This window comes from Paralichthys olivaceus, chromosome 24 (assembly GCF_024713975.1).
Source record: "Paralichthys olivaceus isolate ysfri-2021 chromosome 24, ASM2471397v2, whole genome shotgun sequence".
NCBI lineage: Eukaryota > Metazoa > Chordata > Actinopteri > Pleuronectiformes > Paralichthyidae > Paralichthys > Paralichthys olivaceus.
In genome coordinates, this window is record NC_091116.1 from 825,608 (window position 1) to 1,058,362 (window position 232,755).

General features: G+C 41.7%; 18 protein-coding genes and 5 long non-coding RNA genes across 63 annotated transcripts; 16 read left to right on the plus strand and 7 right to left on the minus strand.

Moving 5' to 3' along the window:
* Positions 1-2,111: 2,111 nt before the first annotated feature.
* LOC138406947 (uncharacterized) lies at positions 2,112-10,085 on the minus strand. The gene is made up of 3 exons (XR_011240293.1): positions 9,951-10,085; positions 7,803-7,962; positions 2,112-2,617 (listed from the first exon to the last, which is right to left on the minus strand). It is a non-coding gene; the product is annotated as an uncharacterized lncRNA (long non-coding RNA).
* Positions 3,176-11,157, plus strand: LOC109645524 (ribose-phosphate pyrophosphokinase 2). The gene is made up of 7 exons (XM_069520633.1): positions 3,176-3,518; positions 6,507-6,690; positions 7,835-7,933; positions 8,508-8,632; positions 8,799-8,972; positions 9,274-9,433; positions 9,993-11,157. The coding sequence occupies exons 1-7, from the start codon at positions 3,397-3,399 to the stop codon at positions 10,083-10,085; spliced, it is 957 nt and encodes a 318-aa protein (XP_069376734.1). The 5' UTR covers positions 3,176-3,396; the 3' UTR covers positions 10,086-11,157.
* A 1,289-nt stretch (positions 11,158-12,446) lies between these two features.
* Positions 12,447-14,798, plus strand: LOC109645526 (thymosin beta-12). The gene is made up of 3 exons (XM_020111143.2): positions 12,447-12,588; positions 13,627-13,739; positions 13,878-14,798. The coding sequence occupies exons 2-3, from the start codon at positions 13,640-13,642 to the stop codon at positions 13,910-13,912; spliced, it is 135 nt and encodes a 44-aa protein (XP_019966702.1). The 5' UTR covers positions 12,447-12,588; positions 13,627-13,639; the 3' UTR covers positions 13,913-14,798.
* Positions 14,799-38,631: 23,833 nt separating this feature from the next.
* Positions 38,632-40,104, plus strand: LOC109644663 (transcription elongation factor A N-terminal and central domain-containing protein). The gene is made up of 2 exons (XM_020110095.2): positions 38,632-38,885; positions 39,020-40,104. Exon 2 carries the CDS (start codon positions 39,025-39,027, stop codon positions 39,976-39,978), a length of 954 nt encoding a protein of 317 aa, XP_019965654.2. The 5' UTR covers positions 38,632-38,885; positions 39,020-39,024; the 3' UTR covers positions 39,979-40,104.
* A 5,302-nt stretch (positions 40,105-45,406) lies between these two features.
* LOC109644664 (ras-related protein Rab-9A-like) lies at positions 45,407-47,337 on the plus strand. Its single transcript, XM_069520650.1, has one exon. The coding sequence runs from the start codon at positions 45,407-45,409 to the stop codon at positions 46,010-46,012; it is 606 nt and encodes a 201-aa protein (XP_069376751.1). The 3' UTR covers positions 46,013-47,337.
* Positions 47,338-47,799: 462 nt separating this feature from the next.
* LOC109644661 (neuronal membrane glycoprotein M6-b-like) lies at positions 47,800-66,226 on the minus strand. Its single transcript, XM_069520638.1, has 7 exons — positions 66,066-66,226; positions 53,117-53,303; positions 52,864-53,023; positions 52,265-52,433; positions 51,263-51,336; positions 51,108-51,173; positions 47,800-50,566 (listed from the first exon to the last, which is right to left on the minus strand). The coding sequence occupies exons 1-7, from the start codon at positions 66,133-66,135 to the stop codon at positions 50,414-50,416; spliced, it is 879 nt and encodes a 292-aa protein (XP_069376739.1). The 5' UTR covers positions 66,136-66,226; the 3' UTR covers positions 47,800-50,413.
* Positions 62,246-65,140, plus strand: LOC138406946 (uncharacterized). The gene is made up of 3 exons (XR_011240292.1): positions 62,246-62,321; positions 62,719-62,845; positions 64,999-65,140. It is a non-coding gene; the product is annotated as an uncharacterized lncRNA (long non-coding RNA).
* A 5,374-nt stretch (positions 66,227-71,600) lies between the features above and the next one.
* On the plus strand, positions 71,601-84,999 carry LOC109645333 (uncharacterized). 3 transcript variants are annotated; one of them, XM_069520645.1, is made up of 10 exons: positions 73,822-73,962; positions 74,710-74,794; positions 81,023-81,086; positions 81,166-81,204; positions 81,289-81,367; positions 82,546-82,731; positions 82,867-83,196; positions 83,505-83,625; positions 83,846-83,882; positions 83,922-84,999. In XM_069520645.1, the coding sequence occupies exons 6-10, from the start codon at positions 82,665-82,667 to the stop codon at positions 84,057-84,059; spliced, it is 693 nt and encodes a 230-aa protein (XP_069376746.1). In that variant the 5' UTR covers positions 73,822-73,962; positions 74,710-74,794; positions 81,023-81,086; positions 81,166-81,204; positions 81,289-81,367; positions 82,546-82,664; the 3' UTR covers positions 84,060-84,999. The 3 variants fall into 3 exon arrangements, with proteins under 3 accessions (XP_069376747.1, XP_069376748.1, XP_069376746.1); XM_069520646.1 differs by lacking the exons at positions 82,546-82,731; positions 83,505-83,625; positions 83,846-83,882; positions 83,922-84,999 and adding an exon at positions 71,601-71,741 and having other exon boundaries at positions 73,812-73,962; positions 80,942-81,086; positions 82,867-83,080; XM_069520647.1 differs by lacking the exons at positions 82,867-83,196; positions 83,505-83,625; positions 83,846-83,882; positions 83,922-84,999 and adding an exon at positions 71,601-71,741 and having other exon boundaries at positions 73,812-73,962; positions 80,942-81,086; positions 82,546-82,720.
* Positions 75,393-77,498, minus strand: gemin8 (gem (nuclear organelle) associated protein 8). Its single transcript, XM_020110913.2, has 4 exons — positions 77,381-77,498; positions 77,161-77,211; positions 76,531-76,867; positions 75,393-76,371 (listed from the first exon to the last, which is right to left on the minus strand). The coding sequence occupies exons 2-4, from the start codon at positions 77,161-77,163 to the stop codon at positions 76,118-76,120; spliced, it is 594 nt and encodes a 197-aa protein (XP_019966472.2). The 5' UTR covers positions 77,164-77,211; positions 77,381-77,498; the 3' UTR covers positions 75,393-76,117.
* Positions 78,203-79,899, plus strand: LOC138406944 (uncharacterized). The gene is made up of 5 exons (XM_069520643.1): positions 78,203-78,412; positions 78,546-78,875; positions 79,199-79,319; positions 79,540-79,576; positions 79,662-79,899. Exons 1-5 carry the CDS (start codon positions 78,346-78,348, stop codon positions 79,809-79,811), a joined length of 705 nt encoding a protein of 234 aa, XP_069376744.1. The 5' UTR covers positions 78,203-78,345; the 3' UTR covers positions 79,812-79,899.
* Positions 85,000-86,766: 1,767 nt separating the features above from the next.
* LOC109639717 (OX-2 membrane glycoprotein-like) lies at positions 86,767-90,080 on the plus strand. Of its 4 annotated transcripts, none has more exons than XM_069520639.1 (6): positions 86,767-86,985; positions 87,294-87,383; positions 87,557-87,811; positions 88,016-88,342; positions 88,846-88,921; positions 89,030-90,080. In XM_069520639.1, the coding sequence occupies exons 1-6, from the start codon at positions 86,946-86,948 to the stop codon at positions 89,115-89,117; spliced, it is 876 nt and encodes a 291-aa protein (XP_069376740.1). In that variant the 5' UTR covers positions 86,767-86,945; the 3' UTR covers positions 89,118-90,080. The 4 variants fall into 4 exon arrangements, with proteins under 4 accessions (XP_069376740.1, XP_069376741.1, XP_069376742.1 ...); XM_069520640.1 differs by having other exon boundaries at positions 87,560-87,811; XM_069520641.1 differs by lacking the exon at positions 87,294-87,383.
* Positions 90,081-90,464: 384 nt separating this feature from the next.
* On the plus strand, positions 90,465-94,892 carry LOC109639754 (OX-2 membrane glycoprotein-like). 3 transcript variants are annotated; one of them, XM_020103387.2, is made up of 7 exons: positions 90,465-90,702; positions 91,227-91,565; positions 91,766-92,089; positions 92,169-92,207; positions 92,292-92,373; positions 92,730-92,786; positions 92,910-94,892. In XM_020103387.2, the coding sequence occupies exons 1-7, from the start codon at positions 90,648-90,650 to the stop codon at positions 93,025-93,027; spliced, it is 1,014 nt and encodes a 337-aa protein (XP_019958946.2). In that variant the 5' UTR covers positions 90,465-90,647; the 3' UTR covers positions 93,028-94,892. The 3 variants fall into 3 exon arrangements, with proteins under 3 accessions (XP_019958946.2, XP_069376732.1, XP_069376733.1); XM_069520631.1 differs by having other exon boundaries at positions 90,548-90,702; positions 92,742-92,786; XM_069520632.1 differs by lacking the exons at positions 92,730-92,786; positions 92,910-94,892 and adding an exon at positions 92,458-92,687 and having other exon boundaries at positions 90,548-90,702.
* Positions 94,892-108,576, plus strand: LOC109639752 (hemicentin-1-like). The gene is made up of 11 exons (XM_069521552.1): positions 94,892-95,801; positions 96,533-96,871; positions 97,072-97,377; positions 97,457-97,592; positions 97,954-98,010; positions 98,123-98,199; positions 101,049-101,372; positions 101,835-102,164; positions 103,548-103,832; positions 104,470-104,571; positions 107,994-108,576. The coding sequence occupies exons 1-11, from the start codon at positions 95,747-95,749 to the stop codon at positions 107,996-107,998; spliced, it is 2,016 nt and encodes a 671-aa protein (XP_069377653.1). The 5' UTR covers positions 94,892-95,746; the 3' UTR covers positions 107,999-108,576.
* A 3,197-nt stretch (positions 108,577-111,773) lies between these two features.
* Positions 111,774-113,620, minus strand: LOC138406945 (uncharacterized). 2 transcript variants are annotated; one of them, XM_069520648.1, is made up of 5 exons: positions 113,481-113,620; positions 112,415-112,744; positions 112,295-112,340; positions 112,085-112,206; positions 111,774-111,901 (listed from the first exon to the last, which is right to left on the minus strand). In XM_069520648.1, exons 1-5 carry the CDS (start codon positions 113,551-113,553, stop codon positions 111,846-111,848), a joined length of 627 nt encoding a protein of 208 aa, XP_069376749.1. In that variant the 5' UTR covers positions 113,554-113,620; the 3' UTR covers positions 111,774-111,845. The 2 variants fall into 2 exon arrangements, with proteins under 2 accessions (XP_069376749.1, XP_069376750.1); XM_069520649.1 differs by having other exon boundaries at positions 112,415-112,741; positions 113,481-113,599.
* Positions 113,621-113,793: 173 nt separating this feature from the next.
* Positions 113,794-119,021, minus strand: LOC109639719 (uncharacterized). Of its 4 annotated transcripts, none has more exons than XM_069520634.1 (6): positions 118,481-119,021; positions 115,785-116,114; positions 115,526-115,558; positions 115,327-115,449; positions 115,201-115,235; positions 113,794-115,107 (listed from the first exon to the last, which is right to left on the minus strand). In XM_069520634.1, the coding sequence occupies exons 1-6, from the start codon at positions 118,584-118,586 to the stop codon at positions 114,796-114,798; spliced, it is 939 nt and encodes a 312-aa protein (XP_069376735.1). In that variant the 5' UTR covers positions 118,587-119,021; the 3' UTR covers positions 113,794-114,795. The 4 variants fall into 4 exon arrangements, with proteins under 4 accessions (XP_069376735.1, XP_019958882.2, XP_069376738.1 ...); XM_020103323.2 differs by having other exon boundaries at positions 115,785-116,111; positions 118,481-118,959; XM_069520637.1 differs by lacking the exon at positions 115,526-115,558 and having other exon boundaries at positions 115,785-116,111; positions 118,481-118,959.
* Positions 119,022-120,458: 1,437 nt separating this feature from the next.
* On the plus strand, positions 120,459-127,597 carry LOC109639715 (splicing factor U2AF 35 kDa subunit-like). Of its 2 annotated transcripts, XM_020103320.2 has the most exons (8): positions 120,459-120,595; positions 121,444-121,531; positions 122,418-122,484; positions 124,655-124,704; positions 125,508-125,606; positions 125,835-125,968; positions 127,130-127,222; positions 127,303-127,597. In XM_020103320.2, the coding sequence occupies exons 1-8, from the start codon at positions 120,552-120,554 to the stop codon at positions 127,409-127,411; spliced, it is 684 nt and encodes a 227-aa protein (XP_019958879.1). In that variant the 5' UTR covers positions 120,459-120,551; the 3' UTR covers positions 127,412-127,597. The 2 variants fall into 2 exon arrangements, with proteins under 2 accessions (XP_019958879.1, XP_069376753.1); XM_069520652.1 differs by lacking the exons at positions 120,459-120,595; positions 121,444-121,531 and adding an exon at positions 123,658-123,723.
* Positions 127,598-128,408: 811 nt separating this feature from the next.
* cbsa (cystathionine beta-synthase a) lies at positions 128,409-137,876 on the plus strand. Its single transcript, XM_020103395.2, has 15 exons — positions 128,409-128,569; positions 131,940-132,243; positions 132,473-132,579; positions 132,799-132,933; positions 133,317-133,396; positions 134,130-134,334; positions 134,474-134,565; positions 134,663-134,788; positions 134,876-134,960; positions 135,066-135,171; positions 135,292-135,369; positions 135,449-135,583; positions 135,720-135,828; positions 136,135-136,219; positions 137,041-137,876. Exons 2-15 carry the CDS (start codon positions 131,948-131,950, stop codon positions 137,166-137,168), a joined length of 1,767 nt encoding a protein of 588 aa, XP_019958954.1. The 5' UTR covers positions 128,409-128,569; positions 131,940-131,947; the 3' UTR covers positions 137,169-137,876.
* Positions 137,877-138,808: 932 nt separating this feature from the next.
* LOC109639740 (microtubule-associated protein futsch-like) lies at positions 138,809-150,581 on the plus strand. Of its 2 annotated transcripts, XR_011240294.1 has the most exons (11): positions 138,809-138,996; positions 140,954-141,099; positions 141,783-141,864; positions 142,008-142,143; positions 142,328-142,530; positions 142,635-142,771; positions 142,866-143,007; positions 143,092-143,373; positions 143,619-148,956; positions 149,198-149,665; positions 150,128-150,581. XR_011240294.1 is itself a non-coding variant. In XM_020103356.2 (10 exons), exons 1-10 carry the CDS (start codon positions 138,871-138,873, stop codon positions 149,206-149,208), a joined length of 6,603 nt encoding a protein of 2,200 aa, XP_019958915.1. In that variant the 5' UTR covers positions 138,809-138,870; the 3' UTR covers positions 149,209-150,581. The 2 variants fall into 2 exon arrangements, 1 of the variants encoding a protein (XP_019958915.1); XM_020103356.2 differs by having other exon boundaries at positions 149,198-150,581.
* Positions 150,582-152,349: 1,768 nt separating this feature from the next.
* Positions 152,350-198,092, minus strand: LOC109639727 (vascular endothelial growth factor C-like). Its single transcript, XM_020103333.2, has 8 exons — positions 197,500-198,092; positions 194,320-194,557; positions 193,763-193,950; positions 192,593-192,723; positions 192,406-192,509; positions 191,151-191,285; positions 159,747-159,948; positions 152,350-153,860 (listed from the first exon to the last, which is right to left on the minus strand). Exons 1-8 carry the CDS (start codon positions 197,599-197,601, stop codon positions 153,749-153,751), a joined length of 1,212 nt encoding a protein of 403 aa, XP_019958892.2. The 5' UTR covers positions 197,602-198,092; the 3' UTR covers positions 152,350-153,748.
* On the plus strand, positions 154,102-193,493 carry LOC109639716 (uncharacterized). Of its 27 annotated transcripts, none has more exons than XR_011240321.1 (20): positions 154,102-155,022; positions 159,753-159,998; positions 160,283-163,037; positions 163,550-163,634; positions 163,829-163,906; positions 164,081-168,404; positions 168,917-169,001; positions 169,196-169,273; positions 169,448-173,771; positions 174,284-174,368; positions 174,563-174,640; positions 174,815-179,138; positions 179,651-179,735; positions 179,930-180,007; positions 180,182-185,872; positions 186,385-186,469; positions 186,664-186,741; positions 186,916-191,224; positions 191,959-192,035; positions 192,595-193,493. It is a non-coding gene; the product is annotated as an uncharacterized lncRNA (long non-coding RNA). The 27 variants fall into 27 exon arrangements; XR_011240315.1 differs by having other exon boundaries at positions 154,106-155,022; positions 180,182-185,600; positions 185,768-185,872; positions 186,916-192,035; XR_011240320.1 differs by having other exon boundaries at positions 154,106-155,022; positions 180,182-185,600; positions 185,771-185,872; positions 186,916-192,035.
* LOC138406948 (uncharacterized) lies at positions 194,290-203,378 on the plus strand. Of its 2 annotated transcripts, none has more exons than XR_011240322.1 (3): positions 194,290-194,424; positions 199,112-199,209; positions 201,904-203,378. It is a non-coding gene; the product is annotated as an uncharacterized lncRNA (long non-coding RNA). The 2 variants fall into 2 exon arrangements; XR_011240323.1 differs by lacking the exon at positions 194,290-194,424 and adding an exon at positions 198,190-198,323.
* A 213-nt stretch (positions 203,379-203,591) lies between these two features.
* On the minus strand, positions 203,592-204,532 carry LOC109639724 (trace amine-associated receptor 13c-like). Its single transcript, XM_020103330.2, has one exon. The coding sequence runs from the start codon at positions 204,530-204,532 to the stop codon at positions 203,615-203,617; it is 918 nt and encodes a 305-aa protein (XP_019958889.2). The 3' UTR covers positions 203,592-203,614.
* Positions 204,533-205,571: 1,039 nt separating this feature from the next.
* Positions 205,572-207,836, plus strand: LOC138406949 (uncharacterized). Its single transcript, XR_011240324.1, has 2 exons — positions 205,572-205,631; positions 207,363-207,836. It is a non-coding gene; the product is annotated as an uncharacterized lncRNA (long non-coding RNA).
* Positions 207,837-232,755: the final 24,919 nt, after the last annotated feature.

Consider the following 232,755-nt stretch of genomic DNA (forward strand, 5'->3'; position numbering starts at 1 on the left):
CAAATTGACTTTTCGACAACATGTGATCACTTTGTTGCCTAATGGATCCATTTTCCTCTCGTGCATGGGCGAGATGCACTTAACCTGCACTTAACCTTTCAACTGTGACAACATCACACATCCAAAAAAGAGGTTTAGAGGCCATTTTATGTAGCTAGCCAAGTTTTCCTCGGTGGGAGAAGAGAAGAGGACGCAGATGTGACGAACGTGGAATTTTTAGGCAGGAAATGGATGGAAAACATGAGCCGAGCATTTTAAATATCCACTCTGAGCATGCATGAAAATCAGTGTCTTCTAGAGCCTGACCGATTGTAAGGTGCCGATACTGATTTAAGGGAGTTTTTTTAAATTCCGATACCGATATACCAGCCAATATATAAATATATATATCAATAAAATGTCAACATATCGTAATCAAACCTTCATTGAAAAAAAAGAAATGTTATTGTGTTTACATTCTACATATTTAAACTCTATATCTCTATTTATTCTGTATATACTAATACTATACCCAATCTCCCCTGAGGATCAATAAATATTTCTGAATCTTATTATAACAAGATATTACAGTGTAACTTTATTATAAATAACAACAAATGAAAATCAATCAAACTAAGTAAATAGAAGAAAGTAAAGTTAACTACGTATAATGTAAACATAAATGCACATCTTCTCGTCCTCGCTCAGTCTATAAGATAAAGTTTTAATTTCACTCCGATATTCTGTCCACGAAAGGCTCATATCGACTGATAATTGATAAATCGGTCGGGCTCTAGTGTCTTCCTCTTCCCTTTTCCCGCCTGAATCCAACAGATCAGACGCTAGATCATTCAAATCGACCCCCATCCATCAACTGCTTTGTTCAACACCCGATTAAAGACGACCATCGCGTTTATTTAAGTTGATATCATCCGATAAACTTGTAAAATTTTGCATCAAGTTGATTTTTTTTCTCATGTCTAACAAAACATTCCACTTGTTACTCGTTCAATTTGGGTTCACATGTTTTCTTGTTTTATTTAAAGATGAAACTGAGGTTTTTTGTAGAAACTTTTTTACTACTACTCTTTCGTTGCCGTCTGCTCGCGCCAACTTTAACTCTTTGCATGGATTGTGAGTCAGCATGCCTGCTTGTCTATGTAATAAAAAAATGTATTTGCACAATAGAAGAAGAACACTGGAGGACTTAAAAAACTAAAACCTCCCACAGCGACTCCCCGAGGGCACCAGGCGGGATGGCTTTCTTCCTCTCTGGTGTTCAAACAGCTCAAAAGACTTTTGTCCTAATGACTCAAAACATTTGATATTGTTCTTATTGAATATTGTTTCCAATAAGTGATTTTGACAAGACTCAGCACTAAACGACTGTGCTGAAGAGAAACGAGCTCTGACAAACCTCTGCCACGTTCACAACTTTTAAAAACACAAGACTCCCAAAGAATGTTCCTCTTTCAAAGATTTTTTAAACGGGCACTGAATCTGAAAGGTTGACAAAGGGTTTGGAGAAACAAAAAAGGGCATCGTCGTTTGATTGTCACACCCACCTCAGCCACTTCAATATATATATATACATGTATATATATATTTATGTATATATACATATATATATGTATATAACCACTGTGGCTCAAGAGCAATTCTTGGTTTACATGTAAATGGATTAAAAAGTTATTTTTTGTTTGTTGTTCGTCTCTATTGATGAAAAATGTTATCTTTCTTTGGGACCTACGCTTTGGACATTTCATCTCTGACATCATCTATAAAATATATTTCTGAAAAATACAAGCGTCTCTGGTTGTGTTGACTTTTTTTATGCCTCCGCGCTGGCGACACCCGTTGGCCGGAGGCCTCATTGTCTGGTCGTCCATCCCCGGTGACGTTTTCTCAAGAACACCTCGAGGGAATTTCTTCAAATCTGGTAGCAAAGAAATAAAGTTTAGAATTTAGTGGTGAAAGGTCACGTTGGCTTTGTGAACACGTCAATGTGAGAACGCCTCTTGAGAATCCTTTCACGTTTGGTACAAATGTTCACTCAGACTCATGGATTAACTGATTAGATTTAGTCAGTCAAAGGTCACGGTGAACTCAGGAGTCTGGGAATAAAATGCATGTACTGGTTGAGGGAGTTTATTCAAGTTTTTGCTTGAAATGATTGGACATAAACGATGTTAAGGGGTTAAATACAATCATGTTTCGGACTTTTTCAAGAGTCCACATCAATAACAAGGTCTAGACAATTATCTAGTATCTGCTCTTAATTCCAGACAAGATGGTCACGCTTCAGATTATCTCGCTGATGACGAAGTGGGATTATCAACTGACAGAAAACCTGAGGAAGCTTTTTGGATCTGAAGAACGGCAAATCAACCGCCCAACACATGACCACAGTGATTTGACCAGAGTGAAGAAGGAAGGTCTTTGGTTTGTGGAGCCGTACGAGGGGCATGAAGTCTCAGCTGACTCCTCTCTTGAGTGGACAATCTAATTGAGAGAACCAATATCACAAGTGTTCACGCTGGATTTAAACAAGGTCCAAGGCAGCAGCTGTCAGGTGACCTCCTCCTCCTGATGGTCTGAGCTTCATTTGATCGCTGTGATGAGTCTAAATCCTAAAGGCCTGCAAGACAGATATGAAGAAAAGTTTTCAAACCCAAAGGATATTCAGATTAATATCATGGAAAATAACACAATAAAATGTCTTTTCAAATGGAAGCAGGGTATTTCTTGTTTTAATTACTTTTTTTTACTAAAAAGCATATCTGGTGCATTTAAATATTATCTAATTATTTATTATTATTGATAGTTAAAGAAGAATTACAAGCCAAACGTTATAAAACTTGTCCCATTTATTCCACATGAAAAAATGTACCACTTTAACAGATACACACCTATTTATTTACTTGTCATCTTAAACTTACATATTTCCATCTGTAGTTAAATACTATTCACACATTCACTGCATTTTAATTGCATTCATGTCTATTATCATTGCCTTTTGTTCTACTAATAACTAGACCGTGGTATTTTGTTTTTGTAACATGAATTCTTAATGTGTGATGGTTCTATACCAGGTTATATAAAGAGGATCATTCCAGTGTATTTTAATGCTTGAATAGAAAATGCCTGATGTAATGGTGACAGCTGACAGTCAGCGTTGTTGTGTTAATGGACTCCTGTTCTGTCCAATGAGAGGAGGTCACTTCCCTTTTCCTCCACAAACACTCGGCTCATAGTTCCTCTCTGCTCTCGCTGTCTCCCGCGGCACAGTGCGATGCTCCGGCTGCAACATTAGCGAACCTCACCCCCACATCTCTGCGACCCTCCAGTGTCGTTTTATTATTGGTTTTACTTTTTCCCCCCTGTTTTAAGAAGAAGCCCCGCCGGGTGTTTTTGGACATGCCTAACATCGTGCTTTTTAGCGGGAGCTCCCACCACGACCTGTCCCAGAAAGTGGCCGACCGGCTGGGGCTGGAGCTGGGCAAAGTCATCACCAAGAAGTTCAGCAACCAGGAGACATGGCGAGTACATGTTCCATCCGAGTCGAAGGGGTTTTATTCCGCTGCGGAGCACATGTTGCTTCCCATGTGGACGCGCTAGCTCCAAGCTAACAATAGTTTAGCACACGTGACTTAGCTAGCCACATGTAAACACAGCGGGCTCGAGGCTAGCTAGCTTACAGCTGCAACTTTGCTAGCCCCCCCGTGTAAAGTCAGCTAGCATTGTTGGTTGATATTAATCCAAATTGTTAGCTTAGTTAGCCGCTGTGATACTTTTGTATCGGGTCGAGCTAGCACAAGCTAACGCGAAGTTGCGTGTGTTGGTCACGGGGGAACATGGAGGAGGCCAAGTTTCGAACCTGCGGTGCAAAGTCTTCCTTCGAGCTAATTCATCGCGGTCCAAACCACGTAGAGGAACATGTACAACAACAATGATTAGCTTCGTGTGTTTAAATGTTGAGTCTGAGCGAGAAAGCTGCTAATCTTGAAGCAGGAGCGGACATTTCAGTGGTGTACTCAATTTGACGTAACACCACAACGCAGTCGCTTAGCAAAATGGCTACTAGCTAGCTGGTTCCATGTAGAAACGTACATGCACGTGTTGTCAAATTTATGCGGGGTAGAAGCTGAAACAGGAGGGGGTGAGTTTGTCCGATAATGGACGCATGTTGGCTCACTGTCATTAAACATGGCTTCCACGTTGACGGGCTAAACTTCAGACGATAACGTGGCTGCACAATACACACAAGCTCAGCTGTTGCAAGTTTATCTAATCGTGTCCAAGCTTCTGTGATGATCTGCATGTTGTAATAAAGGTTGATGAGCTGTCTCTTCAGGGGACGTGTCCTCAAATCACATGCACTCAATTTGTCTTCGTTTCCACTGCAGTTCACCATTAGTCAAATCAGTGTGTGCACGCTCGCTGCAGTTTCATTAGCGTTGCACGGGACTTCTTGTATGACTTTGACCTCTGCTGCCGCTCGGCCTTGAGCAGAGTCGGTAGAGGTTGCAGGTTTAAAGCCTCCCTGCTGGACGACCTCTCTGGCTGCACGGCGGCCTGTTTGCAGAACCCGTCACAACGTGTGGTTGAGGATACGATGGCTCGGCTCTTCTCCTCATCTGACTGCACTCTGTTGTCTTTGATTCGCTAATGGAAACATTGTCAGAGTTTAATTTCATTCCTGTTGGGTTTACAGACTAATGCACTCTGGGTAAAAGTGACCTGCATCCACCTCACTACCTATGTTTCCTTTGCAACATTACAACACTGTTTCCTGGATTAAACAGGGGCCCTGACCCCTTTACCCCCCCCCCTCTCTCCGCTGGTACTGTTTCCACCCACAACTCTGAAGATCCAGGGAAAACTCTGATTATCCGTGTGGAGGTTTCTCACCAGGGAAAGCAGCTGTTTGGGTGACGCAGTGCAAAACAAAAATTATTTTCTCATCCTCATACACCATCGGGGGAGGTGAGAACAGTTCGCTGATAGCAGCTCTTCTCACAGGCTCGGGGTGGATTCCTGGGAATAAAATATCAGGGAGAACTTTTGTTTGTCTTGCGCGTGGACAAATATCCAAATAAAGACTTTGATACCGAGCTGATTGGGTAGTGACTCAGTTTGAAAGAATGATCCATCTTCTAGGTCACTTCTTGTTCCCAAGTTGTGCCACCATGACTGAGGCTTCATTCAAGCATCGGTGGCGGGACAGGTCCAGGCTGGTGGCTGCCCGTCCTAAAAGCGTGAAAATAATCTGCACAATTCATGTCTCCTGTTAGTCATAGTCAAACTGAAATCTTTGTTAGCTCATGTTTAAATAAATGAATGGTGTAACGAAAAGCTCCTAGTTACGAGCAGACTAACTCAGACCATGCTGGTGTATGACGCTCTGTGCTGATACAGTTTGAAAGCATCCAAATGCCACAGAGATCAATTAACAGTCAGAAGACTAAAAAATTCAGCAGATCGTCATGATGAGAAGCTGAAAGCAGAAAATATTTGACAAATGAGTCATTAATGATCAAAACAGATTCAAATAAATGTTTCTGTCGATAGATTTATGAACACATTAGCACCACGGTAACATTTTACAGCTGGGTGTCACCTACAGCCCAAAATATGTTACAGAAAGTTATCGGGTACTAGACTTTCTTCAATTAAATAAAGTATTTTAGTAAAAAGTTATGTTTCTCAAAGTAAGATGTTTAAAAAATAATAGTTTTTAGCTTCTGACATGCTCTGTTGCTGTAAATAGATATTTAGCAACGAACATTTAAAGTGAGTGTTGACATTTGTTGGTTTAGCTTCTCAAGTTTGAGATTTAATATATATATATATATATATATATATGAGATTAGTTAACTATATATACAGGCATTTATTATAATCAACTAGCCCCCTTTATGTTTTGGAAACAAGATATTCTGAATTTTGGAAATATCTGAGGGACCAAACTGTAAAGCAGATTATCTGAGAAAATAGATTGAATGAAAATCTCATTAGTTGTGGCCCTTGTTGGCCCCTGATGTCTTTGGATGCTGTATCTTGTTAAAGTCCTCAGTTATGACTTTGGTCCTAGACTATACGAGTTAATAAAAAGTGAGCTGTTGCTGCTGGCCTCTCTTAAAAACATTTCTGGCCCATGTGACTGTCTGTGCCGGCCCCACTCTCACCCTGAACAATTGAAAAAAAGTACATGTCCACCAATCACATGACCGAGGCCGGGAGGACCTGTTTGTCTCCCCCAGTGGAATGTTTCACACCCTGCCTGTGCTGTGTCTCCAGCTGCTCGACGCTGTCACACTGTGTTTTGAGCAGCTTTCCAAACATCGGCCGAAACTTTTTGTGGAAACGGTTGCTGCAAAAATTGTCAAATAGAGACTTGAAGTTATTTTGTTCATGTAGTTTAGAAAATGAATTCAAAGGTGAGGGTAAAAGTTAATGTTTGAATGATGAAGATTATACAAATTTCAAACAGTCATATCATGATCTCGTCTCTGTTTCTCCAACAGCGTGGAGATCGGGGAGAGCGTGCGAGGCGAGGACGTCTACATCGTGCAGAGCGGCTGTGGCGAAATCAACGACAACCTGATGGAGCTGCTCATCATGATCAACGCCTGCAAGATCGCCTCCTCGTCCCGCGTCACTGCCGTCATCCCCTGTTTCCCCTACGCCCGGCAGGACAAGAAGGACAAGGTGCGCACACAGTCTTAAATCTACTCGTCTACCTCATAATTCTGAGGAAATTGGTCACTGCAGCTTCAACTTTAACCAAACGCAGACTGTTATTGTTTCCCTTGACATGTTAAGTAATTTTGCAGTCACGTAATAATGAGAAACTTCACATGAGTGTTACTGCAGAGCAGCAGCGTGCAAATTGAGCTGCTGCCGCTCGCTTATATCGTAAATCATTATCTCCTCTTGCCTCAGTGGTTGATGTAACCGCAAATGGGGTTCATGTGACAAACTATGCAACTAGCTCACTCCGAGAGGAAGAGTTTTTTTTTTTTTCTTCAATGAACTAATTCAGCTCCTTTCCTCCACTCTGCCTGCACATGCAGCTCTACTCATTCAGAGCTTTCCAAATAGGTGACTCATTTTACTCACTCAGGAGGGAACATGTGACGATCAATGAACCGTGGTTTATCTAAGCCGACCTCAGGAGCCAGTTTTCAGATAAAGACTTCACCCTGTGAAACGTGCAGGCTGCGAGCCTCTTGCAGGACTCTGACTTTTAAAATTTGACGCACTTTAAAGTTCAGCTCGCATTTCACACAAGAAGGTTTTTAATGATGTGGGAAATCACGAGCTGCAGAGAGACACCCCCACTCCTGTCACTGCTTTTCAAAATTAAAGATGAACTTCAAACCTCTTCATTTACTGTGCATGTATTTCAGCTCTAACTGAGCTGCATGTTATGTTTCAATAATCCTGAATTTCTCTAATACTCAGCTCTCGGTTTATGATGTTGTGTTAAAGCAGTGAGTCGGCCTCAATCTCTAAAACTAAGCGATTTCTCCGAGCACTCACACACGTAGCTCAGGTGTGTTTTGTCAACAAGCCTGGAAGTCTGGTGCCTGGCGTGTATCTACACAGCGTCTGCTTCTTTCAGCAAAACAACAAGCCCATGGCGGCAGGAAAGTCCAGATTCTTAGTGACGCACCATGATGGAAAGGTCACAGGTAGACTTGAGTCCTGCAGAAATGTCCTTGACGATAAAACTATCTAACCTTAAATAAAATCATCAACTTTCCCGCGTGTCGAAAAACATCGGGCTGCTTAGTGACCGTTTCTTTTACTTTACTCACCTCAAGCGACTCTGTCTTGATGCTTGTCCCAGAGTCGAGCACCCATATCGGCCAAGCTGGTGGCAAACATGTTGTCTGTGGCTGGCGCCGACCACATCATCACCATGGACCTCCACGCCTCACAGATCCAGGTCAGTACACAAAGTGTTTCACCACATGGCTGTGGAATGTAAGAGTGTGTGATCGGGTAAAGAGTTTTGGTTAGAAACAGTGAATCTAAGTCTGTAGTTAAATAAACCTGATCAAATATTATGATTTAACAAGTTTAAATAAGACCTGGCTTTCCTTTACAAATCCCCCTCATGGAGTTTCTCTGTCGTCTTTATTTCTGAGTGCTGTCTTTAATTTTGAGAGCATTATGTCTTCATTTCCTGTTTGGATTTATTTTTATACCCTCTGCTCCTGCCCAAACCTGTGTGTGTGTGTCGTCTAGCTGCTTGTGAGCGCTCGGGAAACTGCTGCTCTCAGATTTATGAATAAACCTGATAACTGGTGTAATAATAAGAATTTACACTTAAATTACAAACTCTGAATGTGGATGTAATGTTAAGTTGGTCTTGACTCTGCAGCTGTAATTTAATTTGATTTTAAATGTTAAAAATGACTCAGTTGAACGACATCTGTTCTTCCTGTGTGTGATTTCTGAGCTTTCTTTCTCTAAAACCCACATTTTGATGAGTTAGAATTGTGTTTATTTTTTTTAAGGGTTTTTTTGACATCGCCGTTGACAACCTGTACGCAGAGCCCGCTGTTCTGCAGTGGATCAGAGAAAACATTCCCGAGTGGAAAAACTGTATCATCGTGTCTCCGGACGCTGGCGGAGCAAAACGGTGAGATTCAGTGGCAGAGTTTCTCCTGACTGAGGAAATAATGGGTTCTGTAGCACTTCAGTCTTGTTGCAGGGATGATTACTGTCTCACATAATGAGTCCTATTTAAAACGTCTATAATTTATTTCGGAGTATCGCTCACTGTCTCCTTCCCGCTCACTCTCCAGTGTGACGTCCATCGCCGACCGTCTGAACGTGGACTTCGCTCTAATCCACAAAGAGAGGAAGAAGGCCAACGAGGTGGACCGCATGGTGCTGGTGGGCGACGTCAAGGACCGCGTGGCCATCCTCGTGGACGACATGGCCGACACCTGCGGCACAATCTGCCACGCTGCCGACAAGTTGGTTCCATTTAAACCTTGTGATGAGGGCGTTCAGAGCTTTCAATTCATTTACAATCTTGATCAAGGCCTGTTGAGGATTAAAAGCCACATGCAGACTTTTGCACAAGGATCTCGTGGCTCTAGCTTATTGACATTCACCGATAAAGTGCTTTTATCAGTTGTTATGTTGCAACACAAGTTAGCACACCTTAAGGAAAACACCTCATCTAAACTTCACAGAACGCTTGGAGAGCAACTTTGCTGGTATTCGAATAAATCGTAAGTGTATGCTTGTATTTTTCCTCCCCCCAACGTTTAGGCTAATTGACGCTGGCGCGGTTAAGGTCTACGCCATCCTCACACATGGCATTTTCTCTGGTCCTGCGATCTCTCGCATCAACAACGCCCCGTTCGAGGCGGTGGTGGTGACCAACACCATCCCGCAGGAAGAGAAGATGAAGGCATGCCCCAAAATACAGGTACACATCACACAAGTACTTATCTCAAGCTGTTAAAGCTTCATACTAGTTCCTGACATTTAGTTTTCTATCACTGCGTAAAAGTTTCAGCTACAGAACATCGTCCAACAGAAATATTTGATATATTACAGTGAAATGTAGTTCGTCGCAAATGTACTGCATGTACAGGTAAACAATATTATAACTCGGCCGTGATAACAAGTGACTGTTCACGTTTACAGCATCATACATTTGTTAATGCAACTTTAATTTGCGATTAATGTTCTAGTTATTTATGTGTGCATTTCATTTTTAATCTTTGTAAAGTGTCTTTAACCCTTGTTATGTCATTGCCCTATATAAATATGATATATTCCTATTATTGCATACTACTCGTGCAGATGTTTACAGTTTTAGTAAAACTCTGTTCCACGCCTGGATGTGCTGCAGTTCTCTTTTAAGAGAAGTGTAGCTAGACAGAAATGAAAATATGCAGAAAGTATAACGTGTTATTCCCAAACTCTTTACAGAAACCCACCTCACTTATAAATCCATTCATGCCCTGCATTGTTTCCCATAGGTCATCGACATCTCCATGATCCTGGCGGAGGCAATCAGAAGAACCCACAACGGCGAGTCTGTGTCCTACCTCTTCAGCCACGTACCCTTGTAAAGACCGGGAGAGAGGGTGGACGGCCGCCGGCCCGCCACCCGTCTCCCCTCCACCCCTCCAGTTTGGCCACTCAGCCGGCTCTTTTGGCCACATGTCCTCTGGAAAGGCTCAGAGAGAAAAAAAGATAGGGCCTGATGGTTTTCTGGCCGGCCTCATGTGACTGTTTAAAGGTCACGCCCACACATTGTCATTGACATTTCACCCTGGGGACCGAGCAAAATATCACTTCCCTCTCTGAAGACCAAGTTTATATTTATGAGTTTCTCTTTTCTCTGTCTCCCTTTTCTTTCTCATTTCCAGTCTCGCCAACCTCGGAGCAGCAGAGTCTGGCCTTCACTTTAACCAAAGGGTCCATTGTGTAACATAGTGTATTATTTGAAACCTCACTTTAAAAGAAGCATTCCACTGCGGCGAATATTTGGGCCACGAGTAATAAAAATAGTGAAACAAAATGACCATGTGCACCTTCTCCCTCAGGTGTTTGCAGCTGCTAAAAGTATTGAAATAATAAGTTTATAGTCTTAACCCTGAACTTGCTAAAGATCCATGGACTTTGATTGTAATGATAGTTGATGTTCGGCCGCACCACAAGTAAAATAATGTTGATGTGAGCACAAACTGACAAAAGAGTCAAATTAGACGACTGAACACTTGATTTACCCACGTCTACTTTTTCTTACTGAGCCGTATCAAATGTTGCTGCATCTTCTCCCGACAAGCTGCTGTCACCCAGTGGTGACACATCTGTACCACATCCTCCAATTGTGCTAAAAAAAATATACAGCAGCTTCCCAAACCCCCCCGACAGGTTTGTTGTTGATTTAATGCGAGGTGTGTTGGGTGCTTTGCCCATCTTCCAAAAGGTCATGTGTAAATGAGCCCAAAGCTTGGTTTATTATAGTGTTATTATGAGATTTCAATCTTCAATTGTCATTAAAAAGAAGTGCGGTTGTCATAGCTGTAACAAGGCAGGTGGCACAGTTGGTGAAAAAGCATGATTTATTTTTTTTTTATATGTAACACTTTAAAAAATACTTTCTTTGACAATAAAGCTTTGACAATGGCTTAAAGAGACACTGTCCTGCTCGTCTTGAATTGTCCAATTGAAGCTTTGCAATGTGAGATATCCTGATCCTAGGGGGACTTTGGTTGGTCAAATTGAAGCAGGACAAGGTGTCGTCCTGACTTCTTGTCTCTTAACAGCGCCAAAAATGATGCACTCCACCTTTCCCATTATGCATCTAGTCATCATAGTCCAGGCTGTATCTCTGACTCTCACTATGCCATCATCATTTTGTCAGCTCATAACAAAACAACATTGGAGATGTGGTTGAAAGCTCTGGTTTAATTCCAGTAAGTGGGGAGTACTCTTGTGAAGATGCCGTCTGTCTGTGCAGATTAATATGGTTGCATGGAGACACTTCATGAAAGAGAGTGAAAGATTGTTCATCTGTCCATGGACATGTCTTTATCAAACTTTACTATTGAAGCAGTACAAAGTTACATATCCTGTAGTAGCTTCATCATCCTGTATTCTACATTTCCCATGATGCATTGCAGTAACATCATCCATGCTGTATCTCTGATGACATCACTCTGGCATCATCAGGCCCCTGTTACAGTCGGAGTTTAATAGTACATGTGGTTGAGCTCTGCGGATTTTCCACTAAGTGAAATATTCATGGGGATGTTGGAGTTTTGCTAAATTGCTTCAGGTTTTGCATTGAAGTAAATTCACGTACTGTATTTAATCCAGTTTTCAGCTGCCATGTTACGTTAATGCTGGATTATATTTATCACACAGATGGAGTTGCTGTTCACTTTTTAAATTTTACACTTCGAAAAAAAAAACTACTAGCCCCTTGTTTTCATGCTTTATGAATTGAAGCATTTTTAGACTAAGACAATTCTCAAACTTTTCCTGTGATAAAATGATCCAGTTTGTCACAAGTAAAGATTAAGAGAAAAGTCTCAACGCTCTTATTGTTAAATGAACACCAGGTGGCGTCGTTCCTCCATGATAGTGCACCCTCAGCCAGGAGAGAAATCCGAGTGGACACATTTTGTTCAGTTTGAGAATCAACAGAATGATTTTCACACCAGCCACAGAGAAACCAAGGCTTTATGATGAATTACAGGACAGATGTGTTAAAGTTGAGCAGATGCTGGGGGGTGACGTCACCTGCTGACAGTGTAACAGTGATAAAATAAGACGTGCAGTGATCCATTCAGCAGCACGTGGCTCACAGTGAAGCTCCATGAATCCGCATGTTTCAGTTATTTCTCTCCGGGAGCTGAAGATCATGTGAAGCTCTGATGCGTTTTAGCAAGAGACTGAAGCCTGCAGGTGTCGCGTCCGTCCACCAGGGGGACCCGCGGATGAGAAGCCGGTGATGTCAGCGTCATTAGCATATTTCTGACTATATCTGATGCCTGCGCAAAGACGCGCCACTACTGCTGCACTGAACTGACCAGAGACCTTCATCCTCCAGACATCACCAAGGTGAGTCCACATTTTACCTCCTTTCTCTTCCTTCATCCACAGTGAGGACAAAAGAAGAGTCCGGGTAGAGACCTCACCTGCGCGCGTTGGATGGATGCTGTTTTGCCAGAAACACCAAATATGACATAATGCGAATAATCCAGCGGCGGCAGCTTGTTTTTGTGGTTTCATGTGGCCGCAGAGCAGAAGTGCGCGGTGCGTCTTTTGTCCTTTTTACGCACACACTCGTGCGTATTCGTCCGTTCCCTTTGTCGCCGGAGCTGCACGCGTCTGGTCCCGTTATTATCTCAAATAAAAACGATGCCTCGAGGCGTCCCCGGTTCATTTTAATAATTCTAAAGGTTTTTTGTTTTTTTATGAGAATACGGAGTTGACCGTGATGATGGAGCTTGTGCCAATCTGGGCGGTGGTTCCTACAGATTGCGTCCCCGGGGGGAGAAGTACGTGACAACTGAATGCGGGTGTTCCACGAGGAAAGTGGACGCGCATAAATCAACCTTTCTACCTCCACATGACATCATTTTTATTCTTATCAAATTTGAAAATGCGCATTTACGCACGGCTCCTTTTATTCCATCGTGCTCTGCGCAGCATGGGAACTACCCATTGTTATGTAAATGTGGATTTGAACGCTGTGCACCGGCTCTATTGTCTGGAGCAGCGTGTCCCCAGTGTACAGCATCCCCGGGCTGCGTGTTGGATAACGGGCTGTGATGCAAGCCACATCACGCTGGGCACAGCCGCAGGCGAACAAAAGGAGGCGGGCGCACATGAGAGGAGAAGGAGTCTGCGGTTGCGCACGTAGAGAAAGTGAACAGATGGTTTTTAATGTAGGCAACGCCCTTAGATTCATTTAGAGTCAGGTAGATTTATTAAAACAGATTTCCTTTATTTCAACTGTTTTTTAACTATATTACGCATTATGTCTATGGGGTCATTCTTCCCCCCAGAGGATTTGCACCTGTAGTTTGCACATGAATACTCTTATTAATGTTTATTATTATAATTAACTCATTACCTTCCTATCTGATCTCACAGACTATCTGCAACCATGAGCGACAAGCCCATCATTTCTGAGGTGAACACCTTTGACAAGACCAAGCTGAAGAAGACGGAGACGCAGGAGAAGAATCCCCTGCCTTCTAAAGAGAGTAAGATTTGTGTGTGTGTGTGTGTGTGTGTGGGAGGGGGGGCTACATGTTGCATCACATCTTGTCTTAACCAGTTCTGTGCTGTTTACTTACATTACATGTGTATATTGACATCCACTCTCCTCTTTTCCTCCGCAGCCATCGAACAGGAGAAGGCGGCTGCGACGTCGTGAAGCCCCCTCCTTCCATGTCATGCACTGTACACCCCCTTTCTCCACCACCACCTTCCCCTCCTCCCGCATTGCCTTGTTTTCAGTCACACCTTTTTAGCTGTATAACTTTGTAACCGAAATTATGAAAATGACAAACCGAGCTGCGCCCCCGCTGCCCACGGACGGATGAGGCCTTCGCCAGGGCAGTCAGCGGCCCCCTCCGGGGGGCCACCACCTCCGCCGCCTTGAGGAAGATTTGTATGAGGAGTGGGAGAGGGGCGGCAGAAGACTGTGCCCAAAGGCGTAGTGTCTCTAATTCTATGCCACCTTAACAGAGAGAGACGCCCGGTGGTACGGGGCGCGGCCTGCGTCCCAGGAAACTCGTCACCCCCCCCCTCGAAAACCACCCAACGTCCTGTGTGGCTGCTTTTGCACCAAAGCTGAGGTGTCAAGCTTTTTAATAAAGTTTTTGGGCTTTATTGGTTTTCGTCTTCTAATTTTCGGAAAATGCACAACTTTATTTGTAAGCAGGCCAAAATGTAAATGCCCCCAAAATTGATACTGTTTTCTGTCACAGTGTTTATTTCTTTTTGTATGTACGCAAGGTTTAAAAACAAAAATGTGTAACGGATTCCATCTAGATCTGGGAGATGCACTAATGGACCTTATTTACGGTTAAATTGTAACATGCTTTAGCCCTTTTTTCTCAGAGTTATTTGGGATAACTAATCTGTCATAACCTCTGCAAGAAAACCACCGGCGACTGATTCCATGCGTTTGCTTTGAGCCGTAGATCAAAATTCTCTGGAGTTTTGTAAAGTCCCAGTCGTCATGTTACTCTGCCACAAACCATTGCCAGAAAATGGAAAAAACGTGAAATGTTGTAATAAAAAGTTTGTTACTAAAAGACCTGTGCTTCCTCAGACGTTCTTCCACACCTACACTGTTGCACATTTCATCCCAAACCTTCACGTCAGCCTCATTTCACGATCAAAGTTCACTGTTACGCTGCTCGTCTTGGTTCTAACCCACTTTTCACACTGTGTTGCCAAACAATCCTACAGCATTACTTAAGGGATGAGGCTGTGCACGACGGAAAGGCTTAAATGTCTCTGCAGCGAGCTCTCGCAGGGATTTACCCAGGAGAGGAATTGGTGTGTGTGTGTGGAAAGAGGAATGGAAATGAAAGTTGTTGGACCACCTGTCATGACACAAAGCTCAATTCAAAACCAGTGATTGTGGAAAACAATAGAGCAGAATGGTCCTGCATTCCAGGAAGTAGACGCAGCCTTTTTAGGAACTAAATTTAACACTATATAGATGACAATGGATGCTATATGTATTTCTTAAGTTTGGGAAGAATGTGTATCTGTTCGCTTGTTTGATACCATCGGTGAGCAGTGGCTTATGGGACGGCGTGTCGTGACCCAGAATAGGGCGTAACCTCAGCGGGGGGGATTTACCCGGCCCTTCATCCTAAATTAGCCACCACCTTGAAAGCCTTAATGTCATTAGCATGACATCGCTGACATTTCCTGTAAATGCACTCAGAGTATCGACATGTAACCGCACTCGCTCTCGTGCAGCTGGACTGGGCTTTAGAGGAGGGAATCCCTCACCGGCTGACTCAGCAATGGATGCCATGATCCATTTTGAATGCTTAAGTCATAGGGCTAGGGAGGCCATGAGTCCACATTTCTGAGCCACTAAAGATGTTTCCTGTGATGCTGCGTTCAGTAAAATGCCTCCTCCGATGTGGAGGCATCATTATTACAGGACGGAGCTCCTTCTCCTCACTGCTCTCAGGCCTCGCCGTTCTGCAAATCTGAGATGTCGGTGTAAGTGGATTGGTCTTAAGTCAGTTGCTCTTAATAAGGCATTAATCTGCATCGAGGAGGGGGGGGCGGTGGATGCGGAGGTTAGATGGGAGACTTAGGCCAGAACCATGCAGCTCCTCTCCCTCTCTCTCTCTCTCGCTCAGATAGGATTAACACCTCCCGACTCCCATTCCTCCCTCCCCACGCTGCCAGTGCCTCGTTCTCCTGCTGCAGAGCCTCCCAGAGAAAGCGATGGGGAGGATTTGAGGCGGAGCAGCAGATGGGGTGGGGGGACACGAGATGTGTCAGCACCGTCCTGCCCGGTAACCCATGGCAACAGCTGCTGCTGAGTCACTTCCTGCGTGCGGGGTTGGGCTGCTGGATGCTTGTTGTGGAGCGGCTCGCCTTCCTGTCGGCGTGTTTTGAATACTCAGGAGATTATGATGTGCTTGGATGTATGTGACCATCTGTCCTCCTCCGCCTTGTGTCTCCACTAAAGTAGCCTGATTGATTTAATGGCTGCTGGACGCACATGCGCCATCGCTGAGGGTCCATTAGTTTGCGGTTGCACTCGAGGCTCGTGGATCTTTGTGCTTTTATACCAATGGACGAGAGGAGACTGTGGTTATAGCAACGCTGTGGAGATCAAACCGTTTCGTCATTTTGATGAATTTGCTTGATAGTTGATTTTAATTTGATTAGTCAAGTTTTTTTCCCTTTGAGTTTGTTTCTTGCAAAAACTACCAGATGGATAATATCAAAACTTGATCAGGAAGCTGATCCAGGAATTTTATATCGCTCTCTATCATATTGCAAGTTTTTAGGGCCCTGATATCTGAGTGTGTGAACTCTGGCTTGATTTTTAGCATTTAACGTGTCTTCTGCGACCACAGCTGCAGAGGTACAAACAGAAAGGAGGGGGCTAAACAGGAAACACACATTAGGGTTTCCTGTCCAAACCCAACAGTGTCTCTCTACATTATTATCGTTGGCTGCAGACTGTTCTCAGCTGTGAGTCCACAAATTCACTGCAGCCTGAATATACGCACCATTTGTTCTGCCCGTCTTAAAGTTTCTTTTAATCGACATATGGCCGTGACAAGCATCTGAGTTATGAGCAGCCATGTTTTGAAGGTCAAAGGCTGTGTGTGTGTGTGTGTGTGTGTGTGTGTGTGTGTGTCATAGGATGTGACCTCAGAGCTTAATTTAATCAATGCCATATGGACGAGAATGAAGCTGCCTGCGATCCTCAAACTTAATAAAGGAGGATTTCAGGGAGATTTTAACCTGATGCTTATAATAGAAATGCTCAAATCACTGCAGTTCCATAATAGTACATATATTATATATATTTTTAGATAATCCTGTGTTTTTAAGGATTTGCTTGAGCCATCCTCTGGTTCTACAGCTGTATTGTGCAACTTAAACAAAATCTATTATGAAAACCTAAAAAATTCAAGGAATAGTCAAAAAACTGCTTATTAAGAAATGTCACTATTGGAAATGTGTTTTTAAGCATGTCTGAGAAAAGTACTGAATAAAATAAATAGTTTGAACTGATCCTGGAGTTACTCTCATACAGTAAAGTGTTTATTTTAGGCATCTCAGGAGTCACGTCCTCCCTGTGTGCAGAGTGTTTACAGATAAGTTCTGCTCTGCGTCCAGTTTTTGCAGGAAACAGGAACTACTATTCTTTTATAGCACTTTTCTGAACAAAGACACGCATGATTTAACACTTGGCTGAAAGAAAGAGCACAAACTGTGTTCTCCACCTTTAATGTGTGGCTCTTAATATAACGATAATTGCGTAGATCCTGTGGATCGGTGAAAGTGTGTTTAACAGCTGCTCGGCTGCAAATTACAGCACAAGCCTGATGCATAAAAGCACAGCTGCCTTGTTAAGAGTGCGGGCGTGGCCCAGCAGGACACACTGAGGGGTCTCCAGCAGCAGACATGCTCTTTTCGTCTGGCCCCCAGGTGAGGCCCCTGATCACTGCGGTGTTGCACGGCATCGATGCAGCCGCAAGACAGCACATCGACTCATTGTGTCGTGATGAGGTGCTCCTGGAAAATAAACCCTCCGAGGACAGTGGACAAAGGAGTGAGAGTGACTCCTGTGTGGAGGGGCCCCAGGATCACGTGAGATGGACGTGAGACTCGCCTCCGTGCGTGCATGAGTCACCTTGATGCATCCGTGAAGTGTGAACACGGAGAAGCTCTCAGCCGCTGCTCTCCAGAGGGCTTATGTGTAGTGACAGCTCTGACATTTCCCCCCCGAGCACAGAGGCTGTGGCCTCCGCAGACGAGATGCCCCCCCCCCGCCCTCGCTGCTGGGCACACATCTGGGCCTCTCGCTGCAGAAGATGATGTTGCTGACACTTTGAGTTTCTCTTCTACAAAACGCAGCAGAGACAATTTCTGTTAATAGAAATCAGTGGAACTCACACGCCTGTTTTGTTATGTTTGATATTTTTCACCTTTTCATTCAGACAAAGAAATCCTCTACTGAACAGCAGCATCGCTGAAAATACAAACCTCTTATTTTTGTGTCTTGTAAAATTGTGCTGCAGAGATAAACATATTTCTGCTTTATGAAATTCAAACCTGAGACGTGTGGTGTCCTGAACCTCCTGGGCGGCTGCTTCAACGTTAATTATAAGGGTTAATTACCCAGACTGCCCCAGGAGAAAGCCACTTCAGTACTTCCCCCTTGTTGACAACAAACTTGTGTATTTTGTTTTTTGTTGATCGGCAAGGGACCAGCATGCAACAGTGCATAGGCTCACTTTGTCATGACACTCCCCACCAGCTCTTGAGGTTTGTTTATTTGTCAACCGGATTACACAAACACTACTTAACAGACTTCCACTAAACTTAGTGGAAAGATGGACATGGGGCATTTATAGGAATAATTTTTCACTTTTCACTCATGAGGTTCTTTGACATTTTCAGTTTCTCCCTGGAATAAGTTAGGGATCTTGATAGGACTGATATCTGCAGCTTGAGAAAGATGTAGTTTTGTCTTTATCGTCTTTTAAACTCGACCTCAGTCAGAAATCAGACTAAACTCTCAACATTGCTCTGAGAATATGTGTTGGTTTGACCCATGTAAAAGCCTATGAATAATATCTATGCATAGACACGTGTGCAGTGTCTTTGTAGAGCCATGGTTCTGGTTTTAGGGCCAAAGAGACAGGTTTTGATATCTGAACGTTGTTGGCATCAGAGTTGTGTGTTTGCAACCAAGGGGATGCATGGACAGATAAGAATCCAGCCTGTGTAGTGATTTATCATCCTGTTCCCTCTCTATAATGTCCCTGCTACTCCAGCTCAAAGCCCAAGGACACCTCCCTCAACCCCAGCACTGTTTGTGTTGCACCACAGGCGCTGATTCAGTTTTGGAAAGGTGCCCGTGCAATTTCACACAGTCCTCCAGCTGACGTGGGCAACTGAACGTGCCTGGTGAAGTCATTTGCATCATGCGGCTGCTCACAAATTAAATCAGGTGTGTTTTGGTGGAGGTGCAATCATTAATCAGTTTGTATCAGGGTGCAGTTGCACTGATAAACTAATCTGTCTGGTTCTTTCCCAACTCTACTTAAGTTTTTATAACTGCAAACACAGACAAGAGTGAAGCACGTAAAAAAAGTAGTTTTTTGCTGTGTCATGATCTCCGATTCGAGGCCCCCAGGTTAAATTACACACTCAATATTAACATTCAAGACCTCCACTCATTTCTCTACTACTATATGACATGAAACTTGCAGAGAATCAATCGCTTCTTTGTGCAACAACTTCGGCATCTGTGCTGCACTCAGGATCATTACTGTTTAATGTGTATTTAATGGAAAGCACAGGGAATCCGCAGTATCGTATGTGTTTTAATGGCCTCACACACTCGCCAGCTCTCAGGGCTCAAGCCAATGCCACGCCTGTAATCCACTTAACCTCATATCTCATGTTTTCTTGACAGGAAGGTGTTTATTTTTTTTTATTTCCCGTTGGCGAGGTCAGGTCGGTGGCGATAACGCTCATGGGCACGGCAGAGAGTCACGCTGAGCCAAGGTCAGCTCCGTGCCACAGCAACAAGAACAAAGAAGCACAGAGAACAAGCTGTTGAGCTGTTCCTTTAAAAGCTTTAAGAATTTATTGACATAAATGGTGTTTTTCTTCAGGTTGATTCCAGAAAAACTAAAACTTTAATACAAAGCCCTGTATCTACAGAGAGTAGTCATGGTTACAGATATTTGGATTCAGGGATAGAATGAAATGAGGCATGTTTACCTGCTGTGAATGTTCTCACAGATACAAACCTGATGTCACACCCACAGACTCTATCGCACACTTTCCCTGAAGTTCACCGTCGTTATCTGGACATTTTGTCTTTGAGGCTATTTGATCTGAGAACAGGACACGGGGGGGGAGAGTGTGCAGAATGTATAATGATGTCATTTTCCCTCGGTTACATCTGCAGGTTGATAGTTGGTAAAGGCATCTGTTTGTTTTTGCTCCGCCACTGCGCCAGCGGACGGAGGCTTTATGTTTTTTGTTTGTCCGTCCATCACCAATATTGTGAACATAACATCTGAAGAAAGCTTTGAGGGAGTTTCTTAAATTTTTGCACAAACGCTCAATTAGACTCACAGGTTAACTGATTAGATTTGGGTGGTCAAAGGTCACGATGGCCTCTTTTCCTCATTATCAGCAGGTAAATCAGTCCTTATCAGGTTTGAAGATTTAAAACTCCATGTTCTCTCACTTAGTTCGAAGCTTTACTCCAAAGTCGGCTGCAGCATCTGTCGTCAACCTTCCAGCTCGACACAAAACCTCACCGGGAATCCCAGGAATTCCTCACCACCTGTTGTTTTGTCTAAAGGAAGTGAATGGTTTTAGTGAGAGCGCTCACACCAACACAAATGTGACTGTGCTGAGCAGGAGCACAGTGAATGAAGATACTGTTGACACATCAAAAGCTCCACTCGAGGGATTTATCAGGAAGTTGCAGTGTTTTGGTATTTTGTAAAGAAATCACAGAGTTGACATCGAGATGAACCTTCAGTGATTGTTGGTGTTAAAAAAACTGCATTTTCAGAGCAGTAGCTTGCAGAATTGATTTGGAGTTGACTTCTCATGTCTCAGCAGCCAAACCTGAACTAAATCTGGATTTGTCGGATGTGCCAGACGTTGACACTTAGATCAAATTCTTCTCTCATCTTTAGGATCCTCTTGGTTTTTTTTTATCCCACATGGAGAAACGAGCCCCCGATCACTGCCAAGATCTGCTCAGCTCTTCCTGCCCTCTGAATCTCCCAGCATGCCTTTCCAGTGCTCTGTGTGTGTGTGTGTGTATGTGTGTGTGTGTGTGTGTGTGTGTTAATAAAGATGGCTTTTTCTGCACCTCTTGCTCTTTCCAAAAAACAGGGAAATCTGGCTGCACTTTTACTTCCTCTCACTTTGTGTCAGGAATCAGTGAGCTGTTAGTGGCAAAGTTTCAGAAGTAGATTGTTTTTAACAGTTTTGCCTCCAGTTGAAAATGTCCGGGGACGACACATTTCTTAGAATAGGCAGAGGATTATTATTGTTGAGAAGTGATGAGAAGGAAGAAGTTTACACGCAGGTTTGATGAACAGAGAGATTTGCAAATGAGCAATATCAGGTCAAAATGATGGGAAATAAGATGCGGGATGTAAAGATATTTATGCAATAAAAACAAGTAACGTTATAACGCCATGAGATTTATCAACACATTAAGGGAAGCATGTTTAACAACATTTACACCGTTGGAGTCTGACTGGCACGTTCTCAACTTTGGGGCGTCTGTCTCTGCTGTAAATAACAAATGGATCTCACCTAATGGGTTCATCCAGGGAGCATTAACGCCCCCTGCACTGCGGAGGAAGCGAGTGGTGTAATGTGGAAACTCTGCAGCCGCAACAAGAGGCCCTCTCCTCACTTTGTATGCAGTCACAGTGTTTCATATAGTGCACGTCTGGGTCGGTTATTTATTGACCCGTTGTGTCACTGAGTAAGTGACTTAACTATCGCAGGCTACAGTGTTTGTTTGTCCTTGTAAAGCAGGAAAAAAAAGATTTCCAGACTGTGACTCACTGATAGTGTGTAAGCAATCTAGGTCAACACCCAATCAATAAAGATAACGAGACCCACTTTACTGGCAACGTGCATTATCTGTATTGTAAAACAGTTGAGGTCAATTATCTCTGGAGATTAAAACTGTTTTAAAAACCGACAGATTAGCAGAGTTATGTCGGAATATTTGTAAGAAAGCTGCAAATCAAAGGTACAATCTTTTCTTCCTGTTGAAGTAAGAGGTCACGCTCTGTTCTCCACAACAAGACCCCGCTGGAGCATTTCTGCTTCCGTCACTGCACACGGAAGTTCAGGAGGTGATTGCTCTTCCTGTTTTTTGGGTGCGAGTCGTTGGCTCGGCTGTGTTCCTTTCTGCCAAGTTCCCCCTGTAAGGTGAAGTGAGGTTAACGAATTGTGGTGGTTTGCGGGCAGCGGGCGATCCAACGAGACAAACCATGAAGAGCTGGCGTTAAAGAGACATGTGGCTGCACGAATGCACAGATATTTGGCGAACAAATGCTAACGCCACTGTGCCGGTGCTGTAAATAAGTGGACAGGACTTCCTGTGTGGTGCCGCAACGCCACAAAATGCTCGTTTCAAAGGTTTCGAGCCGTTGCCTGGTGAATAGAATCCCAGATGCCTGAGCGCCCCTCCGTCTTTGCAGCGAGAAACAGCTGGTCCCTGTGTCTTTTTGTCCGTTGAGGCCCCCTCCTCGCATAAAGGCTCTGGTCAGACGTGTGCCTACATTCCCTTATACCCCACCCCCACTTCTGCCGGCCCACTCCCCAAGTTCGACTGGCCTCCTGCCCAGATGAGCGCCAACTCGCCCTCTTTGTCTGTAGATCTGGCCACTGGCACCGTGGGCCCAGCTCCAAACGCCACCCACACATTTATTGTTGCTTGTGCCCCATTTTGCTCCCTAAACCCCACCCCCTCAGTACAGGCACAACGCCAAGACGGGCACAACAACAATAGTGTCGGTGCTCATGTGTAATCCGTGTACCGTAACTGCTTCGTCGCAGGGCCTCGGCACGCTTTTGTTGTCGTCCGGATCGTCTCAGTGTGACAGGATTGAGACAAATTTCTTTTTTACAATGAGTTGGCAGCAAGATTCACCCTTTTTGTAATCTCACCACATCTTAATGATCTTCGTTTGTAAAACATGGCAAACATTTCAAGGAGATGTTGTAAACCACGTCCTTGGCACTTGGTCCTTGCCTCTGAAACCAAAAACAAAACCACATATTTCAGCAATAATCCCACAGATGAGTTCTTTTACCACAAATTTAAAGATCTGATGAAGAAAGAAAGAAATGAAAGTTGACAGCAGCTCGTCCCCTCTCCCAAAAACCAGCTGACATGTCCCTCTGATAAAGAACACATTCGTAAATGATTCTCTTCTGCGACGTGGTTGAGTAGAAGAAGAAAAAGTCAGTTTCAGGCCTCGTGTTCTGAAATTGCTCTCATCAGAATGTAAATGTTTGGATTGGCACAGGGGGGAAACTGAGGATTCATCCCATCTGTTGCTCAACAGATTAGCATTCTGATGTGGTGCGGACCTCGCTGCATGTAGGCGGGAATAATTGAGGTGGGCAGGGAGGGAATTTGAGCCGTCGCCGTGCCGTAATAACAAATCTTGGAAGAGGAGACAGGATGGTCGGATGATTCAAGTGCAATGAACCTCACAGAAACAGCTTCTCTTAGAATGACCCTATGATGATGTGCAAAATGAAACTCGATCTCCCTCATGTTTTCACTGGATTAAAACAGAATTCAACATTATTTAATCCTCACCTTCGATGAAAGACAAGATAGCAGAGGATTAACATGAGAAGCAGAGAGAAGTGAGGGTTGGAAGGAGGTATAGAGACAGCAAGTTGCCACAATCCCAAAGAATTCTCCCTCCACCTCCGTCCTCCATCCACACTACCCCATGCTTCTCCTTCTCTGAGGGCAGAGCTGGGTTACTTCCCAGAAACAGGCCCACCATCAATGTCTGTCTTTCCAAAACAAGTCGTTCAGCGCTCGTCGTCCCCAAGAGCCACAAACTTTGTGTGTGATCGAGTTGGATGAGTTTCACTCAGCTACAGAATTTGGAAAGTGCCTGTGAGGAGTGTCATCTGCTGTGTGCAGTGTTTCTTTAGTCTTTGTGTCAATAATAAGACGTAAAAACGTTGTTGCTTTGTGTGTAAATCAAGGTGAAGTGGGACAGAATCTGGTCTTGAACTATGGAGGCCAGATTTTGTGTAATTAAATAGTATAAACGTATATTGGCATTGTTACATCTACATAACCCACGTGAAGAGGAAAAACTCTTGCACTTGCTTTGCACAAACCTGAGAGTGAAGCTCTGCACCTTCCACGCTCATAACTTGACTACAATCATCGTAAAGTCTTAATTCCAAACACAGGCTCCAGAGTGTTTACAGTATCTTTGAAGTCATGTGTGTTTGAACCGAATGGGACGCAGATAAAACTCCCGGTGTGTTGACATTGTGACAGTAAGTGGGGACAAATTCCAGAGTGATTTTTTTAACAGCCTCGAAGTCTGAGTCAAACAATGTTTTATTTTCACCTTGTTTACATTCAGTGTCGAGGTTAGAGTCCATCCACAAGTTTCTCCACAGTGCCGTCTCAGTCCGATTGTCAGCTAATGATACGGAAACAAAAGGCTGATGTTGGGCTCTGGCAGCCTCTCGCATTCCTGCATCCACCAGACAGATTGCCCCGTACGCAGCCTGTGGCCACTGGATGCAAATCAATTTGCACAGTGACGCGAACAACGCTGCTAAATGGATTCCCTGCACATCTATGTCATATCGGGGCTCGTGTGTCCACGGTTGCCAGGGGGGTGAAGTGGTTTGGTTGGATTGTGGAGGCCGGGGCGCGGTGCAGATAACTAGGACAACTGGTGCTTCTAGCAACAGTGTCGGGACGCTCTCTGCACAATGACGGCTTGCTTTTTTCTCTCTTGTTGCTTTCAACAGGAGGGACATGTTCCAGACAGCGGCAGCAGCTTAGGATGCTTTTATGGTTAAGACGATTTGAAGTGTTGGCTTAAGAGTATAATGTTTGCAGCTTTCATGCAAGTTGCTAAACCCGACCTTGAAAGTTAACGTGGCGAGGCAGAGTTTGTCGTCTAAAGACTCATGTGTGCTGCCTTTAAAGAGACTCGTCTGTTTCATTAAGAGTCACATGCACTTACATGCCTCCTATACGATGGCATGGTTATTAAGGTCCACATCCACTAGAGGGCAGCGTACAGTGGAGAGTTTGTGACGTTAAGAAAGGCAAAAAGCGGCATAGTTGAAAACGGCGGTTGTCCAACTCACTAAGTCTCGCTTTAAAAAGTTTAGTTGTTGAAATTCTCGTGTCTTTACGATTATGATTTCCAGTGGTACTGCTCCATTTCATCTGTTTCGTCCACTCGTGCGTGAATATCGATAAAACAAAAACTGAGTGAGAACAACAGGCTCCGTGCACGTCTGTCTACAAGCACAAATGAGCCCTGATGCTGTTCTCATCAATGTTTGGCTTGCTGAGTGTTGTAAAGGGATTCCAGGCGCTTGCTAATGGCGCACGTCTTTATTGGCTCCTACTCCCCCAGACAGTCGGAGAAGACACACACAAACACTAATCCAGGCTGACAAGATGCTGATCAGACAGGGGGGGGGGGGGGGACTGTTGCCAGATACTTCAGATACAGTAGCTGTGCGAGCCTTGTCAAGCAGATGTGTTGTGTGTGTTTGAGTCCACAGGCTAGATCTTACATAACCACAGCCAGACAGTCGCACACAGATAAGGTTTGAGGTTTCTTGGGGCCACACAATCCAACTTTTCAGCTTCCTGCTGTTGTCAGAGCTGAAACTGACGACTAACATTTAAAAGCAGTTATTATCTGACACTGTCGCCCGCTGCAGACTGTGCTGAGTCAGCAGGGGTCCCAGACGTGCTCGGAATATAAACGTCCTGTGACTTGGCTGTTATACTGAAGCAGAATGAATAACTGTTCTTTAAATTGACTTAATGTTAGAGGAGAAGTCATGAGTAGATTTATCTCTCGTCATGCTGATTTAGAGGAAAAGAGCAATTCCACTCATGTGTTTTCAAATAAACAGCCAGGAAATGTGAGCTTAACAAAAAAATAACTAATTAAAGGTCAAGTGTGAAATGGATATATTGGCAGAAATTTTATATAAAATAATTGTCATTAATATTTAAATACGGGAGTGGGTCCTCTCTACAGAGACCTCTCTCTTACAGTAGCCCACACTGGACAAACCACAGGTTCTCTTTCATGTTTAAAAGAGAAGGTTGAGGTATATAATATAATTACATATATATATTTTGCCAGGTTGGTTTATCTGGAGAGATGCTGTATTTAAATAACCTCTGCTTTAAATATACAGTCTGTAATTATCAGTAAATTAAAGCTTTGAAACCCCATTATTACGTCTGTCTGTTGAAACTGAGACTAACTTCACCCTATAATTCATCGCCTGTGATTTTGATACAAGCTAAAGATGAGTTTTGACCCTTTAAATCAAGAGCTTGTGTTTTAGCTCAACACAAAGTGGTCAGTCCACATCATGGTGCAGTGTGAGGGGAACTAAACATCTTAACGATACCTGCACTAACACAGGAGGCTGTTGTGTGTGAATAAAGCATCTGAGCATGAGTGGGAGCTCGCAACGAGTTAAAAACCTGTGGTTAAAACACGGGAGGAAAAGGTCATGAAAGAGGATCTCCTTGCAGACTAAGGGAGAAACTTGTTCTCATGGGAACTGGAGCGCTGTTTGTTTTTTCATTGGGCCTGAAATACATTGTAAAAACCACAACTTCCTCTTAATCTCAATTGTAAATGATCTGGTTTGTATTGAAACAAGTAAGGGTGTTTTTTTTATTTTTCTCCATACCTTCAGCTCCTTTACAACCTGATAAAATATCTAAGTGTACTTTCTAAACATCCACGAGCACCAATGACAACTTGTTTTTCATTCCTGGAAAAAATAAAAGCACGTTCCCTGTTTGTTTGGAGAAGGTTGATCCAGGATTACAGCTCAGGCCATATCAGCGGCCACCGGCAGACATTTTAATAAACGTCCAAAAAAACCAGGAGAGAATTAACTTCGCCACAGAGCGGATTGTCGACTTAAATGAGACTGTCCTCCATTTATCAACACTGCGTTGTCATGGGAATGCTCGCCCGGGCCAAAAGGGAGCAGATGGCTCGAGAAATCGATGGCTCTGACTCAAACTAGCTGTTCTGCCGATTTGCTTCGGGCTCAGCGGGAGTTTGGACTTGCGCTCGGTTTAGGTTTCAAAGGCAATGTGTGTGTGTGTGTGTGTGTGTGTGTGTGTGTGTGTCTGTGTTTGTGTGTGTGTCTCTTTGCAGGATAAGATAGGGGACAAAACATGTACAGGCCCCTCACCGCTGTTGTCTTCTGTCTTCTTCTTACACTTCAGAGATTCCCAGTAATGTAAAGAATGTGGCTGTTTGCAGAATTCAGCTTCACTGGGAAATGAACTGAAAAAGGTTGTTTGCTAAGTTTCAGGCATTTTAGAAGAGGCAGTTTATTTCTGACGCGGAGCTTTAACGCTGGCTTGGGTGGTTATTGTGCTCTGCGGTTTAAAACGTATTGGTGTTATGGTGAAACTACGATTTCGTAACTCTTTTACTGGTTAATGTGCAGACAGCTGATTTTAGGAATGAGTCCAAAAACCCAGAAATTGGTTAGTTTTCACACTTCTGGTTTCCTTGTGCGGAAGTCGGATGGTCTTAGGTTCGATATTTAAAGTAATACTGCAGATGACTCAGCAGAAGTAACATCAAGAAGGAGTGGAAGCTCGGAAGCAGGGTGGATGCTCCGAAGTTGGTCGGCAGTCGCCATAGGAACTGGCCACTCAAGGGTTTGAAGCTTAGATTACAGATTATATTATATTATATGGTTACTTCTAGTTTCAAAATGGCAAATTCGAGGCCTCAAAATAGCAGCTCCCAAACCAATGAATGGGTGACGTCACGGTGGTTCCCCACTTGGCTTGGACGCAGTTTTTATGCAAATAGGTCCAAACATGTTTGAACACAAACAAGAAACCCCTTACACAACTTTATGTAACCTCAAGTGTCCATCACCGTGTCCGCTTGTTTCATTTCCCGGCTCTGTTTATAATTCTACCCTGAAAAACGCCGTGGGGGTTTTATTTTGAAAACTGCTGCACAAATAAAGAATGGATCTCTTTGTTGTCGTTTCACAGCCACTGCATCGATGTTAGTATTAATATCAATAAAGCCCCGAGCTCCTGAGAAAACAGTCAGTCAGACAGACTGTCTGCCCTGAATGCTGCTTTCCAATATTACCCATAATCCACCGGGATGCATCTGTGCAGACCGGTCCAGTTGTCATGCTTAGAAGCAGCCAATCAAACGTCTTCTTATGTAATCCCTGACACACACACACACACACACACACACACACCATTAGACCATAGACTTGCCATTGTCCCTCTAGACAAATTTTAGTCTTCATTCGTCCTTCAAGCTCTTACACACACACACACACACACACACACACACTCCGACCTGGCCGGCTGTAATATATTAAACATTCCTCCTCCCTGAGCCAGCAACGTCTCCTGTTGTGCATTCCTCAGAAATTAGACCGGCCCGCCGCAGCAGATGGGAACGACTGTAACCACTTCTGTTCCACTTATGTCATCACACACACTGTACGTGAATTAATCGTGACATATGAATCTCCGTGTGTTTGGGATGTTTGGTCGATGCTGTAAGGCAGCGGGCCTGTGCAGCACGATGGGGGATGTGGAAACCAACACTTGTGTTCTTTTACTCTGAGGGGAGATTAAGGCAGTCAAACTGTTTAATAGATTTTTCTGGCCACAGTGAATGCGAGGCCAGTTCTCCAGCAGTGTTCCCTGCTCTGTTTGAATATGAACGGAAGCACAGTTTTCACATCGATTATTTTCCAACTTCTACGTCACTTCGTAATTACTGAAGTTGTATTACACTTGTGTTCATGACACTTGTGCTGCTGGAGGAAAAAAAGATTGCTGAGGAGGTTTTGTTTTCGAACCGATCCTCTTTAAACTTAGTGGAAGGATGGGACACGTGTGGATCTCGACAAAATCCAGGAATAATTTTTCGCTTTCTTTAACATTGTGAGATATATTCATGTAAATTGATGAAAATAATTTATTTACTGATATCTATATGAATGTCTTCTGTGCAGCTGGATTAGATTTAAAGGGACAGTTGGGCCTTGATAAGATGGTTGTCTTCTTACAGTGTTAACTTCATCAGACACCACTGACACTTCAAGCTTCAAGCTAACTCTCAAACTGTCCTGCTGCCTTTCTCCTTAACAACTGAATTTTGCAACCTTTTATCTTAAGACAGGAAGTGTAGCGTCATTCCCACCCTCATGCCCCTCAGTTGATAACGCTCTCTCCAACTGTAAAGTTGGTGCTAAAGAGGAGAGAGAGAGAGAGTCCCTCTCGCAGTTCAAGTGACCCTCCAAACCATCACCCGTGTCCCCTCCTGCCTCCCTTCTGCTTGTTTTGTTGTCCGTCTCTCACTGTACAGTATTAACACGCCTGTGGCGGAAAAAGCCAGGCGTGCTATTGTCTGATTGGGGGGCGCCGTTGGCTGCGGACAACAGACGACCAATGACAGGATCCCCCTGCTGAGACCTGGTGGTCTGTGGGCATTCCTGCTCATTAGGAAGCTTTGTTGTACATGTTGTGTGTGTGTGTGTGTGCGTGTGTGTGTGTGAGAGCTGCATGATGAATCGACAGTGGCAGGTAAAGTATGAGGAGGCAAATGAATATGCATGAGTGTAAGGACGTCTTTGTGGCTGGAAACAAGTCGTCCATTAGCGCAGAGCAGGTGTGGTGAGCACAGACGCATCATCGCCTCTGTCACTGTTGGAACTGTCTCTGCTGTGAGGCTCCACCTGGGGTCAGAGGTCCTCCTCTGGTTGTCATCGCGTGGGCGTCAGAAAATGAGCTTTTCTTTCCCTTTCGGGACGCACACACCTACAAGCTCATATCTGTCACTCTCACCTCATTTCTCCCTCCTGGTCCAGTGCCAGCATGCTTCCATATTTGGACATGAGTGAACAAAGTCTTGTTTTCTGTGCAGGAATTTCTAAGTTTGGCATCTTATCTCTGGTAGTTGCAGCCAGTGAAGGTTTGGCTCAGGAGTGAGTCTTCCAGGGAAGAGAAAGAATGTGAGGAATAAGTAACGGAACACATTTCTTCCCCCTAGAATTAGGAAGGTGAAACCCTCATGAAGATTTAAAGCTGGAAAAATCTACTTTCACTCAATGCGGGATCGTTTTATTCATTTTTAATGCGTCAGACCGCGTTAGGAGTCACATTCCCACTTTTGGGTTATTTAGAGCAGGGAAAATAGTTGTCGAACATGAGGTCAGTTCGAAAGAATGTGGGCTGTCCCTTCCTCTGCTACACTGAAACCAGCCAGATAACCTGCACCTTTCAAGGACAATACATTACCACATCAAGTGGAGCTTTTCTTTCTCCCCTCTACCGTTCGGCCCTGAGCTGGAGAACCACTGTTTTTGGTAGAGAGAGCAGCCATTGTGTCCGGAATGTGGGAGTGTCGGTGTTTATTATGGCGAGGACATTAACTCTGGCCTGAAAAGTCATTGAGCAGCATTTTCTTTTCTCGACCCATCTCTATAGATTCATTTCTTTGAACCCCTGTCATCCATTAATAGAATATAACCTTAGTGTGGTTTTCACAGAAACATGTCAGCCTACGTGTTGTCAATGCACATTAGCAATCTTCTGGGAACTACGAGCATCACCTTGTAGTTCCTGTGTAACGGAGGCGTGTGTGATTATTATGAGCTCAGAGGGTGACCAGAGAACTGCACATTGGGACTTTACAAGATTTGTTTTCACTGTATTTAACATTGCAAGATAGAAGAAAAGAAAAGAAAAGAATTCAAAAAATATATGTATTTAATGGACTGATATCTGAGTGTGTGAAATTTGATACAGGTTGATTGTTGGGCATTTGCGTGGACCTACGCCATTCACAGGTATTTGATTCATTGTTTCCAAAAAAAACAAACACAAAGACATCAAGTGGCATCGTGTTACAAGTGACCTAATGTCAGGGATGAAAACCGAAGGTCGGATCGTGCTCTCGAAAAGAACTGCCCTGTTGTCCGACCATGTATGAGGGCAGACATTAGATTAGAGAGAGGCACGGGATGTGGCGTTCCGCTGGCATGAAGCTCCTAACAGATGTTTTCTATTACACACGTTTCGGGATGAAAATCGTGTTTGTGTTGTTGTATTTGACAACAAAATGAGAAACAGTGGATTGGATGAGAGTAGGTTGTTTATTTTTTAATAAAAAAGGATTATGCGGGAATAGCCCTTAATTTGTGAACGCTGATAAAAGTGAGGAGGAGGAGGATGAAGAGGCTTAGAAGGAGAACTGAGAGCGACCTCACTCCTGACTGAACCACCTCCACTTCTGCATTTGCTCTTCGTAGAAGGAAGTGGGAGCATGTGGATTTTCAGCTGAGAGACTTCTCTCTACAGTCAATAACACATGCTGAGAAATCTATCACTGATAATGGATGGATGCATTATCCTATATATATATATATATATATATATATGGAGACACTGATGTAGTGCAGTATTCAGTCATTTACTTTTACTCACAACCAATTGTCAAGATCTCATTTTTACATTTTAACTTCCAAGACAAATTTCTTCAGCATCTTGAGGTTCAGGCTTCGACTTTCAACTCTTCCACTATTACTCCGCATTTCACCAAAGATTTTATAACTATTCAACTCATATGAAGCCGTTTTCAACTTTGCTTTTCTGCTGCTAAAGAGACACTGCGCCCTCACATATTTAACATATATATAATAATTATAATTCCATGCTTATCCTTCATCCATGAATTCAAGTACATCAGCAAAAAGACAGGAAGTGTGACCCAGGCCTGATAACAGCGGGGCGACTAGTTCTGAAAACGTTGAGCACGCAGCGCACAATGAGGTGTCTGTTCGGTTTCCTGTTTGTTGTTTTGTCAGAATGTGTCTGAATGTGTCAAAATGAACAGTTTTGCTCTGAGGACTCGGTGACGGACAAAGAAACCTTTACACACACACACACACACACACATAATTCCTCCCAATCATGACTTGTAATGATGTTTGTACAATCAAACAAGTGCAGCTCAGCATCAAACCATCACAGGCCAGAAACTTGATTTGTTTAAAGACTTCAGCTGACTTGATAATCTTCACCTATTCTCATAGTTTGTACTGTATCTGCTCCACATCAGTCTTGGTTTGATAAAAAACCTGAGGAGGAATTTTGGCCTCTGCAACTTCCTTCCTTTTTTCTTCCATGTGAAGCCAAATAAGGAAAGTTTGCCACATCTGCTGAAATTTGAGGCCTGTGGGTGTCTGCTGCTCAGCGCCTCGGCATTTCGCCCTGACGAGAAGAAAAAGCTCAGACTTCACGTACTTCTCTTACTATGAAACATATGACATCATCTGGTTTCTCTCCCTCCTCCTCTCCACTTCTTTCTCTATCTTTCCCCTAATTCTTTCTTTCACATGTTCACTGTTGTGTAATCCTGTTGGGGCAGCCAGGGCGACATTGTGAACTCTTGCCCTATGTGGAGAAAACATTTGCCCTTTTCTACTCCTGACCGCAGCTGCTGTGTTTCAACAACTGTTAGTATCAGACTACGCACAATTAACCCAGCAGTCTCCGGTCTTTTGGTATTTTCAGACAAATGTCTTGTCTTTAAACTTTAAAAAGTCACTCATCTGATGAAGTTTTCTCATTTGTTTTCAGTGCACATTACTTTTTATGTCGTCTTCTGAGGAAGAGTGAAGAGAATTCTCCAAACATACAATTTTCATTTTTTCAAGTTGTATCATTTTCAGCCCCGCAGCTGTTTCCATTCAACTCAAGTAAAATAAGCTATTGAGGCTCAACATGAGACTGCTCACCATCTTCCTGTTTAGTGTAACTTCCTCTTAAGTTCCCCTCAAAACAAGCACTACATGCTGCCTGAGAAGGAAGTGAGACACGGTGGTTTACCTCAGCTCAGCAGTGCAACAAAGGTTCAAAGCTTAGCAGAATGAAAAGAGCATGACCTTCTGATGTGCCCACTTAGAGTTGTTAGAGTTAGAGTTAGAGTTTTTAGCAGCAGACAAGATTCGGTGGATTCTCCCTCTTCTGTATCGCACCACAGATTGCACATGATCCGCAGTTCAGAGGTCAAATATGTCACAGACCGGGTGTGATGTTGGACGAGAGATGATTTTTGGGGCGTTTGTTCACACTGAGCATGTTTGAACAGTTTGTTTGACCTGTGCACTTTAACCCTCAACTCCTTTATTTTAGTTTGATTTGACTACGTTATGTTTAAATTATAATTTTTTCCTCCTTACTGGTAAGATAACCGCATAAAAGTTGCTGAACCTGAGAAAAGCTACCTTTGAGTCCTGAAAGCAGAGGCTACGTGACTTCTGCTTGTTGGCAGCAATTGTGGCCTCAAGTGGTATTTACGAGATCATGGTTTATTGAATTTGTCTATTGAGTCAGCAGCTGTAAAGACATTGTCCTTATCTGTGCCATGTTAAAATGTAGTGGAACAGCAAGTAGAAGTATTAAATCTGTGTTGGACAATTTTGGCTGTCGCAGCTAAAATGAAAATGAAATGAGCAAGTGAGTGTTTCTATACTTATGAACTCAATTGTGTTATTTCCTCTTTGAAAAGCTACTGTAAAGCAAATGGAAGTGAATGTAAAGTGTTATTATTCTTGTTCAAATGACACTGTGTGTGTGTGTTTGTCTGTGTGTGTGTAGATTGCCATATGCGTCCAATCACAGTCTGTAAACACGTCTCATCCCACTGTTGCTTTCACACTTTTTTCTGTCTTCAGATCCACTTTTCATACACAGTCTGATTCTCCAACCTCGCCGAACTGGAGGACAGGCGCCAATAGGAGAAGTGAAGGCCGTGGGTGGGGAGGAATGTGTTTGGTAAATCTGTAGCGGGGGGCGAGACGGGGGAGCAGTGACGTGGAGGAGGCGAACGAGAGGCCAGGAAATTGAAGAGCAGGAAATTGAGGAGAAGGAGGAAAAAAAAGCAAAGGACAGGGTAGAAAGGAGGAATGAACGGTGAGAGGAGTATGGGAGTATGTGTCCTGTTGGCAAACACTGCTGTGGGATATGTGGAATCCAGACTCAGCCACTTAATGGAAATGACCAGGGAAGTGGAAGAGAAGAAAAGGGAGGAGGATGCTGGCTAAAAATGTACAGTACATGCTGCCTCTGTATTTCCCAACCTTTGTACGTAGCTTTGATAGACGCATTGCACAAAGAGGAGACACGTTCTTTGTCTGAACTGTCACACCAAAACTGAAAAAACGCTAATTAAATGATTAATTTTCTCATGTGAAGAAACTTTCTTGTGTTTAATCAGCAGCAAAAGCAAGAACTTATTTTATGTCACAACTCCAAATTACACACATTTATCACCGATAGCACTTTCAGCTCTTATCTTTCATATGCTGTTTAAAGTGCGTCATGCAGGTAGATATTTAACCGCGTGCACACACACAAACACACACACACACACACACACAGCAACAAGGAAAGGTCTATGAGACTTCACACGTCCTCTGTTACACAACAATAACTGTGGATGCCACCAGTGCTGTGATTGACCCACCATAGCTCAGTGGATTAGACATATATGGTTTAAAGTTGACAGAGACGAGTAAGAATATTTTATTCATTTATTTAAAGGTGATATATATAACATTTTGTTGATTAACTCTGAGTTCAGCATTTAAACTTTTATAAACTTTTCACAACACTATTCCTTTACTTGGCCGAGAGCTCGCTGATACTACTTGTTAGGACGGAAACACTCATTTGGTGCCACATTAAGTTTAACCCACACACAGCTGAACCAAACTGAACGCCCCCCCACCACCACCACCACACACACACACACACACACACACACCTGTGCACCAGTTTGCACCAGTTTGCACTTTGAGCCTCGCCTCCTCCATTGTGATCCCACTGGAAACCTTCAGCCCAGTATAGATGCTGCACAACTGCGACCAACGTGGGAGGATGTGGTTTATTTGTGACCCAGAGTCCCACTGTTGGAGGATTTCCCATGAGGCCGAGTGTGTGTGTGGGGGAGGGAGAGGAGGGGTTCATGGGAAAACAAATGCGACGAATCAATGTGGATAACTGCTGGTGCGCTCAGAGGGAACATATGGTCATAAGCACAGAGGAGAGAAGTCATGTGTGTGAGGATTATTATTAAAATCAATACTTTTACTTTAATATTTCAGGTCACTGCCTTTGTTTTAATGGATTAACGTTGATACTTACAACAACATGAACTGTAGTTTCCCACAATGACACTAAAACTGTATCTTGTGATTCTGTCTGAAGCTGATTCACGATGTACTTCTTTATAAGGTTCTGACAAGAGTTTAATCAGGAAAGAACAATATTATGATCAGCCGGAGCTGACACAAAAACAGTCACGCTGTGGTTGCCTCATTTTCTGCACGAGCACACAGCTGCAAGTAAAAACCAAATAACCAGAGACTGTGACACTTCAGTCCAAAGTCTTTAAGTCCAAAATAGAAACTGGAGAAACACAAGAGCTTCAGTAAAACAGAGACACACAGAGAAGACATTCAGTCCACCCCAGTCAGCTGGGATCACCCTCAAGGTCATGAGTGGGTTAGTGGGGGGGGGGGGGGGGGCAGCCAAGCAACACCCCACTTCCCCCATCTCTCTCTCTCTCTCACACACACACACACACACACACACACACACACACACACACACTGTCAAGAGCATTAGTCACAGACACAAAATAGAGGATGATTTTGCTCTCACAGCATCAAAACCACAGCTCTGTGATCTCCAGTGTGTTTAAGGGAACAAAGCGAACAGACAATAGATCTGTCGATGTCATCGTGGAATAAAAATCCATTTAGAAAAATTACTGGGTTGTAAATGTGCAATAAAATCCCACTGTGACAACGTCCTTTTTCATTAACTATATAAAAAAGCAAAGTATTTAAAATCATGTTATTCGTAATATATTCTTCAAATAATAGTAATTATAACTTTCACAATAAAGTGAAACTGTCACTTTGCAAATCTGAAGTTAACAAATGTTAGATTATAACGTGATTATATATTCTTTTAAACTTTGCTCTATGTGAGATAGAGTTAGAAGTACAATAGCAGCCACTCAATCAAATCAGTAACAAAAGACCCTTGTTTGATGACGTGAAGCAGCATGGGATCATGGGAGTTGTTGTCTTCACCACCATTGCTGATGAAAACCTACCTGATGCAACTCAAGTGAAAAACATGTTCACGCTGGAATATTGACCGAATCACAGACTAGAACTCATTTTGAATACCTTTTCATTCAGTGGTGTTGTGTCTCGGGCACACACACATTCATGCAGTGCGTGTTGGGGGGGGACTGACCATGTTGTCATGAATGTCTGCCCATGAAGAAACTGATCAGTTTAACAAGAAGGCCTCTCACCTCCTCAAGCTCAGGGCGGGGCTCTGTGTGTGTGTGTGTGTCTGTGTCTGTGTGCGTGCATGTGTGTGTGTGAACGGTAATGTGTACATGCCATCAAGCATGGCGTGGTCTGCACAAGAGGCGGAGACAAACAAAAGCAGGATGTGATACAGCAGGACTCCTTCCTCACAGAGCTCCATTGAGCTCAGCTGCAGTGCAGGGAGCGCCACCTATTGGCGAGCATGCACCACAGCTGTGGTGTGCTGGTAAAATTCCATTCCATTATTTGATAAGAGCCAAGGAGCCTTGTGAGTGTTTTCGGGAATTCCAGTCATGTGTGGCTGCAGAGACAAATGGCAGGGGTCTTACGGTGTGTCGGCTGCTGACTGGTGGAAGAGGGTCTTTTATTTTCTGTTTTGTCTGTTGCATATGTTCCCTGAAGGCTCAGCTGGGCCCCACCCATCTAGGCACGCACACAAACACACATATACACACACTGCAGAGGCAACACACAGCCTGAGGTGTGAAACCCTCTTGTGACTGAAAGTTCACAGGTTCAATCCACTTAACTTCAACCTCAGTGGCAGAAAAACAAACATCTTCCTGTGCACGTAGCCGGCAGAAAAACTCTCTCAGGCTTGTGTTCAGGAAGAAAAGTTAGACGCTGCTTCAAACGTCTCCTATAGAAGCTTAAATTTCCATTTGGGGTTTTAAGAGCTGCTGCTTGAAGACTTAAGAGCCAGAAGCCATTACATGAGGAGACAGTGCATCAGTTTCACCTCAGGGCCTCCACCGCTGTTGGCCCCGGCTGCATGAATCCTGAAAGCAAATGTTTAATATATGTCTAAGAGGGTGATGTCATAGTGTCAGTTATATAATGACACCCTGCTCGTCTATATTACATGGACGAATCTGACTGAATGATGATATATCATTTGACAGGGTTGTACTTTACTGGATCTGACTGACTCTGGTTCAGTTTATGTGTAATTTCAGGAAATAAACTCAGCCAGGTTTTCAGTTGAGTGTTTCCAAAGGGACGTTTGTACAGATAACAAACCGGATGTCTCATTGTCTGTGTTCACGACTGCTGGCACAAGCATCCAAAACATCCTGACAGATGTTTATGTGTTTTGGATGAAGATGTGATTTCTCTTAACGTGAAATTATTAAGGCGGCAGGTTTTTGTTTTGCTTTAACCCAGCAGATGTGTTTTAAAAAATCTGACAAATGATGGTTTTAAAGCCCAAAAATCGATGATTTTTGCTGCGGAAATGAATCAAATCTGTGTGAATAGTTTGAGCCGACCTGTTGGTGCTGACCTTTGACGAAGCTGGAATGTCTAAAATCCAGAAAGCTGTGGTAGATGATTCGCTGTGTCACAACATTCACTGTTATTAAAACGTCTGCTAGGGACTAAAGAGCTCTGTGAAAACTGAGTGTTTTGAATAAGCTTTATTGTTCATACCACCTTAAATTCTTTACGCTTTTCTTGTTTTACTTAGTGGTGGTAGAAATAATTTAATCAATGATGTTGTATCCATGGTGACATATTGTTTTCGTCAGAGTAGACCTGACAGTCGTCTCATAGATATCAGTTGTCTTAATATGCTGGAATTATTTGATAAAATCTAAGATTTCTTTCATTATTACATCAACTCAGAGAGACACAATAACAGCTACCTGCAAACTCGTCTGTCCACTGTATTGGTCCTGATGCACAATAACTTTTCTTGAAGTTACACAACTGTACAACAATTGCACAACAGTCTGAGGGGCTTGTCTCAGGCTACTGTGAGATACCATCCACTTTCATGCCTCGTGGCTGCTGGGCTGTTTATATACGAAGACGAATGCATGCTGCTGCTTGCAGACGGCAAACATACGACTCCATAGTTCAGCCCGAAATGACCACACGGAAATGAAGAATGTTTTCTTTTGTCTTTACTGAACTTAAATCTCTGGACTATGAGTCACACCCTCAGCTCCTCCTGTTCTTTGGCATAGTAATTAATTTAGGTTTATTGTAAAGATAAGAGTTGTGATCCTCCAATACATGTTAGACAAATCACAGGAACGTATTCCCACAGATTTAACACATTCCAACGCACAAGAATGATCAGCAATAAGATTTGAGATGATTCTCCTTTAATTGATGCTCATGTTTGGAATTTTCACTCCATCCCTTAGAATTAACGTCAAAATAACATCAATAAAAACAGAAATGTAATTTAAAAGGAAGCATTATCTGTTTATCAGCTTCAGGTACAGTCAGTTCCAGAGCTAGAAACTCATCCAACCCTTTATGGTCACACCACGGCTCTGGTTCCCTGAGGCTGCAGCACCATCTAGAGGCCAAGGCGGGCAATGTCCCTGTTTTGAAGACATGACACAATTCAACATGGCTGCTCCCATGCGGACGTGTTTTTGTGGATTCCTGCTTGTGTGAAGAAGCAGAAAAACCATGAGGAAGTTCAGGTAAACAAACAGAAACGAATCAGTTTCAATAGCAAACTGCATAATGAAGTAAATTGTTGTTGCATCTGCATTTTCTCAAAGGTTAAGCATCTTTATCTTTTGCATTCATGAACTTAACTATTTATTCTCTCCAGAGTCCATGGATGCCAAAGAAATAGTCCACTGTGCGCTGCAGCTAGAGAAACTCACCTCGGAGAGAAGCTACGGGAACATCTGGACCCTCCTCGGTGACCTCGATAAGTCGCAGGTCACAGCCGAGCAGCTGGAGATGACGGACATCGTCAGGGTTCTCTATAGGCTGCTGAAAACCTGTTCCCACGACGGCGTGAGGAAGAAAGTCCGGGGCTTGTTGTCCAAGTGGAAGAGGCAATACAGCAAAGTGAAATGCAGAGGGGAGAGCGAGGGGGATGGAGGGGAGTCCAAGCAGGAGGAGGATTCCCCCTGTGGTTCAGCACAGGCAGGTGATAGCGGAGGGAGTGTGAATGTTGCTGCAGAGCAAGAAGCATCATTCACAGTTGGAAAAGACGACCTCCAGACTCCCACTTCCTCTGTGTCCTCATCTGTGAGAGCCAAATGTGCTCAGCTGCTCCTCGCCGCCCTCCAGCCCGAACCCCCCGATCAGGACGTGGCCGCACGGCTGGCCCGAGACATCGAGCGGCACGTCCACGAGCTCCACAAACCCAGTCAGGTCAAATACAAAACCTGCGTGAGGAGCAAGGTAGCCAACCTGAGGAATCCTAAAAATGGCCACCTACGCCGGGGCCTCCTGAGCGGCTCCCTGACGCCAGAGGCCTTCGCCCGCATGTCGGTGAAGGAGATGGCGAGCGAGGAGCTGCGGCAGCTCAGGGAGGAGTACTCGTCTCGGGGTGTGAGCGAGAGGCAGCTTCCTCAGGGGATAGAGGGGACGCAGACGCAGAAGATTCGCTGCAAAAGGTGCGGGGGGTCGGACTGTAGAGTGACGCAGGTGTCCAGGGGTGCCCTGTTCCTGCCTACGTGGGTGAGGAGCGCCGGCCCTGACGAGGATGCGATGACTTTTGTGACCTGCAGTGCCTGCGGGCAGCAGTGGTACCACAGTGGCTGGGTCTGTCTCTAAATCCAAGTGACGATGTTTAGATCCGCCAAGGAGGTTACGTTTTCATCTCTGGTTGTTTGTTGGTAGAATTATTCATATTTATGTGCAAATTGCTGCAGATCTTAATAAAACTCTGGATCTAGTGCATGAAAGTGTCTGAGTTTATATTGTTTGTTTTTCAAAACACCAAAATATTCAGTCGCCTTCAACTGTTTCAGCTCTTTCTCTTTCACAATCCACTTTCATTTGAATGTGTTTTCCTGTTGTCATGACACGTGAACGATTTCTGCTTCGCTTTAATCAACTTTCACAACAATTTGAAAAGAGTTGAAAACGTTGGTGGTTACGGTTCAGCAACTAGAATGGAGAATGTACCTCCGCCAAAGCCCAACAGTCTGGTTATGAAAGCACATTTACATTATTTAGATCTGCAACAAATTGCAAACACTCATAAACACTAAATATGCCTGGTTTGTTTCATCAAGCTCTACAAATTATTCTCTGAGAAATCATGGAAAAATCTTTGGCTGGAGGCAGAAAAGCCAAGTCACTGTTTATTGCAGCAGCAGATTGAAACCACAACTTTTCACAAGACAGCTCATCATCTTCTTCTTCTTCTTCTTCCCGCTGAATCATTTCCTGTATCCTCCACTCGCTCTAATTGCCCGTCAGCGTGTCTCTTATTTACATTTCCTGGCTTCTTCATGTTTTTCTTAGAAACAACCACTGACATTAACCTTTCGCCTTTGCTAATGCAAGCCTTTATTGATCTGTATAAAAAAAGTATCCAGTTGCACTGATCTGTAAGCCACTCTGGCTATGAATGCTGGGTAAATTCTTCCGCCGACAATATCCTATTCATTTGGAGCAAACTGGATTGTGAGGATGAGACATGTGACCTTAGAGAACGGCGAGCATGTGAGTCAGTAATCTGCCCCTCTGAGCCTCGGCCTTGGGGGTTGGATACCCATGGTCCCGCTGTGTGTGTGGAGTCAGTCGACGTGGCGCCGTGACTCGCTGACACGTCACAGTGACATCACGGCGAGGGGCCTGTGCGGTCGAGGCCCAGGAGTTTCAGAAAATGTCTTTCCTCAATCAAAGAGGAAGTTTTTGACTTTTTCCCACAATCTCACTTTGTTTTAAATGACAAACCATACGTGCCCTAATGAAAATCCCCCCTCTCTCATGGTTAGTTGCTTGTTTTCAGATATGGACGCTGCAGCCCCCTCTTCACTGAGATACAGTAGGAATGTGTGTGTGTGTGTGTGTGGTATCTGCAGTGTTGTGGCATTTCTCTGTGTTGCGTCTCCTCTCAGATCCTCCCTATCTTTCTTTTGGTTGTAGTGTTGTGCGAAGGATTTCACCCTTTCGGTCACAGCGGTCTGTCAGATCAACGCAGTGTTGCTATTTCCACCTTTCTCCACCTCACACAGTAAGAAAGCAGAATATAGATGTAGGTAAGAAGATGGAGCTGTTAATGACTCAGGTAGTTCTTTTTGAAATGGGATTTGTATGCAGTTTGACACATGGTGAGAGGTTTTAAATATAAACCATTATTTGTCACAAGTTGTGGCCCGAGTATTTCATTTTAGGTTTTATTTTTAAAGCAGTGAAAGAATTGTACCCCCCCCCCCTAAAAGCAAACATATTTTTTTGTCCTTGTTGCTTCTGGGCTGCAAAAGTGAAAAGGTTGGGACAACTCAAAATTTCAAGACAACTTACCAACTCAATCTCCTTAACTTTAGAAGGAAATCACCTACAGTTGTGATGACTCACTATCTTTTGTTCTGACTCTTTACCTTTCATGATTATAAAGATGTAACAGCTTGAGTTCCACAATCTAAGAATTGTCACTCTCCAGGATTTTCATATGTAAACGTGAGATTTTGTCACCCACCATTAACAACTGTGTTTAACAAATTCATTTCTAAATGTAAATGCACATCCACAGCTCTTTTATTATTCACTTATACTGCTGCTGGCACATGTCGGTTTATAGCGTCTTGCCCGAGGACACTTGGTGTGGGAACTGGAGACATGTTTGGGTGTTCGGGCAGATTAAATACTTTGTTAAGCTTATAAATATTCTTTGTTCACTTTGTTATAAAATCATAAACATTTTCTGAATTCATCTGGTGACCCCTTATAGGGACTCATTTGAAGGCCACACCCCCCAGGTTGAGAGCCACTGCTTTAACCCACTGATCCTAATTTAAATTAAACTAAATTTACTACGTTACCTCTCATGCGGCAGAATAAAGGACAAATCGTCTATTTTCTTTTTCTAAACGCATGAAAAAAGTACAATACATTGCGGACACATCCAGAAGAGCGCATGATGAGAGGAGGCGTCACACTCCCGGGTCATATGAGCGTCACCAGTGGCTGTGCGGGGCCACAGAGCAGCGGGGGCCACCACCGGAGCTCCGCGTCACCGGCTGACAGCTGCACCCGGCATGGAAGAGGAGGCTCCACCGTGCTCACAGGTTGGTTCTTTAAGAAGCTGAAGCTTTCATTCTCAGTGGGGGAAATGCGTAGTTAGTGTGCAACTGTTGGCGTGCCCGTTATCGGACAAGCTCCTTTCCGCGTCGTGTCTTTACGCATGCCATTACGCACAAGGTTTGATACCCACAAGATCCACTGCTGGAGCATGTGAGTGACATTGCGTGCTACTTTTCAGACAAACAATTTTTCTATTGTGATGTATTTCCGCAATCATGTTCCCTCCTGCTCGTTCCTCAAACTTAACTTGTTAAAATGGTTTGGCTGCTCGTCCTGAAATGGATCTCAGAAAATGAAGGATTTCTGCCACAAACAACACAGCCATTAGGATCTGGTGTTTAGTCAAAGTGTCCATCTGTCTTTATGAGGAAGTAAACAGCAGTAAAACTCAGCTTTCACTTGTAGTTGTATTATTGTAGCTGTGGCTGTAAATGTGGCTCACACTCAATCTGAGTCACCTGCAATCATCCCCTTCATTTAGAAAATAAAAACACAGTTACTGTATTCTTCATTTTAGGTTTGAGTGTAATCATGTGATGAGTTGTAAGAAGCCTCCTCCTCCTCTGCTGAATGAAGCATATGACTCCAGAGAGTGTGACTGTGTGTGTGTGTGTGTGTGTGTGTGTCCTCCCCTGCTTCAACACAGCTTTTTAGATTTTCTCTTTTAAATGTTAAAGTGAAAAAGTGGCAGCACCACAGTCTGTGTTTACCAGGACAAAGTGGACATGTATCTACTTTCTAGATTTATATATATTCCCTTTAGTCCACAGCACAGTTTAACTCTTCACTTAAACCTAACGTCTTCTAACAAGCTGCAGGTTTGCTCAGTTTAGGCCTAATTGGCTGCAGACTGTACCAAACCTCCTGTTGTGTAAATTGTACAAATAGTTGAGAGAGGAAGTGATGAAATCTGGGTTCAAATATGAAAACTTTATGTGTAACGTTCTTTACATCTGTCTTTTACTCAACAGCTTAAAATTCAAATACTAATAATCTAAACTGGTGGTTTGATTCAACCGATATTTTAAAAGCTAGAACCAGCATATTTTATACTATGTTGTAGTATTTGTGCTTTAAAAATGATTGAAACCGTTAATTGATTAATTCATTTCCTTGTTAATTGTCAAAACAAACCTTCTTTGATATTACTTGTTTGGATATGTTATGATGTGTGAGTAACAGTCGCCATTTTCAAGCTTTTTCTGTTTATCGTAGACTGTTTAAGATGGACGACGAGTTTACAAACAGTATCATTTTGCGAGAATCTGTAAAGTAGCGATGTAGGGATGAAGCCACGGCAACCAGGTCCCGTCGATACACACACTCAACCAGTCACGAGTGAGTCTCAGCTGTCAATCATGACGTTTCAATCGGATTTTATGGCATCAATTAACTAAATAAAACCAAATTTATCAGAAAAGTGAACAAACATCAGTGATATAAGAGCCACCGCAAAAGACTGAAAACATCTTCAAGAAAATTGTATTCGACGTGCACTTTTTAGTTTGGTCCATGTCCCGTCCGTGAACAGCTTTTGCTTAACTTTCTGTCTCTGACTGGTCCCAGTGTATCTGAGACTGATAGCATGACAGAGGTGATGGACGGGTGCTCCATCATTTTATCTTAACTGTGGTGGAGGAGCTGATCCTGTTCTCGTGCTAAAGCTCCTCCTCCTCATTTAAACCTGCTCTCTCTAAGATTCCCCACCTACTTCTCAGAGATTTATTGTGGGACGGAGGTGGAAGGAATGATAGCAGCGAGTTTCAGTTCGTGTCACAGGATTAAATTCACACATAAATCCTCATTAGTCACTTTTTGGAAGCTGAGCCTGTGAGTGGGAGCAAACTTTAATACTTTCTCTCTGTCTCTTCACAGATTGTCTGACAGAATGAGCCACGTGTGGATATAACGGTGAGGAATCTTGTTTCTGTTGCTGATGACTCACGGGTCCTGTGATCAGTGTCCATGTGATGTGCTGTTCTCCACATATCATTTCATGCATGGCACGTTGCGCTGTGTAGGAAGTTAATTTATTGCGTAGTGTAATTAGGGGGCAGTGGCTGTTTAATATGATTAACTGACTTTAGTCTGATCTCCAGTTCTCATGTGAGGAAACATGTTAGCTGTCTGTGCTACTGACCCACAGGAAGTGTGTGGTGAAGAGGCACTTTCTTTTATTCTGATGTTGATCAGGTCTTCTTATTAAATAGCTCATACATGTATTTTCATTATTGATTCTGTAAAACAGCTTTTTATAATGAATCATTGCTTGAAGTGATGTATTCATGCAGCTTGTTTAATTTAAACAAATGTTCAAAAGCTAAATATAGTCAGTTAATTACCATTGAATTGATTTAGTTATATTTAGTACAGGTTTAGGTTACAGTTTAATTGATTTTCAATTTTCTGATTCATTCTGTGGTTAATCTGTTGGTGTTGCAATGGCTTAATTCTGGTTTTCTCCACAAGATGGCACTACAGTAAACACTTTTCATATCCCCCTTACTGATGCTTTTTACACCATAAATCGTAAAGAATCTCCAAAAGTGCAGCCAAAGCGTCTCACTCGCCACCTGGTGGCTGGCTGCAGTGTAGTTAGTAGACCCTGCTTCCTCCATGTTAGTGGTTGGGAGACAGACCAAAGTAGTCGTCATATTCTCAAAGATGCTTTTTTGTCATTTCAGGTAGTTCTTACCACGCAGACATTTGTTCAATAGTCCATTTCATTAGTTATTTGTCCGTCTTCATTTACAGTTTATGTTTCATACTGTCAAGGAACTCAAAGTTCTGTCGGTTAGATTACGTGTTTGTTGAGCTTGAATGTTCTTAACTGACGTTGTTTTGCTCTTTTGTGTTCAGAGTTTTCCTGCTCCCCAGGTGAAACCCCTTCCTCCGTTGTTGGCATCCACAAACCTTCACGCAGACTAAAACTGGTCCGACCGCGACCATGACGTCAAAGTCAACTTTCCTGAAGGTGATCCTTCTGGGTGACGGTGGCGTCGGAAAGTCATCCCTCATGAACCGCTACGTCACCAACAAGTTTGACTCGCACCTCTTCCACACCATCGGCGTGGAGTTCCTCAACAAGGATCTGGAGGTGGACGGGCACCACATCACGCTGCAGATCTGGGACACGGCGGGTCAGGAGCGCTTCCGCAGCCTCCGAACACCTTTCTACCGCGGCTCCGACTGCTGCCTGCTCACCTTCAGCATCGACGACCGACAGAGCTTCTGCAACCTGGCCAACTGGAAGAAGGAGTTCACTTATTACGCTGATGTAAAGGACCCTGACAACTTTCCCTTTGTGATTCTGGGCAATAAACTGGATGTCCTAGAGCGGCAGGTGTCAGGGGAAGACGCGAGGCAGTGGTGCAGCGAGAATGGCGGACACCCGTACTTTGAAACAAGCGCCAAGGATTCTACAAACGTGGCGTCGGCCTTCGAGGAGGCGATACGTGGTATTCTGGCGTTGGATGACAGAGCTGATGACCTCATCCACACCAACACGGTGGACTTACAGAGAAAGACTCGCCCGAACTCCACCTGCTGCTGAGCCGAGAGAAATGACCCAGCTCATGTGATGCTTCTCTGGTTTGTGGTTTGACAAAAAGAGGAACTGGTGTTTGCTCAGCTGCTTCTGAGCAGTTTGTGATGTTCTCACTTCAGCCTTTTTAAGACAAATTGATAAGAACGGACAAAATTCTGTGCCAATTTTCTGCATTTCCTTTTTACCATCAAGGGACTGAAAATATAATTTATAAAAGCAATCAAGATCATCAAATGAAATAAAAGCTCTAATATATCTTTGCAGATTTTCGTAGATTTATTTGTGGTTAGTAACAAACCTCAGTTTTCACGCCATGACTATATATGTGCTGTACTTGCCACATAACACCAAAAAGCTAGTAGCCAAAGACAAAAACTGCAATTATTTTCTTATGCAAACTACCAGTACAAGACAATTAAATTATGTTTGGCACTGAAAAGTTTTTAAATATTCTATCGTTACTGTTTGCATTTAAATCTGTGTTAATTATCTTAATAGAACAGATTTTCTGTTTTTAATCACATGATCAATTTGTATTTGGTTGTTGGGTGAACGGTGCACCAGCAGAGATTGTTTTCATAATACAATTGTTGCTTTAATGATGTTTGATATTCTCCTAAACAGGGAAACAAATATTATAATCACTACACTTCTGCTCTCTGTAAAAAGTGAAGTGTTGAACCTGAAGTTACTGAGACACTGTGGCCTGTTTGGTCTGTATCATTCCTTTCAGGCACATGACTCCCGGTCTGTGGCCAAGAATGGAACTAAGGTCAAAAATGCATGATGTGGTTTTTTTTATTTCCTCTTCGTCCTATTTATCAAAAATGGAATAGTCACACTGGTTAAGATAATATCTCCACTTCAAATTCCAGAGGTTTAATGCGGATTTAAAGTTCTGCACACTCACTCTTCATCAAGTTGCTTTCCTTTAAATGAACTCTGTGGTTCTGTGGTTGTGAGTGCAGCTGTGGTTGTTCAGTAGTTTCACAAATGTAATGATTGAACCACATCCTGATTTCTCATCAGACCTCCACAGTCACAGACGCTGTTTCTACTGAGGTTTTGTGAGATGTGGTTTATTTTGTCAAAGCAGCACTCAGTAGCTCACTTATCAGATACCTGCTACGTGAGGGCTTTTGTTTACTACAGGTCATTAGAAAATCTATAATTTCTTTATTGTTGTGGTAAAATTAGTTTTATGGGTTACATGAATTATGGTTCCAGCATTAGAAATGTAAGAAACTGCTGTTTTTCTTCTTCTTACACTCTAATAATTGAATATCTTTTGAGTTTTGGATTTGAATATAAAAAACAATTTTCAGAGGTCATCTTGGGTTTTATGGGTATTTTTACTTCCACCAAGTGAAGTTTTTTCATCTGCATTTCTTTCTTTATCTTAGTTGTAGCAGGATTGCGCAAAAACTACCTAACGGATTGGCATGAAACTTGGTGGGAGGATGAAATATGGGTCAAGAGAGAATCACAACATTTTTGGTGTGGATCCAGGAATCTTTTTTCACTTTAACATTGTGTGAGTCTTGTTTTTCCACATTTTTTTGTGAATTCTCTGAAGAATCAGGGCAGAAATCTTTATTAAAAAAAAACAGGCATGTATAGAGTGTAGATTTTTTTCAAGTATTTTGGAGGGGGGGTCTTTTATCCAGTTACTGCAGGGTAATAAATATTCCTTTCAAATACATTAGAAGTTGATTTGACATTCTAAGTTGTGGAAAAAAATTCTAAATCACCTCAATGACCCGAACTCAAGAAAGAGGCAGGAGACGACAGTGTCACGATAATAAAAAATATCGGTTTTACTAGAGAAGGTTACAAAAATCATCACTATATAGGAGTCATAGAACTATTTCCAACTTAAAAAATAAAACCAATAATGAAAACACCTACAGGGACTACAATGCCATCAAAGTACAATGGAGTTTTCTTTAGAAAAGAGTGGGTGGAGAAGGGGACGGGGGAGGAAGAGGAGAAGGAGGAGGAGGAGGAGGGGGTCAAACACCGCCTACCATAGTTGTCAGAACAATTGACTACACATCACCTGAAAAACTGCAAAGACACAGTCATGTCTCCTTCATGCAAACAACAAGGAAACAACAACACCCTGACACGCATCGTCTTATAGGAAATTGAAGTTTGCCTTTACATCAACCTGGCGGCAAAGCACGTATATTTATCAAACAACACACATGGCAATATAGTCCTTTTTTATACAGAATAGACAGCTGCACACATGGACAATACTGACATGCTTCATCCCATCAAAGTTCAAAAGTTGGTCTTCTTCAGTGTTTTTTAAGGGTGAACTAACCGGTGACGTTCCGTTTGGAATATCAATTATGATTATTAAACCATATTTGATTATAAAATCAATGTATGAAAATTCCTGACTTGTTTTATGCAGAGTGTAAACATCCAAAACAGTCTCTGTGGCTCATATGAGAAGCATGACATCGAAAAAAAGAAAAGGAAAGAATAAAAAAGTGACGTGTTTCCCAACTCAAAAAATAATCACGGACAAGTTCCATGAAAATCATTGTTACGGAATCACAAGAAGAACTCAGCTGCCTAAAACTGATCAACCGATAAAAATCAATTCCCATTTTTTTAATAATTTTAAAAATGTATACGTCACAAGCACCTCAATCCATCATATCGTATATCATGACTGCACTGTATCCCTCTCACGACATATCATTGAAGATGTTACATTACAATTATTATATCAAATGCAGAACTAGTATTTGAGTGCTAAACACATTTCTCAAACGGTACAATTACATATATTTGTGGAAAAATAATAATAGTAATAATAATAGAAGAGCATGGCAAAACACTGATTGTGTTCTCCTCGTTCTGGGAGACGTGTAGATCCAGATTTTTTTTGTGATTTGGCTATTTACAGGTGAACTTCATTCGCAAAAGAAGACATTTTACAAAATGAGGGAATCATTTTGAATTCACGACAGCGAACTAGTCCAGAAAGGATAAGTGATGGAAAAGAACACAACGGGCTAAAATCAGATTTGGTTTGATACCTGAGGTGTGTGTGTGTGTGTCTTTTTGTTTGTAAAAACAAGTCGGAAAATAGTTATTTTTCATTTTTGCTGCCGCTGGTGATAAGTGTAGCAAAAAAACTAAGTTTTAAAGAATAGTTTTACATTTTGGGGAAATAATGTTGTTTGCTTGCAAAGATTTAGATGAGAAGATTGATATTTACTCTGAAAACATCTGAGAACATCTACTACTGATTTAATAATATTTGTATTAAAGTATATATAGTTTTTACTAATTAAAGTAAAACCAAATAATAAAAACTACAAGCTGTGGTTGCATGCAAGTTTATAGCATAGCCTTTAGCTAGTTTGCTGCACGTGCCTAGAAATACTCCTGTAAACCATAACTTGTTGTTTTCACACAATAAACAAATAATATATAATGTTCATTTGTAAGTTTTAACCTTCAGACCTTCAGCTAGTTGTCTTGTGTTTGAAGGTTTTTCACACGTGAGAGAGGTACCAATGTTCTCATCTAAAAACTTTTCCTTATTAAAAAAAAGTTAGCTACACCTGGTCTCCGATTGAACGATGTAAATGTACATGATAATTTTTTTAGGTATTTCTATGAGAGAGGGGGCCTGGGCTGCTTTGTGTTTTTAAGGGATTTTCACTCTCCTTTTTTTTTGTCTCTTCAATAGTGCAACATGTATCAAGCATTAGCAATAGAAAGTTAAAGATGGAGAAGAAAAGTAAAGGAGAGAAAACCTATGGGCGCAAAAACAAAAAAGAAGAAAAGAAAGGTTATCATAGTATCTGGCATACTTTTCAGAGTATTAAAAAAAACAACAACATTCATACACATTCGCACAATATATTCATATTCATATATATATGCATATAAAACACCAAAAAAAAAATGGAGGAGGTTGGTCGCTGCCTGGCCTCTCTCTGGCTGAAGCAGACAGTGAACAATGTTTTTTTTAGGCTGTGTCGAGAGGCTGTGCTGGCTCAGGGCGCGAGGCCGTCACAGCCGGGCCATGTTCACGAGCCGCCGCCTAAAAGCACGGGGGGGGGGGAGACGCTTCTGAACTGATGTACTGTACCTGAGCCCGACCCGGCGGGCGAGTGCTCCCGTTCGGAAACATCTGCCTCCATCTGGGCCTGCCGCTTCTCCTGATCCTCTATTCTCTTCCCCTCCGGTGCGGGTACGCTCCAACCACTCTCAATAAACATCGTGGAGGGGAAGAGGATGGAGCATCGTCAGTCTGGGGGACTATCAAACGTGACCGAGGTGGTTTGTTTTAACAGACGGAGGGGTGGTGGGTGTTGTGGGGTGAGGGTTGAGGTGTGGAGGGGAGATGGGTGGCGGCTGGAGAGCAGCCTCTCGCCCTTATGAGTAGGAGGAGGAGTTCTGGCCCTCCTTGGAGCGCGCCTCGGCCTCCAGATCCTGGTCGTCCTTGGTCTTGATGTCCTGGTACTCGTGCGTGGAGACGGCACTCTTCAGATAAGCCCAGTTGGCCGCCAGGATCATCAGGTAGTGGATCTGAAGAGAAACGAGAGGGTTGTTTATCGTCTTCAGGCACTTTGATGCCGTTTCCTCATTCCATATATGGACTGATTGTCAGAATCATGTCTCTGTGATCTATTGACGACGCCTTCACAAATACAGTACGAACCAGTGCAGTGCATTTTCCGCCTCTCGTGGATACTGATTCTATTTCGCTCGGTTGCTTCCCTCTCTCTCTCTACTCTTCTCTATTCTCCATCCACCTCCTACAGTAAGTTGGCTGTAAAAACACTTTCGAGACTTTGACCCTACACAACATCTGGAGAGGTGCTTCTCGCTTTTTTTAGTATCTCCCATTTATCTGAACACGGAAAAATCCGCCTCCACAGCCGAGTGAAACACTGACCCTGTGTGAGCACACCCGCTCACTCTGAGGCTGCAGGGTGAGATCTCAACCCATTGGACAACACGCTGGCAAATGTGAGAGGCGGAGTTGCTATGGCAACAGATGCACGCTCCATGGCAACTTGCATATTTTGAGCAGCGCTTTATCAGTGGAGATCAGGAGGGAGCTTACCAGTGCGATGACGGTGGCTCCGGCGCCGGCTAGAGCGACGATGTACAGGTGGTACGACAAGTAGAACTGTGAACGGAGAGAGAAACAAGTGAGGGAAGGAACGGAAAGATTAAAAAAGATGAGAGAAGAAAGGAAGAGGGTCGGTGTCCTCTCACCTCACTCGTGTTACAGATGTCTCCAAGCGTGGCTCCACAAGCTTTTCCCGGGGAAGCGTTCCAGGGAATAATACCTGCGGGATCAGAAAGATGACAGGTCGCACACACGGAGACGAGCAGCTTTTTTTCCTCCCACGAGACTGACTCTATGATTGAAGGCATTATGAACTAGGCTTGGATAAAGATTAAAAGAAACAGGGCTGCCGCTGTCCGAGCCTCTGAGCCTCTCCCACAGGGGAAAATATGTAGGTCGTGATTTTGTATCACTTCTTTATACAGGCAGGGATTTTCTTTTTGGGACATTTGTATTTTATTTAAAATGAACTTTTTCCCCAAAAAATGGATTCAAAATGATTTCCTCGATGAATCAGGTTGCTGCAGAGAATAATTTAACGTCTGCCAGTAATTGGGGTTAATATTTCATGCAGAGCAGCAGTTCGACTGCCAATGAAGCATATGTGATCCTCGTCCTGCTCTGTACGTGGGCCAGCTGTCTTTCAAATGTGGGTCACATACTGTACATTAGGCCATCGGACAGATAAGCAGATATGCAATCACATGAGAGTGTTACTGTGCCGTAATGCTGCGGGAAGGTGGATTTTCATAGAGACCCAATCAGGCTTTCAATAATCTAAATGTAGTTTGTGACCTCTTTCTGTGCAGAGAATGACATTTAGAGTTGCTGGAATTGAACGTGTGACGTTTATGGGGAGAAAAATGAATCATTTGGAAATTGTTTAATAGACTGCGATCCTGCAGGTGAGTCCGGGCTGCAGGTATGGGAAGCTCTTTTATGTGCAAAAGTTGAAAAAGCTTTGACTGCCGAGGCCAGCCAGCGTTTCTGAGCTCACTATGCTTGATCAGAGGAATTTCTCCTTAAATTTAAAGACATGTAGCAAACTGTGCGACATCTTAGAAATAATTGCACATTTAAAAAATAGCAGATATTCACAGCAGTGGTTTCAGTCAAGGGGACAGATGGTTGTGTGTGGGACAACTGACCATACTGCCTGACGTCCACACAGATGGAGTCGGACGCGGTGATGTTGGCATCAGGAGACCTCATGGCAGCGCAGGTGCTCCACATGTTGAAGAAGAGGAAAACGGGGATGGCCGTGAAGCCGAAGATGGCGAGGAAGGCCAGAAAGAGGATGTAGGTCAGGAACATGAACTGCACGAAGGAGAAAATTGTGAGTTAATATTATTCTTCCACATTCACACAGTCCATGTTTAAGCCAATGTATCTGGACATCTGCAGCAGTTGGAGTAATCAGGCTGGAAAGGACAAACTGTGTCAGAGAACCCCTCAAGGCTCGAGTGGGTTTTTGAGTGTTTGCTTCTTGCTTGTGTGTGTGTCCATAAACACAGGGGTGTGTGGTTGTGCCTCCAAAATGACCCCTGTCTTGTTAAACATAATGACTCACTGTTTCCATTTTTCTGAGCCTGTAAACACTAATTTAAGAAATAAATAAATAAACGTTAAGTAATTAAATGTCATTTGGAGGCTTTAATTTGGAGAGAACAGGGTCAGTGTGTGCGTTGATGTGCAGCAGCTGCTTGTGTGTGTGTGTGTGTGTGTGTGTGTGTGTGTGTTGACATACGAAGGCGGTGATACAGCGTCCGCAGGCGGTGGTCTTGAAGTCGCTCTGCAGCTCCTTCTTGATGGCGCTGGTGGTGTAAAACCCCTCCGCCAGCAGGAGGATGGCGTAGACGAAGAAGAAGGAGGCGATGCCGTAGATGATGTACTGAAAGATTTGGATCCTGAACATGTGCACGGGAAAGAGAGAAAAACATTAACACTAAAAAGCAGTAATACACATTTAAGGTGATGATTGAGGCTCGCTGGGCACTTACACCAGGGTGAGGGTGGCGTGGTCGGTGGTGACCCTGGAGAAGTGGTTCTCCAGCATGGTAAGGGTGCCGGTCAGTGCCACATGGCCGCAGCCGCAGAACAGGGCCACGCCTGAGAAGCACAGGATGGTGGCCACGAGGGAGGCATAGGGCACCCCGCCAAGACACTTGATGCAGCACTCGAAGCATCCTGCAGGGGGGGACAGAGAGGGGAGGATTACTTCACAACAGAAGAGATGTTCCTGTTGCATTTAGCTGCAAACTGAAGTTGGACCCTACAGCAAAAAAAGCTTTAAGGAGCATTCAAGAAGAAACAATCCAGGTCAGATGTGAAAGCGAACAAATGGCTAAAGGCCCGACTCAAACAAAATGTTTCCTTTGACGAGCAGCAGGACGGCTGCAACGTGACTCCTCACAGAGTCGCTTTGCTGATGACACAGGGCGCAACTCTGCAGACTGTGGTCCGCTGCTGTTTGATTATCACTCGTGTGAAGAAATCTGCAAGATTCATGATCACACTGTGGGGGCATGCGTGTCACGCTCGTCTCCCCGAGTCTAGAAAAGAAGAACAACAGTCCTCCCTGTCAGGCACGTCGAGCGGCTTTGAGCTCTGCTGGGAGTGCTGAATATTACATGTGAGCTGTGCAGCGTGCACACATAAAAATCTCCTGTTTGTCTTTTAAGAAAAACTTCAAAAAGTTTTTCTTCCTTATGACCAGACCGCATAAATAAGTCACGATCTCATCCTGAATAAATCATTTCAAAATAAATGACTGTAGCTATTTTCTAGGGCACCGGAGGGACGATGTGTAAGTGGCACTTGTTGGGAGTTGTCCCTCTAAAATATTGTTGTTTTCTCTTGGATGTTGGAATAAGCTTCATTGATTTGCAGCTTTAACAAGACAAAAGAGATTTTTTAGCGATGAACATGCGGCTTTTCCATCTATTTCTCATCATCCACATCTCCCTAATGAGGACGAACGATAAATGATTCCTCGTGCTGGAGCACTCTCTACACAGCGATGATGATGAATTAGTAAATTTGTTTTCCATTAACTGAGGCAGCATGAGAAGCTCCCTCCATGTGAGTAATGGGCTTCAGATATGCAGGTACAGAAAACCTGCCGTGCATCCTCCTCCCTCCTCATCACAGTGAAGAGGATAGAAGGGAACGAGAAGAAATAACACATTGTATCCAGCACAAGAGTTGCGTCTTATATAATGCCTGTTAAAAATAGCTCCTCTGGCAAAGCAGGAAGTTACTCTGGGAAAAAAAAAAAAAAGAACTGTCTTGTGTGTGCCACTTTGCTGTTTCCATGACAACCTGCTCCAATTGGCAACTCCGAGGCATCATCATTATTTCATGTTCAGAAGTTTGTTGTATCGAGACGATTCTATTTGTAAAAGCCCCGAAAACTCGATTGACGACATTAGATTGCACTGAAATATCGAACGCATGATGTAACACACACTCAGTGCCAGTGATGGTCGTTCATGACGTGCACCGTGTGTGACAGGTGATCCAGTGAGAACATGAGATTCAGTAACGCGCACACAGGCATGAGAGAAGTCAGCTGTTGTCAACGTCAAACTCGATCGATGGAGTCTGACGGCTGACGACGGGAGCTGATGACCTTCCATGGAAAGCAATTAAACCACGCACACACACATATAGAGTTGGGTTGCAGGAGAACATCCTCACCAATCACAGAGAAAGTCATTTTATTTTGAAATTGAAACCCTCTTCTCCTCTACATCCTCCCAGTCGACTGTCCAGGTAGTGTTACAACCCCTGTGGACAGTTGTTATTGACGTCTCTGAGGCCTTACGTGTCGGCCCATGCTCAGAAACCCCTGCGCTCCACATCTGAGCAAATACAAAGCCACAAATCTGAGAAGCGACCGCTCCCCCTCCAAAGTGTTTGGCCGCTGATGAGTACTCTCCGGTTGCGTAACGCAGCGGAGCCTCGTTGCATAATAGATCCAAATCCTATTAATGTTAATGAAGGAAGCGGGCTGATGGAGAGAGGTGGAGCTGATAAGGCTGGACGGCTCTGGGAAAATCCTGAGCCCAGGAACAGGCCAGGTCTCGGGAGGAAGAGGGGGGGGGAAGGAATGGACTCACAGGTCGATACGATGATGACAGGGAAGCTGTTTAAAAGCCGCTCGACACTGACACTCCCTCCTGCTATAAAAGGTCAATCTCAACAGGTAATTTACGAGGTTTGTCTTCCTGTCGTCTTTTATTTAAAGAAGAGAACAAAACCTGCGGCTGTGAATTTGGCTTTTTCAAAGACAAATCGCTCATGCAGTTTGACTGTGCCTCTTGTAAAGACCCCTTGAGGCCATGAGGCAGGTACTATAACTCCGTCTTCTCCCTGGCCCCATGCAGCTTCAGGGATGAATTCATAGATTGCTTTTAAAACACAGAGCGGGGCCCTCATCCGGTCGGCCTGTAGCTATGATGGCTGCTTGTCAGACTCCGTTTTAAAGCATGCTAATGGGAAACAGACGGGCCGGAGTGGTCAGCCCCTGCCGGCCCTAATGGAAATCAATGGGCTATTCATTAGAGTAGAATTTAGGTGGCACACCGAGGCCGACCTATTGCTCTGGTTTTATACCTCGCTGCATCTCACTACCTCTGCCTCCGCCTCATCTTCTTCTCTGCTCTTAGTTAGAAATATGGCGACGTGGCCCACGCCGTGCTCACATCAAGCCAGCTGGAGTTAATCGCTGAGACAATACGTTAAGCCCTGTAACAATTCTCCATCGTATATCATCTCGACAATCTACAGAGCGAGGACGATGCATCAGTTTTTCTGGGGATGTTTTACGCACAGTCTCTTAAAGCGAAAATGCTGCTGCTGCCTGCTGGATGAGACTCAATTCAATTTGCGGCTGTGGGCAACAGTTCAGCAAAAGAGTGATAATAGATTACTTTTCAATGTGCAGAGACAAAAGGATGGAGGGAGAGTGGGAGAAAAAGCAAAGAGAGAACGATGGCACAGGAAAGGAGTGTGAGAAGGAGAGAACGAAAAGCAGGGGTGAACTGAGAGGAAGGCCGAGCGAAGGCAGAAGAACAAAGGGAAGAGGAAAATGGCGAGAAGAAGGTAAAGAAAATAGGCAGGGTGGGCGAGCGAGGAAGACAGAAGAGAGAAAAGAACGAGAGCACGCGCGCACGAGAGAGAAAGTGTAAGCGAAAATCAGCTCTTGGCCCTAGGGCCGGCAAATAGCAGTTGCCATAGCAACATGTTACCCACGACCCAGTTCAGCGGTAGCGTAGTCCTTCGCCGCCGCTTCACTCTCCTCCCTCACACACACCGACGAAGCAACCTCGAATCAAAACCCAAAGATTTTCTGCTAAATTGTGGCAATGGCCCAAAATTTTTGCAAAAAAGACACAGAATCAAAAGAGGATGTAAAAGACAAGAAAATCGAAGGAGGGGAATGTAAAGCTCCTCCATCCACATTTACGCTCAGGCTTTCTAGGATGTGGGTCAAACTGAGATTGTATTATTTTGAAATGAAAGAGAGACAGTTGCAGGAAAAGAGGAGGTTTTCTCCGATGGTTGCTAAGATACACATCCGGCAGATATGAAGCAAAGTTATCACACATTTCGAGCGGAGACACATTCAGGTCCTGAACTGACTTTTCTTTAAGCTTCAAGTTTGGTCTCCACCCTGAGGGAAATAAATATGGCTGCTAAATGCTCCAGTTTGCGTATATACCAGCTAATTCTACAGCCAACCAAAACAATTTGCTGAATGATTCTAAAATGGCGCTGCACAGACACGGGACCTGTCACTGGTGGCTGACGTCTTTTGTCCATCACGCTCTGCTTCCTGTCAGTCACCCGACACCCACGACTCGAAGTGAGGGGCGTTGGCTGCAGAATAATCGCCTCACACGCTTCACTGTCACATTGAACTTGTAGCATTTGTATTTGAAACAATCACAGAACCGCTGAGGTTCATGTCATCTGTGTTTTCCTTTAGCTGCAGCGTTCACCTGTCACCTCGACATTAAACTGAATTTATGCTGAATTGATTTCCTCTCTGCCCATAAAGCAGATTTAAATGTAAATTGCGAGCAGAGAGAGAGAGATTATACGTCGACTGTCCTGATAGTTGCTGATTTGCTGCAAACTGTACGACTCAGTGGCACAGCATGATTATCGCCAACTGTTAGGACGCACAGTGCATCTGCCAGGAATAACAGCATTAAAGCTTTGTGAATATTTCACCGGCCGGCCTGGTCCCTGCCTGAGGCTGTACTCCAATTTAGAAGTGCTGTATTCATTGTGGGGCATTTTCTCCATCACGGTGCATTATGGGTAGATTGCTCAAGAGTTGAGCAGGGCTTCAAAGAGAGAGGGAGAGAGAGAGAAAGGGAGGAAAGGTGAGGTAAAGTAAAGGAGGAAGAGATGGGAGGATGCATCTCCTCTGGTAGAGATGAAAAAGAGAGTCCCATCTGTTTGATGGCAGCAGACGTCACACACACACACACACACACACACGCACACACAAACGACTCAAAGCCTCATAACTTCAGCTTGGGTGATTTCCATCTTTTCACTCGAGCTGAAGGATAAAAAACTCCTCGGAGCTTTGATGAAAGCTTTTGATGAAACACTGAAGCTGCATCGTCATGAAGAGAAAAGCAAGACGGTTCATCATTAAAGGATCATTCTGGTTTGTTAAAACCGTATTTTGTACTTTTGTCTACCATCACTGGGCTGAATAAAAGATGTAAGACAATAATCAAGAAAAAAGTCTAGTCCCATTATCAAAATGAATGATGACTCAGAATATAGTCACTCGCTGCACAACTCACGATTTCTGAGATTAATTAATTAGCCAAATACCTTCTTAGCTATTTAACCAACTGTTTTGTTTTTAAAATGTCAGATAATAAGAGAAAAAGAAGGAGGCGAGTGAATGTAGCATCTTCCACCAGCTTTGCTGCGTGATGCATTCAGGGGCAGGAGACCCAGAATGGCTTAAATGGAGGATTTAGGTCATGGTGATGGTTTATAATATCAGGAGAGTCTTGCTGATCCTGAGGTGCCAACCAACAGATGATATATAGATGGACCAGGCCTCCTCCATGTTAGAGGATGGGACATGGACGAAACAGAAAAATATAGTCGTTAAATAGATGTCTTTGTCATTTTAGGTAGGTTTATTTTTGGTTTTCAATAATTATTGGATGCTATAACATCCAATCATGATTTCAGAAGATCAGGATGGCAGCACCCTTTCAGAGAGCGCTTTAGAACATCCATTTAGTTTAATTTCCTGTTAGAGAGAATCATCTTAACCCTGAAATGCATTCATCCAACACGAGACAAATGTGAGTAATCAGCTTGACTGTGGCGTTGAACAATATGCTCTGCGATAGGTAAGAGGATGATGCCAGCGGCCGTCACCGTCCCCAATCACAATCATATCCCCCCCCCTATTTTTCCCACGGTGCATAACTGACCCTAATCTTCTGTTTGTGAGAAGCCCTTGGCTGGTTGTTCAGCATAATGAATGCCACAAGGTCAGCATCTGGCCCGGCGTAATTGAGTGTGATGGACTGTACGGCTGTTAAATCCCGTTATCAGCGCTCCGCTGGGTGATCAATACTTTTATCCAACTGATCTGATGGATGTTGGTTCTCTGTATATTTTGGTGTGTCTGTGGTCAAACTGGGCCAAACTCTGACAGCTGGGTGAGGGTCACCGAGCGCACCCAGCCATGTTGGATGCACAAAAACGAGAAAATAAACACAAACAAATACGCAGATGGGGCACACAAGAGGGCAGAGGCCGAGGAACACACACTGACACCTCTGCACGCCAGGAAACGACAGTCCCCTTACAAAACCACATTTAAGTTCACTAGAGCCTTATAGAGTTTTATTTACCGCTTTGTTTGACTTACTATTTCTAATCATGACTAATGCACTACATATTTATTTCCTCTTTGCCGAAATGGGCTTCCATTTGGCCAACTAATTACTTTAAAAGTGGCTTCCGGTTCCAGTGAGAGTGAAAACTGTCTAAGTGGCGTCCTCTTGTCTCAGGTCGTTTCCTGCAAAGAAGCAGGACCACCTGTCCCGAGATGCTCAGCCGAGCGGAGCGAACGCTATTAGTTTGAGTCTTGTTCAACCAAAATGTAAAATGGCCCCTGTGGCCCGTTGGCCGTGCCATCCAGCTGTATGGCTCAGCTGTTACGCAACCGACTTGGCTAATGTCACTTTCCCTGAGATGTCAAAGAAGTCAGCGGCCCTCCCCTTCGCTCCAACCCCCCTCCCCCTGATGTGATTATTAAGATTCACTTTCCAGCAGCCTCAGGGGGTCGATTAACATTGTGTGTGTGTGTGTGTGTGTGTGTGTGTGTGTGTGTGGTTGGCACAAGGTTCCCAACTGAGCATGAGCTCTCAAAGATGAGATCCTGCAGAGAGTCTCTTACTTTATAGGCTGATTTCATTTACAACCGCCAAGGAGGTAATATTTTAATCTATGTGGGTTTGTTAGTAAACAGGAAGACGCAAAAACTACAAGATGCTTTTCCACAAAACTTGGTGGAAGGACGTGGTACAGGTCAGGGGGCGGATCCAGAAAGTTTTTCACTTTTCTTTAAGTTGCGAATTAGGGCGTTTTTTGACGTTTTCATGGATCTTAAAAATCAAGGACTGTGCAATTTGGTGCATGTATTTAATTCACATCTTTTTATGCAACTGTGGAGAAACTCTGATCCGACAGCAGCACACTCATCACAAGTGTTTTACAGTGGGCTCAGAACAGACCCCGACCCTAAATGATGGGGTCGGGGTCACAGGTTGTTCGGGCGCGGTGTGGTCGTTTGTCAATGTCAGCCGTCTCCGTGATGAGCGCTAATCGGCATCAGGCTCTTTATGGGTTGTGGATGAGAGGAGCAGATTGGGCATCAGTGGGCGATGGAGGAAGGCCAGAGGAGGTTGGCATCACTCAGGAACAAGACACGCTGCGCCAACCTGCCGTTGCTATTCATATACCCGCCGCAGACCGGGGTTCAAACATAGGCGCGGTGTTGGCGATGAGATTAAGATTTCCGATTGTTTTCCAAGCAGTTGCAGCTGAAATAATTTTTTTCTTTATAAATTCATCTCAATAAAAAGTCTATTAAACCTCTACTCATTCAGTTTTACTTCCTATCATCATCATTTTGCATCATCATTCTTAGTTATTGTTGCACAAAAGCAGTTTTATTTTCTACTACATAGCAATTAAATTGTGTGTACTGTTTCATTGCGTAACAGTGACGGAGCCTCATGGGTAATTGTGGTCTTTTGATCTGGAATCTCAGTTTAAGACTAAATGGACTAAATCAATATTTTAAATTGACTAAATATACATTTTCCATCGACCGAATAATCTTCAAACTTCTTTCTCTGAGTTTGAACAATATTGGAAATATTTTGGATAATGTCAGTTCATGTCAGCAGAAGCGTAAAGGAAGTTTATTTAAATATAAATGTGACCAATTGTGGCGGCTGGGAGGGCTGACTACGAACGCAGTGGCAGACCACACACAAAAAATAAAGCACTGACACAGACATTCTCCTCAACCACCCCTGGTCACTGACACGAAAACAACACACACACACACGCACACATCCAGATGGAGGCTGACAGCATGCTTTGGGCAAACAGCTTCAAATGAGGAACACATGAGCCTCTCCCTGTGTGACGGCTCTCACATGCTCCCGCAACCTCACACACCTCCGGGCCGAAGGGTGTGTGTGAGGGAGTGTGTGTGTGTGTGTGTTTGGGAAAAAATATAAGCAGGGGAACCTAAAAGAGGAAGAGGGACACATCAAAAAGGATTGTGGGAGTTTATTAAAAATAATTCAGTAAATTTGCACGATGAGAAGATGTCGGAGTGTGCACGGACAGAATCATGAGCGTAATTGATTTTAATGAGGAGTCTCTCATCTTAGGGAATTTTGTTTTTATCTCTTGCATGGAAATGAAAGCGAAGAAAACCTCATCAAGTTTCAGTTTCATCACGTGTTTGACCCAGACTCTACATTTGTTTTGGACTAATCATTAGACTGTAACAATCAGAAAACAACCAGTGAAAGATTAAAGCCAAACTCAACCAGGGGAGAAAAATCCCAGGCTGCACTGCTTCACAAACAGCTCTCAGAAAATTCACCCAAAGCAGTTGACACAACAAAATCCTCAGTGACACATCCCACCTGCTTCACACCTTTTTTTGGGTTGATGCCATCAGGACGTGTCAGGTTCAGAGACCATGTGCATGAAAGAGCTGCTAGAAAAAACGTTTATCCCCGTTATGCAGCTCAATAGAGCTCAACAGCCCAGTTCCAGAAGAAAAAGATTAATTTTCTGAACAAAGGGTTTGATTTTGATCAGTAATAATATTTTAACCATCTGCGGAAGATTAACCACAAGCTGGGACATTGTGAAAAAATAGGTTTTATGCTCCTGTAGAAGCCACAACTGTGATTTAAGAAAGAAGCGTTTTTTTTTGCAATGTCAAAAAAAAAGGAGTACTACATTACCCACAATCCTCATATGTAATAGGGACGGCTATTGTGGAGCTCACTGTTACAGACGAAATGTTAACCGCAACAGTGAAAATGATGTCGTTTACTATCAAATGGTTCAGCGAAACATTAGGACACGTTAACAGTCAGCTTTAACACTGATGGTAGAATCTATGAAATGCAGAGGAATTCAGGTCCTCGACTGACAAACAACTTCCAATTTGCTTTAGTGTCAGTTCAATGACTTTTCAGGCTTAAACCAGTGTGATCCCTTTACACCAACACTGGTTCTGATACTTTATATTTTCAGGTAAGCAATAAATAGAGGTCAAATGAGGAATTCAGTTGAAGCTGCAACGACCCTGGAGGTGTCTGTATCACCTTCTCAGCAATGATCCATAAAGATTATAATGTTTTACCCAAGATGAAAAATGTGATGCTTAATTTGGCAAAGTTTTTATATGCAACAAAAACCAAATGTCAGCAGGAGCAGTGACAACAGCTCCTCTTTGGTCACCGCGCCCGACTGAAGCGAATCAAACGGGGGTTGACCTTTAGATTCCCACTGCTGGTTTCAGATTAACTCAATGACCCCCACCTGTGTGCATTTCATCCTCTTGTAACATTTACTGGAGGTTTTGTGGAGGCAACTTTAGGGATGCAACAGGTATGTTCTTTATATTTTCTTTATCAGTTGATTACTTGCTCCACTTTAAAATGTCAGGACATATTTTATACAGGAGCACATAATCATTTGAGAAGCTAATCATATTTAGGGAACTGATTGACTAAGTGCCATTGATGATTTTCGGCAGTGTGAAGTAAAAGTTTATTTTTTGTTCACTGTGATTCATTGTGAGTCTCAGAAGATTGGGCGCTACTGGATAAGTGTAAGTGAGTCAGAAATTAGAAATGAACTCTCAGAAGATGTGATGAGAGAGACTCCAGCTCTACCTCCTTTCAATCTGCTTCTGAAAAATCCTTTGCTCAGGTCAAACGTCACAGATCTGAACTGGAGGCTGGAGTTGAAACACTTATTAAGAGGAACTCTCTTTGTGCTTCAGATGCAGCAGCAGCTCTGCCCTGCCATGCAGAAAATTCAACAAAACCTGCACCCCTCCAGACGGTGATGTAATCTCCTACGGTTCTGAACTGAACATCATCGCAGCTAAGGACGGAGAGATGCGTTATGTAAGAGTTTTCACACACACACACACACAGACACAGAAGAGGAGGAAGGTGTGTGTGAGCATTTTAAACAAAGGGGACGACAGACAGACATTGAAACGCTCCCTGGTCCACTCCAAAGCTGCATTAGGGAGCCACATGAAAGGTACAAATAAAAGCATCTCATGAGAGGCTGGCTTTCTCTAATCAAACTGTCTCGTACTAATGAAATCAGATTTAATTGTGCCTCAGAGAGCGTCGTTGATGTCTAGTTATCCGCGTCCTGAGCACGGCGTTATACCTCGACAGTGATGCAGATGAAAGATTATAGGAAGCAATCAAGCAAAAAAGATCAATCCATTCCATCTACCCACCAACAATAACAGCAGCAGCAGCAGCAGCAGGATTATAAACATGCCCGTGTTCTGTGTTCATTTTCCAGTTTGTAATTACTCTCAGCTCAGTGTCATGCAGAGACGCTGCAGAAAGACACGATGGCGGCGCAATCAAGAACACGGACTGTTTACCATAATTAAGACGGCTAATGCAGTCACAGCTATTCAGTGAGCTCTTTGCAGCAAAAACTGCGAACAGAGACAACTAAGACTCCCCAAGTGTAAAACTACTCTTTTAAGGTGGAATAACACATATTTCAGAACATTTTTATATTGGATGAATTTAATGTTTAAGACAATGAAAAAACAGTTTTCATTGTTTACATTGAGAATTTTCTCATTGTATGATATTGGTTTCAAAGGATAAGCAGATGATGGATGGATGCAATTATGATATTGGATTATCAAAGTTATGATCTAATGGGAGCCAAACATTTATCAGTCAACTCAGCCACACTGATTAAAATCTACAGTTTACATTGAGGTCAAGTTGCAGTTTCATGAAATATTAATAATTTATACAATGAACAAATCATTTATCCTGAAGTATTTGACTGTAATGTGTTTACATAATTGTCTGTGAGTTATGTTACACACTGCATTGACATTGACTTGAATTGAATCTCAACAATAACTAATGAATGTTGTAGGAGAATGAAAACTACTCTGCTCTTAAATTAATGTACAGACGGTGTAAAAGCACCCATGTCCAGCTCCTAAGTGAATTTCAAACCTTGAAACCAAATTTCAAATCCTGAACATGTTGTGATGCGGCTGAAGAGGCAGCGCTGGCTGGCACACTCCGGCACAAGCTCCTTACACGACAGCCCTCGCCTCCTTGCCCCCATCACTGTAAATCTCAAGCATCTTGATGGATGCTATAAGCTTATGGTTTCAATCCAGATGTCAAAGGCAAACACACACACACACACACCAACACACACACACAGTGATTACACTGACAAAACAGGCCGTGCTCCAATCCACTCTATTTTGGAACATACGTTGGTGTGGGAGGAAATCGGTTGTGCAACATCACACCTGGAGCACAAGAGAGGTTGAACTGGGTGAGGGGGATACATTTGCAGCTTCCACATAAAATGGCGATTAAGGAAATCAGACGTTTAATTGTATATGGCCGCCCTGCTGCTCAACTGTCCTCCAGCTGAAGTTGCATGTGGGCTCTCATTGGGCACTGGCCTGTGCGTGTAGCAGCACACCTCAAGAGACGATGATGTAATGCCTTTTCTCTTTTCACCGTTGAGGGACGCCCCCACGGTTGTGATGCTGCACCTCAGTGACCCACAACTCCAGCTGCAGGGTCGACAAGTGGCGTTGAGACGCAAAGATGTTGAGAATGTGGCAAAAATCTGACTAGAAAATAAAACGTGCAGAAGCAGCTTCTAATTCACCAGTTGCAAAGATATGAGCAGAACACAAATCTGGTTCCAAAGTGGCACTGAAGGTGAAAACCTCCAGATTCTTTTACATTTTAAGATGTCAGACACATCCCCTTCATTTGAACACACTGGCACATGTGAAACTGGAAAATCGCAGCAAAGATGTTGCTGTGAGGTGTGTGTGTGTGTGTGTGTGTGTGTAAATCCCCCTATGTCCATGCACTCTAACTCGGTGTCATGTGCTCCAACAGCCAAGAGGCCAAAAAGGCCTCAGATCAGCTGCAACCCTCTTCCTCACTGATGTAGTTATAAATAAAAGAGATAAGATCCCTTGAATTAACACTATGCTTATTTTTTCCCCCCCATTTTTATTTTTTTACAGCAAACCCGCGCAACATCTCCACGATTTGATGTGTGCATCTATATCGAATTTGGTCATTAAACAACATGGACGTGCCACCAAGGAGCTCCTCCTGAGGGATGCACTGAAAACAAACCATAGTCCCTTCCACTCTGTATGGACGCAGGGTCCTCCAACGCACAAAGGTACGCCCACACACACACACGCACACACACAAACACACACACACACAAACACAAACACACACACACACACTGAGGATGAGCAACAGCTTGGCGCAGATTTTGACTACATCCGCAAATGTGAGGCTGATCTGTGGTGCGCATATGAAACACTATTGCTTATTTCGCGTGCACGTTGCAAAGACACCAGCATCTGTGCGTTAAGGAACGATTTTTTTTTTTTGAGCATTCGATCACCTCAGTGAGCATAAAAAGATTATAAAGCTGGTGTATGTGCACACTTCAGGCTGTGAGCGTGTCTGAGTGATGGACACATCCATCCCTCTGCGTCAAGTGCGCCCCTCGTCGTCTCTTTTGCAGCCTCCTTCGTTTCTAATGAGCCTCTTCACCGCGGTCTTACACAAAAACACTTGGCTTCGAGCGCCGCAGCCGTCGATCCATCACACTCCTGACGCCAAAACATCTGCGGCTGAACCGCCGATAGCGATCGAAGCGCGGCTGCGGCTCCTCCACACCTGATGGACAACAATGGCACCGCGCACAGAGCGCAGCGCAGCGCACAGCCGCTCTATTTACCCGCCGTGAAATACGCTCCCGATCACGCAGAGATGCGAGGAAGCAAATTGTGCGTAAATACGCTTCATAAAACCAGACCGTGCACCCTCCACAACCCGCCCACCCTCTTCGTCTCACACGACAAATCGCGCACGGACTTGCGGGAATAATCTGCGAATAAAAAACCCCACGCGTGGTCGGTACACTGACGAGGTGAGAGGCTACAGGGGAGAGAGGCTCCGCTATTGTGTCGCGCAGCAGCGAGAAGCCATTGCAAGTAGGTTAACCCGCTCAGTCTGGCGCAGACGCAAATGTCTGCACAGGGGAAAAACACACAAAAGCTGCGCGTACCTTTGCTCTCCTGTCCCTCCTCCTGAGTCTCCTCCGCGTTGGACTCCATGGCCGGCTTTGTCCCATCCATGATTTTACAGGAATATAGTCTCCTTGTGCCTCTCGTGCCTACAGTGTGATGATGGTGGAGCTTCTCCTGGTGACTTGATGCTGTCCCTCCCTCCCTCCCTCTCTCTCTCTCTCTCTCTCTCGTGCACCCCCCCCCCCCCCCCCCTCTCTCTCTCTTTCTCCCTGTTGAAGCTTAGCACTGCCTCTCTCTGTATATTAACAATCCAGTTTCAAGATGCAAAGGTCCTTTCAGATTGGATTTATTTCTCACATGCGGATTAGCCGCCCCCCAAATGATGCCTGATAACACTTTCCAGCCCCTAAAATCACTCTGAACCGTGCAGGGGAACAATGTGCTCATGGTGTAACACACTCCTCCTGATCACATGTGATTATCTTCACTGTCCATCCTTCCATTATTCACTTCAAATCCCACTCTTTCCCTGTGTGTGCTGCGCTTTTTTCTGTCCCTGTGCCTCGGTGAAGCAGAGGAGGATATAAGAACTAAATGTGCAGGGAATGTAAATATGCAAACTCATGGGTAACCATGCATGCATGAACACACACACACATGCAACCACACACACTCGCCGCCCCCTCTCCATCTGGTGAGCTGAGAGAGAAGCAGAAAGAGGAGGGAGAGAAAGAGATGGATGAAAAGAAGAAGATGTAGTGTGGTATAAGAGAGTGGAAGTGTGTAGTGGGAAAGTGGATGAGACGCCAGGAACTGACTGTGGTTTGATTTCAACTTGATAACGACTTAAGTCAAAGCTCCCTTAATGTTAATTGAACACTTCAAATATTTTTAGATAAATGTGGTAGTGGTGATGTTTGAGTGACATTGAGGTTGTCTGCAACAAGATTGGCTGTGTCTCTATTCGTTGGTTGTGTGGTTTCCTTGGTTGTAGTACATTTGACCTTTGACTGAGAGGCGGCTGACCAATCAGAGCGTCTCAACACCTAAAAAGCCACGTGCCAGGCTTCATGTCAGAGGCCCCCCTTTGTTTGCCTCCGAGGATGCTGATTGGCCAGAGCCCAGGTTCCCCCAATCCAATGAGAACTCACCGGAGGTGAAACCCTGAGGCCCTTAGAAATGGTTAAAGAAGGGGTGTGGTGTGTTTATCCAGAGACGGGTGGTGTGTGTGTGTGTGGTGGCGGTGTGTTTGTGTGTGTGGTGGTGGTGGGGGGGTTCCATAATTCACCCAGTTTTCTAATAATAAACACATCCTCAAACAATGGGACGCCATCTGCCCCGAATCCTCTTAAATAAGGTTTTAAATCAGGCCCACGTGGCCTTGTTTCAGACAAAGCTCAGGCTGCAGAAGAGTAGGGGACCCCCCCCACACACACACACACACACACACACACTGCAGACAGAGGTGCCCCCCCCCCAAACCCCTGATGTTTGGGGGGGGGTCATCATCCGACAACAAAACATCAGACGCCAGAGCACCTAACATGACATATATGACATTTAGTGGATCCATTCACCCCCGAGGGCTGAAATTAACACCCGCTACCCAACATATGCCGCTGAACCAAAGAGAGGTCGTCCATCACTCTGACTTGAAAGCCTCACTTATAAAGAGACGTGAAGAAACCAGAGCATTAATTCAAATTTTTTAAGGCAGCGCCAAATCGAATAAGCGCTCGCAATCCTGTGTCGAAAAATGCTCTCAAAGCTTTATAGTATAGTGTTCAAACAGGATGAAAAGGAAACAGGGCTGTAGAGTAAGTGTTTCCATTTGTCACGTGATTGTTGGATGCATCCATTTGCCAAATTCAATGGACACACAAAATATATAACGAGGAACAAAAACCTATAGTGTTTGTGTTACTATAATAGAAACTACGTTTTTTTTTCCTGTGTGCGTAAAGAAAATTTAATTACGTAATTCAGAATTCAAAAGCCTTGTGTTACAGTAACAATGAGGTGCACTCATAAATACACACAAACGCTTTAGATTATCAGTTATCAGGCTTTGAGGGTGAGTTTCAAGCCCCATTTTTCGTCCCAGAAGGCTCATAATCCCCTGCTGGGTCACACAGATTAAGGACTCTTCCAGAAGATGAGATACAGTGCTCCCTGGCACTCCTCACCCTCACCCCTGGCACACACACACACACACACACACACACACACACACACACACACACACACACACACACTCACACACACACTCACACACACACTCACACACACACACACACACACACTGCTTGGTCTCTGGCCCAAACTAATGCAGCGTTTCAGGGGGAGTCAGAAAGTCCCTTCAGAGATCAACTCAACAAAATGTTGAAGTTACAACTTCAGAATATACCCTTACATCCACCAGTGCAGAGACATCACAGTGTTTGCCACATACTGCGGTTTTGGATGGAGTTCGGGAGAAAAGTCACACCACAGTGGTAATGAAGTTTTTACCCCTGCTTGCAGCATGGCTCAGTCAGATGGTGATCTGGATGGACTGACGTGAAATTTTCCTGTTGCCAAGAGGATGACATGCCCATCTGCCTCAGCTGTTTGCTGTATTTAGTGTCCATTAGCAAATATTGAACATGGTAAACATACTTGCTCAACACTGTCAGTACACCATAAGCAATCTGATTGTAATTTACCTCAGTAGTTTCCTTTGAATCAAAGATTAAAACGCATTCCCTGATTTGACCTAATTTGTGTTTGACGGGGGGGTCATGCTTAAATTTCTGTAATCTTTTATGACTGTGTTTTTATTTGTGTTCATGATATGTATTATTATCATAGTAGTGTTAAGACTCACAGCTGTAAGTGTTGGTATGGCATCAAACAGCACTAGTATTGTTTCCTTACCATGCCCCTAGAGTCTCTTGTGACACTCGGCTTCCCCACAGCGATCGTATTGACCTTCTAACTGTCAGGCGCTGACACCGTCGATGAGGCTCTGAGCTCTGATCCCAGAGGTCGACCTCACCGTGACCTACAGTGGGCTATCTGTTGTCCCACGCCTGAGGAAATCACTCAGAACAAAACGGCCGCCTCAGAATCATGGGTGCATTTTACTGTGACAACAGTGTAAACACCTCGATATTTATGTAGAAATACTTGAAACCAAAGCCCAGTAGTCCCCTTCAAATACGTCAAATTTTTCCCCATAAAAAATCCTTAAATTGATCCCTGAGAAATTGGTGAAAATGTCAAATCATCCATAACTCCTGGATCCACCCCTTGATTTAATGTCCCATGTCCCACGACCCTTGCACCCAAATTCGTGCCCCAATTCAGGGGCTGCGTCTTTCGGATGATGCGGCCTATGTATGGGACGGGATTTGAGGGCCGGGTATCCCTGAGGGCCGAACAAAAACCACACAGTCCAGTAAAAAAATGGAGGATTTCTTTGTGTCACCATCATCTCGTCACAGTCGCACTCGCCAGTGTCGCCTAGCAACTGCAGTTGGACACGAAGAGAAAGTTTTAATGCCCTTTGTTTTGTTTTTTTACGTGTTCTGTTCGCTGTAGATTTGATGTTTCATTCCCATTTCTTGCTGCCACTATTATCTCTTTGAAGAACAGTGTGTCACCAAGGTATATTTCAAGAAGGATCCACCTGTTGGAGTCTTAGTCGCTCGGGGACGGAAGCATGCATTTATAGGAGGCGAACAATTGGACAGCCTGGTTGCTTTTCAAATGCAGCCTACGAAGGATGCTGCCCCTGAACTGACGCACAGTTTATATCACAGATGCATGTGTACTGTTTCAATATGGGGATGAAGCCAATGTTTTCAAACTTCACACTTAAGTGTTTTGGGAAGTCAAAGAGGAGCACAACTAAAGTGTAGCTGCACTAGACATCGTGCACCTTCTGCACAGGAGTCAGCTGCCTCTAGTGCATCATCCACATTGTGTGTGCAGCATGAAAAAAACCTCCACTAAGCTCTTTCAGGTGTGCAAACCAGAAGCATGAAAATATGTAGCCTTGAAAGTGAAAAGCAGGAAATTCTTTCATAATGTGACAAGAAACGACGCAGACTTTCTCTCGGGTTTGAGCAGTTGTCTGATCACACTTTCTTCTGTCTCACCCTGTGTGTTTCTGCCTGTTTGAGTATTGATGTATCGGCCTCCATTAGCCAAATAGAAGCGTTTCATCAGTGACGCTGGAAAGAGGCCATCACTTGAATGGACATAAACATACAAAGACGCCAGCGTACACACTCACGCACACACAGAAACAAGCTGAGTGTCTCGGCGGCAGCTTTACGAGCCTCCCGCTGTCACTTTAGTCTAATCCTTGCCATTTTAATGGGCTTCTGGCTTCCTCTAAAAGGGAAACCTTTGGCAGAGAGCAACATGGAACCACTGCCCTCTGTATTGTCTTGTCCCTCACCTGAGAGGTTCCTCCAACTCCTCTGCAGAGACGGCATGTTTGGACAAGTGCGAGTTTGTTTGTGCTTTTGCTCGTCTACGTTTGTGCTTGTCCAGATCCGGGCCCTTAATCTGTGGTAGTGATGATGACCCAGTTTCGCTGACGCCACCCCCCCCCCCCACCCCGCCCTCAGTAGTCGGTCACCAAAGGAGACGCTTCCCTCTCATCCACATGCAGAACCATCAGATACTGACAAAGGTTAATCCATCTCCAACACACACACACAAACACTTCCATTGAATAGGTCTTAATTCAGGTCAGTCTCATTGGGATCTGGAGTTTTAAAGGAACATTCCAAACAAATGCAGAAAAGGATTTGTTTAATAAATTGGAGTTTCGATCTCTCCCATTTCTCCGAGTGACGATTGAAACAGAGAGCAGGCACATGGGCAGCTTTGATGGAAATTCATGCAAACGAATTCCTCTTGCACTTCTGCGTGCACATAATTTGTACAGACATACACACACACACACACACACACCTGACTGAATGCCCACCCTCTACGAACAGGATCAAATCAAAGTGAGAGAATCTGTGATATATCTTGTCCCATTTTCAATATCTGACTCCTCTCAGTACGGATGGCTTAACCTTCAAACACACACTCCTACACACCCACCCAACGAATTTATCCGACGAGCTGCTAATCCCGTTGGCCCAGATTTGGCCCACAGTCTGCTCCACATGATGTTACGTTGTCATCGTCATCCCAACAACTGCACACACACACATACATGCATACACTGCACCCATCGCCCCAACTCCAAAGCTGCATCACGTGACCTCTTGCGAGAGTCATGTGACTCAGGAGCTGCTGCACCTGTGACCTACTGTACTGAACCACAGCACACGCCAGCAGCATAGTGGGATAAGCGATGCTTTGGTGTGAGTCACTGTGTGGGGGAAATGCAAAGCAGGGCAGGCTCATCATCTTCATTATCGTCATCCTCACTGCAGAGGTGGTCGAGCGGCAGGAGGATGAGGAAATGAGGGAGGAAGACAATCCCCTGCTCTCTGTGGGTCATGCATGTATATTTATCTACAATCTATTTTTTGCCTTTGTAGGCTTGTGTGATCAGACTGTCCGCATGTGCCGAGATGTTACATGATGCCCCCCCCCCCCCTTGGAGCTTTGTGCATCGCCGCTTCACCATGGCAACAGGTCCTCTCACACATCAGAGTCAAGACAAGCGGATTGCAGCCTAAATATGAGCAAGCAAATATGAGGTGGGTGTATAGAAAGCATGAATGCATGCTTGAAACTATGCAAAAGAAGAATCTTCTGTGTCTTTCACAAGCTTTAGTCGGAGCCAAGTTAATGACACAGCAGTTCATCTCATATATGTGCTACCAACACTAAGAAACACATTCAAATCAACAGCAAAATCAAAGATTCTCATGCAGCTAAAGGAGAAACCAATAGTTCTGCCAGTGTTTCTGTAGGTCCACAACCTTCAGAGTCACTTTAACACGTTTAGTGTGAGCGAACTAACAACTCTCATACTAACACAGTCCTGATAACTTGCTAATGCTCGGAAATGTGGAAAGCAGTTACGTGTAAGGAGCTGTTTGAGGTTTTTAACTATTATTTTGCACGTGTCTCATCTTGTGTTCAATTTTTGTAGCATTATATATTAACACACACTGTTTTAAGCATTGAAGGCAAAATATCAGCTTTTTTTTCGTGTTTGCGCCAAATTTAAGACGTAATATACAGATTAATAAAAAAAGGTAATGATGGTTTGCAGTCAGCTGTCCTCAGTCTATTATTACGACCATATGGCCACAGCTCAACAGTTGGTCGACTGTTAATGTAATCAGGTCAGTGGATCATTCCACTTTCTCCGTCTTTTCCCGGCTGAGAGCGAGAGAGTGATCATTTATTCTGTCAGAATGAAATGATCCTTAAAAGAAAAAAATCTGATGGCTCTTGAAGTCTGCGCTACACGTTCTGCACCCACAGGAGAGGACACGAGAGGATATGAATTTCCACATTCAGCCGAGCCCAGAGATGAACTGCAGCAAAAAAAAAGAAGAAAAAAAAGACACAAAGAGCGAATTCATGAAAGAGGACGCGTGGGGGGGAGGAGAGGAAGGAGGGAAATGGAAAGAATAATGATGGAGACAATGAGTGGGGGGGGTGATGAGAGAAGCAGATGCAGATGAAAGACGGGATGATGATGCTGACGATGATGAGACCAAAGTAGCAGTTCTTTCGAGAAAGGAGGTGAAGAGCGAGGCAGAACGGCGGCGCTGAAGTGAGAGAGGTTTACAACGGCTCCCTGCAGGAAAAAATGGCTCCGGTTCCCCCATCGCTCTAAATCATGTCACTTGGCTACATCCTGTCTGTTCTCAACTTCTCACCAGGCCTGAAGGCGATAAACAGGCCTGCTGCCTTATTGGAAACAGATGTTATGAATGGGAAAGAGAAGGTGGCCAAAGAAAGAAAGAGAGGTGTCCAGTGGCCTAATGAGATCTTAATGAATGGTACTAGAGCAATTTATTAATAGCAACATAAGAAAGTCCAATATAATATACCTGGCACCAAAGTCTGGTCCCTCGTCTACAGATATTCACATGTACAATCTATTTATAGAGATCCGTGTTCATTTCTGGTCCTGTGATCAAACCTGATCTGTTTTCTATGAGTTAAACGTTCATAGACGAGTTTGATACGCTGAATTTAACTCCAGGATTTTGATTTTTCATGCACGATCAACTGGTGTGATCAATGTCAACATCTATCTCTGTGCACCCACGATTTAATATGTGTACTATACACAAACGCCTGAGCATAACCTTGGGTTTTTATGTCCTGGCCTCACACTGTGGCCTTGGTTATGTCTTTAAATGTTATCCAGGCCGGTATCCTCAAAAAGTTTCTTTTTTAAAGATACCTGTCATCTCATTGTCCTCCTCTTAAATCTCGGTGGCACTACCTGTCTGAATGAAGCCTAAAATGGATTTTTCCACATGCGTCCTCCCCCTCGACACAATGGCAATTGTCTCCTGCGTTTCAAGCTCGTCCATTCGGTTTAATCCACAGCGAGTGAGCGGATCACTCCCCTTTAAGCCAATCAACATCAACTCTCACATGAGAAGCTGTCATGGCAAGTGCTCACAGGTTTACCCTGTGTTAAAACCCTCAATGACTACATTTTACCAGATAGTCGATAGATAGATATATAGAAATATATACATAAATACTTTAGGGAAAAGTTGCACTTCATATGTCATATGTTGAAATTGTAAGCTCTTCATCACTTGTCTTTAATCTAAAACATGTCTTCTCCTCAGACATGGGAATTAGGAGTCGGGCCCCTGTGCCCTCACACAACCAGAGGAGACAGCATCCAAACCAGAGCAGATGAGACGCAGACATGCACAGAGCAGAGAGTCCCTGCGCTGCTGCGCTGCTCCTGAAACAAGAAGTGAGACAGAGAGGGAGGTAAAAGTCCATCTACCCATTGTTCAGCTGTGGTGGAAACTGAACCCGAGAGAAGAAGTGGTAAAAACTACCAGATGATGTCCACACGTTGTTGGAGGGGGTGGGAGCATGAATGGATCATTAGTCCAAACAGCCCTCACTGTCCTCAAATACAGAGAGTGCAGTGCAATAACACTTTTTATTCACTTATTTATTTATTCTTTCTGTTTTTTCTATTACTTCTAATTATAATCTATAACTAGTGTCATTATTGGGGGGGTGGGTAGATAAATCTACAAGATAGATAAAGTAGATAATAGTATTTAGTATAATACATATGGTATACAGTATATATTGATATGTATGTATTGTATTCTGCTTCTTAATTAAGATCTGGAATGTGTACAGTAAACTAAAGCACAATTACAAGTCCGGAAAGTAACTAAGTACACTTACTCAAATACTGTACTTAAGTACAATAGTTAGGTACTCACACTTATACTTTACTTGAGTAGTTCTTTCTTCTGCTACCTCCTTATGCTTCTGGATATTCCTGTCAATATCAGGAGAAAGTAGATATTGATCTGACGTCTATAGTTACTTCAGATAAAGATTCAGTCAATGGTTTGTGTTATTTATCATGTTTTTGTCTTTCAAAGTTCTAGTATGGTTTAATTACTATATCTATTTAAAAAGGTTCTAATATTTTTTTATTTTAGAAACAGAAATGAATTAATCTGAATCGTGTCTTCTTCTTTGCTGTTCCAGTTATCATCTCAGGACACTTCAGATTTATTTTGGGTCTAATCTCGAGGTTGGAAACTGGACTGGACAAACAACCTGTGTATACAAGGTAGAAAACATATTTGATTCTATATATGTGTAATTTTACTTGTAATGTAGTTGTGTTGCTAATGTTTTTTATTATTAGTCAAAGAAACTGTTCCCTGATATTAAATATACTTTGTCCCAGTAGGAAAACCTACTTAGATACTTAGAGATTATTTCCAAAAGGATCTGTGGAACTGAAACTGCCATGATGATATGAATGTGTACAGCGTAGATCAGATTGTAAAAGCTTCTGTTTTATCTTTGCATAAAAGATAACCCTTTTAGTTTGGCCCATTTTTACATTCACATGCAGCGACGGGGTCAGAAGTGCGGTGACCTCAGATGAAAATGTGCGTCATGTGCGTCTTGTCCTGTTCGCTACAGTGTGTCCTCTGTGTGCGCACTAATACAGACACTACATTCTGTAAGCCCATGCTCACACATTACCAAGACAGGAATTACTTCTGCACAGTCAGATGAAAAGCTAGAAGAGATTATACGTTTGTAAATGTTTAATTCACTTGTTTTAAATGTAGAAACGTGCTGCCCAAACACAGAATAGCAGTTTTGTAATCAAGAGTCCACAGAGGTAATGAAGAAATCACGACAGACAAAGCTGGTTTTATCCGGACATAAACCACTTTATTAGAAACAGAATTAATTCTACAAAATTGTGCAGGGCGGAGAGGAAAGAGATCCGTCGACATCCCTCCTGATAAACCACACAACAATGCTCTCAGCCTGATGCAATGTCTGAGTCTGAACAGCACAGTTTAGAGGAAACAGCAAAATCACTGTTGAAAAGTGGAATATCAGAAGCAGCGATGCAGGCGCGCTGCTGGATGTGAACAGAGAGGGTCAAGAAAAAGAAAAAAAGCCTCTGTGCTTTAACAGAGTTGACAAGCATAAGAGGAGCTACTGCAGCGTGAAGCATCACCGAGCTGGAGGGGGAACAAAAACAGATTAGGAGGAAACACGCAGACACGTGGTGTTTGAATGTATTCACGTTACCTGCGGGGGCAGTTACACTGTACCTGACACTCAACCAATGGCGATGCAGCTTCTGCCCTAAACAAAACACGAGATCCAGCGTCATACGTACGATCACAACCATGAGTTTTCATCGGGGGCAGCAGCTGACAGGTCAGTGACGTCCGTGTCCTGTGAAGCAGAAGCTCCACTAATTCATGCAACTTAAAATAACTTCTATCCCTCAGCTGCCCCGAACCGTTGCTTCTTCTTTCGCAGCTTTGTCAACAACAACAATCAGTTTCACGACAAAGCTGCTGCACCAGTGAAAGATCAACGGCCGGATCTCCTGTGGCTCTTTTACTGCCCGCTGCCATCACAGCTTCAGTGGGATGACGGGCCAGTACTTGGGCTGCTTGAGGTCACAGTTCCTGTCAAATGTGAGCTGCATCGCTGCCTCCATGGCCAGGATCTTGGCCGCGTCCTTGCCGTACAGCTTCTTCATTTCGGCGCCGCGTCTCTCGCCAGGCCGCTCAAAGGGGGGAGCCGCAGTGCTTCGCCAGGAGACGCCACGCAGGTCCCGGTCGGCCAGCACGTAGCTGTCCTGCTGCTCGGCCTCCTGCTGCTTCTCTGGAAGAACAGGAGTATTTTAAGTCACATATCTAAAACTTTTCTTTATGATTAAAAATTTGCATCCATAAGCAGAGCAAGTGGAGAAGGAGAAACTTTTTTAACTTTCCAAAGCTCTGTCACAGGACTTTTCAACACCTCCGCCCAATGTTCTCTTACTCAGCTCCTCTCTGTGTCTCTCCGTCTGGGCGAAGTACTGCCTCAGCTCCTCGCTGATCTCCATGTTGCTGACGTCACACTCGATCTCGCTGTCCGAGCTGCTCTCCTCCTCCCCGTCCTCCCTGGCGCTCTCCTCGGCGTGCCAGTCCGCGTAGCGCTGGTGGCGGCCGCTGCTGGGAAGCTGCTCCTGGCCGTAGCCGGGGCCGTAGGCTGCCTCTAAGGCCTTGTGGTAGGCACGCCTGTGTTTCTGGTGCCAGGTCATAGCCTGCTGGTAGTGCTGCCAGTAGCGGCTGTAGACGGGGCTGGAGAACCAGGACATCACAGTTTGTATGTCCTCCTGGAAAAGAGAGAGATCAGTGGTTGTGCTTTAGTTTCTTACTAACCACTGATGTCATTCAGCTTCTGTTGTTTTCACTTGAAAATGAAAATCTGAAGCACTTTGAGCTGCATTTTACTTATAAAACGTGATCTTTACATACATTCAATTCCTATCATTTGTATTAATACTGTATAGCTGTAAATAGACTGCACGTGTGAGGCTATATAACTATACAAACACGACCTGAGTAGCTTTAGTGTAATGATTCGTTTTCACCCAGCTGAAGACTACATTTCCCAGAATTCACTCACCATGTCTGGGGCTCCTCCTTCTAACTCTGCTAACGATTAGCCACCGCTAGCCTGCAATGAAAAGACAGAAGATCTAGCATCAACTAGCATCAACTAGCTAGCATCAGGCTAAGTCTGCGTTTCATAACCCGCAACAGGGAGAAGGCGACACAACACGAAGTTAATAACAGTCAGTATAAATAACTAACGCGTGTTTTAACTCTCATTTAATCACGGTTACCTCCGGGGTGTCTCATCTGATCACGCTGCTTCCGCACACACAACTTCCCAGCATCCTTTGAGCCACAGCGACAGGAATACTGGCTGTGTGGCGCCCCCTAGTGACCACAGAGCGGAAGAGCAGTGTAAAGGTTCAAGATTTAGGGTGAAAGGATCTGAAGGTAGAATTTAAATCTAAAATATTATAGGATTTTTTGTTTTCTTAACCCTAAAATGTAATGTGTGTATATTCACTTGAATGTGTTTTACAGTTATTGTGGACGGTGAGTTTGTCTGTGCATTTTTCACTTCTGTTAAATTGGAAATCATGTTAGAAGTAGTTACTTCCGCTTCTATATCAGTGGAACAAAAGAAATAGTTTCAGGCAGCCCATCACTTCAGAATCCTGCTCTGATCCATCATGAAACAGTTTAAAATGCTTTGTTCTCACACAAACAACGTTTGTGGTCTTGTGTTTTCTGCAAATTCAGTGCAAACATTAACTTGGACATTAAGATGAACTGATTTTGAGATTTTGGTGGTTGAAGGTCACTGTGACTTTGTGACGTGTCATCTTAAGAACGCCTCGAGAGAAAACTTTCAAATATGGTACAAATATTCACTCAGACTCCCAGAATAGCTGATTAGATTTTGATTTAGATCTCTTGAGCATGATATCTCACTTCTGTGTTTTGGCATACAACCACAGGGCAGTAATTCTACTTCTAATGTTCTCCTTTAAATGAAGGTATCAATGAATGTCGGCATGTTCGTTTAGATTTGAGGCACTTTCTCATGCTACCTGTGTGAACCTTTTATATACAGTCTATAATGTTAACACAAGCCCACTTCCTGTTTCGATGCCCAGACTCACACCCCAGCGCGAGCTGAGTGTTTGAGGTTTGGAGCTGCAGAGCCACACAGGGGAGTTTCTGTCACAGCACCCTGAAGAACACTGTAGTCTGTTGCATAAATGTCTTGACCAGTATGATGGCTGGACTGAAACTGTGGTTTGTTCTGCTTCTGTCGCTGATCTTCTATGTTGAGAGCAAAGGTATCGTAGAAACGACTTACTAAAGCTTAAAGCTTACACAAGACATTGTTCTCTGTTAATCCTTCTTTCTTTGATTAATGGAATATGTGGAATATGTTTATCTAATTCATTTGTGCATGGTTTTATTTTTGAGGCTCTACCTCAGTGACTCTGCAACATGTGAAAATCAACGGGAAAGAACCGTACTTCGCTTCTGTGTGCAGAAATAAAACCGAGGATATCATCATAATTTTAGTGTGCACCATCATGACAGAGAGACACAGGGGATCACAGTGTAAACTGGTGTATCAACATGGAAAAGACTTAGAGAACAGTTGTGACTCCAGCTTCAGATTCATGACGGAGAATCAGACTATGTTCCTTCATCTGAGCAACTTGAAACCAGAGGATGGGGTCAACTTCACCTGTCATTGTTCACGTCCTGATGGAACATTTCGCGTTAATGTCAGTGTCACTGTGGAAGGTGAGTGAGTGCTTATATCAAACTTTCTTTACATGTCAGAGAAAATAGAAGCAAGTATCTGTAAAGTTAAAAACCACAAAACACAATCCAGAAATCTTGGTGTCGTCAGGGACTCAGACTTTAACTTGAACAGCAACATTAACACATTTACTGATTATTTACACCTTAACAACAAACAGATCAGCACAGATTAAAAGATTTGTCTCAAGAGGATTTGAAAAAAAGATATATTTCTCTCTCTATATATAGACATATAGATATATCTATATATATATATCTATCTATATACATGATGCATATCTGACAATGTATTTTCTATGCAGAGGATGAAATCGCCAGCAGCTCGTCTGAGGCACATTTCCCTTATGTTGTAATTGGTGTAATTATATTCTTCGTTATATCTGGAGTGATCCTGGGACTTCTCTGCAGAAAGACTTGCAACGGGTAAGAGACTAATGTGGTGCTGATGGATGATAAAATATCACAACAGCTTCAGGTGTAGAGGCTGGTTCTAAGGGGAAGTGTGTGAACATACAGTGGAATTGTTTTTTAATAATCATATTATTTTATTATGATGTCATATAGTACAAATTTAACCCCTACGCATTGAACACAACAGAGTGAGATTGTAATGAAATGCTTGTGTTTGTCGTTCACTCCACAGACGACAACAGGAAGCCAACACCAGACATCCAGACGTGGTAATGTACACCAAAACGTTTTTTTCTTCTCATTTCATTCAATAATAAAATGCAAACCTCTTTCAAACCGTGTGTTCCTCCACAGGAACCAGGAGACATTGAGCCACACAGCACCTTCATGCAGAGACAGAATGAACTTTATTCTTTTGTTAACTTCCCGAGTTTGCAAAGGAACGCCAGGAATTCACGTGTGTTCACAGCAGATGACACATATTCAGGGATAATTTCATTCTAAATCTCAACTTGATTGTTTTCCTTGTGTTTTATTCACTGTGAGTTGAATGTTTTTTGTAAAACTGTAAATAAATGAGTTGTCTAATGCACTCTAGTTTCTCAGTTTGTACCTCTTTGTTTGTATCACTCTCTTGATATTTCAGCGTCTCAGCTTCCTGCAGGAACTTCCTGTCCCCTGACGTCACAGATGAGGTCTCACCTTCCTCTGCACTGACCTCCAGCACACAGAGAGCATTTTATAACCAACATTCATGCAGAATCAAACCTGAGATGTTATTTTGTTTTCTTACAAGTTTTTGTCAGATGATTTTTTAATACGTACATGATATACAGACAGAATATTGTGAGTAGAGAATGGTAAAGTACAGTAAAAGTACCACATTCAATTTTAAACTTTCTAATTGGGGAAAAGAAAGTTGCTTTTAAATATACATAAAGTAATACTGTACACATAAAAGTACCAAAAGTAAATTAGTTATATAATGATGCTGCAGATGATGCTACTAAAAGCTCAACTTATTGTCTGATTCCACTTCAGGCTTTTCTTCATTTTCATTTGACTGCTGCAGAAGGCGGGGCCTGCTCTGATTGGACCTCTGAACCCCTGTCATTATTGTTTACTTTTAAAAAATGCAGTGGAGTAGCAAGTGCAGATATTTGCTGATATATGTAGTGGAGTAAAAGTACCTGAAAATAAATCTACTTGAGCGAAGGACAGATACATGAAAAATGAACTTAAGTGCAGTAATGAGATAAATGTACAGTGACGCAATCAGTTGCCAGGTAGGGCTCGGTACTTTCCACACGTTAAAAATGATTTGAATGTTGGTTTGTTTTCTCAGAGTGCCTGCATCAGGAAAACACAAGAGCATACAATCTACATGCATGTAGCAAAAGTTAAATTTTCTTCAATTGTTTAATTTAATTTAATTTAACTTCCTTAATTCCTCTGTACACATTTAAATTTACACTCATCTCAGGCCAATTTCTACGTATGGTTACTGTGTTATAAGTTAACTCTAATACATAAGTCAAGTCTAATGTATGTTCAATGTATGTTTCTGCCACTGGATGCTTGAATTTCCTTCGGGGTCAATAAAGTATCTATCTATCTAATAATTATGGATGAAGGATGAAGGCTGCTACCTCTGTCTCTTCATTACCTACCCTGCTGGAGCGCTCACTGACACACAGGCTGGATGTGCCGTGCAGGTGCTCTCCTGTCAGAAACAGAACTTTGTGCCGATTCCTGACGTGAAACTGACGACTACCACTGGTGAGAAACATTTCTAAAGCCAAACATTCATAGATGATAATTATGTATAGATTCTGATCTTTGTTTTTCTTTGTCCCAGGTTTGGATGAGGGATCTGGATCTGCTAGCAGACGCTTCAGTAAGTTACGGTTCATGTGGTCACAAGTCAGCTCCTCGGTCGTTGAGTGTAAGATATGAACAATTCTTCCACTTTTTCTCACAGTCGGGATGTTGATTGTAGCAGGGACCTGCCTTTGTGCTTTAGTCTTCACTGTCCTGTTGATACGAAGACAAAGGAGCAGGTACGTCTCTCAACCAGAATCTGTTATAACCATAGACTGTAAATAAAGATAGATGACTCTTCTCCACTTCCTCCCACTATCCAGAAACCAAAATATCTGGGATACGAACGCTGCAAATTTTGCATGTGCACGTAAATGTTTGCAGTAGTCGACACACACACACGGACACCTTATTGTGAACATACAAACAGATATCTGACTGTGATATTTTGAGAAGCAGGTGTAAAGCGGAACAATAGAACAGAGTGTTTAAGTGCGCTGACACACGTTTGACTCTATATCTGGGTCACACTTTGGCTCCAGACTTCAAAGCTTTCAGAGGAAACGCAAAGAGAGATGTGCCTTTTCAAAGCGTGTGCGGTTTGGTTTATTCTTCACAGGACGATCATTTTTATGTTTGAATCAGGAATATTACCTCGGGAAGAATCTGGATAAATGCTTTCTACTAAACAACCATTTCTATTATTCCTCTGTGTATGAAGTACATCGGTAATTGACTATAATCATGTGAGTGGCTGTTTTCATAGTGGTAGCTGACCTCAGAACTAAAAACAGCATTGCTAATGGTTTTGCAACACGTGGTTATCATGCTTCTCATGACTGTGATGTCCAAACCTCCTTTATTCGAATTCAAATGTATATATAATTATATATATGTAAATATAATTTTGACAATATATTCCTGAATGTGTTTTACAGTTATTGTGGACAGTGAGTTTATCTGTGCATTTTCCACTTCTGTTAAATCGGAAATCATGTTAAAGTAGTTACTTCAGCTTCTGTATCAGTGGAACAAAAGAAATAGTTTCAGGCAGAATCCTGCTCTGACCTTGTTCTCACACAAACAACGTTTGTGGTCTTGTGTTTTCTGCAAATTCAGTGCAAACATTAACTTGGACATTAAGAAGAACTGATTTTGAGATTTTGGTGGTCAAAGGTCACTGTGACTTTGTGACGTGTCATCTTAAGAACGCCTCGAGAGAAAACTTTCAAATATGGTACAAATATTCACTCAGACTCCCAGAATAGCTGATTAGATTTTGATTTAGATCTCTTGAGTATCAATGAATGTCGGCATGTTCATTTAGATTTGAGGCACTTTCTCATGCTACCTGTGTGAACCTTTTATATACAGTCTATAATGTTAACACAAGCCCACTTCCTGTTTCGATGCCCAGACTCACACCCCAGCGCGAGCTGAGTGTTTGAGGTTTGGAGCTGCAGAGCCACACAGGGGAGTTTCTGTCACAGCACCCTGAAGAACACTGTAGTCTGTTGCATAAATGTCTTGACCAGTATGATGGCTGGACTGAAACTGTGGTTTGTTCTGCTTCTGTCGCTGATCTTCTATGTTGAGAGCAAAGGTATCGTACAGAAACGACTTACTAAAGCTTAAAGCTTACACAAGACATTGTTCTCTGTTAATCCTTCTTTCTTTGATTAATGGAATATGTGGAATATGTTTATCTAATTCATTTGTGCATGGTTTTATTTTTGAGGCTCTACCTCAGTGACTCTGCAACATGTGAAAACCTCCGGGAAAGAACCGTACTTCGCTTCTGTGTGCAGAAATAAAACCGAGGGTATCATCATATTTCTAGCGTGCACCATCATGACAGAGAGACACAGGGGATCACAGTGTAAACTGGTGTATCAACATGGAAAAGACTTAGAGAACAGTTGTGACTCCAGCTTCAGACTCATGACGGAGAATCAGACTATGTTCCTTCATCTGAGCAACTTGACACCAGAGGATGGGGTCAACTTCACCTGTCATTGTTCACGTCCTGATGGAACATTTCGCGTTAATATCAGTGTCACTGTGGAAGGTGAGTGAGTGCTTATATCAAACTTTCTTTACATGTCAGAGAAAATAGAAGCAAGTATCTGTAAAGTTAAAACCACAAAACACAATCCAGAAATCTTGGTGTCGTCAGGGACTCAGACTTTAACTTGAACAGCAACATTAACACATTTACTGATTATTTACACCTTAACAACAAACAGATCAGCACAGATTAAAAGATTTGTCTCAAGAGGATTTGAAAAAAAGATATATTTCTCTCTCTATATATAGACATATAGATATATCTATATATATACATGATGCATATCTGACAATGTATTTTCTATGCAGAGGATGAAATCGCCAGCAGCTCGTCTGAAGCACGTTTCCCTTATGTTGTAATTGGTGTAATTATATTCTTCGTTATATCTGGAGTGATCCTGGGACTTCTCTGCAGAAAGACTTGCAACGGGTAAGAGACTAATGTGGTGCTGATGGAGAATAAAATATCACAACAGCTTCAGGTGTAGAGGCTGGTTCTAAGGGGAAGTGTGTGAACATACAGTGGAATTGTTTTTTAATAATCATATTATTTTATTATGATGTCATATAGTACAAATTTAACCCCTACGCATTGAACACAACAGAGTGAGATTGTAATGAAATGCTTGTGTTTGTCGTTCACTCCACAGACGACAACAGGAAGCCACCACCAGACATCCAGACGTGGTACTGTACTACTCTTTCAAACCGTGTGTTCCTCCACAGGAACCAGGAGACATTGAGCCACACAGCATCTTCATGCAGAGACAGAATGAACTTTATTCTGTTGTTATATTCCAAGTTTGCAAAGGAACGCCAGGAATTCACGTGTGTTCGCAGGAGATGACACATATTCAGGGATAATTTCATTCTAAATCTCAACTTGATTGTTTTCCTTGTGTTTTATTCACCTTGAGTTGAATGTTTTTTGTAAAACTATTAAATGACTGGAAGAGGGACAATGACATATGTGGTCATAGGGTGATTTATTATTTTTTCCTCTTTCTTTCTTTCCAATAATTTCTTTCTATCTCTTTTACTTATTATTACTTACTAATGCCATGTGTGTATATATATATATATATATATATATGTAGCCGGAGGCTTTCTTCCTCCCGGCCACGGTGTGGCACTAGGTTAATTGCTGGGCGGCGCCGGTCGACCGCTTATGACCGGGTGAGCGGCCACGCCACCCTCTGACCCCTCGGGTGGAGGCTGCAGCGTGGTGTGGTAAGCTTCTGGGCACACCCCCCATACACACAGGTACGGTACTTCCTCTGTTATCCATGACCAGCGCAATGAGCACAGTGGTGACACCGACTTCCAGCTCTTGCAGCACGACAAGTGGCCGGCTTATCGGCGGATGGGCGGTCCCGCTTGGAACTCTGTTGGGGTTGTAGTTCGTGTCCGCCGGCAGGCTGGCGTTATCCGCCTGTTTGGTTTTGTCTGTCGCTGGGTCTTCTGCCGTCTGTGGCTGGGTCCTCTGCTGTCTGTCTCTGGGTCCTCTGCTGTCTGTGGCTGGGTCCTCTGCTGTCTGTGGCTGGGTCCTCTGCCGTCTGTGGCTGGGTCCTCTGCCGTCTGTGGCTGGGTCCTCTGCTGTCTGTCGCTGGTGCGCTTTCTGTCCGCAGCGTCTCCGCGTCGTGGGCGCAACAGTCTTGCCCATCGGCGCACGGGAAAGTGATGCAGGCAGGGGTGTGGGTGTCTAGTGCCACCGCCCCCTGGAGTCAGTCCTGCTGTTTTGGATCGGGGTTATTCTGACGGGACCCGGTTGCTCCGTCCCGTGTTGGTTCTGGCTGGCCGCCGTACTCACGGCCTCCCCCTCGTGTCGGACGGCCGGTGGCGCATCACCAGGAGGACAGCTCCGACATTGTTGTTTAGTTTTGTATTGTACAATATTATTTTTAATTGTAATAAAAATATATTTTTATATGGAACGCTCTCTGCCCTCTGTGGATAATTGGATGTGTGCGACCTTAGTTTATTACTTCATTCATTTCCTAGGGGTGAAATTCCCCTAGGTGGCGTTGTTTGCAAAAAACCACAACCCAGTCTATATATATGTATATACTGTATATACATATTTTTGGATTAGGATTATCTTTTTCTTTCTCTCTTATCTTTCTCCTTTTCTCTTTTAATTTTGTTCTTATTATCTTTCTCTTTTTCTTTCACCATCTCTTCTTTCTCTCTCTCTCTTCCACTTTCTTTTTTACGAATCCCTTGTCTATAATTCAGATTCTTCAGTGAAAAGTGATATCATATACTAATATTTTTTTCAGTTTATTCTTGTTGTGGCTTTAATGATTTAAAATGAGCCCATCAAGAACATGACAGAAATATATATTGTTGATCATAACAAGCCTATTACTTTAAATCACTAAATATACTTGATATGTAAATAAAAACAATAAAACCTTTGTTGTTTTTAACAAAGTTTTGATATATATTTAACATTTATGTTAAATTCTTCCCTGTATGTTTAGGCATGAGAATATTTTTTATCTTTCCCTTTAACATTCCCCTTTATTTAAAGAGCAACTCTGAGGTCACGAGTTGTGTCAGGGGATTTTCTTTATTTGACCACATTGAATCATAAGATGTGCCAGGAAAAAAGAAAAAACAAGTTGGGCAATTCAAACTGAAAACAAAGTAAATAACTGAACCAAATAAATAACAACAATGTACTTATACCTCTGTAACTGTATCCTTCGTGTAGTTTTTTCTTTCATTTCAATGGTAGCACTGATTATAATCATTATGTATTTATATGATCAAAAAGTACAGCGTTGGAGTACTTGTTACAACATGACCATGAACTCTATAATAAAACTATTGACATAACATAAATGTAGATTATTTAAGATAAAACAAACTTTATTGATCCCATGCTGGAGAGATCAATTTATTACAGCAGCAGATAATCTAAATGAGTAAACAGATAAAATGAAATGCAGAGAGAATATGTACATGATATTCAGACAGAAAGGTAAACTTAAGTAAGAAATAAATACACAAGTATAGTACAGTAAAAGTACCACATTCAGTTTAAGATTTTCTTAAAGAAAGTTACTTTTGAATATACGTAAAGTAATACTGTACACATAAAAGTACCAAAAGTTATTTAGTTATATAATAATGCTGCAAATGATGCTACTAAAAACACACTTTTAAAAAAATGCAGAGGAGTAGCAAGTACAGATATTTGCTGATATATGTAGTGGAGTAACAGCACCTGAAAATAAATAGAGCGAAGGACAGATGTATGAAAAAAGAACTTAAGTGCAGTAATGAGATAAATGTACAGTGACGCATTCAGTTGCCAGTTAAGGCTTAGTACTTTCCACACATTCAAAATGATCTGAATGTTGGTTTGTTTCCTCAGAGTGCCTGCATCAGGGAAACACAAGAAAATATAATCTGCCTAATTATTTCTCATGTATTGCAAAATGCAGATTATCTGTATTCATTTATCTGGACATACTGTCATTACTGTAATATTGAAAATGAAACAGCTCTTATCTGTTACATACTGTATACACGTCAGCTCATGTGTTTCCTGGCACTTGAAGATTAGATCACGCAGTGTTTCCCCAGAACATTCAGGATTACAAATATCTAGGGAGTGGTTTTTATATATATATAAGTTTTGGTGGTCACCTCCCCTTTCTTTTTACTTTCACTTTCTATTCTCTCTGTTAAAGCTCAAAAGCAAAAGTAAAATAAAACTTCAGACTGCTGCCCTGAGAGAAGATGTTGTTTATCCTCATCTTAGTTTGTTTGCAGTTTAAAGGTAAGTGACACTATTGACATCCTGTGTAGTATTACAGCACTAATGTGCTCTTTGTTTTCTGTCTACATTTATTTTCCGAATGTGATCCCTTACTGGATATTAAAGCTTATCATCTATTACTGAATTGCACGATGAATTAATAGCTAATTAACACACACACATATATATATATATATATATATATATATATATACACATACATATATATACACATACATATATATATATGTATATGTATGTGTATGTGTATATATATATATATATATATATATACTAAGTCTGTGTTTATTGACACATTTCTTTTCCAGCCTTAGCCTCTGAAATTTATGGATATGGAAATATAATAGCTGAGCATGGTGGGGAGGCACATTACAGCTGCTCAGTGGCCAACCCAACAGGTGAGGATCATCTTTTAAATGCTATTTTATTGTGAAAGGGTAATTCCATTGTTCCATTTGCCCTTGTAACGTCTCAAGCTGTTTTCAGTGGTGTCTCTGGACAGCTGCTGTCATTCACTCAGCCATGTTGTCACTGTAATTATTGATGCAGGCATTTGTGTTTGGTTTCCCAGCAGGTGTGCTGCAGGTCACATGGCAGAGGATTGGCAAAGATGGGCCGATACAGAACCTGGCAACCTACACCCAGCGGTTTGGACAACAAGTCAAAGAGCCTTACCGTGGGAAAGTGAACTTTACAGAAGCGTCCCTCAACTCGACCTCCATCAGTCTGAGCAACGTTTCGTGGCAGGACGAGAGCTGCTACATCTGCACATTTCACGTGTATCCCGATGGCTCCAAACGACAGCAGACTTGTCTCAGCGTGCAAGGTAACGTACACATAGACAGATGGACATAAAATGGAGAGACGCTTTTGGCTTCGCTTTTGGGGAGCCGTCCTGTCGTCCATCTTTATCCGTCATACTTCAGGTGTAACCAATTTAAGTGGTCGCAGTGTAAAGTTTGACATTCAGTGATTGTATAGTCTTTGTCATAAAAAAACCTGACAAAGAAGAGTTTAATTCTTCACTCAGGAATATCCTCGGTGGACACGGCATATGTTTCCAGAAATGCATCTGAGGGAGACGACGTGGAGGTCGAGTTCAGCTGCTCTGCCACAGGTAAACCAGCTCCGACCATTGAATGGGACGTTTCACCCGGTGCTGCCCACGTGTACCAATCACAGACTGAGACAGTAACAGACAGTGACCACACGTTCACCAGCAGCCACAACATCACTCTGCAAGTACCTGCGAGCTGGAGTGGACACGTGGACTGTCTGCTGAACAGAGGACAGAGGGGGCAGAGGCGGGAGAGGATCCCCTTCACTGTTGGTCCTCAGCATCCGAAGAAAAAGAATGGTAATGATGACAACGATACATCAAGTAAATAAATCAAACTTATCGACTAGTAATTTTAACATCTTTCACTTTAGAGGCGACCAAACTCCACATACATCATTATTAAGTCTAGTCAATCAATGTCTCATTGCTCAGTGAACAATGGAGGAATAGGAAAAACCCTTAACTCCATTTTCAGTTACCGTGACCTTAAAGAACAAGGAACTGATTGTATTCTCTGTGAAACTCTGAAAGTCCCATGAATCAAGTTTCTTTGGTACAAATGTAGCCTGCAGAGTCAGGTGTGCAGTGACTCATTAAATCATTAAGTGTCACTTTCACTTCTGACTTAGTTTCATTATTGAGAAAGAAATGGTTCAATAACCTCTGTTGAGAAACATGAGCACTCAGGGAAGAAGGCTGAAATGAGAATTTCCCTCCAGCTTGTTTTCAAGAAATGTATCTTCTCATTAAAGAGAACCTGAGTAACCTCCTGCTGTTTTTCTCTCTCCCGTCGCTCGCAGGCATAATCCCTGCTCTTTGGATTTGCTCCATCATTGCTGTTGTTGTTGTTGTTGTTGTCATCATAATGAGAAAAAGGTGAGGTTTTAAACCATGTGTTTCTTTTTTTGCAAAAATGTGATCTCAGTTGTATAATATTATTGAGCACACAGCACAATAAAGTCTGTTCTTCTCTCTGCCACCCAGGTTGATGCATAAAGGAAGAAACCAGACTTTGAAGAAAAAGGAGCATGAGGCAGATTGTGTATGTGGACATTGTCTTTTAGACGTTTAGACGCATCCATGTAGCAAACCAAGAGGTGACTGCCTGTTGAATTGTTATTTATGTTTCACTTCAGGGCTCAGCACTTTCATTTTATGTATGTAGCATGAGACAGAAAGCTTGTTGACGTTGTGTTGAATGTAAAAATATAAGAGAAAAGACTAATGTTTGGAAAAGAAGCCTGAGCTTGTGAATCCTGATTGTATCCACTCCCACTGCAGGCAAAAGTCAGATGTTAGATGTTGATGATGAAGTGAGAGCTGATCAAGATGTTTCCAGAGATAAATTCAGGATGTATTTTATCGTCACGAGTGAACATATGAAAATAACAATGTGATCAGATATCTTAGGACGGATCTTAATACCAGGTCTGAACAGGGCCTACGTGTGTATGATGTGTCTGTGAGGATGCTGGATGTTTGCTCTTAAACTTTACTGTTATTCATGTGTATGCACTATTTGCACTTTGCTTATGTTTTTGATCCATTTGAATTTTGGATTGATGGTTTGGGATCATTATCATTTTTTGTCTTTTGCCTTGGGACCCAAAGTCCATTGAGACACTCCTGAGTAAAGTGAAAGCCTTTGTGAAAAGACAAATATGTAGTTAACTTCAGTACACGTCACTTTCTGCAAGCCTGTGCAATAACAAGTTGCTTCATGCAAATCTAACCTGACCCATCTACTGATAGAAATCAAGAGAGAACTCAGAAATGTCCTGAATCAATCTATATTTGTATGAATCTGTAGAGTTTAAATGAGACATTATATATAACAAAATATATATTTGTTTTAAATATTTATTTTGATTGTTAACTGTATTTTTCTTGTGATCTTGCACAGATCGTCATTTGTGTTATTTCTTACTCACATACCTAGAATGCACATGTATTGTATGGTCGTGATTGTTTATGTGTGTGTGCATTCATATGTAAATGGTCAATTAAAACATTATGCTGTAATGTCTGAACGTGATTTCACTTGTTTGCAGTGTTTTCATCTTTATAAGAAATACGTTTCCTCACACGATGCAACCGTCCAGCAGAAATCTCACTGCAACAAAATCAAACCGGCTTTTGGACAAATAACTATTTTCCAAAAAATAAATACGCAGGAAGAGCAACGAGGACAGAGATGTAGCTGTGGCAGTAAATTATAGCAAGACTGAGATCAGACGTATAATGACATCAGGACTGAAAAAGAGATGGCAGGAAGAATGGGACAGAGGAAAAGAAAGACGGTGAAATGAGATGAAGCCCCAGAGAAACAAAGGAAGAGGTGATAGTATCAAGAATGAGTCACAGGTCTGAAGAGACACTTAACAAGCCGCTGCAAAGAAACAGTTTTAGAGTCTAAGAGAAATACTGCAGAGATGTAGACATGGGACATGTTCGTTCCAGTCCGGTAGGTGGCGGTAATGCACTGATAAGTTATTTGCCAAACAACAGAAGAAGAAGGTGGGCGGAGGCAAAGGTTTGAATCCTCTGAGCGCGAGATGACTCACTTTTGATTTAATTTTCTCGTGGACACTGTGCGACAGAGATGATTCATTGTGGATTTACACGAGCCCTCTTTGCGTTAGGACTCCTCCAGAGAGGTGAGACAAGTTTATTGTGATTCATTTCATTTCTAACTTCTTCATGAAGCTGGAGGAAAACATCGATGACACGTGGATCCACCTGTCACCTGTCTCACCCCTACACTCTAGTTTAGTCCTGAGAAGTGGAGTTCAATATGACGACGTGTTGTGTCTTTAACCGCACAGTCAGTTAAAAATAAAATGAGACAGCTTCCATTGACACGAGGTGATGTTATCTTAAAAATGGCCATAAATGTGTGTGTGTGTGAGAGAGAGAGAGAGAGAATCAGGTTTTATTGCCAAGCACGTTTACACATACAAGGAATTTGATGTGGTTTATTTGTACAAGTATGAAAATATAAAAGTAGGAAACAAATATTAAATATCAAAATACATAAAACTGAGATAAATAAAAAGCTCAGACTAACGCGTTCAGACCCACAGCCTGGCAAACCCCATTGTTCCTACACACACACACACACACACACACACGTGCTCTGTTGAAACCAAACATCTACATGTGCAGCTGTCCTCTCCTGTAGGTCTCACATCTGTAATCCAGACTCTGAACACTGTGGACGAGGCAGTGGGAGAAGATGCTCTCCTCAGCTGTCAGATCCTACAGCCTGAAAATGTGGTGCACGTCACATGGCAGAAACAGTCGCTGGATGGGGAGATCAATCTCGCCACCTACAGCAATTTCTATCGCTCCAGGGTGATCTCACACTTCAGAGGCAAAGTGGAGATGAAAGACGGTGGACTGCTCAACAGCTCCATAGTGATCAAGAATGTGACGGAGGAGGATGAAGGCTTCTACCTCTGTCTCTTCATCGCCAACCCTGCTGGAGCGCTCACTGGCAGAACCTTCCTCAGGGTCTATGGTAAGAACCTGACTGAAAGACCTGTTTAACTCCACATTGGCTTTGTACTTTCTAGAGTGAAATTGTGATAAGACTGGGATTTCACAACTTGACATTGTATGAGGTGAATAAATTCTAGAGAGAGAAATAAGTAACAAACACTAATGAAAGTAAGGAAAGGTATTACCTTTTACAGAGTGGGACATTTCTTTTCTTCCCAGAGCTTCATGAACCAGTTCTACACGTGAGAGAATCAAACTCATCTGATGAGTTCTTCGTTTCCTGCTCCGCCACAGGACGACCTGCTCCAAGCGTCACGCTCAACGTCCCACAACAAGACTTCAGCCTCTCACAGCACAACACTGTCAGTGTCATCAACACTGTCAGTGTCATCAACACAGACGGTACATTCACTGTCACTGCCACAGCCGTGTTGGCAGGTTTTAATGTCACCGGCAAACAGGCTCGATGTGCCGTGCAGGTGCTCTCTAGGCAGAAAGAAGCGTTTGTGCCGATTCCTGACGTGAAACTGATGCTTACCACTGGTGAGAAACATTTCTAAAGCCACACATTCATAGATGATAATTATGTATAGATTCTGATCTTTGTTTTTCTTTGTCCCAGGTTTGGATGAGGGATCTGGATCTGCTAGCAGACGCTTCAGTAAGTTAAGGTTCATGTGGTCACAAGTCAGCTCCTCGGTCGTTGAGTGTAAGATATGAACAATTCTTCCACTTTTTCTCACAGTCGGGATGTTGATTGTAGCAGGGACCTGCCTTTGTGCTGCTTTAGTCTTCACTGTCCTGTTGATACGAAGACAAAGGAGCAGGTACGTCTCTCAACCAGAATCTGTTTTAACCATAGACTGTAATTAAAGATAGATGACTCGTCTCCACTTCCTCCCACTATCCAGAAATCAAAATATCTGGGATACGAACGCTGCCGTCTTGTGGGTGTGGGGTCTGATATGTGCTTTCACTTGGTTTGGTCCATGTCTCATCCACTAACATGGAGGATGCAGGGTTATTAACTTATACTGCAGCCAGCCACCAGGGGGCAATTGAGACACTTTGGCTTCACTTTTGGATTGCCGTCCTGTCGTCCATCTTTATATACAGTCTATATCGTCTGTGTTTGAGTCTGTGAGCGTTAATATTCAGCTTTAACTGTTCTTAAATCCTTCAGTCCGTCACACAGAGACATTGAGAAGACTGAGATCCGTCAAACTGCAGACGCTGATACGTGAGTCACTCTTCATATACCCGTCTTCAAACTTTATTTAAACTTGCCTGAACTTCACCAGTGCAGAAGGATTTGTTTGTGCAATATTAGCTGCATAATTAAATATTTTGTTTTTATTTTTAGGGTCCAAGATGTTTCGTCCACAACAGAGATGAGTCAGCTCAGAAAACGGACACCTCCTACAGAATTGGAGCCAAAAAAAGTGTCTTTTAAACCCAAAAGAATTTTATTTGGGTTGTAGGTGGACCTCAGGTCTCCACTGAAAGTCCACTGTTGTCTACTGTAGGTGGAGCAGGGGAATCTGGCTCTTCTTCAGCAGATGATGTATAATACAGAATATATAAATATAGTTCATATATATATATATGCATATGCAGCACGCAGAGAAGGGATGCAACACGTTAATGCAGCTACAGAGATTTTGTGTGATTTAATTTTTTTACATTGATTAAAAACAGTGTTTTTTTTTTCTGCATATTTGTTGATCAATTGTATTTTACATTTCAGATTGCACATATCAGCATTTTTGTTATTTATTGCTTACATAGCTAGAATGCACATTTACAGTATGGTTGTGATTGTGTACGTGTGTGTGCAGTGTTGTCATTGCTCTTTTTAAGAAATAAGGATCCTCACATGACGCAACTGAGCAGCAGAAATTTCATTACAACAAAATCAAACTTACAATCTGTAACCCGGGTGTAAAACGTGGTTAGCTGAACCATAAGCTTAACCTGAGAAGGACATTGTTGTTTTCATTAGTTGTTTCATGTGTTAAAATATCTTTAATGTTTTCTGAGTTGCACTTGAAAGCAACACGCTCCAACTGCACTTGAAGGCAGCACTCAGGCAGGTAGCCTTTTAGCAACCAATTAGCATGCACGTTCAGCCTATTGCGTAGGAGTCAAGTTGGTACGCAGTAATTTGTCACTTCCTTATTTGAGTTCGACAGCGAGAAGGCAGCAATCCGCTGAAGCAAAGCGGTAACACACTGATTGTAGTGAAGCCGAGAGGTGAGAGTCCCCGACGGAGCTCAGCACCGGAGCAAAGCGCATCGGTGAGACTGATATTTTCCGCGTGTCTGCTTTCTGTTAGCGGCTGCTGCTCATGTGCTGAACGGGTTAGCGATGTGCAGATATCCTGTGGTGAACCCTTACATTAAGCTCGTTGCTCTGTGAACAACCTTGCACCTTAGCCTGTGCACTTCATAGACTAAATTGCATTATTAGCTGATGAGCATTGTGTTATGTTGGTGCATGTGACTGCAGGCAACACAAAGTACACGTTGATCAGCCATTTGTGTCAATATGTGAGATTAAAGGGAATGTTTTGAGAGTTATGTGTCTAATACTGAATTAAAGAGGGGAATACGTTTATTTTGTAATGTGAAGGAATTTTCTTCTTTCATTTGTGAGTTAGGGTTTAATTTCATGATCCTTATTACAGATTCTCATATTGAATGACTGAATATATTTTGCTCATGATTTAAATCACAAATTCTGAAATGTTATTGTTTTGAATTATTACCCAATGATTCATGTAAGGACACTTGATTTCTTAGATTTGAAGTTATTGAGCTTTAGTGTAATGTAAGGCCAGAATGTTAAAGGTGACGTTGTCATTATACTTCAGTGTTATTGTTGTACAACAATTAGATTGTTTACTTAAAGGCCCTGTTTATCAAATTAAACAGGTCAGGTCTTTTGGAGACCCCTAGACTCCATAGGAACATCCAGTCGGTTGAAGAGGATCCAGAGCCCTGGATGGAGTGATTCGGGATCATTCTGTGATTCATAGATGGTGAGCCTCCCAAAGATCCTAAAGAAACTGGATTGACTCTTTGTCACTAACTCCAATTGGTGGTAGGGCCAACCTGGATAGCAGGAGTACTACACACTCAAAAGAGTTAGCACTTTCTAATCACCCTATTAGAGGAACACTTGGAAAAAACACAAACAAAACAGTACCGGTACTAAGGAAAAACAAGACTCATTATTTTAAAGGTGCCATTTTATTCTCTTTATTATTTTTCATATCACTGTTTATATAAATGTTTTAAACTTTTGTTATACATTACTCACTAAAAGAGTTTACGTTTGCAATTTACTTTGTGGTTGGTGTTGTTCATTGTTCGGCTGTTCAGGTCTATGGTAATTGAGCTCTTTCCGAACCTAGCCATTCAGTGTATCTACTGTAAGTGGGTTACATATCAAAACTGGCTTTTGGACAAATATATATTTTCTAAAAAAAGAAAGAAAAGTGAAGGTTTTTATCAGAAAGACCTGAGACCAGGTTAAAAATGTAATGTGGGAAATCAAATTGAACAGATCACTGGAGAAATCAAACCGTTTAGCCACACAGCTGCTCTATAAACAAACTAAAACAAGTACAGGTGTCACCCACTGACTGGCTCCACAGTAAAGGCCTCATCACAGTAAGTCTATTTCTTTTAGCAAAACAACACAAAGCACAAATAGACTCACATCACAAAGAAATAGAAATAAAGTGATTTACAACACCTGGGGTTATAAATAGTTCTACAAAGTTTTACATGAGGAAACAAACATACAGATAATGTAAACTCAATGTGTAATATATGTAATGTTATATGTGATATAAGGAATATGAACAGATGATGTATAATACAGAATATATAAAGATAGGTCATATAAACGGACAATATAAAATATAGACACGATATAGAATACCAACCATGAGACCTGAGGCTGCTCTTTGATTGGTTGTTCCAGACTTTCCTCAGGACCCAACCGTCTGCGCTCTGGACACACCCACTTTGTTTTTTACAGCCAATAAGTATTGATGTGAGTTTTTTAATCTAATGTGATTGGTCGACGTCATATCCACACTTCTGATACCTGATGCCTCTGAGGTACTTCCCCATAATTCGTTATATCGTTACACACACACACACACACACAGTCTGTCCCTGACTTGGTGAGATGACTCATCCTTCACCAACACGTGTCTTCTTTGTGTTAGCACTCTTCCAAAAAGGTAAGAACAGTGATTATTGCTTTATTAATTTAGCTGAATGTAACTTCTTTGTCTTAATCTGAAAAGACTTCTGTGCGTATCCTTTGTGTTTTTTAAGATAATCTGGCACCGATGAGTGTTTCAACCATAGACTGCAAATAAAATGGTTTTAACCCACAGTTAATATTACATCGAGCTAAAGAAAATACAAAGCTGAGACTTCTCTGTTCAGACCAAGAGCACGGGGAACATCCTCTTTGTTACTCTACGTGGTCCAAATAAGTACTTGAGTAAAAGTAAAAAGGGTCTCATAAAATATTACTCATGTGCTGAGTACCTTTATTAGAATGTATTGTGATCAAACTGAATAGTTGGAGGTTATAACAATTTAAAGTGCACTTTGATTGTAATTACTAAAGTGACATATTTAAAACTAGGCCAAAATACACACTGTTAAGCAGTTTGCTTTCAAACACCAAGAACAAACCTTCACTGAATCCTGAAGACTTGGATGCAGTCTGCATTCTGTGAGTTTCCAAATCAAACTGAAATTTAACTTAAAATATATTTTTTTACCTGAATAACGCAAGATAGGAAGATGCAAACATTCAAAAATTCTAAATAATGTTCTAATAAGTGAAACAAATCAATTGTATGTTATCCATCTTCAGAACTAGGTCGTAAGATAAACAGGTGAAGAGGTCACACATAGGCACATGGTGTTGTTTCAGTGCAACTGTCCTCTCCTGTAGGTTTCACATCTGTAATCCAGACTCTGAACACTGTGGATGAGGCAGTGGGAGAAGATGCTCTCCTCAGCTGTCAGATCCTACAGCCTGAAAATGTGGTGCACGTCACATGGCAGAAACAGTCGCTGGATGGGGAGATCAATCTCGCCACCTACAACAATTTCTATCGCTCCAAGGTGAACCCAGACTTCACAGGCAAAGTGGAGATGAAAGACGGTGGACTGCTCAACAGCTCCATAGTGATCAAGAATGTGACGGAGGAGGATGAAGGCTTCTACCTCTGTCTCTTCATCGCCAACCCTGCTGGAGCGCTCACTGGCAGAACCTTCCTCAGGGTCTATGGTAAGAACCTGACTGAAAGACCTGTTTAACTCCACATTGGCTTTGTACTTTCTAGAATGAAATTGTAATAAGACTGGGATTTCACAACTTGACATTGTATGAGGTGAATACATTCTAGAGAGAGAAATAAGTAACAAACACTAATGAAAGTAAGGAAAGGTATTACCTTTTACAGAGTGGGACATTTCTTTTCTTCCCAGAGCTTCATGAACCAGTTCTACACATGAGAGAATCAAACTCATCTGACGAGTTCTTCGTTTCCTGCTCCGTCACAGGACGACCTGCTCCAAGCGTCACGCTCAACGTCCCACAACAAGACTTCAGCCTCTCACAGCACAACACTGTCAGTGTCATCAACACAGAAGGTACATTCACTGTCACTGCCACAGCCGTGTTGGCAGGTTGTAATGTCACCGGCAAACAGGCTCGATGTGCCGTGCAGGTGCTCTCTAGGCAGAAAGAAGTGTTTGTGCCGATTCCTGACGTGAAACTGACGACTACCACTGGTGAGAAACATTTCTAAAGCCAAACATTCATAGATGATAATTATGTATAGATTCTGATCTTTGTTTTTCTTTGTCCCAGGTTTGGATGAGGGATCTGGATCTGCTAGCAGATGCTTCGGACTTTTTCCCACAGTCGGGATGTTGATTGTAGCAGTTACCTGCCTTTGTGCTGCTTTAGTCTTCATTGTCCTGTTGATACGAAGACAAAGGAGCAGGTACGTCTCTCAACCAGAATCTGTTATAACCACAGACTGTAAATAAAGATAGATGACTCGTCTCCACTTCCTCCCGCTATCCAGAAACCAAAATATCTGGGATACAAACGCTGCCGTCTTGTGGGTGTGGGGTCTGATACAGTATGTGCTTTCACTTGGTTTGGTCCATGTCCCATCCACTAACATGGAGAATGCAGGGTTATTAACTTATACTGCAGCCAGCCACCAGGGGGCGATTGAGACACTTTGGCTTCACTTTTGGATTGCCGTCCTGTCGTCCATCTTTATATACCGTCTACATCGTCTGTGTTTGAGTCTGTGAGCGTTAATATTCAGCTTTAACTGTTCTTAAATCCTTCAGTCCGTCACACAGAGGCATTGAGAAGACTGAGATCCGTCAAACTGCAGACGCTGATACGTGAGTCACTCTTCATATACTCATCTTCAAACTTTATTTAAACTTGCCTGAACTTCACCAGTGCAGAAGGATTTGTTTGTGCAATAATTAAATATTGAGTTTTTATTTTTAGGGTCCAAGACGTTTCGTCCACAACAGAGATGAGTCAGCTCAGAAAACGGACACCTCCTAAAGAAATCCAGCCAAAATAAAACCCTGAGTCGTCTTTAAAAGCCAGAAGACTTAATTTTGACTTGTAGGTGGACCTCAGCTCTCCACTGAAAAACCACTGTTCAGGATTTTTGTGCAGTTGAGTTTGTGTGTTTCAATTTTAAACGAGGTTCTCTTCATTTTTAGTGTGTTCTGGTGTGTATAAGTATTTGTGCAATTTACTTATATTCCTGTGTTTTTTATTTGCAGCTTACTAATTAGTTTCTGTTCATTTTTGGCATTTGTGATTGTGTATATCTTTTTTTATTCTCATACTTATCTATATGGGTTACAAGAAGCGAGAGCAGAGTCAGCGGAGGTCTTGATACGTGTTGTTTTTAGATTGTTCCTGGAAGTTTGTGGCAGCTACTTTAAACCTGTAAAACTAGAAATTCTTATTTTGTTGAACAGTGCCTTGTTTACTTACCCAGGTTTAAAAAGTATTTTGAAACCGTTGTTCTGTGGGGGATGTTTTTCTACTTATTCATTTAATTTTAAGCTTTATCACCGTTATTTGCATTTTTGTGTTGTTTTCTTAAAGAGCTTCTGTATTTTTTCAACTTTAAAAAATAAAATAAATATCGGTTTTATAAGAACATGTAATGTTTCAATTGACGTAAGACCCAGATAATGGACTGTAGGTTGGTGCGAGTGCAACATTTATTGGTATTAAATCTTCAAATAGTGCATCATGAATACTTTTATTAATACATTTATTCCAAACTGTCTAAACTGCAGGTTTCTGCTGCAGCAATTACACAACAAGGCCAGTGGATGTCACTGTATCCTCAGGTTTCATGTGTGAGGCGGTGTCAGACTCTGAGTAGAATCATTCAGCAGGACCACAATAGTCGCTCAGTCTTTTTAAAGCAGGAAACATGGACTGTTCGGCTCCACTTTGACACAACCTGCAGCACAGGCAGCATCTCCAGTCTCTCACCCTGTCCTCTGTCAGCGGGTGAGTTTCATTCCTCAACAGAAAAGTTGACTTTCTTGTAAAGTTTTGAGTTTTCAGCCTCTTATGTGTGAATTTAAACTTGATCCAGGGATGTCACAGTTGTTATGATGGCTACAATCTATGAGGGGAGGTTTTTTAATTGTAAATATGTCTGTTGTGCTCTAAATAATAGCTGTTTAGTTTCCTCTGATGAATTAATCTTCTTTTAAATTAACAAATGTTTCACTGAACTGAACTTATTTAACCTAAATTAAATTGCCACAACCTGTATTCCTTGTTGAGCCTGTTGGATAAACCTCTCTGCAGAGAGAGCATAATTATGATTATTTAATATGGTAGATCTGACGGAAGAGGAAGATTTACATCCACGAAATTGTTGTTGAAAATGTGGGAAAGATCTTTATATTTTTGCTTTTCATTTGTATAAATCTGAATCAACATCGTGGCTTATTGCTGTGTTGGAAACGTAGTTGTGCACATGTGGATTTCGAGCAGATGTTTAGCACTGAAGCTACCAGGTGATTGATGAATAGATCTGATTTCTTGCAGCCAATGTAGCAGCCATCTGTTTGACATCTGTGGAATTATAGTGGAAAAGTCTTTTAAAATGCTGCCCAACAGAAGCGGGCTTCCATGATTGAAGCCAGATGCTTGGCACTGTAAGAGAGCAGAGTCACACCCAGAAACCCTTGAGGTATGGACCTGGTCTGGACTGTGGTCTCGTTGGGTCCGGTCCACTTCACATGCAGACACTGATTTCCGACCAGTTTGAGCTTGCAACCTGTAGTTTCCACATATTTTGGTCAGAGTAGATCAGATCCCAGTGTTGATTTGAAGTAGCATCTTTCTAGATGTTTATAGCCACAGGGTTCAGCTTGTGTTTGCTCTAATTACACCCACACACTCTCAAGCATGCTGTGATACACCTAAATGACTAACATCCCATCATTCTGTCTCCTGGCCATTGTATTGGGTCTTAGGTACCTGTGTTGAAATCACCGGTTGTGTTTCAGCCTAGACTTCACAGCAGCAGCTTGTTTTGCTGCTGCATAATTACAGGTTTATTGCCCAGGCTGTGGATCAAACTCTTCAAATCTCCCGTTAGGCCCCAGGTAATGTTTCCTGAATCAGCAGCTGCTGTTGTTGATGCTGACAACTTTTAACCTCTTATTTATGTTTTTGTGTTTTAAAGAGTGTGATGTTGTGGTGCTGGTGTAATCCTCTGGCTTCATGATTCTCCTTCAGCAGAGCCAATGAGATGCAGCGATAACTGTGGTGACCAGCAACCGCTCAATTAGTCACAACACCTTCTGGCTGACACATCTCGGCCTGTTGCGTCACAGTTCCGCCAGTTTACCGTCCTCACGTTGCCTCGAGCTGTTTCATGTTGAGGTTTCACAGTGAGGTCAGAAGCCGTGGAAGCTCCCTGACAGGGTTTGAGTTGGCAGCTGCAGCCTGGATGTGAGATCCAGCCTCGGTGTGCGATGAGAGGACCTGCGCTCCCTCTGTGTCTGCTGCTCTGCATAGTGGGAGCAGCTGTTCTCAGGACTCATGGTACGTTCCTCAGAGGATGTGTCCCCAAAAAGTCTCAACATGAAGATGGATGGATGGATGGGAAAGAAAGAAAGAAAGAGGGATAGGTGGATAGAAAGGAATGGAAGGAGAAGATGGATAGAGATAAGATGGATAGATAAGATAAGATGGTTGGATGGAAAGATGGATGGATATACATTATTGATCACAAACTGGGAAATTCAGCAGCAAAGTAACAGGCACATAACACATGTAAGATTTAAAAATATAAGACCAAAACTATTCAAAATGTAACAAAACACTTTTTTAAATGTTGAACGTTCCTCCAACTCTTCAGTCACTAACTCATGTTCCACAGGTGAAGTCACAGCCCCAGCCAGCCTGACTGCAGAGGCTGGCCAGCCCCTCCTGCTCAGCTGTAACATCACCACGGCGACCGGCAACACCATCCAGCAGGTCCGCTGGCTCAGCAGGCACGACAAGCTCCTCCTGGCCTACGATCCACGCGTGCCGGTGCGCATCAGCCACCAGGAGCCCAGCGTGCAGCTCACCGGGCACCACCACGATGGCAGCTACATCACCATCACGAGGCTGAGGCACGATGACGAGGGCTGCTACCGCTGCATCTTTGACGTTTTTCCCAAGGGCTCACAAGAGGGCCAGACATGTGTCAAAGTCACTGGTGAGTTTGAGAGGCCTTTGAGTGTTTATTCTGTGCAACTGGCCACAATACACAATTCTTGTTTTTGTTCAGATGCATATTTGAAGATGATAAATTGGTTTCTATGTTGGGATTTTACTAAATTATCTTATCTTTATCTTCCAGGCCGCAGCTCTCAAATGACACTTGAACTTTTGTTCTTTTTATCCATGAAGATACTTTTGAAAATGTGTTTATTTGTAGAAATCACATAATCTTTGTGCAGCTCACAGAAGTTCCCATAGAGGATTTGTTTTGCTTAGAAACTCCCATAATGCTTTGAGTCACTTAAGGTCTGAGTTCTTGGATCAGTAGGGGAGAAAGCCCACCCACCCTGCTGACCTCACTTACCATTCATTATGCACACTCACATTTTTATTGCTGCCTGGCTCCTTCTTGTTAAAACTGTCAGGATTTCATACGTCTGCATTTCCTCTGCCCCAGGTAAAGTGCGGCTGGCGGGCAACAAGACGGCCACAAGCGGAAACCCTATCACCCTCTCCTGCCAGTACAGTCTCCCAGAGAGGGTGCTACAGGTGCTGTGGAGGAAGACGGCCGAGCAGGGCGACACCACCACCGTGGCTGCCTACAGCAAGCCTGGCCAACACAAGGTAGAGGAGCAGTTCAGGGGTCGGGTCAGCCTGAGCCGAACTCTGGACGACACCCAGCTGACCATCCAGCCGGTCAGGACGGAGGACGAGGCCTGCTACACCTGTGAGTTCCACACGTTTCCGGATGGCAGCAGAAGCGCCACAGCCTGCCTCTTTGTTTATGGTGAGCGAGGTGATGGGGAAACTGTTATGAGTTGCAATAATTATTTTGGCAACAAAGGGTAAACATTGAGATTTTTATAAAATGTGTAATTGTGCACAAATGTAAAGGTCTGGTTTAGTTCTGGGGTCACAGCTTGGTTTATTTTTGGTACAATCCTGAGAGTAGAAAACATGATGTTTTGATTCTATCTTTAAAAAACCCACAAACAATAGCTCAAGAAAACAAGAGCTATAATTATATCTCGTAATCATTTGGAATCATTTCCATGTGCAGGTTCTGGAAAATCAGAGCTTGTAAGTTTTGGTTGAGTCCAACGTTCTCCATGACTGGAATCACACGTTTCAGCAACACCGGGGGGGCAATCTCATTTAAAGCTCATTAACTCCATCTGCATCTTATACGTGTATGGCTCCTATCTTTCTCCCTGAGATATTTGATTTATCAATCTGCCCACTCGCTTGCTGTGAATATTCCTCACAATCAGATGATGCTTTCAAATATTGATTGTTTGAGGCCTGGGTTGTGTTTATTACAAATCAGTTTCCTTTTGGCTAAGAGGAAATCTGTGTGTCTGCTAGCGTGCATGTGTGTGGGCGTGCATGCACACATGCATCCCAGATACAGCTCCGGAAAAGGGAAGTGTGTGTATAAACAAACCACAAGCCGCCCCGAGGTGAAAGTTGCTGCAACGGGCCATTAAACTACTGTTCTGACCTGCTATGGCGACAGCCCTCGCCAAACACTTACACTTAGAGACGAGGTGTGACTTCAGGAACAAACATTCCAGGAGTGTGTGTAGTTGTCTTTCTCTATATGTGTTTTTGGTGTGATAGTGTTGACGCAAGGAGGGGAGTCACTGAGGGGAATGGGGTGATTAAATTTGGGTGTAAGCCCGGGGGATGAGTGGCTCACTGTTTCCTTGACACAATGTCTCTCTCTCTCTCTCTCTCTCTCTCTCTCTCTCTCTCTCTCTCTCTCTGTGTGTGTGTGTGTGTGTGTGTGTGTGTGTGTGTGTGTGTGTGTGTGTGTGTGTGTGTGTGTGTGTGTGTGTGTGTGTGTGTGTGTGTGTGTGTGTGTGTGTGTGTGTCCTGTCTCTGCTAGACAAGCTTTTAATTTGTCTCAACTGAGGCAGCCAATGATCCAGACACACAAACTCACAGAGTCGGTAAAAGCTGCTCCGCCGCTGTTCTCTGTCTGGGTTTTGTTTCCAGGACGACTTGTGTCATTGTCAGAGGCAGCGTGCTCTGTCTCTCCAGCACCAGAACGACAGCAGAGGAACAAATCTCTCTCTGTCATCCGTTTTTTGAGTTTGTCAATCAAAGGGCCTCATTGCACGTCAATATCATGAAAACATCTTCTTATATAAATTCTTTCCCTCTCCAGTTTTACCCAAACCAGAGGTGACCCACGTGACCTCGTCATCAGGGATCACCGAGGCCAACTGCACAGCCCAGTCCCGCCCGGCAGCAGATATTATGTGGGACATCGGCGGGGACAACCGAACAATTGGGCCACCCATTTTGTCCGCCTACGACCAGGGTGACGGCACGACGATAGTGACGAGCACGCTTCTCTTCCAGGCAGGGCTGCTCAGTGAGCACTCCGTCAAGTGCATCGTGCAACACCAGGGTCTGGAGAAACCCCTGACGGTGCCCCTCAACACAAAGGGTGAGGAAGTTATAGTGAATCGTAATGAGGTCGTAACTCGCATAGGTGTATTTTTATCCTTTTCATCTTAGCTTTTCATAAGCCACACTAATAAAGGCTTTTTTTATTTTTACACTGCAAGAGTGCCTTGGTTTATTTCCTTTTTTTAAACTAGAAAGGCACTCGGAATTTAATCTGCTCCTAAAGTTAATGGGTTCTTTCTTCCACCAAGTTTCAGTCAAATTGGTTCTGTGATTTTTGCATATTTTTCTGCCGACAGAAAGAAAGACACCAATGAAAACGTAAACTTTTTGGTTTTAAATCAATATTTGTATCATCTCAAGATTTTTTAACATTTAGTTATCACACAAGAAAAATACCAGCCACAAAAAATAAATGTTCCCAAAATACTTTTACTACAGCTCGGAGAAAACAAGGCTTTTGTTTTCTCCATGTACATATTTGCAGCTATTTTAGTTGTGGGGTAATTATGGCTGCTTTGATGGGCTCCTGAATCCTGTAATGTCGCAGCGTACGAGAAGGATACTTTTTTGAGAAATGTTATTCTTAAACCATGTTTAGTCCAGATGTCATACATGTTCTTTGAAGCTTGAGCGGTGCCTTGGAGGAACTTTAAGTGTGTGTTTGTGCGTTGTAGTGAGTCCAGTCGTGGTGATCCTCCTCTCGGTGTGCGGGGTGGTGGCCGTCCTCCTCCTCTGTCTGTGTGTGTGTCTCTGCAAGTGCTTAATCTGCACAGACGGTGAGTGTAAACACATCAGCTCCACCACGTCACATTCACTTCTCTCAAACAACATGCATTTTCTGTCCCTGGCCACATTTGTTAACATGTTACAACCCAGAAAACAAGGTCATGCCTCTCTGGTGGTTGTCCAGAGGTATTTTAGGGAGTGCAGGGAGCTGGTTAAGAAAGAGAGAATTGAAACAACTCCTGTTATGATGTACGTGAAGGCGGATTTCCCACTTTTGGCATGAAGCAAAAACATGGAGTATATTTTGAGATTAGAGTCTTTTCTCCACTCGGGGGGTTAAACAGTCTTCTGATATTCAGTGCTTTGTGTTTTTTTCTTGCGGCCTGTTGTGGCAGCCAAGTTTAAGTACCTCTTGTCATCGCAGTGATTATGATGAAAGTGTTTTCTCCTGGCTGCATGAACAGAAGGCATCCTGGGACTTTTAAAAATGTTTCCTGCTTAAAGCTGCTAATATTCATATTTTTAGATTAACAATGGTTCACATGACAGAGTTAGTCAATTATCAGTCAACTCTGCAGTTCCCTTCGTCTCTATGGAGAATTTCAGCTCATTGTTTTCGTTGTACGGCCTTCAACTCTACTGTGTTCTCGTTGGTCTCTGGGAAAAAACCTTCGGACTGGTGTGAAAGAGGCAACAATTTCCATTGCAACGTCCTCCTGCCGCTAATATGAGCTTGAAGCCTCAGGGCGAGAGGAATCGTAAATTAAATTCTTATTACTGAGAGGTTAGAGGAGCAAGGCTTAGTCACAGTAGATCTCCACATTATTTAGACTTAGATAAGAAGATACTCGACTCTTGCTCCACACTGTGGCTTTCTCTTCAGTGAAGAGCCAATTAGAATTCCCTGAAAGAATAACAACAGTATGAGAAAACAAATAATGTGAAGATGCTTAAAGTGAGAGTGAACGAGTGCTTCACAGTCATCACACACTGATAAGGTCCCCTCACAGCCCCTCTCCACACACTGCTCACTCACGTGTCATCAAAGCTCCGCTGACGCCTTTCCTCGCAATCTTCTCTGGGTGTCACGGAAACAGTGATGGCGGCCAGCGGTGTAAAGTGTGGACCGCTGCCCACTTCCCCCTTATCATAAATTTACCGCCCACCGATGAGAAGCAGGAAAGGTTTGGCTGAGCCCTCTGCCAACGCTGTGGCCGTAAAGAAAGAAAAACAAAAGTGGGCGCTGACGTGTCAAGGTTAGGACGGTCCCATGGCTACTCTCCATTTGGCAACGTAGAATTCAGCCTTCATTTGTAGGAAGTGTTGTCCCATTGAATACGTTTATTTTTTAAATTTCATACCTGTAGGACCTTTTTCTTTAAAAGTCTTAAAACTCCAAGAATTCTCAAATCCTGATTAATGAGTTTCCTTTTTCCCTACGGCTCCTCCGCGCCCTTGTTTTCTTGCGCGATAAGAATGGTCACATACTCACATTTTCCCGATGCCATCCCTCAACCCTGCTTTCCTCATTGTGTCAAAGTTCCAAAAGCAGCTTTCTCCCACATGCTGCACACCACAAAGGCCACAATCATGCAGTTGATTCAGGCGTGCTGGTTGTTTTTTCCCCCCGCACATCTCTAACTCATGAGACGGGGGCAGTCTTGACAATCTCAAACACCATGTTTGCACGTGATTGATAGTGTTGTGTCGGACCAGAGCTTGCTCAAGTATCAGTGGTCAGAGAAGAGAGATGCACTGTGAAAATAGATTTTCCTGTTTTGCCTCTCTCAGGAAATAAGCCTTCTGTTTTCTTGAGACTTTCCTCGTCGTCTGAAAGTCTTCGCCCCGAAGTTCTTTCAGTTTCCAACTCGCTGAGTCCTGAGCTGAATAACAAGTGGTTGTGCTGATTGTCTTGAGTTAGCAGCCGGAAGAAAAGGCCTAATCCTCTGCACTGTGGAGGGAGGCGGACGCATTAAGGGCCTGTGGGGTGGGAGCAGTGACGAGGAGGAACCAGAGGTCAAAGTTGAATACAACTCCCCACACACACTTGACTGTAAAGACACACACGCACTTCCCATATTTCCCGGTCACACAGGCTTCTATTGTGATGTAATTCACATTTAGGGAAAGGGAGATGCGATGCAGCTGTGATGCATCCTTTAGTAAAACAATTTTTCCATTAAAATGTCCTTACTGACATTATCCAAAACGTTAAAGACAATGTTCAAACATAGAGAAACCCCCAATTTTACTCAATGTTACGGGACGTTTGATTTTGCCTTTGAATCGCTATAGTTTTATAGCTTTTCTCAGGATTTTGGGTGAAGTGACCCTTTAAGCCATTGATGCAGGGCAGTACAGTTATGGTATTTCTTCCCTCAAGCAAGAAGTCAGCACATTCTCCCTGAATGAGTGTTGAAGCTGAAAGTAAAGAAAGTAAAACCAAAGCATGTCTGAGACGTTCAGTTCCACAGAAGCCCACGGTCAGTGGCTCGAAACGTAGTTAAAGGTGCAGAGCGTTTCGGTGGAACAAGTAGCCACCCACAAAATAGCTCTCGTGGCTTTCCTCTGAACTTGTGGGTGTAGTTCAGCCTCTGTCTGCTTCAGTCATAGTTTGGGAAGTAGCGCAGAAGGGCCTGAGGTTCTTCCAGTAAACTACCACTGGAGTATTTGTGTCTGCGTTTCTGTGATCTTTGGCGTGGCTGCGAGGCGATGTCCAGACTGCAAGGTGCTGCGTTGGCACAGCTTTAATGTTTTCCAGGGCACCTTTCAACCCGTGGCACCACAGGAAGTGCTGAGGGAGGTAAAGCATCCGGTCTGGCACACAAACACGGTCTAAAAACAGTGATTGCTGCTAAGAGATTAGAGGGAGGAAAACAGAACAGAAGGTGACACCTGCTGGTCACTACACTTTAAATAAAAATCCTGTTTAACCTTAAAACTCATCTTGTTTTTCTTTAATCTGCAGCGTTGAATGATTTGTCTCTCCTGCTCTGATTGGCTCGTAAGGCTACATGTGTCCATTCAGCAGTAACTCTGCAGAGCACCTCGAAATAACTCACATTGCTGCCATATGTACACGGAGGTGTGAAAGGCCCCTAATCATAGCCGTAGAATTCCTGCTTTACTGTCAGGTACATGTGCTCTTTTTCAGATCTGAGCGGGGTGTTGTGGGTTTCTGTGACTTTAGACTATTCTCAAAATAAACCTTTGTCCCCCTGTATAAAAGTTTGATTGATCCACGTTGAAGTGGCTCAAGAGAAGAATTGCTTTGCCTCCATGTACCAAAACAGGATTTGATGCTTTCATCACCTGATTGATGGATTTACCAAAAACCTGTGAAAGTGCTCGTTCTTTTACTGATGAAATCTCAGCAACGAAAGCATCCCAGACTGAACAGTATCCAGTGCTCCTGAGACAAAAAGTACTGACCCACTAACTGTGCGTTCCGCCCCCCCCTCTTTGTGTCCAGACTGATTTGCGCCGCTGCTTTGATGAAGGTCCAGCAGAGCTCTGAGTCTGACCTAGCTGCTCAGCGCCGTGCCGTCCGACTCAGCGCGCACAGGACGGGAACAAAGCTTTTTTCTGGGACAACCCTGCTGGCTCACTGCTAGACACAAAGGAAACAGAACTAAAACCACCTTGTTTAACACTAGATTTTACACTTATGGTAGAAAAGCTGCTATAATTATTGACAAAATCACTGTGATCAGAAAAGAGTTGGGGTCAAATGAAGCTTTCTAACCTTAAAGATGTTTCAGTGTGAGGTTAGATCAGTTCTGCTGTGTTAAATGGAGTGATATGTTATATATTTTTTTACATACAGGTTGTATATAGATAGATTTTTGTTCGCTTCTGCTCTTAGTTTGAAGTATTCTGACTGAAATATTAATATAATCTAAATAATCTGTGTGACTGTTTTTTTCTGACCACAGCTGCCTCATATCTCCTCCGATATAAAAGTTTATAAAACTGTAAAAGACTTCAACACAGTAAGATATAAGCAAGTACCTGATTTTAATAAAGGTCTGAAATCCACAGGAAGGGAAGTGTGATGTGATCTTGCGTTCTTTATTTCCAGTTAAATATATGTGCAACACTGATGCCTAAAAAGGCCTCGATAGGATTGATTAAAAAGCAAACACAATTTATCGACACTTTTCCACTGTGGACCTCCAAAATGTCCACAAATGTTTTCACTTTGTAAATTACAGGAAATCAAAAACAGAGCAGTGGAGCTGAGGCTAAAATCAGTTTGTGTGCGTGTGCGTGTGCATGGATCATTATAAAGTATTTCATGACCTAGTTGTACCATACACGGAAAAATATATTATCACAGACGGGTTTTTTCAATTTGAAGTCAACACTTGTGTTGAACAAACTTGATGAAGTGGTTGGTTACCAGTTGCTGTATTTTTTCTTAAAAATAAGAAACAATTTTCTTCTTTAAGAAGCAACAGTTTTAGTTTTGCAGGAAAGTGTACAGGGAGTGATTTTGTGGAACTCTTATTCTGATAATTAAACACAGCTATTGGATGTTTACATCTAATCTAATTTCATACTGAAGTCAATGATCTATAGTTTATCATAAGGTTTAAATCTGATAAACACCTAAAGTGTTGTTACAGAATTTAGCAAAAAATAATAAAACTGCTGTAAATATGATATTTTCTAACATTGCCTTGTTCCTCTCTGTTTTATATTTCTGTCTTCATTGATTTTTTTAGCAGTTTTCACTTTCCTGTATCTGTCAGAATTTATTAAAGAGCAGATTATCTTAATTTGAGTCAAATAAAAAAAAAAAAACTGAGACTTCTGTTTTTATTGCTTATTTTTTTAATCGTCTGTGTTTGTGAGATTAGATCTAAATTATGAGATCAGAAATGCTTAACTATGGGATGGTAAATCAAAATTATGAGATGATAAGAAATAGAAAGTCGTTATCTTTAGATAGTAAGTCATTATTCTGAGTTGGAAAGTTCTTACAGGGCTCCCATAATATTTTTAGATGTTTCACGTACCTCACGACTAAACTCTGGGTGATGGTCGTGTGGAGGCTGTGGGTGGTACATTATAAACCCACCAGAAAATTACACAACAGGAAACTCATTTCCTCCTCAGCCCACGCAAGTGACTTCATGCTTTTACTCTCAGACCCTAGGAGTGGCTTCACAGATTTCTCGTGACATTTTTGAAATGATCTGCCTCGAAATAACTCTAATTAACCTGCAAGGTCAACTTCAGCTATTGCTCAGAGGTTTAAAAACTCAATAAATTGTCCAAAGAAATGTCCACAGTCTTTTCAACATCTCTTTCCAAAACAAATATGTGTTCATTTTTCATTCTTTGGAAGAAACTGATTCATTTCCTTGACTTTTTTTCCCCTAATATTTTGAAATAGTCTGACGTGGTCTATTATTAATTCTCTCCAAACGCCTCTCATGTACGTTTTTGTTTCCACATACGTCCCCGAGACAGGAAAAGGGCCAGTCGTTCCTTTGTTGTGGCATCTGACTGATTTATTCTGATTGTCATGTTATTAAAGCAAATAATTTCCCCATTAATAATAAAACAGAGGCTTATCTGAAGGAAACTCGGTGCCAACATTGAATTAACGAACAATGAAACCAGAAATGTTTATGGAATCACCCTTAAGAGATTTAGGTATTCACCTTATTAAGATTTTTAAATATTTAGCTCTGAAAACAGTTGAATCAACGAAGATAAGGTATCATCTGATCTGATGAAAGTTCAGGATGCTGCTTTGTTTTTACAGCACTCAATGGCAACATCGTGTGATTTGCTTTTAAGGGACTTTCCTCTTGTCCAATTTGGCCTTAGTTCCTCTTTTTGTTCACTATTTATTTACCTCCATTGCACCAAATACCTCAATATACAAATACTTTAGTTTTAGCTAGTTTAGTTTTAGCTTCCTTGATAATAGCTCTGAAGGGGACAATGTGTCTCTACCTGCATGTGTCACATTGTGGTTGGTGGGCGATGCATGCATGTGCAGGTTTGGTGTGAGTTAAACGTGTGTGTGTGTGTGTGTGTGTGTCACATCGTGCAAGCAATGCACCTTGAAGCACTTTTACAACCACAGAAGTATCACATCCCACAGGCCAAAGTGCTTCAAACAGCCGTTAAACGTACGTTCTGCACATTGTACCCAGCGAGTGACACATGTTGTAGCTCGCTTGTCGTCTTTTACTCAGGCCGCAATGAAAAATAAACATCACAGAGATCAATGTGTTTTTTGTCACTGCATCACAAAGTTTCTGAGGTGGTTCCTGGTTTTAAAGGTGCAGAGCGTTTTGGTCTGAACTGAAATGCGTCGAGGGATGATCTTCTTTCCCTGCGTGTCTTTTCCACCTGTATGTCTGCAGGTTAAAGGTGACGTCTTTTTTACCACCTCATCCTACAATAAGCAATGAACCGCTAATTCAGATGCATGTGCGAACATGAATGCATTATACTGAATTTAGTGCAATGTTTTTGTTATATTATGCATGTGTGCGATGTGTAAATCCAAGATAAGCACGTTCGTCAATGTTAAAATGCTAAATCTATAGTCATATTCAATACAAAATTGCTAAACTAGCTCTGTAAACATTAAAGATGATATTTTAAATCAAATATAGCTAAATTGTTACATTAATAGTAGTTGAGACTATATTTTTCTGAAAACAATCTTTAACAGTTGGGTGAGTCTGATGATGAGTCGAGGGGTATATTTTCTAATTTTACATCTTCAACTGTAAAATAACCTCCATCCCTTCCTGTCATAGGTTTTTACATATGGTTAAGTGTGGTTTTATTTCTGCTTCCTGTGGTTTGATTTCTGCTTCCTGTTCATCAGTCGACACGCTGTCTGCTCCCGAATGCACCAGACACCGTGCCCAGAGAAGAAAAGCTTCAGTTCATCATCCACAGAAAAGAACAGAGGTGCAAACACACACAAGCAATCACTGTTAAAAGAGGTATTGGTACCGAATGTGTGCACGTAAATTGAGTCCTGCACAGGAAAGAAAACTATGAACGAGTAAATGTATTACATGCACACACACACACACACACACACACACACACACACACACACACACACACACACACACTAGGTTAAACAATAGTACTTTCTCATATGAGACATTTCACACTTTTACACCAGGAGTCCAAGTGTCAGATTCACCATCATTCATGACAGTGAACAGGCTTTTATGAAGGGGGTTAAAGGAACACAAAGCAAAGTAGGTGTAATTCCATTCTTTAATCAATTACAGTCAATCTAGCAGATTGATTTTGAGACGACTCATTCTCATAGATATTAAGGCTGGCGGCTCAGATCTGGCGTGTTCCTGGATTGTCCTGCACAGCAGAGACCTTGGACAGAAATCAGGTGGGATCAGTTTCTCTTCTCAGAATCATGATAGTAAATATGCAGTGCATTTAATTGTTCTTATTGTATTGTGCCATTTGGAATCTTTCAGGTGAGACCTTATGCTTTCAGTAGGTGGTCTGCAGAGTGCTGGTCACGAGGAATTAACCAATCAAATCAAGTCTCACCTCCACACTGTCTCTTTGGTGCAACGTATATCGCTATGACAATGACGACAAACAGCATGATCCCAGTAACGTAGCACGCTGATGACAAGCCAGTGTTCTGAGCTGTCGGGATTCCTGTCGGACTAGAGAGGACATTTGATTCAGCATCAAAGAAGCATTTAAATAAATACAATGAATTGCATGTGATACAGCATCGAATTAAGCTCTTGCCTGAGAGAGAGAGTCGTCCACCCAACTGTTTTGGCCTTGATATTACCTGAAAAACATTCAGCTTGAGTTTCCTGCATCAGTATAGTCTAGAAATCCTGCAGTGCAGAAAGCATCACTCACCATGGACAGAGACGTTGATGGAGTGACCCACATCATTTCCCACTCGACACCGATACAGACCTGAGTCGCTGCTGAGTATATTTTGGAATTTCAAAAACGATACCCCCTCGGAATGGTTGACCCCTTTCCACTCAGTTTTAATGTGACTGCTACTGCTGACATTGACGTGTTGAGCTGTGTTTTCCTCCAGCTTGTACCAGAGCACTGTTGGTGCTGATTTATTACAGAATTCAACTGTGCAGTTAATGACAAGGTCTTGTCCAAGGGAGATCTCATAGGCTACGTTGCGGCGTACGTTGATTATTGGTGTACAGTCTGATTCTTCACCTGCTGAAGAAAAATGATAATACAAGAGGATTAAAAATATATAAAATGATAGATTCTTACTAACGAATGCTTAATGACAGTTGTTGTGTCGTGGTTGCAGGATCTCCTGCTGCTTTCTTCATATCGAAGAGACAAACTCCTGAAAAAGTGCCGACCCAACTTTCTAGACATTTTCCTTTGTTTGTGTCTTTTTAACATATTATCAACATTATTTTTATCATCCAAAAAGGTTTTTTTTTTTTATTTCCTCTTCTGGACAGTGTCGGTGTGTGTTTGACTGACGGTGACAAACTAAAAAAAAGTGTACCATAGAACCGGCATTTAACCGAACCCATTATGGTTCCAGAAAGGTTTGCGTAGTTTTTAATGTGTTGCATTTAGACCAAAGGACACAGTCATGTTTGTCGGGACAATAGGATGGGGACCTAACGTGGTTGTCTAATTTTATATCTTGTGGTTCTTTGCTGCGCCACTGACAATAGCCTGCAGGAAGCGATTGAGCGGAAACAAGTTTGTTACTGACAAAGATCGAGAAGTAACCGTTGGTTTACGTCTTTTTTAATTGAAAACACAGGGAAAGAGCTTTGTACTGTAAATTAAAAGAGGATGCAATTGGATGTCATCCCCATTTTCACCAGTATACAATTAAAACAATGAATCCAAGAATTATAACTGACTCATATTTGTGATTACGACTCAAACTGAGGGAATGATGTTGAAATGATAAACACCAACTTACTGTCAGCTTCCAACGTGCAGACAAGCATCACCAAGATAAAAACGGGAAGGATGATCAGGCCGTCAGGTCTCATGGTGACAACGCTTCAAGAACCAGATGATCACCTCTATACCTCGAAGTAAATGACACGAGGAAGACTTTGCTTCCTGATTATGATTTCACTGGGGGGCTGCATCTCCACACACACACACACACACACACACTTTTTTCAACCCTGATAGATAAAAAAAAAACTTTCTGCTTCCTCCTTTACAGCAAACGGAGTGAAAGCAAGCGTTGGCCCAACATAATCTCAATTCAAATCAAGCAGTCATGGACACACATTATATTATATGATTGCACAAAAACATCACATTATTACATTCTTCTATTTTGAAGTTACAGAAAGATTACAAAAGCGATTTTTTACATTCATGCAGTCGATATGATACAGGATGCAAACCATTACTGTCTCAGGTGTGATGTCACTCTGAAGAACATTTCAAGTCGTGAGGGTGAAGTCACAGTTTTTAACAAACATCGCAAAGCAGGATCGCAAACAAAAGCACACTAGTTGTAAACAGTTTGTAAAAAAGTCTGTAACAATCCATTTAGTTTGGTAAATCACGCTTTAGCTCTACAGACGCTGAGGACTTCTCATCATGTCTGTGACGTTCAGCCCTCGTTCACTGGCTCCGATTGAAAGTGTTAAATCTTTAAAAACGGGACAAGATTTTAGAAAATGCAGTTTATTTTTTATGAAATGTTTCTATTTCAGAAAAGTGGTCATTGTAGGTTCTGGGCAAAAGTAAGAGTGAATTAGTTGGGGGGTGTTTTCAGTAGCGAATTATCACACATGAATACTTCATACGGAGGTTTGAGTCACAGGTTTGGTTCTTACTCGATCAGTCAACCTTAGTTCTGTAAAATGCTCTCTGGGTATTTCCATAACTTCTTATTTTAAGTTCTTCTAACTTTCTTGATTTGTCAAACTTTCAGCGATACTGAGATGTGAGATGCAGTCGGCAGGAAGAGAAAGAACCTGTGCACATGCTGACATTTCCCTAATTTTTGCTCTCGTGTCGTTCATATTGTACATGAACCAACAACGTTCCCAGAACAGCTCTGACAAACTTCATCTTGAGCAGAGAGAAGACCTGTGCACGTGTAGAGGGGGATAAACCGGCTGCAACAACAACCTTATCCTCGCTGTACGAGGGCCGTTGTAGCTCCTCTGTGATTTACCAGTTTGAAATGTTCCACTAACTTCTGCCAAATTCACTCGAGCACACGTCAGGACTGACATTACACCACATCTCCTGTGGTTGTTGCGTGTTTACATCACACGAATAGCTGCGTATTCCGAACACTCCTGCGACCTCTGTGGCCGAGCGGCGGCCCCCGATGGCAGCCGATGGTTGAGTGCCGCGTACACAACACTGGTCCCCTCCTCCGCAGCATTCCTCTTTCTCTTTCTGTCTTCCTTCACCTTGCTGTAAACTTGATCTCTTGATCCCTCGGCCAACTTGTCGGGTTGTGGGTCTTTCGGCGCAGATAGACAAGCTGGCGGGGCAGAGGGGCTTGCTCTCGGCGAAGGCTGGAGGCCGCCACGTGGGGAGTGGGTCTCGACCATGGGAATTGCTGCGTGCTGCACACATCCAAGAAAGAATATTCCATTGCATCGTTGGAAGGATTTAAAATGGGATGAGGTGGATTAAAGTGTGACATTTACTGGTCTTACCTGATTTTCACTTTGTGTCTCTTTCTTTTGTTTCCCTGCAAGATTTTGACGGATCGGTTATTGTTTTCCGACTCATTGATTTGTACCGCATGGTGCCTTTATTGAATTTCTTTTAAAACAGCTCACCTTTGCAGCATCGTATTGATACAGTTAAAACTATCACTATGGTGACGAATCCCACGGTCCCAGCAGCAGAGTACACGTACATCCACATATGTTTTAGGGGCTCTGGATCAGAAGTTCTGCTATCTGTAAGGATAGGAAGGAATTCATCTCAACTTTTGTGTTTAAACGGTTTCATGATTCAGAGGAAGTTAAGCCTTACTTGTATTATTATTCGATGTGTGTTCAGCACCACCTATAAAACAACACAGGGCTATTGTTTTGAGGGTTTTTTACGACATGGAAATACAAGGGGTAAAATAAAGACTCAATATCTAATAATAATAATATTCAAGAATTTGATATCTGATATATTTTACATTCTGGATCCAGTACTGCTCTTGTGCATTTATCATACAATAGTGATTATTTCTTTTTTATCTCATCTTGATGTGAACACAGGTTTTTTAAGTCACACTCACCATGGACAGAGACGTTGATGGAGTGACCCACATCATTTCCCACTCGACACCGATACAGACCTGAGTCGCTGCTGAGTATATTTTGGAATTTCAAAAACGATACCCCCTCGGAATGGTTGACCCCTTTCCACTCAGTTTTAATGTGACTGCTACTGCTGACATTGACGTGTTGAGCTGTGTTTTCCTCCAGCTTGTACCAGAGCACTGTTGGTGCTGATTTATTACAGAATTCAACTGTGCAGTTAATGACAAGGTCTTGTCCAAGGGAGATCTCATAGGCCGTGTTGCGGCGTACGTTGATTATTGGTGTACAGTCTGATTCTTCACCTGCTGAGGAAAAATGACAATACAAGAGGATTAAAAATATATAAAAACATGTTTTATAATGAATGGTCATTGACAGTTGTTATGATCCTTACATGCCTTGACAATGACTTGATTTGAATTTGCGAACACAAATAGCTGAAGGAACAGAAAGTAAACTGCACTTCTTATGAGGAACTTTAAAACCACATCGATCAGAGGAAGGTAAGGGGGGTGTGGCACTTCCAAACTTAAAGGCTATTATCGTGCTGCACAACTTGGACCATTAGTCAAGTGGTGTGACAAGGATTATAGTGCTGGGTGGAAAGACATTGAGTGGGTGGTGGCAGATATTCCAACCCAGTCCCTGATTGGCGATTCAAAATTAATGAAGTCATTACAAGAGTCTATAGATCCAATAACTTTGCACACATTCAATATCTGGTTTGATTTTGTCAAACAATACAAAATAGGAGGAGATATAAAACAGATAAGTTGGTTTGCATTTGATGACAGATTTAAGCCAAGCTTAAGTGACCACAACTTCAGGGACTGGGGTAGGAAAGGGCTCAGAGCAATGTGTACAGTAATGAAGAAGGGACATCTAATGAACTTCCAGGAATTGAAAAGCAGTTATGGATGAGGAAACAGAGACCATTTTAGATACCTGCAGTTGAGGGATTCTTTTGTGAAGGAAATACAAACTGTAAAAACCTTGAATGGTGTAATTGAGTTAATGATTAAGACATACAGTGGCTCCACATTCAGAGCAGTTTCACGGCTGTATCGAAACATCACAGACTCAGAAGCTACCTCTGCTCTCTACATTAAGGAGAAGTGAGAGAAGGAAATGAATATTAACTTTTACTTACTCTAGAAGAATGGCAGAATATGTGTGAAACACAGCACACAACAACAAGTTCAAGACTATGGAGGGAATTAGGATTGAAAAACCTGACCCGCTACTTCATTACACTTAAATTGAAGAGTAAACAAACTGGTCCCCAACATACATGTTGGCGATTATGTGGAGAGAGAGAAGAAAATCATACACACATCTTCTGGAAATGCCATAAACTGAACTCATACTGGGGAAATGTACACAACATAATTCAAAATATTTTGGGATATGTGATACCTAGAGAATCCAGAGTGATGTACATTGGAAGATTGGATGACTATGTCCTGGACAGTATCTAACAAAAATATTATTGATAACATGTAAAAAGCAATAACACGGAACTGGTGTAGGAGTGAACCACCTACTTTAAGTCAGTGGTTAGAAATCTTAAGAGAGGTATGTACCATGGACAGAATGACCTACAAGCTGAGAATGAAGGAAAATGTTTGACACAGAGAAGAATCCTTGAAACATGACTGATCATGATTTATGTACCATATATTTGGAAAATGTATGCAGATAACCATGTTTACTATCCCTTGACTTTTTCACCTTTATTGTTGTTTTATTTTGCATTATAAAACACTTTCCTCATTTAAATTGTAAAACCTACAAAACCTCAATAAAAATTAAAGTTTCATAAAAAATCATCGATCAGTAAATAAGGTTGGAGATGAATGTTTTTTGCATGTTTATTAAATTTTTTATTACAGCTGAAATGATAATAATAAGAAGTAATCACTCGCCCACAGTGAGACATTATTAGATAATTTACATCCTGCCCACAGACCACGATAAGAACCTTTAAAGTCATAGACTCTCTCTCTCTCTCTCTCTCTCTCTCTCTCTCTATATATATATATATATATATATATACAGAAAATAAATTAATTCACACAGTCATTACTGTTTTTAAAAGATAAGAAAATAATGCAGGTAGTTCTCATTGCAAGTGAACGAATTTAACTGGACAATCATGACCTCCGGTTTGTAATCAACACTCTTATTTTGTGGGTACATGATGAGTTACATTTGAAAACTCATCACATTGTTTTATGCATGCTTTCTTTAAAGTTTGAGAGAAAATCTGTAATTGTTTCCATCAAGCACCCACATGTGTAAAAACACTGTCTAGAGGGGTTTTTTGGGACCTGAAACTATGTTTATTTAAATTTCTCAGTTCATTTCAAAATTCCCCGATTTTAAAGACAAGTCATGCTTTTCATGCTTGAGGCAGAATCATGCAGATGGAGTTTGGCAAATAGATATATGCCTACTTTGTCTTTCCAAAAATCTGAATCCAGTGTGGACTTGAGCGCAGCACTTCTAAGTTCAACACCTTCAGAGAAATCTGGCCTCCGACCCCTTTGGAAAGGCTTCAGATTACAATGCTCTCCAGACAGAATAAAACAAGAATAAACACTGCTTCAATGGACAGAAGAACAGCGCCACAGAAATCCTGAGACAACACGATACACAAAAATTAACTTACCGCCAGCGTTTAAGGTGAGAACCAGCGCTGCCCAGAAGGACACATGCAGGGCGCTGAACCAGTGGTGAGGCCTCATGATGGGATCTCTGGTGAAGCCTCCTGTCATCTTTCGAATATGCTCCTCAAATGCATCATTATAGAGAACTACATGCTGTGACTGCACCTGCTGCTTCCTCTTTCTCTTTGCATCTTTCCCCTTGAAACGAGGGGCGTTGAATGTACTGGAGGTGAGTCAAGATCAGTGGGTGGTCTTGGTTCTGCAAATGCTGCAGGTCCAACACGGTTCACAAGGTTTCAGGCTTTCCCTGTCACTTCCTTATCATTTCTGACTATATTGTTTAAGTCCTCGCACCTTTACGTCTTCTTCTTTGCTGACAGTGTTTTCAAGCTGACTCCCCCCCCCCTTCCTCTTTCCTCCATCGTGTGCATCTGCAAACGTGCACAGCTGTGTGGTTTCAGCGGAGAATGTACAGTGCACTGAAGAGGAGAGGGGATGCTGTGGCCTCTTGAGCTCTGATGCCCACTCTGATGTTTGTTTGTGAGTGTGTGGTTACTATAAGGCAACACCTTCCGTCTTATCGACCTATGAATCTTTCAGGTTCCAAAGAGCCCTCTAATCTTAGATGACTTGTTACTGCTGTAGTTAACTTCTGGAAAAAGTTGCATCGTCATTTTTGAGAATCTAAAATGTGATTCTTATGATGTCAGGGTTGAATAGATGCGACTTGAGCTGTATTAAGGGAAAAGTAGGACCACAATATATGCCACAAAAAGTCAGGAGATCTCAACCACTTTCAGAATCAGAATCAGAATCAGAATCAGAATTCTTTTATTTGCCAGGTATGTTTGCACATACAGGAAATTGCCTTGGTGTCGTTGGTGCACTACTTATGTACATAAAACAACAATATAAGAAACAACAATATATAAGAAATTGAATAAAATAAAAATAAAATAAAATAAAATAAAATAAAATAAAATAAAATAAAATAAAATAAAATAAAATATAGTATATACATATATACAGTAACAGAGTAACAGGGTTATGGGCACGTGCTGTGCGAAGGTGCAGAGATTGGTGATAGTGCCAGTAGTATATAATAAATTATAAATTATGTGCAGGGGGTGGGGTGTGGTGGGGTAGAGTCAGTGCGGTGCAGAGTCAGTGTGAAGCAGGGGGCTTGTTTGTGAGCCCCACTGCCACGGGGAAAAAACTGTTCAGATGGCGAGAGGTTTTAGTCCTGATGGCCCGAAACCTTTTTCTGGAGGGAAGTCTCTGGAACAGGTGGTGACCGGGATGTGAAGGATCAGCAATGATCTTGCCTGCTCTCCTACTGGTCCTGGAGTGGAACAGGTCCAGGAGGGCAGGCAGGTCACAGCCGATGACCTTCTCAGCTGACCTTATGATCCGCTGCAGTCTGCCCTTGTCCTTGGCAGTGGAGGCAGCGAACCAGACGGTGATTGATGAGGTGAGGATGGACTCAATGATGGCTGTGTAGAATTCAACCATCACTTTCTGCGGCATGTTGAATTTCCTCAGTTGCCGCAGGAAGAACATCCTCTGCTGGGCCTTCTTGGTGATGGAGGTGATGTTCTCCGCCCACCTCAAGTCCTGTCCTTTCACTATTTTCATGTAAGTAAAATGTTTTCTCTTTAAGCAACAGAAATAAATGCAAATAAAAAGATGTTTGATGATTTTATTTCATTTAATTTATTTAATTTATATTTTTCTTAATAATTATCATCATAACTTCTATTTCGTTGATCTACTTTGTTGTCCTTTTTGTAATTGGTACTATTTTAGTTCTATGTTTGTCTCCTCATCGGCCGTTTTACTAAAATTGTTGTTATGTGTTTTATATATTTTTTTATATTCAAAAGGATCAATAAGAAGTGATGTGGAAAGAAAAAAAAAGGATAAATCTTTATTTTTATATAGGGTCTATATGGAAAACATATTTTCTGTAGCAACAGCGCAGACGTGTGGCGCTCAGGGGAAGTGCAATCCGAATGCGCATGCGTGCTCTGTTTGCGTCATGACGTACATTAGTACGTCCGCGACGAGCCGAAAATGGCGGAGTACCTGGCGTCCATTTTCGGCACAGAGAAAGACAAGTAAGTTTATTGAACATTTGTCGCCGTGGTCTCCTTCGTGGTGGGTTTAACGTGAAGTGTGTTGGCAGCGGCTCCTCCCGGTTCACTCAGGGGCCTCGTTATCACCGCAGCGCCGCTAAATGCCTCACACAAGCTAACATTAGCAACAGGAAGCTAACGCCGAGCTAACGCATTGAATGAAACTCATTAACACACCAGAGCTAACTTGCAGCCACTGTCAGATGTTTGCTATCGCACAGAATTCTCACTGTGTCTTTGGTGCAAACGTGAATAGGAGAAGCACTTTTAATTTTTTTACATGTTTTAAAACCCACAGGGAGCGAGAGGCTTGGTTAATAAATGATGTTGTTAGCATAGCTGCTGCTTCGCTCAGGCAGATGAGAGCCTCCTACACGTTTGAGAGTGTGAAACTTTTCACAAGTTGCTGAATCAGCTGTGGATGTGTGGTCCTTGTGTAATTCTAACAGCAATGTGGTGGACATCATGCTGCCCTGTTGCCCTAAACCTTTAACTCCAGAGGTTTGAAGGGATCTATTGGCAGAAATTAAATACAAAACAATCCTAGTGATGTTTTCACTAGTGTTTCATCAACATTGATCCGAATGGGTTTTTTTTTTACCCTAGAATGGGCTCTTTCTATTCAAATACTTTATATTTACATCAGGAGCGGGTCCTCTCTATGGAGGCTGCCATGTTTTTTTACAGTAGCCAACACTAGACAAACTAAACACCTTTTGAGTCCTTCATGTTTGGAAGGGGAGGGTGACGTGAGGGGTGTTCAGCTGCAACATAAAACTGAGTTCTACACTCTGAAACTTTAAAAGATGATGCTATTCTTTCTCTTCCAGGGTCAACTGTTCCTTCTATTTTAAAATCGGAGCTTGCAGACATGGAGACCGCTGCTCGAGATTGCACAACAAACCAACCTTCAGCCAGGTGAGGATCCCACCAAAGTTCTCCCCCTAAAACAAAGGCTCTATTCTGCAGGATTGACACCTCGCTGTTAGCCACAATTTCACTCAGAGCGTATACATCCGCCAAGTCCCAAATGTCACACACACCCATAGATATCAGTCCCCTAAATGTGCCTGATTCATTTCATCTACATCCATGAGTTACTCCCTGAGAAATTGGTGTTTAATGCACCCAATCTTGCAATCTTCAACAAAGAAGCAACTCCTGGATCCCCACTGAAATGTCTGGGGTGCTTCCCTGACCCATACATCATCGTCCCTCTAGGTTTTGTGGTAAAAGGCATACAGATCTGATCTGTTTGAGAAGTGTACACGGTTAAGTTTAATTTGACAAATTTGCTATGATGTCTTCACAGCAAAAAGCCAAAGTGTTCATGTGTTTTAGATATATCTTCAAGTTTTAATTATTAAATATTAAGTTTTTGGGGGTGCTTTACTGAATATAAGTGGAATATAGTTGAACACAAATGTCAAAGTCAACCTTTATTGTCATTCTGCCATATGTTATTGGATCTATAGGATGTGAGTAGTGCAAACAGGAATAGTAAAAAAATGGATTGAGAAGTGAAAAGCAGATGTGGTATGGTAGCAGTGTTTGCAGTAAAAAAGAAACAGCTGCAAGGGCCTGTTCACAGGATATATAATTTTGGCCTCAGGAGGATGTCATACCTTATCTGACGTGTAATCCTCATTGTTTTCTTTTCTTCAGATTCTTGGCAATGAAGGATCTTGTGCCTGCATGACTGTCAGAATGTAAACAAGCTAAAATAGAAGTTGTTGTAATCAGAAATGGCACAAAACTATCACACAGCCCTGTCTGACCACTGTTTTCTTTCTCTCCTCTGCAGACCATCTTGATTCAGAACATCTACCGAAATCCCCAGAACAGTGCACAGACCGCAGATGCTTCACGCTGTAAGTTGAACATAAATTGCCTGTTTCTTTAAAATAGAGTTCACGTCTAGTTGAGTGACAATGGAGGCCTCATAATCTCTCTACTGTTCAAATCATTCATCTGTTATCACCTAAAACCAATAGACCCTTTTCACGGCAGCCAGTTTGACATGAAATAGTAGGATGTAACACAGGTGTTACATTCATTTATGTGTTATACCCAAATACGACGGAACCTTCATCAATGTGACTAGTAACACCTCTGTTTACCTACTATTTCAGGTCAAAATGGCTGCCATGAAAAAGCTGTATAATAAGCACCAACTCCTCCTTCTTCCTCCGCTGTGTAGCTGAAGCCTAAGGAACAGCACCCACAGATAATGGAACAATGCTACTCAAGTGTCTGTGTTTGGTGTGTACACAGAGTCCAGTGTAGTAGAGCTGAAGTAGAACTTATTGTACAGATACTGTAGGTGTATAATGGAGGGGGAGGGCTTCCTGTGTAATGCCTTCATATTGCTCTTGACACACTTGGGTCCTCTACCAAGACATCTGTTTTATTGCATTTTACCTTTCACGATTTTATTGGTAATATAAGTCTTGAACGATCCGAGTCTGACCCCAACTCTACAGGCATCAGTTTTGTCTGTCCTTATCCAGAGGCAGTGAATGTGAGCTGCACTGAGTTTATGTTATTTGTCCCTGACATGCATGGTAATTGCTTGTTTTCCCAGAGTACAGACATGTGCAGTGTAAAAAAACAAAAGAAAAAGAAAAGACAAATCAGTCCAGACAACTGATCTGAATCATCATGTGTTAGATTTTTCTTGTTTTTCATCTCCATAATAAAACCTTTGGTCAGCTGTTGCTATGGAGCTAGCTAGACTATACAGCCTAACGTATTGTCTTTCAATGCCCTTCTTTATTCAAAGGGACCTTAAAGCAGGCGAAAACCATGTTAACATCTTCTGAGCGATCTACAAAACTGTGAAGGGTTGCAATGAGCTTCCCCTGTAATAAATGACAGCTCCGTAATTTTTCAGGTATCCTGTGAATGCAGTTTTGTCCATCACATAATTAGCTGGAGAGCAGTGCCGTTTCCTGACAGCAAAATATCTAATCACATATTTTTTCCTCCCCAGCTCTATATTTGGTTGGATTCCATATCACAGAAGTTTACGTTTTGTATTTCAGACCATTTCCCTCTTGAACATTTACCTTCATAACCTTCAAAACTCAAGTCTGCTGGTGGTTTGCACTGTAAGTTCTCCCTTCATCTGCAGGACCCTCCAGCACTGACCACTTGATGCACTGTGTCACACCTCCCCACATAAATCTGGTTGAGTGTAGTAATATGTCCTCTTGATTTCCTGCAGTTAGAATAACTGGCCTCATGCTTTTTTGCATGTTTCCTTGTCAAATGTCCCCGAGTCTATGTGGTGCAGTAGAGTGCACAGGACAGCTTCGGTGTCAGATCCTTTGGTACAGATGTGATAGACTATGTAGGCTATAATTGACTCACTCTTCCTGTGTTGCTTCCTTTGCACTCAGCAGTTTCACATTAGGTGCATTTTATTTGCTTCTAAATCTGAAAGCTAGTGTCGTCTTCAACTACTTCCTTTATGAAATGGTGAACCCAACAATGGTGTGGTATTACATCATGGCCCCTAAAATGTCATTATTTAAACAAATATTTCCCCCTTTGTTTGGGGAAAAAAACCACAATATATCTCTGTCCATACGATAACACAAAAAACGCCAAACTCTCAAACAAGCATGTTTGGCCAGTAGGTGGCGATAAAGTCTATATCAAGGATGAACAAAGACCTGTGTTTAAAATTTTTTTAGTTTAATCAACTGAAAAAAACAGTTTGTGTGTGGACAAGAGGCTTAATTTTACAAAATATCCGCATGAGTGTGGACAGGGCCTGAGAGGGGTCAGCTGTAGGTTTGCCTCGGTGAAGTAGGTCAAATTACCATATGAGAGAGACAAGCATCCAGTAATACGCAGAATTACCTCTTTGAACCATGTTTACAGGTAACATTTATACGAGTGTAACTACCATAGCACGAAGCATCATGCTATGTTGTTACAGTTAGTTTTGTCCATTGAGATATTATGAAGTACATTTAAACATTTTCTCCAAACACTTGTAGCTTTGCCTTGACTGTCTCTTGTTGACATTTGCAGGTGCCGTCAGTGATGTGGAAATGCAGGAGCACTATGATGAGTTCTTTGAGGTGAGTGACCTTTTGTGCTTGTTACTTGTGTCCATTCCACATGTTGCAGGACACAACCTCACTGCTGCGTTATCTGCCCCTTGTGACACTTTGTTGCTGAAAGGTTCAACACTTTCTTGCCACTTGCCAAAATGTGTCCAGCTTTTTGCTGACGCAAGAATCCTTTATTTGGTCTGAAGCAAATATTTACACAGCACGAGCTGGAAAAACTTGACCTCATGGAAAATTTGGGATAAAGTTAATGGAAAAAAATAGATTGATTGTTGTTATATTTTAAAATAAATGTTGTATTTTATATTCATGAGTTTGCTGCATGCCTGCTGCGTTCACACCAATTATGCTATTTAAATTTTATTTATGTCATAATGATGCCATTTGACATCATTCCCTTGTGATTATGAATAAATGATGAAAATGATCCATCAGATGTCACATGGGGAATCATTTTCTGATCATTATAAGCTTTTGATTGATTTATTATTTGTAGTGATCTCTAAAAGTTTGGTAATCCATTCGTGTAGAATCCATACGGCTGCTGTGAGGACAAATACAAATGAAACAAACCAAGGACAGAAAATAATCATATAGGATGGTTGATGTGTGAATAGACACTTTAACTGAATCACTCTCAAATATGCTGTATGTTGCTGTGAACGTGTTGCACTGGATTATTCATTTAATTCCACAGGGTTAACCCACCAGTCAACTGGATTGATTAATCCTTGTTGATGGCTTTTTTTTTAATTAATGATAAAAACAAATGGTTGGACAGTTTGTTTATTTTTCTCTTTTTTAAAAAACAGGAGGTGTTCACAGAGATGGAGGAGAAGTACGGAGAGGTGGAGGAGATGAACGTGTGCGATAACTTGGGCGACCACCTCGTCGGCAACGTCTACGTTAAGGTTGGTGATGGATTTTAACTAACTACAAGAGAAGGAAGGTAAATATAAAAATAATTTAAAAAATTTAAAAGGTAATATGAGTTCACTTAAATGTAGCATTTAAAATCTTAACAAAAATGTTTTACTTTCATCTTAGAACTGTTTCATTTTTGCTCTAGGTACAATTCCATAAAGTTAATTATTAACAGTCTCCAGTTATTGCCTAAGTACAGTATCCTCTGCGTGTAGTTTCGTCGCGAGGAGGATGCAGAGAAAGCAGTCATGGACCTGAACAACCGTTGGTTCAATGCTCAACCCATCCACGCAGAGCTCTCCCCGGTCACTGACTTCAGGGAAGCTTGCTGCCGCCAGTATGAAATGGGGTGAGTGACACGAGGAAAATTGTATTTTATTAAGATTAAAAACATGATAACTGACTTAAACATAATGAAATACATTCAAATTAAAGAATATTTATTTTATAATGTTTCATTTCATAATTATTTCTGTAATGTCAAAGGTATTTCCTGTCGCAAGTCCCAGAACCAAAACTTTTTTTTTTATCATGGTTTTTTAAATGAAGAACCAACCCTGTGCTGACCCAGCTTTAAAACTCTTTGTCGCTATTTTACCATATTCTTATGCCGAAATACTGAACATTTAAAAATAATCAATAACCGAAGGTTGATTGTGTTTGAAGATCGATACATTTAAAATTGTTTTTGTAAAACAAGACGTACCTTTGTTTTCATTTTCATTTCTTTACATTGGCTGCATTGTACCAATACCCTGACAGAGGATTTCTGAATTATCAGCAGCTATAAAGCCCCAGTAATAGTGTCCATGAACTCACATGTAGCTACAATGCAAAACATTACTAAAAGTGATGTGCTGCTGCGACATCAACAGCAGGTGATTCAGTACAATATCATAGAGGTGCCTGCTGAAAGAGAAATGTTGTATTAAGTTTATCTGAGAAGCAAGTTTGTGTTAAAAGGCTTGTGTGATGCCACAGGATAAAGTCAATAAAAACTTGTTGAATCTGCAGCAAGACGATCCAAGATAAAGCTCCACTTTTTACCCTGTAACTAAAGCTGATTTACAAACCAAGAGAATCAGTGTGTTGGCCTGAGGCTCCAGAATATCTGGAACTCTGAAACCTCCAGGTTTTACTCTGGGCTTATTAAATATGAATATACACCACCTGAAGCACAGAATCCACTGACATGAAAAGGGCATAAAGCATTCACCTTGTTTGTGTGCTGGAGCAGCAAGGCACTGAAACCTCTCCAGCCTCACGTGCACGATGTGGGATATCACATTTTCTTTTAAATGCAAAGATAAACTTCTGACCCTCTCTTTTATGAGTGTGAGTTTGTTTGCTCTGCCAATGAAAACAAACTGTCGAGGGAAAGATCTGATGTTTTTCTTGTCCCGCTCGCTTGCTCCTCAGCTTTCATAACTAAACCAGCTTTCCTTGTGGCACTGCCTCACCGAATACAAGGCTGGCAGGTTTTAACTCTTGATGGACTGTCTTCCTACAGAGAGTGCACCCGAGGTGGTTTCTGCAACTTCATGCACCTGAAACCAATATCACGAGAACTTCGAAGGGAGTTGTATGGCCGCCGGAGGAAAAGGTATGGGAATCCAGAAAGTGAAATTTTTTTTAGAGGATAGGTTTTAATTTGGAAATTAATCCTTATTTTTCTCCCTGAAGGCACCGCTCTGGCTCGCGCTCCAGGGAACGACGCTCCCGCTCCAGGGATCGACGGCGGGACCGTGAAAGGCGGAGGTCGAGGGATCGGGAGCGCTCTGGAAGGTTCTAAAGGAAGCCAAGACTGTCCCAATGTTCCCACAACACATCCTTCCCTCTTTACCCCAGCAGTGATGACAGTTACTTTATTTTTGGTGAATTGTTCAAAGTGTTTTTTTTTTTTTTTCTTTCTTTCTTTTATTCCCTTTTTTTAAGACGAGCTTGTGTCGCTTTCTCAATAAAACAGATTTGTAACTCAGATGAACATTACTTTATTTCTTATGTAGTGATGTTTACAATTGGTTGGTGAGAGCTATTCTTACAAATACACACGTTGAAACCAGTGGGGAAAGAGTAATTACATCAAGTAACAGGAAATTTGATCAAATAAAACTTTAATTTATGACTTTTAAATGCCCCTTTAAATTCTCTAGATCTGGACACTGAAAAATATCAGTTCCCTCAACATGTCTGATTTTCTCCATCACGATCCATGAATTATTTTCAGAGAAATCAATAAACACTCTGTAACACAATGTAAAAGAAAGTTTCTGGCTTTAGTAGATGTTGCATTATCCAGTTGACAAACAAACAGACAAAAACATAACCTTGGTGGAGGTCATAAGAAACGTTAGAGGTACATTTCTACACAGGGTCCAAACATGGTCATGCTGACTTGACATCGTACCGAACAAATTTCCAGCCAATCAAACTGATCGATAACAGGGAAGGTTATCGATTATTCTTGAAGGTGTAGAAACACCTGTCTAAACACAGGAAATGACGTATCTCTACATTTTTGGGCAAAGGCCAATAGAAGAAACTAAGATTTAAAATGAACTCAAAATAATTTCTGAACAAAATCCTGTTTTTTATTGGCACGTGTGAACAACATAGAGGTAAACAAGTGGTCACGTGTTTACGTGCGGAGAGTGTTTGGTCAATAAAAAGTAAACATGTGTCGTGCGTGCGCTTTTTCCCAGACGCCCTTTTGGATGGGAACCCCTGCGCTGTGATTGGCCGAGCGCACCAAACAGACGCCCTCACCGCAGCCAATGGGAGGCCGCCGTGAATCTTTACCCACGTCCTCCCACGTATGTCGTCACGAAAGAATCCGCAGCCCTCGCGCGGACGCTGTTCACTCCTGCGGGACCGTCTCACCAGGAGCCACGCGCTTTCCCCCCTGTATATTTTCGTCTTTGAATCCAAGGCTTTTTGGACAAGTCACCAGGTGAGTGGGATTTAAACTAAAAGGGAGAATTTCACGCATCCACACGGAGTTTTGTTTATGACGTTTGGTGCGTGACCGCGGTTCCGCAGATGCGTTTTCTGATGCAACACTGCAACCGCACAGCATTGATGATGCGATGTTGCGTGTTGTTCCGCCGATGACGAAAATCAATACCTTTAAATCCCGTGCGATTGTTTTCTGTGAATTCCTCCAGTCACGTGTGTGTTTCTCTTTATTCTCCTCCATTAAATCGGAGCCGGATCGTGTGTGTTTCTCCATTTTCATCCTTTTATCGATCTCCTTTCATTCTGTCACGTGTTTGTTCTGTTACACTTCTATTGACCAGGCAGATAATCGATCATTTACTGTAGGGCTGCTACTATCGATCTATTTACCATTTATCGATTGGCCATTATTATTACCCAGAAACCCCTTTGTGACCAGGTTGATACCCCAACCACATTTACTTGCTTATCTTTTACAGTTTAAACTCAGAGTTGAGGAGCTGATCACAATAGAACTCATTTAGAATATTAATAAAACATAAAAATTGAATGATCGCCATCAGCGATGCCTTTGACCATCTAATCAATCAGATGATTATTGAGCCACACTGTTGTATCTATTATCTCTCATCTCCTCACACTTTAGCATGGGAGTTCAGAGGTCATCATAATGTGACCATGTGGTGTGTGACTTTCAGGTGTTTGATGTCAGGGTCTCCAGGGCCATGCATTCCTGCTGCTCACATTTGGCCCCACCATTTGTTATGGCTGAGTGGATATCTATAGCCATGCTCTTCTTGTGCTGCTGTGCCTCCCGTGTTATGGTGAGCAGCTGATAGAGCAACCCCTGTGCCACTTATTGGAAAAATCTGACACGGGGAAAAGTCTGAGAAAAGGGGGAGCTGTGAACATACCACAGGAGATTAGAAATGCCAGAGTTTAAGCAGATAACCAAGTCTGATATGGTAAGAATATTACAAGGGGTTTTTCATTAGTTTGGATTTAATCTTGCCAGGCTCGGATCAGGTGATTTTTTTTCTGACTTATTGGCCTGGTAGGTATTTGAGGATTCTGGGCTCAAGTGAGGAGAATTAGAGAAATTGAAGTTTCTCCTTCCCATGAGTCTTTTTTACTGCCTGGGCTTGGTGCCGCATGTGCATTGGCAGAGGATCATGTAACCCACTTGAACCCCGAGGGGTCACCGCATATCACCAACACTCTCCAACTGAGCACGGCCGAGCCAGTATAACCTGAATTAGCAGCACGACTGGCCCTGCCCTCGGAGATCTGACACCAAGAATTTAACGTGGGCAGGAAAGGAGGGTTAATGCCGAAGATTGAGAGCAGATGGTGATGGAGGTTGCAGCTTTAACACCGAAAACACTCAACTCATACAAGATAAACAAGATACCTGATACCACACCAAACTGCTCTTTCCTTTATCGTGTCATTTGAATGTGGTTTTCAAAGTCTTCCTTTGCCGTGGTGACCTCGAGCTCCTGTGAGTGGCAACACTAGTGGAAGCTGAAGTCCTATGGTACAAGAAGCCATATTACTTGGGGGACGTCTTCATCGCCAACTTAAAACCATTATGAAGAAGAAGTGATTTCTGGGAAAAGAAAATTCCAGTTTAAACAGGGTGACACAAATATACTTTAAAGATGTTGATACATAGATTTGCAATCTTTCTGAAAGCCAGCATTTCTGATACTGGTATACAACATCTGTTTGCAGTGATGCATTCTGAGGAAGAGTCATTGTTGCAGAAGTTGCAGACTAGCACTGGTGTTCTGTTTGTTTTACTGTGTGGACGTGTCTGAACATGTGGTGCTAGTCCACAGGAGTCACCAGCAGATGACTGATGTTGACTTATCTTTGAGAACAAGTCTGAACAAACGGCGGAGCCATAAAAAGGGGCCCGCAGTTTAACAGCTGGCCCCAGTGTACACTGTGGGTTATTAACGCTTCATGGGACCATCGAGAAACCTAATGCACATCTTATCAAGTTAAACAGAGATGATGATGCATAAACAGATGCAAAGAAATCTTGTTTTTCTTTGGTTTTCGTTGTTTTGATCTATTAAACTGATCCGTGAATTTAAAGCTAAAACTAATGATATCTGTCATCTGTGATTAATTGTCACATGATTTTGTCAGTTAATGGATAAATTAATTGAAGATTTGACAGCTTTGTAGATTTGACAAACAAAACAGCAACTTCTCACATTCGAGCAGCGAAAACCTGGAAGATTTCTGGCATTTGTTTCTCCATAAATGATTATAATCAGTTAAAAACTATGAATTCAACTATAAAAACATTAGCCAGTTTATTTCCAATCAGTTGACAAACTTTTAAATAATTATCCATTTCCCAGCCCCTCACTGGACGACTGATTAGTAATATTTATCACCAGGCAGCACCACTGACCTCCACTTTAGGATAATGTTTAACATTTAGCTCTATATGTGTGAGTTTTACAACATTTTATTGCTGGTCACAACCAGTGACTGAGTCAGTTTAAGCTTTACATTCACAAACACAGATAATCTGAGATGGACGTGCACGGCTGCAGTGGACTGTACATTTTTTCTTAGATGACTGATGTTATCGATTCTGTGCGGGATTGAAACCTTGTCAGAAAACAACAGTGTTCTGCCAAATCTCCTGGTAAAGAATGATTTGTTGGTACTAACATGACTCTGCACTAAAAGAAGGAAGGGTGGTGCAGTGTTTCTGTTTTACTGGCTTCTGATGTTACGTAATACGCTCGTCTTTAAGAAGAGGTTGTGGTATAAGAGTTATAGTCGAGTTTCTCTCTGTGCTGGTTGACAACTCGTTACATTAAGTGCAGACAAATGTCTGGAAGTCAAAGACAAAGTATCGTCGGAATTGGCGGAATTAGTCCGATTATTTTGTAAATTAAGCCTGTCCTGTGTTTCCTGGGTTGTTTCATCTTTTTTGTCTCTCAGATCTAATGTTTAATGTTGAGATCTCCTCCACAGTGAATAAAACTCACCTGAACCAATTCTTCTACACCAATATGGGCTCAAACCCTTCTTTATTATTGAATTCATTTTCAGTTGTAAACCTTCACTAACTGTGGACAAACTGTGCTATGTCACTATTTTTTCTATTTTCAAAAACCAGGTAGAACACAGTACTCCTCTTTTTTTTCATCAAGATCCACTTATGATGCAAAAAACACCTCTGGAATTTAATGAGTTCTTTCTTGGCCCTTGTGCCATCCCTCCAACAAGTCTTGTGGAAAACCATTCAGTAGTTTTTGTGTAATCCTGCCTACAAACGGGAGTGAAACCTTAAACTCAAATGTCAACGATAATAACATATTTCCCTGTTTTCCCAGGATAAGCCATGCCGTCAGTTCCTTCCACCAACGAGACTGCCGTCAAAGGCCCAGTGTGCCCTCACGCTACCAAGCTGCACAACCACAGTAATGGAGATGCCAAACTGCGGGAGGGCTCGTTCCCGCTGAACGGGGTGGACAAGAAACCCTTGGGTGTGGACACAGAGGAGTCGCACAAAACCATTCAGATCAGCACAAAGAACGCCTCACCCGAGAGGAAGTGGATCCGGCCCGACCTTCCCAGCCGCTGCAAATGGACCCTGGGAGCCTCGGGAGCCGAATCTCCTCACACGCAAGTTCCAAGGTCAGTGTGGTGATGACTTTCAAAAGAAACAACAATTTTCAATCCAATGCACACTGCGTGAGGACTGAAGCTTTGTTGTTAAAGCCAGTGAAAACCAATTCAAACAAATAACTGAGAAGTGACGCACGCAAGTGTCACAACCACACAATTACACCTTTGCGGTGGATATGCACACAAACACATGCTTTATCTGACTTAATTTCTCTTTCCTCCTGCTTCATCCTCCCAGAAATGTCGCCCCAACCATTCTCCCAAACATCCTACACAGGATCGGCGACACTCCCTTGGTACGCATCAACAAAATCCCCAAACTGTTTGGACTGAAATGTGAAATACGTGAGTCACCCATCACTCAAGCCTCACATGACACACTCTCAGATAAAACCAAAGGTGTGACTGATACGTTTGATTCATTGACACAATGCAAACACACAACTGTTGAGAGAGGCTAAAGGCATGGTGTCATGTGGTTCAGCTCAGAATTGATTCTATCCTGCACCATTTAATCATAAACCTGCAACAAATCTCTCTGTTCTGTTGTGTGTTTTTCTTCAGTGGCCAAGTGTGAGTACTTTAATGCCGGTGGCAGCGTGAAGGACAGGATCAGCCTGCGGATGGTGGAGGACGCTGAGAGAGCCGGGCTCCTCAAGCCTGGAGACACTATTATAGAGCCAACCTCTGGAAACACCGGTGAGTAGAGAGATTCTCAGTGGAGCGTGTGCCTCCGCCAGTCCCCTTCAATTCAATCAAACCTTGTAGCCAAACAAGCTAGACGATGCAGATCATGATTTCCATAGTAGAAGAATAAGTGGATGAAAGGCAAATTAAAGCCAAACCCCTTATGAAACCCCTCATTATGCCGGTTTTAATCAAGATAATTATCCTCTGAGAACGTCCTGTCTCTGAATGTTAAAAAACAACCGATCTGCTCCTGTTTGGATCCTCAAAACAAAAATTAAATGGGTTCTTTCTTGGGCCGTGACTCATCATTAACTGGTCATTTAACCAGCAGTGTTGTAAGACGTGTCTGTGTGTGTGTGTGTGTGTGTTTGTGTGTGTGTGTGTTTGTATAGGTATTGGATTGGCCCTGGCTGCAGCAGTGAAAGGTTACCGCTGCATTATTGTCATGCCAGAGAAAATGAGCATGGAGAAGGTCAGTGTGTGTTTCATAGTAAACAAAGTCCCTACGGCATCATGACATCTCATGGTGTGTTCATGTCCTATAAATTAATGGGGGGGGGCAGCTTTTCAGTCAACTTGTGTTGTTTTTGAGTTCAGTTTTCTTTTTTTTTTTTACTGATTCATTGCGAAAATTATTTTTCAACCCATTATTTGAAAATGAAATCTACTGAAATGATTAAGACAAAAGCTGATTTTGATCACTTTTTCTCAAAATGTTTTCTTGGCTTATTGAAAACAGCAGGTGACACCACTGAAACTCGATGCAGGAGATGTTCACATGTTTCCTTTTACTGCTTGACCTCTTGTTTTTTTTAACCCAGCCTGTTTTAGGCATTGCTGGTTGTCAAAGACAAAGAATTGAGCTCCATTAAAAGATAACACTTATGCAAAACTCTAGAGGACAATCTATTAATAGAATCACTTTGCAGAGTCAGTTTCAGTAACGAAGACCTTTTAAATCTAATGGGATTTTTAATGTTGGTTATGTCATGGTTTATAATCCTTAAATTACACATGTTGCACATCTGCTTTCATATGGAGCTTACATTCATACATACCTGCACAGAGGTCATGTGCAGTACATGAGATACATATAATCATCCCTGTTTGAATTGTTCACTTCAGTCTGCCCATGTTTTGATGCTCGTCAGGAAGAATCTCAGCATCATAATTGCCCTTTATTTATTTCCTTTGTTTCTGGCCAGGTGGACGTGTTGAGAGCTCTCGGGGCCGAGATCGTCCGCACTCCCACCAGCGCTCGCTTCGATTCGCCAGAGTCTCATGTGGGCGTTGCCTGGCGCCTCAAAAACGAGATCCCCGACTCCCACATTCTGGACCAGTACCGTAACCCGAGCAATCCACTGGCTCACTACGACACCACCGCCGAAGAGATCTTGGAGCAGTGTGGAGGTATGAAAGCCCTTGTACCCAAAAGCAATTAAAATCTAATATAAAATATAAATCGGTTCCTTTGACACAGCTCACAACTTTCAAACTAGATTTCCCTTTTTGTCTTAACTTCAAATCTCGACTCGTCCCCTCCCAACAGGTAAAGTGGACATGCTGGTGGCAGGAGCAGGCACAGGGGGGACGATCACAGGTATTGCCCGCAAACTGAAGGAGAGATGCCCCAACGTCAAGGTGAGTCGTCTGTCATAATTATTTTATTCTCCACGGCTGAAAGGAGGTGGAATTACTCTCTGCTGAGCATCTCATTATTTTTATATGGTTTGTGCAGATTGTTGGTGTCGACCCAGAAGGCTCCATCCTGGCTGAGCCTGATGAGATTAACAAGACCGATAAAACCCAGTATGAGGTCGAGGGCATCGGGTACGACTTCATCCCCACTGTGCTCGACAGATCAGTGAGTTCCAGTTTACTTCTTTTCTTTTTTCTTAAGTTTATCTGATTCACAACCGCTTATTTCAATCTTTTACTGTTTTATTCCCAGGTGATTGATACCTGGTACAAGTCCAATGACGAGGAGTCCTTCAACATGTCCCGTATGCTGATCAGAGATGAGGGTCTGCTGTGCGGTGAGTCATCGTGTCTGTGCCCGCATCTGTGTGAAGCTGCAAAGTCGGAATCTCTAACTGGACGAGTTTGAATCCATCTCACGTGTCTGCTCTTTTCTTTGACAGGAGGCAGCTCTGGAACGGCCATGGCAGCTGCGGTTAACGTCGCCAAGGATTTAAAGGAGGGGCAGCGCTGCGTGGTCATCCTGCCCGACTCCATCCGCAACTATATGTGAGTCCCACCTCCGCAATAACTAGAAACCTCTGTGTCTCGAAATCAGATGCTTTGCTAGTATTCTGGTTTTGTTCCTTGTGTAAATATTAACACGGCTCTTTATTTCCCACCCTCCAGGTCCAAATTCTTGAGTGATAAGTGGATGGTAGATAAGGGTTTCCTGCGGGAGGAGGACCTCATGGTGAAGAAGCCATGGTGTGTGTAATTTAAGGGTATTTTCCTACTCTTGTGTGGTTGTGTGAAACCTGAACCCTGGTTTCTCTCCGTGCATCAGGTGGTGGAACTTGAAGCTGCAGGGTTTGAACCTGTCGGCCCCCCTCACTGTGCTGCCGACCGTCAGCTGCCAGAAGACAATCAAAATCCTCAAGGACAAGGGATTCGACCAGGCTCCCGTCGTGGATGAGGCTGGGTGAGGGCGAACTGTCGAGCTGAAATACTTCATATCTGAAGCCTTTTTCTTCCTTTGTGTTGTATCGCACAACCACTCGGCTCCTTGCCTGCACAGCAGAGGTTTAACTTCAACCTCTGTGCGTGTCTTTGTGCAGGTTAATTCTAGGTATGGTGACTTTGGGGAACATGTTGGCCTTGATTCTGGCAGGGAAGATCAAGGTGTCAGACCCAGTCAGCAAAGTACTCTACAAGCAGTTCAAACAGGTCAGACAACACATCAAACATCTCTGGTTGAACAGTTTTCATTTGTTCATTCTTAATCCTGATTGGATTCCCACAAAGCAATTGGTGACTGCTGATCAAACGCTGATTCTTTTTGTTGACGAGCTACAAAATTGGACAGCGGAAAATCCGGCTAAAAATCATGTGAACTCTGCTTTACAGGAATTTGAATAAATCCCTCATTAGTGAGTCTACCTGATGCTGAATGAAAACTATTTCTCAGCTCTAAAAAGTCTGAGAAAATACCCATGTTTACTTTCTGCTAAAAAGCTTTTTTTGCGTCCACAGATCCGTCTGACCGATAACTTGGGAAAGGTGTCCCGGATTCTGGAGACAGACCACTTTGCCCTGGTTGTACATGAACAGATCCAATGTGAGTAGAGAAACATTTTCACAAACATGCATGCAAACACACACACACACACACACCCTTGATGTACGTGTTCTTGTTTGCCAAAGCCCTGTGGTAAGATGTTAAAATGAATCTAAAGAGATCATTTTGATCGATGGAATAATTTGAAACAGTTATTTCATAAATCAGTCCTGTCTTTAATTAATAGATTTTAATTTATTCACATTTATCTCAAATCACTTGTTGAGTGTTGTTATCTTCAGCAGTTTAGACTGAATGAGCATGTGCAGGGTCAATGTCTGTCTCAAGGACTCATTATTGACCGCTCTTGAATGCAGCACGCCATCACAACCACGTTTTTAACCAATACTGTTTGAATCAGCATGTCACTGATTGTTCCTCTGATATATGAGGAGCAAAGTCCGGCCGGATGACAAGAAACCCAGAGATAAACTGATTTTGGTCAACTCTGCTGTGTCATAGTCACAATTCAGCTTTGTGTGTGTGTGTGTGTGTGCGTGTGTGTGAAAACATGGAGCTAAAAGTATGCTAAATAGATGCTAATGTTGCTTCATAGTTGCTCGATGTGAAAATAGGCAAAAGTTCCTCTTATCAACAAGAGGTGAAAATATGTCAGTTGTTTAAAGTGTATTCTGCTGCCCTCAAGTGGCCAAAAAGTATACTAACACTGCTTTTTATTTTTTAAATAAATTGTCGACATGCAATAGGCTCACATACAATCAAACACTGTTCACTTGAATTATAGAATGTTACAGGAAAATAATAATTGTCAATAATTAAAGGTCAACACAGTTCTCCCTTTCCTTCTGTCCGTCCACCAGACTTGACAGACGGCTCTCCCAGCCTGAAGCAGATGGTGTTTGGGGTGGTGACGGCTGTTGACCTGCTCAACTTTGTCACAGGGCGGGAAAGGAGGGAGCGATCCATGTCAGAGTCGAGCTGTGATTGACAAGCTGAAACATACACAACAAACATTGCACCACGTTTAGTAGCCTTTAGTGTCTGAGGGATGATGAAATCATTTTAAGCTGAGCTATTGATTGAGGTTAGCTAATTTCTTTCCATTTTTTAGAAAATTATTTTTTTTTATGTTTAAATTTAAGTCTTACAATATAATAAGCAAATTATGTTGTGCCACTTGGTCGTTTTATGATATTTCCTATTTGGGGCACTACTTATTATAGATGCTAGTAGTGCTCAAAGCAATATTTTGTAAGTTCAGAAACTTGCTTTTTCTTTTGTAGCCTTGAAAAGAGGCCTCCTTATTCGTCTATTTGTTGAAGTACGTGACTGTTTCTTTACGGCCTTGTGTACCAATCAAACATTAGAAATAATAGAAGACCTTCATCTCATATATCAAGTTTAGACAACTAAACAGTTGCTGTATATATAAACTTATGATTTCCAGTGTTGCTCACTATGTGCTGCTTTTTCATTTGAGTATGTGTACACAGGATGGAATACATTTGGGGCATAATCGCATTTCTTTCAACGGCCATGCAGTGGTGTTCCCCGCTCCGTTTTCAACTCAGTGCCTGCGATGTTACTTTAAAGTGACTGTTGAATCTTAGCTGTGTCTAGGATAACCACTTTGTATTGCATCAGGTTTCCCTCATGAATGTGTATGATACAATAAAATTTAAAGAAAGTCTCTGAACGGTTGTCACAGTAATTGGAAAAAGAACAGTATTAACATCATTCCTGATATCCTCAGTACTGAAGGGCAAGGAAATCAGCAAGACTGCTAAATATATGTAGAAATAAGTGAAAATGTTAAGGGACATATTTACCGACAAATGTGTCTTTCTTTTCGTCACAAAAAGAGCAGACGGGTAAGCAATATACAAACTATCTATTTCTGTTCCTCACATTTCTGTCTTTGTTTTATAACTCAGGCTTTTAAATATCCTTGTAATGAAACTGTATGAAAAGTTAAACATAAGATACAGTTTGTTTGATCTGCTCATGGCAAACAAAACTTTATTTCAAGTGGTTAAAAATAAATAATGACTTTAATAAATTTAGTACAGTGGCCCTGAAGTGCAAATCACAACAACAAATTTTATTGGTGAAACCTATACTGACAAATCACAATTAGAGCTAAAGAAAAACAAGTCACATAACACAGCACAAAATAAAACACAACGCAAAAAATAAAACACTGACAAATTTGCACTAAATTACAGAGTTTACCTAAACACACCCATTGAAAAAAATCAAAAAACTACAATTATTCAATGATATGGAAAACAATCAATGTTAAATAATACATAGTGGAGTTAGCTACATTATATTTGAGTTAATCAAATCTTAACTACTTGTTTTTTTTACGACAAAATGACTAATTGGTTGCATTAATCACTTTTTCCAATTTGCACCAAGGTACGTGAACGCAAATATTGACAGTCACTGTGTTTGTGTGAGCCATGTGGGTGGTGGCGCATGTTTTACGGCTCTGGCAGCACCGTGCGAGCGGGGAACCGTCAGATCAACCCTGTCCTTCGGTCTCCGCCCCCCGGTCAGCTCCTCGTCGGTGTAACCCGGTGAGCTGAAGGAGCGGGGCGCCTCGCAGTGGCCTCGTCCAATCAGCGCTGTCATCGGGGACGTATGTGTTGTGTGGCCGCGGCGACGAGCGGGGCCACACGGGCAGTATGGCGGAGGAGTGCGGTGCGAACGAACCGGAGGAGCTGGGGACGCGGCTGCACGCTCTGTCCGGCCGCTACTCGAGCGAGGAGCTGCGGGCCGACAGCGGAGCCTTCTGCGCCGACTTCTGCGAGGTAAGGAGCCGCGACGGGAGCTGGTGTCCGGGCCCGTTGTCGAAGAGACGGAGCGGGTATGCTGGCCGACTCCCCTCCCCCAGAAATGCTCGCTCCGCGGCTAGCATTAGCTCCCAGCCTCGTAAGCTCGGAGCTAAGGTCTCGCAGTCGACCAAAACACCCACAAATCAGCGTAACGCCTTGTAAATAACACGTCCAACGACGTGGGCTCGTCTTCTGCTGGTGTTAGCGACAACACGGAGTCTGTGGATGAGTAATATTGTGCTAATTATTGTTCTCTGCACAGCAAGCTAACTCGGCTACTCGCCAGCTGGCCAGCTAGCCCAGGATTTAGTTAGCCTGAGCCACGGACTGGACAACTCTCTGCAGCCCAAACAGTTGATGTAATCACCGGCTGTGTGGCTGGTAGCATGTTAGCTTCTCCTCTCTAACCACAGGTTGGTCCTGCGATTGTTAGCGTTCGTTATCGACATGTTTCGTAATGACCCCAACAGCAACAAGACATGGACCTGTAGGTGCATCCCCAGATGAGGTTACAAACTCCTGACGGACAGTGGAGATGGTCAGTTAAACTACTGTCACTGCCAAGATGTTGGTTTTTATTTAATTACAGGGCCAGTGGCGTTAAATTCAGTGGTTAACTCGATATATTGGCACTGATCAGGGACAATTCAAGAAGCACAATTCGTGTGTTTTGACTCAGACAAGCTGACTTCGAAAAATTCCAACTTCGAAATGTTTTTGAAGTCTTATCTGGCCCTCCCTAACAACAAAAACACATGGACTTGTAGATGCATGCTTGCAGAAATGGATAACAACATTTCTGGTATCACAACATGTCCTCACACACTGAAGTTTTCATGAGACAATAACTTTGGAGGATGAGAATCAGTCTCTTTGGACACTAAGCAAATGGAATTCATGAACCACAGCTGTGTTTAAACAGAGATTGACTGGTGGTAGTTCCTGTATAGCACAACTTAGAAATGTTTCTTAATGAACAATGTTAACCCCCCCAACAGCAACAAGACATGTGCCTGTAGATGCATTCTTGCAGAAATAAAGCACACTGTTTCTTATGTCTCTAATTGTCTTCTAATTTTTCAAATTACAATAACGTTTGAGGATCCAAACAGAAGAGAGTCACAGATAAGGTTATCCCCTTGTTGCACATGGAAATGGTGAAACCACAATATTTATTCTTATTTCTCTATTGGGACACAGACATTAAAGTCAGTGCTTTACTCAACATACAAGCACAGTTTGGGGACACATGAGGCACAACTGGTTTGGTTAATCCTTGTTTTAAATCTGATAAACTGCCAAACATAAACTGATGCTTTGCAACTTCCTGTTGTTTAATTTACAAGGAACTGTGTGTAGAGGCCCGAGGATTAACAGTCACAATGGTGCACAAGAGCAATGTCTTGGGTGTCCATCGTTGGAGAGCAATACAAGCAAATTGTATTGTATTGCAGACAGGCCCCTGCCTTACATAGGTTAATATTGTGCACTGTAATTACATGCTGTCATGGGGATGGGAAAATATAATTAAAAATATGACCAGGCCTTACTGATGATTCTCATGGTAATCAGTGACTTACACAGCTGTCTGTTTCCTCTTGGTTTTTAATAATAATAATAATAATAATTTATATTTAAAGTTATTGGTTGAAGGGCTGCAACTAACAGTTAATCTAATGATTATTTGTTGTTGATTTGTGTGTCAAATCTTGGTCTGACCAACAGTCACCAAACTATATTACATTTGCAACATAGAAAGGTTGGAAATTAAAAATGCTTTTTATTGGCAACACTGCACAAATTGAACCTGTTGAAACACCAAAGTACCTACAACTACAGTCAAAACACCTAAAACCCCTGCAGACGGATACAAACTGGAAATTGTCCTTGTCATTTTGTTTTTACGTGTCTGATTTGCCTTTTCTCCCTGCAGCTGGTGGAGGAGTTTGCCTCTCGCTGGCAGGTGCCACTGCCTCAGCTCAGGATCTTAGAGATAGCTCTCCGCTACTTTTCCAGATCCTCTACCTTCTTCGCGTCAAACTGTGATCATGTGCTCCACACACTCAGTAGCCTGGCATTGTGAGTACACACACCTCCTGAAAGAGCTGGCTTTCTTGGTATAGAAGATAGTTAAATCAATGTGAAATACCCCTGCACGTTTTACCACAAGTTTACGGTGGTGACTTATCACTAAAAATAATAAAAGTCAACAAATAACCACTTGTCTCTTGTCAACATTTCTTGCCTGAAATGTAGTCACAGATCAACCAGATAGATCAACACAGTGATTTAACTCTGTACATGTTTTGATTCCTGCTTTTTTCCAGTTTTACACCACTAATATATACACAGAATATATATATAACACTTGCCAGTGGTGGCATTTGTAGTTTCAAACCAAATACATGCAGAACAAATTTGATTATTCACACATGCTAAATAAAACCATTCCTTTATGTATTTGTTCACCAACTCATTTTGGTGATTTTCTGGGCTGCTGGCTGCAACGTTTATGGAACCGAAGGTTGATTGTGTTCGCTGGCTCACACAAGCACATTTGTGAGCCAGGAAAGCCTCTGGAGTTCTGCCAGCTGGAGACCCAACTCCATCCATTAACTCTCTGTCCTCTGTCCCCCAGGGTCTCCCCTCAGTTTCCTAATTAACTCTTTATCCCAATAAAGTGTTTGGATCCATATAAACAACTGAACAGATCAGTAATAGGACTTTGTTGGTAGAAGCTAATGCCTTTCATCCCCTGACAGGAGTGTTTTTGAGTTGCTGCTGTTCTTTGACCAGAAGGATTTCCACCAGGAGCCACTGAAACATTTCACTGTCACATTCCAGGTAAGAAGGAACAGACAATTATTTTATAGTTTCTCAGTGTGCTTTACTTCTCAGAACAGATCAACTGGTGGGGGCAGTATCGCTGCATGAAAACACTGTTACATCTCTAATAATCATTGCTTTTTCCTCCCTCATCCTTCCAGGAATGTCATTCGGTCCTTGCGAGATATCAGAATGTTCACTTACTTCAGGTGGAGCGTTTGGTTCAGGGCCACGGGCCTTGGTCCAACTCAGTCTTACAGGGGATCCTCAGTGAGTCCAGTTTACCTCAGAATGACGGTAGGCAACATTTTTAACAACTGTCTTTGCACATTCCATATAATTGACCCTAGTTTCGTACGTCGCACAGGGAGAGTTTTTATTTTCTAAGAACATTTTCTCTCTGGTTGTTCATTGTAAGGGTTAGGGTTAACCCAAATGTTTGCATCATAAATCTCTCTTTTCTGGCTTGACCTCTCCTTAGTGGATGGGTGCATCACCGCTGAGCTGCCGGTGTTCTTTGAGCTCCGGGTGCGCTACCTTTTGTCCTGTGAGCGGGTCAGTGAGGCCATGGCCTTGGCTAGGTGTTGTGCTCGGCATCCTATGGCAGGACGACACTTGTTCTTTCTCCAGGTCTACCTCACGTGGCTCTACAAAACGTCAAAGCACGACCGCCTACATAAAGAGGTGGGTTGAGTAACTGTTGTTTACTGAAGATTCTGTCTGAATTTAGCTTAAGTACCACACAGAGCAGTCGTTACAATGATACTTCCATTGTCCCCTGATTTCAGGTGGATGATGTTAATAGCAAAGATGCTGTTCACATCATCTGTAGTTTGGAGTGTGAGGAACAGGATGACTTGTTACTTGGCCTCAGCAGAGCCTTCCTCTCCCAGCAGCTCCGCAGGGGAGACATGTACTATTTGTGGTAAGTGGACGCTAATGTAAATTGAAGGTTGTGTATAACATCAGCTTTAAAGGGTTTTCATTTATACAAATATCTTAACTCTTTTCATCTGCAGTGATCTTGTCTTCATATGGAGTAAACTTCACAGTCGGTTAAATACATCCAAGCAAGCTCTATGGGCGGAGAGCCACCAGCTGATGCTGTGTGCCACCAATGTCAACTCAATCTTTCCATTCATCAGAGCCATACTGCAAGAGGTGAAATATATTTGAATTGTAGTGATTGAGTCTTAATTGAGTAGATTTATTAGTGTTTAATCCTGTGTTGGTAATTTTTTCTAGCTGGGTGAAGATGGTAGGCAGTTCTGCGTGGAGCTTTGTACTAATGCCCTGGAGTCTTGCCTTCCCTGTGATGTCGTCACCAAGTCCCTAATCTACAAAACCATTGCTGGCCTGCTTCCCAACGACCTGGAGGTTTGCCGGGCGTGTGCTCTCCTTGTTTTCTTCCAGGAACGCACAGTTGAGGCCTACAAGAGGGTGTACCTTCTTTACATGCATCCCGATCAGGAGTACCACGTGGAGTACAGCCCCATCAGGAATAATGTTCGCTTTGAAATGCTGCAGGTAGAGTTTCTTTTTTGGCCAATCATGTCATCGAAAAAGCACAGTTTGAGACTCTCAGACCACGTTCAGGCCTGGTGTTAACATCTGTCCTGAGTGATCCGATCGCAGGAGGTCAGCTCTAAATACAGGTGTAAAATCTCTCAGGACTGATATTCATACCAGGTCAATTCAGATTAGCTGTGCTTTGTTGTTGTTGTAATCTTTCCATATTGGAGTACCAAAAGAAATGTTCCTTATCTCCTCAGGTCTTGAAGAAAGACCTCTACTTCGACCCAGAGTTTTGGAACCTCATTGCTTTGCGGACCAATTGTTTGAAGTTGATGAGCGAGAAAGTGGTTAGTGCTGCCCTTGAAGAAATCATGGAGGACAAATGGATCTCTAACTATTCCACCAAAGAGCCTGCTTCACGGTCAAGTTCATGTCGGAGAGGAAAGAAAGGGGCACTTCAGGCAGCATCAAAGAAGCGGCACCAGAGAAACGATACGGACACGGCATCCAAAAGACTAAAGGTGGGCCCAGACAAAACACAACTGAATGATGATCATGCTGTAAAGAAGAAAGGTACCCATGGGTTAAGACCTTTGAAGAACAAATCATCTGAACCTTTGAGACGTTCATTTTGGCGGCTGGACAGAATACAAGACAACGTCACCATTAGGTATGGAGAACACAGACGCATCACGCGACTCTCAGAGAAGAACCCTCCAAAACGAAGTATTAGAAAACCCAGGTGGCTTCTGGAAGACTCAAATACTCTTCAAAAGAACAACGTTCCTCCCAATATCAAAAAGCACGAGTTGAGACATCAGCAGCATCATCGATCTTCGGTCATGAAGAGGCCTGAAACCGGTCAGATCAAGAACAATGCAAAACACAAACCACCAGTAAACTCGCATTTAAGCACAAAGGACATCAGCAAGCACCAGAGAGAATTTTCTTTGGATTATGTTAAACCAGCGCCGCCTCCACAAGTCATTCTTGAGCTCTCCTTACCAGACAATGAGCTGCTGGGTACGTTTACTGAGGACTCTTGCAACAGACAGAGAGGATTTCCCCAAGTGCTTCTTTACAAACCCACAGTGAAGCCTTCTGCCACATCACAACCCGTGAAGACTGTCCATCGCAAGGAAGTTGTTCTAAGAGCGCGGGATGCCGCCATGTTTGTAAAACAACTGCACTGTTACGCTCGGCGCCAGAAAGGAAAAGGACATGGATTGAATGTTCATGGCTCAGTATCAACTATCACACGTTCTTCTGTGCAGGGAAGTCCTCCTAAAGATGCACCAAGAGAGCACTGCAAAAAGCCTGAGGGGAAAGGTGCCTCTCGGACACTATCTGAAGTTAATTCACCCCCAGTTTTAGAAAAAGTCCATCCAGTTTCACAAAAGACGTCTGCAGCAAGAGAGTCTGCTGATGCCCCACAGACACCAGCAGGGGCAAAAGTGACTAAATCTCCAGGGTCAGACAAGGTCACTCAACCTGCAAGCAGAGGGAAAGTGTTACGCGGTGTTACTTCAGCAAGAGATAAATCTGCGGTTGAAATGAAAGCCACCACTGCGTCACAGACATCAGAAGAAGCTGAAGGAACAGGAAACCCAGTGTTGGATAAGATCATGCAAGCTCAGACAACTTCAGCAAGAGAGCTCTGTGAAGAACCTGCTGTTGAAATGAAAGTCACCATTGCCTCACAAACCTCCTCAGCAGCCAAAGTGCCACAGTCCCCAGGTTTAGGTATATGTAAACCACAAAGTGTAGAAGACCTCTCAAAAATCACTGCTTCGGCCGAGGGTTCACAGACGACATCTGCAGACAACACTCAGAGTATAGTTAACAATGAAACCCCCCCCTTCCCCGATATAGCCAATAATTCAAACACTGCCGATGCAGATCCTTTGCCCTCTCGGACCCAAGATGTTGTTCTCAGAGATGGTGAAAAAGACCTCAAGTCACCCTCCTCGCTGGCTGAAAGAATTCCTGCTGCCAAAGCAGAAGCAGACACCCCAGAGGTGCTAAACACAGTCTGCAACAGAATCACTGAGGCGGACTTACACACACCTTGTGAGAGGGACGCAATCCCCAGAGGAAACATGGTCCCTCTTAGTAAAGCATCAGAGCCTCTGGCTACTTATTCGCCTCCAGACCAGGACGCTATGAATGACATATCTGCTCTGACGTTAGTAACGGAGATGGTTACTGAACTTGCACCTGAGGCACTTGCTCAAGATCTGGAGAATGACAAACAGCGAGCTCCAGAGAATAGTGCCTACAAGGATTCAACAGCTAAAAGTAAAACTAAAGTACCTCACAAAATCCGGTCTACCTCCAGCTGCTCTGTACCAGCACAGGAAGCCTCCACAGTCAGTGATGTGCAACTAAAGAAAGGGACAACAGACACTCAGGATATTGATTCAGATGCATCTGAGAACAGTGAGCCAGAAACTGAGGAATCCAAGTTGGAGTTCAACTGTACTTTCTGTGACAAGTTCTTTAAGGGAAGTCGTGTTGTGGCACATGCAATGTTCCATTATCGAAAAGATGAGTGCATGTTCTGCAGGACGATGTTCAAAGACGACCTCTTAGCCATGATGCACCTGTCAGATCACATAGAGAAGCTAAAAAAGAGCAAAGACCAAGAAAACAGGGTCTCTGAGACCAAAGGTATTTCCACACTGAAAATCTCCGCCAAAGACAACGCCACGAACATGTCGCCTGCTCGTCGTGGAAGGGGGAGACCGAGGAAATCTGCTGTTGTTCCTGAATCAGTAAGTCTTCAAGATCCAAGGCCCCATGAATCCAGAAAGTTGAGATCTAAAGAAAAGCCAGCAGATGAAAAACTTTCACAAGAAAAGAAACAAAACACTTCAGAGCACCTTCGAAGTGAAACTCCTGTTCATAAAGTCAATGGGCATGTTGGAAAAAAGAAAGAACTTGGACACGTTGGCAAAAAGAAAGGGATTGTCAGAGCGAGAAAGGATTTGGAAGCCAAGCCACAGCAGGAGAAATCCCAGGAAAGAACAAGTAATGGATCTGAGAATCGTGAGTTGTCAGAAAAAGATAAAAAGATAAAAACTGGATCCCTGTCGTACTTGAAGGCAACCACAAAAAAGAAAAATGTGGAGCCACAAGAGAAAGTTTGTTGTCCTGTGGATGGATGTGTTTGGTTTAAAGATTTGTCAAAAAACCGTGTTGCGCTCCTGTACCACGCTCTGGATGACCACTACGGTGAGCTCAAACCTTTAGAACTGGCATTCCGCGTGGGAAACAGTAGATGCTCTATTTGCATGAGGGTTTTGTGGAGCTTCAAACACTTTCAGCATCACGTCGAAAGGCACAGAGTCTCTCCTCGCCATCCTTGCCTTCATCAGGGGTGTCCGGCCCGGTTCAAATCAGGAATGGAAATGAGACGCCACACCAGGAGGCACAGTCCGCTGCAGGCAGTGTGCTGCCTCCCTGGGTGTTCTCAACTATTTATTTGTCTCTGGGCACTAAACCTTCATGAACGAGAGCACTACACTTCCAAACCCACAAAACCAGACAAGATAACTAGTGAACAAACGAGCGACAAACATAATAAAACAGCGGTTGGGAGGACACAGCAGGATAATGAGCCAAAAGATGCAGGTGCTCTGAATAAGACTGTGAGTTTAAAGGCTTGTAAATTACGAAGACGGGCTACACATAAGTCGTCATCACGAAAACACATGAAAGCTCCTCCTTTCTCCAGGGTCAGAGAATTTAAAGAGAGAAATGAAACCGAGGATTCAAATGTCTTAAAGAATTTGTCCAACAAAGACACTACAGCACAGCCTTCTGTTCCAAATCTGAGATTAAGACAAACATTAAGAAAAGTGCAAATAACAAATACGACCATGGCAGCTCGTAAAGTCATCTCATCATCGTTAAAACGCAACAACAAAGTGAGGCACAAGTTCAAGAAACACCAGGTGAAAATAAACACAGACGTACCGAAGAGAAGAGGTCGTCCTCCCAAATTAAAGAAATCTGTGCATGATGAAAACACTTCTACTGGTCAAAACAGTGAAACCGTAAAAGAAAAAACTGCTCTGCAAAAAGATCCGAAGGCTCCTGCTGAGCTTTCAAGTCCAAGTCCTAAAGCAGCAGCAGATGTTGGCGACGGTACAAAAGAACATGAAGTTAACAAAACTACAAAAACATCAGACAATGAATCAAAGTGTAAGAAATCTGTGAACAAGCAGATTAAGAAGTGTCACATTAAACAAATGGTCTTGCATGATCCCCAAACATCTGCTGTGACATCCAATAGTTTAAATCCATCAATCAGCAGATCCTCAGTAGACAAGACACGGAAGTCGACCACTGACAAAGTGAAGAAAGTCAACAAAGCGAAAAGGCGCTCCTCTCTAGAAAGTGGTTGCCAAAGTGCTGCTTCAAATTCCAATGAGTCAAAGAAGTGCAAGGTTAAGAAAGGCAAATTCGACACAAAGACAGAGTCTGCTTTGAAAAAGACAGTTGAATCTAAAGCAGTCGTCGTAGATGAGGATGGAAAAGCAAAAACAGAAAACAAAGATACTGTGCCTGCTGTTGCATTGGACAGTTTAAATCAGGCAACTTCACCTTCCACCACATCTGGAGTGACAAACGAGGAGAAATCATCGAAATCTCAGTTCACGAAAAAAGAGAGACCTAAAGAGAGCAGTGCTAAAACGACTTCTTCCGACGCTGACAAGGTAAAAAAGAAGCAGAAGGATGTTATTAAAAAAGCGGACAAAAAGACAGTCAAGGAAAAACAGCCATGCAAGGACCCAAGCAAAACCCCAGTGAAAAAGAAATCAAAATCTGTAGTTCAACAAGAGGAGGGGACTAAAGCAGTTGCAGCATTGGACAAGAGCAATCAGAATGAGGAGGGCACAGTAAAGGACGAAGCCTCAGATGCAACTCTTTCCAGCTCTGGTTCCTCCGTACCTGCAGATACCAGCAGCTTAAATGAGAAGACGTCTGCCACTGAAGAGAACACGCAAAAAATGAAAGAATTAAAGAAAAACTCTGACCCAAACAAAGACAGTAAGAAGCACAAGAGTATTCATAAAGAAGGTGATGCAAAGAGTTTCAAAAAATCTAAAGGTGATGATGCCCCATCAGCAAAACCCTCTAAAACAGAAGTCAAACCACTCTCTGAGGTCAAAGCCAAGGTCGAGGAGAGCTCTGTAGGCCAGGAGGGAGCAGCCTTAGCGGAAACACCACCGTGTCCAATCAGCAGCTCTGGTTACTCTATCATGAACGGAAAAGCGTTGGATCGAGTTGTGAAATCGACTGTGTGCAAGGACACGCTGGCCATGTACGGTAAGAAGCCGTACATGCGTCTGCCACCCACGGCGTACCTCGATGAGAAGTACATCACCATGCCAAAGCGGAGGAAGGAGATGACGCTGTTCGAGTCCTCTCAGAGGAGCCCACCTCCTGGACAGGCCTGTGTCGCAGCGGCGCAGCAGCGACAACGATGTGCCAACTGTTTCGCTACCTTCAACAGTGCTGAGGATCTGCAGGGTCATCTCCAACTGCAGAGGTGCTCCAACCTGTTTGGGTTCGACTCTGATGATGAAGGTGAGTAAGAAGCCTTTGTTATAGATTAGTCAAATCGCAAGCGTCAACACAGCAGCTCCTCTTTTTCCAACAGGCTTTCATTTATTTTATGTATTGACTAAGTAAAATTAGTCCAAACATAATTTAGTTCTTATATATGTAGTCTTGAATTGAAACATGTATCAAAACTTAACCTCCAGGGCAGAGGTAATAACACAAGCATACAGGTTCAATTTTTTAAACAATCTCTTTTCTGTTTCAGGCAACAGTTGAACAGATGTGATTAAGTCAAAACGGATTATCGTCTCAAACGCAAAGCGGACCGACCTGTGGACCTGCATGAAGCCCCTGGACGGATCATACCTCAACAGACTCTTCTCTGATTGACTTGTTTTTTTTCATTTGGGCAGAGACTACTGCTTCAGGCGTTAACGCAGGGAACTGAAATTTGTGCGAACTGACGTTTGCTGCAGCATGTGCCTGTAATGCAAGGCCAGGGAGCGGCCAGAACACACACAGCCAATCGGTGAAAAAAGACTACTGACCTGGATCCCAGTCAGACTGTTAGCAGACAGCTTGTACTGAAGTGCCTGCTCTGGCTGTTTCAAGCGGCTTCGACTGGTTTGGAGATGAAGCGTTTAAGGCAGGGCTCTTGAAATCTGTGAAAAAGAACTGATGCTTGATGAAAAGGCTGCTCGTGCTACCACTAGGATACATATTGTTCACATCAGTAAGCCATAACATGACACTTTTGCTTTTTGCACTCTTTTCATAAATTATCTTCACTTTTGTTCAGCTGAAATTCTTTTATGTTATTTTAACATCCTGAGGTCACACATTTAATGTAGAGTCTAAACTTTGAATGATGTATGATTTCTATTATCAATTTCTAATTTGAAAGGTTTTTAAGTATAATTCTTGTTTGAATCATTTCTAATGTTGAGTCGCCCTCGGGGTTGATTAGGTTCTGCTTGTTGTCATCATGAGTAACCAGTAGGGGTCAGCGTGCAGCAATCTTCCGATCCTCATCATGATAATTTAACACATTTCTTTTAACATTTTATGAAACAATTTGATCATGATGATATACGCATTTTCTCAGATTTATACATAGACATGAGATTAATTGCATTTATTTCAAGAAATGCTTTGTCTTCCAGTCACATCCATTGACGTTTATTTCTTTTTGCAGAAACAACTTCAAAATGTGCCAGTATCCCACTAATACTCTGCTGGAGTCTGTCACTGATCCGCTCTGCTATTGTTCACCGTCAGAGGAGAAGCTGACATTTTGGCTTCTGTGATATTTTCTCACTTTGATATAGATCTTTTGTTTCCCCCCAATCTTTACTGAACTGTACAAGACCATAGAACCATTGTGAATTCTCTGTTAGGCTGAATGTTGTCTTTCAGGATTCCTCCAGAGAGGAAGAGAGACGTGGCAGTAAAACTACCACAGTTTTAAGTGTAATTAAGGAGGAGGTTGCGCGAGTCTTTAATGAGCAGCAGGTTATATTTATTTATGTTATTTTCTATCTTTTGTAAATATTTGAAGAGTTTCGATGGCTTATTATAAAAATGGGATGTTGGAGTTGGGTTTATATTTTGTCCTTTGAAGAAAAACAATAAAACTTATTTCAATTCTGTGTGGCCTTAAAGTGTTTTTCAATTACATAAAAGTACAGGGTTTAATCAGAGTAATGGGCAGTTTATTCCAACAGTAGGGAATGAAACCAATAAGACAGCCTCAGCTGCAGAGATGAGAGAGAATACTAAATTATGTCCCTGCTCTTCAGAAAAGTTTGCAAGCCAACACGTGAAGCTAATGGATAAATCCAAGATGGGAACCCAGCTGCCAAGTGTGCATAACCCAGCAATAAAAGATTTCAAATAAAAATACTTAGCTGGCAGTGTTTGGCAGCCCTTGACACCAGAGTTGTTTTTGGTTTCAAATATTGAAGCTATGAACATTTTCTTATGACCATAGTGAAAACGTGTGGCAAAGGCACGGCCGGTAAAACTTTAAGTTCCCCATCGTTAATAAATCTGCTTTTCTTTTCTTCTCTCCTAACTTAAATGTTCTGAGACTAGAAAAATAGTTGAAATGACAAGAATATCCATCAAAGCAACTTCAGCTCTATAAAACATACTTGTTTTAATTAATTGAGGTTGATTGTGATTATTCTATAATTTTAATGACCTTTTTTTCAGATTTTTAAAGGAACTGAACTCGCACCTGCAGCCAAAACACCTGGATTTCCACCTTCAGGCTCCGATTCTTCACCATGGACTTCACTTCTGGACTATGAGCTGAGTATTCAGAGTGACAAGAAGCATTAACTCAGAAACAAACCCAATTTCTTCCTCATTTTTTAAATGAGGGTACAGCTGAATCTCAGCTGTATCATCTCTTTCGAATTACTCAGATCTCTGGCTTGGTTGTGAGTCATTGCTACTCTGCATTAGTCACTGTTAAGCAGCCTAACGATTCAGACAAACAAGTGTTTTGGCAGGTTAATAAGACAGACAGGGGCCAGACTGAAAGGCGATCACTCCATTTTCCATCTGAGTCTGAAGAAGAAACGGGAGTAAGCAGGAAGAGTCAGGTTCCCGCTCACAGGTGGGTGCATGTGGGTCTGTTTACTGGCAGGTGGAGGGTTGTTTTTCCACTGTATTGTAATTTGAAACTTGAGCAAGGTAACGTGTTTTTTTTATCACGCAAAGGAGCAGTGACATGTTTGGAACTCATTGTATCTGTTAGAGTTGGATTATGTGTGTTAGGATACCACATACTACATTTATGATGTGTATAAATAAAAGCATACCTGTTACTTGACCTAGGGGATATAACTGAAAGAAAAAAATGACACATTTGTAATTCTATGAATCAAAACTCTCATCGGCAATGGGATAAATTACAATTCAGTGCGTTATATTTGGGGATTTTGCTGCTACTGACTCTACAGAATAAAATATAAGAAGTACATTGATACTGAGCAAGTTGGCAAATGAATTAACTCTTATCCACTCGTGCTGTTGTTACAATAGCTGAACTTATTTAGCAGTTGTAGCGTTCAACATATAATTGTGAGACAGGAAAAGTAACAGTGTTGCATGAAATGGCAAAATACAATCTGAAATTCTGATATTTTTTTAAAATACTGTGAAAATTCCACAGAGATTGGTTGGTGGAAAATCAAACATGTCCTTTGTGGGTTGAGTTATTCTGGGAAAATTAATTTCACAGCCTTTTTATGCCCTGAAAATGGCAACAAGTACGCAGTTGACTCACAAAGCGTTTATTTATTTTGTGTTTCACTTGATAAAATTATTAAAACAGTGTTTATACTGTGACCTTATCCTCAAGAAAGTGCAATAAGATTAGTCAACATGAACAAAACTGGGACAAAAACAGGAGTCTGACGATGCTTTTAATCAACACTTCAGAACTACTTTAAATATTTAATCATAGGAACGATATTTTTCTCTACGTCCATAAAGCACAAACACTACAATCATTTCTACACTGCAGTAAATCTTCATCTTAACATTTAGGGTATTTCTGAGTTGGAAGATTGTAACATTTGAAGCTGAGGCGTCTTAAGAGACTTATTAACATACATTTTTTGCAGTGCAGGAAAAGTTGATGGGTAAAATTTCAATTACTCCATCGTAATTAAAACTAGCGGAGTACAAAGACATGTAGGCAAAACAATATTTAGTTATGATGCTGACTTAAATACAGAATTTTACAACAACGCAATTCCATCCTCAAAATATCACTGTTTTAAATATGAAAAAAAAGATTTAAATATTTACAAAATATTTTACATAGAATGTGTAAAGTTAAATTATAGGATGAACTAAAACTACCCAAGTGTTGCCATCCATTGTGAATGGATTCAGCCATGTATAAAGGCAATCTTCAAAGAGCAGCACTACAGTAGAGGCAAGTAGAAACTGGAATATAATAACTGTGGGGAGTGTTTAAATTAGCTTTTAATGAAACAGGTTCTGGCATTAAACAAATTCTCTCTTCTTAAAAAAATGAAAGAGGCTGCACCAAATAAGTCTCCTGATTTAAAAATCCACTTTTTTCTCATGTGCCAGAATAAAACCCCTCAGGTGCAATAAGAGATTCACTCAATCCCTTTTAAAATAGACACATTCATCTATTGTTGGAAATTGTCTCTGGACCAATAAAATATATTATCACCGTTTCCACCTCTGCTCAAAGAGGGGATACGAGCAAGAACTCTGCAAAAGTAAATCCTTCAACCTCTCAAATATGTCACGACTCTACAGCTTAATCTGGGAGGGGGGGGTGCAGCCTGTTATTATCCTGTTCCACTTTCCATTTCACACGGTCGTGGTTGAGTTTCTTGCTCAAACTCGCTGCAGCAGGGATGAATGCTGACTAAGGTTCTGGTTGGTCCATCCCGCCCACCCCTGTCGCTCTTTGCAGCTTAGTTTTTAGGCAACGTGACAGGTCGTTTCCAGTCAGTCATTGGCCAAGAGAGTCAGATATCTCCTCATTTCCTTGTCTTTTTACTGGTTTTACTGCATGTGGTTGGACTTATTGTTTCATTGGGAAAAGAACCAGTCTCCTTTAGCTTAGAGTGTTAGAGCACGGGCTGCCTTATTAAAACTCCTCCAAGTGCTCCTTGTAGTCTGCTGTAATCCAATAGAAGTTAATGTAGTTCATGTCCTCCTGTCAAAGAGTTACGTCTGCTTCCTTTGTTTTCTGGCCAAAGAGTTTGAAGCCTCAGGTCAAAGGGCATCACTCCTGCTCCACTGTCAGGCCTGTGATTGGTTAATTCCACTCAGGCCTCATGTAATTGGGGATGCACTGGCAGACCTGGTGACTGTAGTAAAACCCAGACGGGCACACACGTCTGGGATTTCTGCACGGCAACCTGTAACAACTGGACGAGAGGGAGAAGAGGGAGCACAGTGTGAGTGAGGGCCAGAAAAGGCAAGATCAAGAGACGGATGAAAGGAGGGGAAATAGAAAAAAAGAAAAGAGTGGAATTAAACGAGGAGGATTTTTGAAGGAAAGAGGAAGAGAGAGGAGCAGGGGAGAAATCAAAGAGATGACACAGGGGAGATAATATTCTCTTGGCATGCATACTATTGATGATTCAGATCTTCACATCCCTTCTGGATACACCCTAATCCAAGTTTTGTTTGTGGACGCATCAAAAGATTCTGTGTGTGTGAGTGTGAGTGTGAGTGAGAGGGCAGGAATTAAGGCCACATTCTGGGAACTCTCCCCTTCAAAATCACAGTAGGTGTATGGTCTTCTGTGCACCGCCTACCGTGACCAGATGTTGAGTCAAACCAAAAACTAGACAAAACAATGAATAGAGTGAGGGAGAGGAATAATACTAATATCCCACACTGACCTCATATATCACAGAGATGGACTGGGTGGTACCAGCTACTTGTATGTTCATGTACAAGTATACAAAAGTCAAACCTTCTATAATCCTATGCATAATATGTTTGGTTAGGGATTCAGGGTACGTTTTTCTTCATGTGAGTTTAATATTTTTTACACAGCCTTTTACTTTAACTAATACTTTTGCTTTTATTTGGACGTGATTATTAAGTGATACATTCCATCCATCCTATATTGTTCAGGCTAGATCTAACTTGTACTTAATACAATCCAATGGCTATTTACAAAAATGGAGGACGCATCTGCATTTCAACGCAGTTTTAAAGTTTAAATATCTCGGATACAGGCGCCGCCATGTTCTACCCTGGTGACGTCAGTCGTCGGAGTCTGCGCAGTAGACAGACCTCGCTTTCTGACGTGTGTTCCCGCCAATGAACCCGCGCAGCCAATCGCCAGGCAGCATTCACCTGTCACTCACAAGGTACCGCCCCCTAGTTTTTCTACCTACTTAATCAGACCAAATCATTTTTCTCCGCAGTTTCAGTCGTCGTCTTTTTTAAGGTGGAACAAGTGGAAGTGACGCTCAAAGCTTTTTACACCAACCCTGAAGAAAAAGAAGACTTGAAGAAGAAGTTTCTGGAAACCTTCGGGACTGAATGGCTGATCGTGTCTGTGACCCACCTGAGGTGAGTTAGCATCCCCTGGTTTTCTTGCTACACTTAAGCTAACCCGCCATTTTAGGTTTTCAGTTTCAGCTTTCATTTGGTTGCCAAAATGTCCTTTTTGTTCTCAACAGCTCCACTCGTGTCTTCACGTGAAAATATGTCGTGATAAAATGTTTAAATGTGTCTTAATCATTATTAAAGGTTTTTTTATCAGCTAACATGAGACATTTTATAAGCTATCTCCTGCTAATTCTTGCTGCGTCACTTCATTGATGCTAGTTCTGTGTGGCTAAAAATGGTGATTAGCAGGTGCTAATGCTTGTCTAGCTGTAGTAACAAGTATCGTTTGATCTTATTATCACTTCACATTGTAATAAAAAATGTTTCAGTTGTTAAAAAATATGTCTTAATCATTATTAAAGGTATTTTATCAGCTAACATGAGACATTTTATAAGCTATCTCCTGCTAATTCTTGCTGCGTCACTTCATTGATGCTAGTTCTGTGTGGCTAATAATGATGATTAGCAGGTGCTAATGTGTGTCTAGCTTTAGTAACAAGTCATTTTTATTGAGAACTAATTTTTTTAATGGGACTTGTTTTATTCTTGAACACCACATTTACTTTTACAAATTGAATTTGAAATTAATTTAAATGTTTCAGTCGAGAAAAAGTGTCTTAATCATTATTAAAGGTATTTTATCAGCTAACATGAGACATTTTATAAGCTATCTCCTGCTAATTATTGCTGCGTCACTTCATTGATGCTAGTTCTGTGTGGCTAATAATGGTGATTAGCAGGTGCTAATGTGTGTCTAGCTTTAGTAACAAGTCATTTTTATTGAGAACTAATTTTTTTTTAATGGGACTTGTTTTATTCTTGAACACATTTACTTTTACAAATTGAATTTGAAATTAATTTAAATGTTTCAGTCGAGAAAAAGTGTCTTAATCATTATTAAAGGTATTTTATCAGCTAACATGAGACATTTATAAGCTATCTCCTGCTAATTCTTGCTGCGTCACTTCATTGATGCTAGTTCTGTGTGGCTAATAATGGTGATTAGCAGGTGCTAATGTGTGTCTAGCTTTAGTAACAAGTCATTTTTATTGAGAACTAATTTTTTTAATGGGACTTGTTTTATTCTTGAACACCACATTTACTTTTACAAATTGAATTTGAAATTAATTTAAATGTTTCAGTCGAGAAAAAGTGTCTTAATCATTATTTAAGGTATTTTATCAGCTAACATGAGACATTTTATAAGCTATCTCCTGCTAATTATTGCTGCGTCACTTCATTGATGCTAGTTCTGTGTGGCTAATAATGGTGATTAGCAGGTGCTAATGTGTGTCTAGCTTTAGTAACAAGTCATTTTTATTGAGAACTAATTTTTTTTTAATGGGACTTGTTTTATTCTTGAACACATTTACTTTTACAAATTGAATTTGAAATTAATTTAAATGTTTCAGTCGAGAAAAAGTGTCTTAATCATTATTAAAGGTATTTTATCAGCTAACATGAGACATTTATAAGCTATCTCCTGCTAATTCTTGCTGCGTCACTTCATTGATGCTAGTTCTGTGTGGCTAATAATGGTGATTAGCAGGTGCTAATGTGTCTAGCTGTAGTAACAAGTCATTTTTATTGAGAACTAATTTTAATAAGACTTGTTTTATTCTTGAACACCACATTTACTTTTACAAATTGAATTTGAAATTAATTTAAATGTTTTGTTTGAAAAAGTGTCTTAATCATTATTAAAGGTATTTTATCAGCTAACATGAGACATTTATAAGCTATCTCCTGCTAATTCTTGCTGCGTCACTTCATTGATGCTAGTTCTGTGTGGCTAATAATGGTGATTAGCAGGTGCTAATGTGTCTAGCTGTAGTAACAAGTCATTTTTATTGAGAACTAATTTTAATAAGACTTGTTTTATTCTTGAACACCACATTTACTTTTACAAATTGAATTTGAAATTAATTTAAATGTTTTGTTTGAAAAAGTGTCTTCGTCATTATTAAAGGTATTTTATCAGCTAACATGAGACATTTTATAAGCTATCTCCTGCTAATTCTTGCTGTGTCACTTCATTGATGCTAGTTCTGTGTGGCTAATGTGTGTCTAGCTGTAGTAACAAGTCATTTTTAATGAGAACTAATTTTTTTAATGTGACTTGTTTTATTCTTGAACACATTTACTTTTACAAATTGAATTTGAAATTAATTTAAATGTTTCAGTCGAGAAAAAGTGTCTTAATCATTATTAAAGGTATTTTATCAGCTAACATGAGACATTTATAAGCTATCTCCTGCTAATTCTTGCTGCGTCACTTCATTGATGCTAGTTCTGTGTGGCTAATAATGGTGATTAGCAGGTGCTAATGTGTCTAGCTTTAGTAACAAGTCATTTTTATTGAGAATTAACTTTCTTAATGTGACTTGTCTTAATCATAAACACCACATTTTAGTTTTATAAAGTGAATTTCAATGCAACTATTTACTACTTCACTTAAGTTTTCTTAAGGTTTGGTTCTGTTTTTCTCCATGTAAGTAGTTTTTTCACACAGTCCTTTACTTTTACTCTTATTTTTGGATCTGTGAATTTTGTAAACAACTGTGAAATTAACAAATAATAAAAAATATATGATTTATTAGTTCTTTGCTTGCTTTTGATCTAATGTTATAAAAACCTCTGTAATCCAATGCACAAAATGTATGGTTCTGAATGTTGGGTATGTTTTTCTCCATAAATACAGTATTGTTTGGTAACAGACTTTTACCAATACTCTTGCTTTTATTCTAAACCTTATTTTTGTTATCAGTGAATTTTGAATACAACTGTAAAATTATAAAACCTCTAATTTTTCTTCCTTGACAGAAATACACAGTAACTGGGGGCTAATGTTCAACTAAGGCAATGTACTCGTAGGCCTGATATGAACTATTTCACAAGGTATAAGAAAGTTCCATCAAAGGTCTTGTGTATTTCTGTGAACTTAAAGTGAATTTGTAAAAGCCACGACTATAAATCACTCCTATGAAGTTATGTTTTTCTTTTTGCCTGTCACTCCATCTGTCTCTGAGCCTGTCAGATGGCTGCTCTGTGCACTGTCATCAAGTTCACTCCGTCTCTCCGCAGGCCTCTGGGTTCAGAGGAAGGTTGATCTCTTGCAAGCTTGCTGTGGGAACCGCAACATGCGTGCTGAAATGAACACGCAGCTGAGACCGTGGTTGAATGTTTAGGGCGCCCTGTGTCCATAAAAGGTTGTGTGGAAACTTGTTGGCAAAAGTAAATGGAGAAAGAGTTTTTCCTTCTTTAGTTTGGAATGTTTGACATGTCCATTGAGATTTTGCTTGTTTTCTCCCCCTCTGACTTTCTCTGATGCTCAGTTGCTTTCTTCGCTCCCAGGGTGAAAACTTGTGCTGCAAGGACTGACCAGCCAAACTAACCCCACAAGCACAGGAACAGTTTTCCCACTGGTTGACAGAAATTTTGCATTTGAATTAAAGGTTTTTCATGTGTATATCACATTTCTCTGGTCCAGTGGAGAGGTGAATCTGTTCATATGTCTTTAAGATATCTCTGTAAAATGTTTTTCAATAATTGCTAAGTATGCTATCTACTGTGTGTGTGTGTGTGTGTGTATGTATGTATGTATATATATATATATACACACACACACACACACGCGCCTTCTCAAAACCAGTTACTGTGTCTTTGGCCATACTGAGGTACATACAGTACATTATTGGGTCAATGTAAAATTTTATGAGGGAAATACTTTCAATATTGGTGTAATACATAATTTTGAGTCCAGAACAATTTTTTTTAAACAACTAATGTGTTGGGCAAATACAAAAAAGCAATGCAGTCATTACAAATGTATTTGCGTTATATTTAACAACAATTTGTCCACTTAAACCTAATATAAATTGGATTCTATGAATTTTATCTGGTTGCTCCACCTGACAAATATGCTTAGTGATTGTCTTTTGAAGTGTTGCAGGACGATGACACGATAAGGTCTTAATCTTGCTCTTTAAAATGCCATAAGATAATGTTTGAGCGCTATACAAATAAATTGACTGAATAAATATGCTTGTTACAAAAAATATTTAATTAGGTGCTCTGTAATAGATTCTGATAAAACATGATTTAATCGTCTTATTTTGATGCACAAACAATTGAAAATGGAATCTCAAATGTCAATACAATAAAATTATTAATATTTTAAAACAAATGCAATTATTTAGTCTCATGATATGCTTCTCTTGCAGCGTGTTAATTTTGTATGTGCTCCTTGTGTTGTGCTAATTTGTCTTGATAGTGTCATCTAAATGTAATTCATATTAACATTAAAGGTGTAGTTCACAGAAAAGTGAAACTTCACTCATGAGAGTCCACAAAAACACATTCTCAGCAGTACACAGTGTTGCGGCCAAAGTGACTCCTTAAGACATAATAAAACAGAAGATTCCGTCATTGACCCGAATGCAGAAGAAACATGTTTATGACAAAAGTGTGTTAATACTTTTTTTTACTTGGTGCAGAGGGGTTTTCAGTTTGGCAGAGATCCAGACTGGATATTTGCATCCCCAAAGGAGGCATTCGCATTACTTGTCTTTCTCCACAGGAGATTAGAAGACAGGGATGAGAAATTGGATGTTTTTGCTGAAGGACTCTTGAACTGGTTGCACATTTGCTGAAAATAAGCCTTGAAACATTCTCTGTTGGCCTACCTGCAGGTGTCTGACTTGAACTTCTTGCCTTGCCGAAGACACGACTGTGGACTCTCTCTGCACTGACAGAGGCAGGTATCAGGGTTGAGGGGCTGATTCCCAGGACAGTCAGCCGCACATACACAGCCACACAGGTCTTCATCCCACCGCTGGCCGGCAGGGCACAACTTCCCTTCGCCTTGACCTTCACACTGGCATTCACCTGAGAGATTGACATAAGGAGAAAAACAAACATGAAGATGATTTAATGAGGTTTGTCAGTGCAGTTGGTCATGTTTTTACTTGTTTAATATTTGTATAAACTTCCAAACCCCCCTTTTTTTTTGGTGTTACTCCATTGCTTTCAGACAAGGTCTTAAAATTTTGGCAAATAAGGTTGCCATTTTGGACAATTTTGCAATTCTAGACTACCCACATTTTTTATTTTAATCTCAGCTTGTAATTCTGTAAATGCATAAGTAAATATTGGTATTGTCATTAAATTGCACTGCATTTACTGTAAACTGATCTTTGTGAAATCTTTTTCTTGAAAGCAGCACCTGAACTGCAGCCAGACATCAGATTTCCATGCTGCAGTTGTCTTCCCTCCAGCATCATCATTGTCACCCACCCAGATAAGTAGGCCATCCTGGCCAATTCAGGATTCAAGACAGTTATATTTAGCAGATGGTAACGTTATGACCGTGTGCAGGTTTTTGAACAATGACTTGCTTCTGATTTGTATTTCACAGCAGATAATATTTTGTTAGAGAATGTCTATTAAGTTGTTAAGCTCTGCCCATCCCACCTGGCCTGCTCCAGCCTCTGCTGACACAGCCTGAAATCAAGTGGTCAAGCATCACTGAGCAAAGTGTTAACCAGCACCTGACAGATCTGGTGCCATCTTGCCTCAAAAGAGAACCACCCCAACATACAGAGGGCCCATGCCTGTGATGCCAGCCTCCAGCTCTGTCTCCGGAGGAGTCTCACTGATGTCCCCACTCTGATGCCTGCCTTTCGCTAGACCACTAAGCTCCAGAGAGATGTCGTCAAGAGCGTGTCAGGCCAGTGACGCTAACATCAAACCCTGTCTCCCTAAGGAATGAAGAGTTGTGCCCAACCTGCCTCGCCTCCAGCCACTGCTGGCACAAAACCATGGATCCATCATTATCTGTCTCCTGAGAAGTTTCACTTGTTCTCTGTTGGCCTCTCGTACGGACTCCCTGGATCATGCACTGGTGTCAGCTGTTTCCAACCCTGCCTTGCCGCTGCCGATACACAGCCTGGGATCCAATGGTCTGCCAGTATTGAAGCCTGGACTAACCTGTTGAAGACTCTGATGCCTGCTTTTTGACCAGACCACTAAGATCCAGAGACAACTCAACCATCGCCACATTCCATCCTCCAGAGGCTCTCTGACTGACCGAGGCATCCTGCCGTCTCTTAAAAGGATAGTCCACAGATGAAAGAGATTTGCTCTTTCTATTCACCACTATGCTGTTGGAGGGGTGGGTGAAGTGTTTGAGTCCACAAAACCCTTTTGGAGTCTCAGGGGTAAACGGTGCTGCAGCCAAATCCAATCCAATTGAAGTAAACGGTACCTCTTTTTCAGATGTAACAAAAGTACAGAAATAACACTACATGTCTCCATTCTGCTCGTATGGCGTCACCCAAGTGTCCGGAAGCCCCCTTCATTTATTGGCGACTCGAAATGGCGTCATATACACCATGTTTTCAGACTAAATATCCTCCCCGGAGCCGCGCTCACGTTTACACGCACCGTACACACCTCAACAAGCCCTCGCCCAAGGGCACACGCGGGGTTCGCGTCAGCATCGCCACTTCCCGTAGTGGACTTTTAGGCTCAAGACAAGATGTAAATGACGCTGTTACGTGTCGAATATGAATGTCAGGGGTTTCCGGACGCATGGATGTCATCACACTAGCAGCACGGAGGCATGTTGTGTTTTCTTTTTTTCTGTTTTGTTACCTTTGAAAAATTGATCACCAGTGCTTCATTTCTATTGGATTTGACTGCAACACCTTTTACCCCTGAGACTCCGGAAGTGTTTTGTGGACTTAAGCACTTCACCCACTCCTCCATCAGCATAGTGGTGAGTGGCTAATGAGGGAATTTCCTTTATCAGTAAGCTATGCCTTTAGGGGGCTGGCCTTTTGTTTCACCCCTACGATGGACCTGCAGTTACACCGTCTGTTGCCAGCCTGCTCTCAAGACCACCCCAGCAGCCTCCAGAGAGAACTAGCACCAGTTGCTGCTGACACAGTTTACAATGGAAGTCAACATGCAGCCGAATGTTCTGGTACCGCTCTCAGAGAGAATTGGCTCACACAGTAGCCTTCCATTTCATCAAGTGGATGATGCCAGCCTCCAGCTCTGTCTCACGTACGTCCCCACCAGCCTCTCTTGTCTCCTTGGGACATGCACCAGTGGCAGCTGTTCCCACCCAGTCTGGCCACCAGCTACTGTGGAGACACAACCTGAAATCCAGTACACCGCCTGTATTGCCGCCTACGCCAACCTGTTGTTGAATGCTTTGATGCCTGCCTTTTACCAGACCACCAACAAAGAGAAGTCATCAATGCTAATGCCTCCTGCTGAGGGATTGAGGAGCTGATAGTATCCTGGCTGGTTTACTGATGACGTGTTTTTTTCTGTGACGCCGTCCTCAAACCCTGTCTCCCTAAGGCATGACGTGCTGTGCCCAACCTGCCTTGCCTCCAGCCACTGCTGGCACTAAAACCCTGGATCCACCATCACCTGAGAGTTTTTGGCCTTGCAATCTCCTGAGAAGTTTCACTTGCCACCACGTTGGCCTCTGATGGGGATTCCCTGGGTCATGCACTGATGTCAGCTGTTTCCAGCTCTGCCTGGCTGCTGCCGATTCACAGCCTGCAATCCAGTGGTCTGTATGGAAGCTTGGACCAACCAAGCTTCCTGACACTAACCTCAGACCTTGTCTCCCTAAGGCATGAAGTGTTGTGTCCAGCCTGCCTTGCCTTTCACAGCCAGTGGTTCGTAGTGAGTAAAACTGTAATAAGAGAGAATGCCATTATATACGTAACCCACATGTTTTATTTAATCTGAGCGTGCGATTTTGTAAATGCATAGGTAAATATTGGTGTTGTCATTAAATTGCACTGCTTTTACTGTAAACTGATCTTTGTGAAATCTTCTGTCTTTGACAGCAGAACTTGAAACAGATGTACCACTCCTGAACTGCAGCCAGACGTCAGATTTCCATGCTGCAGTTGTCTTCCCTCCAGCATCATCACTGAAGCCCACCCAGAGAAGTAGGCCATCCTGGCCAATCCAAGACCTAATTGTCATGCGCACAATAATTATATTTAACAGTCATAAGTGCAGGTTTTTAAACAGTGATTTGTTTTGCTCCTGACTTGTCTGATTTGTATTTCACAGCACATAATATTTTGTTAGCGACCGTCTATTAAGTTGTTTTTAAATTCTTGTTTTTATATGCTAAAAAAATTAATACAAAAAATGTAATAAAATATATAAAATAAAACATAAGTATTAAAATACAATATAATAAAATGTATATGTAAAAAAATGATTGCAAATATTGTAAGGTGCAGAGTTTGCAGTAATTATTGCAGATTGGAGGAGTTTACTGCACAGTCTGGCCCCCGGTGGCTGCCCACAGTTTACAATCCAAGTCGACATGCAGCTGAATGCCCTGGTGCCACACCCCCCTCAAAGACAATTGGCTCTCACAGTCACCTTCCATTTCATCGCATAGAGTTTATAGGCCTGTGATGCTAACCTCAAGCCCTGTCTCCCTAAGGCATGAACAAGTGGAAGCTGTGCCCAGCCTGCTTGGCCTCCCCCCACTGCTGGCACAAAGCCCTGGATCCACCCGTCACCTGAAGGTTTGCCTGATATCCAATAGCGAGCCTGTATTGCCACCTACTCCAACCTGCTGTTGAATGCTTCGATGCCTGCCTTTTATCGGACCACCACCAGAGAGAAGTTATCAATGTTATTGCCTCCTGCTGAGAGATTGAGGATCTGATAGTATCCTGGCCAGTTTACTGATGTGGTGGTTTTTTCCCTTTGTCTTTAGGTCCTGGTTCTGCTGTTACTGAATGATCGGGAAGAGACTTGAGTACAGAGCTGAGAAATGTGGCGTCTGTGGTTCTTCGTGAGTAAAATTATAATGAGAGAAAAACAATGCGTTTCTAGACTCTACCCACATATTTTAATTAATCTGAGCTTGTGATTATATTAATACATAGGTAAATATTGGTATTGTCATTAAATTGCACTGCTTTTACTGTAAACTGATCTTTGTGAAATCATCCATCTTTGACAGCAGCACCTGATATAGATGTACCACTCCTAAACTGCAGTAATCCATTTAAGATTTCCATGCTGCAGTTGTCTTCCCTCCAGCGTCATCATTGACACCCACCCAGATAAGTAGGCCGTCCTGGCCAATTCACGATTCAAGACTTTAATGTCACGAGCACAACAATTATATTTAGCCGATGCTAACGTTATGACCGTGTGCACATGAGTGCAGGTTTTTGAACAATGACTAGTTTTGCTCCTGACTTGTCTGATTTGTATTTCACAGCAGATCATATTTTGTTAGAGACTGTCTTAGTTGTTTTTACTTCTTTTTTCATATGTTAAAAATAGAATATAATTTTTTTTTATATATATATAGAAAATAAAAAAAAGCTAAAGTATTAAAATACATTATAATAAAATGTACACCCAAATTAGTGCAAATATTGTAAGGTTTAGAGTAAGTGATGCAGATTGGAGGAGTGCACTGCTCAGTCTGGACCCCAGCGGCTGCTAACAGTTTGCAATCAAGAGTCAACATGCAGCTGAATGTTCTGGTGCCGGCCGCCTGAAAAGAGAACCCACTCACACAATCATCCCAACATACAGAGGGCCCATGCATGTGATGCGAGGCTCCAGCTCTGTCTCCTGAGGAGTCTCACGGATGTCCCCACTCTGATGCCTGCCTTTCGCTAGACCACTAAGCTCCAGAGAGATGTCGTCAAGAGCGTGTCAGGCCAGTGACACTAACATCAAACCCTGTCTCCCTAAGGAATGAAGAGTTGTGCCCAACCTGCCTCGCCTCCAGCCACTGCTGGCACAAAATCCTGGATCCACCTGAGTGTGCTTGCCCTTGCAGTCCTCCAGTCTGGTCTCCTGTTGCTGTCTTCCAATTTAGTCGACTGTGTTTCCTCTGAAAATCACACCAGAGAGCCTTTGCCTGTGATGCCAGCCTCCAGCTCTGTCTCCGGAGGAGTCTCACTGATGTCCCCACTCTGATGCCTGCCTTTCGCTAGACCACTAAGCTCCAGAGGGATGTCGTCAAGAGCGTGTCAGGCCAGCGACACTAACATCAAACCCTGTCTCCCTAAGGAATGAAGAGTTGGGCCCAACCTGCCTCGCCTCCAGCCACTGCTGGCACAGCCTGAAATCAAGTGGTCAAGCATCACTGAGCAAAGTGTTAACCAGCACCTGACAGATCTGGTGCCATCTTGCCTCAAAAGAGAACCACCCCAACATACAGAGGGCTCATGCCTGTGATGCCAGCCTCCAGCTCTGTCTCCGGAGGAGTCTCACTGATGTCCCCACTCTGATGCCTGCCTTTCGCTAGACCACTAAGCTCCAGAGAGATGTCGTCAAGAGCGTGTCAGGCCAGCGACACTAACATCAAACCCTGTCTCCCTAAGGAATGAAGACTTGGGCCCAACCTGCCTCGCCTCCAGCCACTGCTGGCACAAAATCCTGGATCCACCTGAGTGTGTTTGCCCTTGCTGTCCTCCAGTCTGGTCTCCTGTTGCTGTCTTCCAATTTAGTCGACTGTTTCCTCTGAAAATCACACCAGAGAGCCTTTGCCTGTGACGCCACTTTCCAGCTCTGTCTCCTGAGGAGTCTCACTTGTACCCCACCAGGCTCTCCTGTCTCAGAAAGGCATGCACCAATGTCAGATGTTCTCACTGTGCCTGGCCTCCAGTCGCTCCCGAAGTACTGCCTGCTGCAATCCAATGGCCCACTATGATTGTGCTACGTGTCAACCTGCATGTTCTGGTGCCATTTCGTTTCCACACCTGGAAAAGGGTTTCCGTTGACAACCCTTAGTGCTTGAAGTCCTGGCTCTGCCCATCCCACCTGGCCTGCTCCAGCCTCTGCTGACACAGCCTGGAATCAAGTGGTCAAGCATCACTGAGCAAAGTGTTAACCAGCACCTGACAGATCTGGTGCCATCTTGCCTCAAAAGAGAACCACCCCAACATACAGAGGGCCCATGCCTGTGATGCCAGCCTCCAGCTCTGTCTCCGGAGGAGTCTCACTGATGTCCCCACTCTGATGCCTGCCTTTCGCTAGACCACTAAGCTCCAGAGAGATGTCGTCAAGAGCGTGTCAGGCCAGTGACGCTAACATCAAACCCTGTCTCCCTAAGGAATGAAGAGTTGTGCCCAACCTGCCTCGCCTCCAGCCACTGCTGGCACAAAACCATGGATCCATCATTATCTGTCTCCTGAGAAGTTTCACTTGTTCTCTGTTGGCCTCTCGTACGGACTCCCTGGATCATGCACTGGTGTCAGCTGTTTCCAACCCTGCCTTGCCGCTGCCGATACACAGCCTGGGATCCAATGGTCTGCCAGTATTGAAGCCTGGACTAACCTGTTGAAGACTCTGATGCCTGCTTTTTGACCAGACCACTAAGATCCAGAGACAACTCAACCATCGCCACATTCCATCCTCCAGAGGCTCTCTGACTGACCGAGGCATCCTGCCGTCTCTTAAAAGGATAGTCCACAGATGAAAGAGATTTGCTCTTTCTATTCACCACTATGCTGTTGGAGGGGTGGGTGAAGTGTTTGAGTCCACAAAACCCTTTTGGAGTCTCAGGGGTAAACGGTGCTGCAGCCAAATCCAATCCAATTGAAGTAAACGGTACCTCTTTTTCAGATGTAACAAAAGTACAGAAATAACACTACATGTCTCCATTCTGCTCGTATGGCGTCACCCAAGTGTCCGGAAGCCCCCTTCATTTATTGGCGACTCGAAATGGCGTCATATACACCATGTTTTCAGACTAAATATCCTCCCCGGAGCCGCGCTCACGTTTACACGCACCGTACACACCTCAACAAGCCCTCGCCCAAGGGCACACGCGGGGTTCGCGTCAGCATCGCCACTTCCCGTAGTGGACTTTTAGGCTCAAGACAAGATGTAAATGACGCTGTTACGTGTCGAATATGAATGTCAGGGGTTTCCGGACGCATGGATGTCATCACACTAGCAGCACGGAGGCATGTTGTGTTTTCTTTTTTTCTGTTTTGTTACCTTTGAAAAATTGATCACCAGTGCTTCATTTCTATTGGATTTGACTGCAACACCTTTTACCCCTGAGACTCCGGAAGTGTTTTGTGGACTTAAGCACTTCACCCACTCCTCCATCAGCATAGTGGTGAGTGGCTAATGAGGGAATTTCCTTTATCAGTAAGCTATGCCTTTAGGGGGCTGGCCTTTTGTTTCACCCCTACGATGGACCTGCAGTTACACCGTCTGTTGCCAGCCTGCTCTCAAGACCACCCCAGCAGCCTCCAGAGAGAACTAGCACCAGTTGCTGCTGACACAGTTTACAATGGAAGTCAACATGCAGCCGAATGTTCTGGTACCGCTCTCAGAGAGAATTGGCTCACACAGTAGCCTTCCATTTCATCAAGTGGATGATGCCAGCCTCCAGCTCTGTCTCACGTACGTCCCCACCAGCCTCTCTTGTCTCCTTGGGACATGCACCAGTGGCAGCTGTTCCCACCCAGTCTGGCCACCAGCTACTGTGGAGACACAACCTGAAATCCAGTACACCGCCTGTATTGCCGCCTACGCCAACCTGTTGTTGAATGCTTTGATGCCTGCCTTTTACCAGACCACCAACAAAGAGAAGTCATCAATGCTAATGCCTCCTGCTGAGGGATTGAGGAGCTGATAGTATCCTGGCTGGTTTACTGATGACGTGTTTTTTTCTGTGACGCCGTCCTCAAACCCTGTCTCCCTAAGGCATGACGTGCTGTGCCCAACCTGCCTTGCCTCCAGCCACTGCTGGCACTAAAACCCTGGATCCACCATCACCTGAGAGTTTTTGGCCTTGCAATCTCCTGAGAAGTTTCACTTGCCACCACGTTGGCCTCTGATGGGGATTCCCTGGGTCATGCACTGATGTCAGCTGTTTCCAGCTCTGCCTGGCTGCTGCCGATTCACAGCCTGCAATCCAGTGGTCTGTATGGAAGCTTGGACCAACCAAGCTTCCTGACACTAACCTCAGACCTTGTCTCCCTAAGGCATGAAGTGTTGTGTCCAGCCTGCCTTGCCTTTCACAGCCAGTGGTTCGTAGTGAGTAAAACTGTAATAAGAGAGAATGCCATTATATACGTAACCCACATGTTTTATTTAATCTGAGCGTGCGATTTTGTAAATGCATAGGTAAATATTGGTGTTGTCATTAAATTGCACTGCTTTTACTGTAAACTGATCTTTGTGAAATCTTCTGTCTTTGACAGCAGAACTTGAAACAGATGTACCACTCCTGAACTGCAGCCAGACGTCAGATTTCCATGCTGCAGTTGTCTTCCCTCCAGCATCATCACTGAAGCCCACCCAGAGAAGTAGGCCATCCTGGCCAATCCAAGACCTAATTGTCATGCGCACAATAATTATATTTAACAGTCATAAGTGCAGGTTTTTAAACAGTGATTTGTTTTGCTCCTGACTTGTCTGATTTGTATTTCACAGCACATAATATTTTGTTAGCGACCGTCTATTAAGTTGTTTTTAAATTCTTGTTTTTATATGCTAAAAAAATTAATACAAAAAATGTAATAAAATATATAAAATAAAACATAAGTATTAAAATACAATATAATAAAATGTATATGTAAAAAAATGATTGCAAATATTGTAAGGTGCAGAGTTTGCAGTAATTATTGCAGATTGGAGGAGTTTACTGCACAGTCTGGCCCCCGGTGGCTGCCCACAGTTTACAATCCAAGTCGACATGCAGCTGAATGCCCTGGTGCCACACCCCCCTCAAAGACAATTGGCTCTCACAGTCACCTTCCATTTCATCGCATAGAGTTTATAGGCCTGTGATGCTAACCTCAAGCCCTGTCTCCCTAAGGCATGAACAAGTGGAAGCTGTGCCCAGCCTGCTTGGCCTCCCCCCACTGCTGGCACAAAGCCCTGGATCCACCCGTCACCTGAAGGTTTGCCTGATATCCAATAGCGAGCCTGTATTGCCACCTACTCCAACCTGCTGTTGAATGCTTCGATGCCTGCCTTTTATCGGACCACCACCAGAGAGAAGTTATCAATGTTATTGCCTCCTGCTGAGAGATTGAGGATCTGATAGTATCCTGGCCAGTTTACTGATGTGGTGGTTTTTTCCCTTTGTCTTTAGGTCCTGGTTCTGCTGTTACTGAATGATCGGGAAGAGACTTGAGTACAGAGCTGAGAAATGTGGCGTCTGTGGTTCTTCGTGAGTAAAATTATAATGAGAGAAAAACAATGCGTTTCTAGACTCTACCCACATATTTTAATTAATCTGAGCTTGTGATTATATTAATACATAGGTAAATATTGGTATTGTCATTAAATTGCACTGCTTTTACTGTAAACTGATCTTTGTGAAATCATCCATCTTTGACAGCAGCACCTGATATAGATGTACCACTCCTAAACTGCAGTAATCCATTTAAGATTTCCATGCTGCAGTTGTCTTCCCTCCAGCGTCATCATTGACACCCACCCAGATAAGTAGGCCGTCCTGGCCAATTCACGATTCAAGACTTTAATGTCACGAGCACAACAATTATATTTAGCCGATGCTAACGTTATGACCGTGTGCACATGAGTGCAGGTTTTTGAACAATGACTAGTTTTGCTCCTGACTTGTCTGATTTGTATTTCACAGCAGATCATATTTTGTTAGAGACTGTCTTAGTTGTTTTTACTTCTTTTTTCATATGTTAAAAATAGAATATAATTTTTTTTTATATATATATAGAAAATAAAAAAAAGCTAAAGTATTAAAATACATTATAATAAAATGTACACCCAAATTAGTGCAAATATTGTAAGGTTTAGAGTAAGTGATGCAGATTGGAGGAGTGCACTGCTCAGTCTGGACCCCAGCGGCTGCTAACAGTTTGCAATCAAGAGTCAACATGCAGCTGAATGTTCTGGTGCCGGCCGCCTGAAAAGAGAACCCACTCACACAATCATCCCAACATACAGAGGGCCCATGCATGTGATGCGAGGCTCCAGCTCTGTCTCCTGAGGAGTCTCACGGATGTCCCCACTCTGATGCCTGCCTTTCGCTAGACCACTAAGCTCCAGAGAGATGTCGTCAAGAGCGTGTCAGGCCAGTGACACTAACATCAAACCCTGTCTCCCTAAGGAATGAAGAGTTGTGCCCAACCTGCCTCGCCTCCAGCCACTGCTGGCACAAAATCCTGGATCCACCTGAGTGTGCTTGCCCTTGCAGTCCTCCAGTCTGGTCTCCTGTTGCTGTCTTCCAATTTAGTCGACTGTGTTTCCTCTGAAAATCACACCAGAGAGCCTTTGCCTGTGATGCCAGCCTCCAGCTCTGTCTCCGGAGGAGTCTCACTGATGTCCCCACTCTGATGCCTGCCTTTCGCTAGACCACTAAGCTCCAGAGGGATGTCGTCAAGAGCGTGTCAGGCCAGCGACACTAACATCAAACCCTGTCTCCCTAAGGAATGAAGAGTTGGGCCCAACCTGCCTCGCCTCCAGCCACTGCTGGCACAGCCTGAAATCAAGTGGTCAAGCATCACTGAGCAAAGTGTTAACCAGCACCTGACAGATCTGGTGCCATCTTGCCTCAAAAGAGAACCACCCCAACATACAGAGGGCTCATGCCTGTGATGCCAGCCTCCAGCTCTGTCTCCGGAGGAGTCTCACTGATGTCCCCACTCTGATGCCTGCCTTTCGCTAGACCACTAAGCTCCAGAGAGATGTCGTCAAGAGCGTGTCAGGCCAGCGACACTAACATCAAACCCTGTCTCCCTAAGGAATGAAGACTTGGGCCCAACCTGCCTCGCCTCCAGCCACTGCTGGCACAAAATCCTGGATCCACCTGAGTGTGTTTGCCCTTGCTGTCCTCCAGTCTGGTCTCCTGTTGCTGTCTTCCAATTTAGTCGACTGTTTCCTCTGAAAATCACACCAGAGAGCCTTTGCCTGTGACGCCACTTTCCAGCTCTGTCTCCTGAGGAGTCTCACTTGTACCCCACCAGGCTCTCCTGTCTCAGAAAGGCATGCACCAATGTCAGATGTTCTCACTGTGCCTGGCCTCCAGTCGCTCCCGAAGTACTGCCTGCTGCAATCCAATGGCCCACTATGATTGTGCTACGTGTCAACCTGCATGTTCTGGTGCCATTTCGTTTCCACACCTGGAAAAGGGTTTCCGTTGACAACCCTTAGTGCTTGAAGTCCTGGCTCTGCCCATCCCACCTGGCCTGCTCCAGCCTCTGCTGACACAGCCTGGAATCAAGTGGTCAAGCATCACTGAGCAAAGTGTTAACCAGCACCTGACAGATCTGGTGCCATCTTGCCTCAAAAGAGAACCACCCCAACATACAGAGGGCCCATGCCTGTGATGCCAGCCTCCAGCTCTGTCTCCGGAGGAGTCTCACTGATGTCCCCACTCTGATGCCTGCCTTTCGCTAGACCACTAAGCTCCAGAGAGATGTCGTCAAGAGCGTGTCAGGCCAGTGACGCTAACATCAAACCCTGTCTCCCTAAGGAATGAAGAGTTGTGCCCAACCTGCCTCGCCTCCAGCCACTGCTGGCACAAAACCATGGATCCATCATTATCTGTCTCCTGAGAAGTTTCACTTGTTCTCTGTTGGCCTCTCGTACGGACTCCCTGGATCATGCACTGGTGTCAGCTGTTTCCAACCCTGCCTTGCCGCTGCCGATACACAGCCTGGGATCCAATGGTCTGCCAGTATTGAAGCCTGGACTAACCTGTTGAAGACTCTGATGCCTGCTTTTTGACCAGACCACTAAGATCCAGAGACAACTCAACCATCGCCACATTCCATCCTCCAGAGGCTCTCTGACTGACCGAGGCATCCTGCCGTCTCTTAAAAGGATAGTCCACAGATGAAAGAGATTTGCTCTTTCTATTCACCACTATGCTGTTGGAGGGGTGGGTGAAGTGTTTGAGTCCACAAAACCCTTTTGGAGTCTCAGGGGTAAACGGTGCTGCAGCCAAATCCAATCCAATTGAAGTAAACGGTACCTCTTTTTCAGATGTAACAAAAGTACAGAAATAACACTACATGTCTCCATTCTGCTCGTATGGCGTCACCCAAGTGTCCGGAAGCCCCCTTCATTTATTGGCGACTCGAAATGGCGTCATATACACCATGTTTTCAGACTAAATATCCTCCCCGGAGCCGCGCTCACGTTTACACGCACCGTACACACCTCAACAAGCCCTCGCCCAAGGGCACACGCGGGGTTCGCGTCAGCATCGCCACTTCCCGTAGTGGACTTTTAGGCTCAAGACAAGATGTAAATGACGCTGTTACGTGTCGAATATGAATGTCAGGGGTTTCCGGACGCATGGATGTCATCACACTAGCAGCACGGAGGCATGTTGTGTTTTCTTTTTTTCTGTTTTGTTACCTTTGAAAAATTGATCACCAGTGCTTCATTTCTATTGGATTTGACTGCAACACCTTTTACCCCTGAGACTCCGGAAGTGTTTTGTGGACTTAAGCACTTCACCCACTCCTCCATCAGCATAGTGGTGAGTGGCTAATGAGGGAATTTCCTTTATCAGTAAGCTATGCCTTTAGGGGGCTGGCCTTTTGTTTCACCCCTACGATGGACCTGCAGTTACACCGTCTGTTGCCAGCCTGCTCTCAAGACCACCCCAGCAGCCTCCAGAGAGAACTAGCACCAGTTGCTGCTGACACAGTTTACAATGGAAGTCAACATGCAGCCGAATGTTCTGGTACCGCTCTCAGAGAGAATTGGCTCACACAGTAGCCTTCCATTTCATCAAGTGGATGATGCCAGCCTCCAGCTCTGTCTCACGTACGTCCCCACCAGCCTCTCTTGTCTCCTTGGGACATGCACCAGTGGCAGCTGTTCCCACCCAGTCTGGCCACCAGCTACTGTGGAGACACAACCTGAAATCCAGTACACCGCCTGTATTGCCGCCTACGCCAACCTGTTGTTGAATGCTTTGATGCCTGCCTTTTACCAGACCACCAACAAAGAGAAGTCATCAATGCTAATGCCTCCTGCTGAGGGATTGAGGAGCTGATAGTATCCTGGCTGGTTTACTGATGACGTGTTTTTTTCTGTGACGCCGTCCTCAAACCCTGTCTCCCTAAGGCATGACGTGCTGTGCCCAACCTGCCTTGCCTCCAGCCACTGCTGGCACTAAAACCCTGGATCCACCATCACCTGAGAGTTTTTGGCCTTGCAATCTCCTGAGAAGTTTCACTTGCCACCACGTTGGCCTCTGATGGGGATTCCCTGGGTCATGCACTGATGTCAGCTGTTTCCAGCTCTGCCTGGCTGCTGCCGATTCACAGCCTGCAATCCAGTGGTCTGTATGGAAGCTTGGACCAACCAAGCTTCCTGACACTAACCTCAGACCTTGTCTCCCTAAGGCATGAAGTGTTGTGTCCAGCCTGCCTTGCCTTTCACAGCCAGTGGTTCGTAGTGAGTAAAACTGTAATAAGAGAGAATGCCATTATATACGTAACCCACATGTTTTATTTAATCTGAGCGTGCGATTTTGTAAATGCATAGGTAAATATTGGTGTTGTCATTAAATTGCACTGCTTTTACTGTAAACTGATCTTTGTGAAATCTTCTGTCTTTGACAGCAGAACTTGAAACAGATGTACCACTCCTGAACTGCAGCCAGACGTCAGATTTCCATGCTGCAGTTGTCTTCCCTCCAGCATCATCACTGAAGCCCACCCAGAGAAGTAGGCCATCCTGGCCAATCCAAGACCTAATTGTCATGCGCACAATAATTATATTTAACAGTCATAAGTGCAGGTTTTTAAACAGTGATTTGTTTTGCTCCTGACTTGTCTGATTTGTATTTCACAGCACATAATATTTTGTTAGCGACCGTCTATTAAGTTGTTTTTAAATTCTTGTTTTTATATGCTAAAAAAATTAATACAAAAAATGTAATAAAATATATAAAATAAAACATAAGTATTAAAATACAATATAATAAAATGTATATGTAAAAAAATGATTGCAAATATTGTAAGGTGCAGAGTTTGCAGTAATTATTGCAGATTGGAGGAGTTTACTGCACAGTCTGGCCCCCGGTGGCTGCCCACAGTTTACAATCCAAGTCGACATGCAGCTGAATGCCCTGGTGCCACACCCCCCTCAAAGACAATTGGCTCTCACAGTCACCTTCCATTTCATCGCATAGAGTTTATAGGCCTGTGATGCTAACCTCAAGCCCTGTCTCCCTAAGGCATGAACAAGTGGAAGCTGTGCCCAGCCTGCTTGGCCTCCCCCCACTGCTGGCACAAAGCCCTGGATCCACCCGTCACCTGAAGGTTTGCCTGATATCCAATAGCGAGCCTGTATTGCCACCTACTCCAACCTGCTGTTGAATGCTTCGATGCCTGCCTTTTATCGGACCACCACCAGAGAGAAGTTATCAATGTTATTGCCTCCTGCTGAGAGATTGAGGATCTGATAGTATCCTGGCCAGTTTACTGATGTGGTGGTTTTTTCCCTTTGTCTTTAGGTCCTGGTTCTGCTGTTACTGAATGATCGGGAAGAGACTTGAGTACAGAGCTGAGAAATGTGGCGTCTGTGGTTCTTCGTGAGTAAAATTATAATGAGAGAAAAACAATGCGTTTCTAGACTCTACCCACATATTTTAATTAATCTGAGCTTGTGATTATATTAATACATAGGTAAATATTGGTATTGTCATTAAATTGCACTGCTTTTACTGTAAACTGATCTTTGTGAAATCATCCATCTTTGACAGCAGCACCTGATATAGATGTACCACTCCTAAACTGCAGTAATCCATTTAAGATTTCCATGCTGCAGTTGTCTTCCCTCCAGCGTCATCATTGACACCCACCCAGATAAGTAGGCCGTCCTGGCCAATTCACGATTCAAGACTTTAATGTCACGAGCACAACAATTATATTTAGCCGATGCTAACGTTATGACCGTGTGCACATGAGTGCAGGTTTTTGAACAATGACTAGTTTTGCTCCTGACTTGTCTGATTTGTATTTCACAGCAGATCATATTTTGTTAGAGACTGTCTTAGTTGTTTTTACTTCTTTTTTCATATGTTAAAAATAGAATATAATTTTTTTTTATATATATATAGAAAATAAAAAAAAGCTAAAGTATTAAAATACATTATAATAAAATGTACACCCAAATTAGTGCAAATATTGTAAGGTTTAGAGTAAGTGATGCAGATTGGAGGAGTGCACTGCTCAGTCTGGACCCCAGCGGCTGCTAACAGTTTGCAATCAAGAGTCAACATGCGGCTGAATGTTCTGGTGCCGGCCGCCTGAAAAGAGAACCCACTCACACAATCATCCCAACATACAGAGGGCCCATGCATGTGATGCGAGGCTCCAGCTCTGTCTCCTGAGGAGTCTCACGGATGTCCCCACTCTGATGCCTGCCTTTCGCTAGACCACTAAGCTCCAGAGAGATGTCGTCAAGAGCGTGTCAGGCCAGTGACACTAACATCAAACCCTGTCTCCCTAAGGAATGAAGAGTTGTGCCCAACCTGCCTCGCCTCCAGCCACTGCTGGCACAAAATCCTGGATCCACCTGAGTGTGCTTGCCCTTGCAGTCCTCCAGTCTGGTCTCCTGTTGCTGTCTTCCAATTTAGTCGACTGTGTTTCCTCTGAAAATCACACCAGAGAGCCTTTGCCTGTGATGCCAGCCTCCAGCTCTGTCTCCGGAGGAGTCTCACTGATGTCCCCACTCTGATGCCTGCCTTTCGCTAGACCACTAAGCTCCAGAGGGATGTCGTCAAGAGCGTGTCAGGCCAGCGACACTAACATCAAACCCTGTCTCCCTAAGGAATGAAGAGTTGGGCCCAACCTGCCTCGCCTCCAGCCACTGCTGGCACAGCCTGAAATCAAGTGGTCAAGCATCACTGAGCAAAGTGTTAACCAGCACCTGACAGATCTGGTGCCATCTTGCCTCAAAAGAGAACCACCCCAACATACAGAGGGCTCATGCCTGTGATGCCAGCCTCCAGCTCTGTCTCCGGAGGAGTCTCACTGATGTCCCCACTCTGATGCCTGCCTTTCGCTAGACCACTAAGCTCCAGAGAGATGTCGTCAAGAGCGTGTCAGGCCAGCGACACTAACATCAAACCCTGTCTCCCTAAGGAATGAAGACTTGGGCCCAACCTGCCTCGCCTCCAGCCACTGCTGGCACAAAATCCTGGATCCACCTGAGTGTGTTTGCCCTTGCTGTCCTCCAGTCTGGTCTCCTGTTGCTGTCTTCCAATTTAGTCGACTGTTTCCTCTGAAAATCACACCAGAGAGCCTTTGCCTGTGACGCCACTTTCCAGCTCTGTCTCCTGAGGAGTCTCACTTGTACCCCACCAGGCTCTCCTGTCTCAGAAAGGCATGCACCAATGTCAGATGTTCTCACTGTGCCTGGCCTCCAGTCGCTCCCGAAGTACTGCCTGCTGCAATCCAATGGCCCACTATGATTGTGCTACGTGTCAACCTGCATGTTCTGGTGCCATTTCGTTTCCACACCTGGAAAAGGGTTTCCGTTGACAACCCTTAGTGCTTGAAGTCCTGGCTCTGCCCATCCCACCTGGCCTGCTCCAGCCTCTGCTGACACAGCCTGGAATCAAGTGGTCAAGCATCACTGAGCAAAGTGTTAACCAGCACCTGACAGATCTGGTGCCATCTTGCCTCAAAAGAGAACCACCCCAACATACAGAGGGCCCATGCCTGTGATGCCAGCCTCCAGCTCTGTCTCCGGAGGAGTCTCACTGATGTCCCCACTCTGATGCCTGCCTTTCGCTAGACCACTAAGCTCCAGAGAGATGTCGTCAAGAGCGTGTCAGGCCAGTGACGCTAACATCAAACCCTGTCTCCCTAAGGAATGAAGAGTTGTGCCCAACCTGCCTCGCCTCCAGCCACTGCTGGCACAAAACCATGGATCCATCATTATCTGTCTCCTGAGAAGTTTCACTTGTTCTCTGTTGGCCTCTCGTACGGACTCCCTGGATCATGCACTGGTGTCAGCTGTTTCCAACCCTGCCTTGCCGCTGCCGATACACAGCCTGGGATCCAATGGTCTGCCAGTATTGAAGCCTGGACTAACCTGTTGAAGACTCTGATGCCTGCTTTTTGACCAGACCACTAAGATCCAGAGACAACTCAACCATCGCCACATTCCATCCTCCAGAGGCTCTCTGACTGACCGAGGCATCCTGCCGTCTCTTAAAAGGATAGTCCACAGATGAAAGAGATTTGCTCTTTCTATTCACCACTATGCTGTTGGAGGGGTGGGTGAAGTGTTTGAGTCCACAAAACCCTTTTGGAGTCTCAGGGGTAAACGGTGCTGCAGCCAAATCCAATCCAATTGAAGTAAACGGTACCTCTTTTTCAGATGTAACAAAAGTACAGAAATAACACTACATGTCTCCATTCTGCTCGTATGGCGTCACCCAAGTGTCCGGAAGCCCCCTTCATTTATTGGCGACTCGAAATGGCGTCATATACACCATGTTTTCAGACTAAATATCCTCCCCGGAGCCGCGCTCACGTTTACACGCACCGTACACACCTCAACAAGCCCTCGCCCAAGGGCACACGCGGGGTTCGCGTCAGCATCGCCACTTCCCGTAGTGGACTTTTAGGCTCAAGACAAGATGTAAATGACGCTGTTACGTGTCGAATATGAATGTCAGGGGTTTCCGGACGCATGGATGTCATCACACTAGCAGCACGGAGGCATGTTGTGTTTTCTTTTTTTCTGTTTTGTTACCTTTGAAAAATTGATCACCAGTGCTTCATTTCTATTGGATTTGACTGCAACACCTTTTACCCCTGAGACTCCGGAAGTGTTTTGTGGACTTAAGCACTTCACCCACTCCTCCATCAGCATAGTGGTGAGTGGCTAATGAGGGAATTTCCTTTATCAGTAAGCTATGCCTTTAGGGGGCTGGCCTTTTGTTTCACCCCTACGATGGACCTGCAGTTACACCGTCTGTTGCCAGCCTGCTCTCAAGACCACCCCAGCAGCCTCCAGAGAGAACTAGCACCAGTTGCTGCTGACACAGTTTACAATGGAAGTCAACATGCAGCCGAATGTTCTGGTACCGCTCTCAGAGAGAATTGGCTCACACAGTAGCCTTCCATTTCATCAAGTGGATGATGCCAGCCTCCAGCTCTGTCTCACGTACGTCCCCACCAGCCTCTCTTGTCTCCTTGGGACATGCACCAGTGGCAGCTGTTCCCACCCAGTCTGGCCACCAGCTACTGTGGAGACACAACCTGAAATCCAGTACACCGCCTGTATTGCCGCCTACGCCAACCTGTTGTTGAATGCTTTGATGCCTGCCTTTTACCAGACCACCAACAAAGAGAAGTCATCAATGCTAATGCCTCCTGCTGAGGGATTGAGGAGCTGATAGTATCCTGGCTGGTTTACTGATGACGTGTTTTTTTCTGTGACGCCGTCCTCAAACCCTGTCTCCCTAAGGCATGACGTGCTGTGCCCAACCTGCCTTGCCTCCAGCCACTGCTGGCACTAAAACCCTGGATCCACCATCACCTGAGAGTTTTTGGCCTTGCAATCTCCTGAGAAGTTTCACTTGCCACCACGTTGGCCTCTGATGGGGATTCCCTGGGTCATGCACTGATGTCAGCTGTTTCCAGCTCTGCCTGGCTGCTGCCGATTCACAGCCTGCAATCCAGTGGTCTGTATGGAAGCTTGGACCAACCAAGCTTCCTGACACTAACCTCAGACCTTGTCTCCCTAAGGCATGAAGTGTTGTGTCCAGCCTGCCTTGCCTTTCACAGCCAGTGGTTCGTAGTGAGTAAAACTGTAATAAGAGAGAATGCCATTATATACGTAACCCACATGTTTTATTTAATCTGAGCGTGCGATTTTGTAAATGCATAGGTAAATATTGGTGTTGTCATTAAATTGCACTGCTTTTACTGTAAACTGATCTTTGTGAAATCTTCTGTCTTTGACAGCAGAACTTGAAACAGATGTACCACTCCTGAACTGCAGCCAGACGTCAGATTTCCATGCTGCAGTTGTCTTCCCTCCAGCATCATCACTGAAGCCCACCCAGAGAAGTAGGCCATCCTGGCCAATCCAAGACCTAATTGTCATGCGCACAATAATTATATTTAACAGTCATAAGTGCAGGTTTTTAAACAGTGATTTGTTTTGCTCCTGACTTGTCTGATTTGTATTTCACAGCACATAATATTTTGTTAGCGACCGTCTATTAAGTTGTTTTTAAATTCTTGTTTTTATATGCTAAAAAAATTAATACAAAAAATGTAATAAAATATATAAAATAAAACATAAGTATTAAAATACAATATAATAAAATGTATATGTAAAAAAATGATTGCAAATATTGTAAGGTGCAGAGTTTGCAGTAATTATTGCAGATTGGAGGAGTTTACTGCACAGTCTGGCCCCCGGTGGCTGCCCACAGTTTACAATCCAAGTCGACATGCAGCTGAATGCCCTGGTGCCACACCCCCCTCAAAGACAATTGGCTCTCACAGTCACCTTCCATTTCATCGCATAGAGTTTATAGGCCTGTGATGCTAACCTCAAGCCCTGTCTCCCTAAGGCATGAACAAGTGGAAGCTGTGCCCAGCCTGCTTGGCCTCCCCCCACTGCTGGCACAAAGCCCTGGATCCACCCGTCACCTGAAGGTTTGCCTGATATCCAATAGCGAGCCTGTATTGCCACCTACTCCAACCTGCTGTTGAATGCTTCGATGCCTGCCTTTTATCGGACCACCACCAGAGAGAAGTTATCAATGTTATTGCCTCCTGCTGAGAGATTGAGGATCTGATAGTATCCTGGCCAGTTTACTGATGTGGTGGTTTTTTCCCTTTGTCTTTAGGTCCTGGTTCTGCTGTTACTGAATGATCGGGAAGAGACTTGAGTACAGAGCTGAGAAATGTGGCGTCTGTGGTTCTTCGTGAGTAAAATTATAATGAGAGAAAAACAATGCGTTTCTAGACTCTACCCACATATTTTAATTAATCTGAGCTTGTGATTATATTAATACATAGGTAAATATTGGTATTGTCATTAAATTGCACTGCTTTTACTGTAAACTGATCTTTGTGAAATCATCCATCTTTGACAGCAGCACCTGATATAGATGTACCACTCCTAAACTGCAGTAATCCATTTAAGATTTCCATGCTGCAGTTGTCTTCCCTCCAGCGTCATCATTGACACCCACCCAGATAAGTAGGCCGTCCTGGCCAATTCACGATTCAAGACTTTAATGTCACGAGCACAACAATTATATTTAGCCGATGCTAACGTTATGACCGTGTGCACATGAGTGCAGGTTTTTGAACAATGACTAGTTTTGCTCCTGACTTGTCTGATTTGTATTTCACAGCAGATCATATTTTGTTAGAGACTGTCTTAGTTGTTTTTACTTCTTTTTTCATATGTTAAAAATAGAATATAATTTTTTTTTATATATATATAGAAAATAAAAAAAAGCTAAAGTATTAAAATACATTATAATAAAATGTACACCCAAATTAGTGCAAATATTGTAAGGTTTAGAGTAAGTGATGCAGATTGGAGGAGTGCACTGCTCAGTCTGGACCCCAGCGGCTGCTAACAGTTTGCAATCAAGAGTCAACATGCGGCTGAATGTTCTGGTGCCGGCCGCCTGAAAAGAGAACCCACTCACACAATCATCCCAACATACAGAGGGCCCATGCATGTGATGCCAGCCTCCAGCTCTGTCTCCGGAGGAGTCTCACTGATGTCCCCACTCTGATGCCTGCCTTTCGCTAGACCACTAAGCTCCAGAGAGATGTCGTCAAGAGCGTGTCAGGCCAGCGACACTAACATCAAACCCTGTCTCCCTAAGGAATGAAGAGTTGTGCCCAACCTGCCTCGCCTCCAGCCACTGCTGGCACAAAATCCTGGATCCACCTGAGTGTGCTTGCCCTTGCAGTCCTCCAGTCTGGTCTCCTGTTGCTGTCTTCCAATTTAGTCGACTGTGTTTCCTCTGAAAATCACACCAGAGAGCCTTTGCCTGTGATGCCAGCCTCCAGCTCTGTCTCCGGAGGAGTCTCACTGATGTCCCCACTCTGATGCCTGCCTTTCGCTAGACCACTAAGCTCCAGAGAGATGTCGTCAAGAGCGTGTCAGGCCAGCGACACTAACATCAAACCCTGTCTCCCTAAGGAATGAAGAGTTGGGCCCAACCTGCCTCGCCTCCAGCCACTGCTGGCACAGCCTGAAATCAAGTGGTCAAGCATCACTGAGCAAAGTGTTAACCAGCACCTGACAGATCTGGTGCCATCTTGCCTCAAAAGAGAACCACCCCAACATACAGAGGGCTCATGCCTGTGATGCCAGCCTCCAGCTCTGTCTCCGGAGGAGTCTCACTGATGTCCCCACTCTGATGCCTGCCTTTCGCTAGACCACTAAGCTCCAGAGAGATGTCGTCAAGAGCGTGTCAGGCCAGCGACACTAACATCAAACCCTGTCTCCCTAAGGAATGAAGACTTGGGCCCAACCTGCCTCGCCTCCAGCCACTGCTGGCACAAAATCCTGGATCCACCTGAGTGTGTTTGCCCTTGCTGTCCTCCAGTCTGGTCTCCTGTTGCTGTCTTCCAATTTAGTCGACTGTGTTTCCTCTGAAAATCACACCAGAGAGCCTTTGCCTGTGACGCCACTTTCCAGCTCTGTCTCCTGAGGAGTCTCACTTGTACCCCACCAGGCTCTCCTGTCTCAGAAAGGCATGCACCAATGTCAGCTGTTCTCACTGTGCCTGGCCTCCAGTCGCTCCCGAAGTACTGCCTGCTGCAATCCAATGGCCCACTATGATTGTGCTACGTGTCAACCTGCATGTTCTGGTGCCATTTCGTTTCCACACCTGGAAAAGGGTTTCCGTTGACAACCCTTAGTGCTTGAAGTCCTGGCTCTGCCCATCCCACCTGGCCTGCTCCAGCCTCTGCTGACACAGCCTGGAATCAAGTGGTCAAGCATCACTGAGCAAAGTGTTAACCAGCACCTGACAGATCTGGTGCCATCTTGCCTCAAAAGAGAACCACCCCAACATACAGAGGGCCCATGCCTGTGATGCCAGCCTCCAGCTCTGTCTCCGGAGGAGTCTCACTGATGTCCCCACTCTGATGCCTGCCTTTCGCTAGACCACTAAGCTCCAGAGAGATGTCGTCAAGAGCGTGTCAGGCCAGTGACACTAACATCAAACCCTGTCTCCCTAAGGAATGAAGAGTTGTGCCCAACCTGCCTCGCCTCCAGCCACTGCTGGCACAAAATCCTGGATCCACCTGAGTGTGCTTGCCCTTGCAGTCCTCCAGTCTGGTCTCCTGTTGCTGTCTTCCAATTTAGTCGACTGTGTTTCCTCTGAAAATCACACCAGAGAGCCTTTGCCTGTGATGCCAGCCTCCAGCTCTGTCTCCGGAGGAGTCTCACTGATGTCCCCACTCTGATGCCTGCCTTTCGCTAGACCACTAAGCTCCAGAGGGATGTCGTCAAGAGCGTGTCAGGCCAGCGACACTAACATCAAACCCTGTCTCCCTAAGGAATGAAGAGTTGGGCCCAACCTGCCTCGCCTCCAGCCACTGCTGGCACAGCCTGAAATCAAGTGGTCAAGCATCACTGAGCAAAGTGTTAACCAGCACCTGACAGATCTGGTGCCATCTTGCCTCAAAAGAGAACCACCCCAACATACAGAGGGCTCATGCCTGTGATGCCAGCCTCCAGCTCTGTCTCCGGAGGAGTCTCACTGATGTCCCCACTCTGATGCCTGCCTTTCGCTAGACCACTAAGCTCCAGAGAGATGTCGTCAAGAGCGTGTCAGGCCAGCGACACTAACATCAAACCCTGTCTCCCTAAGGAATGAAGACTTGGGCCCAACCTGCCTCGCCTCCAGCCACTGCTGGCACAAAATCCTGGATCCACCTGAGTGTGTTTGCCCTTGCTGTCCTCCAGTCTGGTCTCCTGTTGCTGTCTTCCAATTTAGTCGACTGTTTCCTCTGAAAATCACACCAGAGAGCCTTTGCCTGTGACGCCACTTTCCAGCTCTGTCTCCTGAGGAGTCTCACTTGTACCCCACCAGGCTCTCCTGTCTCAGAAAGGCATGCACCAATGTCAGATGTTCTCACTGTGCCTGGCCTCCAGTCGCTCCCGAAGTACTGCCTGCTGCAATCCAATGGCCCACTATGATTGTGCTACGTGTCAACCTGCATGTTCTGGTGCCATTTCGTTTCCACACCTGGAAAAGGGTTTCCGTTGACAACCCTTAGTGCTTGAAGTCCTGGCTCTGCCCATCCCACCTGGCCTGCTCCAGCCTCTGCTGACACAGCCTGGAATCAAGTGGTCAAGCATCACTGAGCAAAGTGTTAACCAGCACCTGACAGATCTGGTGCCATCTTGCCTCAAAAGAGAACCACCCCAACATACAGAGGGCCCATGCCTGTGATGCCAGCCTCCAGCTCTGTCTCCGGAGGAGTCTCACTGATGTCCCCACTCTGATGCCTGCCTTTCGCTAGACCACTAAGCTCCAGAGAGATGTCGTCAAGAGCGTGTCAGGCCAGTGACGCTAACATCAAACCCTGTCTCCCTAAGGAATGAAGAGTTGTGCCCAACCTGCCTCGCCTCCAGCCACTGCTGGCACAAAACCATGGATCCATCATTATCTGTCTCCTGAGAAGTTTCACTTGTTCTCTGTTGGCCTCTCGTACGGACTCCCTGGATCATGCACTGGTGTCAGCTGTTTCCAACCCTGCCTTGCCGCTGCCGATACACAGCCTGGGATCCAATGGTCTGCCAGTATTGAAGCCTGGACTAACCTGTTGAAGACTCTGATGCCTGCTTTTTGACCAGACCACTAAGATCCAGAGACAACTCAACCATCGCCACATTCCATCCTCCAGAGGCTCTCTGACTGACCGAGGCATCCTGCCGTCTCTTAAAAGGATAGTCCACAGATGAAAGAGATTTGCTCTTTCTATTCACCACTATGCTGTTGGAGGGGTGGGTGAAGTGTTTGAGTCCACAAAACCCTTTTGGAGTCTCAGGGGTAAACGGTGCTGCAGCCAAATCCAATCCAATTGAAGTAAACGGTACCTCTTTTTCAGATGTAACAAAAGTACAGAAATAACACTACATGTCTCCATTCTGCTCGTATGGCGTCACCCAAGTGTCCGGAAGCCCCCTTCATTTATTGGCGACTCGAAATGGCGTCATATACACCATGTTTTCAGACTAAATATCCTCCCCGGAGCCGCGCTCACGTTTACACGCACCGTACACACCTCAACAAGCCCTCGCCCAAGGGCACACGCGGGGTTCGCGTCAGCATCGCCACTTCCCGTAGTGGACTTTTAGGCTCAAGACAAGATGTAAATGACGCTGTTACGTGTCGAATATGAATGTCAGGGGTTTCCGGACGCATGGATGTCATCACACTAGCAGCACGGAGGCATGTTGTGTTTTCTTTTTTTCTGTTTTGTTACCTTTGAAAAATTGATCACCAGTGCTTCATTTCTATTGGATTTGACTGCAACACCTTTTACCCCTGAGACTCCGGAAGTGTTTTGTGGACTTAAGCACTTCACCCACTCCTCCATCAGCATAGTGGTGAGTGGCTAATGAGGGAATTTCCTTTATCAGTAAGCTATGCCTTTAGGGGGCTGGCCTTTTGTTTCACCCCTACGATGGACCTGCAGTTACACCGTCTGTTGCCAGCCTGCTCTCAAGACCACCCCAGCAGCCTCCAGAGAGAACTAGCACCAGTTGCTGCTGACACAGTTTACAATGGAAGTCAACATGCAGCCGAATGTTCTGGTACCGCTCTCAGAGAGAATTGGCTCACACAGTAGCCTTCCATTTCATCAAGTGGATGATGCCAGCCTCCAGCTCTGTCTCACGTACGTCCCCACCAGCCTCTCTTGTCTCCTTGGGACATGCACCAGTGGCAGCTGTTCCCACCCAGTCTGGCCACCAGCTACTGTGGAGACACAACCTGAAATCCAGTACACCGCCTGTATTGCCGCCTACGCCAACCTGTTGTTGAATGCTTTGATGCCTGCCTTTTACCAGACCACCAACAAAGAGAAGTCATCAATGCTAATGCCTCCTGCTGAGGGATTGAGGAGCTGATAGTATCCTGGCTGGTTTACTGATGACGTGTTTTTTTCTGTGACGCCGTCCTCAAACCCTGTCTCCCTAAGGCATGACGTGCTGTGCCCAACCTGCCTTGCCTCCAGCCACTGCTGGCACTAAAACCCTGGATCCACCATCACCTGAGAGTTTTTGGCCTTGCAATCTCCTGAGAAGTTTCACTTGCCACCACGTTGGCCTCTGATGGGGATTCCCTGGGTCATGCACTGATGTCAGCTGTTTCCAGCTCTGCCTGGCTGCTGCCGATTCACAGCCTGCAATCCAGTGGTCTGTATGGAAGCTTGGACCAACCAAGCTTCCTGACACTAACCTCAGACCTTGTCTCCCTAAGGCATGAAGTGTTGTGTCCAGCCTGCCTTGCCTTTCACAGCCAGTGGTTCGTAGTGAGTAAAACTGTAATAAGAGAGAATGCCATTATATACGTAACCCACATGTTTTATTTAATCTGAGCGTGCGATTTTGTAAATGCATAGGTAAATATTGGTGTTGTCATTAAATTGCACTGCTTTTACTGTAAACTGATCTTTGTGAAATCTTCTGTCTTTGACAGCAGAACTTGAAACAGATGTACCACTCCTGAACTGCAGCCAGACGTCAGATTTCCATGCTGCAGTTGTCTTCCCTCCAGCATCATCACTGAAGCCCACCCAGAGAAGTAGGCCATCCTGGCCAATCCAAGACCTAATTGTCATGCGCACAATAATTATATTTAACAGTCATAAGTGCAGGTTTTTAAACAGTGATTTGTTTTGCTCCTGACTTGTCTGATTTGTATTTCACAGCACATAATATTTTGTTAGCGACCGTCTATTAAGTTGTTTTTAAATTCTTGTTTTTATATGCTAAAAAAATTAATACAAAAAATGTAATAAAATATATAAAATAAAACATAAGTATTAAAATACAATATAATAAAATGTATATGTAAAAAAATGATTGCAAATATTGTAAGGTGCAGAGTTTGCAGTAATTATTGCAGATTGGAGGAGTTTACTGCACAGTCTGGCCCCCGGTGGCTGCCCACAGTTTACAATCCAAGTCGACATGCAGCTGAATGCCCTGGTGCCACACCCCCCTCAAAGACAATTGGCTCTCACAGTCACCTTCCATTTCATCGCATAGAGTTTATAGGCCTGTGATGCTAACCTCAAGCCCTGTCTCCCTAAGGCATGAACAAGTGGAAGCTGTGCCCAGCCTGCTTGGCCTCCCCCCACTGCTGGCACAAAGCCCTGGATCCACCCGTCACCTGAAGGTTTGCCTGATATCCAATAGCGAGCCTGTATTGCCACCTACTCCAACCTGCTGTTGAATGCTTCGATGCCTGCCTTTTATCGGACCACCACCAGAGAGAAGTTATCAATGTTATTGCCTCCTGCTGAGAGATTGAGGATCTGATAGTATCCTGGCCAGTTTACTGATGTGGTGGTTTTTTCCCTTTGTCTTTAGGTCCTGGTTCTGCTGTTACTGAATGATCGGGAAGAGACTTGAGTACAGAGCTGAGAAATGTGGCGTCTGTGGTTCTTCGTGAGTAAAATTATAATGAGAGAAAAACAATGCGTTTCTAGACTCTACCCACATATTTTAATTAATCTGAGCTTGTGATTATATTAATACATAGGTAAATATTGGTATTGTCATTAAATTGCACTGCTTTTACTGTAAACTGATCTTTGTGAAATCATCCATCTTTGACAGCAGCACCTGATATAGATGTACCACTCCTAAACTGCAGTAATCCATTTAAGATTTCCATGCTGCAGTTGTCTTCCCTCCAGCGTCATCATTGACACCCACCCAGATAAGTAGGCCGTCCTGGCCAATTCACGATTCAAGACTTTAATGTCACGAGCACAACAATTATATTTAGCCGATGCTAACGTTATGACCGTGTGCACATGAGTGCAGGTTTTTGAACAATGACTAGTTTTGCTCCTGACTTGTCTGATTTGTATTTCACAGCAGATCATATTTTGTTAGAGACTGTCTTAGTTGTTTTTACTTCTTTTTTCATATGTTAAAAATAGAATATAATTTTTTTTTATATATATATAGAAAATAAAAAAAAGCTAAAGTATTAAAATACATTATAATAAAATGTACACCCAAATTAGTGCAAATATTGTAAGGTTTAGAGTAAGTGATGCAGATTGGAGGAGTGCACTGCTCAGTCTGGACCCCAGCGGCTGCTAACAGTTTGCAATCAAGAGTCAACATGCGGCTGAATGTTCTGGTGCCGGCCGCCTGAAAAGAGAACCCACTCACACAATCATCCCAACATACAGAGGGCCCATGCATGTGATGCCAGCCTCCAGCTCTGTCTCCGGAGGAGTCTCACTGATGTCCCCACTCTGATGCCTGCCTTTCGCTAGACCACTAAGCTCCAGAGAGATGTCGTCAAGAGCGTGTCAGGCCAGCGACACTAACATCAAACCCTGTCTCCCTAAGGAATGAAGAGTTGTGCCCAACCTGCCTCGCCTCCAGCCACTGCTGGCACAAAATCCTGGATCCACCTGAGTGTGCTTGCCCTTGCAGTCCTCCAGTCTGGTCTCCTGTTGCTGTCTTCCAATTTAGTCGACTGTGTTTCCTCTGAAAATCACACCAGAGAGCCTTTGCCTGTGATGCCAGCCTCCAGCTCTGTCTCCGGAGGAGTCTCACTGATGTCCCCACTCTGATGCCTGCCTTTCGCTAGACCACTAAGCTCCAGAGAGATGTCGTCAAGAGCGTGTCAGGCCAGCGACACTAACATCAAACCCTGTCTCCCTAAGGAATGAAGAGTTGGGCCCAACCTGCCTCGCCTCCAGCCACTGCTGGCACAGCCTGAAATCAAGTGGTCAAGCATCACTGAGCAAAGTGTTAACCAGCACCTGACAGATCTGGTGCCATCTTGCCTCAAAAGAGAACCACCCCAACATACAGAGGGCTCATGCCTGTGATGCCAGCCTCCAGCTCTGTCTCCGGAGGAGTCTCACTGATGTCCCCACTCTGATGCCTGCCTTTCGCTAGACCACTAAGCTCCAGAGAGATGTCGTCAAGAGCGTGTCAGGCCAGCGACACTAACATCAAACCCTGTCTCCCTAAGGAATGAAGACTTGGGCCCAACCTGCCTCGCCTCCAGCCACTGCTGGCACAAAATCCTGGATCCACCTGAGTGTGTTTGCCCTTGCTGTCCTCCAGTCTGGTCTCCTGTTGCTGTCTTCCAATTTAGTCGACTGTGTTTCCTCTGAAAATCACACCAGAGAGCCTTTGCCTGTGACGCCACTTTCCAGCTCTGTCTCCTGAGGAGTCTCACTTGTACCCCACCAGGCTCTCCTGTCTCAGAAAGGCATGCACCAATGTCAGCTGTTCTCACTGTGCCTGGCCTCCAGTCGCTCCCGAAGTACTGCCTGCTGCAATCCAATGGCCCACTATGATTGTGCTACGTGTCAACCTGCATGTTCTGGTGCCATTTCGTTTCCACACCTGGAAAAGGGTTTCCGTTGACAACCCTTAGTGCTTGAAGTCCTGGCTCTGCCCATCCCACCTGGCCTGCTCCAGCCTCTGCTGACACAGCCTGGAATCAAGTGGTCAAGCATCACTGAGCAAAGTGTTAACCAGCACCTGACAGATCTGGTGCCATCTTGCCTCAAAAGAGAACCACCCCAACATACAGAGGGCCCATGCCTGTGATGCCAGCCTCCAGCTCTGTCTCCGGAGGAGTCTCACTGATGTCCCCACTCTGATGCCTGCCTTTCGCTAGACCACTAAGCTCCAGAGAGATGTCGTCAAGAGCGTGTCAGGCCAGCGACACTAACATCAAACCCTGTCTCCCTAAGGAATGAAGACTTGGGCCCAACCTGCCTCGCCTCCAGCCACTGCTGGCACAAAATCCTGGATCCACCTGAGTGTGTTTGCCCTTGCTGTCCTCCAGTCTGGTCTCCTGTTGCTGTCTTCCAATTTAGTCGACTGTGTTTCCTCTGAAAATCACACCAGAGAGCCTTTGCCTGTGACGCCACTTTCCAGCTCTGTCTCCTGAGGAGTCTCACTTGTACCCCACCAGGCTCTCCTGTCTCAGAAAGGCATGCACCAATGTCAGCTGTTCTCACTGTGCCTGGCCTCCAGTCGCTCCCGAAGTACTGCCTGCTGCAATCCAATGGCCCACTATGATTGTGCTACGTGTCAACCTGCATGTTCTGGTGCCATTTCGTTTCCACACCTGGAAAAGGGTTTCCGTTGACAACCCTTAGTGCTTGAAGTCCTGGCTCTGCCCATCCCACCTGGCCTGCTCCAGCCTCTGCTGACACAGCCTGGAATCAAGTGGTCAAGCATCACTGAGCAAAGTGTTAACCAGCACCTGACAGATCTGGTGCCATCTTGCCTCAAAAGAGAACCACCCCAACATACAGAGGGCCCATGCCTGTGATGCCAGCCTCCAGCTCTGTCTCCGGAGGAGTCTCACTGATGTCCCCACTCTGATGCCTGCCTTTCGCTAGACCACTAAGCTCCAGAGAGATGTCGTCAAGAGCGTGTCAGGCCAGCGACACTAACATCAAACCCTGTCTCCCTAAGGAATGAAGACTTGGGCCCAACCTGCCTCGCCTCCAGCCACTGCTGGCACAAAACCATGGATCCATCATTATCTGTCTCCTGAGAAGTTTCACTTGTTCTCTGTTGGCCTCTCGTACGGACTCCCTGGATCATGCACTGGTGTCAGCTGTTTCCAACCCTGCCTTGCCGCTGCCGATACACAGCCTGGGATCCAATGGTCTGCCAGTATTGAAGCCTGGACTAACCTGTTGAAGACTCTGATGCCTGCTTTTTGACCAGACCACTAAGATCCAGAGACAACTCAACCATCGCCACATTCCATCCTCCAGAGGCTCTCTGACTGACCGAGGCATCCTGCCGTCTCTTAAAAGGATAGTCCACAGATGAAAGAGATTTGCTCTTTCTATTCACCACTATGCTGTTGGAGGGGTGGGTGAAGTGTTTGAGTCCACAAAACCCTTTTGGAGTCTCAGGGGTAAACGGTGCTGCAGCCAAATCCAATCCAATTGAAGTAAACGGTACCTCTTTTTCAGATGTAACAAAAGTACAGAAATAACACTACATGTCTCCATTCTGCTCGTATGGCGTCACCCAAGTGTCCGGAAGCCCCCTTCATTTATTGGCGACTCGAAATGGCGTCATATACACCATGTTTTCAGACTAAATATCCTCCCCGGAGCCGCGCTCACGTTTACACGCACCGTACACACCTCAACAAGCCCTCGCCCAAGGGCACACGCGGGGTTCGCGTCAGCATCGCCACTTCCCGTAGTGGACTTTTAGGCTCAAGACAAGATGTAAATGACGCTGTTACGTGTCGAATATGAATGTCAGGGGTTTCCGGACGCATGGATGTCATCACACTAGCAGCACGGAGGCATGTTGTGTTTTCTTTTTTTCTGTTTTGTTACCTTTGAAAAATTGATCACCAGTGCTTCATTTCTATTGGATTTGACTGCAACACCTTTTACCCCTGAGACTCCGGAAGTGTTTTGTGGACTTAAGCACTTCACCCACTCCTCCATCAGCATAGTGGTGAGTAGCTAATGAGGGAATTTCCTTTATCAGTAAGCTATGCCTTTAGGGGGCTGGCCTTTTGTTTCACCCCTACGATGGACCTGCAGTTACACCGTCTGTTGCCAGCCTGCTCTCAAGACCACCCCAGCAGCCTCCAGAGAGAAATAGCAGGTCCTGCCTGGCAGGAACAAGGAATACTTCAGTCCAGTCGTTTGCCTCCGTGTCTACATGTATTGCTCTGTACCTGGCTTTTGCTGTTTTAATAAACCTCCTTTTCACTCCCTGTTGCGTTTCCCCACCTTGTCCCGTGTCAATATTTGTGTACTGAAAACTGAAACACCTTAATTTCTGCTTTAAACAATATATTAACCAAAAAATGTAGCCTTTCTTACAGGTGTTGTGGTCCAGTTTCCAGCCTGGGTCGCAGCTGTCCTCGGTCAGTCCGTTTCGACAGACGCAATCACAGGTGGATTCCTGCAGAACCCTATTGGGCCCACATAGAGCCAGAAGACCGGTCTCCACAATATCTGCATGCCACATGGGAAGGAAGTCAAAATATTTTATTATTTTCTACCATCATTTAAAGTTTTCAATATATTTTATAGCCGAAACACTTTAACATAAATTTGGCGCTTCTGTGTAGACCTAAGGAATATACTTAATTTGTCTAAATTTATATTATATTAGTGTTCGTTGTTTTGAAATACTTTTTGCAGCAGAATTCCCAATCTTTTACTAATCATTCAGGCTCTCATCTGTTTTCAGTCCTTTCTGTTAAACATGTGATATGAGATTTTTCAGCTTATTAGGAAATGAAATGTCAATGGGAGCCATTGTGGTTCACTACGTGACTGTACAAGTCACATTTTACAAAGAAACTGGCTTTTCATATTACAGTTGAATAAACATTCCCTCAAGGGAAACTTGTTTAATATAATTTTATATGCTGCCCAGGCATAGACGGATTGTGGTTGTGGCAGTGCACTTTTAAAAGATAGCTCGGCTGAAATCTTGCACACTAAATTAAAACATTACTCGTGTAAATGGGGTTTCCAGGTGTAGCTATGTTTAAGATGACACTGCTTTCTGGTACAGATTTGTGGGGGGGGGGGGGGGGCACCTTGTCTCAAACAGAACTGCAGTAGATAATTTCAACTTCAGTGAAATCACCTGGTGTTGTGTTTTCTGGTCTCGTGCCAGATTTCCAGTCCTGAACCTGCTGCATTGACATGAAACACATCTAAACGCTGGCCTTAATGCAGTATTTTACCTGCAAGGTAAATCTTGGTTTTCTTTTGCAATATATCTTGTTCCCAACGTATTAGGATTGCAATATTGCAGTTTTATGTCTTAATTTTGTACTTGCAGGATTTGTCTTTTACCTGTTAGCATAGAGTTTGAGTTAAAGTGTAAAGCTTGATTGTCCTGGCTCAGGACCCAGAACTGAGCCAGTCTTAAGAGTTTTCCTGATCTCTGAGAGATCCTGTTTCCCCTTAAAAAAAATTTTTGTCCTCATGATAAACTGAATCTGCTTTTCTTAGTACTCTGAGAAGCACTTTTGGTTGCAACTGGTATGAAATGTGCTAGATTATCAAATTCATTTTGCACTTTCTTAATCATACATTAACAGAAACTAAGAATATTTACCCGTCTCTCTCTCAGAGAAGTTTATGACGTTTGAAGAGAGACACACACAATTCACTGGATCCCACAGTGACCCTGAGGCACAGGGAACGTCAGGAGGGGAACACCTACAAACAGAAACACACTGAATACGAGAACACTGACTCACAAATAACTTTAACTGAACACATGTCACTTTGCTGTCACTCACAGGTGATCTGTTGCGGCTCGTCTTATGATGGAGTGGAGAGGACGCTTGGGGAGGCATTCACATGAAGTGTGGTTGACAAAGGTAACCATGACGACGGAGTGATCCATCCTGGGAGGGGACAGTTCCATCAACTGCCAGGAAGCGAGATGAAGATTAGAGTTGTGTATAAATTATAAGCTGTAAGAAAATAAATGAAATAATTCTTTGATTATTTCCTGAGGTTGTTGTGTCAAGGAGGTTGTTTGCAACCCTGCCCATTTTTCTTATTTGACTGGTTGGTTTGTCAGCAAGATAACAAGCTGCAGGATGGATTAATATTAAACTCTGAATTATTCAAAATGAGTTATTAGTGGACTGCTAAGTGTGAAGTTTGGTGCATCTTGACTGAATTTAAGGGGACTGTTGGCCATTGGCTGAGGTACGTTGTCTATTTAATCCCACTGTAGTTTTCAACTACAACAACTATTATTATTATCACCAACAATACTTACTATGATTATGACTAGTCTATGAATTGTTGCTTCTATTGTTATCAATAACGTCATTACACATGTTATTGTTTTCATTTTAACTAGTCGTGCTGATACCTGAAGTTGATGTTGTTGTGTTCCCGGTGTCTCTTGCCTCTTTCTCCTCTCCTCCCCTTCCCCACTATCTCTTCTCTCCCCTCTTTTCGACCCATCTCCCCTCTCTTCCCCAACCGGTCGAGGCAAATGACCGCCCACATTGAGCCTGGTTCTGCTAGAGGTTTCTCCCTGTTAACTAGGGAGTTTTTCCTCTCCACAGTCGCCAAAGTGCTTGCTCATTGTGGGAGCTGTTGGGTTTTTCTATATTAAATAAGATTTTAAGGTCATGTATATCATGTTCCGGCTCTATACAAATAAAACTGAATTGAATAGAATACATCTTGAGTGTTTTAACTATTGACTTAAGTGTTGCAGGATTGTGTATGTGATGAGAGTTTTATGGTCTGGATGTCCAGTTGCAGCAAGGCGGGATGTGATACAGACAAGCTTATTACATAACTGGCTGAATTGGTTTCTTTCCTCTTTCTTGAGGCAATTCGAGGTATAAGAGCAGAAAATACCAAAACAATCGTGCAATGGAACAAAGTGTGAAATAAACCATAAACACACACTTAAAAAAGGCAGGAGATAATCCAACACTTACGGTCTTGTTTATGAGCGAGTGACTTGTATTTGCGCAGTAATAGCTCTCGGTGCAGCATCCACCGCACCGATGCAGCGCCACACATCGAGGGAGGTACATCTGACCGGTAGACTCTGGATATTCTTTTGCGACCTCCACACACACCTCTCTGGGCTGGCACAAAATCCGTTGCATCTCCTCTAGGATGACTGAAAACATGTGTACAATGGGTCCATGAAGGCTTTGTGGCAATGGTAGGAAATCATTGTCATGAGTAGTTTTAATGTTTCCAGTAATTTTTTTCAATGCTGAATTAAAACATGATTTCTCTGATTATATCACCAGTGCTCTGATTTGGAAACCTTTTGGCACTTTGCTTTTTAAAATACTGTAGAGAGGAGAATGAAGAGGGAAGAAATGTGAAGGTTTAAACAGATTATAACTTGACAATCTGCTTGATTAATATGAGCGTTGCTCCATAAACTTGGATTCAAATGTGTTCTCTCAGTCACACTCGTCTGCTTTTCATTGAAATTTAACAGTTTGCAACTGAATAGTTTTTTTTTCTCAATGTTTACCTCCCAAAGTCCCGTCAACTTTGTGAAGAGCCTCCTCCCTTGGCTGACCCCAAAGATCTTCATCGTAATCCATAGGGCTCGCTGAGGTGGCTGAAAAAGATTGGGGTGAGGAGGCGTGCCATGACTTCTTCTTCAGGCAGTGCTGAAGCAAACTGTATTCTGGGTACAGAAGCTGTAATAGCTGATCCATAGTTGTAACTGTGTCCAAAGTTGGCTGGTCATTTGACAACGCAGGAGCCTGGAACACAGGAAACATTGACTTAAACACCAAATCCCCCCAATTGTACTTCTTTGCTTGTTGTGACCAAGTTTTTTTAATTCAGGAGGTAAAAGTAAACACATCATACTATTTACATTTTGAAATGTTAGAAACAAGTCTAATTAGTCTTGAGTCCTGCTCTTCTGAGAAAAACTATTAGATGCTACAGTATTTACAGCATCGGCTTTGCTGCTTTGAGTTGAATAAACAGTAAATACCTCAGCTACCAATGTGTTGTAACATGTTGTTGGCTACTGTTAGTTATTATGGTCATGTGTCATCTCAAGTCGTTGCGTTATCATACATAAGGGGCCTGTAAGGTCTGTTTCCTCAATGCCTCTCCCTCTATGCTTTTATGGTTTATTTATAACAGCCGAACTGCGCTTAAAAAATGTAACCTCAGGCAAAGTGATAAAATTTGAAAGAACCTGCCCTTCTTCTGCAGTTCCTTTTGAGATGCTGTAATCTGACCCAGTTTACCCATGGGCTTAAATTTTTGCAGCAGCATTTCCTTTTGAATGAGAACTTCGTGCTACCCCATTCTGAATCAGCCCTCCGTTAAAAGTTCAACCTTGATCTTGTACCTTAGAGCTTTAGAGGGGCCCTGAAATAAAGCACTCTTTAATGGACCAGAGTGAAGATTCTCTAATTCAGCCAACAACAACATTATGGTTATGGTACAATGAGGGCTTTATGTGGTAGATCAGGTCCAGGCAAGAAATCCCAGTTTGCTCCAGATTTCGCTCTATAAACCATCCCCTCTGTGCGTCATGCCTGTAATGATTTTTCTGCCATCATGATGGATTAATTTTTTTTTTTTTTTTACTCCATACAGATACAGTGGATGAATGACAAAACGTTAATTGTGTAATAGATTAGCGAATAGCAGCCGCTGTATCATCTGTGAGGGACTAAGCGTCAGCTGGGAGTTTGAGTGTCACATGTTAATTCTTCCTCCAGGGAGTGCGAGTGGTTGTTTAACTTCCCAGGCTGAGAAGGAGCAAACTGGCACAGCTGGTATTACCTAAACAGAAACCAGATCTCCCTGCGTCCTTATCAGTCTGATCATTTATCTCTTTCTCCCCAACTCTCTCCCTGCCTCCCCCTCCCCATCCATTTGGTCCATCCATCTCCTCTGTCTCAACGTACATATTCTGTCCTCCCTTTTCTATCAGTCTGACAGTTCTTTACTTCTGCTCTATCTTATGGTCAGCTGTGACATTAAACATGAAATTCTTCTTTCAGGGTGACTTTTACAAATATTGTGAAGAAGAGTTGTGTATAAATGAGATTAAATTGAGGACGAGACTGACTGTAAGGCTTCTTGCTTTGTTTGTACCAAATGTATTGGCATTACGTCCAATAGTTGGACATTTTACTCAAGCTACAAAGTTAAAGTTCAGAGGTCAATTAAAGCAGACCTCAAATTGAATGACAAATCTTACAACTGACTCAATTAATTCTGGCTCACATGGTATTAAAATACTGGCACATTAGAGGAAATTTATTTGGAATTCCGGTGAAGTTGGGTCAAAAATAACCAAATGGATTCGTAAACATAGTGTTAATCTGTCTCAGCAAAACCCAGAACACATAGTTGACTTGTTTGTGGTGTCTTGGCAGGAAACGAAAAATACTTATTGGATTGTTGTCAGTCATGATTGAAGGCGCAGCTTCAGTTTCAATAGTTTGTCTGCTTGAAACAGGAGACGTGACGATACAGATAAAGTATGTACTTCATGAGATAAGTATTCTCTTTTTAATGTACCTTTAAAATTGGTTATGAGCTTTTCAAGCAGTTATCGATCATATTGATGATGACTCTCCCTCTTTTTTGTTGTGGTTCCACTCTCCTTCGTGTTAGGTGGTCACATGACATGAGGTCATTGCTCTGGGAATAGTGAGGTCATGATGGACCAGTCATTCATCCATTACACTGGGGTGTGTCTATCATTAGATACTGCTGGCACACAGACACGCACATGCACACACCCATGCATTTGTTACTCAATCTGTTTCCTTGTGTAAAAACCTTGTGTGGAGCATTCGTCTAATACGTACACACAATTTCTTTTACATTTCTCTTTTTGGCCAGGGCCTTCAAAATATGATTAGTAGTTCAATTCAATTCAGTTCATTCAATTCTGGGACGCTTGTAACTTGAGATATTTTCTTCTGTATTTTGAAATGGTGGTTAACAAACTCCTGGCAGTGCACTAATGCTGTTGTTATGTTAACAATACATGACAGCGAGTACCATGTCTCACCTCTGTTTAAGACATTAGTGGTTGGACAAACACGATAAAAGCTTGGAACTTAAGTTTCCTGGCTGATTTGTAAATGGTAGGTACTCAAAAGTGATGTCCTCTAAACTAACAAATTGACAGGCCTTGAATGAAACTTGGCTCCTACTGGCTTATCTGATTGGGTTAAAGATACAACTAGTGTTGTTATAATTAATAATACACTTTATTAAAATGTTTGGATCACTGTCATGTGGATCTTGCAACGTCCATTTCTGGTGATACCATCTTCTTAAATACAGAACAAGCCTTGTCTACATACTTATCTTTTACTTAAAGGGTTTCCTAAAACACCAAACAGATATATGCAATTAACAAGAGCAGATCTCTTAGATCTAATGATTTCCTAACAAAGATTGTATAATTGTCATAGATATTCTAGGTATTGAATCGATATCTGGTGACAGCAATGTTTCTAAACTCACTTAGAAGAGCACAGCTGTCCTTTAATTTCACCCACATGTAATCAAATCCAGACTTAAATTGACAAGTTGTAAAAATTAGTAAAAGCCTTTGGTAGTTTAATCAGAAGCCAATGATGAATGGTCCAGCCTTATATAACCCTCGAGTTCTGACTAAGCACACATTTACAGATGATAGAGAAATTAAATGTCTCACCACAGTGCCCATGTCTCCAGTTTGATAATAGTCCATATAGTCTTGTCCTGAGCACAAATGGCTAATGTTAAGCACCCATAGGAGCAAAGCTGGTATCCACATAGTGAGGAGATGGAGAAGTGAGGAGAGGAGATATCAGGACACAGGAGGAAGTTGGTTACTTTAAAGAAGGAGAGGAAAGTGGTTGAGTCTAAGGTGAAGAGGAGGAGGAGCAGCAGGGTATCACAGACTCGGCAGGTTTCACTTTGGTCCTCTCTTCATTCTATCCGGGGACGAAGGTGCTCTTCTTGCGCAAGTCCTTTGAATTGTGTTCCGAACGAATCATGATGAGAGAATCGTCTCTTCTGTATCAAACACGGCTCTTGTTCCTTAGAAGATTTCTTTCCTCCTCTGCTGCATGTCCATTCTTGCTGCGGATTGGATGTTCCTAAAATCGTTGTCCTCTTTATATCCACAAGTCCTCAGTCTCTGCCTTTTTTTTGTAGATTTTCATTTATCCCCCTCTTCCTTTCCAACCGTGTTGTCCTCTTCAGTCTCTTCTCCTTGCCCTTCACACTGGTGCACCTCCTTTCTTTATCTATATTTTCCCTTCACACACCAGCTGTGCTCTTCCCTCCCTCTCTCTCTCTCTCTCTCTCTCTTGCTCCCTCCCTCTCTCACAAATTATTGCTGGTTCTTTCTGTCTCCTGTTTTTTCTTCAAACCTTCAGGGCAAAGCACTCTCTCCTTGGACTTTTTTGCTGCTTTCTAAATCTGTCACAACTTTTCTGTTGGGCTCAGTGATCAAAGAGAGAAAAAAAGAGGAAGAAAATCCTGTTCTGCAATGTAGGTTTTTGAAAAAAAGGATGCAGCAGGTTTAAAAAAGCTCTTGGTATTAAGTTCTCATCCAAACAGGGGGAATGTGCATCCTGCTCAAAGATGTCCTAATCGAGTGAATGAGGAAAAAAGACAAGAATGGAAGGATTGTCTCTCGTGGGTGGAGTGAAGGATGTGACAGATGAGTCTTGTGTTGTAGCTGATTATACTGAAGCGCTCCCCTCCCAGAATTGCAGACCATAGTGTATGCTGTAGCAGACTCTCATCATATGTTCCACCCACGTTACTTATCGTAATTACTCTTCCTTTTCTCGCACATTCCTGATCCTCGCCATCTTTGTAATTCCATGGAATGGGAGCAGCTGCCACTGATGTGTCTGAAATGCGTGTTCAGTAGCAGCCAGTGGGGATGAATGTATGAGTTGCCTTCCTAAGGGAATCTTTATGAGCTGCTAATACCTTTGCCGTCTTTCTCTTCTGTTTCTCTTCACTTCACCTCAGTAATCTCTGATTTCAATGTTAAGCGTCTGTGTGTGTGTGTGTGTGTGTGTCTGACTGAACCAGAGCCAGAAAACTGGTCTAACACCTGCAGCTCCACACTTTTTCAACCTTTTCCCTCCCCCTCTCCCCTCTTGTTCTCTCTCACTGTCATCTGTCGGTTCAAGGTCCCAAAAAACTTTACATACCTCCTTAACTATAGTGCCCCAAGGCTTTGTGTCACAGAGGGAGAGGGGAGGGTAAGGAGAGGTGAACAACTTTGTCTTGATTATGATATACTTTTTTCCCCCCTCTCCTAGGGCAAAGGTGTTACCGACAACTGTAAAATAAATTACGGAGAAAACGGACAGGGAGGCGAGAAAGGAGACGGGAGGCCACAACAAGGAGGGAGAAGGAGGTGTGTCTGACTCGAATGAGAAAACATCCGATTTTTGGACCAGTCACTGCCAGTCTTTTTGAGGGATTAAAGACGCACTAACACGCATGCACCCGGTGGCAAGTGTCTGCTTGCAGTAGCTTTATGTGTTGAAATCCATGCAACCAAATTCCACATTCCAGTCATTGTTTTCTCCATTTCATCATGTGAGTTCGGAGCATAGAATTGGTGATGATAGAGAGGTTTATCAGTCATGTAATTCCAGGCTTGATGCTGTTAGATATCAAACCAAAAGGCCTCCTGGTGCTACTCTTTTCATAAGAGTCAAAAGCAAACAGAATCCCCTGCTGCTTCAATATAAACTCTGTACATGTGAAGGAAAGGATTAACTTCCCTTGTCAAGGTAAATGGAACAATTTGAACTTCTGATAAAATATTTATTGACCATAGTCTTTGCCATGAACAAACAAATTGTAGTTTTATTTGCAATTTGGCATTATTTGGGGTGGTTTTCATTAAGCCTGGAGCCAAATGAAACCTCAAATACAGTCTGTTCCTTTTTATAGCAGATTTTATTGGACCAGATGGTTTCTTTTATAAAAATCATACCTTAAAAAAAGATGAGATGCAGTTAGTCACTGTTGTCTGAAACAGAGAAAACTTGTATGTACAAGAAAGTTTTATTTCCTGGAGGCAATATGTCCCCAGACACACGACTCCAACATTGACAACTTCATTATCTATAAAAAATGCAAATAGAGCATTTCAATTTTTGATTAATGATGCAATGCAGAAAATAATCCCGTTAAAGCTCAATTTAGGCCAAAAATTTTCATTCACGCTTGCATGTGTCACATCCAGTAAATGCCAGTTCATAGGTGGTGAGGCTGTTGAGTAGCTGCCAATTTCTTTGTTTGGTTTATGCACCTTTGCCAATGTCATAATATTCAGGGAGAATACATGTTGTTATCATGGGTACTATTATAACACCTGACCTTCACAAGTAAGAAGTTATGGTTCAGTTTCTGTAACCCCAGCTGTCCTTGCTCCACGTCGTCTCTTTATCAAACGCTGTCCACATCATGTGCCCTGCAGGAGATAAAGCGCTCTTTGCGCCAGACAGTCGCTAAAACTCACACAGCGGAGCCATTGTCCTCCATAACTGTGGAAAACTGCATTCGTTTTTACACTTGTATATTAATTTTTAACTAATTCATCTTAAGAGTAAGTGTGGCAGCAAAGCTCATACCGTGTGATCATTCCACTTTCAACCAGTGTTTGAAGGCAGAGGCGGAGTGGACTCTTTGGCGATATTGGAGAAAGCAGTGACGTGTTCTTTGGTTACACTCAGGAGCTGTGACAACCAAGTTCCGTTCACTGTGAATACTCAGAACATTTCCTTACAGCACAAGAGCTCAAGGTTATGTTTGATCCTTTAATGATCAATGAGGCATCAAACCTGCTTGTTGTGGCAGAGTTTCTGACAACAGATGAATAGCCTTGGATTTGGCTTATGCTTTGACTAACACTTCTAGGGCCTCACCTTGAAATAACATGTAAATTAACAGGAGATTTGTTTTGGATTTGCTTTATATATGAGGCTTTCAAACCTTATTTGTAACCTTCCTCTTAAATCTCAGTATTCTTGAAAGTCCCCAAGTTTGATTTGTTTAAATCTGAGTCACAAGATGCTCATGTAATGTTGTTACAAAATCTGCAGGCATATAATTAAATGCCTTGTGGATTTAGGGTAATGAGGGGCCTAAGTCCTAAGATGCCAATACCTTCAATTACATACTTTGGGAAAGTGGTCTCAGATTTTTGGACCTTGCTCTACATGCATGGGAAACTCTCACTTCTAGTTGTTTCTTTAGGTCAAAAGTAAAATACATCAACCAGCAGCTTTGTTTATCTGCTCGACAAAGTTTATTGCCATATCCGAGTACCCCCAGACTTCTACGCTCGGCGAGCTGGTTGTTTTTGTAATGATTCATCCATAGTTTTGGGATGTGGAGTTCAGTTCCCTGAAATATCAGGACAGTCATGGTTGTGCTTTTCTCGAGTATTTTACCCAAAATGAAACTTGTATGTCTTTGGTGACTGGTTGATGGAGAGGACAATGTTAGAATCAAGAGACTTCTGGCCCTCAGAGTCCAGAGAGCATCACAAGTTGGGTTTGAGGTACTTATCACCCTGTTGTAACATCAAACTATCCGGCAGTTGCACAAATCAGTATTCACATATCAGATTTTATGGAAAGATTGATCCTTTTTACCCTGGAACAAAATGAATGTCACTTCAGTCCAAATTCAATTCATCCACAAACTAAAAAGTGTAAATAAATGAAACTGTACATGACGATCTGAACAGAAATATGGAAAATGGATTTGTTGACATGTCCCTACATTGAACAAACCTTACACATTTTGTTTGTGTTTTTAGTTTTGCAGTTTAAACCAATACCTTTGTGTCAAATACCAGTAATTTTGGTGAGCGGGATAGATTACTAAGAGTCAGTCATTATTCTCAGTCATAACTGAGGTGAAGCTAAAGATGTGTTGCTCACGTCTTTGATTTCATAGCAGACCAGAATGAAGGCCAGTCGATGTGCTAGTATTTCACTTCTCATACCAGTGAACCTCCTAAAGGTTCATGGATTCTCTTGACTTTACTTTTGCTTTTGATGCTATTGAAGCTATCCCTTTGTTTTTATAGGTCGAGCATGAAGACAACCCTCGTCATACACATGGTGGTTTCACATTCTCCTGCCACAGACAGGATGACGGTGTTCATTGGTGAGTGGGAGGCCCATTGCTGCCAGACCCAAGTCGCCCACAAGCTGGGCTCAGTCCATTGGGAGTTGTTGAGACGGGAAATCACAGTGGAGTTGTTTTATTACACACACTTCCTGTATTTTAGTTTATTTCCTGCATGTATGACGTCTTATTGATTATAGTAATGACTGTCCAAGTACTTTTTTGATAGGAAATTAAACGCCCTTGGTGGAAAGTAACTACTTGTTTAGAACTTCACAACATTATTACTCGTTATAAGTACAATAGTTTAATATGATTGTTGTTAAAGGTCCAGTGCGTAAGATTTAGGTGAAAAGGAACTATTGTCAGATATTGAATGTAGAATAATCCTGTTTTCACTAATATGTATGAATGTAAATTGTATGAATTGTAGTTTTCTTTACCCCAGAAAAGGCCCGTTATATTTAAATACTTTATATTTAAATACTTTATATTTACATCGAGGGGCCCCTCTCTACGGAGGCCGCCATGTTTTTTACATTAGTCCAGAGTGGACAAACTAAACACCTTTTGAGTTTTTATGACAACTGAAGCTACCACTGGTTCTCTGTCATGTTTGGAAGGAGAGGGTGAGGTGAGGGGTGTTCAGCTGCAACATGCAATTTCAACACTAGACATCACTAAATTCTACACACTCACTGTATCTTTAAAGGTTTGACTTTATTGATCCCCAGCGATGACTGCATATAATAATGTGATTCCATTTATCCCCAGTTATACTACCTGCAGAAAAGTGTTAATCCAATAAGTTGGCAAATATTTTTCTGCCTAAACTTTGTGTAGAAGTTTGTATATTTACATTTCTACTCCTCAACTGCATAGCTCATCTTTCGCTTTATCCATTACAACGACTTAATACTGTATAGAAAATGAAATATTTAGCAACCAGCCCAATGATGCTTGTTGGAGCCTGTCTTTATATACAGTCTATGAGCCTGACGCAGACTCATTAACTTTAAAACGGAGCCACCACTTCAGCACAATGTCAGCAACACATTTTAAATCATTTGTCAAATTATTTAATTGTAAAAAGAATTCTATTTGTCAGGTTTAAAGATTGTACTCTTTTTCAACATGATTGGCTGTTATGCAACACTGCCACCTAGTGCCCAATGAAATCTTTTGTGGCCAGTGGTAAAATAATTGCCAACAACCTTTCAAGGCCTAGATGCACACATACATTTTTATATCGCACTTTTAACAATGCTAAGACATTTAAATAGTGTCAGCTTGAGCAGAGCTAATTTAGGAGAGCAATGCTTTCAAATGCAGGGATGAAACAAATTACAAGAACTGTTTATTTTATTTATGTTTACCTGCCACATGTTTGTCAAAGGAGGAAAAATATAAAGTAAATAAATGTCTAGTGCTCTGCTTGGTGTGTGAGTTTTTTAGTGAACTTTTTATTGAAAGAAGCAAACTCTCTTTAATCACAATATAAAATCTAACATGACATAATGTTATTTATAAATAGTATTCTTTACAATAGCGTGTCTTATCAGTGTTGTATTTAGTGAGTAATATTGCAATCATGCACAATTAAACCACTAGTATGTGTTGAATATATATTAGATATATCTTCTAATATTAGAATAGAAAGCAGCATATTTTTACATTGCAAAGTACAGGGCGTAAATCAGAGGGTTCATGCAGGAGTTCATTAACATGATCCAAGACAGAACAGCAAAGTATGAAAAGTTATTTGAAGTGTTCTGACCTGCAAGAGAGGGATAGTAATATGGGCAGAAGCACATTAGAAACACAGCTATCACAATCCCGAGAGTCCTGGCTGCTTTCCTCTCTGAGATCTTTGCAGTTTTACCTGATCTCGCATTAGCAGCAGCAGTGTGTGCCTGAATTAAACGCACTTGAGAAATAGCAACCACAAACACCCGCACGTACAGAACCACCATGACAGTACAGGGCCCGACAAAGGTGAAGAAGAAGTCAACAATTCCTGAGATGAAGCTAATGACCATTAAACACTCCCCGTGGCAGGAGTTGTATCTGTCCGGCCACGCTAAGTGTCCCATCAAGATTAAACCGTTATAGAGAAGAGAGCAGGCCCAGGACAGACTGATTAAGATTTTAACCCTGTTCAGTGTGATCTTAGAAGAATAGAGCAGTGGGTCACAGATGGCCAGGTAGCGGTCTATCGATATGAGCACCATGTTGCCCAAAGAGGCAGAGAGCAGACAGTAGGACAGATAAGGAGTCAGAGCGCACATCAGCCTCCCGAGCAGCCAACATGTCTCCATGTGACGCAGGCCCTCGATGGGCATCGCCAGCAGCCCCACCACCAGGTCGGACACGGCCAGAGACAGGAGCAGGGAGTTGGTTGGGGTGTGGAGCTGCCTGAAGTGAGAGATGGAGATGATGACAAGCAGGTTGAGTGTCACGGTGAGCAGAGAGACGGAGGCCAGCAGAGTGTAGAGAAGAGCAGCCTCGGAGCGGGGCCGCCGCAGCAGATGCCTGCAGGAGGAGTTCAGGCTGGGGAAGCAGAGCGGGGGGGCCCCAGCATCTTCCATCAGGGAGGAGTGGAAGCAGGGAGGAGATGGTGGTCAGCTTTAAGAGTCTAAAGAGTCAGTAAAAAAAATTACTAAAAAAAAATTGTGAGTGTTTAAGAGGCACGGATGGCACAAGGCTGCCTGCTGCTGGCTCAGTTCACCAAGCAAGTCTATAAACCAATATGGGCAGTTAAAGGATATTGCTTTGGCTAAGTAATGTGAGATTGTGTGTGTGTGTGTGTGTGTGTGCGTGTGTGTGTGTGCGAAAGAAACCAAAAAAGACTTGTAGAAGTAGAAAAAAAAGGCAAACATGCTTTTAAGCTACATATGGTTTTGGCTGCTACAATATATAGACATACAGCAGCACTTAGGCACAGGGGCTGAAAATATATAATTCAGTCCAATGCAGCCCTCTTGAGACTTTCTTGGTTTGATATAAACCAAGAAAGTGTCTTCCCTCTTCCCATCATAGTTCTCTGATAATATATCTATATAATATAATATATAATATCATCACTGGCTTGTAACATTTTAGTGTATATCTGCTCTTGGAATCTTTAAGTCATAAAGTATGACACAAACGTTTCATATTATGATGAGGCATAAAAATGTAAAATAGTACAGTAAACCATAAAATCATCAAGAGATGAATCGTATATTAAGGCAAAAGAACGCAAAAAACCCCATCATTGTATAGTAAGATATACAAATTAAATTAAAAAGCCCAAGTGCAGTAAGTGTACATACTTTTCAGAGTAGTAACATCCCTGAAGATCAATTATAATAACTTTATATCATCCTGTCAATGGATGTGCTCATGACGGATGAATAACATTAAAAAATGAATGAAATAAACAGAATGTGATATTGTATTATATCATATGATGTGCTATATTTTTTTTTAAATCGGTCATGCCCACGAGTGTTTTGAAATTGTTTATAATATTTATTGTTTGAGTTAGATAAAGAAACTGCACCCCCGCGAGTCTACCTAACTTGGTCTATTCGAAGTTCCCCTTCTCAATATATCCCATTGGACTCCTCCTCTTCCTGTTTGCCAGTCGGTACTTCCGCTTGGATCCGGAACTGCGTGGATGCGGAGCCCATAGATCTTCATGATGTAAATACTCTTTCAAATATCAACCCAGTTATTCGATCTTCTGTGTGTTCGACGTGTCGCTGCACATGTGTCATTGTTCACTTGTGTTTTAGAGGAAAACTCGTCTCATTAGTTCCTAACGTCAATGCTTAGCTGAGCTAGCATCACAAGCTAACCGAACCTGAGCGTGTGTGAAATTCTCATGTAAACACTTGATCACTTGTTTTGTCCTAAACTAACTAAAGTACGTCCAGTTGACTCTGAGGAAACATCTGGAGATGTATCTTCATATAATATATAATAATATACAATAATGATCAGCTTTTCATTTCCATCAATATCAAAGTAACACAAGTTCAATACACATAGTTGATTTCATAGATTTGTATTGTGTGAACTCAGTGAGGAGAAATAACACAGGATTGATCTACATCATTCAAATACAGTGTTTCCCGCAGAAAATTAGTCAGTCAAGGTGGTGAGGGGCGTGGCACTGTAGTTCCCACGATGACGACAGGCATGCTATCCGGTTGTCAGATTTAGCTTCTTTCCCGATAAAAAAAGAAATGTTGGCCTTGCCACGCAGTTACAGCAGATGATAGATGGCTTAACATATTTAACCTACAGATGCCGCTATTCCGCCTCATTGCGATGCGGCCTTATTTTAACCTACTGTCTATGCGGAATATTTATTTATTTTCGGGGGACGTAGTCAAGGCGGCCGCCTTAACTATAAAGCGCTACGGGAAACCCTGAAATATTCTGAAAATGTGAATTTAAACTTAAAATTATAGTAATGTAACATTTAACGTGTTTTTTATATTGAAATGTTTTTCATAATTTATTTATATTATTATTTAGATATAATTGATTAACTTTAAAAACTAAATAAAAACATTTTTCTAATAACTAATGTGGCATTTATTGGGATCATTCTCTGTGAATCTTATCAAGAGAAACAAGTTCACATCAGTTTATATCAACAATTATCTCCATTAATGTCTCATTATTATTTGTTGAGCTGTTTTGCTCCTGAATGAGGATTTTGCTTTCAAACACTTGATAAATATGGGCTATACAATTAGAATTTGATGGATTGATTGAGAACGACAAACACTCGATAAATAGTACAACATTTTACAGACATGACGCAGATCTACAATGTGTTTTACCTCCTCGTTGTTTTCACAATGCATAACCATTATATTGATATATATTGGACATCATTATTGATATTCTTTTATTGCTCAGCCCTAATTTGACCTTTATTAAAATGTAAATGTCACCGTTTGAGCTCCATCTAAATGTGTTTTATATGAACTAAAGTGACTCAGTTGAGTCACAAAGACATCGATAGACTCAATTTAATATGTTAAAGTAGAGTCTATCTATTCTATGAATATCCTGTTATAATTCAGCTTCTTACTGGACCAGATGGACATTTTGCCCAAAAGTTGAACTCTTTCATTTCCTATCCCTGTGGTTGTAGTTTATATAGGAACATTTGTCACCACCTAAAATGGAACAGCAGTGTGTTAGCTTGTAAAAGTAAAATTCAACTGTAATATTTGGATTTGAATTATTTTATAATTGTATGATTATAATTGTATGTGAGATTGTTAGATTAGCTCAAGCATGAAAAGTCAGTCAACAAAAAAATGTTGTTTTGAGCCAAGCAAGTTAAAAGTGGAAATGCTGGAAATGTGACACATTTAACACTCAGAAGATCTAATCAATGGTTTGTTATTTTAGGTAAAGCAGTTACAGAGGAGACCCCACACGGAGCCACCAGGAGCCGGAGCTTCTGCCAGGAGCCACCATGAGGTGACCACTGCATAAAATAGCTAAACATTTATAAGATGTATATTATGTCGTTTAAAATATGAAAAAAAAGTCATAGGTTAGTATGTCATCTAAAATATGAAAAAAAAACACATAGGTTAGATAGATAGATTACTTTATTCATCCCCGGAGGGAAATTAAGTCGTCATAGCAGCTCGCATATCAGAAAACAGCAAAACACAATACAATAGAACAAAACAAAACATTGAGGTAGAAAGAACGAAAACAGAAACACAAGATGAATAGGCAGACAAGTAGTGCAGTGGCAATATGATGGTAATAGTACTGATGATATGATGGTAATGTTATTGTTAGACAGTATATAAAAATAGTAGTACAGTATATATATATATATAGTATACAATATAACATAATATATATTTATATGGATAGTAATTATACCAATATAATAGCAGTATATAGTAATAATGGCAGAAACAGTATATATAATAATAATAATAGTAATAGTAGCAGTAATAATATAATAATAATAACATGTACACATGTATAAATATGTGTATATAGACTTATATATACGAAGAATATACAGAGTATGATATAATATGATATGATATATAGTATATAGTAGGGTATAAATATTACTTTACTATACAATATACTATCAGTGTAAGAATATGTAGACATATTAGTATGTCGTCTAAAATATGGAAAAAGAAGTCATAGGTTAGTATGTCGTCCAAAATCACCTAAAAAAGTCATAGGTTAGTATGTCGTCCAAAATAAGATTAAAAAAGTCATAGGTTAGTATGTCGCCCAAAATATGATAAAAAAAGTCATAGGTTAGTATGTCGTCCAAAATCACATAAAAAAGTCATAGGTTAGTATGTCGTCCAAAATAAGATTAAAAAAGTCATAGGTTAGTATGTCGCCCAAAATATGATAAAAAAAGTCATAGGTTAGTATGTCGTCCAAAATCACCTAAAAAAGTCATAGGTTAGTATGTCGTCCAAAATATGATTAAAAAGTCATAGGTTACTATGTCGTCCAAAATATGATTGAAAAGTCATAGGTTAGTATGTCGTCCAAAATATGATAAAATAGTCATAGGTTAGTATGTCGTCCGAAATATGATAAAAAAGTCATAAGTTAGTATGTCGCCCAAAATATGATAAAAAAAAGTCATAGGTTAGTATGTCGTCCAAAATATGATATAAAAGTCATAGGTTAGTATGTCGTCCAAAATCACCTCAAAAAGTCATAGGTTAGTATGTCGTCCAAAATATGATAAAAAGTCATAGGTTAGTATGTCGTCCAAAATATTATAAAAAAAGTCATAGGTTAGTATGTCGTCCAAAATATGATAAAAAAGTCATAGGTTAGTATGTCGCCCAAAATATGATTAAAAAAAAGTCATAGGTTAGTATGTCGTCCAAAATATGATATAAAAGTCATAGGTTAGTATGTCGTCCAAAATCGCTTAAAAAAGTCATAGGTTAGTATGTCGTCCAAAATATGATAAAAAAGTCATAGGTTAGTATGTCGTCCAAAATATGATAAAAAAAAAGTCATAGGTTAGTATGTCGTCCAAAATATGATATAAAAGTCATATGTCGTCCAAAATATGATAAAAAAGTCATAGGTTAGTATGTCGTCCAAAATATGATATAAAAGTCATAGGTTAGTATGTCGTCCAAAATCACCTCAAAAAGTCATAGGTTAGTATGTCGCCCAAAATATGATTAAAAAAAAGTCATAGGTTAGTATGTCGTCCAAAATATGATTAAAAAAAAGTCATAGGTTAGTATGTCGCCCAAAATATGATAAAAAAAAGTCATAGGTTAGTATGTCGTCCAAAATATGATAAAAAAAGTCATAAGTTAGTATGTCGTCCAAAATATGATAAAAAAGTCATAGGTTAGTATGTCGTCCAAAATATGATAAAAAAGTCATAGGTTAGTATGTCGTCCAAAATATGATAAAAAAGTCATAGGTTAGTATGTCGTCCAAAATATGATATAAAAGTCATAGGTTAGTATGTCGTCCAAAATATGATAAAAAAGTCATAAGTTAGTATGTCGTCCAAAATATGATAAAAAAAAAGTCATAGGTTAGTATGTCGCCCAAAATATGATAAAAAAAAGTCATAGGTTAGTATGTCGTCCAAAATATGATATAAAAGTCATAGGTTAGTATGTCGTCCAAAATATGATAAAAAAGTCATAGGTTAGTATGTCGTCCAAAATATGATATAAAAGTCATAGGTTAGTATGTCGTCCAAAATATGATAAAAAAGTCATAGGTTAGTATGTCGTCCAAAATATGATAAAAAAAAAGTCATAGGTTAGTATGTCGCCCAAAATATGATAAAAAAAAGTCATAGGTTAGTATGTCGTCCAAAATATGATAAAAAAGTCATAGGTTAGTATGTCGTCCAAAATATGATAATAAAAAAGTCATAGGTTAGTATGTCGCCCAAAATATGATAAAAAAAAGTCATAGGTTAGTATGTCGTCCAAAATATGATAAAAAAGTCATAGGTTAGTATGTCGTCCAAAATCACCTCAAAAAGTCATAGGTTAGTATGTCGCCCAAAATATGATAAAAAAGTCGTATGTCGTCCAAAATATGATAAAAAAGTCATAGGTTAGTATGTCGTCCAAAATATGATAAAAAAAAAAGTCATAGGTTAGTATGTCGTCCAAAATATGATAAAAAAGTCATAGGTTAGTATGTCGTCCAAAATATGATAAAAAAGTCATAGGTTAGTATGTCGTCCAAAATATGATATAAAAGTCATAGGTTAGTATGTCGTCCAAAATATGATAAAAAAGTCATAGGTTAGTATGTCGTCCAAAATATGATAAAAAAAAAGTCATAGGTTAGTATGTCGCCCAAAATATGATAAAAAAAAGTCATAGGTTAGTATGTCGTCCAAAATATGATAAAAAAGTCATAGGTTAGTATGTCGTCCAAAATATGATAAAAAAGTCATAGGTTAGTATGTCGTCCAAAATATGATAAAAAAAAAGTCATAGGTTAGTATGTCGCCCAAAATATGATAAAAAAAAGTCATAGGTTAGTATGTCGTCCAAAATATGATAAAAAAGTCATAAGTTAGTATGTCGTCCAAAATATGATAAAAAAGTCATAAGTTAGTATGTCGTCCAAAATATGATATAAAAGTCATAGGTTAGTATGTCGTCCAAAATCACCTCAAAAAGTCATAGGTTAGTATGTCGCCCAAAATATGATAAAAAAGTCGTATGTCGTCCAAAATATGATAAAAAAGTCATAGGTTAGTATGTCGCCCAAAATATGATAAAAAAAAGTCATAGGTTAGTATGTCGTCGAAAATCGCTTAAAAAAGTCATAGGTTAGTATGTCGTCCAAAATATGATAAAAAAGTCATAGGTTAGTATGTCGTCCAAAATATGATATAAAAGTCATAGGTTAGTATGTCGTCCAAAATATGATAAAAAAGTCATAGGTTAGTATGTCGTCCAAAATATGATATAAAAGTCATAGGTTAGTATGTCGTCCAAAATATGATAAAAAAAAGTCATAGGTTAGTATGTCGTCCAAAATATGATATAAAAGTCATAGGTTAGTATGTCGTCCAAAATATGATAAAAAAGTCATAGGTTAGTATGTCGTCCAAAATATGATATAAAAGTCATAGGTTAGTATGTCGTCCAAAATATGATAAAAAAGTCATAAGTTAGTATGTCGTCCAAAATCACCTCAAAAAGTCATAGGTTAGTATGTCGCCCAAAATATGATAATAAAAGTCGTATGTCGTCCAAAATATGATAAAAAAGTCATAGGTTAGTATGTCGTCCAAAATATGATAAAAAAAAAGTCATAGGTTAGTATGTCGTCCAAAATATGATATAAAAGTCATAGGTTAGTATGTCGTCCAAAATATGATAAAAAAGTCATAAGTTAGTATGTCGTCCAAAATATGATATAAAAGTCATAGGTTAGTATGTCGTCCAAAATATGATAAAAAAGTCATAGGTTAGTATGTCGCCCAAAATATGATAAAAAAAAGTCATAGGTTAGTATGTCGTCCAAAATATGATATAAAAGTTATAGGTTAGTATGTCGTCCAAAATATGATAAAAAAGTCATAAGTTAGTATGTCGTCCAAAATATGATAAAAAAGTCATAGGTTAGTATGTCGTCCAAAATCACCTCAAAAAGTCATAGGTTAGTATGTCGCCCAAAATATGATAAAAAAAGTCGTATGTCGTCCAAAATATGATAAAAAAGTCATAGGTTAGTATGTCGCCCAAAATATGATAAAAAAGTCATAGGTTAGTATGTCGTCCAAAATATGACAAAAAAGTCATAAGTTAGTATGTCGTCCAAAATCACTTAAAAAAGTCATAGGTTAGTATGTCGCCCAAAATATGATAAAAAAGTCATATGTCGTCCAAAATCACCTAAAAAAGTCATAGGTTAGTATGTCGCCCAAAATATGATAAAAAAGTCGTATGTCGTCCAAAATATGATAAAAAAAAAGTAATCGGTTAGTATGTCGCCCAAAATATGATAAAAAAGTCATAGGTTAGTATGTCGCCCAAAATATGATAAAAAAAAGTCATAGGTTAGTATGTCGTCCAAAATATGATAAAAAAAGTCGTATGTCGCCCAAAATATGATAAAAAAGTCGTATGTCGTCCAAAATATGATAAAAAAAAAGTAATCGGTTAGTATGTCGCCCAAAATATGATAAAAAAGTCATAGGTTAGTATGTCGCCCAAAATATGATAAAAAAAGTCATAGGTTAGTATGTCGTCCAAAATATGATAAAAAAAGTCGTATGTCGTCCAAAATATGATAAAAAGAGTCATAGGTTAGTATGTCGTCCAAAATCACTTAAAAAAGTCATAGGTTAGTATGTCGCCCAAAATATGATAAAAAAAGTCATATGTCGTCCAAAATCACCTAAAAAAGTCATAGGTTAGTATGTCGTCCAAAATAAGATTAAAAAAGTCATAGGTTAGTATGTCGCCCAAAATATGATAAAAAAAGTCATAGGTTAGTATGTCGTCCAAAATCACCTAAAAAAGTCATAGGTTAGTATGTCGCCCAAAATATGATAAAAAAGTCATATGTCGTCCAAAATCACCTAAAAAAGTCATAAGTTAGTATGTCGTCCAAAATCACTTAAAAAAGTCATAGGTTAGTATGTCGTCCAAAATATGATAAAAAAGTCATAGGTTAGTATGTCGTCCAAAATATGATAAAAAAGTCATAGGTTAGTATGTCGTCCAAAATATGATAAAAAAGTCATAGGTTAGTATGTCGTCCAAAATCACCTCAAAAAGTCATAGGTTAGTATGTCGTCCAAAATATGATAAAAAAGTCATAAGTTAGTATGTCGTCCAAAATATGATAAAAAAGTCATAGGTTAGTATGTCGTCCAAAATATGATAAAAAAGTCATAGGTTAGTATGTCGCCCAAAATATGATAAAAAAGTCATAGGTTAGTATGTCGTCCAAAATCACTTAAAAAAGTCATAGGTTAGTATGTCGCCCAAAATATGATAAAAAAGTCATATGTCGTCCAAAATCACTTAAAAAAGTCATAGGTTAGTATGTCGTCCAAAATATGATAAAAAAGTCATAGGTTAGTATGTCGTCCAAAATCACTTAAAAAAGTCATAGGTTAGTATGTCGTCCAAAATATGATATAAAAGTCATAGGTTAGTATGTCGTCCAAAATATGATAAAAAAGTCATAAGTTAGTATGTCGTCCAAAATATGATAAAAAAGTCATAGGTTAGTATGTCGTCCAAAATATGATATAAAAGTCATAGGTTAGTATGTCGTCCAAAATATGATAAAAAAGTCATAAGTTAGTATGTCGTCCAAAATATGATATAAAAGTCATAGGTTAGTATGTCGTCCAAAATATGATAAAAGAGTCATAGGTTAGTATGTCGTCCAAAATATGATAAAAAAGTCATAAGTTAGTATGTCGTCCAAAATCACCTCAAAAAGTCATAGGTTAGTATGTCGCCCAAAATATGATAAAAAAAGTCGTATGTCGTCCAAAATATGATAAAAAAGTCATAGGTTAGTATGTCGTCCAAAATCACTTAAAAAAGTCATAGGTTAGTATGTCGTCCAAAATCACTTAAAAAAGTCATAGGTTAGTATGTCGCCCAAAATATGATAAAAAAGTCATATGTCGTCCAAAATCACTTAAAAAAGTCATAGGTTAGTATGTCGTCCAAAATATGATAAAAAAGTCATAGGTTAGTATGTCGTCCAAAATCACTTAAAAAAGTCATAGGTTAGTATGTCGTCCAAAATATGATAAAAAAGTCATAGGTTAGTATGTCGCCCAAAATATGATAAAAAAAAGTCATAGGTTAGTATGTCGTCCAAAATATGATATAAAAGTCATAGGTTAGTATGTCGTCCAAAATATGATAAAAAAGTCATAAGTTAGTATGTCGTCCAAAATATGATAAAAAAGTCATAGGTTAGTATGTCGTCCAAAATCACCTCAAAAAGTCATAGGTTAGTATGTCGCCCAAAATATGATAAAAAAAGTCGTATGTCGTCCAAAATATGATAAAAAAGTCATAGGTTAGTATGTCGCCCAAAATATGATAAAAAAGTCATAGGTTAGTATGTCGTCCAAAATATGACAAAAAAGTCATAAGTTAGTATGTCGTCCAAAATCACTTAAAAAAGTCATAGGTTAGTATGTCGCCCAAAATATGATAAAAAAGTCATATGTCGTCCAAAATCACCTAAAAAAGTCATAGGTTAGTATGTCGCCCAAAATATGATAAAAAAGTCGTATGTCGTCCAAAATATGATAAAAAAAAAGTAATCGGTTAGTATGTCGCCCAAAATATGATAAAAAAGTCATAGGTTAGTATGTCGCCCAAAATATGATAAAAAAAAGTCATAGGTTAGTATGTCGTCCAAAATATGATAAAAAAAGTCGTATGTCGCCCAAAATATGATAAAAAAGTCGTATGTCGTCCAAAATATGATAAAAAAAAAGTAATCGGTTAGTATGTCGCCCAAAATATGATAAAAAAGTCATAGGTTAGTATGTCGTCCAAAATATGATAAAAAAAGTCGTATGTCGTCCAAAATATGATAAAAAGAGTCATAGGTTAGTATGTCGTCCAAAATATGATAAAAAGTCATAGGTTAGTATGTCGTCCAAAATATGATAAAAAAGTCAAAGGTTAGTTTGTCGTCCAAAATATGATAAAAAAGTCATAGGTTAGTATGTCGCCCAAAATGTGATAAAAAAAGTCATAGGTTAGTATGTCGTCCAAAATATGATAAAAAAGTCGTATGTCGTCCAAAATATGATAAAAAAAAGTCATAGGTTAGTATGTCGCCCAAAATATGATAAAAAAGTCGTATGTCGTCCAAAATATGATAAAAAAGTCATATGTTAGTATGTCGTCCAAAATATGATAAAAAAGTCATATGTTAGTATGTCGTCCAAAATATGATAAAAAAGTCATAGGTTAGTATGTCGTCCAAAATATGATATAAAAGTCATAGGTTAGTATGTCGTCCAAAATATGATAAAAAAGTCATAGGTTAGTATGTCGTCCAAAATATGATAAAAAAGTCGTATGTCGTCCAAAATATGATAAAAAAGTCATAGGTTAGTATGTCGTCCAAAATATGATAAAAAAGTCAAATCAAATCAAATCAAATCAAATCAAATCAAATCAAAGTTTATTGTCACATGCACCAAATAACTTAGCGTCATCAGAGCAGTGAAATTCTTGTGACATGGCAGGCAACATCTACGCAGTAGACGGGAAATACAAGATAAAAATTAAAATATAAAATTAAAAATTAAAATTAAAAAAAAAATATATACTAACATATGACATATAACGTAGTAACATATAACATTTAACATAACACATTTAACATAACACATTTAACATAACACATTTAACATAACATTTAACATTAACCTAGTAAATAACATTTAACATTAACCTAGTAAATAACATTTAACATAACATTTAACATATAACCTAGTGACATATAACATTTAACAAATAACCTAGTGACATATAACATACAACATAGTAACAACATATAACTTTAACATATAACATAGTACAACAGTTTAAATTTGAATTTAAATGAGGGGCTAGCAGCAGTTTACAGGGTGAAGGAGTGCGGGATATTAAATTAAGTATAAAATTAAATAATATATGTGTAGTAAGTGTAGTTGTATGAATGAGGGAGCAGAATGTACATGGTGATGCGACTGTTCAGTGGGTCAGTGTTGCTGGTTCAGAAGCCTTACGGCCTGGGGGAAAAAGCTGTTTGTGAGTCTGGTAGTCCGTGCTCGGATGCTCCGGTAACGTCTTCCAGACGGCAGCAGTGTGAGGATTCCATAGCCTGGGTGGCTGTGGTCCTTTATGATGTTCCGTGCTTTTCTCAGGCATCTTGTGTTGTAGATGCCTTGCACGGAAGGGAGATGGCAGCCGATGATACGCTCCGCTGTCTTCACCACCCTCTGCAGGGCCTTACGATCAGCAGCGGAGCAGCTACCATACCAGGCAGTAATGCAGCCTGAGAGGATGCTCTCAATGGTGCATCTGTAGAAATTAGTTAAAGTTTTGGCAGACATGCCAAACTTCTTGAGTCTCCTCAGGAAGTACAGGCGTTTTTGGGAGGTTTTGACCGCCGAGTCCGCTTGTCTGGACCAGGTAAGGTCATCCTTGATGAACACACCGAGGAATTTGAAGTCGGAGACTCTCTCCACTACAGCTCCCTCGATGTGTATGGGATCGTGACCCCCCCTCTGCAGCTTCCTGAAGTCCACGATCATCTCCTTGGTCTTGCAGACGTTGAGAGACAGGTTGTTGACTTGGCACCATGTTACCAAGCCCCTTACCTCATCTCTATAAGCGCTCTCATCGTTGTTAGAGATGAGACCCAGGATGGTAGTGTCGTCCGCAAATTTCAGGATGATGTTAGAACTGTGTGTTGCTACACAGTCCTGCGTGTACAGGGAGTACAGGAGGGGACTGAGTACGCAGCCCTGAGGGGCCCCGGTACTCAGGGTCAGTGAAGAGGAGGTGTGGTTGCCCATTCTCACCACCTGGGGTCTGCTCGTCAGGAAGTCCAGGATCCAGTTACACAAGGGGGTTTTAAGACCCAGGCTCCTGAGCTTGGGGACGAGCTTGGCAGGCACAATCGTGTTGAACGCTGAGCTGTAATCCACAAACAGCATCCTCACATAAGTGTTCGCCTTTTCCAGGTGGGAGAGGGTGGTATGTGTTGTGAGGGCGATAGCATCATCCGTGGACCTGTTTGTACGGTATGCAAACTGCAGGGGGTCAAGGGTGTTCGGAAGGGTCGAGCAGATGTGGGTTTTGACCAGCCGCTCGAAGCACTTCATGATGGTGGAGGTCAGTGCTACAGGGCGATAGTCATTTAAACAGGTGATGGATGGTTTCTTGGGTATGGGGATGATGGTGGCCTGCTTGAAGCAGGTGGGGACTGTTGACAGTTGAAGGGAGAGGTTGAATATGGAGGTGAAGACCTCTGCTAGCTGGTCGGCGCACCCCCTGAGGACACGGCCTGGAACTCCATCGGGCCCAGTTGATTTACGAGGCTTCACTTTTTGAAGCTCTCGCCTCACGTCAGCCACGGTCAGGGACAGAGTGCAGTCATCATCTCGGTCCTCGGCCAGTCTCGCGGATGGAAGGATGTCGGTTGTCTCAAACCGTGCGTAGAAGGTGTTGAGGTCATCAGGTAGAGAGGCGGCGGGCTGATCATCACTGCTATTTCTCCCTTTATAGCCTGTGATGTGTCGCAGGCCACCCCACAAGCGTCGGGGGTCAGAGCTGAGGTAGTTGGATTCCAGCTTGTCCCTGTATTCTCTTTTTCCATCTCTGATAGCCCTCCGCAGGTCCCATCTGGACTTCCTCAAGGCCTCTGGGTCACCGGAGTTAAAGGCAGAGGACCGTGCTCTGAGCTTAGCACGGACATTACCATTTACCCAGGGCTTTTGGTTAGGGAAAGTCCTGACACTGACCCTAGGGACGACATCATCAATGCATTTGGAGATATATGAAGAAACAGTGTCTGTGTATTCGTTGATGTCCCCATCCGCTGCAACACAGAACATCTGCCAGTCTGTTGTTTCAAAGCAGTCCTGGAGAGTGCTAATGGATTCAGCACTCCAGCGTTGAACTGCCCGAAAAACCGGTTTTTCCTGTTTTAGGCGCTGTCTGTAGGTTGGGATTAGCATGATGGAGGTGTGATCCGACTTCCCAAAAGCGGGGCGGGGGAGGGGTTTGTGGCTGTTCCGTATTTGTGTGTAACAATGGTCAAGAGTCTGGTCACCCCGGGTGGGAAAGTTAATGTGCTGATGATATTTTGGCAAAACTTTCCTCATGTTAGCCCTATTGAAGTCACCAACAACAATAGAGGCTGCCTCAGGGTGTGCGTCCTCAAGTCCATTGATAACTCCATACAGATCGTCTAACGCGCACGTTTTGTCTGCCTGCGGAGGAATGTAAACAGCTGTGATGATGACGGAGCTGAATTCACGGGGCAGGTAGAAGGGGCGCACTTTTATCGCCAGCAGCTCCAGGTCTGTCGAGCAGCGTGTAGAAAGCACAACAACATCCGAGCCCCAGCGAGAGTTCACCATGAAGCATACCCCTCCACCTCTGCTCTTACCCGACTCGGGGGTTCTGTCCTGCCGGTAGATGGAAAAAACCGGCCGGAGTAACGGCCGCGTCAGGCACCATGGGATCCAGCCAGGTCTCCGTGAGCGCCAGCACACAGCAGTTTGCGATGTCCCGCTGAAAGTTAATCCGTGCGTGTAGTTCGTCCATTTTATTGTCCAGGGATTGAACATTTGCGAGCAGAATGCTCGGCAGCGGGGGATTGCAGCATCTCGTCCGAGATCTGCAGAGGATACCGGCGCGCTTCCCTCTCTTCTTTCTTCTCCGTCGGCGTATTGGTAAACATAGCGGCGGTAGAACAAAGGGGCCGCAGCAAGCACTCCGGTAAGTTGAGAAAAACTCCGTATTTAGCGAAGAGCGTATGTCCAAAAGTGCGAGTCGATCATACTGTATGAGCGACAGTGCAGTGTGTACAAAAAAGCAAACAAGAAAGAGCGAAATAAACATAAAACTGCGTAGTGCGTGCGGAGCCATTGTCAGTGCGACCTTTCTCTACGGCGCACCGAAGATATGCTTCACCTGTAACACCATCTGTGTGAAACTGTAACTGTCACAGGTTAGTATGTCGTCCAAAATATGATAAAAAAGTCATAGGTATGTATGTCGTCCAAAATCACTTAAAAAAGTCATAGGTTAGTATGTCGTCCAAAATATGATAAAAAAGTCATAGGTTAGTATGTCGTCCAAAATATGATAAAAAAAAGTCATATGTCGTCCAAAATCACCTAAAAAAGTCATAGGTTAGTATGTCGCCCAAAATATGATAAAAAAGTCATATGTCGTCCAAAATCACCTAAAAAAGTCATAGGTTAGTATGTCGTCCAAAATCACTTAAAAAAGTCATAGGTTAGTATGTCGTCCAAAATATGATAAAAAAGTCATAGGTTAGTATGTCGTCCAAAATCACTTAAAAAAGTCATAGGTTAGTATGTCGCCCAAAATATGATAAAAAAAGTCATATGTCGTCCAAAATCACCTAAAAAAGTCATAGGTTAGTATGTCGCCCAAAATATGATAAAAAAGTCATAAGTTAGTATGTCGTCCAAAATATGATAAAAAAGTCATAGGTTAGTATGTCGTCCAAAATCACTTAAAAAAGTCATAGGTTAGTATGTCGTCCAAAATATGATAAAAAAAAGTCATATGTCGTCCAAAATCACCTAAAAAAGTCATAGGTTAGTATGTCGCCCAAAATATGATAAAAAAAGTCATATGTCGTCCAAAATCACCTAAAAAAGTCATAGGTTAGTATGTCGCCCAAAATATGATAAAAAAGTCATATGTCGTCCAAAATCACCTAAAAAAGTCATAAGTTAGTATGTCGTCCAAAATATGATAAAAAAGTCATAGGTTAGTATGTCGTCCAAAATCACTTAAAAAAGTCATAGGTTAGTATGTCGTCCAAAATCACTTAAAAAAGTCATAGGTTAGTATGTCGTCCAAAATATGATAAAAAAGTCATAAGTTAGTATGTCGTCCAAAATATGATAAAAAAGTCATAGGTTAGTATGTCGTCCAAAATCACTTAAAAAAGTCATAGGTTAGTATGTCGCCCAAAATATGATAAAAAAGTCATATGTCGTCCAAAATCACCTAAAAAAGTCATAAGTTAGTATGTCGTCCAAAATATGATAAAAAAGTCATAGGTTAGTATGTCGTCCAAAATCACTTAAAAAAGTCATAGGTTAGTATGTCGTCCAAAATATGATAAAAAAGTCATAGGTTAGTATGTCGCCCAAAATATGATAAAAAAAAGTCATAGGTTAGTATGTCGTCCAAAATATGATAAAAAAGTCATAGGTTAGTATGTCGTCCAAAATATGATAAAAAAGTCATAGGTTAGTATGTCGTCCAAAATCACTTAAAAAAGTCATAGGTTAGTATGTCGCCCAAAATATGATAAAAAAAAGTCATAGGTTAGTATGTCGTCCAAAATATGATAAAAAAGTCATAGGTTAGTATGTCGTCCAAAATCACCTCAAAAAGTCATAGGTTAGTATGTCGCCCAAAATATGATAAAAAAAGTCGTATGTCGTCCAAAATATGATAAAAAAGTCATAGGTTAGTATGTCGCCCAAAATATGATAAAAAAGTCATAGGTTAGTATGTCGCCCAAAATATGATAAAAAAGTCATAAGTTAGTATGTCGTCCAAAATATGATAAAAAAAAGTCATAGGTTAGTATGTCGTCCAAAATCACTTAAAAAAGTCATAGGTTAGTATGTCGTCCAAAATATGATAAAAAAGTCATAAGTTAGTATGTCGTCCAAAATATGATAAAAAAAAAAGTAATCGGTTAGTATGTCGCCCAAAATATGATAAAAAAGTCATAGGTTAGTATGTCGTCCAAAATATGATAAAAAAAGTCATAGGTTAGTATGTCGTCCAAAATATGATAAAAAAAGTCGTATGTCGTCCAAAATATGATAAAAAGAGTCATAGGTTAGTATGTCGTCCAAAATATGATAAAAAAGTCATAGTATAGTATTCTGTCCAAAATATGATAAAAAGTCAAAGGTTAGTTTGTCGTCCAAAATATGATAAAAAAGTCATAGGTTAGTATGTCGCCCAAAATGTGATAAAAAAGTTGTATGTCGTCCAAAATATGATAAAAAAAAGTCATAGGTTAGTATGTCGTCCAAAATATGATAAAAAAGTCATAGGTTAGTATGTCGTCCAAAATATGATAAAAAAGTCATAAGTTAGTATGTCGTCCAAAATATGATAAAAAAGTCATAGGTTAGTATGTCGTCCAAAATATGATAAAAAAGTCATAGGTTAGTATGTCGTCCAAAATATGATAAAAAAGTCATAGGTTAGTATGTCGTCCAAAATATGATAAAAAAGTCATAAGTTAGTATGTCGTCCAAAATATGATAAAAAAGTCATAGGTTAGTATGTCGTCCAAAATATGATAAAAAAGTCATAGGTTAGTATGTCGTCCAAAATATGATAAAAAAAGTCGTATGTCGTCCAAAATATGATAAAAAAGTCATAGGTTAGTATGTCGTCCAAAATATGATAAAAAAGTCATAGGTTAGTATGTCGTCCAAAATATGATAAAAAAAGTCGTATGTCGTCCAAAATATGATAAAAAAGTCATAGGTTAGTATGTCGCCCAAAATATGATAAAAAAGTCATAGGTTAGTATGTCGTCCAAAATATGATAAAAAAGTCATAAGTTAGTATGTCGTCCAAAATATGATAAAAAAGTCATAGGTTAGTATGTCGTCCAAAATATGATAAAAAAGTCATAGGTTAGTATGTCGTCCAAAATATGATAAAAAAAGTCATATGTCGTCCAAAATCACCTAAAAAAGTCATAGGTTAGTATGTCGCCCAAAATATGATAAAAAAGTCATAAGTTAGTATGTCGTCCAAAATATGATAAAAAAAAGTCATAGGTTAGTATGTCGTCCAAAATATGATAAAAAAAAGTCGTATGTCGTCCAAAATATGATAAAAAGAGTCATAGGTTAGTATGTCGTCCAAAATATGATAAAAAGAGTCATAGGTTAGTATGTCGTCCAAAATATGATAAAAAAGTCATAGTATAGTATTCTGTCCAAAATATGATAAAAAGTCATAGGTTAGTATGTCGTCCAAAATATGATAAAAAAGTCAAAGGTTAGTATGTCGTCCAAAATATGATAAAAAAAAGTCATAGGTTAGTATGTCGTCCAAAATATGATAAAAAAAGTCGTATGTCGTCCAAAATATGATAAAAAAAAAGTAATCGGTTAGTATGTCGCCCAAAATATGATAAAAAAGTCATAGGTTAGTATGTCGCCCAAAATATGATAAAAAAAGTCATAGGTTAGTATGTCGTCCAAAATATGATAAAAAAAGTCGTATGTCGTCCAAAATATGATAAAAAGAGTCATAGGTTAGTATGTCGTCCAAAATATGATAAAAAGAGTCATAGGTTAGTATGTCGTCCAAAATATGATAAAAAAGTCATAGTATAGTATTCTGTCCAAAATATGATAAAAAGTCATAGGTTAGTATGTCGTCCAAAATATGATAAAAAAGTCAAAGGTTAGTTTGTCGTCCAAAATATGATAAAAAAGTCATAGGTTAGTATGTCGTCCAAAATATGATAAAAAAGTCGTATGTCGTCCAAAATATGATAAAAAAGTCATAGGTTAGTATGTCGCCCAAAATATGATAAAAAAGTCATAGGTTAGTATGTCGTCCAAAATCACTTAAAAAAGTCATGTTAGTATGTCGTCCAAAATATGATAAAAAAGTCATAGGTTAGTATGTCGTCCAAAATCACTTAAAAAAGTCATAGGTTAGTATGTCGTCCAAAATATGATAAAAAAGTCATAGGTTAGTATGTCGCCCAAAATATGATAAAAAAAAGTCATAGGTTAGTATGTCGTCCAAAATATGATAAAAAAGTCATAGGTTAGTATGTCGTCCAAAATATGATAAAAAAGTCATAGGTTAGTATGTCGTCCAAAATCACTTAAAAAAGTCATAGGTTAGTATGTCGCCCAAAATATGATAAAAAAAAGTCATAGGTTAGTATGTCGTCCAAAATATGATAAAAAAGTCATAGGTTAGTATGTCGTCCAAAATCACCTCAAAAAGTCATAGGTTAGTATGTCGCCCAAAATATGATAAAAAAAGTCGTATGTCGTCCAAAATATGATAAAAAAGTCATAGGTTAGTATGTCGCCCAAAATATGATAAAAAAGTCATAGGTTAGTATGTCGCCCAAAATATGATAAAAAAGTCATAAGTTAGTATGTCGTCCAAAATATGATAAAAAAAAGTCATAGGTTAGTATGTCGTCCAAAATCACTTAAAAAAGTCATAGGTTAGTATGTCGTCCAAAATATGATAAAAAAGTCATAAGTTAGTATGTCGTCCAAAATATGATAAAAAAAAAGTAATCGGTTAGTATGTCGCCCAAAATATGATAAAAAAGTCATAGGTTAGTATGTCGCCCAAAATATGATAAAAAAAGTCATAGGTTAGTATGTCGTCCAAAATATGATAAAAAAAGTCGTATGTCGTCCAAAATATGATAAAAAGAGTCATAGGTTAGTATGTCGTCCAAAATATGATAAAAAAGTCATAGTATAGTATTCTGTCCAAAATATGATAAAAAGTCAAAGGTTAGTTTGTCGTCCAAAATATGATAAAAAAGTCATAGGTTAGTATGTCGCCCAAAATGTGATAAAAAAGTCGTATGTCGTCCAAAATATGATAAAAAAAAGTCATAGGTTAGTATGTCGTCCAAAATATGATAAAAAAGTCATAGGTTAGTATGTCGTCCAAAATATGATAAAAAAGTCATAAGTTAGTATGTCGTCCAAAATATGATAAAAAAGTCATAGGTTAGTATGTCGTCCAAAATATGATAAAAAAGTCGTATGTCGTCCAAAATATGATAAAAAAGTCATATGTTAGTATGTCGTCCAAAATATGATAAAAAAGTCATAGGTTAGTATGTCGTCCAAAATATGATAAAAAAGTCATAAGTTAGTATGTCGTCCAAAATATGATAAAAAAGTCATAGGTTAGTATGTCGTCCAAAATATGATAAAAAAAGTCGTATGTCGTCCAAAATATGATAAAAAAGTCATAGGTTAGTATGTCGTCCAAAATATGATAAAAAAGTCATAGGTTAGTATGTCGTCCAAAATATGATAAAAAAAGTCGTATGTCGTCCAAAATATGATAAAAAAGTCATAGGTTAGTATGTCGCCCAAAATATGATAAAAAAGTCATAGGTTAGTATGTCGTCCAAAATATGATAAAAAAGTCATAAGTTAGTATGTCGTCCAAAATATGATAAAAAAGTCATAGGTTAGTATGTCGTCCAAAATATGATAAAAAAGTCATAGGTTAGTATGTCGTCCAAAATATGATAAAAAAGTCATAGGTTAGTATGTCGCCCAAAATATGATAAAAAAAGTCGTATGTCGTCCAAAATATGATAAAAAAAGTCATATGTCGTCCAAAATCACCTAAAAAAGTCATAGGTTAGTATGTCGCCCAAAATATGATAAAAAAGTCATAAGTTAGTATGTCGTCCAAAATATGATAAAAAAAAGTCATAGGTTAGTATGTCGTCCAAAATATGATAAAAAAAAGTCGTATGTCGTCCAAAATATGATAAAAAGAGTCATAGGTTAGTATGTCGTCCAAAATATGATAAAAAGAGTCATAGGTTAGTATGTCGTCCAAAATATGATAAAAAAGTCATAGTATAGTATTCTGTCCAAAATATGATAAAAAGTCATAGGTTAGTATGTCGTCCAAAATATGATAAAAAAGTCAAAGGTTAGTATGTCGTCCAAAATATGATAAAAAAAAGTCATAGGTTAGTATGTCGTCCAAAATATGATAAAAAAAGTCGTATGTCGTCCAAAATATGATAAAAAAAAAGTAATCGGTTAGTATGTCGCCCAAAATATGATAAAAAAGTCATAGGTTAGTATGTCGCCCAAAATATGATAAAAAAAGTCATAGGTTAGTATGTCGTCCAAAATATGATAAAAAAAGTCGTATGTCGTCCAAAATATGATAAAAAGAGTCATAGGTTAGTATGTCGTCCAAAATATGATAAAAAGAGTCATAGGTTAGTATGTCGTCCAAAATATGATAAAAAAGTCATAGTATAGTATTCTGTCCAAAATATGATAAAAAGTCATAGGTTAGTATGTCGTCCAAAATATGATAAAAAAGTCAAAGGTTAGTTTGTCGTCCAAAATATGATAAAAAAGTCATAGGTTAGTATGTCGTCCAAAATATGATAAAAAAGTCGTATGTCGTCCAAAATATGATAAAAAAGTCATAGGTTAGTATGTCGCCCAAAATATGAATAAAAAAAGTCATAGGTTAGTATGTCGTCCAAAATCACTTAAAAAAGTCATGTTAGTATGTCGTCCCAAAATATGATAAAAAAGTCATAGGTTAGTATGTCGTCCAAAATATGATAAAAAAGTCATAGGTTAGTATGTTGTCCAAAATCACCTAAAAAAGTCATAGGTTAGTATTCGTCCAAAATATGATAAAAAAGTCATAGGTTAGTATGTCGTCCAAAATATGATAAAAAAGTCATAGGTTACTATGTCGTCCAAAATATGATAAAAAAGTCATAGGTTAGTATGTCGTCCAAAATATGATAAAAAAGCCATAACTTAGTATGTCGCCCAAAATATGATAAAAAAGTCATAGGTTAGTATGTCGTCCAAAATATGATAAAAAGAGTCATAGGTTAGTATGTCGTCCAAAATATGATAAAAAAAGTCGTATGTCGTCCAAAATATGATAAAAAAGAGTCATAGGTTAGTATGTCGTCCAAAATATGATAAAAAGAGTCATAGGTTAGTATGTCGTCCAAAATATGATAAAAAAGTCATTGGTTAGTATGTCGTCCAAAATATGATAAAAAAGTCGTATGTCGTCCAAAATATGATAAAAAAGTCATAGGTTAGTATGTCGTCCAAAGTATGATAAAAAAGTCATAGGTTAGTATGTCGTCCAAAATCACCTCAAAAAGTCATAGGTTAGTATGTCGTCCAAAGTATGATAAAAAAGTCATAGGTTACTTTGTCGTCCAAAATCACCTCAAAAAGTCATAGGTTAGTATGTCGTCCAAAATATGATAAAAAAGCCATAACTTAGTATGTCGCCCAAAATATGATAAAAAATTCATAGGTTAGTATGTCGCCCAAAATATGATAAAAAATTCATAGGTTAGTACGTCGCCCAAAATATGATAAAAAAAGTCATAGGTTAGTATGTCGTCCAAAATATGATAAAAAGAGTCATAGGTTAGTATGTCGTCCAAAATATGATAAAAAAGTCATAGGTTAGTATGTCGCCCACAATATGATAAAAAAGTCATAGGTTAGTATGTCGTCCAAAATATGATAAAAAAGTCATAAGTTAGTATGTCGTCCAAAATATGATAAAAAAGTCATAGGTTAGTATGTCGTCCAAAATATGATAAAAAAGTCATAGGTTAGTATGTCGTCCAAAATATGATAAAAAAGTCATAGGTTAGTATGTCGTCCAAAATATGATAAAAAAAGTCATAGGTTAGTATGTCGCCCAAAATATGATAAAAAAAGTCGTATGTCGTCCAAATATGATAAAAAAAGTCATATGTCGTCCAAAATCACCTAAAAAAGTCATAGGTTAGTATGTCGCCCCAAAATATGATAAAAAAGTCATAAGTTAGTATGTCGTCCAAAATATGATAAAAAAAAGTCATAGGTTAGTATGTCGTCCAAAATATGATAAAAAAAAGTCGTATGTCGTCCAAAATATGATAAAAAGAGTCATAGGTTAGTATGTCGTCCAAATATGATAAAAGAGTCATAGGTTAGTATGTCGTCCAAAATATGATAAAAAAGTCATAGTATAGTATTCTGTCCAAAATATGATAAAAAAGTCATAGGTTAGTATGTCGTCCAAAATATGATAAAAAAGTCAAAGGTTAGTATGTCGTCCAAAATATGATAAAAAAAAGTCATAGGTTAGTATGTCGTCCAAAATATGATAAAAAAAGTCGTATGTCGTCCAAAATATGATAAAAAAAAAAGTAATCGGTTAGTATGTCGCCCAAAATATGATAAAAAAGTCATAGGTTAGTATGTCGCCCAAAATATGATAAAAAAAGTCATAGGTTAGTATGTCGTCCAAAATATGATAAAAAAAGTCGTATGTCGTCCAAAATATGATAAAAAGAGTCATAGGTTAGTATGTCGTCCAAAATATGATAAAAAGAGTCATAGGTTAGTATGTCGTCCCAAAATATGATAAAAAAGTCATAGTATAGTATTCTGTCCAAAATATGATAAAAAGTCATAGGTTAGTATGTCGTCCAAAATATGATAAAAAGTCAAGGTTAGTTTGTCGTCCAAAATATGATAAAAAAGTCATAGGTTAGTATGTTCGTCCAAAATATGATAAAAAAGTCGTATGTCGTCCAAAATATGATAAAAAAGTCATAGGTTAGTATGTCGCCCAAAATATGATAAAAAAGTCATAGGTTAGTATGTCGTCCAAAATCACTTAAAAAAGTCATGTTAGTATGTCGTCCAAAATATGATAAAAAAGTCATAGGTTAGTATGTCGTCCAAAATCACTTAAAAAAGTCATAGGTTAGTATGTCGTCCAAAATATGATAAAAAAAGTCATAGGTTAGTATGTCGCCCAAAATATGATAAAAAAAAGTCATAGGTTAGTATGTCGTCCAAAATATGATAAAAAAAGTCATAGGTTAGTATGTCGTCCAAAATCACTTAAAAAAGTCATAGGTTAGTATGTCGCCCAAAATATGATAAAAAAAAGTCATAGGTTAGTATGTCGTCCAAAATATGATAAAAAAGTCATAGGTTAGTATGTCGTCCAAAATCACCTCAAAAAGTCATAGGTTAGTATGTCGCCCAAAATATGATAAAAAAAGTCGTATGTCGTCCAAAATATGATAAAAAAGTCATAGGTTAGTATGTCGCCCAAAATATGATAAAAAAGTCATAGGTTAGTATGTCGCCCAAAATATGATAAAAAAGTCATAAGTTAGTATGTCGTCCAAAATATGATAAAAAAAAGTCATAGTTAGTATGTCGTCCAAAATCACTTAAAAAAGTCATAGGTTAGTATGTCGTCCAAAATATGATAAAAAAGTCATAAGTTAGTATGTCGTTCCAAAATATGATAAAAAAAAAGTAATCGGTTAGTATGTCGCCCAAAATATGATAAAAAAGTCATAGGTTAGTATGTCGCCCAAAATATGATAAAAAAAGTCATAGGTTAGTATGTCGTCCAAAATATGATAAAAAAAGTCGTATGTCCGTCCAAAATATGATAAAAGAGTCATAGGTTAGTATGTCGTCCAAAATATGATAAAAAAGTCATAGTATAGTATTCTGTCCAAAATATGATAAAAAGTCAAAGGTTAGTTTGTCGTCCCAAAATATGATAAAAAAGTCATAGGTTAGTATGTCGTCCAAAATATGATAAAAAAGTCATAGGTTAGTATGTCGTCCAAAATATGATAAAAAAGTCATAAGTTAGTATGTCGTCCAAAATATGATAAAAAAGTCATAGGTTAGTATGTCGTCCAAAATATGATAAAAAAGTCGTATGTCGTCCAAAATATGATAAAAAAGTCATATGTTAGTATGTCGTCCAAAATATGATAAAAAAGTCATAGGTTAGTATGTCGTCCAAAATATGATAAAAAAGTCATAAGTTAGTATGTCGTCCAAAATATGATAAAAAAGTCATAGGTTAGTATGTCGTCCAAAATATGATAAAAAAAGTCGGTATGTCGTCCAAATATGATAAAAAGTCATAGGTTAGTATGTCGTCCAAAATATGATAAAAAGTCATAGGTAGTATGTCGTCCAAAATATGATAAAAAAAGTCGTATGTCGTCCAAAATATGATAAAAAAGTCATAGGTTAGTATGTCGCCCAAAATATGATAAAAAAGTCATAGGTTAGTATGTCGTCCAAAATATGATAAAAAAGTCATAAGTTAGTATGTCGTCCAAAATATGATAAAAAAGTCATAGGTTAGTATTGTCGTCCAAAATATGATAAAAAAAGTCATAGGTTAGTATGTCGTCCCAAATATGATAAAAAAAGCATAGGTTAGTATGTCGCCCAAAATATGATAAAAAAAAGTCGTATGTCGTCCAAAAATATGATAAAAAAAGTCATATGTCGTCCAAAATCACCTAAAAAAGTCATAGGTTAGTATGTCGCCCAAAATATGATAAAAAAGTCATAAGTTAGTATGTCGTCCAAAATATGATAAAAAAAAGTCATAGGGTTAGTATGTCGTCCAAAATATAGATAAAAAAAAGTCGTATGTCGTCCAAAATATGATAAAAAGAGTCATAGGTTAGTATGTCGTCCAAAATATGAATAAAAAGAGTCATAGGTTAGTATGTCGTCCAAAATATGATAAAAAAGTCATAGTATAGTATTCTGTCCAAAATATGATAAAAAGTCATAGGTTAGTATGTCGTCCAAAATATGATAAAAAAGTCAAAGGTTAGTATGTCGTCCAAAATATGATAAAAAAAAGTCATAGGTTAGTATGTCGTCCAAAATATGATAAAAAAAGTCGTATGTCGTCCAAAATATGATAAAAAAAAAGTATATCGGTTAGTATGTCGCCCAAATATGATAAAAAAGTCATAGGTTAGTATGTCGCCCAAAATATGATAAAAAAAGTCATAGGTTAGTATGTCGTCCAAAATATGATAAAAAAAGTCGTATGTCGTCCAAAATATGATAAAAAGAGTCATAGGTTAGTATGTCGTCCAAAATATGATAAAAAGAGTCATAGGTTAGTATGTCGTCCAAAATATGATAAAAAAGTCATAGTATAGTATTCTGTCCAAAATAGATAAAAAGTCATAGGTTAGTATGTCGTCCAAAATATGATAAAAAAGTCAAAGGTTAGTTTGTCGTCCAAAATATGATAAAAAAGTCATAGGTTAGTATGTCGTCCAAAATATGATAAAAAAGTCGTATGTCGTCCAAAATATGATAAAAAAGTCATAGGTTAGTATGTCGCCCAAAATATGATAAAAAAGTCATAGGTTAGTATGTCGTCCAAAATCACTTAAAAAAGTCATGTTAGTATGTCGTCCAAAATATGATAAAAAAGTCATAGGTTAGTATGTCGTCCAAAATATGATAAAAAAGTCATAGGTTAGTATGTTGTCCAAAATCACCTAAAAAAGTCATAGGTTAGTATGTCGTCCAAAATATGATAAAAAAGTCATAGGTTAGTATGTCGTCCAAAATATGATAAAAAAGTCATAGGTTACTATGTCGTCCAAAATATGATAAAAAAGTCATAGGTTAGTATGTCGTCCAAAATATGATAAAAAAGCCATAACTTAGTATGTCGCCCAAAATATGATAAAAAAGTCATAGGTTAGTATGTCGTCCAAAATATGATAAAAAGAGTCATAGGTTAGTATGTCGTCCAAAATATGATAAAAAAAGTCGTATGTCGTCCAAAAATATGATAAAAAGAGTCATAGGTTAGTATGTCGTCCAAAATATGATAAAAAGAGTCATAGGTTAGTATGTCGTCCAAAATATGATAAAAAAGTCATTGGTTAGTATGTCGTTCCAAAATATGATAAAAAAGTCGTATGTCGTCCAAAATATGATAAAAAAGTCATAGGTTAGTATGTCGTCCAAAGTATGATAAAAAAGTCATAGGTTAGTATGTCGTCCCAAAATCACCTCAAAAAGTCATAGGTTAGTATGTCGTCCAAAGTATGATAAAAAAGTCATAGGTTACTTTGTCGTCCAAAATCACCTCAAAAAGTCATAGGTTAGTATGTCGTCCAAAATATGATAAAAAAGCCATAACTTAGTATGTCGCCCAAAATATGATAAAAAATTCATAGGTTAGTATGTCGCCCAAAATATGATAAAAAATTCATAGGTAGTACGTCGCCCAAAATATGATAAAAAAAAGTCATAGGTTAGTATGTCGTCCAAAATATGATAAAAAGAGTCATAGGTTAGTATGTCGTCCAAAATATGATAAAAAAGTCATAGGTTAGTATGTCGCCAAAAATATGATAAAAAAAGTCATAGGTTAGTATGTCGTCCAAAATATGATAAAAAAGTCATAAGTTAGTATGTCGTCCAAAATATGATAAAAAAGTCATAGGTTAGTATGTCGTCCCAAAATATGATAAAAAAGTCATAGGTTAGTTATGTCGTCCAAAATATGATAAAAAAGTCATAGGTTAGTATGTCGTCCCAAAATATGATAAAAAAGTCATAGGTTAGTATGTCGCCCAAAATATGATAAAAAAAGTCGTATGTCGTCCAAATTATGATAAAAAAAGTCATATGTCGTCCAAAATCACCTAAAAAAGTCATAGGTTAGTATGTCGCCCAAAATATGATAAAAAAGTCATAAGTTAGTATGTCGTCCAAAATATGATAAAAAAAAAGTCATAGGCTAGTATGTCGTCCAAAATATGATAAAAAAAGTCGTATGTCGTCCAAAATATGATAAAAAGAGTCATAGGTTAGTATGTCGTCCAAAATAGGATAAAAAGAGTCATAGGTAGTATGTCGTCCAAAATATGATAAAAAAGTCATAGTAATAGTATTCTGTCCAAAATATGATAAAAAGTCATAGGTTAGTATGTCGTCCAAAATATGATAAAAAAGTCAAAGGTTAGTATGTCGTCCAAAATATGATAAAAAAAGTCATAGGTTAGTATGTCGTCCAAAATATGATAAAAAAGTCGTATGTCGTCCAAAATATGATAAAAAAAAAGTAATCGGTTAGTATGTCGCCCAAAATATGATAAAAAAGTCATAGGTTAGTATTCGCCCAAAATATGAAAAAAAAGTCATAGGTTAGTATGTCGTCCAAAATATGATAAAAAAAGTCGTATGTCGTCCAAAATATGATAAAAAGAGTCATAGGTTAGTATGTCGTCCAAAATATGATAAAAAGAGTCATAGGTTAGTATGTCGTCCAAAAATATGATAAAAAGTCATAGTATAGTATTCTGTCCAAAATATGATAAAAAGTCATAGGTTAGTATGTCGTCCAAAATATGATAAAAAAGTCAAAGGTTAGTTTGTCGTCCAAAATATGATAAAAAAGTCATAGGTTAGTATTCGTCCAAAATATGATAAAAAGTCGTATGTCGTCCAAAATATGATAAAAAAGTCATAGGTTAGTATGTCGCCCAAAATATGATAAAAAAGTCATAGGTTAGTATGTCGTCCAAAATCACTTAAAAAAGTCATGTTAGTATGTCGTCCAAAATATGATAAAAAAGTCATAGGTTAGTATGTCGTCCAAAATCACTTAAAAAGTCATAGGTTAGTATGTCGTCCAAAATATGATAAAAAAGATCATAGGTTAGTATGTCGCCACAAATAGGATAAAAAAAAGTCATAGGTTAGTATGTCGTTCCAAAATATGATAAAAAAGTCATAGGTTAGTATGTCGTCCAAAATCACTTAAAAAAGTCATAGGTTAGTATGTCGCCCAAAATATGATAAAAAAAAGTCATAGGTTAGTATGTCGTCCAAAATATGATAAAAAAGTCATAGGTTAGTATGTCGTCCAAAATCACCTCAAAAAGTCATAGGTTAGTATGTCGCCCAAAATATGATAAAAAAAGTCGTATGTCGTCCAAAATATGATAAAAAAGTCATAGGTTAGTATGTCGCCCAAAATATGATAAAAAAGTCATAGGTAGTATGTCGCCCAAAATATGATAAAAAAGTCATAAGTTAGTATGTCGTCCAAAATATGATAAAAAAAAGTCATAGGTTAGTATGTCGTCCAAAATCACTTAAAAAAGTCATAGGTTAGTATGTCGTCCAAAATATGATAAAAAAGTCATAAGTTAGTATGTCGTCCAAAATATGATAAAAAAAAAGTAATCGGTTAGTATGTCGCCCAAAATATGATAAAAAAGTCATAGGTTAGTATGTCGCCCAAAATATGATAAAAAAAGTCATAGGTTAGTATGTCGTCCAAAATATGATAAAAAAAGTCGTATGTCGTCCAAATATGATAAAAAGAGTCATAGGTTAGTATGTCGTCCAAAATATGATAAAAAAGTCATAGTATAGTATTCTGTC

Excerpts from the sequence above, each read along its gene's own strand:
- LOC109645524 (XM_069520633.1), top strand. The coding sequence starts at position 3,397 with ATGCCTAACATCGTGCTTTTTAGCGGGAGCTCCCACCACGACCTGTCC. Across the intron at positions 3,519-6,506 it reads TTCAGCAACCAGGAGACATG|CGTGGAGATCGGGGAGAGCG; the intron begins GCGAGTACATGT and ends TTTCTCCAACAG. Across the intron at positions 9,434-9,992 it reads AGGCATGCCCCAAAATACAG|GTCATCGACATCTCCATGAT; the intron begins GTACACATCACA and ends TGTTTCCCATAG.
- LOC109645526 (XM_020111143.2), top strand. The coding sequence starts at position 13,640 with ATGAGCGACAAGCCCATCATTTCTGAGGTGAACACCTTTGACAAGACC. Across the intron at positions 13,740-13,877 it reads TCCCCTGCCTTCTAAAGAGA|CCATCGAACAGGAGAAGGCG; the intron begins GTAAGATTTGTG and ends TTTCCTCCGCAG.
- LOC109644663 (XM_020110095.2), top strand. The coding sequence starts at position 39,025 with ATGGATGCCAAAGAAATAGTCCACTGTGCGCTGCAGCTAGAGAAACTC.
- LOC109644664 (XM_069520650.1), top strand. The coding sequence starts at position 45,407 with ATGACGTCAAAGTCAACTTTCCTGAAGGTGATCCTTCTGGGTGACGGT.
- LOC109644661 (XM_069520638.1), bottom strand. The coding sequence starts at position 66,135 with ATGGATGGGACAAAGCCGGCCATGGAGTCCAACGCGGAGGAGACTCAG. Across the intron at positions 53,304-66,065 it reads GGAGGGACAGGAGAGCAAAG|GATGCTTCGAGTGCTGCATC; the intron begins GTACGCGCAGCT and ends CCCCCCCTGCAG. Across the intron at positions 51,337-52,264 it reads TGTGGACGTCAGGCAGTATG|GTATTATTCCCTGGAACGCT; the intron begins GTCAGTTGTCCC and ends CTGATCCCGCAG.
- gemin8 (XM_020110913.2), bottom strand. Across the intron at positions 76,372-76,530 it reads GAGACACAGAGAGGAGCTGA|AGAAGCAGCAGGAGGCCGAG; the intron begins GTAAGAGAACAT and ends CTGTTCTTCCAG.
- LOC138406944 (XM_069520643.1), top strand. The coding sequence starts at position 78,346 with ATGATGGCTGGACTGAAACTGTGGTTTGTTCTGCTTCTGTCGCTGATC. Across the intron at positions 78,876-79,198 it reads TGTCAGTGTCACTGTGGAAG|AGGATGAAATCGCCAGCAGC; the intron begins GTGAGTGAGTGC and ends TTTTCTATGCAG. Across the intron at positions 79,577-79,661 it reads ACACCAGACATCCAGACGTG|GAACCAGGAGACATTGAGCC; the intron begins GTAATGTACACC and ends GTTCCTCCACAG.
- LOC109645333 (XM_069520645.1), top strand. The coding sequence starts at position 82,665 with ATGATGGCTGGACTGAAACTGTGGTTTGTTCTGCTTCTGTCGCTGATC. Across the intron at positions 82,732-82,866 it reads CTTCTATGTTGAGAGCAAAG|GCTCTACCTCAGTGACTCTG; the intron begins GTATCGTACAGA and ends TTTATTTTTGAG. Across the intron at positions 83,197-83,504 it reads TATCAGTGTCACTGTGGAAG|AGGATGAAATCGCCAGCAGC; the intron begins GTGAGTGAGTGC and ends TTTTCTATGCAG.
- LOC109639717 (XM_069520639.1), top strand. The coding sequence starts at position 86,946 with ATGTTGTTTATCCTCATCTTAGTTTGTTTGCAGTTTAAAG. Across the intron at positions 87,384-87,556 it reads CTCAGTGGCCAACCCAACAG|CAGGTGTGCTGCAGGTCACA; the intron begins GTGAGGATCATC and ends TTGGTTTCCCAG. Across the intron at positions 87,812-88,015 it reads GACTTGTCTCAGCGTGCAAG|GAATATCCTCGGTGGACACG; the intron begins GTAACGTACACA and ends TTCTTCACTCAG.
- LOC109639754 (XM_020103387.2), top strand. The coding sequence starts at position 90,648 with ATGATTCATTGTGGATTTACACGAGCCCTCTTTGCGTTAGGACTCCTC. Across the intron at positions 92,208-92,291 it reads ATCTGCTAGCAGACGCTTCA|TCGGGATGTTGATTGTAGCA; the intron begins GTAAGTTAAGGT and ends TTTTTCTCACAG. Across the intron at positions 92,787-92,909 it reads CAAACTGCAGACGCTGATAC|GGTCCAAGATGTTTCGTCCA; the intron begins GTGAGTCACTCT and ends TTTTATTTTTAG.
- LOC109639752 (XM_069521552.1), top strand. The coding sequence starts at position 95,747 with ATGACTCATCCTTCACCAACACGTGTCTTCTTTGTGTTAGCACTCTTC. Across the intron at positions 97,378-97,456 it reads GAAACTGACGACTACCACTG|GTTTGGATGAGGGATCTGGA; the intron begins GTGAGAAACATT and ends TCTTTGTCCCAG. Across the intron at positions 97,593-97,953 it reads ATACGAAGACAAAGGAGCAG|TCCGTCACACAGAGGCATTG; the intron begins GTACGTCTCTCA and ends TAAATCCTTCAG.
- LOC138406945 (XM_069520648.1), bottom strand. The coding sequence starts at position 113,553 with ATGAGACCTGACGGCCTGATCATCCTTCCCGTTTTTATCTTGGTGATG. Across the intron at positions 112,745-113,480 it reads CTGCACGTTGGAAGCTGACA|CAGGTGAAGAATCAGACTGT; the intron begins GTAAGTTGGTGT and ends ATTTTTCTTCAG. Across the intron at positions 111,902-112,084 it reads ACCAAAGAGACAGTGTGGAG|GTCTCTGCTGTGCAGGACAA; the intron begins GTGAGACTTGAT and ends TTTCTGTCCAAG.
- LOC109639719 (XM_069520634.1), bottom strand. The coding sequence starts at position 118,586 with ATGACAGGAGGCTTCACCAGAGATCCCATCATGAGGCCTCACCACTGG. Across the intron at positions 116,115-118,480 it reads TCTCACCTTAAACGCTGGCG|CAGGTGAAGAATCAGACTGT; the intron begins GTAAGTTAATTT and ends ATTTTTCCTCAG. Across the intron at positions 115,559-115,784 it reads CATCAACGTCTCTGTCCATG|GTGGTGCTGAACACACATCG; the intron begins GTGAGTGTGACT and ends GTTGTTTTATAG.
- LOC109639715 (XM_020103320.2), top strand. The coding sequence starts at position 120,552 with ATGGCGGAGTACCTGGCGTCCATTTTCGGCACAGAGAAAGACAA. Across the intron at positions 120,596-121,443 it reads TTCGGCACAGAGAAAGACAA|GGTCAACTGTTCCTTCTATT; the intron begins GTAAGTTTATTG and ends TTTCTCTTCCAG. Across the intron at positions 125,607-125,834 it reads TCGGCAACGTCTACGTTAAG|TTTCGTCGCGAGGAGGATGC; the intron begins GTTGGTGATGGA and ends CTCTGCGTGTAG.
- cbsa (XM_020103395.2), top strand. The coding sequence starts at position 131,948 with ATGCCGTCAGTTCCTTCCACCAACGAGACTGCCGTCAAAGGCCCAGTG. Across the intron at positions 132,580-132,798 it reads TGGACTGAAATGTGAAATAC|TGGCCAAGTGTGAGTACTTT; the intron begins GTGAGTCACCCA and ends GTTTTTCTTCAG. Across the intron at positions 134,961-135,065 it reads AGATGAGGGTCTGCTGTGCG|GAGGCAGCTCTGGAACGGCC; the intron begins GTGAGTCATCGT and ends TTTCTTTGACAG.
- LOC109639740 (XM_020103356.2), top strand. The coding sequence starts at position 138,871 with ATGGCGGAGGAGTGCGGTGCGAACGAACCGGAGGAGCTGGGGACGCGG. Across the intron at positions 138,997-140,953 it reads TCTGCGCCGACTTCTGCGAG|CTGGTGGAGGAGTTTGCCTC; the intron begins GTAAGGAGCCGC and ends TTCTCCCTGCAG. Across the intron at positions 141,100-141,782 it reads ACACTCAGTAGCCTGGCATT|GAGTGTTTTTGAGTTGCTGC; the intron begins GTGAGTACACAC and ends ATCCCCTGACAG.
- LOC109639727 (XM_020103333.2), bottom strand. The coding sequence starts at position 197,601 with ATGTGGATACCAGCTTTGCTCCTATGGGTGCTTAACATTAGCCATTTG. Across the intron at positions 192,724-193,762 it reads ACTCGCTCATAAACAAGACC|TTGATGGAACTGTCCCCTCC; the intron begins GTAAGTGTTGGA and ends GCTTCCTGGCAG. Across the intron at positions 191,286-192,405 it reads CTTCTCTGAGAGAGAGACGG|ATATTGTGGAGACCGGTCTT; the intron begins GTAAATATTCTT and ends TGTGGCATGCAG.
- LOC109639724 (XM_020103330.2), bottom strand. The coding sequence starts at position 204,532 with ATGGAAGATGCTGGGGCCCCCCCGCTCTGCTTCCCCAGCCTGAACTCC.